The sequence below is a fragment of the Microtus pennsylvanicus genome, chromosome 11 (genome assembly GCF_037038515.1).
Source record: "Microtus pennsylvanicus isolate mMicPen1 chromosome 11, mMicPen1.hap1, whole genome shotgun sequence".
Taxonomy (NCBI): Eukaryota; Metazoa; Chordata; class Mammalia; order Rodentia; family Cricetidae; genus Microtus; species Microtus pennsylvanicus.
In genome coordinates this window covers 71,514,657-71,803,014 of record NC_134589.1, presented here as the reverse complement: position 1 = coordinate 71,803,014, position 288,358 = coordinate 71,514,657, and the positions used below count along the sequence as shown (strand labels likewise).

Below are 288,358 nucleotides of genomic sequence, written 5' to 3'. Positions count from 1 at the left end.
GGCCACCCTTACCCCAGCATATCCCACAGACAGGACAGGCTGTGAGTCGAAGGTCATGTGGCTGGGTTGAGAACCCAATCCCTCCACTGGAAGTCTTGCCTGGTCACAAGAGATAACCGGTTCAGACTACTACATATCTGCAATTGCTAGGACTCTTAACCAGCTCAGAAGATGAGATCCAACCATGAGTTAACTCTTGAAGTGTCTCATTGCTTAAGTGCCCAAGTTTATCTTCTTAAAATATGGTAGCCAGATGGTGCACTTGCCACAGAGAAACAAAAGACTGGGTTAGTGGATAACAAAGGTCCTAATTTTCATAAGACCACCAGTGAAGGCTTCAAGAAGAAAAGGATATTTGAGGAGAGGATGTCAGAAGCCTGAAGTAGGACTGTACTGAGCTACAGACTTAGAAGGCCACACCCACGAGCCATAGACTTGACACTTGCAGGCTCAGTGTCCAGCTCTGGTCACAGGGAAAACTTTCAACCCAAGACAAGTACAGAGATTTCTTCACGGTCAGAGGGAAAAAGAAGCCACTTTCCCTCAATGCTGGAGCTGAGAGCTTCCAGAATCTCCCCCACCTCAGGGAAAAGCTGGTCTGGGAGAACCTAGTCAACACATACTTAGAAAGCAGTCTGGAAAGGACAGGAGGGAGCAGTGTGGCCTTCTCTCAAGGCCGACCTCTTCCTGCCTTTTCTGTGTAAGCTAATTCCAGTTGGCTTTTAAACTATTTATATTGTTAAAATCTTCTGCATATTTTGTTTTGACATTTTTAAACAAAACAAAATGAAAACCAGCTAAAACCCAAAACAATACAAAAGAAGATCAAAACAAAACCTCTTTCTGGCTAAAAAGAGATTGGTGCTGAGTTCTAACACACCTTTTTTTAAAAATTGAGACGGGGGTGGGGGTCACACCATGTAGCACTGGCTGACCTGGAACTCCCTTTGCAGGCCAGATTGAGCCCAAACTCACAGAGCTCAGCCTACCCCTGCCTCCCAGGTTCTGGGATTAAAGGCAGGTGCCACCTTGCCTGGCCCTAGAAAACTGTTAGAAGTAGCAAAGGCTTAGCAAGAAGCATGCTGCTCATAGGCAAACAAACAACTCTAAGCCACTGTTCTTCTATCTGGCTTGTATACGTCAGGTGGCAACACTAAGCAGGGCAGGTACCAGGCAACTAGAGACCATCCCAATGGTGGCAGTCAATCTAGTCAATCATCCACCTGCCTGCCTTAGTTTTCGCAGGGTGACATCTATAAAGGTTCTGGTTCATACTTTCACTGCCATCTTCTATCTTGATGTGTGTGTGGAGGGGGAGAATACTGAGATTTCGCAGGCTCTTGCATCCCAGGACAAAGAATTGCACCAGGGACACAAGGTTAGAAATAAAAATAGAGGTGGTTTATTAGGAAAGGGTAAATACTCCTGAGAACAGGGTGGACTAGGAGCTGAGGAGAGACATATGCCCAAAGAGCCTGGCCAGGAGCCTCAAGACGCTTATAGATTAGTCACATAGCATCTGCCGTCTCTTTTTTTTTTAAATGATTTTCTTTATTTTAATTATTACATATCTCTCTCTCTCTCTCTCTCTCTCTCTCTCTCTCTCTCTCTCTCTCTCTCTCTCGTGTGTGTGTGTGTGTGTGTAGGTGGTCAGAGGTGTATCAGATCATAGAAACTGGAGTTAGAGGCAGTTATAAGCCTCCTAATGTGGGTGCTGGGAATAGAACCCAGGTCCTCTGCAAGGCCAGTATGTGGTCTAAGCCATTGAGCCGTCTCTCCAGCCCCAGCATCTGCCTTCTTCGTGTTTACATAGAGTGGACTTTTAAGAGTTTTTGGTCTTTCTGTCAGCGGGCTTCTTTCACACAGTGATCTTGACACTACTGTCTCTAATACCATTCTTTGATCAGAAAACCTGGTATTTCTCACCTGGGCTTGCATGGCACGCTGTGTCTTCTGTGTCTAGGACTTGTAGGTCTTGGACTTCTCTTGTGTTTCCTTTTGGGAACATATCTGACATTGTTCCTGCAGCACTGAAGGTCCATTAAGGGAAAGCTACTAGCCCTGAGGAGCCTAAGGAATGGAATCCTCCCCTGCGTGGAGACACAAGAGTTAATCCAACTGGGCAGGTCAATCACCTGCCCAAGGGCCTACGCTCAGTAAGATGTGTTCACTGGAAGCCATGCTAAGGAGACAGGAAGGAAAAACTCTTTAATGAGATAATGGACATTTCCTACCCCAAATCCCCACCCCTTGGCTCTGTTGCCTCAGGTCCATGATGAAGTTCTTTTGGGTCTGCCTGTCTTTCTAAGTCCTGGCCAGAGGTTAAGCATGACTTTGCTGGTACTTTGGGCTTCTTATTCTTTCTTTAAAGCTCCCATTACCACCATGTGGCTGCCTGTCCACCGTGTTTCCACCATGCGTCCATGCCAGCTTAACTCAAATGCCCATTATGAGTCCACCATGCGTCCATATCAGCTTAATTCAAACGGCACGGCCTTTTCTCTTTCTTCTCTATCTCCCTCCTAAAGACAGCTGCTGGGATTTGCAGCTTGCCTGCCCTGGGATTTTTTTCTTTTAAACTCTAATAATATTGTTGGCAAGGTTCCATTTGAGTCCATTCGTAAATTCCTTTATTAATGAAAACCACAAGAGGGAACCCTCGTTTTCTCAGTATCAATATCACAGTTAAAAAAAAAAAGAAACAAAATCTCACAATAACTTTCTCTACTTCCTACCAGAAAATTCCTCTCTTCATCAAAAAACTCTTTCTTCTTCTTTAAGATCCAGCTTGAGGGCCAGCTTTTTAAAGAGACACACCCTATTAGCTTCTGCAAGGGCCCACTCTGGATCCTGGAATCCTGAAGACCTGTGAATCAGAATTGCTAAATTCCCAGTGTCACTTTGAATCCAGCACAGTGCTCAGGAAGTGGCAGAACTCCAGGTCATAGCACAGTGCTTTGAGTGGAGTTGACACAGCTCTAGAGAGGAGCCTGGCAAGAACCTTGAACACTGTGTATAATTGGCTCAAAACTCCCAGTTTTAGTAAAACCTTTGAAAGCAGTGTTCAATTTTATTCATTTATTTTGTGTGTGTGTGTGTGTGGTGTACACATGTGTGGAAGTCAGAGGAGGACATCAGGAGAGAGAGAGAGAGAGAGAGAGAGAGAGAGAGAGAGAGAGAGAGAGAGAGAGAGAGAGACTTGGCCTGACCTTAGGCGGGACCATGTTTATTCACAGCAAGGAGGGACTCTTGTCACCCACGTGTGCAGATGTCCAAAATGCCTACAGAAGATGGGATGTGGACCCTTATAGAGGTAGAAATGGCTTCCATAGTCTGCAAGGGAAACTGGGAAATGTAGGCTTTCAGCAGGAAATTATCACTCCTAACTCTGCAATAACAGAAAGTTGCAGAGCAGGGCTATTACAGCTATTTTCTGCTGAGGAGGCTCTTTTTCGGAGGGGGTAGTTCTGGGTCCATTGGAGAAGAGCCCACTGGTCATGTAGCTTGCAGAGGCAGAGAGCAGAGTCTTAACTTACATCGGCTGCAATGGACCCAGAACTACCCGATGGAAACAGATTGCCGTCTGTTTTCCTGAAGACACTTAGGAAGTAATTATCAGAGGGCTGTAAGGAGATGATTTGCTGGGAAGGTTGCGGGAGGAGAAGGCACGGAGGAGGAGAGACGGAGTGGACTGCTGAAAGCGGGCACAGAGTCGATTCAGAGTGACGGCGATTTTATCCCAGTTACCTGGGCTCTTATAAAAAATGAGCTAGCAGAAGTAGCAGGGAGCTACAGAACATCAAAAAAGGGGAACCGGAGAAATAACGTAAAGGAAACGTAATGAAAGGAGACCAACATAAAGAGCTGTATCTGATCCGAGGGAAAGGGATAAAGGTCCCTTTCACCTACTTTCTCTGCGGCATCTTTGCGGAAGTATCAGGAACAAACGGGGTCACTGTAGTGGGAGGGCTCTGGGAGAGCTCACGTGGGACATTTTGCTTGGGTATAGCGTGAAGTTCAGTAAGTACATTGATAAGACAGGGTAAAAACGTGAGTGTGAGAATAATAAGGAAGAGAAGCGTGCTCCAGGGGAGGAGTGAGAGTTTGAGGGACTCGGAAGCCTTTACAGGCCGGAAGCTTGTGGTTGAATTTCTGATCCCTCCCTGACTCTAGGCCCAATTTCAAACTAGAGAGGATTGGTTGGTCTGGAAGCAGCATGTTCTTGGAGGAGAGCACCAATCCCGTCCCCGTAGTCAGATCCAGTCTTTTTAAATTATGGAATGCTGCAGCAATCAAGGGGTCAAGCCGGTTCTGAAAGATAGTAAGCTGATCTGAGCTGGTAAGACAGATTAGTTCTTACAAAGAAGCCTTCAGCCCAGCTTCTTTAGTTCTGAGTGGCAAGAAGGGGGATGAGTTGAAGGGCCCATTAGTCCTCTTTTCAGGTCACCTGACCTACTTTTAGGGGTTTCGGGCTCCAACCGGTCCTATAACTGCATCATGGCTGACAGAAATCGTTGAATGCTTCAGAAGAGGGTCTGTCCAAGGGGCCCGTGAATTGACTAGTCTGACACAGCTAGAATCATCAAAGGGGAAAGAGTCCCTCAGTTGAGAGAATGTCTCCATAAGATCAGATGGTAGGCAAGCCTGTAGGACATTTTCATGAGGGAAGAGACCATTGTGGGTGGTACTATCCCTGGAGCTGGTGGTCCTGAATTCTATAAGAAAACAGGCCGAAGGAGCCATGGAGAACAAGCCACTAAGCAGCACCCCTCCATGGCCTCTGCATCAGCTCCTGCCTCCAGGTTCCTGCCCTCTTTAAATTCCTGCCCTCGTTGCTTTGGATGATGAACTGTTATGTAGAACTGTGAGTGAAGGAAACCCTTTCCTCCCCAAGTTGCTTTCGGTCGTGGTGTTTCATCACAGTACTGGTAATCCTGAGTAAGACAGGCCACATGGAAAAGCATAACAGTTGGCAAAGATCCTGAACATAAGTCCGAAGTCAATAACTTTTAACAACTTTGTGAGGAGCATTATGAGACAAAGTTAATGAGGGAAATCTTACATAACATAAGGTTAACTATACAGTTAACGTAAAGTTAAATGCAATTGTACTACTGGCTGGACCAGGTATCCGAGTTCTGTAGAAGGATGTGGTAACTAGTTGGTAGGATACAATAATTAGCTGTTTGTTTACATTAGAAACTGCAAAAGGAACAAGCACCCCGAAGCTTTATAAGAGAATTCAGTTAAAGTTAGTATCTAAGGAATGATTCTGAACAGAAAGTGTCTAAGTGATATTCCTTGCTGTCATTTATGATGAACTTTGTATATTTATTTCTAATATTAGCAATACCCACTATTATTTAATGAACAAAATCAGAATATATCATGTAAAACACAATTTTGGGTTAGAAACAATTTGATAGAGTAAAATTTTTAAAATTGGGACTATTACAGTAAATGACCATATCTGGTATTTGGGAACATGACTTAAAGATGTTTTTGCTAATATCAAATTGTTATACCTATATACAGTAAATATATTTTATATTGTCGGGCTACATAAAAAGACAACTTAATTCTCAGTTGTAATCTCCCAAAAGAAATGATTCTTAGATAAGGAGATAAGCGGGATTGGAATGCATGATGTGTAATCCCCAAAGAATCTATAAGTTAAAAAAAATGATGTTTAATTTTCAATTTAAAAGTACTTCCAGGAACAGTGAGTGACCTGTCTTCTAGTCAACAGGACAGAGTTGCTCTTAGAATGCCTTAGTTACTACCTGAGTCAGCGACTCCCATGCCAGGAGTAAATGATTAATTTTCCAAAGCTTTCTAAATTAACCCTATTAACAGAACCTTTAAAAAACGATCTGCAGTGTTTTCATTCCATCCACTCAACCAACATGAAAGATGACGGCAGTCGGTCCTGTCAAATCTGTAATAAATAACTTACGTAGAACATGGACTGAACTGACAAAGAAGCCTATAGACAACTCTATTCCTTGTGGGCTTCAAGGAGAGAGTGAAGGTGCTGGGCTGGAGCTTTCTATCTGGGAGGAGACTAGATTGTATTGTTGGGGCACCACAGGAGAGCCCAGTCAGAGAGAATCTCCTTCAACTAAGACATCCCTTCCTGAAGAATCTGAGAGCTTGGGATATCACTTAATAGAATTCTCGTTGGCTCTACAGATATGAAGCCCACTTTCAAAGACACCACATGGATAGTCTCAATAACTTTCCGAAGTTGTGAGTTTGATGGCAGAGATCCTGGCATCCTCCTTTAATGAGGGAACGTGGGTAATTAAGGTGTGGACCCTAGAATGCGCCCGTGCTTAGAGGAAGAACTGGATGTCAGGATAGAGGACATGACCAACTGAATTAGCATGTGGGTCCCTTATCGGGTCCCTTATGTACCAGGTTCCTCTGTGTACAGCATCCTCAGTTCGGGAACTACCGAGGGCAGAGTAATTGCTATTTGCCTCTCGGTGACATTTAGGATGTGGGTGTGAGATCTTCCATTGGGCAAGAACATCCATCCCCCACTCATAGGAGACACAAGGAGTAATTATTTTTACATAGGAGGATTTTTGTTTTAGTTTGTTTTCTGGTTTGGCTGGAGCTGGTCAGACCCACGCAAGAAGAGGTAGAAGCAGCAGGCTTCTGGCAGGTCTTACTTCGCATGCATTCTTGTCTCGTCGTGAGGCTGGCCTGCAATTTACTCTGGGGTGGGAGAGGGGATGATGCTCCCTCCATCCAAGGGAGCATTGAGCCTAGGGGTTTCCTGCCAGACTGGAGTATTATAAGTTTAATCCATTTTACTGAAGCATTAAATCTTTTATAAACAATTTTTAGCATGCCTGATTTTGAATATTATTTTACATTAGACAAATTTGAAGTTTACTTTAAACTTATTTTGACAGACTTGTTTCAAGCTTAATTCTGACAACCTATACAGAGGTCTGTATAATGGGAGATATAAATTAGTCTGTCCCTCTAACCTTGCTCCGTAAGTAAATTACATTTGTCCTTAGCATGACTATAAACATAGTTCTGATCACATTAAACATTTGATCATTTGTAGGCGACACTGACAGAATAGCTAAATTATCTTCAGCAGTTTACAAGTTGTTACTTTTTATGAGATTAGAATTTTTACGGTTTTATACCTGTCAAGTTTGAGCCTTAAAAAATGGAATTGGAGATTTAATCGAAGACTTTTTTAAGCATCAAAATAAAACTTTAAACCATAAAAATAGTCCATGGAGAGACTGGGAACCTTATTTTCCTAATCCTTGTATAAATACAATCTTACAGAATATCACAATTTTTTTTGTATGATTCGGTTTGTCCAAATTTGGAACACATGCTGGGGCCCAAGAGCAAAGTAAAAACAGGAATCAACATCCAGGTAAGCAGAGTGTCTTCTAAGTGTCAAAACAACCAAATGCACCTGGAAAGCAAACAGGGGGGAGGGGTCTCCAACCTCTACAGTTCCAGGGTTAAGAAATCACAGGGCCAGTGGAAGGTTCTCAGGGCTTTCGGTTAATTGAGTGGTAGGCCAGGGGACAATTTCTAGAACTAGGATTCTCGGCCAAACTTTCTCACAGCCAGTGATGCCTTCAACTAAGCAGGTCTTAAGACAGCCTAGAGAAAGCTCCAGTGAGCTCCCAGACCTAACTAGGGCATCTTAAGGCCAATGGATTACCTTGAACCAGTGCTCTGCTATGCTGCGTGGCATGTTCTGGTTGAATGCTACTTAGAAGGTCAGACTGTGTCAGGGCAAGACAGTAAGGTGAGAGAGAAAAGGCAGAGCAAGCAAGTGAAAGAAAAGGCTTCCTGAAAGCCCGAGATGAGGGTGGGGTGTAGCATATGTCTTTAACCCCAGCACTCAGGAGACAGAGGCAGGAAGATCTCTGTGAATTCGAGGCCAACCTGGTCTACAAGAGCTAGTTCCAGCCGGGCGGTGGTGGCACACGCCTTTAATCCCAGCACTCGGGAGGCAGAGGCAGGTGGATCTCTGTGAGTTCGAGACCAGCCTGGTCTACAAGAGCTAGTTCCAGGATAGGCTCCAAAACCACAGAGAAACCCTGTCTCGAAAAACCAAAAAAAAAAAAAAAAAAAAAAGAGCTAGTTCCAGGACAGGCTCCAAAGCTACAGAGAAACCTTGTCTAGAGAAACCAAAACAAACAAACAAAAAACAGAAAGAAAGAAAGAAAGAAAGAAAGAAAGAAAGAAAGAAAGAAAGAAAAAAAGAAAGAAAGAAAGAAAGAAAGAAGAAAGAAAAAAAGAAAATTTCAGGGTAAGCAATGAGCTACGTATATGCTCAATGGAAAGACAAAATCCTGCACAAATCATATCGAGAGCAGCAGTCTCTCCATTTATTCTTAGATCTTCCTAATTGATCCTTTGTCATTAACTTTCATATTTCAAAATTCCATGCCTATGTCATTACTTCTTGTTGGCTTCCTTTGAGCCTTATTTCATTTCCACAATATGCGTGAAATTTCCTTCCTTTCTCTCCGCTCCAAACCCTCACATCGTCCTCATTACTCCAGTTTTCTTGTCGTTTGACTTAGATTGCTATTCAGGAGCAATGCCATTGTGGCTATGTAAATTACACAGCTGAACCATGTGTTGCCATAATTACTTTTCTTTCCTAAAACAGCTTTTCGTTAGCACTGGAGGTTGCAACTGGCATCCATTTCTCCATATATTTATCCCTAATTTTATCCTCAAACTTTCTCCCACTTGGTTAAATTGCTTTGGGTTCCACGAAAACACATTTAGATGTATTTATAGCTTAAACTCGCTGTTCTTTCTCCTAGAGCTGAAGACCTGCTTCAGTCTTGTTGCTTGCCCCATAACCAGATGTTCATCACTCAAAATCCAGTACTTGGGGACGGGGGGGTTAAGAGCACTGGTTATTCTTCCGGATGACCAGGACTCTGTTGCCAGCACCATGTGGTGGGTCACAACCATCTGTAACTCCAGTTGCAGGCGATCCAATTCCTTCTTCTGACCTCCTCCTGAACTGCATGCATGCGGTGTGTCTAGTTGTATGCCATCAAACATGCGTGCATGCAATGTGTCTAGTTGCATGCCGTAATACATGCATGCATGCAGTGTGTCTAGTTGCACGCCATCAAACATGCATGTATGTGGTGTGTCTAGTTGCACGCCATCATACATTCATGCATGCGGTGTGTCTAGTTGCATGCTGTCAAACATGCAAATTTGTAAAATAATAAATAAATAGATCACTTTTCAAAGCTGATACTTGGGACTTGATGGGAAAGAAATTAGATTTTTCCAAGGGCCTCCATCCTTGAAAGGCACAAGAACTATCAACCTCAAAGCCATATCTTGGAGGACTCAAGTACATAAACAGGAGTCTATGGGGAAGGCAAGGATGTGTAGGGGCAACCATAGTAAACTTATAGGCTACATGCTGGCCAGGAGCTGCATCTTCTAGAAGAGTGGTTCTCAACCTGTGGGTTGTGACCCCTTTGGGACCGAACAACCCTTTCCCAGGGGTCGCATAGCAGATATTTACACTACGATTCATAACAGTAGCAAAATTACAGTTATGAAACAGCAACAAAATAATTTTATGGTTGGGGGTCACCACAACATGAGGAACTGTATTAAAGGGTCACAGCATTAGGAAGGCTGAGAAGCACTGATCTAATACACGTCTCCATTATTTTTAATTACCCTCAAAATTGACCTTGACCTTCTGAGGCTAGTTATGATCACAGTACTCTTCTGCAGGTTAGGCATCATAGCAATTAACATACTACGCATTAGCTGACTCACGGAATTAAAGAATGACAAGGCTCACCGCACAGTGTGATGTTATCTGAAGGACTACAGTTCTAAAAAGGAGTGTTTAGCAGTTGACATCTTAATCATTTGGGTGTGGGAAAAAGAGGAAGCAATTCTGCAAAGGGGAACTCCTCAGAGGGTAACCACTGCAAACTGAAGGACGGTCCTGGTGCTTAGACCCAGGAACGGTCACCCAGGAGCCATCTTTCTGGGGCTCCCCTCAGCTTAGACTCAGTCCTGGATCCCAGGGTGCCTTTTTCACGATTCTCTTCCTTATATTATGAGCACGATGCAAGTTAGTCTTTAGGAACTAGAAGCATGTGAGAGTTTGAAAATATGCATTCCAAAAGCGAGTAATCCAGACTCTGCTGCGGTTGTTGCTTCTGTTGAGTGCTGGCATCTAAGCTGGGGGTGGGGGGTTCAGCCCCATCTTTCTGAGGTACTGTTGAAAGACTGTGAGACAAATACAGGAACAAGAACAATACAACTTGCAAGTTAATGGGAGACCAAAACAGGAAAGATACACCTGGTAGGTGAAGAGTTCGGATCGCATTAAAGACAGTTAACATTAAGTTCCTGTTTGTCTTGTGTTGGTTTGACTCACCTGCACAGGATGTGCTTCGTCAATGGGGGTGGCAGGGCATGGGCTGGAACTAGACCAGGATGGACACTTGCCCCTGTTTGGATGTGGGTGGGAGGGATCCTAAGGGTTTGCCTTTTTAAGCCTCAGCAAAATGTGACTGGTCGCCATTTCCTGGGAACTCAGGAATGGTCCTGGCCAGAGCCCATCATCCTGGCCTGTATTTAATTAAAACTTGCTTCAAATTTGGCTCAAAATTGTGGAACCGATCTTTCTCCCTCGATTCTTAGTGTTGATATTTTACAAAGAACTCTTCCCTTCTTTCTAACTAGGACCTTCTACAAATACAAATATGCCTTTTCTCTGCTGTGCTGAAGCTTCACAACATTGTGGTTCGGCACTGCTGTCTTTATCCTCTGTACAAAGCCCCCGGCTGGTAAGCGGGGCTTCGCACTCTGGAAAACTCATTGAATTATCTTTTCGCTTTGTCTCCTCTGTTTTCTCTATTCCTTAAATACCTCAGTTCTTTAAACGTCAGCTCTGGCACTGAGTTACAAATTTTTAGGTTATTTTTCTCCCCTCGTATTTTCCATTTCTTTATTGAGCTCTGTATTTCTGGGCTTATAATTTTATTTTCTAAAGCATTTTTTTCTGATTTTGTTTTTATTCTTTTAAAATAAAAAGTTTGTTCTTGGGCCACAGATGTTCTATCTCCCTAAGGATATGAATAATAGACTTCTTTGTTTTTTGTTATTTTTTTTTCTACGCAAGCCTTTTGCCTCCTCCGGGTTGCTGGTTTACTTGCTTGTTTGCGTCTTAGTTTTAGTCTCTGAACTTAACATAAAAAGCTTTCTTCTATAGGGAACCCTGATTGCTTTTCGGGCTGGGGGGGGACTTAATTGGGGGAGGGGGAGGGAAATGGGAGGCGGTGGCAGGGAAGAGACAGAAATCTTTAATAAATAAATAAATTTAAAAAATAAAAAAAAATAAAAAAAAGCTTTCTTCTAGTTCATGATTCTTAGCTGTCCATTCACATTTAATGAAGAGAAGTAGAGAAGGGGGCGGGGGTTTAAAGATCCATCCATAAGAGAAGTATATACTGGATTTCATTTTCCTATCTTAGGCAACAACAACATTGTAGAAAATATATGAATACCACAGAGATTATTTCAAGGCAAGGAAAACAAGTGCTGTAAGTTCTACTTTCATCCCAACTCCCAGACCAGAATTTCCCTAGCAACAAACTGTTGCTGGGATAGAAGAGGTTGGTCTTGTTGGTAGAGGAAATGGGGGTTGGAGTCCGCACCTGCTACAATAGATAACTCTTCAAGGCAAAGTATCTTCCTGAATGTCAGCCATTCAGATGAGATACCATTAAGATAAACACTCTTGTAATGAAACCATACAATCTAGCCCCATGGAAGAGATAACACCAAAATTTTCTAGGCAGAGGCCAGTGAGATGGTTCAGCTGATAAAGGTGCCCAAAGCAAAGCCTGCTGACCCGAGTTTGAGTCACGGCTCTCACACCTCTCTCGCCCACCTCCTACATCTTTTATGTCATAAAGTAAATACCCTTTGTCACACACCCTTGCTACCATGACATTCTGCCTCACCGCACACCAGAGTCAATGGATTAAACTTCTGGAACAGAGAGCTGGGATAAATCCCATCTTTTTCTGACATAAATTATTTCTGCTAGGTGTTTTTGTTAAAGCTAAGCGGAGTCACCGTTATGATTAAACCTGGTCATGTGATATTTAAGCCTTTTGGAGCTGTTTGTGGGAGGGCTTTAATAGAGTTTGGAGATGCAGGCTAAAGAAGCCCTAGAATGCAGTGAACTCAGTTTAGTGAACAACTCCCAAGAGCACACAAGACTAAGAGGGATAGAGTAAAAACTGTGGTCTGTGTGTTTCATATGGGAACCAAAACTCTGTGGGGGGCTGAAATAAAAGCATTCAAGCTCTGTTCTGGTAAAGAACCTGTCTATAGCCGGGCGGTGGTGGCGCACACCTTTAATCCCAGCACTCGGGAGGCAGAGGCAGGCGGATCTCTGTGAGTTCGAGGCCAGCCTGGTCTACAAGAGCTAGTTCCAGGACAGGAACCAAAGCTTCGGAGAAACCCTGCCTCGAAAATTCAAAGAAGAAGGAGGAGGAGGAGGAGGGGGGGGGAGGAGGAGGAGGAGGGGGGGGAGGAGGAGGAGGAGAAGAAGAAGAAGAAGAAGAAGAAGAAGAAGAAGAAGAAGAAGAAGAAGAAGAAGAAGAAGAAGAAGAAGAAGAAGAAGAAGAAGAAGAAGAAGCTGTCTTTATCCATTGGAAGAATTAGTAGATGGCGAAAGTTAAAAGGGAACAAAATAACTAATCTCATTCACGATGTATCAAAGCAGCCCAGAATTCAGGTAATCTCATTCACGATGTATCAAAGCAGCCCAAAATTCAGGTCTTGGCATTGCTAGATACTTGATATTACCCACGTGAAGCCTGCTTTGCAGGCATGCAAAAGGCAAGAATTTCAGGATCCTGGAAGCTTCCACCTACATTTCAAAGAAAAGTCTGAAGGCCAGGCAATGTACGAGAGGGTTAGAATCCCTTCAGACATTCATGAGAGGGGCATTGTTCAAACTATGAGGCTAGAGCTAAGCACGCCTCTCATCCCAGAGGCAGGCGGATCTCTGTGAGTTCGAGACCAGTCTGGTCTACAGAGCAAGTTCCAGGACAGCCAGGGCTACACACAGAAATTCTGTCTCGAAAACCAAAACCAAACAAGCAAAAAAGCTGTAAGGGTAAAACCAAAGTCATATGGAGGTGGAAACAGGAGAATCGCTTTGAGTTCGAGGACCGCCTGGGCTACGTAGCAAGCTCCCATCTCAGAATTATAAGGAAGAGGATAAAAAGAATTACCAAAATTATGAAGAAACAGGAAAGAAAGATTGTATACTGTGCTTCACCCCAAAGGTTTTGAGACATAGGATAATGCATGTGAAGACGGGGAACCAATAAAGCTTTTCTCTCTCCACTCACACCCCTTCCCTCTCCCCACTCGCTCTCACAGCCTCATTCCAGTCTCCTGAGTAAGGCTCTGTCAGGAAGAGCTTGTCTGTGTGAGCACAGAGTCCCACAAGGAAGGTTAGGACAAAGTCTTTCGAGACCGCCAAAATCCCAAGTTCACCACCTGCCTCTCACCAGGTAACAGTCAAGGGCCATTGCAGACATTCCTACTGGATCCCACTGGCTTGTAGCCCTGATGGTGTATCTCCTGCTTTAATAACGTTTTCTAGAGATTCAAAGGGGCCTCGAGGCCCCTATCCCCCATCCCCTGCTTCCCACAGACCAGCCCCACTCTCTCCACAGCCTTAACCGCTCTCATTTCCAGGCTTTCCACTGGCGGGGGTCCCAGGCACACATGCCTCTGCTTGGCTGTAATCGCAGCACACGCACTTCCCAGCTTGTAGCTCAGGCTTCCAAGTTGCAACACAGTCAGTCCTTAGAACTTTGCTGTCAAACGGCCATCAAGCCAAGACACGTAACTCACAGAGCCACTCCCAGGCACAGAGAGCATTTCCAGCCCCCGCCCCTGCCTTTCAAAATAAGTCAGAGTACATTCCCAGAAGTCCAGCTCTAGAACTAGAAAATAGGAATTTTTTGTGTTTCAGACTGCTCATTGTCGGATTATTATTTTTCTGTGTGCTTACATGATTTCATTGTCAATGGTGGAACACAGTGCTTTCACGACAGCATCACTGGCACTGATTCTTATCACTAAATTGAAACATTTTGCAAGTAACTGCATTCTTCGTTGTTAGAAACGAGAATTGCTCGCAAAGCATTCTTACGCTTTAAACTAATCGAAAAACCACTGGTAAACAGACACACCAAATAACCAAAGTTTTGATCTGCTTTCCTGGCTCTTTGAAAAAACCAGATACTATTTCACCCCTATCCAGGGACACTTCCCCTATGGCTTTGCAATGCCATGATGACCGTAAATAATTAAGATGTTTTTGCCCAGTAGCCCAGCCGAGTGGTGCTGATGCAGGCCTTTAATCCCAGCACTCAGGAGGCAGAGGCAGGTAGGTGGATCTCTGTGAGTTCAAGGCCAGCCTGGTCTACAAGAGCTAGTTCCAGGACAGGCTCCAAAACTACAGAAAAACCCTGTCTCGAAAAAACCAAAAGAAAAAAAAAGTTTTTGCCCAGTTCATAGCCACTTTCCCAATTGCCCAGTTCATAGCCACTTTCCCAATTATGTTTAAGATAAGGGTTCTCTCTGTGTACCTTGTTTACACAAAATTAGAAGCAAAGGCTGCCCATAATACTGGGTGTTCTGCTTTTTAATACTCTAATTTTTCCCTTCTTCTTCCATGGATTTACAGCATTAACTAAGCCAGTGTTCTTAGACACCATGACTCCTTCCCGTTTGTCTGACCTACCATTGCGCATCCTTTAGCTGGATTCAACATCTTCTCTTTATCCTCAAAGCCATAAATCAATTCTAAAGCAAATTCATTGGATTCAGGCCCAAAATTTTTGGCACAAAACTCCGAGGTTGTTTTGCAGTGGTGACACATGCCTTTAATCCCAGCTCAGGAAGTAGAGGTAGGTAAATCTCTGAGTTCAAGGCCAGCCTGGTCTACTGAGTGAATTCTAGGATACCCAAGGCTACAAAAAAAAAACCCTGTCTCACCAAGTAAATAAATGTAAAAAAAAAATGTAAGAATAGAACACGAAACTGCACAGTTTATAATGATAATGGTAATAATAATAATAATAGACTGTTACAGATGTATGTATTTATGACATTACACTTTCTATTGTGGTTTTATGTGTGCTTGTGGGACAGCATGCTGGGTTAAGTCAGCATACAGCGTCTGTATTGTGTTTGTAGTGTCCCATGACTGCATCTTTTTCTCTCGTGTTGTGTAGTTGATGGTGGCTCTAGGAGAAATGGGCTACACCATACCTCTGTCTATCGTCTCTCCACACCACATACCCTCAGTGTATGACAGACCATGCTGTCTAGGTTTGTGTGAGTACTCTGTGATGTTCATCCCACAATGAAACAATGTACTTCTTAGAATCTATCCTCTTCATTAAGTAATGCACTCCACGGTACCTGATCTTTCCACGCGTGGTGAGAGAAAAATAAACCTGGCACGACTATAGTAGAAAGAGCAGCTAGTACCATTTGGAAGGTGTCACTTTATTTAATCCTACCCTTGTGGTATCATTATCTCCCACTTATCAGGGAGGAAATCAAGACTCAGCTATGATCCTGGCCCACTAGAGGGCACAGAGCCAGGGGAAGGCAGAGCAGGACATGAAGGCAAGCGCTACCCTTGTTGAACATTCCTGTCTTTCAGCTCAGGCTGTGCTGAATCACAGCTAGCCCTGTGCTTTCAGGACTGTGGTGGCCAAGAAACAGGGGCAGTGCACCTATGTGCCTGACTATGGTGTCTTTTAAAGTGTCTTCCTGAAAGATATAGTTACATCCAACAGTGTCCTTCAGTCAATAAATATACCTTGCAAAACACAGAGGTCAGGCTGCAGGCCTGGCCACTTAGTCAAGGTAGCCAGATGAAGGCCACGCTGGAGACAGAGCTGTGGGATCAGGGATCTAAAGAGCCAAGGCAAGGCAGAGGGGCAATGGTTAGGCTGTGTACAAAGCAAAGGGCTAGCTGGGGCTTTGAGGCAGCTCACAATGTTGGAGGAGAAGCTGTTGGGGAATATGATTTTAAGGTGTGTGACTCCTGTTTATGCTGCATCTGTTTAACTCTGTGAAGCTGTGACTCTTTGCCTGTCTAAAACACCTAATGGGCTAATAAAGAGCTGAACAGCCAATAGCAAGGCAGGGGCTGGCAGGCAGAGGGTATAAATAGAAGGAGAACTGAAGAGAAGAGGAGCAAGAGAACAAGGAGAAGAGGACATGGGGGGGGCAGCCACCCAGCTATACAGCCAGCCGTGGAGAAAGAAGTAAAGAAAGGTATAAAGAAATAGAGAAAGATAAAACCCCACAGGCAAAAGGTCATTGGGATAATTTAAGAAAAGCTGGCAAAAAACAAGCCAAGCTAAGGTCAGGCATTCATAACTAAGAATAAGCCTTTGTATGTGATTTATTTGGGAGCTAAATGGTGGGCCCCTCAAAAAAACCAAGAGTAAAACATCACACAACAAGAAGCCACCTGATACCAGGGAAGGTGCTTTAATCCATTTCACTGTCCAGACTAACATAGGCTGAGTAGTTTCTAAACCACAGAAATGTATTGTTCACACTTCTGGCAGCTAGGAAGTCTGGGTTAGGAAGACACAAGCCGTGGGTGCCTGATAAAGGCCAGCTTCCTGCTCCACACATGGCAATCTTTTCCCTGTGGGCACAGAAGTGCTCTGGGGGTCTCTCCACGGGGATTAGCATCATTCATGAGAACACCACCATCATGACCTACTGACCTCTCAGAGACATCCTCTCCTAAAATCACCCTCCTGGGAAGTAAATCCCAAAATACGGGTGTTAGGGCAAATGCGCACACTGCCCACAGCAGAATGGAGCTGCAGACTCTTACCAGACCTGCCAGCGGGAGACAGACTACCCAAGACTGTCTGTCCTGATGAGGGACACCGCAGCCACACACCGACGTATGCGTCCCTCAGTCATGCAGGCAGATGGTGAGAAACATTGAACTGAAAACCAACACAGACAGATTACACTGCTCGTGATACATAAGCAGAGACGCCTCAAGCGTGCCAAAGTGGGTGTAGTGCAGAGGAAAGGCCTTCAGGGAGAAACAAGGTGTTCTCTGGGGCGTGGAACTTGGGGAGGTGGTCAAAGGATCCAGACAAATATGTTCATGGGTTTGCATATTTCAGGTTATGTCAGCAATAATGGTAATCATGGTTGCACCCCTACAGATTCAGTCAACAGTAGACTGAAAAACTATGAGGGGAGAACAATAAAAATAATGGTGGAGGGACAGTAAACATTAGAAATAAAAGCAGCACAATACAGCAATGATGTGCATAGCATTTCCATGACATTGGGTATTACAAGGGATCAGAGGAACAACATATAGGAGAAAGTGCATAGGGTACATATGAATACAATGCCATTTTACAAGGGACTTGAGTGTTTACAGATTGTGGTGTGTGCAGGGCATTTTAGAACCAATGCCCACTGATACCAATGGATGATTGACTCTGAGTAGGACTCTGCTCAGGAAATGTGTGCCAGCTGCTGTTGTCATCTCATCCTGGATGTTCCCAAGGCTCACAGTCAAGCCAGGGACAGAGGGAAGCAGGAGAGACCTTTGGGACCAATATATGGTTACTGCCCTAATAAGCACCGACGAATACAGGAGGCTTCACGACTCTTACAAAAGGAAGCATTTGGGGGCTGGAGAGGTGGCTCTGTGGTTAAGAGCACAGGCTGCTCTTCCCAAGGTCCTGAGTTCTATTCCCAGCAACCATGTAGTGGGTCACAACCATCTCTAGTGTGATCTGATGCCCTCTTCTGGCATAAAAATGGACATGCAGATAGGGCACTCATACATAAAATTAAAAAAAAATCTTTAAAAAAATAATTAATAAAAATAAAAAACAAAAAGAAGCATTTAGCCGGTTGTTGGTGGCACATGCCTTTAAACCCAGCACTCAGGAGGCAGAGGCAGGCAGATCTCTGTGAGTTCAAGGCCAGCCTGATCTACAGAGTGAGTTCCAGGACAAGAACTACAGAGAAACCCTGTCTCAAAAGGAAGGAAGGAAGGAAGGAAAGGAGGGAGGGAGGGAGGGAGGGAGGGAGGGGAGAGGGAGGGAGGGAGGGGAGAGGGAGGGAGGGAGGGAGGGAAAAAAAGAAGAAAGGAAGGGGGGAAAGGAAGGAAGGAAAATAAGCATTTAATTGAGTCTGACTTATAGCTTCAGAGGTTTAGTCCATTACCATCATGGTGGGAAACAGGCAGGCGTAGTGCTGGGGAAGTAGCTGAGGGTTCTACATCCAGGTCCACAGGTAGTAGAAAGAGGAGAACTGCTGGATCTAGCTTGGGCCCTTGAAACCTCAAAGCTGACCCCCAGTGACACACTTCCTCCAATAAGACCACACCTATCCCATTAAGGCCACACCTCCTAACGCCACTCCCAGATGACTAAGCATTCAAACATATGAGCCTATGGCGGTCATTGCTATTCAAACTACGACAGCGGATAGACTCTCATCCTGTGGCTTTTAGGAGGGTGAGCAATACGCAGAGGAAGATGTACAGCAAGCCAGATGTTTGCTGGGAAACTTGAAACCAATGACTTGGATCATCCACAAGCCTTACAGAAATAACCTTTATGATTAAAATCTGGTGGGCGCTCAGTTCCAAAGAAGAGAATGGGATACTGCTGGGAAACAGTATGATGCTCAAGGAAGCTTGTTTCCTGGGGTGATGGTGTTGAGGTGACAGGATCTTTAAAAGGTGGGGTCTAGTGGGAAGAGGGTCATGGACTCAACCCTAATGAACGTATGTATTCATGCTGCCTCCCAGAAAGTGGTTCAGGTCTGCTCAGTGTGGACAAGTTCCCAAGAGTCTGTGCTCCATCCCTCCACTTTCTTGCTTCTTTGCCTGTGCACTTACTCCTCTCCCTGGCAGATAGATTATCTCTCTGTCTCTCAGGACTCTTCGGAATGCCCGTGCTGTGCTGTAACCTTATAGTTACCAGACTCCGGAGCCAAATGAGCCTCTTCATATTCTAAGTTACCCTATGCTATAGTTTGAGTATGAATATGTCTATGTGTTGAAGGGATGGTCCATAGGTTCTACTACTGGGAAGTTACTACTGGACGTTTGGGAGCCAGGGCTTATAAGAGGCCCTTAGCTCATTGGAGACTTGCCCTCTGAGAGGGCAGTGGGACCACAGTTTCAGTCTCTGTCTTTGCTTCCTAGCTTGTGGTATGTGTTTTCTTTTGTCATTTGTTCCCTAAATGTGGCATCCGGCACTGTCACTAGAAGTCCAAAACAATGAGATCACACATCTTGGGCTGAAAATTCTGGAACTGTGAACTAAATATATTCTTTCTCTTCATAAGTGATCTGTGTCACGTATCTTATTATGGTGAGGGAAAGGTGACTAACACACCCAACCTCTGGGGTTTTGTTTTCTTGTTTGTTTGTTGTTAGTTCTTTGGTGTGTGTGTGTGTGTGTGTGTGTGTGTGTGTGTGTGTGTGTGTGTTTACAGCATGGGCCTTTGATTGGTTAAAATGAGGACCCTTTTTCTCCAGAAGATGTGAAACTCTTATGACTAGGTCAAATACAGTTGAAACCATCTTGTCTGACCTCTGATAAGAGATCCTATCACCAGTTCCCCTCACGCTCCCCCCCCCCCACAAAGGGCAGAGACAGAACCCAGGGGAGTTCACAAAACTCAGAAAAGAGGATCCCTGGTCTTGATTCCCCAAGGATCCTGGGTGACCAAGAGCCCTCTACAAAGGGCAGGCTGGGCTGGTTCCACATGTGTAACAGCCAGGTGTAGTGAGGAATGAAGTCCGAGGTAGGTTCCCAGACAAAGAGACTGGAGGGAGAAGGGCCAGAGGCAAGCCAAGAACCAGGACAGACAGAAACTGGAGCAGAGGGAATGATCCCACTCCACCGGAGCTGACATGAGCATATGCAAAACTTTGAATTCAATCCCCAGGCAGAGAACCAGGAGAAGCCAAAACAAAGGACACTTCAAAATGTCCAAGTCAGACCCATCAATGTGCTCACAAGGGTGTCAGTCAGGCTTGTTGGGCTCCCTGGCTTTTCTCCTCTGCCCCCTAACCTGATGACCCCAGGGGGGATGGAGAAATGGCTCAGTGGTTAAGATCTCTTGTTTCTCTTGTAGAGGACCCAGTTTTGATTCCCAGTACTCACATGCTGGCTCATAACCAACTTTAACTCCAGTTCTAAGGCGTCTAATGTCTTCTTCTTACCTCTGTGGGCACCAGGCACACATGTGGTACACATGCATATATGCAGGCAAAACACTCATACACAGAAAGTAAATAAATCTAAAAGATATTTTTTTTAAAAAAAAGAACAAGAAATCCAAGATTTGATTTCAGGCACTTCGACAGCTGTTGCAGTGCCTAAACCAATAGCCCTTTGTCTCAGTTCTAGTCCTGAGGAGGCTCTGTAGTGTTTGTAGAAATCAGTTTCTACAAAGCAAAAAAAAAGGGGGGGGGGATCTTACAAGAGGGCTCAGCAGAAAAGGAGCTTGCTACCAAGCCTGGTGATCTGAGTTCAAGCCCAACCTAGGACCCACAGAGTAGAAACAGAGAAAGGACTTCTAGGAGTTGTCCTCTGGCCGCCACATCGCACACCATAGCATGTGTGCACCCACACACATGCACAAATTTTATAAAAATATAACTGGGGAAAAATAAAACAAGCAAAAGCGATGATATCCTGAGCAACAGGTTTTCTTAGGAAGAAAATGGTCAATGAGGAACAGTCACCCATACAACATCTTAAATGGACAGAAGCTGGGGAATGAGGTTTCCTGGGCTGTTTTTAAAATGTCAGTCATTTCAGTCTTCAGCTGCTTTTGTTGTGTGCTTAAGAGCATGTGGGTGGCCAAAATTAATTTCTGTTCTGTTAAAGCTAGTCCAGACCTGGTCTGTTCCTTAGCAGTCACTTGAGACAGGGCGAGCCCTTCGCTCCTCTTCTCCCAGTTGGGCCATCTGTCATAAAGAATGAGACATGATTTGTGACGAGAAGGTGGGGCTAGAGATCACTGTGCGATGTCGAAATAGCCAGGCACGGAGGTACAAGGCCTGGAACGATCTCATTCATACATGGAATGAAAAGCAAAAGAGGTTGTCTCACAGAGACCGAGAGTGGGGTGGAGGCTACTAGAGGCTGTGAGCTTTCCAGAGAGGCTGGGATGGGGTCAGGTGACTGGAATGGGCACTGAAGTCAGATGGGTGCCCAAGCTGACTCTTCCCAGGCACTGTTACCTAAGAAAGGACAGTACAAGCTTCCAGCACAAAGAAACAGCCGATAATTGAAGACAGCCATGCTCACACTGAGTTCAACGGTACACAATGCGCGTATCAAAACCTCGCAATACTACCCATTATTGTGTGTAATTGGTGTCTTTACATGCCAGTTAGAAATTAAGACTTAGGAGATGCTTTTCCCTAGCTCTTCATATGTAAGGCAATCGCCTATTGCCTCTCGGATATTTTGAGTATCGTGCTATGGAACTGAGTCTTTATATCCTGTAGAGCAGTGGTTCTCAACCCTCCTACCCCTGCCACCCCTCAGTACAGGTGACCCAACCATAAAATTATTTCATTGCTACTTCATAACTGTAACTTTGCTACTGTTATGATTCATAATGTAAATACCTGATATGCAGACCCAAGGGGGTCTTGACCCTCAGATTGAGAAGCATAGCTGCAGAGGCTACTGAAGTTTTTGTGCTGTACCTAGCTGGCTCCTATCCACGTTCTGAAGGCTGTACTTCCAACCGCTAGTCAGTTTTTTTTCAATATATTTTTATTAGTTTTATGTGTCTCTGCGTGTGTCTGCATGCGGAAATGTGCACAGGTAAGTACAGGTGCCAGCAGATGCTGGAGGCTTCACGTTCCCTTGGAGCTGGAGTTGTGAGCTGGCAGTCAGATGTGGATGCTGGGAAATGAACTTGGGTCCTTTGCAAAAGCAGTAAACTCTTAACCCCAAGTCCTCTCTCCAGCCCTCAGTGTCAATTCAGGTTTCAAAACCTTTGCAGTGGTAGCACCCGTGGCTGGAGGTGTACCATCCGTGGTGACATCTGTGTGCTAAAGGTGTACCATCCGTGGTGGCATCCGTGTGCTGGAGGTGTACCATCGTGGTGGCATCTGTGTGCTGGTGGTGTACTATCTGTGGCAGCATCCGTGTGCTAGAGATATACCGTCCATGGTGGCATCCGTGTGCTGAAGGTCTACTATCCGTGGCAGGATCCATGTGCTGGAGATGTACCATCTGTGGTGGCATCCGTGTGCTGAAGGTGTACCACCCAGTGGATAATCTGGGGCATCCATGGTGCTTTTCCCTGAAGACCTCACACCATTGATTCGATGTTAGTGTCAGATCCAGGCTTGCACATGTACAACTGAGTGAGTCTGAGCTATGACACAGACTTATGGGGGTTGGGTGGATTTTATTTTTTAGCCCCTTCCTCAATGTGATCTCATCAAGATTTTCTCACATCCAATCCCCTCTCCCCATCAACTTCCTGGGTTTCTAGCTAGAATACTGAGACTATGGTTTTCCTGAATGGTCATGTACTTCCTGTAAGTCTGTCTGCTCTGAAGGCTGCCAGGGAGACAATAGAGGAAGCCTAAGCTAAGCGGAAACCCCTTATGCTTTTGAGCTGACTGTTCCTTTGGTCGGCTGTGTTCCCATCATGCCCACTGCTGATAGTCCTGTGGCTGACCTCTAACCCAGTCTCCCCTCTCAGGACATCCTACATCTGCTAATTAGTGGTAACTTTACCCTCATCCCTAATCTCTGCCTAGGGGACCTGAGGATGAGGAAAGTCCTGAAGTTTGCTTCATGGGCATGATGGACATGATGATTTTCTTCCAAAATATACAACCTTTAACAGACATTAAAACACTATCAGCAGAGTAAAAAGGCAACTCACAGAATAAGAGGAAATGGGCACCAACCAAATGTCTGGCAAAGGATTCATAGGAAGAGTATATAACAAAGGAAGTCCAACTCAGAAACAATGACTACCCTGAGGTAAGAATGAACCTGGAATAGACATTTCTCCCCAAAAGACATCTAAAGGGCCAACAGGTACAGCATCACTAACCACTAGAGAAATGCAAATGAAATCCACAATGAGCTACCACCTTACTTACAATAGAAAATAAGAAATGTTAACTAAGACGAGGAAATTTGGAGCCCTCATGTATTGCTAATAGGAAGAAGCAACGGCATAGCCACTGTGGGAGAACAGAAAGGGAATTCCTGAAAACACTCAAAAGTGAACCAACACACAACCCAGAAAGTCCACTTTTTCTTTGGGGATATATACCCCAAAGAATCAAACACAGGACCTTGAGATATTTTTACACCCATGTTCACAGCAGCGTTGCTCACAATAGCTAAAGGAGGGAAGTCACCCAAGTGTCCGTGGATGGATAGATGGATAATTTAAATATGGCATATGCACTATGTCATGACGTTTCCCTGCTTCCTCCCAGCTCCCAGCCCAGAGCTCACCTATACACCCTAAATCCTTCCTTACCCAGCACAATCTCACATCTGCAAAGTCCACTGGCCTGTGTGTTCACTTTCTCTCGATACAGCCCAGTCTCGGCTGCAAGTATCGTCCTGGGAGCCTTCAGTAGGACTTTGACAACAGCAGATCTCTCTTCCCTTTTCTTCCTTTCCCATCATTTTCCTCCTCTTTATTTTTTTTCAGCGCTGAAAATCCAACCCAGAGCCTCACTTGTACTTTGGACAGACTGCTTCTGGAGCCTTTCCCCTGGGTCAGAGGGACATGACCTTCATTCATTCTTTACTAAACGATATCTAGTATCTGACCCAGGCTTCATTCTTTCCTCCCCAGGTTTCACGCCCCATGATGTTCAAAAGGGAGGTGTGTCTATCCAATCAAACCTCATAGCTTCTTAGGTCCCTCTGTCCCTGAGAGACCTGGGCTCCTGCCTGAAGAATTCATTAGTTTCTATTGTCATAACAGAATGCCTTTAAAAAAAAAGTTTATTCATCCCATGGTTCTGAAGGCTGGACGTTGAAAATGAGTCAGTCACCTGGTGAGGGTCCCTTGCTGCACAGTAGTTCAGTGAAAAGGTGGAAGGGTAAGAGAGGGTATGGAAGAGAGAAAGCAAGGGATGGCCTCACCTCAGAACTCTTAAGGTCTTTGTGTGTCCTTCTTACTGCCTGTGACCTGTTCAGGATCTGCCGTTTCTAAAGGCCCCTGCAATGGGAAACAGATTTTACCATGAACTTTGATGGGAACAAAGCACATCAAAATCACAGACAAGCTTCACCTCTCAGAGGAGGCTGCCCCGTGGAACTGGCCAACCTCACGTGAAAATTCACAGCTTCACCTTTGTTCTGACCAGGGATGCTCTAATGAGAGGTTGGTTCTGAAGCAGCTCTGGGGGAATGAATGCTAAATATAGTAAGGGAAGAAGAGAGGGCCTGGCCAAAACCCACCGTTGGTCACAGACGAGAATGAGATCAATGGGTGGGCGGCCAGGAACAGGCTGAATTCACAGAGGTGCCCATTGTGATTAAGACTCAATTCATGGCAAGCCACATGCTTTTGAAACTTCCCTCTAAGCACCTGTTTTGGGGGACCTCAAGACCAGGCTAAGTTTGATGATTTACTAAAAGAACTCTCTCTTTTTTTTAAATTGTTTTTATTGAGCTATACATTTTTCTCTGCTCTCCTCCCTTCCTCTCCCCTCCCCTTCTACCCTCTCCCATGGTCCCCATGCTCCCAGTTTCCTCAGGAGATCTTGTCTTTCTCTACTTCCCATGTAGATTAGATCCATGTATGTCTCTCTTAGGGTCCTTAAAAGAACTCTCTTAACTCAACCCCCAGTCACACTCATGGCTTCTGTAGGCGGAGGCTGTTTGTTCGTTTCCCTGCTGCCCAGGCCCAGAATTATCACACAGAAACTATATTAATTACAACACTGTTTGGCAAATAGCTCATGCATATTTCTAGCTAACTCTTTTTTTTTAAGATTTTATTTATTCATTAGATATACATTGCTCTTCAGGCCAGAAGGGAGCACCAGATCTTACTACAGATGGTTGTGAGCCACCATGTGGTTGCTGGTAATTGAACTCAGGACCTTTGAAACAGCAGGCAGTGCTCTTAACCACTGAGCTAACTCTCCAGCCCTCTAGCTAACTCTTATATCCTAAATTAACCCATTTCTATTACTCTGTGAATCACCACGAGGTTGTGGCCTACTGGTAAGGTTCTGGCCGGTGGCAGGCATCTTTCTCCTTCAACAGCTACATGGCATCTACCTTCTTTCCTCCTCTATCTGCTTGGAATTCCCATCTTACTCTAGTCTGCCCTGTTGTAAGCCAAAGCAGCTTTATTCATTAACCAATAAAAGCAACACACATACAGAAGGACTTCCTACACCAGTTTAGTATGGAAAAAGACATAGGGAGAAGCAGAAACAGAAAGGTTTGTGTCAAGAGAAAGAGTAAGCACATGAGCCAGTCCCTACCAACACTGGGGTTGCCCAGGGCACATCAACTCTGTAGCAATTACATGGTGAGATGTTCTCACTCAGGGAAGTCATGAGAGTCCCAGGATTTAGGTTCCTACCGGGAGCTTCCCACAGGCACAGCTTGCTGTGACAACCATCAGTGAAACCAGATCTATTGGTTATCTTCATGTTTGCACAACTTAATCCTGACAAGTCCCAAGAAAACAGCACTTAGCAGTGGCCCTGTTGACCTGGGCGTACACAAAACATCGCTAATCAGGAGTGAAGTGTCACGGTCCCAAGAACTGGCTTCCAGGGAAACATAAAGGGATTGAGCAACCACACGTAATATCTTAACTCCCTCCTCACAACATCCCAGCAAGTCTGCACATGAAGATAACTGTCCATTCACAAAGTGACAGGAATACATTCCTGGGGCAGTGAGAGGGAAGTCATAGCAATTAAAAGTAAGGAGGTAGGAGTTGGAGAGATGGCTCGGCGATTAAGAGCACTTGTTGCTCTTGTAGAGGACCTGGGTTCTTTTCCCAGAACCCACGTGGAAGCCCACAGTCATCTATAACTGCATTTTAAGGGGATCCAAAGCCCCCTCCTGACCTCTGCAGGTAAGAGGAACACACGGTACACATACATACATGTAAACAAAACACTCATGCACATAAAATAATATAAATAAATCTGAAAAAATATTTTAAAGGCAAGTTGAAAGCTAGGGAAGTCTTGATCCTGAGAATGGTACTGATCTTCATTCCAGAATTGCTATGAGAAATTTCAGTCCATAGACAAGATAAATTTTAAAGTGATAGCTTCTATTCAGCCCTAGATGGGATTTCTTTGTCAAACGCCTTCCCTCAAGGCTCAAGACTGAGGGATCTTTGTGAAAGAGGAGATAAAGGTAGTGGAGGACTCCCAGGAAACAGGGTCTTCCTCATACACACATGAATTCACTGAGACTTACGGCACGGCAAGACCCGTGCAGATTCAGACCAGACAGAAGTCCAGTCTAACTGAGAGATTGTATGCAGTTGGTACCTATGCATTTAACAATTCTGGTTTTTCTAGCATGCATCTTCAAGCACGGGACCTCATGTCCTTCTACAATTACCTTGACCCCAAGTCAACTGTCCTCATCTCCCTCCCCCACAGTGTGTCTGTTAGAACCTGGAAAGTTAACTGCAGCAGCCTCCTTGAGACAATGTTACACTGTGAGTCTTAGCTTTAGCCTGCCAGTCAGGTATATTGGGTAGCCCAGGGGCTGGATGGAGAATAATGTAGTTGCATTTGCCAGAACCAGAAAACCCTAAGCCTTGTGAATCATTTTCTTTTCTTTCTTTCTTTTTTTTTCTCTTTTTTTTTTGATTTTCGAGACAGGGTTTCTTCGTAGCTTTTGGTTCCTGTCCTAGAACTAGCTCTTGTAGACCAGGCTGGCCTCGAACTCACAGAGATCCGCGCGCCCCACCGCCCGTCCTGTGAATCATTTTATTACCTGTCCAAGTATCCCTTGGGTATGTGGGGGGCTCTGAGATCCAGACTGAAGCTTAAGAAGCCCCTTCCTATGTGTCTGTTGGTAATATGACTCCCATGAGGTCCTCACAAGAGAGTAAAACTTTTAGCCTTGCACTTGACCCAAGATGGAGAAATACAGGGTGCCAGATCTGTCTCTGCCTCCTGTAGGGAGTCACGGCAGCCTCTGGGCTTCAGTACCCTTGGGTTTAAGTCAGGTGCCACATTTTATTAAAGAGTAGAGGATACTGATGGCCATCGGAGCCCACCTCAGCCCTTAGGTTTGTTTGAACTGGCCCCCTCAGAGCATTTGAACACTCAGAACTGTAGACAACATTTTAACACCAGAAAGTATTGACCTAAAATCCAAACCTGTCTTTAAAGAGGGGAGAGGAGCTGGGCGGTGGTGGCGCACGCCTTTAATCCCAACACTCGGGAGGCAGAGGCAGGCGAATCTCTGGGAGTTCGAGGCCAGCCTGGTCTACAAGAGTTAGTTCCAGGACAGGCACCAAAGCTACAGAGAAACCCTGTCTCGAAACCCCCACACACACAAAAAAAAAGAGGAGAGGAACCAGTCCTGTGGTCTAGCAACATGTGGCCCACAGTTTCACAAAGCCATGGTGGCTAGAACCTGGGCAGCAGCCATCACTTCAGTCAAGGGTCCCTCCAGTTGCTCACAAAACCGACAGCAGGTGGTTGTGTCTGTATCCTTTTGGCTTCATGGCAAGGGCTAGACCACTACTGTGACCATTCCACCAGTGAGCTAGATCAGATGGAGACATCTTACACACACACACACACACACACACACACACACACACACACACACACCTCCTGTCAAGGTTCTGATGTTGACTCTAATCCTTTATGAGGAAAGTTATTTTCCCTTACCCACCAGCCATGACCATGGGCACAGGGGGTGGGGACTTAGGGACAGGTGCTGGCAGAAGCCCACAGTAGGGATCACCCTGATCAGTCCCCACCCTCATCCTTGGTACCCAGGTTGAGAGCCTGAAACCGGCATTCAAGACCTGACCCCAGATAATGACTGAGACATTGAAGGTAATCTCCCACCTTGTCTGAAGTTTATAGCCAGGGTGGGGGCCACTCAGAAAGTATAGAGATGGCAGGATGGTGACAAGAAGCCTGGAGGTGTGAGTTCTGCACACTCAGGGGACCAAGCTCACATTGAATCACACCATCACCTCTCACAGCCAACGCCTTGGAGATTGGAGAGAAGTGGGGCCACGCCCATGAGCCCCACACAGTGAGCCTGTGATTCTTGGTTAAAAGAGGAAGAAAACAGAGGCAAACAGATCAACACTGCCTGGATCCCAGCCCTCTGGCCCTTGCACTTGGCCGTACATCATTCTGGCAGATGGCTCTGCTGTTCTCCCTGCCTGAGGTCTTTTCCCTTATCTTTTTTGGTAAGCTCTTAAAAGACACAGTGGAAAAACCTGTTCTTTTCCAAAGTTTCCTCCTCCTCTTTCTGCCGGGCGCTCAGATGGCTTGGGCTTCCCCGTTTTCCTGCCTGGCCTAATGTGATAAGTGGGGATGGAATATTCCTCCACTAGACCCTGAGATCAGGGAGCGAAAGAACACTCCCTTATACTGTCAAAACACAAAGCAAGGATGCCCAGGACTTCTGACCTATGGGTCATGGGTGTCCAACCTACATGTCCTTCCCTGGAGGCCCAAGTGTTGTATCTGGCCATCTGTAAGCCTGTGGCCAAGAAAGCACAGCTCTGACGTGTTCGAACCATGTACATCAGGCCCAGGGGACAGGAGGGGTCTGTCTGACCTCAGAGGGGTGTATGGGGACACATGAAGTCATGCTTGTTTGTGTCACCCGTCATTTCCTCCCTGCTGAGCCACACAGCTTTCCCTACCCTTCCGCCAGCCTCCGGCTTACTCCCCGGCGGAGTCAGACGCTCTCAATCGTGCTGCCCATGGGGCTGGCGAGGTCAGAACTGTTTGTCTGCAGCAGAGGATGATGAATGTCAGTGAGGCGCTTGGCTCAGGGAAACTGAGACCCTCCCAACAGCTGGTGCAAGCTGGGAGACACCCCAGCCACAGCACGGCATCTGTGCAGGAGGGACAGATTTACAGACAGTCCACACCTGGGAAGCTCTTAGAGGGACAGAGAAGGCCACCTGCTTCTACAGAGGACCCACTGGTGTAGCTATTGGCTGTCACTCTGGGCCTGGGGGCATTCACTCCCAGGTCCCACTTGTTCTGCTATGTGCCCAGCTGGTTAGCAGGAGAAGTAACTTTCCCTATGGGGCTGAGGATGACACATGTTTGGGGCCCCACTCAGGCATGAGAGAACCAGGATTAAGGCTGAGGACCGGAGGGTCTTTCTAACCTGGCCTCACCATTCCCAGGCCTTGTCCACAGGATCCAGAGATGTGAATCTGCTATAAGGGATGCCAGAGGGGCTTCAGAGAAAGGAGATCTCAGACCTGGGGTCAGCAGGCAGAGAGGGAACACCAGTGAGAATGGTCTAGGGGGTGCCAGGTAGTGGTGACACAAACCTTTAATCCCAGGACTCGAGGGCACAGGCAGGTGGATCTCAGAGTTCGAGTCCAACCTGGTCTACAGAACAAGTTCTAGGACAGCCAGGGCTGCTACACTGAGAAACCCTGTCAAGAAAAACCAAACCAAACAAACAAAAGAATGAATAGTGGTGGTGGTGGTGGTGATGGATTAACCAGTGAGGAGACGCACCAGGGAGGAAGTAAAGCAAGAAGGTCCTGGAGTTCCCCTGCGGAAGATAGGAGGGAGCCTAGTTCTAATCCATTTCCTCCAGTACTGCTCCCTGGGATGAACGACAGAAAGTGGTATGGGCAGTACATAAAGCTACTCAAATGTTCTCACGTCCATCAAGGTTGGCCAAGAAGCTCTGTGCTGGGGTGTATGACCTGCACAGGGAAACATAAACACCAACACAGATGCACATAGACACACATGTATGTGTGCTGTCCCATTTGGTAGGCATGCAGTCACTCTGTGGTTCCCTGGAAGTCTGTCAGGTACTCCTTAAAACATCTCCTCTGTCTGCAGTGTCAGAGACTGGATCTATCCAGTCTCTGGCTCTTGCTTTTTTTTTCTTATTGAGATATAGTTTATATGGAGCAAAATTCTCAAATCTCATATTTGGTACCCTGGTATACCTACTCTTAGGCCCATGTGACCTCTGCCCAGATTAAACCTACCAAGAATTGTTGCAGGATAGTTGTTTAAACTGCATGAAGATGTGTCTGTTTTGTCTCACCTGCCTAAGGCACCCGACTGGTCTAATAAAGAGCAATAGCTAGGTAGGAGAGAATAGGCAGGACTTCTGTACAGAGAGAACTCAGAAAGAATCCAGGCACACGGGAGACACCATCAAGAATGGAAGGAGTTGAACATACAGTATGGAGGAGAGATAAAGAGCCACGTGGCAGAACCTAGATTAACAGAAACAGGTTAATTTGAGTTGCAAGAGCTAGTCGGGAACAAGCCTAAGCTAAATGCCAAGCTTTCATAACTAATAATAAGTCTCCACATCATTTTGGGGGCGGGGGTGATGGTCTAAAAAGAGAGACCGATTACAAAGAAAGACAAGAAAGACTGATTACAAAGACTGTTTGGGGGCTGGAGAGTTGGCTCAGTGGTTCAGAGCACTTGCTCTTGTGGAAGACCTGGGGTTCAGCTCCCAGCACCCGTATGATGAGAGACAACCACCTGTAACTCCAGTTCCAGGGGATCCAGCCCCTCTTCTGGCCTCCAGGGAAAACAGGCAAATTCAAATAATAAAAATTAAAAATACATAAATCTCTTAAAAGTAATAAATAGGCCAAGCCATGGTGGCCCATGCCTTTTATCCCAGTAATCGGGAGACAGAGGCAGAAGGATCTCTGTGAGTTTGAGGCCAGCCTGGTCTACAGAGCGAGTTCCAGGACAGGTTCCAAAGCCACAGAGAAACTCTGCCTCAGGGGGAAAAAAGGTAATAAATAAACTTAGCAATACTTACAAGAGTGTAGTGACCTGCCATTATGATTTTGATCTGTATTTTCTTCATGACAATTTTTCCCACTTTTTAATGGGGGAAGGGGCGGGACTTGATTGCAGACTAGGCTGCAGTTGCAGACTAGAGCTCACAGAGATCTGCCCGCCTTGGCCTCTGGAGTGCTGGGCCCAACGATGGATGCTATCACACTCAACTCATCTTTTTTTCCCCAATAAGTACATATATATATATATATGTGTGTGTGTGTGTGTGTGTGTGTGTGTGTGTGTGTTCTATATCTTAGTTCCCTGTCAGATAGTTTATGAATAATTTCTCCTAGTATGTGGCTTGCCTTGTTACTTTTTAAGTGGTGTCTATGAATAATCAAAAATACTTTATACACAAACAAGGTCTTCTTATGTAGTTCAGGCCACCCCCAAACTCGAGCTCCTCCGGCCTCTCTGCCTTCCTAGGGACTGTAGGCACGCACCGCCACACCAAGCTCCTGGAAAGCATTTTGAAATAAGCCGCAGATTTAAATGTGAAAGACAAAACAGGAAGACTTCTAAAAGAAGAAAAGAATATCTTTTGATCTCAGAGTAGAAAAAGACCTTTCTCATTAAGGCTTAAAGTTAGCAAAAATCCGCTAGCTGAAACAGAAAGCATGGTCATCAGCGGAAAGACTGTGGAGATGACTACAATAAAACTGAATTTTTTACTTTTGCTTATGCGATTTTTAAATTAATTTTTAAGAATTGTTTTTTAATGTTTATTTATTTTTAAAATTGTTTTATTGATTTTATTGAGCTATATGTATTTCTCTGCTCTTCTTCTTTTCCCTCCCTTTCAATCCTCTCCCATGGTCCCCATGCTCCCAATTTACTCAGAAGATCTTGTATTTTTCTACTTCCCATGTAGATTAGATCCATGTATGTCTCTCTTAGGGTCCTCATTGTTGTCTAGGTTCTCTGGGATTGTGAATTGCAGGCAAATTCTTTGATTTGTGTCTAAAAGCCACTTATGATATTTGTCTTTCTGGGTCTGGGTTACTTCACTCAATATGACGTTTTCTAGATCCATCCATTTGCCTGCAAATTGTAAGATATCATTTTTTTCTGCTATGTAGTACTCCATTGTGTAAATATACCACATTTTCCTTATCCATTCTTCGGTTGAGGGGCATTTTGCTTATGCAATTTTAAGACCCACTTTGATCTCTTTGTCTTTCTGGGTTCTTGTCACTTTTATTATTATTTTAGAATTTAAATAAATCTGATTTAACTCATTATAACCCAATACAGCATGATCTACAGGTTAATACCTTATGGAAGGTTCACAAGAGCCTACACACGACACTGAATCTGAAAGCACTGTGTTACAATACTGTGTTAATCCTCACAGACTTTTTTCTCTTCTTCCGTGCATGCGATGCGTTTGGATCACATGTATACATTCGTCTCCCATTGCTCTCTCGTCTCCTCCCACTCCCCTGAACACCTTCTTCCTCACAAGTCTCCCTCTTATTTACATGTCTCATGTCATGTCTTTTTTTTCTAATGATCTACTAAATTTAATTAGGGCCACTTGCATGAGTTTGGGTGTGGGGCTATTTCCTGGAGTGTGGGCAACTTACCAGTGGCCACATCATTGCAAAAAAAATAAATGACTCACTTTGCCCCAGCAGCCATTAACTGGCAGTGGGTCCCTGAAGCCCCGCCCCATCTATGTTAGAACAGTGAGGAGCTTGGGCTTCTGCAGGTGATCACAGCCGCTGTGGGTTTGTAAGTGTAAAGACAGCACTTCACAGCCCTCTTCCCCTCCTCCAACTCTTACATTCCTCTGTGTCCTCTTCCATGATGTTTCCTGAGCCTTGGAAGAAGTGACATGCATGTCCTAGTTAGGTCTGAGCACTCGACAGTAACTCATTCTCAACGTTTTGGTCAATTATGAGCCTTGGCATGAACCAATGTCCACTGCAAAAACAAGCTTCCCTAGCCAAGATTGCGGGCAACTCTGAAACTCTGGGTATAATTCTAGACACTTAGAAGGCAATCTGACAAAATATCCACGTAGCACAACAGCAATAGTAGCTTTTCCTACCACTGTGACCTCCCTAGCCATGGCATTTTAACTTTTATTTTTGCTGTATTTATATGAGTGTTTTACCTGCATGTATGTCTGTATATCCTGTTTGTGCCAGCAGCGGCTGGAAGAGACATCAGATTCCTCAGACTTGAATTACAAGTAGTCGTTAGAAGTTGTGTGGGTGCTAGAACTCGAAACCCAGCCCTCTGGAAGAGCAGGCAGTGTGTTTAACCAGTGAACCATCATCCCAGGTTTACAGTAACGGGCATGGATTCCCTGTGGCACAGGATTAAAATCCAATCACGAAGTGGTTTGTTTACCTCCATAGCCACTCTCTTAGGGTTTTTATTGCTTGAAGAGACACCATGACCTCAGCAACTCTTATAAAGGAAACATTTAATTAGGGTGTCCTGCTTATAGTTTTAGAGGTTCAGTCCACTATCATCAGGGTGGGAAGCATGGCACCATGCCGGCAGACATAGTACTGGAGAGGTAGCTGAGAGTCCTACATCTTGCAGGCAACAGGAAGTCAACTGAGACATTGGGCTGTATCCCAAGCATAGAAAACCTCAAAGCCCATGCCCACAGTGACACACTTCCTCCAACAAGGCCATACCCACTCCAACAAAGCCACACCTCCTAACAGTGTCACTCCCTATGAGATTATGGCACCCAATTACATTCAAACTACCACAACCACCACGCCACAATTGCACCTATTTCGTTTGGTAGGTCAGTATTGAAGCAAACAAGATTCAAGACTGTGTAATACTCTGGATGATGCCTTTTCTCCCCATCAGCCTGCATAGCACCTTCTATCATGATGAAAGCCAGTCAGCAGGGAGGAAGCTTCTAGCTCAGTTCCAGCTTGATTTCTTTAAACTGCATATAAAGTGGACAGTATCTGCAACAATAAGGTCTTAACATCTAGTTCTGATGGTCAACAAAGAGTAATGGCAAGGGGGCTGGAGAGATGGCTCAGAGGTTAGGAGCACTGCCTGCTCTTCCAAAGGTCCTGAGTTCAATTCCCAGCAACCACATGGTGGCTCACAACCATCTGTAATGATATCTGGTGCCCTCTTCTGGCCTGCAGGTATACACACAGAATATTGTATACATAGTAAATAAAAAAAGAATAATGGCAATAGCCTGTGTGGTTTGGGGGCCTCTGGACCTCCCTGACCAATAACTCATAGGGAGGTATCCCACCACACCTGAACTTTGGACTCTTCCTAATAATATGTCTCATATGTTATTTTCTCTCTCAATCACTATATATAAATTATCTGTGTATCCATGTGTATACACGTGTGTGCAGGTACGTGTGCCCCATGTGTGCCCATGAGGAGGCCCTGAAGTCACTGTCCTCCTGTATTGCTTCCCACTTCATCTCTTCAAACAGTGTCTCTCACTAAACTCACCAGTTGGCTAGATTGGTTGGGCAGCAAAGCCCCGCAACAGCCCCGTCTCTGCTCCTCCTTCCTCCAGTGCTATGATTATAGACCTGACTTGCCATGCTCATCTTTGACATGGGTCATGGGGATCTGAACTCAAGTCCTCATGCTTGCATAGTGTGCTGGAGAGTTTTACGTCAACTAAAGTCACCTGATAGGAGGGAATCTCAATTAAGAAAATGCCCCCACAAGATTGGGTCATCGGCCGGGTGGTGGTGGCACACACCTTTAATCCCAGCACTCGAGAAGCAGAGGCCAGCGGATCTCTGTGAGTTCGAGGCCAGCTTGTTCTGTAAGAGCTAGTTCCAGGACAGGCTCCAAAGCTACAGAGAAACCCTGTCTCGAAAAACAAAACAAAACTGGGTCGTAGACAAGCCTGTAGGGCATTTTCTCAGTGACTGGTGGAGGGAGGCCCACCCCATTGTGGATGGTACCATCCCTGGGCTGGTGGTCTTGGGTTCTATAAGACAGCAGGCTGAGCAAGCCAGTAAGCAGCACCTCTGTATGGCCTCTGCATCGGCTCCTACCTCCAGGTTCTTTCTCTGTTTGAGTTCCTGTCCTGACTTCTTTCTTTGTGTGTGTATGTGTGGGGAGTTCAAGACAGGGCTTCTCTGTGTTGCTTTGGAGCCTGTCCTGGAAGTCGCTCTGTAGACCAGGCTGACCTCAAACTCACAGAGATCCACCTGCCTCTGCCTCCCAAGTGCTGGGATTAAAGGTGTGCACCACTACCACCTGGCCCTGACTTCTTTCAATGATGAACTATGATGTGGAAGTATAAGTCAAACAAACCCTTTCCTCCCCAGCTTTCCTTTTGGTCACTGTGTTTCATCACAGCAATAGAAACCCTAAGACACATAGCAAACACTGTACCTACTGAACCATCTCCCCAGTCCTGTGTACATATTCTTTTGTTTGTTTGTTTGTTTTTCTGGACAGGGTTTCTCTTTAGCTTTGGAGCCTGTCCTGGGACTCGCTCTCTGTAGACCAGGCTGACCTCAAACGCACTAAGATCCACCTGTCTCTACCTCCCAAGTGCTGGGATTAAAGGTATGTGCCACCACTGCCTGACCTGTGTACATATTCTTGATGCAAGTTTTGAAATGAGCCAATCTGAAGGCCTCTCCAATATCATAGTTGCCCTAAGCAGGAATTTAATCTCATCCCATTACCAAGTACAGCACATTCTCTGGCCAGAGGACTCCAGCCGCAGTAGTTTTTCATAGGAAGTGAAGATTGGGACCAGCATGCCCATTGCAGTTCTGTAATGTGATGAAAGAAGATGGACCCAGGGTTTGAGCAGTGTGTTCACAAGCAAAGGAACCCCAGAGTTATCGATAGCCCTCAGGAGCAAGGAGAGACATAAGATGGAGTCTCTCTGTCTCTCTCTCTCTTTCTCCCTCTCTCTCTCAACCTGCAGGACTAACCTCTTGATGCCTGATTTCAGACACCTGGCCTTCAGAAGTATGAGAGAATAGTTATGTTATGTCAACTACATAAAACTAATGTTATCTGGACTAATAGCAGCCACTATTAATTTATGGACAATTTCAACTGAGTTTAAGAGCTAGACTTCAGTGGGACAGCAGAATGTGCCCCACATCACATGCTATGGGGTTCATCTCTCTGAGGACTTTGCAATAACCAGAGGGATTCCTGAACTTCAGTGGGGTCTGCCTTGTGCTGGGGAGGCCCCTGTAGCAGGAAGCGGGAAGGGGTGTGTTCCTTCGCCATTCTCTAGTGAGTTCTTCCAGCTCCTGAACGGTTGGGAAGCTGGTGAGATATCCAAATGTTAATTCCTTCTCTAGCTGAGACCATCTGGGGTCCTCCTGTTGACTCCTTGAGGGAAGTCAAAGCTGCTAGGCTGACAATGTCTCTCTGGTTAGTTGCAAAAGACTCCTACCTCTTCTGTGGAAGTTCACTCTGCTTCCAGCAAGTCAATGGTTCATAGGAAGAGCATGCATCTGACAGTGCCAGACTGTAAATGCAAGCCATTCCCAACATGCTTGTCTCATTAATACTCCTGATCACTTTACTTTAATAATTTTCTTATACACTGTGTATATTGGAGGAGGCCGCTTGTTCTTCCCGGCTGCCTAGCTAGCTTAGACCCAAAATAATCACACAGAAACTGTATTAATTAAAACACTGTTTGGCTCTTTAGCTCTAACTTCTTATTGGCTAACTCTTACATCTTAATTTAACCCATTTCTGTTTATCCGTATATTGCCACGTGACAGTGGTTTACTAGCAAAATTTTGGCATGTCTGACTCTGGTGGTGGCTCCATGGTGTCTCCCTCTCTGCCTTCCTTCTTCCAGCATTCAGTCCAGTTCCCCCTACCTAAGTTCTGCCCTATCAACAGGTCAAGGCAGTTTCTTTATTTATTAACTAATAAAAGCAACACATAGACAGAAGGACCTCCCACACCACTGTGTACTATGTGTATGTATGTATGTGTACATGTTCATGTGTATTAGTGCAGGTATGTGCATATCATGACATTTGTGGGGTCTACAGAAGGCAACTTCTGTAGTTGGAATTTTCTTTGGGCTATGAATCAGCTCCCAAATAAATACACAGAGACTTATTATTATTATTATTATTATTTTGGTTTTCAAGACAGGGTTTCTCTGTAGCTTTGGAGACTGTCCTGGTGAGACTTATTATTAATTATGACTACTTGGCCTTAGTTTAGGCTTGTCCCACTACCTCTTCTAACTTAATTTAACTGTTTCTGTTCACCTATGTTTTGCCTGGGGGCTTTTTACCTTTCTTTCATTCTGTATGTTCTACTTTCCTGCCTCTTCAGTGGCTGGCTGGCCCCTGATGTCTCCCTGGCATCTCTTTCTCTTTCTTCTCTCTTCTCTACAGCCTAAATTCCTCCTCTTATTCTCCCTGCTTGGAAGTCCCACTTATACCTCCTCTCTCACTATTGGCTATTCAGCTTTTCATTAAACCAAGCAGGTGCCTTAGGCAGATAAAGTAAAGCAGCAACACATCTTTACCTAATTAAACAAATATTCCGCAACAAACTTCAAGTCCTCATTCTCTACTTTGAGACAAGATCTCTTGTTCTGCTGTGTAAGCTTGGTGAGCTGGCTTGTGAAATTCTAGGGATTCTCCTGTCTTCCTTCCATCTCACTGTTGAGGAGTTCTGGGTTGACAGATTTGTGCCACCTCACCTGGTCCTATGTGGGTTCTGGGGATTTGAACTCAGGTCCTCATGCTTGCATGGCAAGTACTTTACCTACTGAGCCATCTCTCCAGTCCTGCTATAAACCTTTCAATTATTTTATTCAGCTCCATTTCTTCCTCCTCCTCATCTCTCTCCCCCTACCCATCCCAAAGCCAAAACACTTTAAATTCTAATTCAAAGGAAATGCCATTTTTAATGACATTATGGTTTGCCATCCAAGAACATGACTGTCTTCAATATGTTCTGGATCTTTCTGTTCAATTTCAGTTTTCTTGTAAAGGCTTGCTATCTTTCTACTTCCACTAAAATGTTACACTTACACGAATGTATTTTTTTTTCTGTTTTTATGTCTGTTTTAGAGAGAAAACATTAATTTTTAACAAATACTTCCTATCATGTAGAAAGCTGAAAATACATGGTATTTATTCTTAAATAATATCATCCATTCTTTTGTGTATTTCCAAAAGATGCCCGTGAGTTTCCGAATGTACAACAATTTCATTTACAAGTCAAGATAATTTTGTCTGCTCTTCTCAAACAATTAACCAACTGCCTTCTTTATTTGGCGGTAGGATGAGACTAGGTTTCGTGTAACCCAGGCTGGCATTATACTCACTGTGTGTGTGAAGATGGCCTTGAACCCCTAACTCTGCTGCCTCTGCCTCCCAAATGCTGGCATTACCGTTGACACCATGCCCAGCTTCAGTGATGTTCTTGTACTGACCTGTTTCTTTGGTTGTTGTTGAGTGTGTCTAGTGTGCTAACAGATTCTGTCTACATTGCCAAGGACGGCCTTGAACTTGAAGCCTCACGCTTCAGTCTCCCCAGTGCTGGGATTTCAGGTGTGCAACCACCACACCAGTTCTTGCACTGTTTCTTTAGCAAGCTCTCTTGGGGTTTGCGATTACAACAGACATCTAGCCTTTGTTGATGATTTTAAAGGAAGCTATCTCAGTCTATCAGCGATTACCATATTTGCTGCTGGGCTACTTGAGGGTTGATACCACCAAGGAGATGCATCGTCCTAAGGGCACCTTCTGTGGGTAAAAACCATCCTGTGTGGCTTTTGGGGACCAATCCTACTTCTAGTAGTCCAAAAGAGACTAACTTTGAAAAATCAGAGGCAGCCAGGTGGTGGTGGCGCACGCTTTTAATCCCAGCATTCTGGAGGCAGAGGCAGGTGGATCTCTGTGAGTTCCAGGCCAGCCTGCTCTACAAGAGTGAGTTCCAGGATAGCCAGGGCTACACAGTGAAAAAAAAAACAAAAGAGAAAATAAAAAACAATCAGACTCCATGAAGACTGTAGCTTGAATACTGATTGACCTGCAAGAGGAGCCCTGGCCACAGGAGAGGTTGGGGGGCTGAAGGGAGGGGCATAGTCTCCAGGCCCAAAGACTATGGACTCAGAGAGGTACGAAGAACAGATCCTAGGAGGGGTAAAAGGAGGGAGTGCCCCCTACAGGCCATATATAGGAGTGGAGGCAAGTGAGATGAAGTACAAGACCTGAGGCAAGACAAGCCACAGAGACAGCCGACCTCCAGGCCAGTGTCTATGGAGGGCCTTAGGGAGCACTACACAATGTTAATGAGGGGCCAGAGACACACAAGACAACCCACGAAGCTCAGCAGACACAAATGCATCTTTCTTGTGGAACAGACGTCTTGACCAAGTGGCTTTTTCTCTAGAGTCTTCTCCACACCCCTGGTAGCTCTCCCCGCTCCTCCTCCCCACAGCCTGGCCTCCCACTGCCCTGCTTTGTCAGGCTGAGCTTCATGCTGTGTCTGGAAGTCATTAATGAACAGCAGGGGCCTCTGGCTGTCTGCTTGAGGCCTGTAAAGCCCTGGGGTGAGGGCCGTGAAAGGGTCCCCTGTACAGCCCAGAAAAGCAGGTTGAGGTGGGGGTGGAGGGTTCTGCAGGCTTGAGAAGGAGGACTGGGAAGTGAGGAAAGGGGCTGGGTAAGGGCTTACCTGTCTTTCACAGGAGGAAAGGGATGGAATCAGTTGGAGGGGGCAAGTGTGCAGTGATGAGGGATCCTGCAGGCCCCTTACCCACAGTTCTGTGTTCCCACAGAGGAGAATACGGAGGTTCAAGGGGACTTCAGGAGAGTGTTGAAGGCTTTCTTTGCCTTTCTGGGACCCTCCTCCAGTTAGTATAAACAACACAAAAGTGTTGGAGAAAGTGACCCAAGAATAGAGTGGGTGTCTAGAGAGGTTAGAGAAGAGAAGCCCAGAGGGTCGAGTCACGTGGGAGTGCCCACAGGACATGTGGAGGGGCAAGCTGGAGTCCCGCTCTGTGGATGGAGGCAGGAGCAAACTCACCACCACCACCACCACCCTTTCCTCTTCCAAAAACAATGCTGCTTGGACCGAGGGAATTTTGGTTTAAGGGAATACAGAACGGGATCCTACATGGCCCGTGCCACACTGGAAGCCTAGCCTGAAGAGGGAGTGCCTTCACCGCCCGGGGAAAGGGGTCCTACTAATATTAGCCCATTTTACAGACAGGAAACTGCGGTTCAGCAGGGCAAGATCACTTAGATCAGAACTGCAGCTGTTTTTGTTTGACCATCAGCTTCAAGGTCCTGTTGGACTGCCCAGTGAGCCATCTTCACCCCAGAGGAAGTGAGGGTCCCTCTTCCCTCTTGCCCACCTCCCCGCCCAAACCCCCAAGGTGCTGGCTGACTTTTCTAGCACATTCTTGGCGAGCCCCTCGGTCCAGGCTCCCCAGGGGCAGCTCTTTCCGGTCCCTTCCTGTTCCAGTTCACAAGCACAGGCTGCAAACTCCCAGTTCAAAGGACCAGGTGCTCAAACTCGCGAGCTTGGCTGAACAAGGTTTCTGTTCTCACTCATGAGATGGGGGCTGGGGTGGGAGAGGAGGGGCTTGGCTTAGCCAAAGCCTCCACCGCGGAAAGAGCCCGGGAATCTCAGAAGAGGGGGCCTTTACCGCTTCAGAACTCTGTGTTCCAAGTTGGAAATTAGTTTCTGTGTTCATCTTTGAATTTTGGCAAGGACTAGGCTCGCGTTTGCAGGGTGGAGGGCTTCCACGTGTCACCGAGGAGGCTCCTGAACTCTGAGCTTCTTCCTTGGTTTACAGATTCTGCACTGAGCACAGACTCCAGGGATCAGGGCCCCCACAGAGGCACGCTCTGAGAAAGAGTTCGGTTGGAAGTGTCACCCCAGCCGCTGGCACTCATATACCCAAAGAGCCTGGAATGTTTGGGTTGTGGCTTCACCCCAGCTCCTGGCATCCATGTATCCAAAGATTCTGGAATGTCCGGGTGGAAGTTCCATCCCTAGCCCCCTCCCCTGGGAGTTGCCTAGGTCCAGACTCCACCGCCCCCCAGAAAGCCTGCCAAACGGTGACCCCTCCCCAGAGAGGCTCAAGACCACTCCACGGGGTATTTAAACTGCCCCTCAGAGAACAGACATGTGGTTTTCCCGTTTACCGATCTTCCTTCCCCATCTCTTCTCTTGGGGAGCTGGAAGACCCGGGAGCAATGGTATCCATTAAACCTGAGCTTTTTCTAATTTTGTTTGATTTGGTCTGATTTGGATTATTGCTTCAGCAGAGGTTTATAGGGACATAAAAACTTTTCAGAAAGGTCTTTTTAAATGTGCCTGGTGACTGTCTTCCTTACTGTGGTTTGCATTTATAGATGTTTGGCTACAATAAAATAATTTTACTTTTAAAATGCAAAACAGAAAGGTTATTGGTGGAGTTATTTAGAATTTATTGAAAACCGGGAGCAGAGAAACAATTCAGAAACTTCTTTGAAAATTGTTTTGAGCCATGCATAGTGGCACACACCTTTAATCCCAGCACAGGAGACAGAGGCAGGCAGATCTCTGAGTTTGAGGCAAGCCTGGTCTACAAAGCAAGTTCCAGGACAGTCAAGGCTACACAGAGAAACCCTGTCTCAAAAAAATAATAATTTTTATGTGTGTGTGTGCTTGCCTGCCTGTCTGAATGTGCACCTCTTGCATGCAGTACCTGTGGAAGCCAGCAGAGGCTGCCAGTACAGGCAGACAGTCATGAGTGGCTTTAGGTGGGTGCTAGGAACCCAACCAAGGTCCCCTGCCAGAGCAAATACTATTAACTGCTGAGCCATTGCTCCAGCCCTTCAGAAACTTAATGTATAAAGAGGTTAAATCAACTTTTTCTTCCTTCCTTCCTTCCTTCTTTCCTTCCTTCCTTCCTTCCTTCCTTCCTTCCTTCCTTCCTTCCTTCCTTCCCTCCCTCCCTCCCTCCCTCCTTCCCTTCCATCCCCCTTCTTTCCTTCCTTCTTTCCTGTCTGTGTGAGTGTGTGTGTGGTACATGTGGGTGAGTATGTATGTGTCTACATGGCAGCCAGAGGTTTCTCCTACTTCCTGTATGATTCTTTGCTTTATTTTTTTGAGGCCAGGTTCCTTACTGAACCAAGATCTCACCCAGTTCGCTAGACTTATTTGCCAGCCCCTGGGATCCTCCCATTTCTTCCCCGTCTGTCACTCAGTGCTGGGGTTACAGGTACACTGCCATGCCCAGCTTTTTCCATGGAGGCCCGGGATCCAAATTCAGGTTCTCACGCCTGCCCAACAGGTGCTCTTACCCACTGGCATCTCCCACCCCAGAAGATGTTTACTTGGCTTGTGGTTTTTGGAGGTTCCCCTCTAAGCGCAGGCAGCCCTTTGCCTCGGGTCCTTGATTGGGCAACACATCAGGATGGAGCACTTGGAAGCAAAAGAGAGCCAGGGAGGACTGGGGTCTCACAGTCCCCTTCAAGGGTGTGCCCCTAACAGATGGAGACCCCTTGCTACCACCTCCTTATAGCACCACCCTGGAGACAAAGGATGTCAAACCCAGACCTTTGGGGGTACCTCTTTACAGCAGAGCTTCAGGCATCTCCTGCCTCCTTCCGTCCTACACACCAAATGCATGCACTCACTGGCCAGTGTCTTAGTTAGGGTTTCTATTGCTGTGACAAGACACCATGACCACGGCAACTCTTTTTTTTTTTTTTTTTTTTTTTTTTTTTTTTTTTTTGGTTTTTCGAGACAGGGTTTCTCTGTGGCTTTGGAGCCTGTCCTGGAACTAGCTCTGTAGACCAGGCTGGTCTCGAACTCACAGAGATCCGCCTGCCCCTGCCTCCCGAGTGCTGGGATTAAAGGCGTGCGCCACCACCGCCCGGCTCCACGGCAACTCTTATAAAAGAAAAACAATTAAGGTGGCTTACATTTTCAGAGGTTTAGTCTGTTATCATCATGGAGGAACATGCTGGTGTGCAGGCAGATATGGTGCTGGAGAAGGAGCTGAGAGTTCTACATCTTGACCCGTAGTCAACAGGAAGTGTTCTGAGATGCTGCGAGTTGCTTGAGCATATAGGAGACCTCAAAGCTCACCTCCACAGTGGTATACTTCCTCCAACAAAGTCACGCCTACTCCAGCAAAGCCATACCTCCTAATAGTGTCCTTCCCTATAGGCTTCTGGGTACCAGTTACATTTAGACTGCCACAGCCACTGTATATTTTTTGGATCTCTCCCATACAGCAGGCACCTTTCAGAATCTGAAGTGATAGCAGCAGACAAAACAGACAAAAATGTGATCTTCATGGATGTGATTGCCAGTAGTGATGGTCAACTAGTATCTAGAATCACCCAGAAGGCAAGCTTCCTGGCATACCTGTGAGGGATTATCTAGATTAGATAACAGACAGGGACACCCACCCTGAATGTGGGCGATGGCAACATTATCTGATTGCCGGAAACCCGGAACTGAAGAAAAAGGAGAAAGCAGATGGAAGGTCGGCATTCACCTCTATTTTCTAACTATGCACAACATGACCAGGTGCCTCCAGCTCCTCTTACCATCCCTTTCCTGCCACGATGGACTATAACCTCAAACTGTGAGCCAGAAATATACCCTTCCTCCTTAAGCTGCCTTCGTTAACTGTTTTGTCATAGCTGCAAGTAACTTGTATAATGGAGTTGTCCTTTTAGTGAGGGAGACAATGAATACATCCCTAAGCTGATGAGAACTCTGCAGAGAACTGAGGGGGGAGGAACTGGGCAGAGAGGGAAGACAGGACAGGGGAGGGAGGCGATGGAGGCACTAGGAATGGGGTCAAAGAGCTTCATTACTCAAACATGGCTTTCAGAGAATATCTCGTTGAGGCAGGATTCTGGAAAAGGAGAGCTCCAGGTAGGAGAGTCTGGCGTGTTCTAAAAGCATCCTTCAGGATAGTTGTGGACGTGAGTGAGCAGGAGACTGAGGAGAGTACTGTGAAGGCATTTGAGCAGAGGGCGGACAGTTCCTGGTGTGTGGAGAACATCCCTGGGGTGGCTTGAATGTTGATCTCGCCCCGCCGCAGGCTCGACGCCCCACCATAGGCTGGACTCCCCTACCGCAGGCTGGACACCCCCACCGCAGGCTGTATTCCCTTACCCCAGAATGGATGCCTATCACAGGCTGGACGCCCCCACCGCAGGCTGGACACCCCCACCACAGGCTGGACTCCCCCACCACAGGCTTGACACCCCCACCGTAGGATGGATGCCCTCACCTCAGGATGAATGCTCCCACCAAAGTGCATGTTGAAATATAAACCTGCTATGAGGTGCCAGAAGGACCTTATCCAATGGAGCAATGGAAGCTTAATCCTGCAATGAAGTTAAGCTAGACCATAAGGCTGGAACCCTAATTTAATATATGGAGAGAAGGAGGGAGACCTGAACTGTCTCACATGTGAGTCTGCCCACCATGTCATGATCCAGCAGAAGGGCCCTCAGCACACATAACCACCTGATCTTGAACTTTTCAGAACTCAGAGCTGTGAGCTGAATAAACCTTTGTTCTTTATAAATTAGTCTGTCGTGTTTAGTTATAGCAAGAGAAAAGAAAATAAAACCATCCCTCAGAAAAGGTATATCTATGTCCAAGAATCTGTGAATGTAGCCTTCTTTGGGGGGGGAAAAAAAGAGTTCTCGCAGGAGTGATTAGTAGGATCTCAAAAATGAAGTTGTCTTGGGTTATGTAGATAGCTCCTAAATCTAATGACATTCCTTTGTGAGAGACCCACGGAGGAGAAACGGCGGACAAAGAAGAGATGACGGTTAAAAGTCGACAATTCCAGGACGGACCGGAGATTCCAGGCACTGGAAGAGAATGAGAATGCTTTTCCCCATAGACCTCTGAGCGAGCACGGTCAAACTTCTGGCTGCCAGGACTGTGTGAGAATGAATGTGTGGCCCTCTGAGTCACCTGTCTTGGAGGGCTTTGTTACCGTGGTCACAGGAAGCTGATGCACCGCTGTAAATGGCTGGGGTGAAAACAGGAGGCAGGCTGGGAGCACAGCAAGGCACAGTCACCAAGGGACTCTCAAGTCTACCAGACACACCCGTCGTCAGTATTCACATTTGCTCACTTGGAGCTTTAAAAAATCTGTTTATTTTATATAACCTTTGTTCTTAAACTATAACATCACACCACTAAGTTAAATATAAAGCTAGATTACTTCTCCATAAATAGAAGGTACCCATGAAAATAAATTCAATAAGCTGGATGGTGGTGGCGCATGCCTTTAATCTCAGCACTCGGGAGGCAAAGGCTGGCACATCCCTGTGAGTTCAAGGCCAGCCGGGTCTACGGAGGAAATCCTGTCTCAAAAAACCACACACCCCCCAAAAAGAAAAAGAAAAAAAGAAAAAGATTTCAACAAAAACACAATTGTCTTTACATTCTAGTAACATGCCTGGCTGCCCATCAAGGTCTCCTGGGTCTGTGGCTCCATGTTTGTCTGAAAGCTTTCGAGCATCTGAGGAGCCAAAGGCAAGCTGTCAAGTGAGAGACTTCTGTCACCATGTAACTCTGTGTCCCTACATCCCCTGTTCTAGTCACGTTCCTCACAGCTGTGACAAAATACCCGACAAAGGCAGCCAAGAAAGGAAGGGTTTAGTGTTGTCTTACAGGTGTTTTTATTAGAATTTTAACAAATACCAATCCAAGTTCCCACTCCCTCTCCTCCTCCCACTCCCTCCGTATCCCTCCCACCTCACCTCCATCCAATCCTCTTGTCTTACAGTTTTAAGGGATACAGTCCCTCATGATGGAAAGGTACGGTGGTAGCCAGAGTAGTAGATGGCTTGTCACACTGCACCCACTGTTAGCAGGCAGGGCAAGATAAATACTGGTGCTCAGATCACTTTCTTCTCCTCTCCCTTCTTATCCAGTTTAGGACCCCAGCCCAGGGACTGGTGCTGCCAACATTCAGGGTGGATCTTCCCTTCTTAGTCAAACCTCTAAATAGACATTCCCAGAGGAGTGTCACACAGGTGATTCTAAATCTACTTAAGTTAACAACGAATCTTTACACCCACGAAGGTCAGTTTTGTTATCATATTACACAGCCTACATCTGGACAGGTATGTCACTCAAAACTCATGTCCCCAGTCTCTGGCTAGCCCAATCAGAATATCTATACATGATGCTAGTGTAGGTGGTGTTGGAAGCCGGTGGATGGAGAAGAGAGTTTGATGATTGGTGTAGGGCGCAAGGACTTGCTGTCCTGGAGAAACTGGAAACAAAAGGCCCATCTCACAAATGAAGCTTGAGGAAGAGGGGACAGAGGACCAGGCTAGGTGCCCAGGAAAGGAACCTCTGTGAGAAAAGAGTTTAAATTGGTAGAAGCTTCTCTCCTGGTCATGGAGACAAGCTTGTGATGAGCTTGGAAGTTTTGAATGTTTTAAGGGTGCTGTGAAGTGGTGTGGGCGGTCCTTCTGTATATGTGCTGCTTTTATTGGTTAATGAATAAAGAAGCTGCTTTCGGCCAATGGCTTAACAGACCAGAGAGAGAGAGAGAGAGAGAGAGAGAAGGCAGAGTCAGGGAGAAGTCATGTAGCCCCGCCAGAGACAGATGCTGGATATTGGATGGAACTTTACCCAGTAAGCCATAACCATGTGGCTATACACAGATTACAAATGGGTTAACCAAGGATATAAGAGCTAGCTAGCAGTACACTTAAGTGATTGGCCAAGCAGTGATTTAAATAATATAGATTCTGAGTGGTTATTTCGAGTCTGGTCCTCCTACAACAGTGAAGTGCACAAATACTTGGTTACAATCTGAGTTTTGGTCTACATAATTTCAATCCAAGTGCAGGTGATCCTGACTTCCACTTTTCACCTGACATAACCGTATCATAAGGTGTCCTAGAGTACATGGGTTCTGCATCCATGGGCTCAACCAACAATGGAGAAAAATATTTTAAAACAAAACCAAGTAAACAAAAAAAAATCCTGGCCTGGAACTGGAGTGGTTAAGGATGTGGAATGCTCTTGAAGAGTGCTGAGTTCAATTCCCAGCACCAATATTTAGGGGCTCACAACTGCCCAGCTCCACATGGACCTGGCCTTTGCAGTCACATGGACTCAGGTACACATACCCTTCTGCATACACATATGCACACTGTCTTAGGGTTTCTATTGCTTCAATAAAACACCATGACCAAAAAGTAAGTTGTGGAGGAAAGGGTTTATCAGGCTTATACTTCAGCAGTTTAAGAACTACACTAAAATCTCCTTGGTAACAAGAAGAAAGGAACAGTGGTAATGTCTAGAGTGTAGGTATAGCATCCAAGAACTCCATGCGAACCTGGAAGATAGTTTCATCACTGGTACCAGGAAGTGCAGCTAGGAAACCCTCACTCCCCTTGGAGCCACAGGAAACTCTCTATTCAGGTATACCCTGGTACCTACATTCAACACAGAAAAAAATTTCAGAGTGTTTCAGAGTGAAGCAAAATTAGTTAAATCACTGATTAGACAGAAAGTTGAGGCAACACTCTGAGAGACTCAAGTGTGATTATTTGTTGTGGAATAATGTTTTTGTACACAGTGAAGATGCACTGTTGTTATTGGTTTAATAAGAAGCTAAATGGCCAATAACTAGGCAGGATTTCCAGACACAGAGGACACTGGGAAGAAGAAGGAGAGAGACGCCAGATGCAGAGGAAGCAAGAGATGCGGGAGGAGAGGTAAAAGCCACAAGTCACATGACAACACATGGATGAATAAAGATGGGTTAATTTCAGTTGTAAGAGCTAGTTAGAAATAAGTCTAAGCTATCAGCCAAGCTTTCCTAATTAATAAGTCTCTGTGTCGTTACTGGGGTACTGGTGGCCCATATTAAAAATCCATCAACAATTATTAGAAGAGAGATGTGTCCAACCTCCATGCTGCCTTTTCAACCTCACAGTTTCAGACACCTTGGGGCGCCAGAGGATGAGCTGTGCTTTCTCTATGACTTCCACATCTGTACGAAGGGAATGGAAATTTTAATGAAAATCGTTAAACTGCTCATATTTCCAGGTGACATCTGTGTCCTGAGGGGGCTTTGACCAATGCAAAAAAATAAGTTTGCTTATTTTTTCCTCTATGGCTAAATTTACCTTGGAACACAAGCCCTATTCCACCAGGACTGGGTTTTATTTTAGTAGATTTCTTGGAATCTCTATAAATTCAGAGTTACAAACACACGTATGCATGTTCACATGTGAACACACACACATACACGGTTGTGTGTGTGGGTTCATGCCTAGGCTTCCTCTGGAGCCATATGTGAGTAGAATGACCACACCACAGATTTGTGCGACTAGCCCCCAATTTACATTTGCCGTCTTGGCATAGGTAGAATGCCCTGCCTCCCTCTTAGAAGTCTTTTAGAAGGTGCTAGGTTGGTCTGGGAAGAACATACGTGCTCTTTGTTCGTACTTCCCAGCTGGCCTCAGCCACACTGAAACTTGTTTGATTTGGCCCTAAGATTGCAATCCTCAGAGTCTCTGCAGCGTTCCTTCTCTTCGTCCTCCTTCTCCTCCTCCCCACCTCTTCCCCCTCCTCCTCTCTTCTCCTGACCACAAAGCCTTCTTCACTCTGCCCTATCAACTGCTTTTAACCTCCTCAGTTCTAGTAACAAGAGCTTGAATGGGTGTAAGAGAGGAGGAGGAAGCTCTGCCTGCAAGGGTCTACATAGTGAGTATTCTGTGCGTGTTTGCATGGGTGTGTGTGTGTTTGGGGGGGGGGGTCATGTGTGGAGGACAGAGGTCAAGACCAGGTATCTTCCTTAAATGGTTCCCTGCTTTGTTATTTGCAAACCTGGACATCTGACATCAGATCTAGCCTCCTGCTGTGGTTTCTCAGCCCTCTCCCTTCCTCCACTCATCACTAACCACTTCAAACCTCTGTCTTCTGGCTTGGCTCTGTCTCTGGTAGGTCCTTTTCTGAGCTTCCGAACCGTAGCTGATAGACTGAAGACCTCAATCAGGGGTTGGGTATCCATTGGTACTTCAGTTGAGAAAATGCCTTTATCAGATTGGTCTGAGGAAAGACTGTGGTGTGTTTTCTTGATTAGTGATTGACGTGAAAGGACCCTGCTCACTGTATGTGGTGCCAGCCCTAAGCAGGTGGTCCTGGGTGCTATAAGAAGGCAGGTGAGCAAGAAATGATGAGCAAGCCAGTAAGCAGCATTCGCACATGGCCTCCATCACTGAGGGAAGGTAGGCAGGAACCTGGAAGAAGGAATGGGAAGAAGAGGTTTACCTCACCTTACTCCTTCCTCTCAAGTTACTTTTGATCATGGTCTTTATCATAGCCAACAGAAACCTAACAAAACAACCCCTCCTAACCAAAATGCAACCTGTGACCATCTTATATGTTGAAGTTCAGCAAACGGCTTTCCTGTTGGCCCCTAGAGCTGAAATCATGGGGTTCAGTTTATGCTTGTCTTACCACCCCCTGCCAGCCTCCACCTTGCTGCTCTGGAGTACTGTTTAGGCTACTTCCTAGGGCTACCCAACTCATCTTCCTCCTACCCCAGATTGCACAGAAACTTACCTACCCAACCCTGAAATCCTGAAATTCTTCTAAAATGATATTCTCACCTGGTCACTTCTGTTTAAATACTTCCACTAGTGAGGCTGGGGAAATACCCCAGAGGTTAAAAGTAAGCACTGCTCTTCCAGAGAACTCTAATTTGGATCCCAGTGGCCATGTCAGCTGCTCATAGCAGCCTATAACTCTGTCTCCAGGAGATCTGGAGCTCCTTCTGGCTCTACGGGAACCAGCACATGCATGTGCGTGCACACACACATACATACACACACACATACACACACACACACACAAAAAAAAAACACATACACATGCACACACGCACTCTCTTCTCTCTCCCTTTTCCTCTCCCTGCCCCCACAAATAATTAAAAATAAAAATAAATCTAAAAAAAAGACTTCTACCAAGTCTCTTAAAATAGAGAGTAGGGAGTTTAGCCAGGCCTATCCTGTTCCCAGCCCGCACCCCCAGGCTCCTGTGCTGGAACTCCTCTCTGAAACCAAAGTTCTAATTCTAGAAGGCCCAGATCCCATGTCTTTCTTCTGCCTCTCTCTGCCTGGTCACATACTCCCACCACCCCCAATTAATGAGAAGACATCTACCCAGTTGTGATGAGGAAGATGCTTTTACATATCCTTGGCCTGGCAAAAGCACCTCTTGTTTAAGAATTCTCCACCTCACTACCACCCCAACAGCAGGTCTAGAACACATACCTATTACGTCGTGTGCTGTGATAGGCTCGAAGCATGATTCCCTGAACGAGCCTAAGAAATCCCAGGGAAGGATGCTCCCCAGTTCTCTAGGATGACTCAGCCAGGGGGATGTGAGCCTGGAACTGCCAGAGGCTAAAGAAAGCTGACCTGGAGTCCACAGGTGGGGGCAGGGTGGGGAAACAGAGCCTAGGGACTGGAAGAGGAGTCGCCTAGGAGTCCGAACACCTAGATACAGCCGTGCCTTCACCTGAGCTCTGGATTTCAGGTGTGTGAACAGGTGTCGTTTCCACTTAAACCATGTGGGTAACCACAAGGGACTCTGTTTGTAGGCACAGTGAGTGGATCCTTCCACTTACTCCTCATTATCTACTGTAGTTTGTGGCATAGTAAGTTTGGTACGCGCCTTCCAGCTTGACCATGAACTCTCAAGGTCAAGCATGGAGGTCAGCTATCAAGGCCTCTCAGCACCAGCTCAAGTCGTGGTGCAAGATGGGCCCAGGATCTGCTCCAGGGATGGAAGAGTCCTCTCCCTGGCTGGGAGAGGCTTCCCCAACAAGGCCTCACTCTTGTTTTGGCTTTACTACACCTGTCTTTGCTTCCCCCCAGGCACTCACTGAGGAGGAACTAGGAGGTAGGAGGAAGGGAGGACTGGACTATCCTGCCCCCCCTCCCCCACAGCTTGTCCTGACCTGAGCTGCCTGAGATCCTCGAACAGTGGGTGAATTTCCAGCGCCCTGTGCACGGGGGACCACCAGCCCCTTCCCCTTTCCCCTCTTATTCTAGGCAGTTTCAGCATGAACTCTGGATCCCAGCCTCTAGAGCAAACCCACGGCAGAGCTCACTGTACATAGACCTCCTTGCCTTCTAGAGAGGGCACTTGCTCAAACGCCCAAAGGCAGACTTAGCAAAAGCTAGGGCGCGTGAGGGGATTAGCATCAGGAAGATAGCACTCAGGCCTGGGGAATATGCATTTCCTTTCCTTTTTGCTCAAGCTAATTGGAAGTGAGTTCCCGTCCATCACCTGAGCAGAGGCCAACACCAGTGCTGCCTGAGACTACAGTGTGAGCACAGAAGCTGGGGCAGGGGTGGAGAAGGGAAGAGCCAGAAAGAGCCTCATGTTTCATGGAAGCCTAGGGCAGGATGCACATGTGGAGGAGTTAGAGAACAAAGTGTCACATCCCAAGCCATCTTCAGGCAACCCAGGACTGCAAGCACCTGGCATAAAGTCACTCGATAGCTGAGCTCCTGCATGTCCGGGATGTGTGGTCGCCATGTCCTGTCTGTGCATCCCTGTCAGCAACGTGGCTGCCTGCGACAATCCCATCCATGCACGTGGGTGTCCCCAGCTGCAGACCAGGGTGTCTGGTGGTGGTCAACTGTCAGTTATGCTTGCTGAACCAAAGACCCATGAAAGGGTCCAGAGCATCTGAGTCCACAGGCTGAGGTCACGGCAGGGGAAAATCTGTGCTCTCCGTGGGCAGAGTTCCTTTTTTCCTGCTCTGCCTTCATTACCAAGGTAGTCAACCAGTTTTGGGTTTTTAAAGACATATTCATAAAAACAAGTTGCATATTTCAAGTGTGACTCTAGTTGCCGTACTGGTATGCTTGCTCTGCAGAATTTATTTCTCCTGTCTCAATGGGGCTTTGTGTCCTATAGCCAATACTTCCTATTTCACACATTTTCAGTGGGTGATGTCTATGTAAAGCCATTAAGTATAAAACAAACATGCTGGGCGGTGGTGGCACACGCCTTTAATCCCAGCACCTGGGAGGCAGAGACAGGCGGGTCTCTGTGAGTTTGAGGCCAGCCTGGTCTACAGAGTGAGTTCCAGGACAGCCAGTGCTGTTACACAGAGAAACCCTATCTTGAAAAACCAGAAAAAAACAAACAAAGAAAAAGCCCACAAACATAATATTGATTATGTAACTCAATAGCATCTTTGGCACCCTCTTCTACTTAACACAGTAGCCAGTATAATCACCTGGCATCTCCGATGCCACAGGGAATTTCTTTGTGAGATCCATTCTTTTTGTTGTTCGTTGTTTGTCTTTGTTTGTTGAGACAGGGTTTCCTCTGTAACAGCACCTAGCTATCCTGGAACTTGCTCTGTAGACCATGCTGACCTCAAACTCATAGATATCTGCCTGCCTCTGCCTCTTGAGCACTGGGATTAAGGCAAACACCACCACTGCCCGGCTCCTTTTTGTTAAAATTTACTTATTTTTATCTTATGTGCCTGAGTATCAGGTCCTCTGGAACTGGAGTCACAGATAGCTGGGAGCTGCCATGTAGGTGCTGGGAATTGAACCCAGGTCCTCAGGAAGAGCAGGCAGTGCTCTTAACCTCTGAGCTACCTCTCCCACCCCTATGAGGGCAGTTCTTCATGAAACCAACATTTCTTAATGGTGTAGGCACTAGGTCAACAGATAGACTGTATTTGCCTAGTTGTTCATTATTTTATTGGAATAATGTTGCACCAAAACATATATATTTAAATGTTAATTTTTCCCCTTTTTTTTCTTTTGTTTTTCTTTTCTTTTTTTCTCCCAAGACAGGGTTTCTCTGTAGCTTTGGAGCCTGTCCTGGAATTCACTCTGTAGACCAGGTTGGCCTTGAACTCACAGACACCCACCTGTCTCTGCCCTCCAAAGTGTTGAGATTAAAGCCACGTGCCACCATCCCCAGCATATTTTAAGATTTTTTTGCTACATAGTGCCAAACTTCTCTCCAGAAGGTTGTGCCCATTGATGCTTCCCGAAGCACTGTGTGAAAGGGCCTACCAGTTCCCTGTTCTAGCAGAAGATGATGCTTGCTTGATACCGCAGGGCATACAAAGCTTGCTGTTGGCCAGCCAACTCCAGGGCCGGTTCTCTTCATATACTGGTAGCTGCCTCTGGAGTATGCTGACTTTTCCAACCCTGCCTCGTCTTCAGATTGCTGGCTCTGGGCTCCAGAGCTTCTGCTTTTCCAGCAGCATGTGGTCCTCACAGTCTCCTTGCCAGAGAGTGAGCCAGGCAGGAAACAGATGTCTACAGGCTTGCAGGGTGGAAAAACACTTGTTACCACCAGTCTGTCCCAAGTCACGGAAAGTGAATGACATGAGGGAAATTATAAATGTTTTTGTGCGTCTGTGTGGATTACTTATTTTCTTAAATCTCAGAGATATGCTTGCCATTGCAACGGACAGATGCTTTTTGTATCCTGATTTGAACAAATAGGCTATAAGCATACACTTTGAGTGGCTGGTGATGGACCTCAGTGGAAGGGTTCCTTTGTTTGTTTTGTTTACTCTTTTTCATTTTTTTTTTTTTGGCTTTTTAAGACAGCGTTTGTCTGTGTAGTCCTGGCTTTCTGATACTTGCTCTGTAGACCAGGCTGGCCTTCAACTCACAGAGATCCACCTGCCTCTGCCTCCCGAGTGCTAGGAAACAGGTACCTCACCACTACCTGACTTGTTTTACTTTTTTGTTTTTGTTTTCTAAGGAAGGGTCTTATCATATAGCCAAGGTTGTCATAGAGCTTCTGTGTAGCTCAGGCTAGCATTAAACTCCTGGTACTCCGCTGCCTCTGCCTTCCGAGAGCTAGGATTATAGACATGAGCCACCACACCCAGCTAACATGTGTAAGATAAATTTGATCTCTAGGACCAGAATAAAAGAAAACAGAACGATATTTTGAGACAATAGAGGAAGTTGGAAGTGTTTGATAATATTAAAAATGTTTATGCTCACAAGAACCTTCTTTTGTATGTCCACACAGTGAATTATTAACAAGCCAGATCATCTCAGAATTTGTTCCAGAAAAGAAAAATAAATAAATAAATGAAAGAGGGAGCAGTAAAACAAATGGATTAAATATTTTTTTTATTTAGAGAATACTTCATTAGTTTTTGTAATCAAACCCACGGAGATAAGACCTTACATATTTAATACAGTGCGTTACCCCTGTACAAATGGGGAAAAAATTAAGTTCAACATTTCTAGACCAATATGGCTGTTAATTTCTGTACAATGCCAACTCAACACGATAAACTGGGATACTTTTTTCCAAAGTTGACAGCACAGCTAAAGTTTCCAAAAATTCAAATTATATATATGTATATATATTTATATTTATATAAAAAGACCAATAATAGCAGTATGTTATGCATCAATAGCAGCAACAGCTTTTCCAGGTTCTGCAGTCATTTGAACAAAATTGTAGAGACATCCAGCACACTCCATTTAAAAAAAAAAGTAAAAAACAAAATTCCAGAAAACGGCACAGTTCTGTTACTTTTGTGATTGGATTAAATATTGATAATGGCTGACTACAGGAGGGAAGTAGATGGGGGTAATTCAACCTGTTCTGGTGCCCATTTGAAATTTTTCCTAACAAAAAATAGATGCGCACATATCTGCTATCATCCGGAAAGATGTTCTAAAGATAATATTGTTGAGGAAAGGGGGTTGTATGCACACTGGGTTTCTATTTTTAAGAAGAGGTTTTGAGGGGTAAAGTTATTTCCGTATGTAAGCAGAACTTGACGAGTCAGCAGAACAGGGCCGTTGTGTTGATTGCTCATGTGACTTAAGGCTGAAAGTTAGAGGCCTGACTTCACGGAGGAAATCCAGGATGCTATCTCCAGAAAAACAGGTACAGATGTACCCCCTGGCTATGGCCACAGCGGGAGATACCATTCCTACACGCCTGATAAACACAGGCAGGCCCTTCTAGGCACCAGCCAGGTCTAAGAGGGTCCCTCAACCAACCATGTCAATCAAGACAGAAATGGGGCCGCGAGAGAGGCAGAGGAGGACCGCAGGCAGGCTCTGGAGCCGAGGTCATGCTCTTGGACTAGGCTGACCTTTGCTTGCAATGCCTTCTATGGCCCTGTCTGCACAGAGTGTCAACCCCTTTCTTCTGTCTGATAGAGCAAAGGGTTCTGTGTGAGCCCCTGACTCAGGCTCTAGGATTTACAGCTCCCTGCCACTAAGAGACTGGATAATGTGAGAAGACATTGCTATAGTTTTTGTGTGCTTTTCTGCTAAAGGTTAGGGTGTTGGAAGTCTGGTTCTCAGTGTGGTGATGTAAGAGCTGGTGAGCTGGGCAGTGGGTAAAAGAAGTTCTTCGTGTGATTGTTTTTTACATACCTAATGATGAGAGAGAGATAACACAGGATCCATCACAGGGAGAGCCCAGTGGGCAGGAATTAATTAGGTCATTGGAAGTACTTCAGAAGACGGTGGTTACAGTAGTTACATGGTCTCCTCCCTGGTCTCTTGGCGTCTTGTTCTACAGGAGAGTCTCTCCCTCTTGATCACATTCATCCCATTGTGCAAGCGTCTACCATGATAAGATGCAGTCTACAAGACCTCACCAGAACCGGGGCCATGCTGCTTGACTTTCAGCCTAACTGTAAGTGATTTGACTATAAGTTTCATGAGCTTGTTTTCTGTATACATTAGTCAACCCCCACTCTTGTTTTAGCAACAGAAAATGGACTGACATAGACATTCACCTTCAGATTCAGAGGAACCTCCCCCCCATCCCACTCCCCGTCCCTACGCCCATCCCTCTAACCCACCCCTACATCATTCTCAAGAATATATAGGAGTCTCAGAAACAGGGATGGTAAGGGCATCCGGCAGCACGTTCTGGAGGGGACAAGAATACCTTGAGCACAAGCCTCTCTAAGGACATAGCCAGATTTATTGCCAGACAACTGTCACCCTTGCGGTGGGGCCAGGATTATCAGTTCTTCTCGGTGGTCGTGACAGACTAAAAGTTCAGGGCACAGCCTTAGGATTTTCTTATTCTGAGCTTAGTCAAACAGGATGTAAGGAAGAGCCTTGTGATGGCGGCACATACCTGTCACCCCAGCACTCAAGTGGTACAGCAGGAGGATCAGGAATTCAAAGTCTAAAAAAAAGGCAAGGTATCAGGCGTGCAGTAACATTGCCAGGATCTCACTTGGCTCCAGGGTCCTCCTGATAGCTATCTAAAGAATTCAGACGAGATACACAGAGCTTTTAGCACAGAAGATAGGAGGTGTTTATTGCAGAGCTTGGTGCTCGCTCAAGGGATGAGAGCGGACAATAGCCAAAGAGAGCTTTATCTTATCTACAGTTCTTGTGGGACTTTTCCTGGGGGGAGACACAAACAAATGTCCCCTCGCTCCAGATAGAGCAGCAGCGGCAGACCAAAGACACGGTTCTGCCCTCATCTGGCTTGGCTTACCGGATCTGCCCTGTCTAGCCTGGCCTAGCCGTGAGGTTTTTGGGGTTACTTACAGGACCATGGATGCCTCAGAAGCTGCTGCATCACTGAAAAGCAGATGAGTGAACCCTACAAAGGCGGCTGCTGCGGCTCCTTGCACAGCTTGCAGACAGTTGCACCGGAGTGTCTCCTCTCCTCTGTTGCTTGTTGCTTGCATCACCCTGGGGACGGGCCTCCTGCATTTCTTTCAGAGTGTGCAGAACTTCTGAAGTTACATGGAATTCCTGAGTCTCACGAGCTACCTTCCTCTATCAAGAGGAAATGTTTCAATTCAGAGAAAATAGCTAATTGTTGGCAGTGTAGCTCAATGGCAGAACATTTGACCAGCTTGTCTGAGGTGGTAAATTCAATTTCCAGTAGCACGCACACACACACACACACATACACACACACACACACACACACACACACACACACACACACACACACACACACACAGAATGTCCTGAAGCCATCTTGTTGAGGGGTTGGAGGTGTACTGGTTAGAAGGAATAGCTACTTAGCGTTATCCTAGGGCAGGTTTTACATTATTTCTCGTCTCTAGAAAGCACCTTTTACTGGGAGTCTTGTTTGGTCTGGTAGACAAGCCTGTATGGCTAGACTTCTACAGGGTGGGGGGTGAGGGTGGTATGTCTTCATTCTTCATCAGGAAATCTACTGTACAGTCATCTTCAAGCTTTGGGGCTCCTGGGTCCAGGTTTAGATAGTTACCAATTAATGACATTCCAGGCAGTTCCGGATGTCACATCTCCTCCCAGGGCTAGAGATCTGATGTGTGACTAGTAATAATTAGAGTCTTGAAACTCCAGTCCCAGCTCTAAAGTCCCTTAATCCTGTTAACACCCAGCTGGCTAGGACTCAGGTAGCAGCTACAGTGATAGTTCCTGTTTGCTCAGGGCTAAGAGGTTGCCCAGGTGCTAAAACCAGGAAAGCCCTGGACAAAGTCAGATAACGCATTCACCTAGATTACTCCCTTGGCCAGGGCAATTGAAGGAAGTGTGTAAGGTTAGGTGGATCTCAGCAGGGGGTTGGGGATGGAGCTCGGTGGTAGAGCACTTCTCTACCATGCATGAGGCCCTGGGCTCAATCCTAGATAGTGGAAAAAAAGAAAGGGGTAGGGGTGCCTGTCCAGTTGGGAAGCCAGCAATCCTAGGTATGCAAGGACCAGATCCCTAGAGAGCAAATTAGGCACCAGGCCTACATACCTAAGCACTAGCTCCCATGGAGTGATGGTTAACGCTCTGGACTTTGAATCCAGCAATACAAGTTCATATCTCGGTGAAACCTGTTCCTTGAGGAAGAGACCTGATCACTCATCCTCATCAACTCAGATCTACTTGCCTCTGCCTCCTGGGTATTGGGCTCTCTGGGGTTTTTCTATTTTAAAATAATTGTGCAAAGTCTACAGCAGCCAATTGTTTATCTAATGCGTCCTCCCTTGTCTGGTTCTGTTGGGTCACTGGCCCACACTTGAAGCCTCGGGGTGAACCCCTCACCATTGTCTACGCTATTGAGGCTGCCTCCTTTCTGGGATCCAGACAAAGGAAGCTCTATTGGAGCAGGTGGACCACTGACTATGCAGCTACAACTGATCCCTTCCAGCTCCTCAGAGCACAGACACCTCTGGGTTTCCCTATGGCTTCCTGAATCTGTTCAGCAAACAGAGAAGTACTCCCAGGAGCCCCTGCTATGCTTTTAGGAAAACCCTGTTTACAGAACAAACAATTTAATGGAACATGAAATACCTACCTACCTTGAAATATTAAACATGGGTCCCCTGGGTCCCTACTCCCTCTTTGCTCACTAGTCAGCATCAACATCATGTCCTAATTTTTTGGTACCTAAAAGGGTCTTAAATGGGGATGGGGAATGTGATCCCTACCTCCACTGTCCCTACTACTCTCTATGGCTTCCTCTTTGCCTTTTTTGTTTACAGCATTTGTTTGTGCTCCAAGGGCATTTGGTTCTAAATAAGGTGTGGGAGAGTACCAATCAGACAACACTCGCTTCCTATGGCACGCACACCACACACACACCAAGCCTTTGACTGTGAGGACCTTTCCACTTAGGGTGTTCTTCCTCATCCCATTCGTTAGTTAAATTCCTTCCCAGCTTAGAAACTTCAGTTAGAAGGTAAACTCAGATTTATTCTATTTATCCCCATCTCCCCATCTCTCCTCTCCTCTCCTTTCTCTGTTCCTTCTTACTTCTCCCTTTCTGTCTCTCCCTTCTTCCCTCCCTTCCTTCCTCTCCTGTTTATACATTTCTGTATGTGCTTCTATAGAACTTCCCAGCATGGAAAATGGGTTGATTGTCTCTCTTTTCCCTTTGGTCTCACTCAGGGCAAACAGGAACGCTGAGAACATTTGTGAGACCTCCACCGCTGCTCCTGCAGGGGTTTCTGTTGGGATTTTTCGTTTGTTTGCTCGCTTGCTTGTTTGAGATAACTGAAGCTGTAACATGAGGGGTCTGCTTGTTGGGGTTTCTGTCCCGCCCAATACCCCACAGCCAGCAAGCCCCAAAGAAAATCACACAGAGATCTCCATAAGTTATAAAACTGATTGGCCCATTAGCTCAGGCTACATATTAGCTCTTGTAGCCTATATTAACCCATTCTTATCTATGTTAGCCACATGGTTCAGTACCTTTCTCAGTAGGGCAGCTCACATCTTGTTTCTTCAGAGTCTGGGCAAGAGTGAGAGAAATGGGCTTCCTCCTTCCCAGAATTCTCCTGTTCTCATCGCCCCGCCTCTACTTCCTGTCTGGTTGACCCACCTATACTTCCTGCCTGGCTAATCAGCACTTATTTAAAACATGATTGACAGAATACAGACAATCTCCTGCACCATGAAGCTATTTGGGGTAGGTAAGATAAGCTCAGGCAGTGCCAGATAATAGAGGGAAGGGGGAAAAACTTACAAATTGCTATGGCAAAATACCATTTCTCACGGTTCTGGAGACTGGAAAGTCTAAAATCAAGGCACTGTCGGATTGGGTATCTGGTTCATTTGGTGCTCTGTATGGAGGTCTTCACATGATAGAAGTGGAATGACAGCTTCTGGGATCTCTTTTAAAACTTTTGTTTGTTTTTGTTTTGTTTTTTGTTTCTTTCGAGACAGGGTTTCTCTGTAGCTTTGGAGCCTGTCCTGGAACTTGATTGTAGACCACCACCATCTGGCTCTTTTTTAACTTTTTAAAAAATTACGATTTAAGCTGGGTAGTGGTGTTGCACACCTTCAATCCCAGCATTGGAGAGGGAGAGGCAGGCAGATCTCTGCAAGTTCGAGGCCAGCCTGATCTACAGAGTGAGTTCCAGAACAGTCAAAGTTATACAGAGAAACCCTGTCTCTCTCTCTCTCTCTCTTTCTCTCCCTCTCTCTCAAATATATATATTACTTATTGGGAGGAGAGGAGGGAGGGGAAACTGGTCAGGCTGTAAAATAAATAAAAGATAGATAGATAGATAGATAGATAGATAGATAGATAGATAGATATAAAAATAAATAGATAAATAAAATGTGTTATTTATCTATTTGTATTTTTAAGACAGAGTCTTGCTTTGTTGCTCTGGCTAGCTAGAACTCGCTATATAGACTAGATTGTCCTTGAACTCACAGAGATCCACACGCCTCTGTCTCTGAGTGCTGGGATTAAAGGTGTGTGCCATCATGCCTAGCCTTGGGATCTCTTTTATATGGACACTACCCTTTTATAATCTGCCCTCTCACCTGACCATGAACCTCCTATCACTGTTGCTGGCATTTTCTTTGGGCTACCAACCAGCTCCCAAATAAAGACACAGAGACTTTTTAGTAATTATGAATCCTCAGCCTCAGCTTAGGCTTTTCCCACTAGCTCTTTTAACTTAACTTGTTTCTGTCCATCTACGTTTTGTCTTGGGGCTTCTTATCTTTCATTCTGTATCTCCTTCTTTCCTGCTTTCTCAATGTCTGGCTGTCTGGCCCCTGGCATCTCCTTTTCTTTTTCTTTCTTACCCACTCCCCCACGATCTTAATTTCCTTCTTCTACTTACTCTCCCTGCCCAGAAGTCCTTCCTATCCTTTCTCCCTTGCTATTGGTCATTCAGATTTTTATTAGACCAATCAAGTGCCTTAGGCAGGCAAGGTGAAACAGCAATACATCTTTACAGAGTTAAACAAATGCAACATATCTTTAGATAGCTAAACAAATATTCTTCAACATATCACCACCGCCTATATTAGGAGACATTCAGACTATAGCAGTCCCCTTGTCTTGACCACAAGCTGAGGAGAACTACACAACCTGGGAGCACGGGCTACTCTTGGATCACCTGTTTCTCAGCTCTGCTTGGTGCGGCCTCCAAGCTCTGCCCACCTCACACAGGCTCCCTGCTGGTCTCAGCCAGGCAGAGCAAGACCATCTCTTCCAGAGAGCAGTGGCATTGGAAGCATATACGATGCCTCAAGGTTCCTGTGTCAGATCCCAGCTTTGCAGCACTGCTGAAATCCCAGTGCAGTCAGACTGCACGGTTTAAACAAGGCAGTATGTAGCTAGGATAGCATCTCAGGGGTGCAAAAAGTTGACAAAGGTAAACCCTTTTGAAAAAATTCTGTATGCTAGAACTGGGGAGGTGGCTCAATCTCTAAAGCATTTTACAAACATAAGGACGGGGTTCAGGCCCCCAGTGTGCCCACGGTTTAAAAAGCCTGATATGGCAGAACAAAGTTATGATACCTGTTAACTAACAAACAGCTAAGGTGCTATTTAACACATCAAAACGGGCCTGGCTGCCAGGTTCTCCCAGCATCCCTCAGTTCCTTTCAGTTACAGGGTGTGGCTCACATATCCTGCCCTCTGCCCTGAACTCTCCAGCCCAGAGGCCGGACTGCCCTTTCCCCAAAGGCTCTTCTCTATATAATCCAGACATTTTGGTTACCGGCCCTTTGTATCCTTGACCTCTTGGCTGTTGAATCTGGTCCTCACCCCATCCGCCCCCTGCCCAGCTCACCCTGCCTCTGACTCTGTCTCTTTTTTATCTTCGATAAACTTTCTCCTCCACCATGCCTAAGAGCAGTCATGGCCTTCCCATTCTTTTTCATTTTTTTTTTAAATCCCAGGATCGGGGAAACAGAGTCAGGAGGATCGCTGAGGGCTTGCTGGCCAGCCAACCTAGCTGAACTGGTGAGGTCCAGATTCAGTGGGAGCCCTTGCTTCTGAGTGTGCTTCTCTGTTGCTATAAAACACCAACTAAAAGCAATGGGAAGTGTTTATTTCATCTTATAGTTTACAATTGATCATTGAGGTAAACCAGCGCAGGAACTGAAATGGCGTTCACAAAGAAGTATTGCTTACTGGTTTGCTCAGCTTGCTTTCTTATATTAACCAGGATCGCATCCCCAGGGACGGCACTGCCCATGGTGGGCTGGACCTCTCACATCAATCAGTAATCAAGAAAATGCCTCAGCCCTGCCCATAGGCCAAACTGATGGAGGCAGTTCCTAAATTGAGATTCCCTCTTACCAAGTGTCTATATTTGAGTCAAAGCGACAAAAACTAGGGCGCCTTGTCTCAAAAAAAAAACAAAAAAGTGAGGTGGAGAGTATTTGAGGAAGACAGTCAGTGCCTACCTTGACTGCCATGACATGTGACATCGGTGTTCAGGATCGGTCTTCTCTCTTCACTTATGCAGATGTCTCCTAAAGCCATTCATAGTGACCATGAAGAGAACTATCTTTTTTTTTTTTTGGTTTTTCGAGACAGTGTTTCTCTGTACCTTTGGAGCCCGTCCTGGAACTCCCTTGGTAGACCAGGCTGGCCTCGAACTCACAGAGATCCGCCTGTCTCTGCCTCCCAAGTGCTGGGATTACAGGCGTGTGCAGTCATCAGAGAACGTGAGTTCGGGTTTGTGCCAGGCATCTTCCGAGGTTACAGAGAGAACGCGACCAAGTCAAAGTCTGCCAAGAATATTGCGGAGCCTCAGCTTCCGTTGAAGAAGTAGAGGTCTGCTCTGGGGTGCAGTGGGCAGCCAGTGGGAAACAATGTAGCCAAACCCGAAGCTACATTGTTTCTTCCGTCCAGGCCCCAGTTAAGCTTCTGAGAGGCTGCAGGTCAACCAATGTTCTTCCCCATATTCTCTTGCTTGTTTTTTTCTTAAGACTTATTTTTGCTGGATGTGGTGGTGCCCGATCTTAGTCCCTGCACTTGGGAGGTAGATGCAGGCATATCGATGAATTTGAGGTCATCCTGGCATACAGAATGAGTTCCAGAACATCCAGTCAGAAAAGGCCATACAATAAGACGCTGCCTCAATTTTTTTTCGTTTTATTTGTAGAAGTGTTTTGCCTACATGTAGGTCTGTGCAGTATGTGCATGCATTGCCCGTGGAGACCTGAAGAGGGTGTGGGGTTCCCTGAAATAGACACTAAGATGTTGTGAGACACCACGTGGGGGCTAGGAATCAAACGCAGATCCTCTAGGAGGACAGTGAATGCTCTTCACTGCTAAACCCCTGCCTCTGCACTAAGGTTCTTATCTTACACTTGCCGGGCGGTGGTGGCGCACGCCTTTAATCCCAGCACTCGGGAGGCAGAGGCAGGCGGATCTCTGTGAGTTCGAGACCAGCCTGGTCTACAAGAGCTAGTTCCAGGACAGGCTCCAAAACCACAGAGAACCCTGTCACGAAAAAACCAAAAAAAAAAAAAAAAAAAAAAAAGAGAGAGAGAGAGAGAGATTCTGGCCACTGTTTCCATCCAGTGTCTTCATCAAGGACTTTTTCTACCCTGTTCACTCCAATATAGCCTGTGTTGATAAAATACTAGAGAAAACCAACTTAAGGGAGTTAAGACTTATTTTAGGCTCCAGGTTTAGAGGTCTAAGCCCATCACAGTGGGGTGCTGTGGAAGAACAGAGAAGCTCAGATCGTGGTTGCCAGGAAGCAGAGCAGAGACAGGAGGGACCGTGAATAACCTTCAAGGGCATGACTCCAGTTACCTGTTTCCTCTATCTAGGCTCCACCTTCCAAAGGTTCCAGAATATTCCAAATAGTACCATCTTCTGTGGACAAGGTATCCAATGCTTGAGCCTGTGAGGAAATTTCACATTCATAACACACCATCTCTCTGTGAGCCTCCAAAGGCTCACTGTTGGTTCGTGAGGTGAAATGTATTTAGTCCTTTCCAAAGAGTCTTAGAAGCCAAAAAGTCTTACTAGATACACTGGTTACAATTGTGGAATAATCCTTTTGTACACTGTGAAGATTTGTCACTGTGACCGATTTAATAAAGAAGCTGACTGGCCAAGAGCTGAACAGGATAAAGTTAGGTGGGAAAGTCAAATTGTGTCTGCTGGGAAGCAGGGTGGAGTCTGGAGTTGCCAGCCAGATGCAGAGGGAGCAGGAGAGGAATGTGTCCTGCGAATTAAGGTCCTGCCATGTGGCAGAAGGAATACAGGTCAACTTGAAATGTAAAAGCTAGCTGGGCAATGGTGGTGCATACCTTTAATCCCAGCACTTGGGAGGCAGAAGCAAGTGGATCTCTGTGAGTTCGGGGCCAGCCTGGTCTACAAAGCAAGTTTCAAGATAGCTACGACTGTTACATAAGACTGTCTTGAAAAAAAAAAAGCCAGGTGATGGTGGCACACACCTTTAATCCCAGCACTCAGGAGGCAGAGGAGGGCGGATCTCTGTAAATTTGAGGCCAGCCTGGTCTATAAGAGCTAGTTCAAGAACAGGCTCCAAAAGCTACAGAGAAACCCTGTCTCAAAAAAACCAAAAAAAAAAGAAAAAGAAAAAAGAAAAGAAAAAAAAGGTAAGCACTAGTTAGTAATAAGCCTGAGCTACTGGCCGAGCATTTACAATCAATGTAAGCCTCTGTGTGGTAATCTGGGATGGGAAAACTCCACCTTCAAGTTACTTTTCTATTGTTTTGATAAACCATTGTGACCAAAGCAACTTATAAAAAGAAAGTCTCTGAGCCGGGCGGTGGTGGCACACGCCTTTAATCCCAGCACTCGGGAGGCAGAGGCAGGTGGATCTCTGTGAGTTCGAGGCTAGCCTGGTCTACTAGTTCCAGGACAGGAACCAAAAGCTACGGAGAAACTTTGTCTCGAAAATCAAAAAAAAAAAAAAAAAAAAAAAAAAGAAAAAGAAAAAAGAAAAAAAGAAAGTCTCTGTTTTTACAGTTCCAGAGGGTTAGAGGCAGATGGCAGAGGGAAGGACTGGAGGCAGGCACAGCTTAGAGCTCAGCCCTCAGGACATCATCAGGAAAGAGAGTACACTGAGAATGGAGGGAGGGAAGCCTTAAAGCCTGCTCCTGTGACACACTTTCTCCAAGGCCACACCTCCTAATCCTTTCCAAACAGTTCTATTATCTGGGGGAATCAGGATTCAAACATAAAATCCATGGTGGGGCCATTCTCATGCAAACCACCATAACAGAGTTTCAATATTTGGGACCAAAGTCTTCTGAGACTCAAGGAAAACTCTTAGCTATGAACCCCTACAAAATTAAAAAAAAAAAGTCATAGCCATCCAAGATACAGTGGCACAGAATAAACATGTCAGCCAGTAAAGAAAGAAGTACAACACCAAAGGAGGATCAATCTAGCTTAGCAGGACAAATATTAAACTCTATAGACCCATGTCTGGCATGTGGGGTACATAGTATTTTGATGTGGGCTCCAATGGACTTGGCAGTCCTATGCATGATCAGTTTTAATTCACATGATCTCTCTCTCTTGGGCTGATCCCACTGGTCCCACAGCTTACCTCTGCAGATATATAGGTATTTCTTTCTTCTGACATCTCTGCCTTTCTTGGGTCTCTATGGAACTCAGGCTTCACCTTCATGGCTTCATGCATTGTTCCCACAGGGACTACAACCAGGGATCTTGACTCCACCACACATTTCCTGACCTCTTGGGCATTTTTTGAAGTTTATGTGGCAGCTTCTGTGATCCGGTATCTGTTGAATTAAATACCTACAAAACCGAGGTCTTCCATTAGCATGAGCAGAAAATTTTGAACCATAACTACCACAGCCTTTGATTCCCAGGCATATGAACACAGTGAGAAAACCTTGGGAAACAGCTTTGTGGGTAGCCTTGTGTGATCTGAGAACCCCAAGGCCCTCTCTGCTCAAGGGAAATTCTTCAAATGAGGTTGCAGGAGCTTTTATGCCCTTGAGCCTGTGCTGAGTGAGGTCTGATTGATTCCTAGGATACCCTCAGGGCATCCTCTATAGGCTTTTGTTTACTGATGTTAATCTCTTCAGAAATTAGGTCTTAACTTTATGAAGCCTTTCTAAGTAAACTGCAGTTTCTTGGTTCTTTGTTTTTAACTTTGTGCTCTGCATTTTGCTCCTAAAACCCTCTGTAAACTGCAGCTAGCTTTGCCACAGCCTGAGTGCTGGACTGCTGTGAAATTTCAACGGATTGATTAGCCTTTAAACACAAAGTCTCAGGACATGGCATGAGTAGCCTCTTGTCCAGTTTCCAGGAGAGTCCTCACTTCCGTCTGAAGCCTCATGAATGCTATCTTTTTGTCCATAACTACTCCCATCACTCTATTCTGAGCACCTATCAGAATGTCCCAGCAAGCTCTGCTTACAGTATCCCTAAACTTCTCTGATTCTTCCTGAAAACCAGTTCTAAAAGCCTGGGAACCATGTGGTAATGTAGCAACAACTCCAGTTCACTGCCACCAATTTCTACATTGCTGAGACTTTTTATTGCTGCAACAAATTGACTGAATGAAAAAGCTTAGCAGAAGACATTTTTCTCTTTCCTTCCTTCTCCCTCCCTCTTTCTTTCTTTCTTTCTTTCTTTCTTTCTTTCTTTCTTTCTTTCTTTCTTTCTTTCTCCTTCCTTCCTTCCTTCCTTGCTCTTTTGGTTTTTCGAGACAGGACTTTTTTGTGTAGCCTAGGCCCTTCTGGATCTTGTCCTGTAGACCAGGCTGGTCTCAAACTCACAGAGATCCACCTGCCTCTGCCTCCTGCATGATAGGATTAAAGGTGTGCACCACCACTGCCCAGAGACATTTGCATTTGGATTCTTGGCTTCAGTGCACAGTGGGGAAGATGTGGTGGAACAAAACAGCTTATATTTTAGAAGCCGAGAAACAATAGAAAAAATGAGGAGGTCCAACTCCTAAAGTTTCCATAACCTTCCCAAACAGTACCAATAGCCGGAGACCAAGTATTAAACACATGAGAAATCTGTTCACAACAGGAGAGATTGAGAGACTGGCCTCCTTCTCTATACACAAGTCCACCCCCAAGACTGTCTACTTCTGATGCTTCTACCTCATATCTAGCTGAGGGCTAGATGTCCTAAGGTGGAGAACCCCATCCAAGTCACCGCACATGGGATATTTGGCTAGATACCCCGAAACCCACTTTTTGCCTGCTCTGAGCACTACTCACAGGCCTCCCTTGTGTTGTGGGAACTGAGTTTGTCTTCAGGGTTGGGAACATCTATTAGGGGTTGGTTATAAGTGGTGTAGGGTTGGAGGTAGAAATGTAGTAGGCAGCCAGGCGGTGGTGGCGCACGCCTTTAATCCCAGCACTCGGGAGACAGAAGTAGGTGAATCTCTGTGAGTTTGAGGCCAGCCTGGTCTACAAGAGCTAGTTCCAGGACAACCTCTAAAGCTACAGAGAAACCCTGTCTCGAAAAACCAAAAAAAAAAAAAAAAAGAAAAGAAAAGAAATGTAGTAGGCTCAGGGATTTCTCTTGAAAAATAAAAAGGGAATGGATGGGATGGGAAAATAGGTAGATTAGTGTGAGCTTACTCACATTAATAATATAGTGAGTAATAATGAGATTACTTGTGAGCTATTATTTATAAATAATTTATATTGGTATACATTCTTGTATATTGATACAAGTTCAAATTATATTTGTTATATTGAATATGTTCTTATTTCTGTTTACAATGTTTGTGTACCTATGCAAAGTTATTTTGTCATATTGTATGCATGCATGTTTCTACCTCTGCTTAGATATTATGTATATTGATGCAATTTTAGGATATATTTATCATATTGCACTATACATTTCTACCTCTGATCAAGATATTTATATATTGTTTACATTTTGAGGTCGTTGTCCTCATTTGCTGCACATTTGTTTAAAGATTGTTTAATTTTTTTAATATGAAGACTTATTCTTTAAGCCATATAGATATTAAGAATTACAGGTCAACAGTCATCCATGTTTGTAATACTTATAGTTAGACTAATCAGGTTCTTTAGATGCATTGTATTCCGCATAGATAGGTAATCTTCAAAGAACTGTGGAAGATGGTATTTAAATAACTTAGTATTCTGTTGACATGACACACTGCATTGATCTATTCCTGAGAGAATGTTGGGCACCAAAGACACTCCACTTGGAGCTTGTTTTCTTCTTGGCAAAACTGGCCTCTGGGCAAAGAACTGCCCCTCCCTTGACTACTGACAAAATGCAATGTTCAGACTGGACAAGCAAAATATAAACAAAAAGACTACCAAACCTTGCCAAGACATGGTAAGATGGTTTTTCAAATTTTCCTGCCTCTGAATATGGTCTGTCAGTTGCTCTAGACTTTAGTCAAAATTGGTTGCCCCAACATTGCAAATGAGACTTTGGGTGACTATCCAGGCAGTGAGATATATCTGTCTAGAGTTTTGAAAGTTGCTTACATTGTACTTACTATTTATTCAGGTAATATTATTTCCCTTCTCAGGTCTTTGATGGGGTTGAAGGCTAGATAGTCATAGTTACTTTCCTCTCATGACTTAACCAAGCCATTTTTAATATAAGACTTAGACTCCTTAGGATAGGATAACAATTGAAACATTTAACAGTTTCTTGTTTGATGTTGTTCATGCTGATTATAATTTTAATTTTTATGTATGTTGTTGCCTCTTCTTTTCCCTGGATGATACTTGATATTTGTTCCTATTGTATATAGTTTTATATTGGGTTTGGAACTCTCTTATTTAGACAAAAGGGGGAGGTGCTGTGGGAACTCCTTCAGCCAATAGCCTAGTTAGGGTGAGTAGGGGTCAGAGAGGGAGAGGCAAAGAGTAAATTTCCCAACTACAAAAAACTTTGAGACACATGCACAGGTGAAGAAGCCTTGTGTATGGCTGCAGTTTGCAATTCCAACATGTGGGTGGGGTTTTTCTGTCCTACCAGTCAGCTCAGTTCCACCAGGCAGCTCCCCAAATAACCACACAGAGACTTAAAATTAATTATAACTGCTTGACTGATAGCTTAGGCTTATTACTGACTAGCTCTTTCAACTTAAATTAATGCATGTTTCTTACCTATGCTCTACCACGCAGCAGTACCTTTTTCAACATGGCATATTCATCTTGCTTCTCTCCACGTCTCACTAGCAACTCTGCCTTCTTCTACCCCAAGCTCTCTCTTTTTTTTTTTTGTCTTCAAACCCTGCCTAACCTTTTCCTGCCCAGCTATTGGCCAGGCAATCCTTTATTAGCCAATGAGAATAATACATATTCACGGTGTACAAAAAGATTGTTTCACAGCACCCACAAATGGTGCCACCTTCTTGGACAGTGGGGTCAAAGCGTCCCTGGAAAGTGTGGCTAGAGTCCTCCATAGATAATCATCTTAGCATTGAACATCTGGGGCCCACTGGGGCCAGGCACAGGAGCCTGCTCTGAATAGGCAGACAGGGCTCTGGATGTAGCTGTGAGGGCTCATTCTCCCCCAAAGATAGGAACAGAGAGAGGCTTGGGAATTTTTTTTCCACTACTTTCCCACTCCTAAGGGGTCCATACCTGAGCTCCTTCATCTAAATCCACTTCTGTGGTTTAACTCTTTGGGGTTTCTAGACCACATTAGAGGAAGTCCCCGACTAAGGTGAGGACAAGAAAGGAAGCTGCCTCCAACCGGGACCTAATGGGCTGTCAGTTGCCCCCTGACCCTTTTACTGAATCTTGGATCAGAGTATTTGCAGGGTGAAGGAGTCAGGGAAGCACCTGGTCTCAATGACAGAAGTGACTTCAATGTGTTGAAGATGGAAATTTATTGAGTTTGCTATCAAAGGACACCATCGGCTGGGCGGCTTATAAAGAACAGGTCCTTATGGGTTCATGGTTCTGGAGACAAGGAAGTCCGCAGCTGAGGCTGGTGACCGCGTGGATCTTCCTGGTACATTTCCCCACAGGAATATGCCGTAGATTCAGAGACTGTGAGAGAGCATTGTTAAAGCTTTATGTGCTTATCTAATTAACATTAATCTGTGGGTGAAGGTGCACCTTCATGGCCCAATCAGCTTTCAGAGATCCTACCCTTAGCATTTTTACATGAGGAATGTATTCACAACACTCGCTTTGGGGACCTGTTTAAGCCATAGAACTGCAATACCAAAAAGGGAACAGATCTCAGCGAAAGCCAGGCCCTCTGAAAATGTGTGGCTTTCTCCACTCAGGAATCCCATTTACCCTGGCTCACTCCATTCTGAGACAGCCTCTCTCTATCCCATCCCAAAGGTGATGGCTAAGTCCCTGGCATCCCCAAACTATCCCCCATATAGATGCACCAAGAGAATCTGTTCTTCTCTGCCAGTTTCCTCTATGCCAGAGAAAACAGGTTGTCAAGTCCTCAGCGTGGACCACATATAACCTCTGAACCAATCCTAGAGGCAGGTGACTCATGCAAGCTATATATCAGACCCAGGACATCACTCTCCAGAAGGGCTGCCAGGGATGCTTGTCCCAAAAGCAGAGGGGTTGCTAGGCAGGCAGCTGCTGTAGATAGATGTCTTCATAGAGTTATAGCGTTCAGCCATGCCGCTCTTCATACGGAGATATAAAACCACAAAAACAGCGAAGGATAGATCTGAACTGTGCCAGGACACATGGATCCTGGTATCTGGGTGCCAGTAGAAAGCCTGTGTCTTGCCCCCTTCTCTATTCTGTTGAGTTCTGCCAACACAGAGACGTCCAGTTTCCTTTGCGACCCCCTAGCTTAGTGTCTGCCCCGCCCATTGCTTTGTTAGAGCCAGGAGGCTGAATCTGTCCTCGTTCATTAAGTCCCTATCACCCAGATAGACATAAAGTGCGGGTTTGGGAATGAATGAAGAACGGATGAATTAATGAATGAATGTCACTCCGTGTAGCAGAGGGCAAGGAGTAACGCTGGCAGCTCTCCAGTCAGCTTTGCGTTTTCCCATCAGCTGACTCAGCCAAATCTCCCTTGCCGCCATCAAACTTCAAACTTCTCAACAGATACAACAAGACACCTCTACCGAGGGGCTGCAAAGCTAGGGAAACCGCCCCACACAAGAGTCAAACTAGGTTTTTTTTTCTTTTAAAAACTCATCATTGGGGAATGCCATAGATTTAGATTTCTTGATTTTTTTTTCCTTTTTTTAAGTTAAACCATACACGCACCAGATGGCTTCAAAGTGAGCAAATGTTGGGCCAGTTCTCGTGACCTTCCTCAGGAGATGAGGGGCTTGGAGAGCAGTGGGAAGGAGGAGGAGACAGCCGGGAACTTCGACGGTAAAGCCAGCTTCCATGACTCATCCAGCGCAGGGTCGAACTTGAGGTTCTAGGTCACACCGGGGCTGTGGAGCCCCTGGCTTGGATGCAGGCTCACTAATCACCAGGCGGGTCTGCCAGAGCATCTCCATTAGGGGGCGGTTTCCGGGGCGGCCCAGCTTTCCTTCGGACCTGGGGAATCCCCATCCCAGGAGCTCCACATTTGAACTCCCGCCACATCTCGGTCAGGATCTTCTATCTCTCCAAGGAGCTTCAGTTTCAGTTTTCTCCTTTCCCAGGCAAGCCCAATTTGCTGCCTGGCAGGATGGGAGCAAGTTCACAAGCCTAGCGTGTACTACTTTTTCTTAATATAAGTTTGGCATTGAGGGACACATTGCAAGAACAGGAACCCAGTGGGTGGGTGGGTGGGAGAGAGAGAGAGAGAGAGAGAGAGAGAGAGAGAGAGAGAGAGAGAGAGAGAGAGGGAGAGAGGGAGGGAGGGAGGGAGGGAGGGAGGGAGAGAGAGAGAGAGAGAGAGAGAGAGAGAGAGAGAGAGAGAGAGAGAGAGAGAGAGAGAGAGAGATCGTGCTTTGTGCATACCCGGACTGTCTTTAACCTAAGGAGGATCTGAGAGGTACGTTCTATTGTTATCATAGTTTTCAAAAGAGGAAACTGAGGCACAGAGCGATCCGTACTCCAGGCTAAGGTTTCTCGTCTAATATGTCTGACTTAAAGTCTGAACTCAAGGTGTTTGCCGCCTATTGGCCTTCCTCCCCCACCATACAGTAGGGACTGGCCCTTGGGAGCCGCCCCTCACTCCTTTCCTTGAGTCTTAAAGGGGGGGGGGCGCCGTTGTCACGACAACCAGGGGACCACCAATGAGGGGCAAGCAGGCGGCATGAGGCCCCGCCCAGCCTCACCCCTCTCAGAGGGCTAGTGGCTGGCTATAAGGGCAGGAGGCCGAGCGGCGGGAGCCTGAGCCAGGGAGCGCGAGGCACGGAGGAGTCGTCTGAGTGTCTGGAGCGATCGGCAGCCACCATGTGCGGTGAGTGCAGGCCAGAGAGCCAGACGCAGGGTCCTGCTGGGGGTGGGCGATCGTGGAGCCTTCATTAGCCAGGCCTGTCTTCCCTGCGTCCGGCCCCGGAATGACGTCTCGGGGACATGAGGGGCTTGAGGAGGGTGGGCGTCTAAACTCTGTGTGAGAAGACCCAAGCCAGGACCACAGAGTAGAAGCAACGGGGCGGGTCCCCGGCTTGGTTCTCCGCAACATCGAGGTGTTTCCTCCTCATGTGTTAAGAGGACTCCTCTTTCACTTGACCCACAAAGGCCTCCACGAACAATCTTAAGCATCATCCTAGGCGCGAAGTGGTGGTCCGAGTCTCAGTCCGCCGCGCCCACCGAGGACAAGTGACTTCACCTGTGCGGTGTCAGCAACCCGCCCCGGGGCGCCCGGAGCAGTTCTGGTGCTCTCGGGAGGGTTTGCGCGTCTTTCTGGTGACCCTAAATGAACCTCCTCCTGTCCCTAGAAGTGTGGGTCCTGTGGTGAAGCTTGGCTGGAAAGGGCTCTGGGAGACGCGAGAGACTGTGACTCCCCTGAGCCTTGACGCGAAGCTAGGAGCGGGAGCCCTGGACCGGATAGAGGCGCAGCCCCGGGCGACGCCGAGGTGTCCTCCGGGCTTTGCTTTGGGAGCTGAAGGGAGGGTGGCCGCCCTGGGCGCACATCTGCAATTCCTTACCCTCCTGGCTGACTGGGCCGCCTCCGCTGGCTGGCTGGCTGGGAAAGCCGGGAACTTCTGGGACAAAAGGTCACTGTGCTTTTTTTCCTCCCTGAGTAGGATTCTGTTACCCACTCCAGCCCCCTGCGGCTGGAGAACCTGGTGGAACTTTTGAAGCCATGAATGGCGCCTCTCTGACTTTGCTGAGGGCTTGCGGGGTGGGGTGTGCCAGTGGGTGAGTCTAAAGCCGAGGTCTATACAGGCCTTGTTTCGGGAGCCAGGGGGATCAGGCAAGAGGAACCACTGACCAGGGAGCATGCAGGAGGCCTTGAGATGCAGCCTCGTCCAGGGAAAGCCGGGTCTGTTTAAAAACTCTTGGACCAGCAAACAGAATCTTAGGACTCCCAGGTATCCTTGGCAATATGTGTGTAAGGTTGCCTCGGGCATTTATGGACACAGAAATGAAACAAAGATGAAAGTTTTGTCAGATTCAAAGCCCCCCAGGTTCGAGCCCCTTGCAGGTCTCTAGCCAGCCACGGGTGGCCTTAGTTAAACTTATGTAAGAACCTCAAAGTATTTGAACTATTTGGCTTTCCTTGCTGATCCTCAGATGGCCCCGGTTTTCACCACCAACCACCTGAGCCTTCCACATTGCTTTCCCCTAACATCTGCCTTTCTCGTGTCTTTCCAAGTTCTGGATGACTGCCTCCTCCAGCTCTTTGGAAGAGATCAGATTTGGGTTATAACCAACCTATAACCTTTCTAGACTTTGGTATTGATTTGTGACTGAGTAGGAAAAGTACCTTGAGGTCACCAAAGATGTCTAGGATGAGGAGAAGCTGAGCTTCTATTCAGAAATTTAGAACCAGACTCCAGGGAAATGGATGTGCTAGGCTAGAAGGCCTCATCCTTGCTTACATCCCAGCCGCCTGCCTTCAGCCAGGGGTCCTGTAACATCCTGACTAAAGACAAAACGTACTGTGTTTTTAGTGCTCTCTGTCACTTAGCAGGCTCCCTTTGTCCCAGGTTCAGAGCATGCAGCACAGGTGCCCAGAAATGAACGCACTGGTCTGGGTTCTCTTGATCTGTGTGGTCTGTGTGTTTGTCCTTCTATGGTTGTTTTCTTTTGTAAATTAGCGAATTTTACAAATAGTAGCAATTGTGCTTTCGGCACAAGGACACAACAAATATCACGTCAGTTTTCCTCTACATTTGGGGAAACTGAGGCCCAGTGAGTTGGAACAAGAACTTTTTTTTTTTTTTGAGTTTTCGAGACAGGGTTTCTCCGTAGTTTTTGGTTCCTGTCCTGGAACTAGCTCTTGTAGCCCAGGCTGGCCTCGAACTCACAGAGATCCACCTGCCTCTGCCTCCCGAGTGCCGGGATTAAAGGCGTGCACCACCACCACCCAGCTGGAACAAGAACTTTTAGGTCATTTCACTCCCTGTTGGTTTTATTTAAAGCAGCCTCGGGGGTTTCTTGGGGCTAGAACAAAGGCCTGTCCTTATCAGCCAGCTGATGACCAAGCTCTGGCGACAAAAAGCTGGGGCCCAAAAGGATCCTATCCCCATAAACAGAACAGATACACTCAAAAACCTTCTCTGTGTTGAGAGTTTAGCAGAACTGACCCTTAAATACTGTCTTAGCTTCCTTCCGGCCGCTCTGAGAAAATATCCCAACAGAAGCAACTTAAGGGAGAAAGGCCTTGTTCCAGGTTGCCGTCCATCACTGTGGAGGAATCCAGGTTGCAGGCACAGGAGGCGGCTAGAGAGATTAAATCCCCAGTCATGAGCTGAGAGCGGGGAATGAACAAATGCATTTTGTTCCCAGCACCCAGCCCATGACATGGTCCCACCTCCATTCAGGGTGAGTCTTCCCACCTAGACTAACCCAAGTTAAAAAAAAAAGACTCTATTATAAGCACACCCACAGGCCAATTTAATCTAGACAGATGGTCATTGAGAGTCCCTTCCCAGATGGTTCTAGAAAGATCCCACTATTAAACCTAACTATCACAGGTACCACATGCAGCGATTTGATTGACATCGGAGAGTTGCTTGTGCTCTGTGGACTTTCTTCATGCAATCACCATGAGTGATTGCTTGGGGAGACCTTCTGCGTTCTCTAGGCTCTGCGGTTCTAAAAGTCATGTGGCCATGCCACGCCCCTCCCCCCCATTCTTAGAAGGGACAGGTGAAGAAAACGGGCATCATTTGTAGTCCAGTCCCTGGCCACAACAGGACAACCCAAAGGATGCCACAGACAGGACACCCTCAGGTATAGGCTACACCCAACCTTGGGTCCATATTTCTATATGGCACTCTGGTGGTCTCTTAGATGGTGGGCATGAGCTGTCACTGAGACACCCAGGCATCCAGAAGCTACCTGTTGGCCCCCAGCAGCTTAGAGCCCCAGCACAGCATAGAGGTCCAGAGAGCTAACTGCTAAAGAGGAAGGAGCGGCCAGATGGGTCCTTTCAGACTCAAATATGAGTGCTGCAAAGAGAGGGGCTCGCAGGCGTGCCAGGCTAGGGGCACAGCAGCCCTCTGTTCTACGTCTCGTGGTCACATGGCCTCCTTGCTTTCCATGGTCAATCTCCCTTTGCCTCCCTCTTAAAAGGACTTGTGATTCTTTGGGGACCTCTCAGATTATCCGAGGTAGTCTGAGATCCTTTTACTCTCATCTGTGGAGACTTTCTTCACCTAATGCAATCTCAGCAGATTCGAGGGATTAGGGATTGATACCTTCCAGGGCAATTATTTATCTTGCTGTAGATACATTCTTTCCCACATACCATCTCCAAAGCTGTTCCAGTGCTTGGAGTCCTGGATGTTTAAGTCTAGCCCTTGAGAGCCTAATGCAGAGGTCCATAAACAAGTTTCCTAAACCGCCCTACACCCGAGTACCCTGGTCCAGTGCTCTCAGACTGGACCCGTGACCGTCAGACGGTGAGCGAAGGATCGTTTAAACACCCCCAGCTTCATGGGCATCATGCCACATACCTAGTTGGACCACACGGATTTCCGCATTTGTTTAGAAGTTAATTGCTGTGCCACAAAATGAAGCATTCACAGCATCTCTGGCCCTCCGCACGGTACACACTCTTCCTGTTCCTCATGTCCCTAAGAGAAGCAGCCATGGGTTTATTTCTTCATATTTGCCCAGAATTGTACTCATGCATGCATGCAAGCACACAGAGTGTGTCTGTTTGTGTATAGAAAGCTCTTGGGGAGAATTGTCCAGTGTATGAGGACTGCACTCAGCTGGAGGACAGATACTCTGTGTCAGTAGCTTGGGTGGTGTCCGTCCAGGGGTTTAGAAAACGTCCAGCATCCAAAATCGAGTCGGCTTTGACTCTCATTTCTTCCTTGTGGCATTTCAGTTCATAGCTGGATTCTTCAGAAGGAGACAATGTCTTTTGAGAACTGGAGTTGATAAGGACATAGACAGACCCTGGGGTCAGTTGCTTGGCTTAATCTTACTCCAAGCCTTACTGGTGAAAGTGTGCATAAGAGAGACCTAGCGATATAGTGGTATATACTGTCTTCTGGTTTGCCATTAAAAATTGTTTATATGTGTGCTGGGGTTATGCCTATGTGAGTGTAGATGCCCACAGAGGCCAAAAGAGAGTGTCTACTTCTCTGGAGCCAGAGTTTTAGACAGTACTCACTCTTACCCTCTGAGCCATCTCTTCAGCCCCTGGCTTGTTGGTTTCTATGGTTTCCATACTCCTACCACAGCTAGTTTCAGGTGAGGGTCATGGGAAGTCCCTGAATGAGTAACTGGGAAAACAAAACAGCTAGCTGGTTCCTGAAAGCCATTAGGGCAGTCACAACACACCTACACATGCCTCTAGGACTGATGTTGGCACTCATTTGGGACCTGAGCTTGAGGCTTTGGAAGAGCCATGTGCACCCTTAACCACTGAGCCATTTCTCCAACCCTGGGATATAGCATTTTAACTCAGCCATTGTTCACAGAGCAGAATTCACTCCATGCTAGCTGCCCCGTCTCTGCGCCTTCCTCCTCCGTGGGTTAGTCTTCCTTACCTAGGCTTTCCCAGATCCAGAAAAATTGGCAAATTGTATGTCATGACATTACACACACGCGCACACACACACACACACACACACACACACACACACACACACACACACACGGCAATCTCGAATAGCCCGTGCTGGCCTAAACTTGTTATAGAATTAAAGAAGGCCTTGAACCTTGTTTGTTTTTGTTTTTTGAGACAGAGTTTCTTTGTGTAGCTCTGGCTGTCTTGGAATTCGCATTGACCAGGCTGGCCTTGAACTCAGAGATCTGCCTACCTCTGCCTCCCAGAGTGCTGGGATTAAAGGCGTGTGCCAGCACCACCACCACCAGCACCACCACCACCAGCACCACCCTGCTGACTTGGAACTTCTAATCCTCTGCCTCCTGCAACCCTCCCAGAGCTGGAACAACAAGAATGTAAGTGTGTGTGTGTGTGTGTGTGTGTGTGTGTGTGTGTGTGTGTGTGTGTGTGTGTATGCTCCTGTGGAGACTAGAGGACACCAGATCCCTGAGCTAGAGTTACAGGGCATTGAAAGCTGCCTGTTGTGGGTGCTGGGAACTGAACTCCATCCTCTGCTAGAGCAGCGAGTGCTGGGTCCATTCAGAGTCCATGGCCAGGTCTTCAGAAGCACTCTCTGTTCTGGAAGAATGCACAGTGGGACCACATATTCCATGGTGCGTCTGCTTCTACTTTCCTCTTTTTAAGGAGGCAGCAGGAATTATCATTTATACATCAATTAATTGGTCTAACCCATCTTTGAAACTATTTCCCCTCGTTCTTTAGGCTCCCACCTTACCCCAACCACTCAAGGGACTGCAGATCAAGTCAAAGTGTTCAGAGCTGGCCCAGTGCTCAGAGGAAGTTGCTTCCCTGAACTGGCTATTGTCATTATCTGTCACTTGGAGGCTGAACTCTAAATTTTAGGGGCCCTTGTTTGCGTGACTTCTGTGGAGCCTGAGTCCCTGAGTGATCTCTCAAACCTGTGCAGAGAGGAGATGGTGGCTAATAAACAGACCCACCTTTGCCTGGCTTAGTATAGCTGTCTCAGGTCTAGCTCCATGGCCACTTATCTTTGGTTATCTCCGTCCATTTATTCATGCGTCCATTCATTCAGCAACTGTTTATGGTGCACCTAACATGGGTTTTATGTGGTGGGGATGCTAATGTAGATGTGATTGTATATAGTAGAATGGAAAAGATTATATGTAGTGGAGAGACAAGCGTAAGGGCGAGGAAGCAAGTATATGAAACAAATAGTTCTATGGCCTATAGAACTCAGTAGACCTCAGGGGACCCCACTAGCTGGTACAGAGTGGATAGAAGCCACCTTTGTAAAGAGCCAGCCCTTGGAGATGTCTCCCCCAGTTGAACAAGAAGCATGTCCCCACTCAACCTGCCCTTAGTCCTACAAATCACAGCTCTGGGGACCCCTATTCCTCTATGACCTCCTTCACCCCACTCTGTAAGGCTCATCTGTCCTAACAGTGACAGGGCTCCAAGGAAACTAGAGATGTGTTTATGGATTGGATTAAATGTTGCCCAAATCATAGCCAGATCACACATTTGGCTTAGCCATCCTTTTCCCAGACAGAGGGTCACGAGAAGGAAGAGTGACGGTGTTCCCACACCCTGACTTTGTTTGACAGTCGCATCTTGAGGACTGATCGTGTACTGCAGGAATGCCCTGCATTTTCACTGCCTTGGAGTGGGATGCTCCTTGTATCGTTTATTCAAATGGACACTTGTTATGTGGCGAACTGGGTTCTGAGGGCTTGACAAAGACATTCTGAACTGTCATCATTTCCCGGCTAAGCAGATGCTGCCTTCACCCCTGCTTCACCAATGAAGTCAAATTGCAGGGGTTTGGTGGCTTGTCAGGGCCACACAGAGTGCACAGGGCAGAGATGGGGTGAGAGATGGGCATTTATTTGGCCCTGACTGTGGCCCTCAGCCTTCATCGTCTGTGTTCCTTGCTGCCACATAGCCAGGAAAACGGAGGGAGAGGATGTCGTGACCCTAAGGCTGTTTTTTATGGATCTGATGGGGAGTTGAGTTCGGGTCCTTTCCACCTTCTTATGGCTACTGTTCTTCCGGGTGATCATGGAATGAAAGCCACAGTGAGGTCAGGTCAGCTCAGGAGGAGGTGGAGAGACAGGAAGGGAGTAGGAGACTGGCAACTGAAACTTTGGAAGGGAAGGGATGTGCCATGACTGACCCAAGGGGAGGCTTGTAGCCACCCAAAGTAGCACTGATCTCTGGGAGCCGAGCAGGGCTTTGGCCAAAAATCCCAGGTGTCTCTGCATTACTGAATCTGCTCTTAAGAGTCTCAGCCCTCCTTCCTGGCATACCACAGGAAACCAGGATTAACCGAGGCTGTGACACATTCGCCGCTGCCCAAACATCCTTGTCAACCATTAGTCCTTGGCTAAGATGTCCCCCTTATGATGACATGGGGGATACTCTTTCTTTCTTACTGTAACTTATTTTAAGCATTTATTTATTTTATATGCATCTTATGTGTATGTATACGAGCATGCCTATGCCACGGTGCTCACGTGGAGGCCAGTTCTTTCTTTCTGCCTTGTGAGCTCTTAGGATTCAACACAGGTCATCAGGCTTGGTGGCCAGAACCTTTACCAGCTGAACCATCTTGCTGGCCTTGGAGATTTTTTTCTCTTCGGTTTTTCAAGACAGAGTTTCTCTATGGAGCCTCGGCTGTCCTAGAACTTGCTCTGTAGACCAGGCTGGCCTTGAACTCAGAGATCTGCCTGCCTCTGCCTCCTGAGTGCAGATTAAAGGTGTGCACCACTGCTTCCCAGCTGAGATTTTCGTTTTAGATCTTTTCTAGCATTGAGACTCTAGCTCAGTGGTGAGTGAAGTGCTTGCTTAGTATGCCTGAGGCCCCATGAGAGGGATGGGGGAAAAGAAAGGGAGGGGTGGTATAGGGACGTGCATGGACAGATTATGGACAGTTCCACCCTTTTATCTAACAAGGACTTGAACGCTTGAACTTTGGTATCCCCGGGACATCCTGATCCCATCCTCTTACAAACACAGAGGAAAGACCTCTCTACTTGGCTTACCATCACACCCCATAATTTGTTCATGTTCTACAAGATGCTTTTTTCCTTTCCTACATCATGGAGATTGGATTGTTCTCTGAAAGAGTGCCAAACCCCATCGTGTTCTCTGTAGCAGGCTCTGCCTGCCTGTGCCTGCTTGCTCCATGTGCCTGCTGCTTTGTGAGCCTGCTTGCTCTGTGCACCTGCAGTGATCGTTACCCGGACCCAGCCAAGCCCCAGGCTGTCTCCAGTCTGTGGAGGTCACACATGAGCCCGAGCTGCTAACCTTTTCTGAGTACACATACGCTTCCGCGAAGATGTCTGTGGGGTGTGTTTCTAGAACCGAAATAGCTCTTATCCTGACACGTGTTCGCTTTTCATTTCACACGACTACCAAATTGCCTTCTAAAGAGGTGGCGTGAACTTAATTTGACTCATTGCCAAACTGATCTTCTCTGTTTAAAAAAAAGCTGCGTTTTCGTCGTCACTTTATTTTGCAGATAGGGTGGTGGATTTCAAGAGGCAATTCTGACAAGAGAAATTCCTGGGAAGGCAGCTTTTTTTTTCTTCTACATTATGATCATTTAAAAAAAGTGGTATGATTAATAAAATAGCAGTATGTATACAATTTTATTCATTTCAGTTCAGTTTTGTGCTAACCCAACTGGCCGGGAAGATTAGCTGTATAGGGAGAGGGGCGGTGCTTCGTTAATGAAAGAAGTCGCTGAGTAGATATTTCATGATGAAAATGAGAGGATCTATGTTTCTTGTGCAAAGGCCTTGCAAACCCTCTTTGGCAGCTTGCTCCGCAGCAGTCAGCTCCCAAACTGTGCTTCAACTGCCTGCCAAGCTCCTGGCTGGGTGTCAACACAGCTGGTGGTCCTGAGGACAAGGACATTTTAATATCCCACCAGGGGTTCTAATGTGTCCCTTCCCCCAAGCCCTTACAGATCTTCAGTGCCACGCGAAAACATACGTGCTAGATGAGTGTTCAGAAGTGGAGTGTGGCTGGAAGAAGAGAGGCAGCAGGGAAGGATGGGAGAGCAGAACTCAGATGCTTCCTGCCCCAAATAATCCAGACTTAAAGGCTTTTTTTAAAAACTTTATTTATATTTATAGATATATAAAATTTATAGGTATATAAAAATATTCAAGACTCAACATATCAAAATTCATAATATCTTACACGCCACCAAATATTAACTAAGTATCTTGTGGAAAAAGCGGACCCCTAGAACCCACCCTTCTGTTTAAAATATTTTCAACTCTTGGTGATAGTCACCTTTCTAGTCCTTTGTGTTATCTGCCTTGACTATCAAGTCCGCTTAAGGGTGTAGGTATAATTCTGGAACACAGGGTGCTAGGAAAATGCAGTTTAAAAAGACTCCAGTGTCTGAGAAGATGGCGTGGTGTAGGCATGAGGAGCTGAGTTTGAATCTTTAGCACTCATACAAAAAGCTGGGCATGGCTATGTGTGTCTGTGACCCCACCATTAGGGAGTGGGGGCATGGATCCCCCAGAGCTCCCTGACAGCCTAGCCTAAATGGTGAGCTTCTAGAATCTCTGTCTCAATGCTAATAAAATAGAGGAAGATATCTAGTGTCTTGCTGTAGCCTCTGTGTACTCTCACACAGCATCACACACACACACACACACACACACAGAGAGAGAGAGAGAGAGAGAGAGAGAGAGAGAGAGAGAGAGAGAGAGAGAGAGAGAACCCGAAGCTGTGTCTTGTCCATCAACTTTACTGTGGTCTGTGGTTGTAAATGTGCACTTCAAGCAGAGGCAACCAAAGAGCACACATTTCTTGTTCCCAGGTTCCCAGGTAGAAGATTCCTTTTCATTGTTGATCTTAGCAACCCCAGCCTGTGATTTCCCTTCTTAGTCAATCAAGAACTTTTCCCTTTTCCCTCACGAGGAAGGATGTAAGAGCACCTCTCTGGGCTATCATTTGTTGCTGTTACCACTCCTGCACTTGGGGCTGTTTTTAAATAAAACAAACATTACTTAGACACAAATGTGACACCGTGGGACTTCATTCATCACCTGATCCTGTGAAGCTTTGATAGCATCTGGTAGTGAGATTCTCTGATACTCTTTCTCACAATGCAGACAGATTCTAAGGGGTTGGGTCATGCAGTGTGGATACCCTGAACAATCGGAGTAGTTCACATACTAGCTGGGAGCCTATTTCCTCTTGTGAGAATGGTGTGCAATTCCAAACTTATGAATTACTTATTTATCAAAATTTTCTAGTTATGGCTTTCAGGCCAAGGCTGGTGGGTGAAACCCCAGAAATCAAAATTTTAAATAAGGAAGACTACTGTATTGAGCAGCTTCATCTTCTATGATGGTCCCAGATAATTACATGGCCTTTTATTGAATGGAATTTTGGCATACAACCCAGGGAACTTTCTCATTGTTCACTGAAAAATTAATGTGAGCTAAGGCTCACCTAAACATAGATTGTGGCAGTGGTTGTACAAACTGAATAAGACTAAAAACCTTGGAAATATACTTTTTTTTAAAAAATATTCTTTTTGTTGAGCTATATTTTTTTTCTGTTCCCCTTCCTTCCTCTTCCTTTCTACCCTCTCCCATGATCCCCATGTTCCCAATATACTTAGGAAATCTAGTCTTTTTCTACTTCCTATGTAGATTAGATCTATGTATATCTCTCTTAGGGTCCTCTTTGTTGTCTAGGTTCTCTGGGATTGTGAATTGTAGGCTGGGTTTTCTTTGCTCTATATCTAAAAGCCACTTATGAGTGAGTACATATTATATTTGTCTTTCTGGGGCTGGGTTACCTCACTCAATATGATGTTTTCTAGATCCATCCATTTGCCCGCAAATTTCAAGATGTCATTATTTTTTTCTGCTGTGTAGTACTCCATTGTGTAAATGTACCACATTTTCCTTATCCATCCTCAGGTCGAGGGGCATTTAGGTTGGGAAATGTACTTTTTTTTAAAAAAAGATTTATTTATTTATTTATTATATATACAATATTCTGCCTGCATGTATCCCTGTGGGACAGAAGAGGGCACCAGATCTCATTACAAATGGTTATGAGCCATCATGTGGTTGCTGGGAATTGAACTCAGGACCTCTGGAAGAGCAGCCAGTGCTTTTATCCTCTGAGCCATCTCACCAATGCCAGGAAATGTACTCTTTAAGTGAGAAATTTCGTATATTTATATTTGAAGATTTTAAGCTTTTCATTTTGATATTGAAAGAAAACTATCTTTAAAAAATAATGTAACAAAAATACACTCAGGAGCCAGATGTGTTTGGTTTGAAGTGTGGGACAGAAACTGAGCTGCTAGAAAGGGACCCAAGCTGTACGCACAGCCCTTTCTCAGCGCTTCTCTTTCTGCTGCTCTGAAGCTTTGGGTCAGAACTGCTCTTTTCTCTAAAAAGAAAAACATGTGAAACTGCACAAAAAGTCACTACATGTTTCAAAAAGCTATATGTATGTGTGTGTGCCTGTGCCTCGTTGTGTAGATGCACATGTGTGCAGTTGCCCTTGGAGACCAGAAGAGGGCAGCAGATGTCCCTGGAGCTGGGGCTAACTGGAGTTGCAGGTGTGCTGCCTGATGTGACTGCTGGGTACCAAACTCTGGTCGTTATAAAAGACCTAAAGCAGGGACCTTCATCTTCCTCTATGGGAAAAAAGTAAATAAGTAAATAAATGAAATATCAAACTGAATCTTCTTGGTTTGTTAGCTTACCTTAAAAATGTTTTCCCAAGAGATGGCTCTATTTTGGCTGTTTTTACATTTATCCTTGGGGCAGGAGCTGAGGATATACAGCTCAGTTAGCAGAGTGATTGCCTGGCATTCATGAAGAAGCCCTTAGTTCAATCCCCAGCTCAATACAGAAGGAAAGGAAAAGAAATAAGCTCTGCTGGCTAGGTTTTGTTTGTTTGGTTTTGTTTTTTGTTTTTTGTTTTTTTGTTAATTTGACTTGACTTAAACTGAGTCATTCAGGAAGAGCAGATATTAATTGAGAAGATGCCTCTATCAGATTGGACTGCAATATAAACCCCTGCCTGGTCTTTACTGAGAAGCAGACAGGTAACGTGCACGATTGTACCCTCCTGAGTTCTCAGCCAATGAGGAAAGAGGAGGAAGGACCTGCCACCAGGGCAATAAAGACCTGTGCACTCCTGAGGCACACCCTTCGTGTCTCTTTCTAATCTCTGTTGGTGGTGCCGGCTTTGCAAGGCTTTACTTTTGCTACTCTGAGTCCCCCATTTAATAGCGCCTCACATCTGCCCGTCGGTGGAAGAGAAATTCTCTGCAGTGGACCTGCAAGGCCAAGGGTCATGACACAGGGTTCATGTGAGCTTTGCCACGGAGAGAAGGGCTGACAGAATACAACCCTTCCAGAGGACAGGAGGGACAACCATTCTTGGTAGCTTTTCCTCTGCAAGCAGCCTAGGGGCTCTCTGAGATGCCTCCTTTGGCTGGTGTGGGGTATTTATTTATTTATTCCTGAACAGGACACTGGTATTTTCTTAAGATACCATTTTGTTTTCTCTTTGGACAGGAATCTTTGCGTATATGAATTACAGGGTTCCCAAGACAAGAAAAGAGATTTTTGAAACCCTAATCAGGGGCCTGCAGCGGCTGGAGTACCGGGGCTACGACTCGGCAGGTAGGTCTCTGAGACACCCCACAATGGCTGGTTCTCTTACCCTCGTTCTTTGTGGTGGGGACTTTTTCAGCCTTGGAATTTCCCTGACACTTCTTAACATTCCTTTATTATTATAATAACTGGTAGTTTCCAGGTGAAAGACTACACCCAGTTTCCCTTGTGGACTACGGGAGTCATTTTTGCCCCTTTAAGGGGCCACATCCCATCTTTTATAGGCATTTTGGCCATCTGCACACATGGGTGGTAAAAATGCTCCCGCACAGGGAACAAACATTGCCCTGCCTAACGGCAGACCTGGCCTCTTTCTTTCCCCCTTCAGTCTCCCCACAGCTGCTTTTAATAAACCGAGAATAACCACATTTGCTCATTAAAGATGTTTAAAAACTGTAGAAACATTGAGAAAACATTTTATTTTTAACAGTAGAAGAGCAAACCCGAGGGTTAAAAAAAAAAGATCTCTAACAAAATCTCGGTCAGACATAGCTTCATCAGTGTTGCTCAAAGGCACAAAGTTTCAGTTGTGCGAGATGAATGAGTGTGTCCTGGCGATCCCGGGGCAGCTTCGGGGGCACGGAAAACAACACGGTACTGTGCACTTTAGCATTCGTAAGAGAGGAGACCGCGTGTTAAATGCGCACACGTACACTAATGTTGATGTAGGAGAGAAATGGTGAGGATGATCCGGAAAGAAACCAGGTCAATGCCATGGATTTGGGGGTCTTTCCACTGGTAGATCCCTATCTCTTAGTCCACCAAGCTGGGTACATTAGATAGATATGCAGCGTTCTGCCTTCCTATCACACCTCAGTAAATTCCCTTCTAGCAGTTTCTTGGCACCCTTGCTATTGTGCAATGATATTATCTACGTTGAGAACGGACTTTTGTATATAAATTTTCTTTCTTTTTTTTTCCCCTCAGCCATCATTATGCAATTTGTAACATTTAATAAGTCAGGATGTTAAAGATTAAGCACCGTACAGTTTTGCTGTACGGTGGGGGCCATGGTGGCGCACATCTTTGATCCGAGGCAGAGGCAGGGGCACACCGATCTCTGAGTTCACAGCCAGCCTGGTCCACAGAGCTGAGTTCCAGGACAAACAAGGCTACACAGAGAAAGCGCCGCTTGACCACAAAACAATGAACCAAAGCAGATGGAACCCAGGCCCTTCCACAACAGCCCCTGTGGTTTTACAGTCCTCCTTCACAATCAAAGCCCTTTCTAACTCACTTCCCAGTCCTCGTCAGGTGGCTGTTTCGGGGTTCCCTCTTCCACTGGCTAAATGTTTAATTCAGTACGAATCCTGGAGACTGGGTAACCTTCTTGTCTGCCCTTGTAAATTCTTTTACTAAAGGCCAATCCTGACTAGGTTTACAGGCGTGCAAATAGAGGGAGCTAGGAGGTCACCACGCAAAGAGCACAGCAGGCTCAGTGCCTTTGAATGGCTTCTTGCCTTTAAAGGCAGGTGTGGCAGCCAAGCCAGGGTCCCTGCACATGCTGCTATCATTGCTACTTTGAAACTGACCTGTCTTTCAAAGCAGATAACATTGAAAACGAGACAGTTCTCTTTGATCCCAAAGCTTGGGGGAGAAGTGTGGCCGGTAAAGGCTGAGGGAAGGTGTAGCTCTGGCTTAGTGTGTGTAAGGTCCTGGGTTAGAGTCTCCAGATGCACCAACTGAACCAATGGTACCTTGTGGCCCTAATCCTGGGTGGTTTACTCAGCTCCTGGTAAGGAGCAGGGAGGCCCCAAGATACCAAACTCTTGGGATGCTCTCGTCCTTTCTATAAAATGGCACAATATTTGCAACATTTGATCAATTGTCACCTCCTCCCAGATACTATCCTTAGATTATTTATATATAAAGCAATATAAGTGCTGTATGAATAGTTTTTTTTACAATGCTTTGTCTCTGAGCTAATGATAAGAAAAAAAATGTTCAGTACAGATGCAACTCATTTGTTGGTGTGTATACATGTGTTTGAGTACACCCGTGTATATGACTGCACATATATGTGGGTGTGGAGGCCAGAGATCCATTTTATTTTCTGAGACAATGTTTTTTGTTGACTTGGAACTTGTAGATTAGTTAGGCTGAATGGCTTGTGAGTTCCCAGGATCCATCCACCTGTCTCTACTGCCCCAACTGTGAGATTACAAGCATGCACCACCATGCCTGTGTTTTGTTGTGTTATTTCGAGACAGGGTTTCTCTGTAATTCTGACTGTCCTGGAACTCACTCTGTAGACCAGGCTGGCTTCTAACTCACAGAGATCTGCCTGCCTCTGATTCCAGAGTGCTGGGATTAAAGGGTGTGCGCCAACGTCCAGCTCATGCCTGGCTTTTTTAAGTGTGTTCTGGAGACTGAACTCAGGTCCAACTTAGCCCCTATTTTATTTTCAAGACTTCTGATCAGCTGTTGGTTGATCAAGGGATGTGACACCTTGGACAGAGATGACAGCTGCAACTCGTGGTGACAGAACCAAAATCCAATGTGAAAAATGTTCATGTTTTCAATTTTATGATATTCTAAAATAAGTAAACTGCTGTACTGTGACGGATATGTGAACGGTGGTTGCCTCTTTCTGAGTGTTTCCATGGGGCACGTTGGCGATAGGCAAGCGTCAGAACTACATGTTTTCTGTGGACTAGGTGTGGCCATCGACGGGAATAACCATGAAGTGAAAGAAAGACACATCCACCTTGTGAAGAAGAAGGGGAAAGTGAAGGCTCTGGATGAAGAACTTTATAGTAAGTAGGATATGCTCTGTGTCAGAGGGATGGCTGGCCACAGGTCCCTTGAAAATACGTCATTGTCAACAGCATTTGAGACCGAAAATCTGTCTACACTTGGGTGACTATCAGAAGGGTTAAGACCGTGTTGTAAGACTGTCTCAAAGTGTAGGATGTTTTATTTTAAGCAGCTCTATGTGGAGACTCTAAAAACTATTTTAATACTTACACATTTATTTGAATTATTCTGGCACACAATACTGCTTTTTTTACTTACATATGTATGTATCCTTTTCCTTACTAAATCAACTTATTATGATTAAGAAATGAGGGCAAGTCGGGTGGTGGCAGTACACACCTTTAATCCCAGCACTATGGGCAGATGAGTTCAAAGCCCTGGCTATCTTGGGACTCACTCTGTAAACCGGGCTGGCCTTGAATTTAGAGATCTGCCTGCTTCTGCTTTCCAAGTGCTGGGATTAAAGGGTGAGTCATCACCGCCCTGCTAGCAATGCTTGTTTCTAAAGTACAGACAGTTGTCCAAAGAGCTGGCTTTGCTTGCCACACGAGCCCTAGAACCAGAGTTCAGATACTAGTACCTCTTTAAATGCCAGGTAGGCATGGCAGTAATTCCAGCTGTCAAAAGGCAGAGACAGCAGGGCCGTGGTGGCAAATATCTTTAATCCCAGCACACAGGAGGCAGAGGCAGGTGGACTTCTGTGAGTTCGAGGCCAGCCTGGACTACAGTGTGAGTTCCAGGACAGCCAGGCCTACACTGAAAAACCCTGTCTCAGCAAAACAAAAAACAAACAAAAAAACAAAAAGGCAGGGGGCTGGAGAGATGGCTCAGGGGTTAAGAGCATTGCTTGCTCTTCCAAAGGTCCAGAGTTCAATTCCCTGCAACCACATGGTGGCTCACAACCATCTGTAATGGGGTCTGGTGCCCTCTTCTGTCCTGCAGGCATACACACAGACAGAATATTGTATACATAATAAATAAATAAAGTATTAAAAAAAAAGGGCAGAGACAGAGGATCCCCTGAGCAAGCTGGCTAGCCACAATGGGTGAGTTCCTGAGTTTAATGCAAGTCCCTGCATCAATGAATAAGGTGGCCACCAGTCAGGGCAAACACCCCGCATCAACCTTCAGCCTCCACACACGTGAAAACGTTCGTGCACATACCACGTAGATACATGTGTGCAAACACACATGTATACACCACATTTGCACACAGACAAACACTCGTGTATAGCATACATGAATACAGCAACTGGCTTTCTTTTTGTTTAGAGCAAGATAGCATGGACTTGAAGGTGGAGTTTGAGACACACTTCGGCATTGCCCACACACGCTGGGCCACCCACGGTGTGCCCAATGCTGTCAACAGTCACCCACAGCGCTCAGACAAAGACAATGGTAAGTGGATCCTGTTCAGGCTATCTCTACCTCTCCCTGAATGACCCACCAGAGATGGTCCTGGCCAGAGTGGCTTCCATGCCCACCTCCAAGTGCCTTTCTCACCTGCCGAATCCTCTCGAGACATCTAAGCATCTACTCCCCTAACACCCTGGTGGGTCACGCTGGGCCTCAGTCAGGCCAACCCCTGGTCCCCTGGGTGCTGCTGACCTAGGACACAGGAAATGATGGCATTTTCTCACAAGAGCTCTTTGGAATTCGTTCCAGGAGTGAAATAAAGCAACACATTGGTTCATTTTTCATCACTATAGCAACACACCTGGGGATGAGTACTTGTAAAGAAAGATTTATTTAGGTCTCAGTTTTAGGGACAGAAAATCTGTGATTGGGCAGGGCATCTGTCTGACCTCTGGTGAGGCTCCTCTTGGCTTCAACACCATGTGCTAAAAAAGCAGAAAAGGAAACCGACTGCATGAGGTAGGGACCGAGTGTGCAGCCTCGCTTCGTAACCACGCACACTCTCCAGAAGTGGCAAGGATCCAGTGAGCACTCTATTGGTTTCCTACCATCTGTCACCTGTCACATCACCCTGGGGACCCAGGGTCACATGCAGTGAGCTCTTGAAGGATATGCTCAACCCATAGCAGAATAGTATGAGAAGAACAATGTGTTCTAGAAGTCTAGGATCCTAAAGAGAAGAAGCTTGGAGCTCCTTCTTCATCCAGCTGGCCTCATTTCCCTACCCCATAGAGAGTGGTCCTGAGTGAAGGCGGGCAATACTGCCAATCATGGTTAGTGTCTAGGTACCTCTCCGAGCCCTAGGTCCCAGAGTCAGGGCTCAGCAGTCAAGAGTTTTAGGTTTTGAGGGGAGGAGAGAGAGGCTGCAACTACACAGCCTCCTGCCCTGCCTAGTGACAAGGCTAACTCTACCAGAAGCTCCTCACTTCAGAATATGCTGTGAGCCTTGCAGTGGTGGCACACGCCTTTAATCCCAGCAGGGGCAGGAGGATCTCTGTAAATTCAAGGCCAGCCTGGTCTACAGAATGAGTTCTTGGACAGCCAGGGCTGCACGGAGACACCTCATCTTGAAACACAAGAACAAACAAACAAAACAAAAAGAACTAATGTGCCGGGTGGTGCACGACTTCATTTGACATAAATGATTTCGGAAGCTGGAAGCCTTCTTGATAATATCCAAAGAAAGAGTTCCACACAGGGTCGGCTGCCGGATGTTTACCACTGACAGGCAGGTTACTTCGGGTGTAAGCTGCAGACACCAATGTAGGCATCGCCAACACTGCAAATGAGACACCTGATTGCCACACGTCTCGGGAAGAGTGTCCGGTGTTCAAATATCTCCGTTAGCATCTCGCTTGACCGTCGCTTCCAGCTATCACTTCTCTCTCCCCCACACTTTTCTTTCAGAGTTTGTTGTCATCCATAATGGGATCATCACAAATTACAAGGATCTGAGGAAATTTCTGGTAAGAAGCTTCCCCTGGCTAAATCAAATCTGAGTCAGCATTGGTCTTCCTCCCGACACTTTCACTGAGCCTGTGCCCCTCCCAAAACAATCACGGGAAAGGAGCGAGACCCACTCTGGGCCCCTGTCACCACCGTGAGTGGGAACTATGTTCAGGCCTTGTCTGGGGAGAGATACCAGGGCTTTAGTGTTTATCTCCAGGCTGCTATGGTTTCACAGGATCAAAATAATGTGACCTGGGCTTCGGCGGAGTAGCTTGTCCTAGGTGACACACCCACCCAGACACCACGTAGACTGTGGGCTGGGAAGCCAGACGGTGAACGTCCACGGTATGAAAAGGTCGTGCCGTGTGAGCTGGGATGTGAGCGGGTTTGACTCACATATTTTATATCACTGCCGCTGTTTTGCAATGTCCAGATTAAGGGTGAAGACAAGCTCCCGAGGAGGGACAGTCTCTGGGAGTAAGAGAGTGACTCAGAGGTGTTTGGCTGCTGGCTTCTGGCAGACATTTCTCGTCCCTTCCCAGTTTTGCTTGTTCTTGCCTTAAGTCATATCATAAGGGACTAGAGGGAGGTGGTCCAGTCAGCATTGCACAATGACCAAAATCTGTCACCCTCGGTACAACCCCATCTTCCAGGAAAGCAAGGGCTACGAGTTTGAGTCAGAAACAGACACCGAGACTATCGCCAAGCTGATTAAATATGTATTCGACAACAGAGAGACTGAGGATATTACCTTTTCAACACTGGTCGAAAGAGTCATTCAGCAGTTGGTGAGTTAACAGTGCCGTCTGTCTAAGCACATCTTCATTTGTAACTTGTACAGATCCGCACAAGGTGCTCAGGGGGAAGAGAGTTCGCGTATAGAACATGTACGTACAGTGTTATATTCCTGTAGAATCTGGAGAAAGTCCAGTTTGGGGAGTGAATATCCAACGAAATGTTTGCTTCCTTTTAGCCCCTCTGAGGTGGTGGCTGGCATTCTAATCTGTGGCTTTTATACCCATGGCTTGTGAGCATGTGCGAACGTAGCTGTCATGGTTCACATTGTCATCTCTCACGGTCATATGCTAATCAGATGAATGTGACTGATGATGGAGACCTGGAATTGTAGCCTTTCCTCCTTGTCAGTAGAGTAGTCAGGGGGAAATGCCCATAATTAAGTACAAAATGGGAAAGGATAGCGGGGAGGAAGGGAGAAGGCGGACGTGCATAGAGCACACAGGGATAGGTTTCCGAGCTATCTGGTTTTTAAGGGTGCATAGCAACAGCTAGGGCATGAGAGATGTTTGCTGTTCCAGAAGAAGATTGTGGTTTTGTGATAGGAGAGATCAGAGCACGGGAAAATGCTGAAGTCAGTGGGAGTGGCCCAGGAAAGACAGCAGGAGAAACTGGGGATGCGGCTGACAGCCAGACTCAGGAGCCACAGCTCCTCCCAAAGGGGAATAGACACAGGAGCGATGAGCTTGTCCAGGGAGATAGACATGGGGGTTGGGAGCTTGTCCAGGGGAATACACAGGGACCTGGGGGCTTGTCCAGGGGGATAGACGTGGGGGTTAGGGGCTTGTCCAGGGGGATAGACACAGGGGTTGGGGCCTTGTCCAGGTAAACAAACACAGGGGTTGGGGTCTTGTCAAGGGGAACAGACTTGGAACCTAGGGGCTTGTCCAGGGGAATAGACATGGTGCCTGGGGTCTTGTCCAGGGGAATAGACAGGGCTCTGGGGTCTTGTCCAGGGGAATAGACATGGTGCCTGGAGTCTTGTCCAGGGGAATACACAAGGGACCTGGGGGCTTGTCTAGGGAGATAGACATGGGGCCTGGGACCTTGTCCAAGGGGGATAACTTTCCTTAGAGGAAACAGAGTAGGCAGGGCCTGCATGGGATGGGAGTCAGGAAAAGGGGCTTCAAGGAATCTCAGAGCCCATTCCTAAGGCACCATGCCACCCAAGAACTGGTCCAAGACTACAGCAGCCTGGACATGGTGTTCAAGGCCTGGAATCCAGGCCTCATTGGGTCAGAGAGTGCTGTGGGTTAGCATGCCAAAGTTTGGGATATGTCATCCTACAGTCAAAGTGTTTAGAGCGAATCTACTGCCACAACCCTTTGATCTGTGCCACCCTCTTTTGGGGGTCCATGACTTAGAGGACCTATCTCTAAATTATAGCATATTCTATGGTGCCATTCCTGGTACTAGTATGAATTGGTTCCTAGACTCTAACTAGATACCCAAATCAAGTTTCAACTAAACCATCATAGTATTTGTATATAACCTGTGTACATCACCCCATGTGTTTTAAGTTATCTCTAGATTTATATATTAAATATAATACCTAATATAGTGGAATCATGTAGATGATTGTTTCACTACATTGGGTACTCTAGGGGATAGTGGCAAGAAACAAGTCTGGGCATGCTCACTCTGGGATAATTTTTCATGAAGAATTTAAATAAAAAAAGACATTGGGTAAGCTGGAGAGAAGGCTCATTGGTTAATACTTACTGATCTTGTAGAGGACCCAGGTTCAGTTTCCAGCACCCATGTTGGGTGGCCCACCCTGTAACTCCTGTAACTCCATTTCTAGAGGATCTGTCGCCCTCTTGTGGCCTCTGTGGGCACTGCACACACGTCACACATAAAGTCATGTAGACAAATACACATGCACATTAATCAAATAAGTAAATCTCAGCAAAGAAATTGGTAGTCCTGAATTAGGAAAACTGGAGTCTAGTTCTAGCTTTGTGCCAATAGCAAAGTGAGACACAGTCACAGTCACAGAAATGATATTAAGAGAATTAACAAGGCCAGTTCTCTTGGGTGCTCTAAAGTCCAGGGACCATTCTAAGTACTTTCGTGCATTAGCCTTGAGCCTCAAAGTCATACAGATAGAATTTCTGTCTTCTGGGTAGCAGATAAGGAAACTAAGGCATGAAGGTGGCTGGAGCAATTGCCTAATTAAGGGAGGGATAAAGCCAGCACTGGATCCCAGGTTGGATCCAGTGTTGAGTTACACTGATCAAACCCTTGAACCTTCCAGCTGCTCCCTGAGCAGGCCCCTTCCTGAGGCTCAGTGCTGGGTTTCTCTAGCCCTGACTCTCACTCTCTGTGGCTTTAGCTGCACCACTCCCCGCTGGGCATCCGAAACAGGAGCTCCTTGTGAGGCTGGACTTGGGCGCTTGAGTCTGAGATCATCGGTTTGGCTTTAGCTTTAACTGCATCCTCCATAAGCTACCTCTGTACTCAGATGGTTACGCAACCTGTATCTGCCACGGAGAGGATCTGGGGTCTCCCTGCCTGGGTCAGTGGTCTGCAGAAGCTTGATCAGTCAGACCAAAGGTACTCCATAGGCCTTCACCTTCTTCTGCTGTGTTTTCAGGAAGGCGCCTTTGCATTGGTTTTCAAGAGCATCCACTACCCGGGAGAAGCTGTTGCCACAAGGTAAGGCATTAGTGCTTCCAGGAACAAAGACATAAATAAGATCAAATCATTTGGTTTGAGCTTAGGGGCTCTTGCAGACTGCGGGGTGCTTGTTGGGTCTAAAGGACATCACTGCGTTGCAGTGGCCAGTGGTGCAAGAGCTCCTGCTTTTAAAATGGAAAACTTAGGTCAAGTGGTGGTGGCACACGCCTTTAATCCCAGCACTCAGGAGGCAGTGGCAGGCGGATCTCTGAGTTCAAGTCCAGCCTGATCTACAGAGTGAGTGAGTTCCAGGACAGCCAGGACCCCTGCTTCAAAAGAGAGAGAGAAATAACACAAAAGGAAAAATGTAAGATTGGATTTTTAATGTGAAATCTCCGGATTCTTGGAAGTTGACAACAAATTAATATTAAAAAATATATGTTGGGTACTGTGCAAGCCTTCCAACCTGAGTTTCATCCCTGGGATCCATGTAAAGGTAAAGAAAAGAACTGGTTCCACAGACTTCTCCATGCGTGCTATCCCATGCTTCCCTCGCCAATAATTAATTTTATTATAAAAATTTAATAATAACTAAAAGTATTTGGGGTGAGGAGGTAGCTGTCACTAAAGCGCTTGCTGCTCAAGCATGACTTGAGTTTGATCCCCAGCACACACAGGCAGTTGAAAAGCGGGAGGAGGGAGAATATGAGCAAAGAGGTCAAGACCCTAATGGGGACACCCGCTGAAACAGTTTACCTGAGCTAATGGGAACCTTCCAACTCTGGCCTGACAGTGAGGGAACCAGCAGAGAACCAGACTAGGCCCTCTGAATGTGGGTGGCAATTGTATGGCTGGGGAAGACTGCGGGACCACTGGCAGTGGCACCAGGATTTATCCCTACTGCATGTACTGGCTTTGGGGGAACCTATTCTCTTTGGATGGATACCTTACTCAGCCTAGATATAGTAGGGAGGACCTCGGACCTTCCCCAAAGCAATGTGCCTTACCCTCTCTGAAGAGTGAATGGAAGGGAGTGTGGGGAGGTAGGTAGAAGGAATGGGAGGAGGAGAGGGAGTGGGAACTAGGATTGGTATAATAAAATGAAAAAAGACAGTTTGTTTTTTTTTTTAAAAAAAAATAAATAAAAAAAAAAACTGGCCATGGTGGTGCACACTTATACTGTAGAGTCAGAGGCAGTAACCCCTGGAGCTCACAGTCGAACCTAACTGGGGAGTGCTCAGGTTCATGAGAAACTGTCGAAAGAAAGAAAGAAAGAAAGAAAGAAAGAAAGAAAGAAAGAAAGAAGGAAGAAAGGCCATGCACACGCAAGCACACACACATACACTGCCCCCTCCCATAAAAATAAAACAGAAAATAATAAAAGTGTGTGAAGGTTTAGATCCAAGTTGTATGGGGGCTCAGATCCTAATTAATGTAGGAACCCCTTTTAAGCAGAGCATGAACAATTGTGAATATGAAATGGATCAAAACGGACCCAACATCTAGTTCTTCCCAGGGGTTGGTGAGATGGCTCAGCAAGTGCCAGTGCTTGCGGCCAAGACCGAGGAATTCAATCCCTGAACTCTGTGTGGTGGGAGGACAGAATCATCCCCGCTGGGTATTCTCTAACCCCCATACAGACACCATGGCACACATGCACCCCACCCCCACCCCTAGCTCCCTCCACATGCACAAAATAAACTAATAAGCGGTGGTGGCTCACGCCTTTAATCCCAGCACTCCAGAGACAGGTGGATCTCTGTGAGTTCAAGGCCAGCCTGGTCTACAAGAGCTAGTCCCAGGACAGGCACCAAAGCTACAGAGAAACCCTGTCTCAAAAAAACAAATAAATAAATAAACTAATAATGCAATTTAAAAAAAAGTTTTTAAAAGCCCAGAGCTCATTCCTTGTCACCAATGTGGTGGGGACATAACAGGATTCACCTAAGAAGTCCAGGTCAGGCCCCACATTCCTCTGTTGGAGCCCGTCTCAGGCACTTCATTGCTGATTAGATTCATAGAATTAGATTAAATGTCATCCTTTTGTTTCATACTCAGATGGATTGATCCTCTGCTCACCTAGAGATCCAACTAATATTTGTTGAACCCTTACTATGAGCAGATTTCTGGAGACCTTGGGACATCCAGTCTCTTTTCAGGATGCTTGCTCCAGAGGCCAGAGAAGGACAGGGAGTGGTGCCACTTTGTGGTGGACTGGGAAGGCCACTGGACCAGGGGTCTGAGACTGACTCCGACCAGGGAGTAGCAACTGCTTCCCCAGGAGCAGGACCAACACAGGAAGGGATAAGCAGAAAGTGTGGCTCTCCCGCCTCCCAGGATAGAGGGTTCCTAGGTAGGACTTCCCATCTCCATGTATGTTTACTGATACCTGCTGCGGGCTAGGCTTGGGGGCAGTAGTGAATCAGGCAGTTACACACATTGCCCCGTGAAATTGACTGGCAAGGGTGAGTGGAGGGTCTGGTTAGAAGAAGCCCAGCTCTAAGGGACCTTGGTGTCCCGTGTGCTGCTGGCTTTATTCTAAAAGCACAAAGGAGCCATTTAGAATATATATGTGGTCCTGGGAGACCTGATCAGAGTGAGTGAGACTGTCCCTTGAAGGTTGTCACAATAGCTACCCAGAAAATCAGATGAATTTATCATAGTCTTACTTTTTACCTTGGGGCAGGGACTAATATGTCATTTGAAATACAATCTCATCACGTCATAGAATAGAATTATAAAATGCCAGCTGGTCCCTACCAAATCTAGAAGCTCCCTTGAAAATCTTATAACGTGATATTACTGTTTCAAATGAATGTGAGGCGAGGAAGCAATAAAGCCTGAGTTCTCTAAATTGCCTGTAATGGATGGCCGGGCCATCCAGGCCGGCCCTTGGGACATCTCAGGGGGTCTCTGCATCTCAAAGGAGAGCTTGATCTGAACAATAAGATCAGGGAGCCACTTACCCACAAACCCAGATACCCCTAAGAACTATTATCAGTGTGTGAGCCCTATCATTATTTGGGGACGATTTGAGCTAGCTCCTCGCTGGACCCAGAACAAGGTCTCAGATTAGTTTTAGACACAACAAAGGATGATACAAAAATAGTCAGGGTACTCAGCACTTTTTCCTCCGTCTTTCCGAACTTTGTCCCCTATTTCAAGAAATCAGAAGGGGGGGTCTTGAGTACGTCATTGCTCATGAGAAACAGGCCTGTCATTGCTAAAGAAATAATAGGGGTGTGTCTGATTCCGGCAGACACAGCAAATGCCTGCATATGGGCTGGATCCAGACTGTTAACAGTGGTTTGCTATAGAGATGGATACTTTGCATGGGTACGGATCCTGGTCTATTGACACAAATTTAAGGTCAATTTTGTTATGTGTATATTTCTGCTCTTGATTAAGGTTTGTTTGTACAGCTCACTTAAACATGTAATGTATAATTAAGAAATACAGGTTAATAGATACTCATTTACAGTAGTTAAGCTACCCTCCCCACCCCCACTCAATGTAAAGGGTGACCCGCTAAGGTTTCCGTTATCAGTGCCCAAACAAGGTCCAGAAACAGACAACTCAAAGATTAAAATGACTTTTGTTGTGGTTCAGTCTTATTTTTTTACTTTGTTGTTGTTGTTAGTCTGTTACTGTACCTAAATTGAACTCTCATATGTGAATACATATGAAGACCTTGTGTGTACTGAGTTCACGGTTTGTAGTTTCAGGCTTACACTGGAGGGTGTGTGTGTGTGTGTGTGTGTGTGTGTGTGTGTGGACACATGTGCATGAGGGTGCACGTGTATGTGGAGGCCAGAGGTCCACATCAGGTGTTTTCTGTTTTACGTGTACGGCGAGTGTTTTGCTTGCACGGATGTATTTGTACCATTTGTGTGCCTGCTGCCGTCAGAGGTCAGAAGAGGGCATCAGATCTGGACTTAGGAATAGACCTGGACTCGTGGATAGTGATGAGACATCGTGGGGGTGTTAGCGACTAAATTTAGGTCCTATGCAAGATCAGTGCTTGCTGTTAAGTACTGAGTCACCACCCAGCCCCTTCACTCTATGTTTTGAGACACGGTATCATTGGACCTGGAGCTCACCCATCCATCCAGCTGTAGGCTGGCTGGCTAATGAATCCCAAGGAGCCACATGTCTCCAGTCTCAGTGTTCTCCCCTCCCCACCTGCAGGGCTTATGGACGTACACGCCACCCATTGTGTTCCGCTTTTAAGTAGCTTTCTGGGGGTCCTGACTGAGGTTTTCGCGGTAGCCACTTGGTCAGCTGAACTATCTCCCCAGCACTCAGTTGCAGGTGGTACTACCATATCCTGCATGGATAGACAGAGGGTAGTGAGGAACTGAGGTTCTGGAATGTTGCCTGCCTGGGTTCTAAGATGCAGCGATCTAAATTGTATGAATTATGAAAGTGATCTACTTGTTTGATGTGAGTGCTGTAATCTATAAGATAAAGCAGAGAATTGCCTTTGGAAGGCAGGATGCCGTTAAGATCATGACCTAAAGCCAGAGGTTGGTGGTGCACATTTTTATTTAATCCCAGCGTGTGGGAAGCAGAGGCAGGTGGATTTCTCTGAGTTCAAGGCCAGCCTGGTCTACAAAGAGAGTTTTAGGACAGCCTGGGTCGTTACACAGAGAAAGCCTGTCTCAAAATAAATAAATAAATAAAAATCATGACTTAATACCCTCAACAAGCTTAGGCCAAAGCAATAGTAAGCAGGAAAAAGATACTGTGAAGTGCGCACTGAAGATTCTATCCCATAATAATCAGAGAACCTGGTGTTGGTGACAGATTGGGCACCAAGGCCTCACCCATGCCAGCTTCTGACATTCCTGCACTGTTCCCTTTGTGACAAAACTCGCTTTGTACAGGTCAAAGATTCTAAGTTTCCCTTAGGTATCACTTAAGCCAACGTCTACCCTGGAAACTGCCCTTTGCAGCCCACGGACTACAGTACCATTTTCCCTTTGTGTTTCTGGGAGTTCTGGCACTAAACCCTGTCCAGATACCAAAATCCTTAGACACTCAGGTACCTTGTATAAAATAGCATAGTGTAGTATTTGCATATAATTTCTCCATATTCTGTGTACTCCAGGCTTTCCTCTCATGGTAAATGTCCACCCCATGAGACCTAGCCATGTGGGTTAACTGCTTATGGGGATTTGGAGACCCGAGAGCTCAACATCTCATAAAAGTGGGGAGAGCATGTTACCAGGCTAATTGGTGAGATACCTGGGAGAGGATATGAGGGAGCTGGCATCTCCATGCCAGTCTGTTGGTCCGTGCTCCAAACCTGGAAGACATCCTCTTATGGTCAAGATGTCCAGGGAAAGGAGGGCATACATAGAGGCTGGGAAGACATCTATCCCAGGGTCTCAAAGTGATGGGTCACGTTATACCTTCTTCCCGCAGGAGAGGCAGCCCACTGCTCATCGGGGTACGAAGCAAATACAAACTCTCCACAGAGCAGATCCCCATCTTATATCGGACATGTGAGTTCCCTGAAGACATCAGCAGTCAGCTGCAGGGTAGCCACCCCCTTGCAGCCAGCTCTGTCTGGGGGCAGCCATACCGTCAGCACCCCCAACACTCTGTCTTGGACCCAGCTGCTGTGTGGCTCCGGGTTTCAAAGATGCTCATGCAATGGATGGAGACTCAGCTCCATCCTTTAAAAAAAGCATTTCATTGTGAATATTTTGAGACCCGCACAGAAATAGAGGGAGCAGCAGGCAGCTGGGGAGAATGGTAACCGTGCCCTGATTCGAGCTTCTTTGGGTTGTTTTCGTTTGCCTTGCTCTCTCCCACCGCAGCCATTTAAATGCTCTTTCAGCACTACTGAGCTATTTGGGGAGCTTTTACGTGATTTGGCTGGCACAGCCATAGCTAAAAATTGCAGATTTCTCCCACACGATATTCAAAAGAGGAAAATGGGTTCCTTGCCACGTGGTATGCAAATGAAGCAGCCTGCTGAGACTCGCAACCCATTCTTTCGTTTACTAGGCAATATCGAGAATGTGAAGAATATCTGTAAGACCAGGATGAAGCGCCTGGACAGCTCCACCTGTCTGCACGCCGTGGGCGACAAAGCTGTGGAGTTCTTCTTTGCTTCGGATGCAAGGTAGCTCAACATCTTTACTGTTTCCCTGGGACTGTGTACCCAAAGACTAACTGTCTGCATGCTCTTGGAGGACCTATGTAGGTCAGAGGACAGCTGGTAGGAGTTGAATCTCTCCCCGGGACTGAACTGAGGTTGTCCGACTTGGTGGCAAGTGGCAAGCACCCTTACCCACTGAGCTACCTCACCACTCTGAGATATTTTAAATTTTAGAGGTACACATACACAGGGAAAGAAAAGTTGGGGTAGGGGGAGAAAGGGGAAAAGAGAGGGTGGGGTTAGGGAAAACTAGAGAGTACAACTTGGAACAGATTTTGGTTACCTGTAGGTGGTATCTGGGCATTATAACTGGCTGAAGTCCTTGTTTTGTACAAGTGCTCCAACCACTGAGCTCTTACCTTATAGTCAGTGACACAGGTGTTTCTAAAATTAGAAAAGGCAGGGATGCCGGGGGAGGGGGGAGATGAAATAGTGTTCATAGGCAAAATAATTACACCCTTTTAAAGCCACCTGACAAGCTGTGAGAACCAATACTGGCAGCTTCCCAGAGAATAAAGATGTGGGAATCTTACATGGCAGCAGTCACCACCGAGCTGTCAGCAGGGACCAGGCCTACCTCATTCCTTCTAGAAGCTTCTCCTATGATTAAGCACTGTAGAGTCTTAACAGTGAGAACAGCCACACTTTAACCAGGCCTCTCAGCACCAGCAAGTGTTCTCGGTTCATTCCGTGCCTACGACAAGCATGACAACCAAAGGAACTGAGGGGAGGGGAAGTGTTTTTCAGCTTATCCTTTCTGGTCACTTTCCATCAACAACGGAAGTCAGGGCAGGAACTCCAGCGGTACTTGAAGTATAAACCATGGAGGAAAGCTACTCATTGGCTCACTTGCTGCTTCCTACCTAGCTAGCTTTCTTACACTGCCCAGGACTACCTGCCCAGGGAATGGTGCTGCCCATAGTGGGAGGAGCCTCCTCCATCAATTAACAATCATGACAACCTCCCTCGGACACACACCCACAGCCCCATCTGGTCTGGGTGATCCCTCGGTTAGAACTCCCTCCCTTCTCAGGTGACTCTAGGCTGTGCCAGGTTGAGAGTTGAAGCCAGCTGGGGCAGCGAGCGTCTAGAAGTTAGATCTCACTCAGGTTTTAGCGAGATTACATGTGTGGTAGTGTGTCCTTCCATCAGGAAGGCACATACCAGTCCATCAGTTCTCTCTCTGTACTTAATCAGAGGCTCAAGTCCTATTCATTGGCTGGAGATCCTCTCAGCTGTCACCTCTTGGTTTCAACAGCCATTCAAGATCCTTGACTTGAGTCACTCGTAACTAGTAATCCACGAACTATTCTATTAGTTGTTCTTTATTAGCAAAGTCTATTATATGAGGAGAAACTTGTCTTTGTAAACGGTATAGTTTTAAGATTCAAGTGCTGAGCGAGCGAGATGGTTCCATGGGTTCAGGCTCTCGCGGCCAGGATGATCCTCAAACCCACGTGCTGGAAGGGGGAGGCGACTCCTGTAAGTCCCCTCTGGCCTCCACACACATGCTATAACATGTCCAAGCGCTTATTTCTTTTGCTTTATAATCAGAATTGTGTACGTTTTCCCAACCCCTCCAAAGGTGCCATGACCTTATTTGAAGAAACCAATTATAAAAAGACATCCATTAGATTTTTCTGGGAGCAGGGGATTTGAACACATTAGAAGATACTTGATGATTTGGAGATGAATTGTTAAGTGTGAAAAGAATGTTGGTATTATAATAGGTTAAAATTTAGCCTTTAAGATTTAAGAGATACATGTAAAATGTTTGCTGAAGAAATGGTGTGTTTCCATACATTCTCTACTGGGTTAAACATTAAGGTTAGAATTCAAAATAATTAATAGGGGAGAGACGTGTAGAATATGGGAGGGCTTGCCTGTGAATCTTTTTACTGTAATGCCTAAAATGATAAAGATCCCATGTCTGAGAAATAGCAAGTGGCTGTTGCCTTGTAACTTTGAAAGGTGGAACATGAACTCTGATGTCTTTTCTCCCTCCTTCCAGTGCCATCATAGAACACACCAACCGGGTCATCTTCTTGGAAGATGATGACATCGCCGCAGTGGCTGATGGGAAACTCTCCATTCACCGAATTAAGCGCTCAGCTAGTGATGACCCCTCCAGAGCCATCCAGACCTTGCAGATGGAACTGCAGCAGATAATGAAAGGCAGGTATCTTCCAGGAGTCCCTGCGCACCTGCCTTGAAGAGAAGGCACTCCGCAGTCAGAGGATCGAGAGGGCCCCAAGTCCTCGAAACTGCAGGGTCTAATGTGTGAACTGAGTGGTCACTGTATCTGACCCGCTTTTATCTGGTTTGTATCCATAGCATAAGACAGGAAGACACCTGCAGACACTCTTTAAAATCTTTGGGGGGGGGGGGCTGGAGAGATGGCTCAGTGGTTAAGAGCATTGCCTGCTCTTCCAAAGGTCCTGAGTTCAATTCCCGGCAACCACATGGTGGCTCACAACCATCTGGAATGAGGTCTGGTGCCCTCTTCTGGCCTGCAGACATACACACAGACAGAATATTGTATACATAATAATTAAATAAATATAAAAAAAAATAAAATCTTTGGGGGGCTTTGTGGGAAATACCAGTCCTGAGGCATGGTGACATCTTGGCAGAAAAAAATCACAAAGCAACAGCATTTTAAGCCTTTTCCTATGCTTTCCTGGTTAAGGTATAAAAAAAATCTATCTAAATTAGAGTTACTTACCTAGGTGATGTCTCCCTGGCCAGGTAACTTCAGTGCGTTTATGCAGAAGGAGATCTTCGAGCAGCCGGAATCAGTCTTTAATACCATGAGAGGTCGGGTGAATTTTGAGACCAACACAGGTGGGAAGCCCCTGTCCATGTCTTGCTCCGCTGAATGCAGGCCTATGTAGAGTCGACATTAATACCCTGTCTCGTGTCCTGCAGTGCTCCTGGGTGGCCTGAAGGACCATTTGAAGGAGATTCGACGATGCCGAAGGCTCATTGTGATTGGCTGTGGAACCAGCTACCACGCTGCTGTGGCTGTAAGTGCAACCCACCAGACCTTAGGTAGTCCTGGGAGGTTAACAGCAGCCAAGACCAAGATGCTGATCACAGTGCTGTAGTACACTGGCCTCTGGATTTGACCAAGTCCTTGGACTCATTCCTGTGAGCCAGCTTGAGAAGTGTACTGGGTCCTTTCTTCCAGCGAGGTGGCCTGTGAGGACTGAAGCTCCTGTACCACTGGGACAGCAAGGGACCATGCCATAAACTGTCCTTGAAGTCCAGTGCCCAGTATCCCTATAAAGCCCATCTCTGACTTCAGAGTCTATTCTTTTTTGGGGGGCAGGGGGAGGTTCGAGACAGGGTTTCTCTGTAGCTTTGGAGCCTGTCCTGGAACTAGCTCTTGTAGACCAGGCTGGCCTCGAACTCACAGAGATCCGCCTGCCTCTGCCTCCCCGAGCGCTGGGATTAAAGGTGCGTCTGGCATTCAGGGTCTATTCTTTTTGGCTTCAGACACGACAAGTTTTAGAGGAACTGACCGAGCTCCCTGTGATGGTTGAACTTGCCAGTGATTTTCTGGACAGGAACACACCTGTGTTCAGGGATGATGTTTGCTTCTTCATAAGCCAATCAGGTAAGACAGCATGGCCAGGTTTCCACTGGCTCATCTCCAACCTCTCTTCTCTAGACAACATCACCCTCCCTCTTCTTCCAGTGCCTCTGTGAGCCTGCCGTGTACCGCAATGCTCTCACACACTGGGTCATTTAAACCCTTAAAAGCGTCTGTTACCAGCAACACTGTACCCTGCTGTGTGAGCTTTCCTGGGGAAATGTGACCAAACATGTTTTCGCCCCACAGGACAGGCGAAAATGATTCCACTCAAGGCTAGTTTAGTGAGCCAGTGAGGTTACTGACGTTACTTACGGGACCATGGGTGACTCAAAGGGATCGCCCTCCTCAGCGTGGGTGATGTCCCATGACAGCAGATTTCATGGAGCTCGCTGCAAGATTTTGGAGAAGTTGGTGTGCCCTGCTATTCTAAATCTTACAAGAACGCTCGCCAATGTGCTCCTAAGTGTTTCCCGGGCTTAATTTAGAGGAGAAAAAAAATCTCCACTCTACTGGGTTGAGAGTCCCATCCTTGTATTTATTCACTCCATAGTAGGCTCTGTGTCCAAACTCTGCAGGTCTGTTATGTGCAGTGTCCACACTGTCCAGCAGGGGGAGGCATGGAGCGCATGGAGAGACACGGTTCTGGTTAAGGGGTAGGGAATGCTTTCCTTTAGTCAAGTGAGCCTTACCTGGACGTCCTCCTCACCCCAGGTAAAGGTGTACTTCAGCTTAGCCAGAGCCTTGGAGCCACACCTAGAGATTTAAAGAGGTTTTGTGGAATATTTCGATTTTGGTGAATTCCAAACCTTTATAAAAGTAGGAATATTCATATAATGAGTCATCTAACCTTAGACATTACCAACCAAGCCAGTGAAGGGTCATCCCTGTGTGCAACTCACCCGTCTCCTCTTCTGGACCATCTGGAAGTTATTCCCAATCCTGAGCATCATGTGACAGCTGTCTCCACAGATAATTGGGAATGTGAGACAAAGATGACAGAGCATAAGCCCAGAATGTCATTATCACTACTGGAAACTGGCCATACTATTCTAACATCCTAGGGGGGATTTTTTGAATTTTTAATACCATTTCCATTTTCGCGACAAGCTGAGAAAAAACTAATGCAGGCATATCCATCATCCCACTGACTGACTGACTGCCTCTGGGTTGACCTTCCCATCAGAGCCTTAATGCAGTTCATGACTAGGTAGGGAAAGTAACGGAAAAGTAGGTAGATTCCACATGAAGACAGTATGGGGCAGCCCATAGGTCTATGGACGGAAGTATTCGGTTTTTAAAGGAGATTTAAGCAAACAGCAAGCTACCAAAACCCAAGATTGGGGCTAATGCAGGTAGTTCCATCTTTTTCCTTTTCTTCCCACCTTCTCTAACCGATGCTGACTTCTTCAAGTCCTGTGCTGGAAACCCAGCTGTCTAAAGAGAAAAAGGAAGAGGGGAGTTAGACCATCTGGAAGCATTTGGTGACACCAGTTTTGGGGACAGGTCAGGAGCTAAGTTGAACACAGTCAAGAGCAGTGACCATGTGGATGGCACAATCAGAAGGTTGAGAATTCACTGGGTTCGATTTTATATCGGCCTCATATTGCTTTAGTTTAAAATTGGCAAATCGGGAGTCAGTACCGGCTTATGCTGTTGAGGTGGCCTAATTAGAAAAACTACTTGAGTCTACACTGGGAAATTGCAAGAAATGTTTCCATCAAGCAAGTTCTATTTGAGAAGCACCATGTGGGCAGTCTTGTTTTTCAATGGTTATACCTCAGCAAATCCGACCCAGGCAGCCTAGAGTCCCAGAACAGCATTCCAAGCCAATTGCAAGGCCTGATTGGAGATAACGAGTCTCATTTCTCTGGACTCCTCATCTCGAAGGGAAGTGGGGACTGAGGCCTCCGTGGTGTTGACATAGGGATTCAAAGAAACGGGATAAGAACGTGCTTGCTACATAAAGAGTAATGAGATCTTCAATCTAAGAGACAACGGGAAGGATGTCGAACCCTTACTTTCATTTCAAGTGTTGGCCAGGCTTTGAATGTCTAAGCAGGGCAAGGAGGAGGGTGAATGAGGAGGCAGGGAGGAGAGAAGAGGGTTCTAGCTGGCCTAGCACCTGCACATGCAGACACTGGCTGATAACATCCCCGTGTTGTAGGAGAGACTGCAGACACACTTCTGGCTCTGCGATACTGTAAGGACCGCGGGGCGCTGACTGTGGGCATCACCAACACTGTGGGCAGCTCCATCTCCCGAGAGACTGACTGTGGTGTCCACATCAATGCAGGGCCGGAGATCGGGGTGGCCAGCACCAAGGTACGAGATGTTTGTGTTCTCCAGTGAGAACCTGGGTGGTGGTGTCAGCTGGAGAGATGGGTGCCCTTGCAATTTGCACCTTGGTACCTTGGCTCTTGTCCCCTCTGCTCTCTCCCTTCCTCTCCTCATCTCCGATTTGCCATTCTGTCTTTTCCCTGTCTTTGTCCATGCTGTTTAGCTCTCCTATCTCCTAAACACCTCTGAGCTGAAGTCTTCACGGTCCCCCTCCTTCGTCCTCAGGCTTACACCAGCCAGTTCATCTCCCTGGTGATGTTTGGTTTGATGATGTCTGAAGACCGAATTTCTCTACAGAACAGGAGGCAAGAGATCATCCGGGGTCTCAGATCTTTACCTGGTAAGTCCCAGAATGTGGCTTTCTATATTTTCAAATTCACCGAGCTCCTTTGGGTCTCTCTCTTCCTTTACTCTCATATAACGGATGCTGTAAATGACTCTCCTTCTAGATCTTTCTATCCAATGATACATCCTACTCTCCCCCCCTACCCCCCTTCCCAAACTGCCCAGCAAATCCTGCTAGGCCAAGGTTTAAAGCCTCAGTTGTCAGCAGAACTCCAGGGCCTCCTCCCTCTCTCCTGACTGCCTGTCAGTAAATAGGAAAAGCTGCAGTTCTTACGGATGTTTACCTTAAAATGAAGGAAGTTAGTTAGCCCGGCTTCGCAAGTGAAACAAACAACAGTACTTGTTGCCAATAACAAAGGTCAAATTTTCAACCATCATTTAGAATTTGGAAAGCTTGTCTCTACTTAGCCAATTCCCAGATTTGAAGTTTTTCCTTTTCTTTCTCTCTCTCTCTCTCTCTCTCTCTCTCTCTCTCTCTCTCTCTCTCTCTCTGTCTCCTTCCTTCCTTCCTTCCTTCCTTCCTTCCTTCCTTCCTTCCTTCCTTCCTTCCTTCCTTCCTTCCAACTAAGAAGTTGACAACTTTTAACAAGGTGATTTGTAAAATAAAGTTTGTAACTAAACTCGTCCATTTTTAGATTTGCCTATCTCCGAGCCTTTGTATGACATCATTTCTTGAAACTTCCTTCTTGTCTGATGCAGAATCAAAGAACACTCCTAATTAGTTGAAGGCGTTTAAAACCTTTCCCTTTTCCAAAGACCAATCTTTGTAAGGCCTGGTTGCATTCCTGTACTCCAGTAACAGTGACAAAAATTGCAGCAGTTCAAACGCAGAAGCAGATTGGTTTCAACTCTCTTATCAAAAAGTCAGACACTAACACCACATAAAAGTGTTGAGCTGCTAAGATCACTCAATAGGTAAAGGCTCTTGCTGCCAAGTTAGACCCCCTCACTTTGATCCCACAAACCCACATGATATAAGAACTGATTTCTACACACAATTGTGTGTGTGTGCATGAACATACTCACAAATACATGTAACAATTTTTTTAAAAGATGCCCAACAATATCATTCTCACTCATTTTTTGAAAATTTATCATTATAGGCTTATTACTGTTACTACTTTCCAATGATTTTTTTCCCATGAATGATGCTGTACTTTTAAAGTTTTTGTTTGTTTGTTTGTTTTTCAAGGCAGGGTGCCCTGGCTGTCCTGGAACTCGCTCTGTAGACCAGGCTATCCTGGAACTCACAGAGATCCATCTGCCTCTGCCTCCCGAGTGCAGGGATTAAAGGCATAAATCACCTTGCCTAGCTGATTAGTATTATCTTCAATTTCAATAACTGTTGAGAGCTATAACTCAGAAGAACAAAGGCTCTTGAGGTTACAGTAATTAGCAAGAGTATAAATAGAGTCCCAGGACCAGGAAGTTTGAGCACAACAGGTCTGGCTTACCCTGGCTTTGCCTTGGGCCCCCTCCCAGGGCAAGGAACTGAGGAGTTAATTTGGAATTTCAGTCCTGTGTCTTTCCAGGGGGTGATTTCATTTACTCTGGCTCTTGGTTTACTTCCTGTTGACATGGAGCTGGAAATGAGAGCTTACAGCCTACCTCACAGATAGATATTCACAAGCATACTCACACAAACAGGAACTGCCAGCCTGACAAGGTTCTGGCCAGTATCCCAAGTTATGGCAGAACTAAGTTTAAAGCCCTTGTAAATAATGCATGGAAGCAGTGTCTCCTGAGCAGTATAAGTCTCTAAACCTTGTTAGAGCCAATGATTTTCCTTGTGGATATTTGGAAGTCAGAATGACAGGCTCTCGCCCTTGTCTCTTTGCATTGCTTAGAGCTGATCAAAGAAGTATTGTCTCTGGATGAGAAGATCCATGACCTGGCCCTGGAGCTCTACACACAAAGGTCACTCCTGGTGATGGGACGGGGATATAACTATGCCACATGCCTGGAAGGAGCCTTGGTGAGTCCCTCTCTGCCCAACCTCTACTTCCAGTAACACAGTTTCCCAGAGCAACAAGGAGGCAGGTTTAGGAGATGCTGTAAGAAGCCAGTGGGAAAGGAGGGCAGGGCGCAGTGTTGGAAGGGAAGGGTTTACAAACCCACTAGCCACCCTAATGGGCCTGCATTGAGTGCTGCCTCTTACCTCGGAGTCACAGAAATAAGTGAAGTAGGTTATCTGTCCCCAGGGAGTTCTCAGTCTCCTGGGGAGAGGAGAAAAGGGCACTGGGTGAAGCTTCTTCAAGTGCCTGGCCTCTGAGACTCTATATGTTAAAAAAAAATGATATGTGCTTGTAATCCCTGCACTGGGGAGATAGAGACAGAAGGATCTCTGCGGTTCATTGATCAGCCAGTCTAGTTGACTTGGGAAGCACCAGGTTCCAATAAAAGATCATGTCTCAGAAACCAAAGTGGGTGGATCTTAAGGAATGACATCAAGGTATGCACACACACACACACACACACACACACACACACATACACCTCTATACACACACACACACCTCTTTACACACAGATTGCACAGAGGAAGTAAAATCAAATTCGGGTCCACTACCAGAAGCAACCTATGTGGGAAGGATTTTGGCAGTTGGAAATTGCGGGATCTCTATAGATCTTCCTTGTAAGTCTCAAACTTCCAAAGGGGGAAGAGCTTGCATTCCCGCAGCAGTGAGCCTGAATTTAAAAAAAAATTGACGACTACCTATTTTGCCCCATGACTATAAATTAGTGATGTGAGAGAAAGCTGGGAGGGCTGAGACAAGGCGCTGGAAGTGTAGGGCCGCTGAAGGCTGGCAAAGCTGGCTCCTGGGCTTCGGCATCTCTCACTATCAGTTTGCTGTCTATCGATCGGAATGCCTTACGAGATTAAAGGGAACCAGGGCAGGAGTGCCGAGGATATTGGCTCCCCTCCTTAGCGTACCCAGTCAGGCTCACAGAAGACATCTAGAGAGTATTGCAGATGTTTGTAGCTGGGAGTAAACTGACCTCTGAGTGCCAGCTTCCAGCACATGCTTCTTCTGCAGATTAATTCTTTCCTTATATGACTCCCTCATTGTAAAGACTACGACCAAGTGTATTGATGAACCCCAGATGCAGGAAGAGATACACAGATCAAGGTGTCCGGGAAGGGATGTGGCGTTTCACCATCATCTCTGATCAGGCCAATCTCCTGGAACCATTTATTCAGCGATCTAGAAGCTTTCCCAGATGTCCTTTTGTGTTTTTGTGGAGGCTTCCTTACATAGGTTTAATTGATTTAGTCATCGGCCACTGGTGATGAACTTAGCCTTCAACCCGTGTCTGCCCGACAAGGATGGATTGCCGTAAAGCTGGAAATTCCAATTCTCTACACCAGCGCTGCTCTAGATAGGAGAGACCTGTCCTGTTGTTCTCATTAGCAAGGAAAGTCACCTCTCACTATGAACACTGTAAGGATTTAGGGACTACATGCTAAAAACTAAAAGGGACAGAGACCAAACATGCCATCTGCTTTTCTCCTGGCTGAGATAAACTGCCTGGCAAAAGCAACTTGAGAAAGGAAGGGTTTGTGTTTGTTTTGGCTCTCAGTTTGGGGGTAGCTGAAGGTAGCTGGTCACACTGTGTCTTCAAGAAGCAGAGAGAGACAGATGCTGACATCCAGCCTCCTTTTTATTCTGTCCAGGACCCCAGCCCATGGACCCGTTTCACCCACACTTAGGGCAGGTCTCCACACCTCCGTTAAGCCAACCTAAAAACTTTCTCGCACATGCCCAGAAGTTTGCTTTTATGAAATTTTCAACCCCACCAAGTTGGCTATGAAGATTAACCCCTGGTGCATTTCCCAGCATCAGTCAGTCCCTGCACTGTGAACTCGGGTCACGGGGCACAGAAGAGGCAAAGCCCGGGTGGGGTACACTTTCAGTCCCTTGATAGTTCTGCTCTCTGGCTGTGGGGGTCAGCTGCGGTGGCCCAGCCTTGCTGATGAAAGATATGCATTCAGTTGTGCCGCCAAGTTGGTCTCCGAGCGAAGAAAGGCATGTCTAGGCTGCTGCTGGCACAAGTCAATGGCCCCTGTGTGGTTCCTGGGAGGCCAGCATGCCAGCTGTCTGTAGTCTCTAAGGAGGAGCCTGGTTCCTCACGGGGTTTGCCTGACCCAAATAACTAGTTCTGGACAAGTGGAGGACTCTTTCCTTTAAGATTCTCATTGGTGCGGTGATGAAAACCTCACAGCAAATGGAAATGGATCTACTTGGACAAAGGGGAGAAAATTCACATAATAGGGGTATGGGAATTTACTTGATAAGTCAGTCTAAACAACTGTTCAGACGTGATTAAGGATCTAAAATTGGGAGAATGGTTAACCGTCTAATTGAATAAGAGCATATCTAAGAATACAATGCCACCATTATCTGTGGTAACTGGGGAGGCCAAGAGGCTTGTCAAGGGAGTGGGGGTGGGGTGAAGGCAGGCTAGACTGACTCCAACGTTCTGTCTGGGTACATGACTGTGCATGGAACTGAAGAGAGGTGTCACTGTTGTTCCTGAAGGCTGTGAGGTGCTACCTGGGCAACCTTGTTCAAGCTCCAGACAGCAGCCCATCCTCTCTCCCATGATGCTGTTGGCCCATCTACGCACCCATTCGCATAGCTGACCTTTAGAGACCTTTAGCTCTTACCCTAGAGTAACCCCCTCTCCCAACATCCCTCTGTCCCTGTCTTCTCTGTTGCAGCCCCCTGTCTCCCCAGTGTGACACTGATCCCAACTTGTGTCTCCACAGAAAATCAAAGAGATAACCTACATGCACTCAGAAGGCATCCTGGCTGGAGAGCTGAAGCATGGGCCCCTGGCCCTCGTCGACAAGCAGATGCCGGTCATCATGGTCATCATGAAGGATCCTTGCTTTACCAAATGCCAGAATGCCCTGCAGCAGGTCACTGCCCGCCAGGTGAGGCCTCTCCTGCGGACCGGGGTCCCTGTTTACCTGTTCTGTATCACACATGCCTATCTCGCTGACTGCTGCTGCGGGTGTGACCACACTCTGTCCTGTCCCCTTTTGTTTTCATTTATCTTTTAATGTGGAATAGGGGCATGGACGTGCAGTGGCAGATGTATGGGAACCAGAGACAGCTTGTAGGAATCGGTTCTCTTCTTCCATCAAGTGGGCTCTGGGCAGGAACTCAGGTCTTCAGGCTTGTTGGCAGAAGCATATATCCGCTAAGTCATCTCACTGGCCCTTTGGGCGCCCTTTTGAATACCACACAAATTTAGCAGGGAACCAGAGAGCCTGAGGTCATATCCTCCAGCTCCTTAAGGAGGGCCAGTGACCAGACTGTCACTGAGCTGCTCTGGATCCTAGGACTGGGACAGGAGGTGCAGCATCCCAGGAATGGAGCTTCCCTCCAGGGCTTCTGTTAATGCAATTCTGATGCTAACTTTGGAGTTAAGTCAGACTTCACAGGGTAAGTACACAGTCCTTCGTAGGACTGCCCTCCCATCTAAACCCACAAACTATGGGGGACTCAAACCTCAGACTGGCTGCAAATTTGGGGATTCCCCAAATCCCTCATATTCAGTAATTCTCTGGAACAACTCAAAGAACCTAGGAAAGGGCAATATTTATTATTAAAGTATTATTATAAAGGATTCAAATTAGGGCCTGCCCCAGAAGAAGAGGCCATAGTGTGAAGGCTGCAGATGGGTAGGTAGCGCCTGTTGTCTTAGAGTGAGGCCCCCTTCAGGTACACTGACGGGTATCACCAGCGCGCTCCCTTCTTGGCCTTGTGACTTCAAGACTTTCCTTGACGTAGATGGAACGTGCTCTCCTGCCCTGCTTCTGTTCTTAGTGACGCAAATTTCAACTTTCTAACCATCGTTTACCTTTCTGGCGTGGTCAGTCCCCATCCTGAAACCTCTTATAGTCTATCATGAGTTATCGTGATTGCAATAAACTCAAGCATAGCGCAGGGAGTCCACCGTGAGCAGTAGCACTTCTAATTGCTCCAAGTCCAAAGGTAGATTGGCTCCCTCCCAGGAACTAAGCAGCCAGATACATTATTCACGGGCCTCACGGGGACAGGAGGGTAGAGAGCACTCAGACTCATGAAGCTACAGGTAGGTGAAATCCGGCAAGATGCCACTGCCACACGTATCTCAGCATAGTTGTTAGTGTAAAAACTAGCCTATAAAGTTAGTATAAAACTAGCGAACTAAGCCAGGTGGGGGTGATACACACTCTTAATCCTGGCACTTGGGAGGCAGAGGCAGGCAGATCTCTGAATTCAAGGCCAGCCTGGTTAATAAAGTGAGTCCCAGGACAGCTAGGGCTGTTACACAGAGAAACCTTGTCTGGAAGAAGAAAAAAAAGGATACTAGTATAAAAACACAATTGTGTCCTTTTCTACTGAAAACCCTCTCACCACAGCTTCCCATAAGACTGAAGTGACCTCTCTCCCATTCTACATCGCGCGGCCCCTTACCACGTCCCACTGAGTTCCAGGTCTTCTCCCTGCTCCGATTCCCACTCATGCCAAGCTCGTTCTTTTCTCCGAGCCTTTGCATTGGCAATAGGCTCTTCCTATTGTTTTTGGGGTAGGGGAAAGGCTTCAATGTAAATAGCTTCATAGTCCAATGCGAAGAGCTACATAGCTCTTTCTGTGTAGCCAAGGCTGACTTGAACTTACTATTTAGACGTAGCTGGCCTGGCTTTGCCCTTCCAGACATCCTAGTTACTTCTTGGTTGCTCTGATGAAATACCTTGATGAAAGCAATTTAAGAAGTTATTTGGGCTTATGGCTCAAGGGTCTGTCATGGTAGCAAAGGTTGAGGAAGCAGGCAGGCAAGCGGCATTTTCCTGCCTTCTGGACCCTTGCCCAGGGAATGGTGCCGCCCACTTTCAGGATGTGTTATCCCACCTCACTTAGCATAATCTAGATAACTCCTCACAAATGTGCTTGGAGGCAGTCAATGCTAACACACAACAAAACTTACTAATACCTCTCACTCATGTTTTATTGCCCCTGTGGCATTTATCCGCAATTCATCTTTGTTCGTGATTTTATTTCCATCGCTGGATCATGAGGCCCATTAGAGTTAGGAGTAGGTCAGGAAAAGGCACAAATGAATCCTGAATGATGGTACCAAGTGCAGCCACCTGACCAGGGAAGGAGAAGAAGCACCCCCAAGAAGCACCACACACTGTCCTTTCCATGTGGCACGCATGCCCACGACCTCACCCGTAATTCTAGCAAAGTCAAAGGATTAATAGTATCACAACAGTAATGCTGACTCCAGAAAGTTCCAGAAACTCTGTGGGATGCCAGAGAGGGTTTGCTTCTTTCAGAGACACATTACCTTGAACCTCTCTCTCTGCTTTAGGGCCGCCCAATCATACTGTGTTCCAAGGATGACACTGAGAGTTCCAAGTTCGCATATAAAACCATCGAACTGCCCCACACGGTCGACTGTCTCCAGGGCATCCTGAGTGTGATTCCGCTCCAGCTTCTGTCCTTCCACCTGGCTGTCCTCCGAGGCTATGATGTAAGTCTAAAATTTGCATAAGCGCAGCAAAGAGGAACAGAAAGCAAAGTTCCTTTATATCAATGCATTTTTATTTCTTATTGACATTTGTTCATATTTATGGGGCACATGGTACCATTTTAATGCATAGATATGTACATTACATATGTAACAGTGAAGTTGCTTTTTCAAATGCTTATTGGGATTAAATAGTAATCAGAGAAATAATGTCATTTAAAGTAACTTTTATTTTAAGGTTGTTTAGATTCCTCAAGAACGGCAAAAAAATAAACCATCATCCAGAGGCAGTGTTGCTGAATCCAGCTAATATCTCATTCAATTCTTTCTCCTGTACAAGCAAATTTAAAAAAAAATTCAAGCCATATCTGATTGAGAATACTTGGAAGGCCAACACTCAGGAGGCTAAAGCAGGGAAATTACAAACTTGAAGCAGCCTATGCTGCATAGAGACTGAAATACAAAAAGAAAAAGCAACACAAACTTTAATATTGTTATCAAAGTTAAAATTGTGTTTCTCCCCTGTATTATTTCTATTAAGTTTTATTCATCTCTATGAATTTGTTATGTACAACATTTAGTTGTATTGAAATCTTTAGTTTAAAATTTTTATTTATATGTCTATGTGTGTTCTGAGGGCTTGCAGTGCCCTCAGAAGCCCGAAGAGGGCATCAGATCCCCTTGGAGCTAACATGCAGGGGCTTGTGAGCCACTCATGTGGGAGCCTAACTCAGAGCCTCTGGTGGAACAAGGCACTCTGAACCACTGAGACATCTCTGCGGCTGCCATTGTATACATGATTTTCTGAACGATTGCTAAACTAGTCTGCTGTTTCCAATTTTTCATTTTATGCATAACACCGCAGTGAACATGTTTGTATGCACATCTTTGCCCCACATTTAAGGTTTATCATTGTGGAGAAAATGATTTGACATTTTGAGACAGCTGACATCGAAATTACGCCCCAGAAAAGAGTTAATTTATGATCTCACCAGCAAATGTGTGAGAACACAATTCACTGTGTTAAAAATAAAAGATGCTTTATTACAGGTTTGTTTTGTTTTGTTTTTTGATTTTTTTTGAGACAGGGTTTCTCTGTGTAGTTCTGGCTATCCTGGAACTTGCTATATAGACCATGCTGGCCTGTCTAAAAATTCAGAGATCCTCCTGTCTCTGCCTCTCAAGTGCTGGGTTTAAAGATGTGCGCCACCATCGCCCAGCTACAGTTTTGAGAGACTTAGAAACTGTAGCAGTACAAAGAACAGTATCTCAGACACCTAAATGTATATCATCTAATTGACACTTGGTAACTGTTTGTTGTATATTTTTTTCTCTTTTCTTGGCATATAAATAAAATACCCTTTTTTTCTTTTTTCATTGTTTTTATTGAGCTATACATTTTATAAAATATCTTTTTGCAGACCAAGTGGAAGCTCGCTTTCTTACCCATCCTCAGTCAACATTTCCTTCTCAGTCTCTATAAAGTAACAGGTCTTGAGAAATCCATGTGTATCCTTTCAAAAATGTGATTTTTTTTTCCATTAACTAATTTTTCCAGTGCTGGTGGTCAAACCAAGTCTTTGTTTGTTTGAGACAGGGTTTCTCAGTGTAGCAGTCCTAGTTGTCCTAGAACTTGCTCTGTAGACCATGCTGGCTGTGAACTCACAGAGATCCACCTGCCTCTGCCTCCTGAGTGCTGGGATTAAAGGCGTGTGCCGCCATCACCTGGCCAATCAAATCTTACATAGACTGTGCACTCTATCTCCGAGTTATACCCCATAATCCTAAAAATTAAATTTTTTGTTTGTTCATTTTATTTGCTTTTTACTGAAGTTTTGTTTTTAAGTGTGTTTGTCTGTGTGTCTATGTTTGTGTGGTTTCCTGTACATAAACTTATGTGATGGCAGGGTGCCCCAGATCTCTTGTAGCTGGAGATACAGGCAGTTGTGAGCCATCTGTCGTAAGTGCTGGGAGACCAGTGTGTTACCCATTGGGCTATCTCCAGCCCTGCTTGCATTTCAATAGGCTCTGCTGTGTGGGCCAAGCTGGCCTTGGATTGTCTCCCTCAGCCTCCTGAGTGCTGGGGTCACAAGAGAGCACCACCATATCTGTGACTGAAAAGTGACATTTTCACAGCACCCACCAAGCTGCTGTAAAAGATCTGAATAGCACAACAGGACACAGGTCAAGTCATGACCGATGTTTACTAAGTGAAGTAAATGCTGTACAGTTAAAGGAAGCCTCTTGCAGTAAGGAATCCACTTTCAAAATGGAGGTGTTCAGGCTTGTGGTTAGAGGTGATTGGGAAGAAACGGCATGTTACTGGCACCCGTGAGATACTGAACAAATTGCTTTGTGATAGGTGCTGGCTTTGAACTTCTAAATCTCCTGCCTTCCAAGTCTGCATACCCCCATGTCTGTTTTATGAGGTGCTGGGGATGAAATCCGTACCTTTGCGCATGCTAAACAAGGACTCTATCTACTGAGCTTCATCCTTTCTTTTTAGGTTGACTTCCCCAGGAACCTAGCCAAGTCTGTCACCGTGGAATGAGAACTGGACTTCCACGACAAGACCATCATCACCTGCAGTCTGATTCAAGGCCTGAACCAACTGCCGAGGTGCCACATGGGAAAAGAAGTGGGCCTTCCGTGGGTCCCTCGTGCTCTCTGTAGAGCTTGACAGCTTTGACGTGCCTTGTACCCAAGTGCTTTGCTTACAGCAAATGCTGTTTCTGTGTGTCCTGAAGTCACTGAGGAGAAGGAATTGTTTACACACGGGGACCAGAGCCGACTTTCCACTACTGTGCAATAGAGATACCGCTCTCTTCGGAGTAACTGTGAACCTTTTTTAACCAACATTAGCTAGTTTTGAAAGATGAAATATTTATAATGATGATTGTATAGCTTTTAAGTTATTTTTCTAGTATGTGGATTTCTGTAGCCGTGGAAATGCCCAGGCTGTGCAGCTGGGATACCCAGCATGCTGCGTCTGGGCTCACTCCTGGCGAGTGTCATTCATCTCAGTTCCGGGCACAAGGCATGAGCCCTTTGTCTTCTTTTTCCTTTCCTTCCCTCCTTAAGCTGCTCCTGATTCCTGTCCCCTGACATCAGTGAGTCCCCTCTACTCTCTTCCTATGCCTCCTTTGAGCTCAATTAAAGTCTTCACTTCTTTCAATATTTCAGTATTCTCGGGTGGGCTCAAAACCCTCAGCTCTCTGACTTCTGCTTAATCAGATCATGGTTCCTTTCTTAAGCCCAGGCAGCACTTTGGTCCCTGCTTCGTACTCATAGTAAACCAGCCTGAAAAGCCCCATGCAAGAAGGTGGTTTCGAGCGTGCACAATCAATGTACTATGCAATTTTATGAAAATAAAGACAGTGCAACTTTTCTTCCTTCTTGTTTGTTTGGGTTTGGTTAACCTCATTTTCCTTACACCGAAGGGTCTGAGCCATGTCTGGTGGGGACATTCCTATTATTTGTGGTACAGTTTGGATACGAGTTGAATGTGTCCCCCAGTGATTCATTCATGTGTCCAAGTTTAATCTTTATTGGGATTTTATCATTGCCCTGGAGGCTTAGAAGTCCAAGATCGAGGCCACTAGCTGTTTTGGTATGTGGGAGAGTCTGCTTCTTGCTTCCTACCAGAACATCCATGTACCTTCTCACTGTGGAAGAGGCTAGTGAGCTTCCTGGGGCTTTTTTTTTTAAGAGCACTGATCCCATTCATGAAGGCTTTTTACCTTCATGACTTCATCACCCTACAAAGGTCTGACTTTATGTGTGCAGATGTATATACATGTTCATATGTGTGTGGGAGCATGTGCATGTGTGTGTGCAGTGGTATATACATACTCGTGTGTGTGCAGTGGTATATACATACTCATGTGTGTGTGCAGTGGTATATGCATACTCGTGTGTGTGCAGTGGTATATACATACTCATGTGTGTGTGCAGTGGTATATACATGCTCATGTGTGTGTGCAGTGGTATATGCATACTCGTGTGTGTGCAGTGGTATATACATACTCATGTGTGTGTGCAGTGGTATATACATACTCATGTGTGTGTGCAGTGGTATATACATACTCATGTGTGTGTGCAGTGGTATATACATACTCGTGTGTGTGCAGTGGTATATACATACTCATGTGTGTGTGCAGTGGTATATGCATACTCGTGTGTGTGCAGTGGTATATACATACTCATGTGTGTGTGCAGTGGTATATACATACTCATGTGTGTGTGCAGTGGTATATACATACTCATGTGTGTGTGCAGTGGTATATACATGCTCGTGTGTGTGCAGTGGTATATACATGCTCATGTGTGTGTGCAGTGGTATATACATGCTCATGTGTGTGTGCAGTGGTATATACATACTCGTGTGTGTGCAGTGGTATATACATACTCGTGTGTGTGCAGTGGTATATACATACTCGTGTGTGTGCAGTGGTATATACATACTCATGTGTGTGTGCAGTGGTATATACATACTCGTGTGTGTGCAGTGGTATATACATGCTCATGTGTGTGTGCAGTGGTATATACATACTCGTGTGTGTGCAGTGGTATATACATACTCATGTGTGTGTGCAGTGGTATATACATACTCATGTGTGTGTGCAGTGGTATATACATACTCATGTGTGTGTGCAGTGGTATATACATACTCATGTGTGTGTGCAGTGGTATATACATACTCGTGTGTGTGCAGTGGTATATACATACTCATGTGTGTGTGCAGTGGTATATACATACTCGTGTGTGTGCAGTGGTATATACATACTCATGTGTGTGTGCAGTGGTATATACATACTCATGTGTGTGTGCAGTGGTATATACATACTCATGTGTGTGTGCAGTGATATATACATGCTCATGTGTGTGTGCAGTGGTATATACATACTCGTGTGTGTGCAGTGGTATATACATACTCATGTGTGTGTGCAGTGGTATATACATACTCATGTGTGTGTGCAGTGGTATATACATACTCGTGTGTGTGCAGTGGTATATACATACTCGTGTGTGTGTGGGAGCATGTGCGTGTGTGTGTGCAGAGGTTCACACTGGGTATCTTTCTAGATTGCCCTCCACTCTCTTTACTGAGGCAGGATCTCTTTCTGAGCCCAGGTTTGGCTAGTCTAGCTACCCAGCATGCCCTAGGGATCCCTCCCCATCTCTCCTTCCTAAGTGAGGGGTTGCAGGCAGGCCACCACATACCATCCTGGCTTTTATGTGCATTCTGGGGATCCAAACTCTGGTTCTTCATGCTTGCTCAGCAAGTGCTGAATCCACTGAGCCACCACCACAGCCCAGGCCCCACTCTCATTACCAACACATGGGGGCCAGGGCTATAAACACTGGTTTGGGGAAGAGATACAAATCCAATAGACCATGGCAAGAGGTAAATTTTGAGACCTTAATAGATCAGGAAACTATTACACTTCAATGAAGTTTTGCCTAATGTAGACCTGCAAGTCAGAAAAAACAATTCTTAGAATTTTTTATTCTCTTATTCCTTGTATTGTTATTGAGTCTAAAATCACTCTGATACGTCTTTGTCAGTCTTTCATTTCTTAAAATTCTCTTTTTGCTCCTGATGTCCTCAGATATTGCAGCGAAGTGTCCTGGGTCTCTTTATTTTATGATAAGCTCAGTCAAGAAATGCACCTCCTTCAGGTCTGGGAGAGAAAAAGATTAGTTTATGTGTAAGCCCACATGTACCACGTGCATGCCTGGTGCCTATGATGACCAGAAGAGGGCGTGAGACCCCCTGTAACTGGGGTTACAAAATATCGTGGGTGTGGTGGGTACTGGGAATCAAACCCAGGTCCTCTGGAAGAACATGTAGCGCTCTTAACCACTGAGCCATCTCTCCAGTCCCAGAGTTCTGAAAAATCTCAAACTACTTTGTTATAGAGTTCTGTTTCCTTTCATCTGGCCTCTTGCAAATGCAATGCCTGATTCAGAGCTTGAAGCTTTTTGATGGGATGGGTCTAAGGGTTCTTTCCTGTTGTCTGTCTTGTCTTTTGGTTCAACTAGTTAGGAAATTTGTTTAATTTTCTCTTCCTAACTATATCTATTACCCTATCTACAACCAGCCTACCCGTTAGTAAATTACATCAAGTGTTAAGGAGCATAGGCAGGGATCGGAGACCGTCCATCAGTTGTGTTTGTCTGATGTTTTCCTAGTGTTTGGAATGGGTTTATGGAGCTGGGGCGGAAGAGCAACATTCTCCTCACTTCACTTCCAGGATACAAACCACTGACACTCCTGGTCCCCGTGGGTGTTAACCTTCATCTGATATTAACCTCCCTGGGGCAGTCAGTGCCAGATTTTGCGTCTGCAAAGATCCTGTGTCAGATGCAATTTGCCGAGATTCTAGTTCTGGCTGCCGGGAGCTGTTTGAGTTGGCCTCTGTGTTTCTGACACGCCCCCATCATTCTGAGTCTGTGTGTATTTTGTAGGTACTTCCTGGTTTACACCACTCTGAACTCCCAGAGGAAGAGGGCTGAAGGCCACAGCAGTCAATCTCGGTGATACAGTTCCGAGTGTCTGCTTCCACTCAGCACAAGCCCCCTCAACTGTGCCTCTATGTCACCTCTACACTCTCTGGGTGTCAGAGAATAGACTCCAGACCACTGCTTTTTCCAGCCAGTTCAGTCACTTGTGATGCCACGTGAGCCCACGTCCAACCCTGATGTCACATGTGTAGAAGCCATGAGAACGGCAGCTCTCTGAGCCTTTGAGTTGTCAAGACAGAGGGCTCTTGCTCTGGAGTGGTGGAAGAGCAGACTGGAACAGGTGGCAGGCATCCCACAGCAAGAGATGCTGACCCAGAGAAAAGCAGGATGTGATGAAGAGTAGACCCCTCTCTGGCTTGTCCAGCCCTGGCTCCTGAGCAGATGGTGGCTGAGCTTTGGCTGTCACCACAGTGTGCAGCACAAAAGCAGCCCAGGACATGTCCTGTTGTGACTGGTGGGATGTGAGTGACCCCCAGGGCTTCTATGAGGTATGAAGAGGTGGAAAGTTATTTTGGTCACAGTGTTTAGAGGTGAGGCCTTAGGGGGATGATTAGGATTGGATGAGGTCATTAGGATTAGAACAGACTTCTGGTGGTTTAATGAGGAAAAAGACCAGACAGACACACATACACAAGTATACAGTCTCTGTCTCATACAATATGGTGTCCTGAGTTGCCTGGAAACTTTGCCAGCAAGAAAGCCATAACCAGATAAGGCCTCTCAACCCTGTACTCCCAACCACACAGCCCCCCTTCTCTGTCTCTCTCTGTCTCTGTCTCTCTGTCTCTCTGTCTCTCTGTCTCTCTCTCTCTCTGTCTCTCTCTCTGTGTGTATGTGTGTGTGTGTGTGTGTGTGTGTGTGTGTGTGTGTGTATTCATGTGGTCTCTAACCAGAAGTCAACTTTGGGTGCCATTCCTCTTCAGGTGCATTTTGCATTTTTTTTTTTTTGGTTTTTCGAGACAGGGTTTCTCTGTAGCTTTGGTGCCCATCCCGGAACTAGCTCTTGTAGAGCAGGCTGGCCTCAAACTCCCAGAGATCCGCCTGTCTCTGCCTCCTGAGTGCTGGGATTAAAGGCATGTGCCACCACCGCCCGGCGCATTTTGCATTTTTTTGAGACAAGACCTTTTGTTGGAACCTCAGGATTACAGTTAGGATAGGCTGGCTGGCCGTTCAGCGAGCCCCAGGAATCTTCCTGTCTCTGCCTACCTAGGTCTAAGATTATAAGTAGAAGCCAGCATGCCCAGCTTTTGAAATTTGGGTTCTGGGGAACTGGATTCTGGTCTTCCTTTGAATCCGGCCACCTCTTTTCTTTCATTGCTGTTGCTAGGGTTTCTAGTTTATAGCTCCAACTTGTGGTACCGGGGACTGAAGCAGGGGCTCTCACCGGCTATGTGCTCTTCATTCTCATCACCGTGGTAAAGTAATGGACAGGAACAACTGGGGGAGAGTTTCCTTTGTACATGGTGCCAGAGACTCACTCTATCCCAGCAGGGAGAGCCTGGAGGGACAGGGTGGTTGATATCCTAGCATCTGGGAGGCAGAGAGGGGATGCCCACACTGGGGCTTACTCTGCCTTCCCTCTTTTATTCTACCTGGGACCCCAATCTGTGGAGTACCACTCACACTCAGGGTGTGTGTTCTTCCCTTAGACAATCTTGGGCAGTAGTCTCAAAGACATGTGGATACGTATTTTACCAGTTTCCCAGTCACTTCTTGATCTAATGAAATTCATGGTAAAAAAAAATTAACCATCACAGTAGGCAAGGGTTCTATCACAATTAACCATCACAGTAGGCAAGGGTTCTATCACTGAGCCAAAGTCCCTGGTCCCAGATCTGTTTATAAAGTGGCCTACCTCTGGTATTCCCCCCCCCCCCCCCCACACAGAGCAATACTGTCCCCATTGGTTTATGTGCAGATTTCGCCTCTACAAAACACTATTGAAAACAGTCCAGTTAGATTCGTCAGCACTGGTAAGAGTTGGGGAGAAGAGAAGAAAGATTGGAGAGGACCAGGAAGGGAGGAGAGGGAGACAGGAAGCCAGCAGAGGCATTCTCAGGCCTCTTATCACTGTATCCCCTACAGGCTGTAATTACTATTTCCGACAGAATTGGCCTTGGAGGAAGTAAAACCTCGCCCAAGAGAGCACTGCTGATAAGAAGAGTTAGATTGGAACACAGACCCAGGAAATCTGTCAGTCCAGGGGTTGCCTGGAAGCAGGCCTCTGGACAAATCCTTGTTATCCAGAACCCCAGCCGAGGACTCAGGCCTTCTGTGCTCTTCGGAGTGGGACAGGGAAGTGGGAGGTGTCTGTCTGCCCCAGCATCAGGATTCTGTAGAGCCGAGAGTCAGGGCAGAAGGGAGAAAAGAAGTCAATGAAGGGCGGAATGGAATCTCTGAATGGCATGCCCAGTGTATTTTTAGCTTTATCCAAAACTGCTGTACTATTCTGCAAAATATATTATTCTGCCTTCCTGCCAGCAGGGCATGAGAGCTCCAACTGCTTCATGTCACCACCAACACTGATATTAAACTTCAGTGCACTAGTCCCAGTGGCTGTGTAGTCATAGCTCACTGCAGATTGATTTCTAGTTCCCTGAAGTCTTGAAGCAGTTTTAAAGGCAATTCCTTCCTCTTGGTAACTGCAACCATGGCCCCAGCCCAGGCTTCAGTTTCTCAAAATGGCCTTTGCCCTAGGCCTCAATTAGTCTTGTGGCCTTAAGCCCACCGTTCTTCAAATCTTACAAGTTCTAGTGATCTTTCTAAAATACATATTGAATCATACTCCTTAACCCCCTTACTTAACACTCTCAATGACAACTCTTTACCTCCATACCTGGTTCCCACCTTATCATGATGCCAAGGCTACCAGGTAAGTGTGAAGCTGTGGCAAAGGGGGGGCAGGTCATAGGAAGAACAGGGTGGAGAAAAGCTGGGGCCTCACCTGAGGGGTAGCTTCCACCCAGTTCCTCATGGCCACTACCCTTTATGAAGAGAACCCAACAAAAGAGTTTTACCCTTTTTGGTTTTGTTTTGGAGATACCCTCAATTTTTTAGATGACAGTTATGTAAAAACAAAAGCAAAAACAAACACACAAACAAAAGACAACCACCATCCAAACCCCTTTGGCTTGGCAAGGCATAGCAGTGAGCTGAATGCAGCCCACATGCTGCTGGTCAGGAAAGCCAGCCCATGCCCAGAATCATGTTACTCCAATCCCCTCACCTCCCTCTCCTGCTAGTTCAGGAGGCTGTGGCTCCCTGGACACAGCACACATGCCTCTCTCCTTTCTGAGCATTTGGTTCGAATATGTTTCTAAGCCCCAGGCCCAGTACTCAGTAAGGGCTGGCTTCCTTTGCCAAGAGTCCTCACTCCACTGTGTCTCCCTGCCTGGCCAGGGTAATCAGGTGTCAGCGTCCATATATGGAGGTCACATCACACTTTTAGCAGGATCTTTTCACTTGTAGGCCTTGACCAGGATTCTTTGTACTCATTCAAAGCATGGACCAGCATCATTCCACCCCACCCTGTCAGGTCTCCTCAGCTCTGCCTCTGTGTGTCCACCATATTCCATAAGTCAGAGCAAAGAGTGGTGTCTGTAGAACGAACGGTCTCCACCTACAAATAAGGAGAACTTAGTGGAAGAACTTATGCCCAATGATTTTTGATTACTTGCTTGGCATTGGGTGGGTGCTGTAAAAACAAGTCTTGGATGTCTGGGAAGTGGTGGTCCATAGCAAAGGGGAAGCATTGGTTAGTGTTCTCCAGTGAAATGGCAACTATGCCAGCCAGGCTGTCCCGGTTTTTAATAATGCCAATCATTGGCTCTGTTTTCTTTGGTAGTCCCAAAGCAGGTGACAGGTAAAGCTGAGGCGAGGATAGGGGTGGAGAGAAGCCCACAAAATGAACCGACATAAAGCACACTCCCTCTGGTGACCGAGGTGGGGGTGGTCAAAAGAGGACTGTGCTGGTTGGGTTCTGTCCACATGACCTAGTCATATCCGGGGGGAGAGACTCTTCAGTGAGAAAATGACTCTAAGATCGGTTTATAGACAACTGGATTAGGATGGCCCCAGACATCCCTAATCAGGTCATTGGGGCTGTATAAGGCAGGAGCCTGAGCAAGCCAGGAAGTGGTGTTCAGCCAGGGCCTCTGCTTCAGTTCCTGCCTGCAGGTTCCTGCCCTGAGTCCCTTCCTTCCTTCAGGGGAGTGACATCTGAGGGCTGTAAGAAGAATTAAACCCTTTCCTCCCCAAGGTGCTTTTTAGTCACTGTGCTTTGTCACAGCAATAGAGAAACAGTAAAAGATAGGGACACCATGATTGACTGGATCCCTTTCTCCATCACTGCTCCTCAGAGGCCAAGCATTGCCTCCACCACCCTGGCTCAGTACTTGAAACCCAAGTAACAGGATTGCAGCTCTCTTCAAATTCTGCCGAGATCCTTGGGGGCTTCTAGTATCTTGGCCTTCTATAAGAAGGCTACTGTTCCCTGGTGACTCCTTAGCATCCTGTGACTACAGCTTTACCACCATAGTCACGGTTTTTTCCAATCCCTCAAAGTCCAGCTCTCAGCCTATCCTGTTTATAGCGCTCCGAGCTTTTCCCCAAAGGGTCCAACCTCCCTGTCTCACTAGCAGCCTTTCTATCAAAACTCATAGTGGTCAGCATCCCAAACTCTGTGCTCGCTAAACATACAACCTCAGACCTTCTGGAACCTATCTGAGAGCCCGAGGGCTACTGGAGAGGTGACAAAAGCCCCAGTGTCAAAGACCCCTGTTTAGAAGCCCTTCAGCGTTGAATGTCTTCCTGGCCCCCATCATCGAAGCAAAAGTTTGACCCTCACAAGAGTTCCTTTCCAGGCCATACCCCATCACTGATTCATTAGGTCATCGTCTTCCCAACCCCCACTCTCTGGACATGTGGCCGCACCCCTGTTATGAGCCCATTCAGTGTGGCATGTGCATCACACCAGCCTTAGCGAGCAACAGACCCTAAGGACCTGCGCCGCTTCTCCTTCCTCAGGGAGGTTCCTGGACGCCGAGGCCTTGATCCTGCCCCGGGGTGCTGTGTAACCCAGCCAGTTCACGTCTTTTTCCAGGCCACCTCGCCACTAGCACCTGCTGCCACCGAGGCCTGACTACTGCTCTTTAACTGTGGCAAAGCCACGCCTCGCCCCTTCCCGGCTCCCGATCTCCATGGTCCACTCTTTCTGGCGCATGCGGTCCCCTGTCTCTGGAGGGCTGGCTCAGGAGAGGGTCTTAGCTTGGCCAGGATCTCTAGCCTACTACGCACATTGGCGAAGGCGCTTGCAGCAAGCAGCCAGCCAGGCCCGGGAGCAGCCTAGAGGGCGCCATTCGGCACTCGAGTCCCCATCGCCCGCCACTGGCCCCGCCCACATCAACCCTACAGCCACGCCCGTACTGCACAGCTTCGACCCACCCCCTGTCGCGATTGGCCCCGCCTGCCAGACTCTCCGAGCTCTCATTGGTTGGTCTGAGGATCCGTCAGGCTGAGCGCCGCGGTAGCGGCGGCGGCGGCGGCGGTGGCAGCGGAGCTGAAGGGAACCGGACCGGAAGGGTCGTAGCGCCCCGCGCCCCTCACACCCACTGCGGCGGCGACGGGGCGGAGCAGAGCGGGGCGGGGCGGCCGGGTCCGGGCCGCGAAGCCGGGAACCGCCAGAACGCATCTCCGCCTGCGTGCCCTCCCTCTGCCTCCGGCGCGGCGGCGCGGAGCCGAGGTGAGCCCGGCGGGCGGCTAGGCCTGGCGGGGCTGCTCGGGCCGCGCAGGGCCTGGGTTGCGGGGCGCGGGGCGTGGGTTGCTCAGTACCTCTCGGTTATCCACGGTGCCGCAGTCGCCCACTCCTGCCTGGTGTCTGTTGCCCCGGGCCGCGGACCCGCTGTCTGGCCGGGCCCCAGTAGACCTGCCCGCAAGGATCTGAGGGCGCCTTCCCTCCAGCTGTGAGGAACGCCGCTGCACCTCGCGGCACGTCCAGGAGCCCAAGCTCTGGCCCCCGCGACCTTGGCGGTGACTCTCCACCCTCACCAGCCCTCTGTTTTCCCTTTGGAGAAATGATAGACTGTCTCGGGGTTTGGTCGGGGTGGTGTGACCGTCTCAAAGCGCTGGGGCAGAGACCCAGGGCGCACATTTGTGGGCATCTGGGTGGGTGAGTGCTCCCTTGCTAGCATGAGTGTCGTAGGAACTGTCCCTCATCCGCTCTTCCTACCCCCCCCCCCAGTGCCTTGTCATTCATCTTCAGTGCCCAGCAAAGCCAGAGAGGGCCCTGCCCACCTCCTTTGCCACTCCCTCCCCTCCCCTCTGAACAGAAGCAGAGCTCCTACTCTCCTCAATTGCCTTGGACATGCCAGCATCCTTTATTTACCTCAGGACCTTTGCACTTCCAGTTTTCCACGTTAGGAGTTGTCCGTAAGACTCTTGTTACCCTGCTGTCGCTCACGGATCGCTCCCTCCTGGGCCTCAGCGTCTTGTTTTTGATGAGGCCCGACCATCCTTTTCCCTGGCTTAGTCACGCTAGTTCATCAGTTTCTTTGATTTTCCTTTTAGCACCTACTCTAGTCTGACGCTCTCTGATTTATTGACTTGTTCGTTATCTGTAGCACTTTGAATACGGTAGTTGGTAGTTGGCTGGTGCGTTCACTCTCTTCGGTAGTGTCGGCTCAGGGAACGAGCAGTAAGACCGTCCCTGCCTGCCTGTTGGGTCTGCTTTGTCCGTTTATGTTGATGGCTTTTTAACTTGTGAAGCTTGTTAACAAACAGACTCCTATTCTCATTTTGTGAAATATTTTGATGCTTTTTGATCTCTTTCTAATAGCTGTCAGGACAATTCATGATAACATTTTTATATTTGCTAAGAGTTTTGCTCGAGCCTCCTCCCACACATTCAGGAGTTATCTACTGAATTCTGCACTATCTAGGTCATGCTTTCTACTGGGCTCTAGGGACACAAAAGAGATAGCAACAGGGTACCTTCCCCCAGAGAGCCCAGGAGCCCCAGAGAGCAGGCTGGCACGCACACAGTTCTAGGCCAGGATATGACATCTGCTGTAGGGAAGGGTCTGTGCCCTAGAAATGGAGGACATGGGGTGGGGTGCTGGTGAGCCTTGAGCAGGGGCAGACATAGAAAATGAAAGAGCAAGCTCAGCAAGGAACTTTGCCCCATGTGGAATCAGCCCTCCAGAGTAAGTGTGAGGTTTGGAGTGGTCGAGACCCCCAGAGGCCCGGAACTTCTTTCAGCAATTTTTGTAAAAGCTAGGTTTCCAAGTTTGTATCTGGACTCTGATTTTCCAGTGTTGGCAATAGCTAACTGCGGACCTCATGCAGCACTGCTAACCTCCCGAGCAGGCTGTGTGGGAGGGAGCAGCGGTGAGGAGCAGGAACAGTAGCCCGAGGCCAGAAGGGCTAGGCCCTGTTCTCCCAGATGCCAGCCAGGTACTCACTTGAGGGTGGCTGGCACTTCACAGAGGGAGAAACAGTCTCACCGTGCTTCAGCAGGCTGCTTCCCCACAAGCAGCTGGGGAGAACCTGAACCCAGATCACCCCAGATCTACAGTTCTCGGCTCTATTTATGTTTGGCTTTCAGTTCGTTCTGAAAGAACAATAGCCAATCTATAAATGTTTCCCCCTCCCTTCCATAAAGAGTCCTGCCTGGTTAAAAATAAGTGTCTTTTTTGGGGCATAATCTCCAGAGAGCTTTGGTTTTCCTGAGGTTTTAATTTGCAAGTTGCCAAGGCTTTATAATAACTTGTTAACAGATGAGAATGGCTTTGCTCCATCCCTTAAATAAACTGTCAAGGGTTTACTTGAATATGTAAGTTTCAAATGGAAAAAAAAAACAAAAAACTTAACTTTCTGCAAGAAAAAATGCCAAAAAGCGATTATTTATGAGTGAACCAGTTTTTTAAAAAATATTATATATAAAATGAAATAAAAATCTGATTTTTAAAGAAAACCCTTGATTTGTCAGCAGGACTGCTATTTTTGTCTAATTATGAAGTTAGCTTTCACACCTGACTAGGAAGGTAGCAATTTTATTTTTAAAAATTTCTTAATGATTTGTGATTTGTACTTGACCTCGGTGTGAACTGATTTCAACAGCAGTCTGTTATTTTAATTGTTTATGGTGGGGACTTTCAAATATGTTCAGAAATAGACAGCTTAGTTTCAGCGTCTGCAGGTTGGGACTCTGGCCGTCTTGTTTTACCCTGCATCTCAGAGTGCATAAACCCTTCTCAGAGTATGCGGAGCAGGTTCTAAAGCAGGACTCTAAATACCACTGCTATAAAAGATAGGGGCTCCCTCATGCTTTAAAAAGCAGTAATTTTTTCATAGCATCAAGTGACTGGTCAGAATGCAAATTGTCTCATGTATTTTACTCAGGATGTTGAATAAATATTCATTCAAGGTGTGGAATTCAATATCCAAGCTGTCTCATATATTTTATAGTTTCTGTAATCATTTGGAAGGAGAGCCAAGGTTGTGTTGTGGTTACTGATTGATGTCTTTTTGATTCTCTTCCTCTGTTGACTTTTGGTTTTTGGTGTTTATTATCATCATTATTATTATTTCTTCTTTCAGACATAATCTCATATGGTAGCCCAGGGTGACCTCAAATCCATGGCAATCCTCCTATCTCAGCTTCCCATGTGCTAGAATTACAGGCAGAAGCCACCACACTCAGCGATGTTTCTTTAATTTGTTGCTTTCTCCCTGCTTCTCTTTTGTTTTCCTTGTAGTTTACTGGTGGAAGCAGCTGGTGGTTTGGAGTACCTCCATGGTTGGAGTTGACTGATACCATCTCTGTGGTATAACAGTGTTTCAGTTTCCTGAGAGGTGGTAGTTGAATCTAGATGACACTCACTCAGATTGAGGGTGGACTCAAGTGAGAGTGCCTTCTCAGGTCAGCTGACCTCTCACCTAGAGGTGTCCTGAGGTTCTGTGCTCATCTCTGTTTTATAGAGGAGGGCAGTTGCGTAGCACTGGGTGAGTGACTGGTCCACCACACGCCTGACTGGAAACCTGACCTTCACCTGTTCCACACTGCCTCCCACGTTTATCCTTTTACTTAGCTTCGCTTTTAATTGACATTGCTTGGACTGTATAATCGACCAGGCTTCAGAAATAGTCAGGTACAGCCTCTGTCACTGGTGGGCTTCCCACACTAAATGAAAGGAGCGCTCAGTGCTGTTTAAAGGGAAAGGCCGAGTAGGAAAATGTGCATGAGAAGCAGGTGCTTGAACTAGGTTTTGAAGGAGGACAAATGCTGGCCAGAGGAGCAGAAGGGACAGAGAGGTCAGCTCAGACAGATGGAGCTGCTGAGCGGAGGCCTGCAGGTGTGCAGTTGTCACCTGTCTGGTGTCCCAGAACAGCCAGAGGGCTTGCAGTCTGCCCTTATGCTAAGGACTTCAATCAAGCTCTCAAAGTCACTGTCAAAAGAATTCAAACAGGAGAAGGTTGGGATTACTGTATATTCCAACAAATCTCTTTTTTAATCCTTTACTGTGAAACAATTATAGATCTACAAGAAGGTTGAAAATTCCACCCAGTTTTCACTATTGATTGTATCTTTACGTAACTCCAGTATAGTAACATAACAGGAAGCTGGCATTGCTACTGTGTGTGTGTGTGTGTGACAGTTTAGTGTCATTGTATCATGTGCAGATTCCTGAACCAGTACAGGATATGGAACCTTCTTAACATCTCCAAGGTCTCCTGTAGCCCCTTTTAGCCTGCCTAACTCACCAGCTCCCACCTTTGGCCACTGAGATCTGTTCCATATGTCTACAGTTTTGTCATTTGAGGAATCCCTATAGGCTTATGAGGTGACCTTCCGAGGGTACTTACTTTAGTAAATACAGCTGTCTCCCAGCATCCTTAGGGGGATTGGATCCAGAATTTCCAGCACACCTTTATCCCAGGAGGATAGAGGCAGGCGGACTCTGTTTGAGGCCAACCTGGTCTACAGAGTGCATTCCAGGACAGCCAGGACTATTTCACAGTGAAACCCTGTCTTCAAAAACAAACAAACAAACAAACAAACAAACAAAAAACCCAACCAACCAAACCAAACCAAAACAAACAAACAGACCAGAATTCCCAGATGGATGCCACAGTCCATGGATGTTCAGGTTTATAAAACGGTGTGGTATTCGTGCACCTTCTCCCATGTGTCTTCCACATCTCTACAGGACTCATAGAGCAAATGCTCTGAGGTTATATTACATGGCTTGAGGAAATGACAAGAAAAATGTGCTCCACACATTCAGTACAGTTACAATTTCCCCCAAATGTCACTTTTAATTTGTGATGATTTTAATTGATACATGAAAATATGAAATTATACCTGTTAATGGTGTGCTGTGTGATTTTTTTTGATACATGTAGTGTTTAAATTAGGTCAAATCACATCTAGATCATTGAGCATCTGTCATTTTGTGTCATAAAAACTTTCCAGTATCTTTTAGCTATGTAAAGTATGCATATATTAATGTGATTTGTAGTTAGTTATACTACTATCCAAGCACAGAGATTTTCTTGTTCTACCTAACTGTACCTTAGTCAAGTTGATCTTACCAAATATTTCTACCTATGGTTGGTTGAATTTCAGAAGTTCAGAATCCACGAATATGTGTAATACACTTGAGATCAACCCGATCAGTGCTCCTTTCAGTGCTGGCTAGTATTCCCTGGTCCAGATATGCAGCCATGCATATTTCCACTCTTTCTAGTTTTGATCTGTGTCAAAGTTGCTCTGAGTATCTGTGGTCAGTTCTTATGTGGGCAGATAGCTCTCAGCTAAGGGGCCTGGTACCTGAAAACAGGCTGGCAGGCAGGAAGCTGCCAGAGTCCTTAGGTGGTGCAGTGAACACCACGTCCTGTATTGAGGATCTACTGTAATGCAAAACAGAAATCCAGAGGGAGGCCCTGGTTCTTGAATATCAAATGGTCGTATGTCTGTCTAACTACAGTGCAGCATCAGGTCTTGAAATTGGCTGTGGGGATGTCACTCAGTGGTAGGGCGCTTGCCTAGTGCTCTACCACTCAGTCCTCCAGCTCAGTCCCCAGCATGGGGGCAGCTTAAATTGCCATAAGCTAGGTTTTTTTTCCCCATGAGAATTGTCATAAGCCAGTGAAGCTTTATGAGAAAAATGTAAAGAGCATGTTTTAAAACAGTGTGACTTAAAAATCTGCTTTTAGCCATAGCAACGGGTCCTTAGTCTTGGGCATCCTGAAGCTTCGATGTAATTAGAGGGTTAATTGAGTATGAATCACTCAGTCTTCTTCAGAGAAGAAGTGTGTTGGTGAGGGAAGCCTGTTTTGCTCTTCTTGGTACTGACCAACCCTTGGACACGTGGCTTTATGTCCTACATTAGTTAGAGACGTACGATTGGTGTGCGAGGAGGAAGGAGGGTGCTGTGGTCAGACACACCTCAGTTCAGTTCTGGGCCACACTGGGAATTGAGCAGCTCCTTACTGTCTGGAAACCTCAGCTTCCTCCCTTGCTGTCAGGGTGGCGGTGCACCTCTCACAGTTGCTGGGGAGAATTTGTGAATGTGTCCCTCAGAGCCTAAGCTGTTTTCCCCACCCCAGTGTCATCCATTTGTCTGAGACTCACCCTTCCTGAAGGTGCATTTTGTAGCTTTTCATTTTCATTTTTAAATGTTTATTAGTTTTTTATATAAACATGTGCTTAAAACAGAACAGGAAGTTCTAATGGGAACATTCCTAATGTCCCATTTATTTCTCTGTTCTTGCTGGTTTAAAGTCTATGAAGTGTGTGTGTATGTATGTGTATACATGTGCGTTATGTATTCATGTGTGTATATGTGTTGTGTGTTTATACTCAGTGCACACAGATTGACGTTATGTGAACTCTAATTCAACTTGCTTTATTTCCTTTGTGTATCTTAGATATCTTTTCAAGCCAGTACACATAGTCCCTAGATTCTGTTTAATGACTTCATTGTACTTTATGTTTTGAATTGTTTATAGTCTTACTGGTTAGCTATGCTCTGTTCTTGTACAGATATCTTTGAGTATTGAATGCATACTCACCCCGTACATTTCTAGACTTGTAGTTGCTGGGTTAGGATTTACATGCATGCACATCATTAGCTATACTTGTGTGATTTGCTACCTTAGAGTTCTTTCTCATCAGTATTTGTAAGTGTCTTTGTCCACAGTGTGAACAAACTTGAGGACAGGTCTTGCCTTTGTGATGCCTTCCTTCATGACAGTCTGTACTGTTCTGCTCACTCCTTGCTCTTGTGTTCTTCTCCTACCCCACTCTGGAATGAACCCAGGGCCTTATGCCAGGCAAGCACTCTACCAGTGAGTTACCTGCCTAACTCGTGTCTCCCTACTTGTGAGAAGCTCATGGCCTGGGGAAAAGACACCTATAAAAACCTTTATAGCCCCAGCTCAGCATGCTGCCAAGACTGTGGGAGTGGCGTAGATGGAGCACTGTGTTGGACCCATGCTGGTGGCATGGCAGAGGCAGTGCATCCAGGTTTGGATGTGTGGCTGATGTGGTTGCTTGAGGAATACTTGTACTTGCCCGCTTGCAAAATGGTTTTCCTGAGCCCCAGTTTATGGACCTTTTATTTAAAATATCATTCCCACTAAATAGATCCATTCGTAGCTAACTTATTATGTTTTCTCAAGTTGTCTTGTGTGTGTCGCAGGGGTGAAGTGGGGGGGGTCTTTGTTTTGTTCTCATGCAGCCCAAGTGTAATGGGGGGAGTGGTTTTGAAAGGTTCGTTCTTAGATGATTCCTCCCCTTACCTAACAAGAGTGTTTATCTTAATTTTAGAATGATTTTAAATCTTGGGGTGAAATTATATTAATAATTACTGAGCCTAGTCTGATTAGTTCTAGTCCCCAAGTTCAAGGAAACTGTTCTTGTATTGTACTAGTCCAGCTGTGGATGTGGGCAGCTGAAGAAGAGAGCTGCCAGAGAAGATTGGGATTTGTGCCAGTCACAGACAGCATGGGCAGGTGGTCCAGAAATAGGGATGACTTTGCACCACAAGGTCACTCAGTAATCTGGTTGGTGGGCAGTTCAACTGTTTCCAGCATGTAACTTCCATTGCTTGTTTGACCTCAAGCCTTTGTTTACACCTTTACTAGCTTATTTTCAAGTTCAAGGGAAATTCTAGGCATCATTGTGTTGAGGAGAAAATTCTCATTGCAGAAAACTCACCTGGTGGATATTAAATATCAAATGGTGGAACATAAAGGTAGGGGCTTGGCAGAGCTGTAGAAATAATGATGCTGTAGAAAAAAATTGGCTTATGAAATGTTTGCCTCTATGACTTTGTTTCTGGCATCTTAAATTAAAAGACCAGAATAATAACTCACTAATTTTTCAGTTAATACCATCCAGTCTCTCACAGGGTGAGCACGTCAGTCACATCTTCTCTTTGTAGTCACTGTCATAGAATGCATGACAGCAGCTTAGGGGAGAAAGGAGGTCTCGTGGCTCATGGCTTACAAGACACAGCCCACCCTGATGGAGTACACAGTGGTGGGAACCTGCTGCTGGGATTACTCAGACTCCACAAATCAGGGAGCAGTTTGTTCTGGAAGCAGTGAGACCATTACCCTCCATGCTGCCCTCCAGCAACCCACTTTATCTTCCCCAAACAGCACCCTTTTCTGAGGACCAAATGTTCAAACATGAGGCTATGGAGAACATTTTACACTCAAGCCAAACTGGGAATCAGCTTGCTGCCCAAACCAGAAGAAAACTACTTTCTGAAACCACTGTTTTATAGCCATACTTGTGAATATACTTAGAGTGTAGATAATTATTTTACTGTGAGCTATAGCTGAGTTTGGGGTGCAGGAATGAAGGCCACCTCTGGCACCACCTTCATGAAACAGGCCCATCTGTGGGGTGCACACCTCACACCAGTGTCTCTAATCCTCATAACAGCCTGTTGCTTTGGCATATAACTCTCACTTTGTGATACACTTAGATGACCAGTACTTGCTGTCTGCAGCAATTCTAGAATCAATCATTCTGAAATAATGTTCCTGTCTGTAGCCGAGACTTCTAGATTAAAGCTGGTCCCACAATAAGGAAGTGGATGAGACACGTTCGTGACATAGTGGTTATACCATGGCTGGGAATAATATGTACGTTCTTTTCTCCAGAGGTGGGTCTTTCACCATCCCCACTGCCACGTGTTTTTCAGGTGAACTCACTGCCTTGTACATGCTAGCACTTGACTACTGAGCCCCATCCCCAGCCCCAAGATAGTTTATTATAATACAGTCCTTTGAAAATGTGGCCTTTCTGCATCTCAGAATTCCTTTTCAGGGATAGAGAGGTGGCTTGTTAGATCCCGTGGGCCCCAACATAGATAACTATTTTCCCTAACTGGACTGGTACGGAGCCACAAAGAATAATCAGACACAGCTTACACGGTCATCACGGAAGGGCATTTCAGGCCTCTTCCTCCTGAAGATCTCCCTGCGTTTATTCTCTAAACAGCTTTTATACCAACACATAAATTGAGCGGGAAAATACACCAGACCTGTCTCCTAGGGAACCAGGTGAATGGCGTTTTGTCATGTCCGCATCTACCTGTCTGCTGTGTATGCTAGCTATCACGTAGTCTTGAATCAGCATCTCTATAAGGCATCCTCCAAATTACAAAGAAAGGAGCAACAACATCCTGACCCTTTGTTAGGCAGAGACAGCCTGTCTGCAGGGCTATATGACCACCTCAGATTGGGCCTGTGTCTTTAGTGCCTGGCTGCTACACCATATAGAAATATGAGCCTACAGTGGCTCAACAGTTAGGAGCACTGGCTGCTCTCCCAAAGGACCCGGGTTCCATTCCTAGCACCCATGTACCTACTTACAGCTGTCCATGCACATACATGCATGCAGACAAAGCACCAAGATACATAAATAAATTTTAGAAAAATTTTGTTTTAATTCTTTCTTTTGATGGTCTTACACCATCAAATAAGTAAAATGTTTTGTTTTTATGTATTTATTTATTTTGGTATGTGTCTCTTGCTTAACTCCCAGTCATTCTGTTTTCCTCTTCTTCAGCTCTGACGAAGGTACCAGCCCTTTGGAAACTGCATGACACTACATCATGAGTGACAGTAAAAGTGATGGTCAGTTTTACAGCGTGCAAGTGGCAGACTCAACTTTCACTGTCCTAAAACGTTACCAGCAATTGAAACCCATCGGCTCTGGAGCTCAAGGAATTGTTTGGTAAGTCTAGGTGTTCTAATAGCATAGACTAAATCTTTAGTGAAAAGTAAAACTAAATCAGAGTTTAGAAGCACTGATTAAAACATATCCCCGTTGCATATTAGATTTTGAGCTAAACTAAATCAATCCTTGCAGTAGTTAATATGTAGTTATATTTGTAGGATACAGACTCGATTTTTCTTTTGCTTTGTTGTTGGTTTTATTTATTTATTTATTTATTGGTTTCTTTTTCTTTTTTTCTTTTCATTTGCCCTGTCATTATGATATCAGAATAATTGGTATAACAGTGAATTATAACAGAAATTTGGCGTTTTATTCATTTCTTCATCATGGCCACCTTCTCCCCCCTCCTCCTTTTATTCCCAATCACTCCTATTCATTTCCAGGCGCCATCATTGCAGTGCCTTGCCATTCATTGGCAGGATGAGGCCAGGCAGTATCATTATCACACGATGGATTAACCAGGAAGGGCTGCTGTGTGAGGGGTTGGGCTGGCCGTCTCTTCTTTGGTGTCTCTCTTCAACTGTGTGTCAGCCCAGGACATCAGAACCATTAGTCTGACCCTGAACCTTAGGCTCTTGCATGGTAAGACAGTCAGCTGCTGCGACGTCACTGGCCAGACAAAGGTAACGTTTCTCACGTGTTTTCTAGACTACCGTTATCAGCACCTCAAACTTTAGACCATAGTTTTCTGGACAAAGCTTTTTTTTACCCCCACTGATTAACAAAACTATTTTTGTCTTTAAAAGAAATTGTGATAAGATAAAACATTTAATGTTATCAGCTGGTAGGCAAAGAGGATTGAAAATGAAAGACCTCTCCTAAGCATTCTGGGAGGAGGGCTTGGGTTTTCCTGTGAAGACACTGAGTGTAACATCATCAGTGGGCTTCCGCTGATGCTGTACTGCAGAGACTCTGATCAGGGAAGCTGGCTGTTTTCCTCAGAGATGGTGCTCCATGGAAGGAGTGCCAGCTGTGCGCACACAGCGGGGCCTTAACTTCCAAGTGATAGCGAGCGTTAGTGCAGACTGAACGTCCTTTATCTGAGCTGCTCAGAAGCAGAAGTATTTCTGGATTTAAATTTTTGTAACATTTTTCAATATTTGTATTTACTGGTGGGCATCTCTAATCCCGTAATCTGAAATCTGAAATGCTCCAAAACCCAGCACTCTGAGCACCAGGGCCATGCTCAAAAGGCTTCTTCAATTTTGGAGCGCTGAGATTTTGAATTTACTCTGGAGACTGTCAAACCAGACTTAAACCCCTTGTGACAAGAAAGGTTTTAAAGTCAGTGGATGACTCAGGTAAGGGGACATGGTGATAGGAAGTTATGAGTGTTTACTTGATTTGTAAATAGACAGTAATTTGAGAAGAGGATGGAAAAAGGGGGAACATGAATTATCTTGGGGGAGTTTGCTTTATAGGGTGGACAGAGCATACATATTAAATATGGGCTTCATTTATTCACTTGGCCTATTATTGACTTGGTTTTGGAGGTTAAAAGTGAAGTGAATAGCTGGGCGGTGGTGGCGCACACCTTTAATCCCAGCACTCGGGAGGCAGAGGCAGGCGAATCTCAGTGAGTTCGAGACTAGCCTGGTCTACAGAGCTAGTTCCAGGACAGGCTCCAAAGCCACAGAGAAACCCTGTCTCGAGAAAACCAAAAAAAAAAAAAAAAAAAAGTAAAAAAGTGAAGTGAATAGTATATATTATATAGTCACACGGGTTCTGCCATGACTGTGTGTGTGGTGCAGTTGAGGACCAGCTCATTGCCCTTTCTCTGTCCCATGGGTTTTAGGATAGACCTAGGTCTAAACCACCTGCTGGTCTCTTGGGATCTTATTACATTTAGCTAAAGCTTGATAACTTGAATCTCTGATACTTTTTGTATGGCCAGGATTGTGACTTAATCTCTATTTAAAATCTTCATAATAATGAACATATCAATATTCATTAAATACCTCTTTAAGAAATTCTTAATAAATTATATTTATCGCCATAGAATGATTGAGACGATTACATTCAAGAACTGTTTAGGGTTAGAGAAGAAGTTCAGTGGTAGACTGCTTGTCTAGTATATGGAAGTACCTGGGTTTCTTGCCAGCACCAAAATCATCTATTATATGCATTCACAATACATATGTACATATATACATACATATGCACATATATGCATATGTGCACAATATGTGTACACATACATGTATATGTATTTGTACATACACAGATACACCTATGCACACATACTTACGCATACACACATACATGTATACATATATCTATACACACACCCATGTATACATATGTGCATATGTACATACACTTTGATTTTGTAACTAACTGACAGTTCTTTTTGTTATTATTCTACTTGTACTTTAAAGCTGTCCATCAGTGAACCTTTGGGGATGCAATCAGAATAATGCCTTCTCAAAGATAGCTAAATCCTAACCCTGGAGTCCTGTGAATGGGTGAGCCTACAGGACAAAAGGAACTTCGCAGACTTGATGAAATTAATGATCTTAACATTCAAGTCCTGAAAGCAGAAGGATTACTGTAAGTGGCAGATAAGGCTGGGCCACCTAGTGAGTTCAAGACCATCCTGGGCTACAGAGTGAGACCCCATCTGAAAAACAAAGCAACAAATCAGTGATCTTGCAGTGGGAGCATTGGCCAGGTGGGTCAGTGTGATGAGAAGTTGTTCTGAAAAAGGGAGTCGGGAATGTCTTGGTCGGAGAAGGAAGTGTGATCACAGAGTGTGGAGTGCTGTGGGACAGGAATGCAGGAAGCTTCTGCAAGTTGGAAAAAGGAAGGAAATAGAGTCTTCCCAGAGCATCCTTGAGGATCATAGCTCAACTGACCTTAATGTTAGCCCCTTAGGACTAAATGTGGACTTCTGAAGTGTAAAATAAGAAGTATGTGTTGTTTTACATCAATAACTGTGGCCATTCAGTAGCCACAGGAGCAGCACTGGAAGCTTATGTAGAAGAAACAAGTGTAGTTTTACATTTTTGAGAAATAAAATGTCTCAGCACTACTCTGTGGTTTCTAAACCAGTTAGTGTTGTTAAACTAGACCGTTGTAAACACCTATGGTCAGATGTGCATGGAAACCACAGTGACCTGCAGAGTTAAGTGTAGTAGCTGGAGCCAAGATAGAATATTGTGACCCTAATTTTACTTCTGCTTTTGTTTGCAGTGCCGTCAGGCTCAGATTCAGATGTTCTGGGCAAAGCCTCTGTTGTTGAGCAGCATTCCAAGACCCACCCCCTTCTGTTCTGAATTGTCTTTACTGTTGTTGGCTTATTTGATTTGTTTCTATGTTTTTGTTTCTTAGAAGAACTTATTAGGAAATAAGTTTTTAAATGTTACCATTTTAGAGCATAAATACCTACAAAGTTATTATACTGTTGACTCAAGATTTAGTGTATACTTTTCCTTTCTCCTTCTAAAATCCTAAGTTGCTCAGCCCAAAATGTAAACCTTTGATTCTATGACATGTTTACCCGGTTCCTTAAGTTTTTAATATTGGGTGTGGCAGTTCCTAGGAGTAACAGTTACAACCTTCATGCAAAATAATGAGTATAGATAGATCTGCATGCTTTCCTTCCAGCTTTCTGTAAGCGTGAACACTCATCTGTCTTTAAATAGTCTTATTTATCTCTATTAATATAAGCAAACTTTAAATAATGTCCAAAATAACATGTTTTTGATAAGGAGGTTCTTGATGTGAATCCCAGAATGACTGAGATAGGAGACTTGGCTTCTGAACCCTGTGCAGATCCTCAGCTAAAGTTCTTTGGTTCCTTGTGACCTTGGGCAGCCCACTATGTTTTTATGAGTTTTCACATTTTCACCTTTGAAACTTCTGACTTCAGATGGTAAATCAAAGAGCCAGACAAAAGAGAATGACAATAATCCATGAAAAAAAAATTGTGATAAATTTCTGCAACATTAAACTTGATCCTGATAACACTGCAGAGGAGGTGAGTAAGCATAGCACTGATTGTAACAAGAAAGAAAGTTTTTCTACCACAGACCACAGTGGGAAGGAGGTGAAACACATTTATGAAACAGATTCCAGTTTGCCACCAGCATTCCCATTCTGTCCTCCAGGGTCAGTGTTTTCCCCTAGAGAGCTAGTAAGCTCCTAAAGAGCCAGCGTCACATCAGTCAAGCCTAGTATAGGAAGCTCAATCTTTGGGCTGACTGTTTCTTGGGATCGTTTAAATTCTGAAAGGGACTGCTGCAGCTGTCCTTGTGGCTAGAGAATAGGAATTAGATCCTGAGGCTTTCTTCTAACAGGGCCTCTGAGAGAAAACTTCCTCTGCTTTGTTTTGGGGCCATTAAAAGGCCACCCCCTAGAAGTAAGGGGGTTAGCTTGAGTGAGGCACTGCCACCCAGCATCCAGACTTCATCCTCACGGAGGTGAGTCTAAACTGTTAGTGCCCCATGTGCCCAGCAGAAGCAAATGTCAGTTCTGAAAGAGGATAGCGTTATCTGGGATCTCAGAGTATTTCTATAGCAGTCTTATAAACGCAGGGTCTTAACACAATAAAAATGTCTAGACCCACAAGGAGATGAGATAGGGTCAGGTCAGCAAGTGGTCCCAGCATCATTGGATCCAAAATTTAAATAGCTGGGGTAATGTGTTCAAGATGATAAAAGACAAGATGAAAACTTGAATAGAAGAACAAGAACTTCAAAAAAAGAGAACTAAGTGGATTTTACAAAAGTGAAAGTGAAAGCTATGGTAACTGAATTACAAACTTAAAGAAAGAGCTTACAAGTATTAGACGTAACTGAAGAGAGAATGGCTGATATGGAAAATACATCAGCAGGAAATACCCAGATGAAGCCTCGGAGACCAGAGTAGAGATATAGAAGAGAGATGTGTTAGTTTTTATTGCTTCATAATTACTACAAGATTAATGGTTTAAAATAACTCAGCATGTATTATCTGATGGCCATTGTTCATCAGAGAATGCAAATTAAAACATGGTGAAATACACTCAGCCCAGAGGGTAAGAAGCAAGTTGTTCATGATACCAAGTATTGGTGAAGATATTCACATACAGCTCTCAGACATGGACTCTTGGCATACTGCTAATGGACATAGACACTGATGAAATCATTTTGGGAGACAGTCTGGCTTTACCTATTAAAATAGAATCTGTGCATTCCCACTTGACTGTGTGCATGTCAGAGATGCTTGCTTGGAGGAACGGAGCCACACACATGAATGTCAACGACAGTGAGTCTTATCATCACTTAAAAACTGAAAATAACTAAAGTAGGAATATGACAGCAATGACAGAGTGAATTATAGTACTCAGACTAGTGGGTGAGTCATAAACACAGTGCTGAGTGACATCAGAGACTTCTAAAAAAACAGGCAAAAATAAGCCATAGAGATGCATATAAGGGCACATAATTGAGTTTGTGAAAGCAAGAAAATGATTGTCATTTTATGATTGTCATAAAAGTCAGAAATTAGGTCAGACTTGGTGGTACACACCTTTAATTCTAGCACTTGGGAGGCAGAAGCAGAGGATCTCTGAGTTCAAGACCAGAAAACCTGATCTACACAGTGAGTTCCAGGACAGTCAGGACTATATAGAGAGAACTTGCCTCAAAATACCAAAAAGTTGAATAAAAATAAGAAAGAAAAAAGAAACTCAGAAGTTATTTTTGTCTTTGGTGGTCAAAAATTTATAACAATTAGGAGGGGTTGTTAAGGGGACTTTTTGGGGCACCAACAGAGCATGGCTGTCTGTGGTATATCATTGAGCAGAGGAACAGAAAACAAAATGAAGCAAAGGAGTGACTGTCAGAGAAAAGCCCCCTCACCAGCAGCCCTCAAAGCTGGAAAGCAGTGGCCTTAACGTTCTGAGAGAAAATTGGTTTTCAGCTTAAAAAGACAGACTATCAGCCAAAGATGAGGGCAGAGTAAGATCATTTTTATCTTCAGTTTATGTTATCTGGGAACATTCTTTAAGGACAGACTTCAACAATTAAGACAACACGAGAACATGTATTACAAGAAGGCAGTTAAATATAAGAGGCCAGAAATGGAATCGCAGGATAAGTTCTGTGAAGCAGGCTTTGAGATGCCTTCAAAGGATGAATCGATTTCCAAGCATAGATGTCTGAGTGGTAGGGCATGGTACCAGTGACAGGCTTTGGGAGATGAGCTTTTCTTCTCTCAGATAAAAGATGTTTATTAGAAACTTGTGGAAAGAAGTATAGAAAGAGGCATGGTTCACATAAAAACTGGAAGGGCAGGTTGTTCAAGCAGCTGATAAGTAAGCTGGAAGGACAGAGAACCCATCTGACCCCCATGTAGCAGATATTCTAGTTTTGGGTGTGTAACTGGCAGCAAAGATTGTGTGATCTTTGGAAATGAATCATAATCCCAGCTCTGCAACTAGTAATATTTGCATGTGTATATGTGCTGCCCTGTTGGTTGTTTGTGTTTATAGACAACTGGGAGAAGCAACACAGAGGCTTAGCTTAGTTTAAAATAAAGATGCTAGCCGGGCGGTGGTGGCGCACGCCTTTAATCCCAGCACTTGGGAGGCAGAGACAGGCGGATCTCTGTGAGTTCGAGGCCAGCCTGGTCTACAAGAGCTAGTTCCAGGACAGGAACCAAAAGCTACAGAGAAACCCTGTCTCGAAAAATCCAAAAAAAATAAAAAAATAAAGATGCTAGCAAGCTTGAGTGTTTAAGACAAAGGTTTGGAGGAAGAGAGAGGAAGATAAAGAAATGGAAGAAAGCAGGGTGGAGGATAATAGTCACCTTATGTTGTGGAAGAAGAGCAAGATAAGGTGTGTTAACCCCCGTAAAAAGAAAACCCTGAAATACCATTAGGACAAAGCTGGGAGGGATTGGAGGTGCCAAGTAAGTACCTAAACCCTCTGTTTCATACTAGGAAGTGTCTATACCTTTTAGTTAAAGGTGAGCACAAGAACAGAAAACCTGAATAGCTGAAGGTCACTGTTTCTAGAGCTAGAACAGGAGTGGAGAAGCCTGTCTCCAAGTGCTCAGAATTAGTCCATTTGACTCATTTTACACATCAAAAAAGGTTTAATTGACCTAGGTATATATGTTTATTTTATTTAGATAGGTTTCTATTGCTATGATAAAACACCATGACCAAAGACAACATAAAGGAAGAAAGGGTTTATTCATCTTACAGCTTGTAGTTCATCATCCAGGGAAGTCAGGGCAGGAACCTAGAGGCAGGAACTGAAGCAGAGGACATGGAGAGTGCTGCTTATTGGCTTGCTCCTCCTGGCTTCCTCAGTTTGTTTTCTTATACCACCACAATGGGCTGGGCCTCCCATATCAGTCATTAATTAAGAAAATGCCCCACAGGCGAGTCTGTAGGGTGCATTTTCCAATTGAGATTCCCTCTTCCAAAATGACTCTATGTCAAGCCAAAAAAAAAAAAAAAAAAACAAAACTGGCCAGTACTTAATACATACATGCATGCATGCACACATACACATCTAAACATAGTGTTTCAAAATACATATACATTATAGAATAGCTAAATTCAGCTAATTTACATACACATGTTTTCTGCAGTAAGAACACTTAACATCTACTCTCTTAGCAATTTTCAAGAATACAGTATAAATAGGGTATGATAGTCATGCCTTTAATCTCAGTGCTCTGGAGGCAGGGGTAGGCAGACGGATTTCTGAGTTCAAGGCCAGCATGCTTTACATAGCAAGTTTCAGGACTACATTGAGAGACCTTGACTCAAAAGAAGAAAAAGAAAGTAAATAAAAACAGCACAGTATCGTAGTGTTATCACTAAAGACACCATGTTATTCTGCAGAATCCTTGAACTCAGTCATAACTCCTTTTTGTCTGATAATTTAGCCAAAACCTTTTGAGATCAGAATGGTGAATCTAAGGAATACATACACACAAGCATACACATACACACAGACACATTAATTACTTCTCTCTCAATAGATTTTCTTCATCATCCTATATTCATATGAGTAGTAAATTTGCCTGTGAACATGTGGGTTTACCTATGACTTGTAAATATGCACACATATATAAATTTAACAAATGTAGTGGTTCTCCTGAGCCAGTTCTACCATGCACAGCCTTTAACTTAAAAACAGGTTGAATTAAGTTAAAGTTGTGCAGCAGAAAGTATTATTAACAAAAAGGAGTAAAAGTAAGCAGTATTACAAAGTAGAGAGAATAAACACAGAAGCAGGGCTCACAGGTTGTTAGCAGCCCTGGGCCCCTGTTGAGCCAACAGAAGGCCTCACACTGATGACACTGTATACTACTAGTTGAAACCTGAAAATGTGTCATCTTACCACTTTTTTAAATATCCAATTTCTGGAGAAAACTAAATTCCGTGAAGGAATGTGAGAGCTGGAAACTGAAGCTTTAGGTTTTCTCTTACTATAAAAGGAGGCAGTGTTTCCTACAGAATTTTATATATAGCAAATGCTTTATATTGGTACTTTGTATCCTGGGAATTTACCATGAGCTGAGACTTGCTTGGGCTTCTGTGTCTATTTAGATTCTTTGGCCTGGGAAAGCATAATCAGTCAAAACTTAGATTTATTAAATTCCTTCCATGAGCTCAACCGCAGAATCTGCTCTGATACTCCAAAATATGCTGGCATTTTCATCAGTGATAACAGGGAAGTTTTCAATTTCTTGATACGTTTAAACTGAAAATTTCATTCCTTGACCTGTGTTACATACTTTGGATTAAGTTACCTGGTTCTATGAACATGTTAATCTTAGCTAACTGAAAATTCAATATACAGAGAATTGCTGAATCCTTCTAGAACTGTAGCTGAAAGGCATGGTGCCTTTGGTTGAAGGGGGACTGTTAGTCTGTCCTGCCAGCTCAGCCACTTCACTTTCCATAAGTGCATAAAGCTTGACTGCGGGAAAACAGAAACATTTCTCCTTGTCTGTTATTGGCTTTGTAAGACAATGCATTGAATGTATATTCTCTGTTGCTATTTTCAAAGGCCATTTTAATAGAATGTTTATTATATTTCCTAATTATAGTGCTGCTTTTGATACAGTTCTTGGAATAAATGTTGCTGTCAAGAAGTTAAGCCGTCCTTTCCAGAACCAAACGCATGCAAAGAGAGCTTATCGTGAACTCGTCCTCTTAAAGTGTGTCAATCATAAAAATGTAAGTTATAGGTGCTCCTTCTATGTGCTTTGATGTTAGCAGACTGATAGACTATAAACTAACTCTAAGCTGAAATAAACCCTCTCTTCCCCAGGTTTGGTTACAGTGCATTTTCTTTATATGTTTATGGGTGTGTGTGTGTCTATGCGTGTGAATATTTGCATGTGTGTAGGCACACCTGTACGGGCAGCTCTGCCGTGTGTGTGGCTGATGGCATGGGTCTTCATGAGTCACTCTCCACTTAGTGTGCTGAGGCAAGATGTCTCACTTGAACCTAGAGCTTGCCAGTTGGGTGATAGAGCTAGCCAGCTTGCTCCAGGGCTCCATCTTCTGTGCTCTGAGATTACAGTCCAGTGGGCCACCATTCTCATTGACATTTATGTGGGTGCTGGGAGTCTGAACTCAGTCTTAACTGAGCCATCTCACGAGCTCCAACTAGTTCTTATTTTATCGAAAATTTGATTTTTCATGGTTGTGGCTCTATTTTTCTCTGAAACTGTTAGGTGTCTTTTAAATTTATTTATAGGTGGTTTATGCATCAAAGTTGTTAACCTTTTTCATTCTTGGATTTTGCTGTGTAGCCCAGGATAGCCTTGCACTCTGTAGCTAGACTCAAGCTCACATATTCTTCAAATGAAAAAAATGGGATGGAAATAGTTAAAGCTGGACGTGGGTGGCATGTCTTCTAAAATTACATGTGACATGTCACCCATGCCCAGCTTCAGCTATTCTTCTCCCCATTTTAACATTTGACTTCACATGTTGCTTTAGTCATGCTAATTTTTTTGTTGTTGAATTTTGTTTTGTTTCTATGTAGCTAAATATCCTAGGTTTCCTGCCATGCTTAGAAAAGATTTTATTATACCTGAACAATAGAAATGTTTGCTCATATTCTTTGCTTTATACTTTAGTGTTTTAGACTTTGTTCCAGTTTGTTTCCCAAGACTGAAAGGTGGATTCAGCTTTCTTTCCCTTCCCACAGCGTATGTAAGAGTAATTCACCTTTCTCTAGTTCATGTGAAATGACTGCGGGTGTGTACTTGAAACATGTGGTTTGCAAGCACAGAGCTTGCTACAAGGAGTGAGCAGTGAGGTCTGCTCTTTAGCCCTCTGAAGGGAACATAAGACCATGGAGCCTCATCTTCCTGACCAGAAAGTACAAGCTCAGCATTCATATTTAAAAACTTCCAGAAAGTTGTATATAGAATTTAACTTTCCAGAGTTAGCATAGTACTTTATTTTAGTGTGTTTCCAACCATTATTGTTACTATTTCATATACATGTAAATTCCGTAGTAATGATTAAGTTACTGGGGACATGAATGATTCTACTAAAGCACATCTTTCAATAGATGGTTAAGTTTTCCAATACTTTCTACAAGAATGCTTTGGTTACAGCCATAGTAATGATAAATATTGAGTTCTGCCATTACTTTTTCATCTTTTAATACATTTCAGTATTCAACCTAATTTTGTAATCCATCTGACATATTAAAGTATAATGAATTTTCTCTTTGCAGATAATTAGCTTGTTAAACGTGTTCACACCACAAAAAACTCTAGAAGAATTTCAAGATGTGTAAGTATCTTTTGCATCAGATTGAAAATTTAGAAAGTTAGTGATTTTTATGCTTGTGAAAGAGTAGACCATTTGCAAGCTCAAGACACTAGGATACTGCCAGTGAGACTCAGTCCACGTCTAAGGGCCACGGAATCAGGAGCCACTGGCTATGTCAGTGGTGTAGCTTTTAGCCTGAGGCTGAAAGCCTGAGAACCAGGGAGTCGCTAGCATTTTCATTTTGATATAAGCCCTAGCATTTTGATTCCAAAACGATGGGCAAAGTCTGTCTCAGCTCTCAGAGAAGAGATTCCTCCGTTCTCTAGATTTGATCTTCCTGGGTCTTGCTCAGTTGGATAGTGTTCATACACACTGAGCACTGTGCTTCCTTACTTAGTGCATTCAGACTCACAAGACAGTTACTGCTCCAAACACCCTCCAAGACGCACCTCACGTAAGGCTTTACCACTGCAGTCTTTGACCTTCTATGATTCACCATTGCGGGGTAGATGGAGGAAAGACTGCGGTGAGGTGGTGGTATTAGGAGAAAGGCTTAGGGGAGGTGAGGAGTTTGTTCTACAGATACTGAGACGAGGTGTAATTGAGAATGGAGGAGCAGCAATGGAGCATGGCTGGTATGTGCTGCTACCAACAAGAGGCCTGTGTGGCTGGAGTGGGGAAGCACACAGGGCAGAGAGAGAGGGTGGGCTTAGAAGTGGCATGCAGATAGGAAAGGAGTCAGAATGACATTTCCAGCAGAGCAGTGATCTCACCTGACATGTTTTAAAAGAGCAGTTTTTGGGGTGGGGGAGGAGTTGAGAATCCACTGTAAGAGGTAGGAACAAAAAGCCTAGTTAGTATGGGGAGGCATCACAGCAATTCCTGTGAGAAGTTCACGTGGGTAACAGGGTGAAGGCATGAGATTGAACACAAAAGCTATTTGAAGGTGACAGATAAATGTGATAGGATTGGAAAGCCTCACATGAAGGCTCGCAGCTGAGACAGGGCGGTGAGCAGGTAGAATCAGGAGTATAGTTTTAGACATGGACTCAAAGATGTCTGCTGCCTATTCACGTGGAATGGTGAAGTGGATAGATGGGAAAGATCCTGGGTTGAGAAGAGAGGCATAGATTTAAAGGCATCAAGGAATCTGTAAGTGGTCCTTAAAGGCATGGCAGACTGAGTATCACCAAAAAGAAGTGTTGTGAGAGGAGAGCCAGCATCTGATTACAGCCACCTCACAGGAAAAAGTAGTTGGTTGCAGAAACATTGACCTTGGGGGTCTCTGCAAATGTAGAAACCATCAGTTTTAGCAGAGAATTGGCATAGGCCACGTCAGAATGGCATGACACAGTGGGAGGAGAATTAGAGATGATGTATCTAAGCACCTCTTTGATCAGGGGTGTGTGAGCCAAAAACATGTGCTGATTGTGGTCCGTGAGCTTGAAAGTTTCCTGTTTATTATTGTATGTTCAGTCTTGAAGAACACATTTCAGCCAGGTGATGGTGGAGAATACCCTTGATCCCAGCACTCGGGTGGCAGTTTGAGGGCAGCCTGTCTACAGAGTGAGTTTCCAGGACAGCCAGGGCTACATAGAGAAATTCTTGTCTCCAAACAAACAAACAAACAAACAAAAATTCATTTTTTGAGCAGTCCAGATACATAAAGAACCTGAACAGAAAGTTAAGAGTTCCCATTTACCCCTCTGTAGTAGAATTTCACATCAGCAGCCCTACCAGAATCATGTGTTGTTAAAGATCAAGGAATCTATAGCAGCACAGTGTAGATAATGGAAGGATGATCAAATAGAAGGTAGGTAGGTAGGTCGATGGATAGACAGTTTGTATAAGATTGTTTCTGTGATATAAAAATTGTTTCATTTATAATTTCAAAGAAAGACATTGGGTAAGTTAGCTGTTTGTGTGTTCATTGGGAAATTTTACAAAGCGAAACACCTTGTGTTTTTACTTCTGCTGTGCAGTAATTATATCCTGTTACCACTGTCTCATAGTAATTGTGGTCTAACAATCATGAGGGATTTAAAAATATTAATGAATATGGTTGGTCTCTTTTGAATATTCAGGTACTTGGTTATGGAATTAATGGATGCTAACTTATGTCAGGTTATTCATATGGAACTGGATCATGAAAGAATGTCATACCTTCTCTACCAGATGCTCTGTGGCATTAAGCATCTACATTCAGCGGGTATAATTCACAGAGTAAGTAAGCACATAATAACTTCATTTTAAAAATAATCACCATTTTTTTGTCACAGTCATCTAAATAACAAAAGAACTTAATATTTTTGTGTGAGTGTGTGTGTAGTGTATGTGCATGTGTGTGAGTGCACACTTATTTACATGTGTTTAGAGGCCAGAGAAGGATATCAGGTGTTCAGTCTTGGCCTTATTTCTTGGAGGGAGGCTGGTGGCCAGCAAGCCTAGGGAGGCTCCTGGTTCCACTTCTCCCAGCCCCATAGTTCTGACTTATATTGCATCTATAATAACATCGAGCCTTTTATGGGGGCACTGGGGACTTGAACTCTGGTCCCCATGCTTTATAAAAGCAGTCTTACCCATCAGTGCATCTCCCCATTCCTAAGAACTTTTTTCTTAAATTTGGTACTTTGAAAATGCAAGTTAAGCTATGGAACATACTGTTTAAAACACTGTTCAGACCAACTCTATTTTGCCCAGGCCCTGTATACTTCATCCACTACAGACACAGAGACGGGGAGCCACCCTATCACAGAACAATTTCGGTTTTCTGTTTAACTTTTCACTTTGTGGTAACTTAAAACTTAGAGAAAAACTACAAGAATAGGAAAGAACTCCAAAAACCAGTGACCCTATGTTAAACTATTGTTAATATTCTTGCCATATTTGAAACTTCCTTTTTAATGAGCAAGAAAATTAGATATGGGGCAGGAGAAAACCAATGACAAGGAACAGTAATGATGTTGTTACTGTCAAGACTTGAAATGTAAAGGCCAGAGAGATAATGTGGTTGATGCTCTGAGCTACTTTTATAAGTTTTTGGGTTTTTTTTTTTAATTTGTACTGCTGTATGGTAGAATTTTAAAAATACCTGGTACTAGAGACCTGCCTCAGAGGTTAAGAGGACTTGTTGCCCTTCCAGAGAACTTAAGTTTGGTTCCCAGAACCCAGGTCAGACAGACAGTTAGCAGCTGTCTGCTCTAGAGGATCTGAGGCCCACTTTTGGCCTCCAGGGCTCCTGCACACATGTGTACAGACTCCCCACGTACGTGTATCACTAAAAATAATTTTAAAATATACTCAACATGTTGCATGAGACAAGGAGCAGAGACCATAACTGGGATTTTACTGGGAAGATCACAGCTTTCTCTTAACTGCTTCTAGGCTTCTTTTGCATAGACTGCCTTCAGACTCTGTTCCAACAGTAACATGTCTTCTTCTGCAGGGAAACCACAATGAGATACAGAAACAGCATTGGGCAGAATTCTTTCTGATCAGTTAGGCACCAAGAAAGGTTGGGTCTAGCACAGGCCACTGAACAGAAGCCTCCCAGGGTGTATCCCCATGCCTATCCTCCCTGCGTACTGTGTCCCCCATGCCTATCCTCCCTGCGTACTGTGTCCAAAGGCGTATGTTGGGGTCAGCATTTCACTCCCTTGTACACAGCGTGTCCACAACCAAGTTGTTATCCAAAGTGTAGCATTTGCTGCCACCAAGTGGTCGTTCCAAGTGATAGACATTATGATGGCAAAGTTCAGTTTTAAAATAGTAACTAAAACATTTCCAGTGAACCATTCTATTTCTAGAAAATTCCCCCCAGACCTCTAAATAACTGAAGGCATCCTTTTCAGTTTTATTTAAGATACTGAATTTTCCACCAACAATATGATGCTTATAGAGTGCAATCCTGTTTTCTTGTACAGAAGGCATTTTTGAAAAATGCCTTCATTTATTTTATTTTATGTGTATGGATATTTTGAACCACATGCATGAATGGAGACCATGAAAAGGCACCAGGTCTCCTGGAACTAGAGTTATAAATGATTATGAGTTGCCATGTGTCAGGTACCAAAACACGGTCCTTTGGAAGAGCAGTAAGTGCTCATAATCACTGAGCCATCTCTCCATTCACCCACCTCCCAAGGGTATTCTTAATGTCTCTTAAATATATTGCCTCTGTGTGGTGCTGAGGATGGAACCTAGGATCCTGTTCAAATGAGGCATAGACTGAACTATATTTTCAGCCCTTTAAATACACCTTTAATGAAATGTATGCTTTATGATAATTTCCCAGATTTACAAGCTGTATTAATATTTGGAGGGGAAATGTTTTCACTTACTTGTTTCTCCCCCTGAAATCAGAGGTAAGGGCAGGAAGAATGTCCCCAGTTCCTGGAGATTTCATGAGACTGTGACATGTACTTACCTTTTCATGGAATATTTGGTCCTTTAACTGAGGAACAGCATTCCTGCCTACAAGCAGGTGAAACAGGGTCCAAAGAAGTATATATTTTGCTTAGCACAGTGTTTAGAGCCCATGGCGACCTGAGAAAATGTTCTATGGTCACCTTGTTCCTTGCCCAATACCTCCACCATATCTTACAAGTTCCTTCTGGGTCCCTTGTACACTCCTGCCTCATATACTCACTTCTGTGTCTACTTGGGAAAGGTATGAGCTGCCATTGAGGAGATGTTTCAGATATACAGGTATGTTGACATACCAACACTGAAACCAACCAGCACTGAAACCAGTGTTGATTTTAAGCACACAGCTTCACTAAACTGGATGACAGGCCTCGGGTGAGGAGCCCAGGTTAGCTTCAGAGTGCCAACTGTCCAGTGTATGCAGTGCTGGCCCCTCCTCTAAACAGCATCTCACACGGAGATGCATACATACCTTCAGTTTTGTTAAATTGATTTGTCACACACCTGAAATGCCAGAACTCAGGTGTTAAGGCGAGTCATAAGTTCAGGGACAGCTTAAGCCATATAGCAAGACTCTGTCTTGAAGAAACAAAAATGGTTTCACAATAAACAGAAATTTTACTTATTGAAAGTTTTTAGAAAGAAACATGGCAAAAGGTGAAGTTTTATCCCTCACCCTTACTACTTTTACTTTATAATTCACAAACTTTGGGAAAATGAAAGCCTCTGCCAGCCCTGCAGCCCCTGAAGATGGCCCACAGTAGCAGCCTGCACCTCCTTTCGGCTTTCTGCAGATGCTTCTCTGTCCACCTGCACCAGTGCAGGCCTGCCTGCACACATGTCCATTATTGGCTAAGAGTTTTCAAAGTCGGAATCCTCTTGACAGTAGTGTAACTTGCTGACCAGATTGGCTACTTTGCATTTGTACTTTCATCAAAGATCAAATAGCTATATAAAAATTCATGAAAACTGGATCCCTTCTTCTCCTTGCTTCTATTTCCATCTTCCTTTAGAAGTGTTTCAGATTTTTTTTTTGTTTTGTTTTGGATGTGGTACCAGAGATGGAACTGGAGCCTTATGCATGCTAAGTAAGCACTTCACCGCTGAGCTATATAACCAGCCCAAGTTTTAGTTCTCTTCCTGAATTCCATATTCAATGAATTCATTTCCATATCTCAGTGTGTTTCGATCTCGCTGGCCCTTTTCAGTTTGGGACATAAGGTAGTGATGTAGTCCTTGTCCACAAACCCAGCCCTCGTCCCTGTAACTGTTTCTTCCCCTGCCCTTCCACTTTGGTTAGAATTTGACTCTGTTTGAGTCCGTGGTATTTTATATCCTCATAATCATATGAAAGTTTTCAAAGCTGAGCTTTATATAATACTTTGATTATATTTCTTTCCCCTTCAGTATTTTGTTCCTGGAGTTAATAGTTATCCTCTATTTGTCCGAGTTGTGCGTTTGCTTGTTTTAAGGGGGTTAGGACTATGTGTTATATGTGTTTGGGGATGTGTGTCTGTCTATCTGTAGAGGCTCAGAGGTCCACCTGAGGTATGGTTCCTCAGGAACTGCCCCTCTTGTTCTTTTGAGTCTCACTAGGATGAGCCCCAGAGATCTGGCTCTTTACTTCCCAGTGCTGGATTACAAATATTCACTGTCACATCAGATTTTTACATGGTGCTGTGGATCAAACTCAGAACCTCATGCTTGCACAAAGAGCACTTTACCAGCTGAGTCACCTCACCAGCCTGAGACTGTGTGTTCTTATTACTCTTAGAACCCTACATTTTCTACCACATTGTGCACACACCCAGATGCATCTCAGTCAGTGCTGGATCTTCAGGCTTGCTTCCTTCTGGACTACTGCCCAAATACCTAATACAGGGGTGCCCCTGAGTCTCCCCTAACACTTTTTTTCCACTTCCCTCCCATGTTGGATTCCATACTTCCTGACCCCCATTCTCTCCTCTCTGTGTACTCCCTTCTTTGGGTAGACTGTGTCTTCCAATAACTGCTTTAAATACTATGTTGGGAACCATCAAGATGATTCAGTGAGTAAAGGTACCTTCCATCAACCTGATGACCCAGGTTCAGTCTCCAGAGACACACATGGTAGAAGGGGAGAACTGACTCCTGTAAATTAACCTCTGATTTCCACATGTGTGCCATAACATGTTTGCTCTCTCTCTGTCTCTGTCTCTCTCTGTCTCTGTCTCTCTCTCTCTCTCTCTCTCTCTCTCTCTCTCTGTCTCTCTGTCTCTCTCTCTCTCTCTCACACACACACACAAAGTATGCAGGAGGGGAAGTGAGGCTGCAGATTTTTTCTGTCAGAGGTTAATAGTAAGCATCTCTGGAGCTTTCTCATGCTCTTTTTACTGCTTCTTTGTAAGTGTCCTGCATTCATCTTTGGAAACTTTAAGACAGTTTTTTGTACTCTTTCTCAGTGTGAACCTTTCCTTACTAACTGCACTGAGCATGTGGCTCTTCAGTCTGGGAAGCACATGCTGTTGACATCTAAGAAATCTGAGTTTCTTCAGTCTTTACTTACTCTTTCTCAGAAACATTTTAGCCAGCACATCTCTGTTAACACTGTTAAGTTCCTTTTAGTGGTGCTTGTGCTTGTTGCCTGTGTGCTCTGCATCTCTGAGTGTAAAAATTTTGAAGTATTTTATTATTCAGTGCATTGATTTTCTTCTTCTCTGAGTTCCCTTTTAATTTGTTTAGTCCTATACAAAGCTTTACACAAATGTCTGCATATCTTTGCCTCTAATAACAAGCAACCTGGACATTGGTTCTTTGACCTGTGAGGTAAGAGCTACAAATATGGGGAAAGCCAGAGAGACACCTGAAGCTACCTCATTAGCACACAGCTCAAGAGAATCACTGCACCCTGTGAGTGTAGAGACAGATAGACGTTATCAATACCACCATTAAAGTCTCAAGGATGCAGGAATTGGGGTCCTTCTTATAACTCAGTATAATTCACTTCTCTGGTCCTTGAAGACACTACATGGATCCTGGAGGATGGCTGTGACCACTACATATGGTTGCAGTTTCTGTCCTGGCTCAGTAGACACAAAAGTGGAGTAGTGAAGTAGTGAGACCTTGGGGATGACATGTCAATTATGCCAATGCAGTCCTCCTGCTGATTGCAAGCAGGGGTGAGAAACCATTCCCACTTGTATGGGATAGACGGTGATGCTCTCTTGCAGTTTCCCCAGTTCTGTGTTAACTCTCCACCTCTACCCTAACGTCTGAGGAGATTTGATGCAGACTCCAGTTACTCCCTGGTCAAACTCCCCCAAGTAGAGGAGGTGTGTACTTAGGGTCTTCCAGCTCAGCTCAGCACACACTTAGAATTTGTATTCAGTCATCCTCAAAGTTTCTATTCATTCTCATTTCTCACTATGCTGCCTCCTGAATAATAGGCTTGTTACCTATGAGCAAGGACCAAGGAAATCCAGACAGTAAACAAGCAATAGTGGTGATTAAGCCAGGGTTTCTCTCTCTCTCTCTCTCTCTCTCTCTCTCTCTCTCTCTCTCTCTCTCTCTCTCTCTCTTTCTCTCTCTCTCTCTTTCTCTCTTCCTTCCTCCCCCTCTCTCTCCCCTGTCTCTCTGTCTCTTTGTCTCTCTCATACACACACACACACACACACACACACACACACACACACACACACAGCTTTTCTGTTCTTTCCTATTTTGAGTTTTTCTGTTAGCTACCCCTGTGGTGGCCATGTTGTACTAACCATTCCCATGACCCTCTGCAGGTCTAGCATGACCTGTGGGTCAACTATCCTACTGTCTTATGTTTTTGTATTTTCTGTGTTTTGGATGGTCCTCAAGATTTGAAGGGGCAGAACTGTCTTGATTCTGCCACCCTGGCATTGAAAATGTGTCTTTCAGGTCACTGGATAGTTGAGTTTTGAGATGCTGACTGTTTGTATTATGAAGGCTGTGGGTGTGGGGAGAGCTGAGGAACCTCAGTGACCTTTTCACTTACTTCTTTGGCAGGCATCAGTTGCCTCTCACAGAACACAGAGCACGAGGTGTCCTGACACATCCAGAGCTGTGTTTTTATTATCCTAGTTGTCCAGCAGATGGCAGTGAAGTGGAAAGCTAGTCCCATCGTTATAGTTTTTAGACTAGGGGCTGTTTTCCCATTCTTTAAGGCTCCTTTGACAGATGAAGGCTTTCACTGTTGAGTGCTATATTTGTTTGTCTTTGTTAGAAGCAGTGCTGTTGCAACCATCCTTGCTCATGCAGCCTAGATGCCAAGGACTGCTACCCAAAGTACCAACGTACCCTTGGGTTCTACATCCATGGATTCAGCTGACTGCAGATCAAGAGTATTTCGAAAACAAAAGTTTCACCTGTACTGAACACATACAGACTTTTTTGTGTCTAATTATCCCTAAACAATAACATTGTTTTAGGTATTATAGTCATTTAGAAATGAGTTAAGAGGATCCCAGAGGCTGTGTGTGTGTGTGCAAATGTTACCCACGATGATAAGAGACTTGCAGGCTCTCAGGTTTTGAGCAAAGAAGCAAGTGGTAGTGAGAGGCCATATGATTTGTTTGGAGGTGGAGTCTCACTTCCCCTTAATGCCATTCTACCTTCCTCCTTCCCATTTTCTCGTGCTTGAGTAGCTGCTCACAACCCCTTGCCGGTATAAATGGTGTCTTTAGTATGCTGTGATTCATTTAAATAGATAAACTATTTGTCTTCTAGGATCTGAAGCCTAGCAACATTGTAGTAAAATCAGACTGTACTCTCAAGATCCTTGACTTTGGCCTGGCGCGGACAGCCTGCACCAATTTTATGATGACTCCCTATGTAGTGACTCGCTACTATCGCGCTCCAGAAGTCATCCTGGGCATGGGCTACAAAGAGAATGGTAAGTCCAGTAAGGACTACAGGCACTAAACAGTGAAGTAGTGCTCTCGCTCGCACTCACGGGCCATGTGAGATGAGGGGTGAGCACTGTGCTGTATGTAGATGCCTGTAATCTACAGATAAGAAATCATTTATTTTGTATTTCCATTTGTCAAAATCTTTCCCCCTCCCCCCAACTCTGGCTGTCCTCAAACTCATAGAACTCTGCCTGCCTCTGCTTGCTGAATGCTGGAGTTAAAGGCTGCTACTATGCTGGTCTTGAAATATTTTACTTGTGATTAGAGTAGCGTGTGCTCACAGAAGTGCAGTGCTGAGTGTGCAGCACACCCACGTGGCCTGCAGCCCTGGGACCTGTGTCCCCTGGTCGCCAACATTGTAGACTGGGTTTACTGCTTCCTCTTTTTTTTTTTTAAGCCTTAATGTGAATGGAATAATGAACTGTGTTTTCTTTCATGTAAAGCTGATGTTTTTGGCATCAAAACTTCCCTTGCTCTAGCAGTGTCAGCTAAATATAAGCGAAACTTCAGCTTTTAACAAGTGTGTGTGATTATAACATACATAATAAAGAGTAACAGGAAGAACAACAGTGGAAACTCACTGAAGTCTTTTGAGATAAGTTTGTCTGTGAGTTTATGTAGATACTTTGTAGCCTGCTCTGAGAGGCACAGTACGCTTGAGTAGCTGCCTGTGTTTAGCTCTCCCTTCCATGGCTGAGGCACAAGATTCAGCCAAGCCCCATGCTTGGCCCCAACCAGGACAGACACCACAGAACCAAGTTCAAGCAGGGCTTTGCCCTGTTCCAGCCTTTCCTTATTGGCTGCTGCCTTTCTCTTGTGGCAGTTTAGAAAATGATCATTCAGATTTGGTGTTAGCATTTTACAGAAGTTTCGCCTAATGAGTGTTTACTGGGGCTACCCGTGTTTGGGAGGTGATTTAGAAACAGAGATGCAAGGCTCTCTGGCTGTTTTTTAACCACCTGGTATTTGGTAGTGGACATCTGGTCTGTCGGGTGCATCATGGCAGAAATGGTCCTCCACAAAGTCCTGTTCCCAGGAAGAGACTGTATCCTTCACAAGGAGAGACCAACCCTCGGCCATGGAGGCTGGGGTGGGCTGGGGGGTGTGGCCCTGAGAATTTCATGTTCATTGGCACTTTCTGTGTCTGTTTTTTGTTTGTTTGTTTGTTCCTTTTTTGGTTTTGTTTTTAAGCTGTAAAGTATTGGCACTAAAAGCTCGGATTGCTGCACACTGAAGGCTGAAGTAGAGATGAGCAATCATCATACTGTGTAAAAGTTCATCTTAGCGCCACTTACTTTCCATGTGTGTGTGTCTACTACACTGTTAGGATTCCTTTTCCTCACTTTTGTTTTGTTCATGACACTTCATAATTTTATCATTTCATTTTATTTTCAGTTGATATCTGGTCAGTGGGTTGCATCATGGGAGAGCTGGTGAAAGGTTGTGTGATATTCCAAGGCACTGACCGTATCCTTCCCCAGGACCTTGACCCTGGCCATGATTTCCATGCCAAGGGCAGCATGGTTGCGCCTACTTACTGAACGCTCAGAAGGAACTGTCGGGATGCAGAATGCGTTTTCAGGGGGCCTTTGTTACATTTGTTAAATCAGTGTCACAGACCAGGTGGTTCAGTTTTGCATTTTCTTCTTTTCACTCAAATACCTGTGACAGTTTTGTAAAGACTTAGAGTTAAGCTAAAGCAGCCATATTAGCTCTTTATCAAAATAATTGGATGTGTAAAATTATTTATCTTTGATAAATATATTTTGGTATTTAAGTGGAAAATACTATTTTATAAATTAGTTCATTCCATTAACCAGAAGAGGTGCATTCTAAATTAAATACGCTAACATGCATGTGTTATTTAAGTCATATATGATTTTGTTAGTTACTGGTATAATATCAGAGCTGCAGAAGACTATGCAGACTTAGGTTTGTTGAAAATTGTGTCAGGATCAATATATCACACTTTGACATTTGTTGCTTTGTTGACATTTTATAGACATTTCTCAAGACTCCAGGTAGCAGGGTATCTGTGACACACTGGGGAAGGTAAATTTAAACACACAAGATGACTCATGCTGTGGTCAGCAAGGTGAACAGCGTGGAGGGTAAAGGGAGCAGACAGCACAGCAGCGCTAGCTCTCTCCCCTTGTGCGTTCTTCCATCTGTCACGTTCTTTACACTAGCGTGCATCTTCATGTGTACCTTTCCATTTGTGTTCTAACCCTCATATTTTCATTGGCCTTTGATATTGTGTTTGTTGTGAAAGCTTGTAGTGACCTCTGTCTGGTAGCAGACCCATAGTTCAAGGGAACAGGCTCTGCAGTCAGGGTTCGGAGTGTGTCTGCTTTTGTTTTTATAATCTCATGAAGACAGCATACTTAAAATATGAATTCCTCACAACATGTGCTTAAGATTAAATACTTTATTCCATTCATTTTATATTTATTGTTCTTTACATTTTCCTCATGGTAAGTTATAAAATATGCAAAATTAAATATAGCATTTTATTTTGCTCTAATAATTTCTCTGGCATTTTCCCCATTACTTTACTTTGGATTTATCTGTTCCAAGTTATACATAAGTCTTTATTTTACAAGTAAAATCAACTAAGGAAAGTCGAGGTATTCTGAAGCCAGTGACTTAGGAATACCACGTGGACTTGTGAAGGGGGCTTACTGTGATGGTCTGCAAGTGGCAATTAAGATTAAATTCGTGCCAGTTCTTACTTGTTTTCTACATTTTTTTCCCCATTAAAAATTACTTTTCCTGCTGGGCGGTGGTGGCACATGCCTTTAATCCCAGCACTTGGGAGACTGAGCCAGGTGGATCTCTGTAAGTTTAAGGTCAGCCTGGTCTAAATTCCAGGACAGCCAGGGCTACACAGAAAAACCAAAAACCAAAAACCAAAAAAACAAAACAAAAACAAAAAAATTAAAAGTACTTTATGTATATGTTACAAGAATTGATGTTTTATATATAAGGACACCTAAAGTGCTTAAAGTAACACAGAAATTAATATCATTTTCTAAAGGAAGTTTTGCTCACTTTTTCAAAGATTAGGTTGAAAATTTGGTGATATAGAAACTCCAGAAACCAAATTGAGGTTCTCTAGAAGTTTTCCTTGATGCTGGCAGAAAAGTAGCTGCTGTCCTTACTGTGGCTTCTGAGAATGAAAGCTTTCCAGGCTGCCTGAAGCCCAAGTTCAGACGATTCCCTATGCACCTGTGCATCCTGGAGTGTAGTGACAGCAGCGGGCTGCATGCCTGCCCAGCTCCCGGCCGCCTGGCTAGCTTAGCCCCCGAAATAACAACATACAAATTGTATTCTTTTAAATGCTGCCTGGCCCATTAGTTTCAGCCTCTTAATGGCTAATTCTCACATCTTGATTAACCCATTTTTAATAATCTGTGAGCACCACAAAGTGGTGTCTTACTGGGAAAAATTCAGCATGTCTGACCTGGCGGCTGGCTCCATCGCGTCTCGGGTTGGAGAATCATGACGACTAACTCACTTCCCTTCTTCCCAGCATTCTGTTCTGTCTACTCCACCCACCTAAGGGCTGGTCTATCAAATGGGCCAAGGCAGTTTCTTTATTAACCAATGAAATCAACACAAAAAAGAAGACATCACTGGAGAAACTCAGGGCCATAGCTTCCTGTTTTTTTAAAATGAAAGACCTGTGTTCCATCTACCCAGAATGCCCACCATGGTTTCCCAGGTAAACTCTGCTCCCACCTCATGCTGCCTCTCTGCCGTCTATCAAAATGATCCTGTAGCACTAACCCAGATATACAGATATTGAGCACCTGCCCATTTCTAGGTGATTCATCCAGTGAGGGTATAAAAGTCTCACTGCCAAGATGACTAGAGGACAGTAAAAGCAGGAGACACTGCAGAGGCTGTTTGTCACTCAGAAAGAGATGGTGGGGGCTCTGGAGTCTGCTCTGAGGGTGTAACCTTCAAATGACTTTGTGGACTCCTATTTAATATATCAAGTGTGCAATTCAAGGCAAAGATTTGGAATAAAGAAAGGAATGTGGAAATCATGGGTCTGTTGATAGCACTGAAACCTTGAGCTGGCGCTAAGCATCGACGAGGTGAACAAAGGGTCAGGGACTAAGGAAAAGGAGAAAGACTCAGAACTGACCCTTGGGTGTAGTGCTTGCCCCTGGCAACCTAATGGTTCTGAAGATGGCTGGAGGGAAGCCTAATGAGAGGATGTTAGGAGAGGACGGGGAGCGAGAATTAGGCACGGGTACCAGTATCAGGCTAGGGTGTCACAGGAAAGAGGTTGTTGTTAACTTGGAAGAGAGCATCGTGTCTGAATGATGACAGAAGGTTCCAGTAGAGATCTTATTGGGAGTGGGGCCTCAAGAAATAAGAGACATTTGTCCTTCAGTAGGTGAGAAGGGGGTAGGTAGGCTTGGCTTTTAGCCAGAAGCCCAGATGGTTCCCAGTGGTAAGTGGCACAGAGATATGGGGGTGGGGGCATCACGTCACTCTTAGGATTAGTCTTCATAGTGAGGAATGAGTATGAAGAAGAGGTGTTAAAAGTATACGGGGAGAGGGATAACATGAGCCAGGTTTCCTGTTTTTGGCCAAGCAACTAAATAAAATATGTGCACAATCCCAGTTTGTCAAAGTATATGAAAAGAGAAGGAGGGCGCTCAGGATTTCACCTTCTGAACCCATTTCCTGAGTAGGTCCTCCACAGGAACACTGGAAGACTGAGTTTGTGTGATGTTCCAATGGTATAAGTGCATGTTCTGAGGAAGCCTGTCACTTTCCAAACTCCTGCTCATGTGATTTCATAGCTTGCATTGTCTCATGTGACTGTTTACAGCTTCAGCATCACTTTCCACAAACATTGTCCCAGTCACCCTGAGAGCTAGGCAGCGCTGGTGTCACCTGCGTGTACCAGTGAGGAAGTGCTCCTGAGGAGCACCGACCTTGAGAGGAGGGTAGTGCGCACTGACCCTGAAACCACGCTCACTAGATGCTGAGGGGCTGGGCTGGTGCCAGGTGAAACAGAATGGCCTCTGAAAGCATCATTGTCTAAGGCGCTTTCAGGAGGGAGTGTGGTCTGCGGGAAAGGCCAGAGCCTGGGCTCCTGCCCCTTCCCTCGCCATGCTTCCCTTGGTCAGCCTGTCTCACAGGCTCTGCTGCCCAGCTGGGAGAGAGGCCAGATGGTCTCTTCAGTTTTTCTCTCCTTTAGAGACCTGTGAGTCTAAGGGAGCATTAGTACGAAAATTTATTTCAGTTTGCTTATGTAATATTTATTTCATTTTTACCATTTATATCATAGGCTGAATCATTTTTGTCATAATTTTATTTTGAATTATAACAGAAATCATAGATTATGTTGATTTAATAAACCATGATCATAGTTTTTAAGATGCAGAGAGTAAGAGTTTTAGTTAAGTAATTTAGAACCTCAAACCTCATTTAAATATTATTCTAAAATGTTTTTGCTAATCCTGTGGGGTGGCCTAGTTACTTGTCCATAGATATGAATATAATTTTTCTTTGCATGATGGTAGGGTATTGTATATATTTTGACTATGAAGCATTTCAGTTGTATTTTCCTCAAGAGAATCCTTAGATATTGATCAATGGAATAAAGTTATTGAACAGCTAGGAACACCATCTGCAGAGTTCATGAAGAAACTCCAGCCAACCGTGAGGAATTATGTGGAAAACAGGCCAAAATACCCTGGAATCAAATTTGAAGAGCTCTTTCCAGATTGGATATTTCCATCAGAATCTGAACGAGACAAAATAAAAAGTAAGGCATTCTTTTATACTACACTTGTCTCTCTACCATTTGAACTGTGGGTGCTGTGAGGATCCCTACGTCTGTGGGTGCTGTGAGGATCCCTATGTCTGTGGGTGCTGTAAGGATCCCTACGTCTGTGGGTGCTGTGAGGATCCCTACGTCTGTGGGTGCTGTGAGGATCCCTACGTCTGTGGGTGCTGTGAGGATCCCTACGTCAGCACACAGTGCTCATGGCACTTCATGTCCGCACCCTGGCAGCACCATAATGAGAGAGGCTTTTGCTGTCTTCTCTGCTGTGGCTTCCTAGCTTCAGGTCATCTGAACACTGTTCTGAGGCTGCCACCTGTAGTGCCTCTACCTCACATGACAAAAGCCTGGTCTGTAATAGTGGCCATTGGACTGTTAAAGGTTGTGAGCTGTGTTGATCTTTTCCTAAAGTCAGCGTATCTCTGTACCCGCCACTCTCACATTTGGTTTTTTGCTGTGTGGGTTTCCTCTTTTCCACGGTGGCAATGTAAGTACGTCATTTGTTTGCACCCTAGCGAGTCAAGCCAGAGACCTGTTATCGAAGATGTTAGTGATTGATCCCGACAAGCGGATCTCTGTGGACGAAGCCTTGCGCCACCCGTATATAACTGTTTGGTATGACCCTGCTGAAGCAGAAGCGGTAAGTGTCTGTTTAGAAAAGATGTCTGTATAGAGGGCTCACTACTTCTCTATCCAGGGCCCACTGTCTGTTAGTCCAGCTACATGAGGATAGCAGGTCAGGGCCCTGACTTTAGAAACAGAACAAGTACTATCTGAAGTCTAGGTCAGGACCCTGGGGAGCACTTGCTGCCAGGGCTGTTGCTGCAGAATTGAGCACTCAGGAGTGCACATGGGTGTGCTGTGTGATCAGTTGGCCTTAATGTTTATAAAGCTGATATGTAATAATAATTCATGAAGCATCTGCTTCATACCTGGCACTAAGCCTTGGGCTTTGCTTACATCTTATTCAGACCTTTGAATCATGGAGGCTAAGTAAGAAGCCTTCCCAAGTGACTCGCTAGCTCACACCTCCACCACTGCATCTAGGCATCTCATCCTCTCATGTGTTTTTTTTGTGCGTGAATGATCTTTAGCTATGAGTAAAATAACACAGTGGGCATTTACTTCAGGCCAGCTGTGGAACACACTGTCCTGAATATAGATTTAACTACCATTTTGACATTATATCAGGATAATTGGATTTAGGAATAGCCAGTTGTGAAATGTTCCATTCATAAACCTGTGGCTTGGGCATGGGTGTCCTGTCATAAAGAATTGTAAACTAAAGTGTGTCCTAAGAAAGTACCAGACCTCACTCAGCCTTGTTCCTGGAACCTCAGGCTTCCTGTGCGCTATGTGTGCAGAGCATCTTGAGGTTTTATGATTATTGAGGTTTGTTATTTGTAGCTTGCTTTTGGTTAACTCTAGTTGTTTGATTTTTTTGTTTGTTTGGGGTTTTTTTATTTTTGTTTTTTGTTTTTTTCAAGACAGGATTTCTCTGTGTAGCTTTGGTGCCTGTCCTGGAACTAGCTCTTGTAGACCAGGCTGGCCTCGAACTTAAAGAAATCCTTCTGCCTCTGTCTCCTGAGTGCTGGTGTTAAAGGCGTGCAACACCACCACCATCTAATTGTTTGATTTTTTTTAAACTGATAAAATATACTTAAGAAAAATTTTACAACATGTTAATTAAACTAAATCCATGTTATAAGTAGATTCAAAACATTCTAAGTAGTGTTATCTGCCCATCATACCCCATTAGTTTTGAGTGCTGACCTCTCATTTAATTTTCAGCCACCACCTCAAATTTATGATGCCCAGTTAGAAGAAAGAGAGCATGCAATTGAAGAGTGGAAAGGTAAAGAAGCGTGTTTTGATCCTTACTTAGGACATTTTCATAGTCCTACAGAACCTGCTTTCAATATTTTTTGATACCAACATTTTGGGAAGGACCATGAGACTCAGAAACCCTAATGTCCTCTCCTCCCACTTCTCAGCTGGGGAAGAAGGTGACTTCTAGCAATGTCTGAAACATCTTAGTTTGCTTCAGGCGAAACCCAAGGACTTTTCATGTGACTTTCCATTATCACATTCTGGTGTGTGGCCTAAGGGATTTGATAATATGGGAGTTTGTGGAGCAAACCCAGTGTTCAGGCCACATATTCCCTACAAAAATGTCTGTCTAAGCAGATATGGGGGAGCCCAACTGTGGGTCATGTCTTTGTATACGAAGTCATATAGTTTTGTTTTAAAATTTAGTTTGAAGGAAATTGCCAAAAATGGGCAAGAAGGTATCATTAGTACACAGCCATATAGCCACAGTGAACTAAATTGGTTAACAAAGAAACAAAACTTGAAAGCTTTCATTCAGGAGGGTCATTAGAAACTAAGGCCATAGCACTGACTGTAGACACTGCATGCTGGCAGCCCACACACGGACAGACTCATGGCAGTGCTCACAGTGTATGCTTGCAGTGTGCTAATTTGAGCCTCTAGTAACTTATGTGATAGCCAAAGGAAGTTGAGAAATCCTGGTGCCCCGGGGTAGCTCCAGGAATGTGGAGGCAAAGTTCAGGTGCAGGGGAAATGAGAAAGCATCTTAACCTCTGTTTCTCTTTGAAGAACTAATTTACAAAGAAGTAATGGACTGGGAAGAAAGAAGCAAGAATGGTGTAAAGGACCAGCCTTCAGGTTGGTGATTGCTTTAATTTTGTTGTCTAATATTTTGCCTATTCAGTGTTTATAAATGGCAATGATGTGTTAATGCCACTTGGGCCACCCTGGTGTGACGTAGTCACCGTCTTGCGTGTCCTGATGCAGTCATTTTTTTTGAGGTGGTAGGCCCTAACTAACTGCAATTGAGACATTCCTGTTGTGACTTGCAGCAGCTGCTGCCAGCTGTTTAGAGAAAAAGAGGTTAGATTTGAAGACTTAAAATGTGTGGCCCTCTTTGCACTGTTCCCATCCAGTTTAGAAAAAGATGGACATCTGTGCATACTTAAGATCCTGCATGTTTTATTTTTGCTCAAGCCACATTGGCATATGGGTAGTAGGAAATAGGATGGCTTTATTTACCTTTGAAATCAAAATAACATTTTTAGACTCATTAAACAAAAATAAAATTCATAACAGGCATTAACCTTTTTTCTTTTTTAGGCGTATATATCAGGAAGCATTTTTATCACAAAAGATTTATTTGAATCCTGATGCTTTTTTCTGTAGATAAGGTGTGTCTGTTATAGATGAAATGTCCCATGACACTTGACTCCCACTCAGGCCTAAGGATCCTGTGGTAATTGTGGGATAAATTCATCCGTTTCCTTCTAAGATCTGTTTGAAGTCAGTGGGTATATCTTAAGTAATCATGATCATACATAGCCACATACACACTGTCTACAGGAAAGAGAAAGAGAGGATTGTAGGAAAAGTCAAGACTGGAAACTGAATCGAAGGATTCAAGGGAAATCCCAGGAGCTCAAAAGTATAGTTGACTGGCTTCTTGGTTCTGTTGGTCCTTAGGATCAGGAAATTGCAAAATACAGAGTAAGAAGTAGCCTGGCACCCTGTACCTGGCGTGCAGGACGCTGTGCCTCAGGTTTTATTCCGTTTGGTTCTCTTAGCACAGATGCAGCAGTAAGCAGCAAGGCCACCCCTTCTCAGTCGTCATCCATCAATGACATCTCGTCCATGTCCACTGAGCACACACTGGCCTCAGACACGGACAGCAGTCTCGATGCCTCAACAGGACCCCTTGAAGGCTGTCGATGATACGTTGGAGACAGTGCGCTTGTCTGTGAAGGAACTCTCGCTTCCATGACCCCGAAGCACATGGGAGTTGATGGAACCAAATTGAAAAACTCCATGTTCTGCATGTAAGAAACACGATGCCTTGCCCCTGCTCAGTTCCAATAGGATTGCCTGCTTAGACTATAAAATGAGGCAGACTATGTCTGAAGAAAAAGTACAAACCACACTGTTAGAAATTTTGTTCAAGATCATTTCAGGTGAGCAATTAGAATAGATGAGTTTCTTTTCCAAGTTGTGTGGTGTCCGTGGTGACAGCTCATGTGTAACCGTGGGGACTCGTATGCATGTGACCACAAATGCTTGCTTGAACTTACCCATGTAGCACTTTGGGAATCAGTATTTAAATGCCAAATAATCTTCCAGGTAGTTCTGCTTCTAGAATAATCTCTTAATCCTCTTTAGTAATTTGGTGTCTATCCACAAAAGATAGCTTTATGTATATTAATTGGCCACCATCATATTATCATATTTTACCCAATTTTATGGTATGATTTATTCTATATTTTGTATTTCAGAAGAAATATAATTAAATTTATTTAATAAATAAAAATACAGCTTTTCTTAAATTTGTGATGTTTTGGGCTGAGAATTACCGCTGCTGAAACCAAGTTCCTTATATAGACACTCAGTGTCCTTTAAACTGCCCAGTGTGGGATAACTTTACATACAGTTTTCTGCATGACAAAATTTCCAGTTGTATTCCGTGCTGCTTAAGACATACATCACCTTGAATCCCGCCCACGCATCTCCTTTTTCTTTGTCCTCTGGTCATGGATTTAGAATCCTCCTTATCACAAAGCACCCATCTCAATAGATGCTGGTGGCAGAGGTTCCTGAACCCACGGCCTAGTGTTGGCCTAGAATGGACAGTGGCCGCTCCAGAACAGTCACTGGACAGTGCTTCCCTCCCCAGAGCCCCCCATTCTCAGCTCCCTTCTCTTTCTTCAAGGATGTAAGGTGATTGGGTCTCACAGCCTTTCCTTCTGGCCTTTCTCAGTGACAGAAGACACACCCAACAAGAGTCGTGGTCTCTTGGGAGGCCAGGCTCACTCACTATGCCTGTTTGCTGCTGCCATTTTCCATTTTGTGGAGGCATTTCCTTTTCTTAAGGGGAATCCATGAATGTTCTGGAAACATTCTTCAGAAGAGTAAGAAGAAATACCCTAGAGAGTAGTGATTCACTCTTGAATATTTTCTGATTTAAAACTGCTCACCTGAAATCGATACTTTCAGATCCTGGTCTGTAATTACTTGGGATTTAGTAAGATGCTGAGTGTTCTGTGCTGCAGAAATGGAGTTGGGATGGTCATGCCTTGGCTGCCTGTGCTCAGAGTGTTTTCTCCCTTGAGCTTATTTTGTTAACAATTCATATCTTGTGTTCAGTTACTTTGGGAGCTATGGAGTGTGTTCTAGTAGGAAATTTGATGAGGACTGTTATGAAAAGTGCCATCTGATATATGATTCTGTCTGCACCAGTTATATCCTAATGGTTGGTCTGATCACTGGAACCTTTTAATGAACAAAATTAATCTTGAAATAAGGACTAGCTTTCTGTCATGTATGGACATTTTTAGGGACAAAGTGGAAGTGCTAGGGTGGCTGGAGGCAGAGACCCTGGAAGCCTGAAGTCACAGGTATGAATGTTACCACTATACATATGCAAACATGTTACAGTGGTCTTCTCTCTGATGCACATTCTGTTAAAAGACTTCATTAAAACTGTCTTTAAGAGGGGAAATACAGAAAGCAAGCTTTTAAGCTGCATTATCTGCCCTACGCTGTAAAGGGAGCATGCTGTGGTAGAGGCTCATCCAAAGTCCCACTGACAGGAGACACCTGTAATTGGAGCAGGGTGCCCCCAAAGAGTGGCTTTCTGCTCCCCCCTTACTCTGCATATCCAATGAGCCTGTTGTGGATGGAGCCTGTGCTGGTGTGGACAGGGTCTCCTGCAAAGACCCTCTTCCATCAGGCAAGTGCACCTATGACTGGCCACAAGCTCCAAAGAAATACCTCACCCCAGTTTCAGGGTCCTCCCTCCTGAGCCAGGGTCCTGGGACAATGCGAAAGGTTTCGAACTGACCTCTGTAGGCAAATGCCGAAGTTGGATGAAGAACTGAAAAATGTGCTCAACTTTTTCATCTTTTCTATTTTATTTTTGTAATTTATATTGTACACACCCTGGAAGTCACTATTTTGGACATGTATTTTTATAAACCAGGTAATTGATGATTATCTGGAATTTGCACTAGGTTAGTTTTTGTTGTTGTTGTTGGCTTAGTTTTCGGCCAAAAGTAGAAGGACTGCCCTTTCCAGATCTGGGTTCCATGTGAAGCCCAGATCTGGAGGGCAGGCATGTCCAGCCAGGGTAGGAAAGTGGCCTCGGAACACAGGCTGCATAGTGCCTCGAAGCTTTAGGCCTGCAGTCAGAACCAGGCTGTGCTCTGATCTTGAGAACACAAAGCCCAGAGCCCTGGTGTTAGAAGGAGAAAGCCCTCCATAGGCCCTTGTTGACAGTCAGGGCCTGCATCCAAAACAGAAGCAGCCTGGGCTGCGTGATGTGTGAGTCATACTATGGTGTATGAGTTCGTCTGGTTAGTTTCTGCCGTGACTCCTCCGGTGTCTCATGCTGGTAGTAAATACAGGTGTGACCTTTCAAATTGCATATCTCAAAAGTAACATTGCCTAATGTTTTATAATAAAATATATTACGTGTGTTTTGATTGGTGGAAAATAATACAAACTACATTTTAAAAGAAATGTACAGCATGTCCAATTCCTGTGTGTTTTAAAGTGACAATTGACTGACTGTATCTTTCCACATCACCATTTTGATTACAAACTTAACACAAATAGATGTTGAAGTGTCGTGATTTCAGACATCCACAAATGGTTTTAAATCTCAAGTAAGAATACTGCTCTGTTAGATCCGTTACTGAAAATCTTATGCAAGTCCCTGCATCTCTTTCCAAAACAATGTCAGTAAGTTTTGACTTTAAAAAATGTATAATATGCTCAGAATATTGGTGAAGTTGTATTCTCACAAGCTGTAACCAGGAGAGCGTACCAAGCTGTCTCTCTTTATGTGTCTTAAAGCCTTAATGGTGCCTGAGTGCTTGTAATTTTGTGCACAGATGAGCCGTTCTCGTCTCACCTCTGTTTCCAAACACTGAGGACGCTTGAAACGTCAAACCACAGGAGTAGCAGGCTTCCCTCCCGAGGCTCGCTTTCTTTCTCTGTCAGAACTAGAACCTGTCCAGATAGTTGGCACCAGTTTTGGTGTTAAGGTCTAGGTTGGGAAACTCTTCTCTTGACCTACCATCTCTCAATGGAGACAGCTCCAGAACTGTTTTTATTAACTGAGATGGTCTGTGTTGGTGGGGTTTTGCTTTTTTGTAGTAGGTGTACTTGTATTTAAAAGTAGTTGATTGATCAGCTACTCAACACTATTCTGAAGACTGTGTCTGCTCCTGTGAATTTAAGCATAAGGTTACCTTTGACAATAAGGTAGAGGTTAGATACATATTTTTTGTTGTTATTTTGAATCAGCAGTCGGAAGCAACATCAGTAATGGGATGGCAGGGTGGAGAATTACATCCCTTGCAGCTAAATGTCACCATGATGTAAAAGGGATACTCTTAGAACCATTGGGTACTGGTCCCATGCTGTGTCTCAAAGCCAGGAACAGCATACTCTTCTGTGGTTTAAAAGCCCAGGGATCATTGTGACAGCATTTCCTGCTTCAGTTCTCTGTCTTGATGTCTTGGAGTTGGAAGGGAAATTCAAGATCATTTCACCTGTATCCCCACCATAGAGCAGTGAAAAAAGAAGTGGGGAGAGCTAGCACACCTTCCCAGGGATAGAGAAGTGAGCAACAGGCTTGCTCCCTTCCAAGGCCTACTCTCTTTTGTTTATAAAGACCCCTGAGAACCCAGGGAGAACCTCTGCCAACAGAAGCATCACAGGAGTCTGCAGGAAGGCTGTGAGCCAGCACCAACTGAGCATGTCTTCAAAAGTTTGTCACTGTGAGTAATTTGTCCTTTTAGCCAGAGCCCAATCAGCATTTGTGATGATGCTGGGCTTCTAACTGTTGTGTTCTTAAGTTTATTTTCCCATCCCCAGTGAAGGTAATGTTTGGTGCCAGTTTGATGTGGCCTGGACATTAGTCCCCTTCCTCACTGCTGTGACAAAATGCCTTACGAACACTGGGGGACTTACTTTGGCTCAGAGTTTGAGGGTATGGCCCGTCATCATGGGGAAGGCTTGGTGGCTAGACTCAATTTCTCTTTTTCTTCTTTTTACTTAGTCTGGGGAACACATACACACACAGCCAATAGAACTGCTCTGTCTAATTTCAGGATGGTTATTTCTTCAGTCACAACTCTCTGGAAATGCCCTCAGTGACATACCCAGAGATGTGTCTCCTAGATAGGTTCAAATTCCATCAAGTTGACTCCCAAGCCTGACCATTACGGATACTGTTTGTCCCAGAGGTTCATGTGATGACAAGTTGATTCCCAGAATAACCAGAATTGAGAGGTGGTGGTACCTTCAACAGGTGAAGCCTAGTGGGAGGTGATTGGATCTCGAGAGGCTCTCACGATGGGACTAATGTCTTTCTTTAGAAATGGGGTGTGTTCTCTTAAGTCTGGGTTGGGTCTCATGAGAGTGAGTTAAGTATTGGACTGGGTGAGTTGCCCCAAGGGTGGGTTGCTATCAAGCAGGTCACGGTCTGCGTTGTGCTTCTGGTGAGCATGCGCCTGCATCCCTTTCTGCACTTCTGCTGTCCTCTTTTCCAGCAAGAGACCCCCACCTGAGGCTAAGCAGTGCTCCTTCACTTCCAGAACTGGGAACAAATATATAAACTGCCTGACCTTGGGTATTCTGTTATAGCACCAGAAAACAGGTTAAAACAGGTTGTCCTGTAAGATGTTTACCCTCTAGTCACGTGTAGCAGCTTCTGAAGGGTTACACTGACCTTTCTTTCCCTTCAGTTTTCTGGAATCCGGGAGGTAGACCTCAAGCTCAGACAGGTTCACATGATCTTTCATAATCGTACATTTAAGTGATAATGTGTTAAATCACACGCAAAGACGTTGCACATCTCTGTGGCCCACTGTCATAGACCCTAAAGCTGACCACTTGACTAGAAGGATGGCAGTCTAATCTCAGTTACGTTTCCTCCTGTGATGAGAAGCCTGTCAGTGTGGGCTGACCTTGGGGACGCCCCATCTGTCACACTTTTCACACTGTCAACCTTAGCTGATCATCGCATGTGAGCGGGAATCTCATGGGGCCTTGAGGAAGAGCGACTTCCTCAGTTCATCTCTCCAGGTGATGTCACTTGCTCATACATGCTGTCAGGAAGCGTGTCTGCATCAGCAAGGGCTGCGTCCTGAAGATGGCCTTGGCGCTTTGCTCTTTCTGCGTAGTCCTTGGTGCTCAAGTGGGCACAGCATGAAGGTCACTTGCATGGTCTCACCAGAGACTGCTTTTCTGGCTTCTCTCTCGGAACATCTCATTATTCCTTCTGAGACTTAAACTGCCATAACCGCCCCCACCCTGAAAGCTGATTCCTATGCCATGTTGATTAATCCCATTATCTTCAAGTATTAATTTTGAAGTAACTTCAGACTGATAGAAAAGCAGAAAGAACAGAACAAAGAATTCCTATATATCCTTCTCAGACCCCCAGATGTCAACATTTTTCCATGTGTGTTATCCTCTGTCTGCACAACTACACACATACGCACATATAAATACACATGCATTTATACTAACATAGAGTCACTGATGTCCCATTGATTTGGGGGGGGGGTAAGCAACCAGATTTTTTTGTTTGATTTTGTTTTTTAAGAGAGGATTTCTCTGTGTTATAGTTCTGGCTATTCCAGAACTCACTCTGTAGGCCAGGCTGGTCCAAACTCACAGAAATCCACCTGCCTCTGCCTACTGAGTGCTGGGATTAAAGGTGTGTGCCACCACTGCTTGGCTAGCAACCAGAGTTTTTTTTTTTTTTTTTTTTTTTTTTTTGGCTAGCAACCAGAGGTGTTTTTTGTTTTTTGGTTTTTCGAGACAGGGTTTCTCTGTGGCTTTGGAGCCTGTCCTGGAACTAGCTCTTGTAGACCAGGCTGGTCTCAAACTCACAGAGATCCACCTGCCTCTGCCTCCCGAGTGCTGGGATTAAAGGTGTGTGCCACCATCGCCCGGCTCAACCAGAGCTTTAATATCTGTTAACTAATGTATACAAAAGGTATAATTTTATGTATAATGTATACAAAGGATTTTTGTAGGCAGAGCTACAAGCAGAGACATGTTTGTATCTGCTGATATGCCTACGGTATTCATGTAGCAGAACATGTCCACATTAATAGTAGAGACATCTCTGAAGAAACAGATACTTTATGAGGAATCTAAGGGATCATTCGGGAAACTTTGAATACATGTTTTGACCACAGGACTTCAGGGTAAAGTTACAGAGGGATACATGCTTCAATCATAGCAGTGGAGAGCCCAGAGGGGTGTGAGAGCCTGCTCAAGACCTGCTTAGCATTAAGGGTCACAGAACTGGAGACCTGATATTTTAAAGGGCTAGAGAGATAGCTCAACAGTTAAGAACACTTGCTCTTCCAGAGGGCCTGAGTTTGGTTCCCAGCACCCATATGGCAGCTCACAGCTGTCTGTAACTCCAGTCCCAGGGGATGGACAGCCTCTTCTGATCCCTGCAGGCATCAGGCATACACCTGATGCACAGACATACACATGCAGGTAAATATTCATACACATAAAAAAATAAAAGAAACTGAAAAAGTTAATGGAAAATTAAAATTTGTTACATGAGCCAGAAGGAAATTCAGTCAGGAAAAGAAAAATTAAAAGTAAACAAAAAAAAAAGGATTGTGACTATAAATGCTCCTATCACCAGGAATTACAAATGGCTCAGGCAAATTGATCAGCATGTGTAAGGATCCTGAGGAAATACAAATGTAGCAAAATATGAGATACAAAAGCATCCACCCTTACATATTCCATGTAATGGCAACTGGGTATATAATGATTGACATTATCATAGGAGAAACATCAAGTTCTGTTTAAAATCGGAATACATTGCTCTTACAATAGAAAGGTCAGACAGGTCAAAGCTGAATACAGATCTTGAAGTTTGGAGTGTCAGTATTTAACTGGGCTCATAGGGCATATTTATACCCCCAGGCAAATGCTTTCTGATTCTGCAATGGAAATTGAAGGGAAATCAAATTTCAGTCCACAGAGGACCGTCAGGAAATTCCAAAGTTGGCATCGTAAGATTTTTTGGCAAAACAATGTTAACAGAATTGAAAAATAATTCTTTAAAGTTTCACACTTTAGATAAAAGAGGGGATAAGAAGAAAAATACAAAATTCCTGAAAAAATATATGAATGTCAAATTTCATAGAAACAGCATGAGCTGGCAAGCATTTGCCACAGATCTCAGTGAATATGTTCAGCGCTCAAGAAACTGGCTCTGATGAACAGAGCAAACTCAAGCAGAAAGGAATAATAAAGATAGGCGCTAGGATCAAGAAACTAGAAGAGAGGGCAAGGTGGGCTGTGTGGAAAATGGCTCAGTCAGGAAAGTGCTCGCCTTGTACACCACGAAGACCCAAGTTCAGTCCTCTGAACCCACTACAAAAGGCCTGGTGTGGTTCCGGCCACTTGTTACCCTGGTGCTGGGGAGGTGGGGGACACATAGTTCCCTGAGCCTCATTTCCAGTCAGCCTGGCCTGATAGTGAGTTCCTGTCTCCGAAAATAAAAAGGTGGAATGACATTTGAGGTTGCTGTCTGGCCTCCACATACGTGAACACATACCTGTATTCATGTGCACCCATCCACATATAAACACGCACACACACACACATTAGAAAGTAAACAAGAAAAAATAACAAAGCCACAAGAATAAGAGAGAAATCTAGAGTGCAAGCATGCGAAGTGGCATCTGGAAGCAGCTGGGAGAAAGAATGTTTAGAATCTTCCGGCAGTTGTGATCATCTGTACAAAGACATTTTCTTATAAATGCACAGTTATGAAATTGGCCCAAGAAACAACAGCAGGGCAGATATACCAGGTGTTTTAACTATCTCAGTACTTCCATGAGAATGATAGTGTTATCTTCATCTGCAGATTCAGACAAGGAGAGCAAGCATTCAAAAGCAAGGACATGCAGAACTTGATGGCAGACACCTGCCTCCTGCTCTTAGACTGTGTGTTTAGATGGTTTTCAGGAAACTCAAATGGACCAGTGACCATCAAAGAAAATGAAATATAGCCAAGGGTCACCTGCTCCCAAACCCCAGTATTCTCCAAGTTAAACTAATCTGGCAGTGAGTTTGTTGTTGTTGGGGTTTTTTTTTATATACTAACATTAAGAAACAGATAAACTGGACGATGGTGGTGCACGCCTTTAATCCCAGCACTCAGGAGGCAGAGGCAGGTGGATCTCTGTGGGTTTGAGGTCAGCCTGGTCTACAGAGTGAGTTCCAGGTCAACCAAAGCTACACAGAGAAACCCTGTCTCAGAGAGAGAGAGAGAGAGAGAGAGAGAGAGAGAGAGAGAGGGAGGGAGGGAGGGAGGGAGGGAGGGAGGGAGGGAGGGAGGGAGGGAGGGGAGGGGAGGGGAGGGGAGGCGAAGGGAGGGGAGGGGAGGGGAGAGGAGAGGAGAGGAGAGGAGAGGAGAGGAGAGGAGAGGGAGAATAAGGATGACTTAGCTGTCTGGATACATGAACTTTTTTTTTCTTAAGTGTCAGAAAAAATGCACAGACAAGAGCTCCCTCTTGGGGAGGACAGAGCTTGTTGGGGATGAGCAGAAGGGGTAGCAACTGTCACTTCACACATGTGGGGCCAGGGGAAGGGAGGGGCTCTCTCCACCTCCTCTTTAACATGATGCTGAAGTCTCATAAGCCTTCCCGGAGGAGGGCAAAACTTGGTGAAGAGATGAGGCTGCCGTTATAGCCTCTTCATATCCACCCACTGTGCACACATGCCTTCATCTCCATCACATGTCCTCCGAGCATGTGCTCTATTCGGGATCTCTGGCTAGAGGCAGGAGCACACACAAGATCCACCACTGCTGCTCTGACCACCAGATAATCTCGCATTAGTGGATATGGTCAATGACTGCGTCAGTCCTTGGCCCCAGCTGGAGATGAAAGCCCAGTGGGCTAGGGTGGGGAAACTATGACAAGAGTACCACACCTGACCTTGAAGACTGCTTTTTTTTTTTGAGACAGCATTATATAGTCCAGGCTGGCCTGGAACTCGTGAACCTCCTGCCTCAGCCCTGAAGGGCTAGGATTACATTGTGCACCACCACGCTCACTACAAAGATCCCTATCTAAGTCAAAGACTTGGGTGGAGGAGGTGGAGCTCAGTAGGCAGAGCATTTGAGCCAGCATACGTAAACATATTGGTTCAAATCCCGTATTGTATTTCGATCTACACACGACAGCAGTATGCCTGGTGCTAACAGACTACAAACTCCACGATGTCACATGCCTGCTGTGAACAGAGGTATGTTTGCTATTTTAAAAACAGCCTTCTCTCTGAAATGTAACATATATACAAAAAACAGGACAGGCTTCAAGTGGATGGTTTAGTAAAGTCTTCCAAGCTGAGCCCACCTGTACAGGCAGGACACCCCCCCCCCCAGATCTTCACATGAAACTTTACACTCCTCCCCCCAGCCTCCCCCTTTTCCCCTTTGCAGTCACAGGCCCTCAAGGTCACCGTTCTCCCATCCCTAACCACACAGTTCCCTGTGCTGAGTTACTTGCACGGTACGGTAGGTGCTGTTTCTGATTCTCTTCACGTCATGGAACGGTTATAAGTCCTTCTCCATTGCTGCCACATCCGACAGCATAATTGACTTATCCTTTTTGCTGATAGGCATTTGGATCGTTTCCAGATTAAGGCTGTGGCAAATGGTGCTGTGCTAAGCATTTCTGCATGTGTCTTGGGGCACGCTTCTCCGGTGGGAGCAGGAACGCAGAGTGGGGGGGAGGGGTTCAGCTTCACTGCTGTATCAGTTTTCTGTTGCTGCCATAACAAATGGCCACAAACGCAATACCGTGTTCAGAGTAACCATTTATCAGCTCACGGTACTGGGTCCAAAACCTTCAAGATGGCTTAGGTAATGTGTTTGCTATGAGACACATGAGGCTAAGACAAAGGTGCCAGTGGGGAGGGCTTCTGGAAAGTGCCTGCTTCCTTCAGAAGCATTGGCCAAGTTCAGGTCTGTGGATTTGTGTGATGGAAGTCTCCAGCTCCTGACATTAGTTAAGAGAAGCTACCTGAGTCTTCTCACTCTGGTCTTTACAAGTCTTCTTTGGGCAATCCTGTGTCCATAGTCTTCAGCTTGGCTGCTTCACCTCTACAAAAGTTCCACAGTCTCTTGGGGTTTCTCTGTCTGGTGGGCAATGGTTTCCAGTCAGGACCTAAGATGAATTCTCAGGCTCTGCCAGACTTGAAAGTAGGAAGGATCCCCACCAGTGAAGTGATAGCGGCTTTTCTGGGCCAGGTCACTGCCTTCTATGGTTTGACTGGGTGGCCTGTTGCATTTTCATGTCTCTTCCTCAGAGTTCTGGGCTGCTAAGCCCTGGGAAATGAGAGGATTTAATGCCTGAGAGGAGAGGCCACCCCACAGCTTCAGAATTCAGAATTCATTAGGGAGAATTTAAGCCCCAGTGCTCCAACCTCACACAACACACACAAAAGTACCCAAACATGAAACCTTCTCCTCCTCTTCTTCCTCCTCTCTCTCCAATCCCCTCCCTTCCTTTCCTGATATTTTTCTGTGCCTTCTAATGCCATTATGAGCAAAGGATATCTACAGTTTGAGATTATTGGCACAAGTCTTGCTGTGACAGTGGTGCGGCTCTTTGCTAGTTTTGAACACAAACAGAAGGACATGGACTAGTCACTCTCCGCAATGTGACAGAATTGCCGAAATAAATAAAAGCTCAGACAACTTCTAGGGAATAGTTGTTTATTTGGGATCAAGGTTTTGAGGATTCCGTTCATGGTTCCATGGTATTGTGTTCCTTGAAGAACATTATAGTGGCAGGAGCATGTTCACCTCATGACAGACAGGCAGATAGACAGACAGACAGACAGACAGACAGAAAGGTGAATAGACAGACGGGGAAGTTTAGGGGAGCAGAATGTGCCTCTGCCATAACCTTCAAGGTGCAAGTTCTTGGATTATTTTTAATGGCTCCAATCTCTTTAACAACCACACCCTCCTTGTCGTCAACTTTAAACACATTTCTTTCTGTGGCCAGACTTCACATTTTCCTTCCTTCCTTCCTTCCTTCCTTCCTTCCTTCCTTCCTTCCTTCCTTCCTTCCTTCCTTCCTTTTTGAGACAGGATCTCACCATGTATCCCTGGCTGTCCTGGAACTCACTTTGTAGACCAGGCTGGCCTAGAGCTCTCAGTGATCCATCTGCCTCTATCTCTTGAGTGCTGGCATTAAAAGTGTGCTCCACCGCGCCCGGCTAGGCTGCATAGTTTCAGATCGTGTTTTACTCCTGATTCTCCTTGTAAGTCTGGCTAAAAGAAGCTATAGTAACCATGCCACAGTTTGCACGCATGTTTCCTTCACATTTCCTCTGGAAAGCCAGACCTAGTTCCACAGCTACTCAGGGAGCTGAGGCAGGAGGATTGTGACTTTAAGATCCTCCTGGGCTACCAAGCAAGTTCAAGGCCAGCCTGGGCAACTATCTCAAAAAATTTTTTTAATGGGAGAAAAAAGGATTATGGGTACATTTCGGTGTCAGGGTACTTACTTAGCATGCACAAAGCCTTGAGTTCAGTCCTCAGCATCTCCAAAAGAAAAGAGGAGGGAGGGAGGGAGGAAGAGAGAGAGAGAGAGAAAGAGGTCAGTTTTGTTGCCTTTAAACTCCGTCTCTCATAAATCCCACAAAGTCTCTGGATGTAGAGATGCGTAGAGAAGTTCTTTGCAGACTGACATGAGCCGTGGTCCAGTTCCCAGCACTGTGTTTGTGCTGAAGCCCTGGTCTTCATCGTCTGCATTCTCACTGGCGTTCTGATCTCCCGAAGTTCCCACCAGAACTGCCCATTAAGATGAGCATACAACGCTAAAGGACTTCTCTTTACAACACTTCAGGACTTCCCTAGCCTGCTTTTCCAAAGTCTTCAAATGTCTCCCACAACCGCTTCCAAAGGTCTAAAGACCACATTATCAGGTCCAGCAACAGCAAACACTTCTTGTAGTCAGTGTTCTGGTTATCATAAACAAGTACCCAACAACAACAATAGGGAAGGGATCGCTTATTTTCAGATTGTAGTTTCTGAAGGCTTAGACGCTCCTTGGACAGAGCGTCATCATGGCAAGAGTGTGTGATGAGGAACTTCACCTCACAGCAGACAGAGGGAGATGACCAGACTTGGGTCCTACAATAACCTGCAAAGGAATGCCCCAGGCTCTACTTCCTCCTGCTGGGTCCAACCTCCTCAGATGCCACAGCCTCCAAACTAGCACCAGCAGCTGGGGACCGGGGTCTGACCTAGTGGGGAACACTTCCTGGTCAAACCATAGTAAGAGGTGGTCAGCCTTGCTCACTTCAAAGAGACAGGGCTTCTGCAGTACGAAAGGACTCTGTGCTTCCGTGTCTACTTATAACCATAGATGTGCAGATAGCCTTGGTCCAAGGAGGACTGCTCTGACCCTGGCTCTGCAAGTCAACTTCAGACATGCACAAACTGGAAAAGATGCTGCCTGTGGCTTTGTGTGGTAGAGGAGGGAAGTGACCTCTGGGCTTAAGTCAGGACTCACAAGAATCTGAGCGTTCCAATAGGTATTTTGGAGCAGGCAGGTTTTGTGCCCTCTGTAATCACTGCCTGCATTCAGCACAGTTCCTGCAGAGTCTCCAGGAAGACAGGCTTTAGCTGGCTGTAATGGGCACCGTCCTAACAATGCATCCTTTATGAGCTGTCCCCCTTCCCTGCTCCAGCCCTGGCTCCCTGGGATCTCCTTCCAACTCGGCATCCTTCATCTTATTCAGTCTATCTCAGGTTCCATTGCCAGGAGTCCCATCTGTGATACCATCCTTTATTTGAGGACCAACCTCATGATAGTACTGGGAAACCACCACGCCTACATCCAGACCCACACTAACTCCGCATGCATCTCTCTCTCTCTCTCTCTCTCTCTCTCTCTCTCTCTCTCTCTCTCACACACACACACACACACACACACACACACACACACGTCCAATGCTACACATGCTACCACTGGCCATACACATAATATACATGCAAATGCACCACATACTGCATACATATTACATACATATATTCTGCATGCATGTATAGAACACCGCCAGGAATCACATAGAGCATGTACTTACCATGTGCGTGCCCATACTGTACATATATACACATACTGGCATTCTCTCTTCCTCCACATCCCCAATCTTCACTTAGACTTTGTGGAAAGGCAGGATCTTGGTTTGTAAACAACGGGACTCTCTCTCTCTCTCTCTCTCTCTCTCTCTCTCTCTCTCTCTCTCTCTCACACACACACACACACACACACACACACACACACACCCCACACCCCTCCTTGTGGCTGACTGTAGGGTGACTTTCTCCTAGTGCTCTGCCCTTGTAGTAACTTTGGAGGACTTTCATGAGACCCAAGAATAGACAGTTTATGGGCTCTGCTGATAAAATGCCTTCGCTGGAACCCACAGTTCCGTGCTCTCTGTTCTTGCATTCTCTTGGTGATTCTGCTTGGCCACCTTGCAGGTTGTCAACCTCTCTCCTGAGTCACCTGACACATCTATGCTAAGTCTCAGATAGACATGTCTGGGTTCCACAGACACTGAAACCCAGGGGTTTCCTTTTACCCCCAAGGATCCAAACCCAGACTGCACCCACTAGACCAGCCACCTCCAGGAATCCCCCAAGATCACCCTTGACCACACAATCTTACCACCTGCTGGGAAAGGGCTCCTCAGCAAACCCCACAACCACCACCTACCCAACACCCACCCTGGGAAACTTGCCCCACACTCCCCCACCAACCTGGAAGCCCCCACTCCTTCATGTTCTGCCCTGGACCACCAAGCCCTGGGGGTTTTCTCTTGGAAACAGCCCTTCCTTGGATCTTCCCATTCCTGGGACCTGATTAGGGTTTGAAAGTCTTAGCTGTCCTCTTTATTCCCCGCTCCACTGGCTCCTGAAGCCTGCCTCTCCCTCCCATCCCCTCTCAGTGACAACCCTGTGGGAGAACCTTGTGGTCCAGACCCTGTAAATGGGAGATGCCGCCTGGACAACCAAGGCAGGGGGCTTCTTAGGAGCCAAGGTCAGTACAGCTGGGGATGCATCGTCACCTCCTGCTGGAGTGCTTCAGGCAGAGCTGGGCCTAAATTTGTCCCTAGGGTCACACCCAAGGACAAGGTCCAGTTCCGCACCCGAGTCAAGTGGCTACTTCAGCCCTGCTCCCTTCCACCTTGGCTTCTATCACTCCCCACAAAAGATTCAAAGTCCATGATTTAACTACTCCAGAAATCAACATAGTTTGATTTTTTTATGTTTTACTAGCCAATAAACCCTGCTTGAGTGGATTGGGTTGGGTTTCTGCCACAGTTCATCAGGCAGGTCCTACTGAAGCAGAAGACAGACACCCTGACCTCCACAATGAGACATACCTGAATGGAGTCAGGGCAGAAGGTCACAAAGACCTGCGGACGCTCCTTCTTTTCATTTAAAATTGTCACAACCCCCCACTTTATCTTTCTAGCACCCCACTGCCCCTAGAGCCATGAAACACGACTGATTCTCTGCAATGTCCCTCACTACAAAGTTCAGTGGCCATTGTAGGAGAGGCCAGAGGAGAGGCCAGGACTCAGCTTTGAGGCAAGTGTGACCTGGATTTCAGGATGCCAGAAGCTGGTGAAGTGAAGAAGTCTGTCCAGGGGGCAGTCTGAGTGCAGAGGCCTCAGGCAGCAGGCTCGGGAGGGTACCACAGCGGCAGTTTTAGCCCACGGGAGGGGAACCCTATTGGGGTTTCCCAAGTACAGGCCTGGACATTTGACCCCGACCTCAAGGGCTGGGAGCAGAAAAGAGGCTTGATGGGCAAGGCAGCCCGCGGAGCCGACTGGGAGGACAGCGGGGAGCGCCGCTTAGCGCGGACTCGGGCGGCTCCACCCGCGCTTCTCCGTGCGGCCGCGAGGGGGCTCCGCACGGCTCCGGCCAGGCGCACGGGCGGGCTGCGCGCGGGATCGCGGCGGGCTGCGGGCGAGCGGGCGGGCAGCGCCCGGTTCACCGTGCAGCGGCTGCGGCGGGCGCGGCGGGCGCTGCTGATGGGCCGGGCCCGGGCTGCCGGAGCGCCGGGAGCCGGTGAGTGATGCGCGGTCGCGCGGGACACCTGTGCTACGGACAAGGGCATGCGGGGCGCGGCGAGGTCCGCGCGTGGAGCAAGGCAGCGGTGTGGGCGGGGACGGCGGATCGGGCCGAGGGCGGGCACGCGCAGGGCTGACCCGGGGCAAGGTGCGCGCGAGTGACAGTGCGCGTGGCTGGAGCCATGGCGTGCGTGGCGTGGAGGTGGACGGCGCGGGGCCGAGCGGCACGGAGCGCCCCCCCCCCCCCTTAACCTCCCGAGGGCGCGGGACAGCCGTGAGGTCCCGGGATGGAGATGCCCAGCAGCGGCTGGATGCCGGGGCCCAGCGAAGGGCACGCCCCCCTGCCGCTGCTGGGAGACCACCTCCCTGCACCTGCTAGTGGCAGAAAATTCCAGTCTGGGCCCAGAATCTCCACCCACATGGGCCTCAGTTTCCCTAACTATGAAACGGGCACAGCAAGGTTGGCCCGCGATGTGCATGTGAAGGATGAGAAGGTCCTTGGCCTTCTGGGAATCAGAAGACCAGCGTGCCAGTCATAGGGGCTGTAGGGTGGTGGCATCTGCTGGGGCTCCAGTGTGTCCCTCGGGCAGTGGCAGGGGGCAGGCTTAAGGCTGCAGACAGAGAAGCCCTGGAGAGAGGTGGGTGCTCTCAACCCTGCTGTCTACCCAGCAGCTTAGGTGGTGAAGTGGTGAGGTCCCCTGCGCCCCAACTGCCTCCCGTGGCTGTAGGACAGGTAAGAGAGTCCGAGAAGGGGTCCTGGAGAGTCTCACCTGATGGCCAGAGCCGTTTCCACTTCACAGTCAAGTAAACAGATTCACTGGTCCTGTCTCAGGACCATGAAGTGACAGAGGTGAGGTTCCAGGCTCCTACCCCAGTACTCAGCCACCTCGCCAGGTGCCCTGAGTATGCTGTGTTCGCCGACACTTACTGTGTGCTGCGGGCTCACTTGCCCTGAACCCTGTGCCCACGTTGGTGTGAGAGGGCATAGCACGGCACGAGTTAGCTACCAAGGGAAAACCCGAGGACCGTTTCAGAAGATCATATCTAGGAAGACGATTAAATGGGGTCATGGGCTGGAGAGGGACAGGTAGCGGGGCAGAGCCTGGGCCTGGCCAGAGGTGTGTGTCCCTGGCTAGAGACCCTTGTGCTGTAAACAAAGAGTGGGACCCATGGAAAAGTCAGCACAGGGGCTGAACAGGTGAAGCATCCCTGGGGCGAGTACAGGTGAGGAATGGGAAGGACTTGGAACCAGATACCTCGGAGAGACGAACTAGGGCTTGGATGTTCTGGGCGCCGTGGGAAGCCTGCAAACAGCTGGAGTTTGAATAGTAGACAGAAAGGCTGAATGGTGGTTGAACAGGTTTGCAGGGGTAGCCAGACAGAGAGAACGCAGACTGGACCAGAGCTGTGGAGATATATGAGAGGCTTCGGGCTGTGCAATCCACCCCTGGTGGTATAGCCGCTCCAAGGCCTTTGTCCTGGGAAAACCAGAGCCATGAAGAGGGCAGGACGGTGAGTTGAGGAACTCAGGTGGAAAAGGAGCCTGGCTTTCTTTCAAGTGCTGTCCCACTCCGGTCCAGCAGGTGGCGCCTGACTGTGGGCGGGGTTGCAGAGGTCCAATGAGATGCTGGGTGTTCGGACTAGACCCAGCCTCTGGGACCTTTTCACTTGTCTTTAGGTGACTTGGAGAGCTGGTCCAGCACTCACGTTTGTACTTGGACCAAAACTAGAGTCGGCCGGTTCCCTTTGCTCTTTTAACTGAGAATTGAGGGGCCTAGAAACCACCGTCTAGTTTAGGTGTGCCTATGGCCACCCTGGTGTTATTGAGTCTAGACGTTGTCAGGTGTCCCCAACCAAAGCATCTTACAACTAGAAACGAATATTTCCATCTCTTTTCTCACGTGAGAACCTGATTCTCAAATCATCACCACATTGATCATTTGGTACATCCTGGAACACACAGAGATCGTTCCAGAATTAAATGTGTAAACCAGTACCAACCCCAAACTTCTGTATTAAGTGTCCGATGTCTTTGGGTGTGCACCCAGAGCTCTGAGCATTGTTTCAGTCTGATCCAGCGTTGGTTTTGCGAGTTTCTCGTTGCATTCGGCCCGTTTTTGCACATCCTTGGTCTTCGTGATACAATTTTATTTTTGAAACCATAAAATATTTTTATGGCTCAGAGGTCACAACTATACAAAAGCTATATTTATAAGTTATTTAGAGACACAGTTCTGTCCCTGTGTCTTTGTCCCTGTTCCTCCTCAGAGGTAACCATTTTAAACAGCTCCTAGATTACCTGTCCATGTTTCTTTTTATCGAATAAGCCACTTATACATTATATTAGAGTATGTTACATCCCCTTTGTATTGTGATAAAAATTCCTCCTAAAAATCAGCTCTGCACAGTCTGTAGAGACCATTCTGGTGGCTCTTCATGACTAAACACTACGCCACCATGTGGCTCTACCCTAGTTTCTTCAATTTGTGTTCAATGGGTGGACCTTTGAATTTTATTCCAGGCTTTTGATTTCCTCCCCCCAGTCTTTTTTAAAGATTTATTTTATATGTGTGTGCTGTGTGCATGTGTCTGTTTGTGGATGTGCGGATGTGGAGGTCAAAAGAGGGTGCTGAATCCCTTGAAGCTAGAGTTATAGGCATTTGTGAGCCTGTATTTATCTTTAGGTAATTAATTAAGGTATTTGTTTATTTCATTTATCTTTATTTAAAGGGAAGAAAAATTGTGCTCAGAGCATGGTATACGGAGGCAGTTGAACAAAAGTCTCCCCTCCGTGTTTCTGTGTCTGATAGGGTTAATTGCTGTCACATTTTTTGCTGTTGTTGTTGTTTTCGAGACAGGGTTTCTCTGTGAAAGAATCTTGGCTGTCCTGGAACTCACTCTGTAGACCAGGCTGGCCTCAAACTCACAGAGATCCTCCTGCTTCTGCCTCCTGATTGCTGGAATTAAAGGCGTGCGCCACCACCACCCGATATTGTCACTTTTTTTCAAAGGATTTCTAGCTATTCCATGGTGTTGGTGATATTTGGAATTGGATCATATTGGTGTGTTCGCACATGTGCATATGTCCTTGTGTGCAGGTGTATGTGTGTGTGCCCGTGTGAGCCAGAGGACAACCTTGGGTGCTATTCCTCAGGAACCCTCCATCTGACTGTTCTTGAGACAGACCTGGAGCTTGTCAGCTAAGCTGAGTTGTCTGGTCATTGATCCCCAATCTGTCTGCCCCATCCCTGCCTCCCTAGTATTGGGATTAAAGACACAAGTTATCACACTTGGTTTAAAAAAATGCGAGCCGGGCGATGGTGGCGCACGCCTTTAATCCCAGCACTCGGGAGGCAGAGGCAGGTGGATCTCTGTGAGTTCGAGACCAGCCTGGTCTACAGAGCTAGTTCCAGGACAGGCTCCAAAGCCACAGAGAAACCCTGTCTCAAAAAACGAAAGAAAAAAAAAAACAGAAAAAAAAATGCGAGTTCCAAGGATCAAACTTGGGTCCCTGTGCTTGGAAGGTAAACGCGTCACCGACTTCATTTTCTTCTCAGCTACATTTCCATCTCAGCCTCTGGTGCTGAGCGCTTCATGCAGTCATAGGAATCAGGTGTTTTTCTGTCGCAAGATCACGTCCGCAGGTGAAGCCGTCCGTGTACAGGGTGTTCGCATTTCACCCGGCTTGTGGTTGTAAGTTTCTTCCTCCCGTTGTATCTCCTAAATGTTTTTTTATCTCTGCACATGGTGTGTTCTTCGGCTGCATCGGATTTGTTCGTTTTGTAATTGTTTGAAGATAGCTTGGGTGGTTCTGTCAACTACAAACTCAACGGTGTCGCTTTTCTTTACTAATCTTTGGGAATTTGTTACTTTCACCTAATTAGATTAGCTAACTACTTTCAGTTGGAGCTGGAGAGATGGCGCAGTGGTTAAGAGTTCCTCCTTTCTTCTAGAGGACCCAAGCTCGGTTCCCAGTACCCACAGCAGGTGGCTCACAACCAGTTGTAATTCTAGCTCCAGGGGATCCAATGTCCTCACTGACCTGTGCAAGCACCTGCACTCATATGGTGTATTACACATAGAAACGCATGAACAACATAAATCCCTCTGGTTCAGTATTACATATTGGATGTAACGGGCATCTTTACCTTGCTCTAAGGCTGGCAGAGATGCAGACTTCAGGGGAGGCAGGGACGGAGATATGAAGAGAATGTCTTAGTCCATTTGCTGCTCCTGTAATGGAGTTACCAAAACCGAGTGAACTGTCATCAGTGGCTGTTCTTTGGTTCATGGTCTGGAGGCTGGGAAGCCCTCAATTAAGGGACGACATCTGTGAGGTCATCCCATGGCAGAAGGCAAGGAGAGGCTGGGGGTGGTAGAGGGAGGGGGGCAGCCAAGCTGACTTCTCTAATGACCCACTAACCCATCCTACAAAAACGACAGTCCATTTGAAAGAGACAAACACCCATGGCTTTTTATTTAGGTCTCCTACCTCATTTTTGTTTAAAGATGGGGTCTCACTAAGTACCCCTGGCTGACCTGGAACTCAATATGTAGACCAGGCTGGCCTCAAACTCAATGAAATTCACCTGCCTCTGCCTCCCTCATGCTGGGATTAAAGATATGCGCCACCATGCCCACCCAGCCTCTAGTTCCTATTTCTATACACTGTAGCACTGAGGGTAAAGTTTCTGACACAAGGCCCTTGGGGGGGGGGCACACTGACACTGTGTCATGGCGTATCATTCATTCATCCCAGTACTATTGGAAACGTGTTTTTACTAAAGCATATGTATCCACCTAGCAATATGTTGTTGCTCCTTGACACCATCAGGACAGTGGCCATGTATTCAGATTCCCTAATGTCTGATCTGGGACAAAGGTGAGCCAAATTCATCTGAATCTTAGTCCTCAGCCGTCCCCTCATTCCTGAGACCAGTCCCACGTGGGGCAGGATGCCTTCCACTTTCCTCTGGTTATTCTGCTTAGCCGTGGCTGTGTGACCGCGTGTCATCAGGGAGTGGACTAGTGCATGTGCTCCTTATCACTCAGGGCTGCCTCAGTGTGTGTGCTGGCCAGAATGTCACCCCTGTGACCTCGTCGCCTCTCCTTAGCCCCCCCCCAACACTGCTGCATTGAGGGATGAAGTCAACAGACTTGGGAGGACACCTTCAACTCTCAGTGGTCACCTCCAGTTCCTTGTCACGTGGGAGTATCCACCATGACCGCTTACTCCACTCAGCTGGTGAAGAAGGACTGCAGGGCAACATTGTAACATAGCTTGGCAAACGCTGACATCTCATGATCACGGACCTTTTCTCTCACCTTTGATGTAGTTCACCAGTTCGAGCACCCAGAAGGCTCCCATCTTCTTTCCAGGGCGTGACTCACAAGAGAGGGATGCTGGACAATGCTACAGAGACAGGCCTCTGTGGTGCTGGATTTCAGCTTGCTCGTGTCTATTTTGCCAGAAGGTGTCCTTTATTGGACCAAGCTCAGCTTCTGACAGGTTCTTTAAGAAGAATGTGTGGCTGGTGCTTCTTGGTTTTGTTCTTTCTCTGCTCCTGATACTTAAAGGACTGATCGACCAGTTGTAAAGTGCTTGAATTTCTTTCTTAAACCCAATAAGATGTTGTTATGGGGACTAGGAGTTGTCACCAGCCTTGGTACTTGGGGAAACGTCAAAATGAGTGGTGTACTGTCAAAATGTGCCAGTTTATGAAACAGTTGTAATATTTGCCGTGTCTCACGGCTCAGGATTTTTACTGAACGAGTTGAGACTGTTACTGGAATAGGTCCGCCGCTTGAAGGCCAACATCCAAGAGGCATGCATTAGCACCAAGGAATCAGGCTTATTCAAAGCAATTCCTAAAGATTATGGAAAGCCGCCTCCTCAAAGCTCCATCCAGACCCTCTTAGTCCCGAGGAGCCTTCCTAGGGAAGAGAAAGAGGATGGGGGCAGGAGGCTCTGCCATCCTTTTTATCCTTCACCTTCGTGGGAGCAGTAGCTCCAGCTGTACTGTGTGTATGTTGATGCATCTGAGGGCGATTGCACAGGGCATCAGGTGTTGGAGGGTCTGCAAATCTGACAAAAGACCGTCAGCAGTGAGCATCGTAACGGGGTAAACCGGGCTTCTCTTTAGGATTTCAAATGCCAAGCAGCCGTGAGGGAATGTAAACTCCCCAGAAGGACTAGGGAGGGGTGTAAGAGGAAGTAGCTATGCTAAGGCTTCTCAGACACTTTCCTGTCCGCTCTGTGTCCACCGCCTGAAGCTGCCACTGCTCTGACGAGCACCTTGGACTCTATCACAGTCTCTCCTGCTGTCTCAGGGTCAGTGCTCCCCTGCACCCAGCGGCTGTTGAGTCATGCCCAAGGGTGTGCATTTGCAAGCATGGGTACTCCTGAGTGTTTAAGAAAACTCCTCATGTCGCGGTCAGGTTGAGACTCTAGGAGACGCACCATGGTCCTGGGGAGATTAAGGAGAGTTGGCAGGATATTGTTGACTGACAGCCGGCCACAGAGAGAGTGACTTTGTCCTTGCATTATAGATTTGAAGAGAGCCCCATCAGTGCCAGGCTCCAGCAAACAGCATCTGGCTGTATGAATGGTTTGGATACTGGGTCTTAGGAAACCGAAGTGATACTTGGGAGTGTTTATAGTTAAGTGTTACTTTGCAGTCGAGCGCTTATGGGTACCCGCTCCCTACTGTGCACTATGCAGGGTGCCAGGTCCTTGTGAGCAGTATCTTATGAGGATGGACATGTATGAAGGGGGAAACAAAGGGTAGGGAATGTCTCTCTGGGAAAGGTTACTAAAGTTAGTCTATTCCTAGCCAGACTGACCAAGGAAACACACACACACCCTGAGAGAGAGAGGGGGAGAGACAGACAGACAGACAGAGACAGAGACAGAGAGGGGGAGGGAGGGAAGGAGGGAGGGAGGGAGAGAGAGAGAGAGAGAGAGAGAGAGAGAGAGAGAGAGAGAGAGAGAGAGAGAGAGAGAGAAAGGTCACCAATATCAAGAATGAAAATTGGGACATCATTGCAAATTACACACACACACACACACACATACACGAATAATAAAGGACTTTTTAGACATATACTATGACTTTGATACTTTAGGTAGAAGAGGCAAATATTTTGAAGTTGCAGCTTATCAAAAATAACAGAAGAAAGAAAACCTGCCCAACGCTATTTTTATTATTAAAGAGATTGAATTTATCATTAAAATTCTTGCTATACAGAAAATGTCAGGCCCACGAGCCTTCTACAGTGAATTCTACCAAATATTTAAGAAAGAAATTCCACAACACCTTCATTCTGTCAATAAAAATCAAAACATCTAGCAACTCAAATACCAGCAAGGATGTGGGTGAGAGACCTTTAGCGTCTTGAGGTAGGGGTGTGGATTTCCGTAACCAGTTTGTGGAATCACTTAGTGCGATTGGTCCTTGCTGTGTATACTGGCAGAGCAGGGGTCCTGCCCCCGCTGTGTCCGTCCACGGGAGAACTGTGTGTGTGAATTGCAGGACCCCGCTCTCCATAGCAACAACTGGAGGCAATGTAATTGCACGTGCATTGTGTTAAAGAATACAGCATGCAGGATGACACCATTTTTATAAGATGCAAGTCAGCTATACAATGTAGTGCTGAGGAAAAATGTTTGATAAATACATCTTCAAGGTTCCATACACCAAAATCCACTATTCGCTTGATCCTGTCATACCTCTATCAAACAGCATGTCATTTGCCGTAAATATTTGTAATTTGTATTCATAAAATGTGCTTTAATAGGGGCTGGGCAGATGGCTCAGTGGGTGAGGGTACTTGCTGTGTAAGGATTAAGTCCCTAGCACTAAGTCCCCAACATAGCCAGGTGTGGCTGGCACACCCGGAACCACAGTATTTCAGGGTGCAGACAGGTGTATCTCAGGGAGCTCATTAGCCAGACAGTATCAAGTTCACTGAAAAGCCCTTTCCCAAGGGAATAGGGCAAAGAGCAATAGAGGAAGACGGTCAGTATCTGCTTCTGGCCTCTACACATGCAGACACGTGTATACACATGGATACACACCATAATAATCAATTAATTAATTTTCATCTAATAATGTAAATTTTTAATATCATATGTTTTAGATCTGGGGAAATCACATAGATAACTGTATTGGCTAGTCTTATGTCAGCTTGACACACCCCCTAGAGTTATCTGAGAAGGAGGGGAACCTTAATTGAGAAAAAGCTTCCCTAAGATCCAGCTTTGAGGCATTTTCTTAGTGATTGGTGGGGGAGAGCCCAGCCCTTGGTGGGTGGTGCCATCCCTGGGCTGGTGGTCCTGGATTCTATAAGAAAGCAGGTGGAGCGAGCCAGGAAGCAGCACCCTCCATGGCCTCTGCGTTAGCTTCTGCCCTTCTGCCTCCAGGTTCCTGGCCCGTTTGGGTTCCCGTCCTGACTTCCTTTGGTGATGGACAGGAGTGTGGCGGTGTAAGCTGGACAAACCCTTTCCTCCCTAACTTCCTCTTTGGTCATGGCGTTTCATCGCCGCAGTAGAAACTCTAACCAGGACAGTGACTAATGGCGATGGCTGCCTGGATGGTCAGCATCCTCCGGGTTTCTAATTTGCTCTTGTGATTCATGACAATGCTATGCATGCATGAAGAATATTAACATGATTTTTCAACAAGCCTGCGTGGACTGTCCCTTATCCGAGATGCCTGAAAAAGCCAAAGTCTATATGTTTAAGGGCTTTTCTTTGGGAGGGGGGTATTTATGTATCCATAATGAGGCTATTGAGAACAGGATCCAAATTTAAACAGGAAATTCTCGTACAGCTCACACGCATAACCTGAAAGCCATTTTACGCAGTATTTTTAGTGTACCATCATTTTGGCTGCACCTGTCACGTGACATCAGGTGTGGAATTTTCCACTTGCTCAAAAAGCTTTGGATTTTGGAGCAGTCTACACTTTGGACTTTCAGTATATAACAAAATATTGAGATGAGTCCCTACACTGGCTTGCCATGGGCTGTTCTCACTTCGGACACCATTGACTAATGAAGCCACATGGTCACTGTGCCTTTTTGCAGTAGGCGTTGGGTGTGAACCCAGGGTGTTCCTGTGTGTGTATGTGTTTGTGTGTGTGTGTGAGCACATGTGTGTGTGCTGAAATAGAGATCAACATAATGGGAGCTGATGTGGGAAAATGATGCTTCAAGCCATCCTTAAAAGTCAAACAGATGTCAAAGCAAGCATGTGCATCTGGGGACGGAAGGAGTGATGGTTAGATCCCAGCGTGGAAGACCCTGTATTGGTACCCACTCGGCATCGAGCCCTGGATAGCTCTATCATCACCACGCTGAAAGCCTGGGTGAGGTGGTGTATCAAATGTGCAGGGTGTTCTGGGCCTTCTTTCTTTTCTGACTTTAAAGTATTTATTTTTAGACGGGTTCATTGGTATTTATTTATGGAATGCAACACTAAACTGCCGTGCGCACAGACAGTGTGCAGTGATTAGACTCGGGCTTCTCCTTTCTCTCTTCCGTGTGATCATTTCTTCATCCTGGAATCCTTCAACCCCCCCCACCCCCCACCCCCCCGGCCACTGAGGCTTGCTAAACTAATTGTTGTGGACTGAGTGGCCCCGCTGTGCTATAGAACACTGCCCATAGTTTCCCTCCACCCCACTGTATTTTGGTACTTGTTAACCAGACACCCCACTTTGCCAAAGGCCAGCAAACTCCACGCACAAGAGGGGCTGATAGAGAAGCCAGAGGTAGGGCCTGAGGCTCTGAGCCACAACAGACTGCGGACATGCCTGGAAAGACAGGTTTCACTCAGTTCCTAGAAGCTGACCGCTCTGTTTACAGGTTGGAGATACTTGGACTGGCCCTGAGTCCTCAGAGGTCAGTTCAAGGGATTTGCTCTCTAACTGGTGAGAGACTCCCATCAAATGATTTAGCTTCCCGGCACCTCGGTGCCTGGCAGCAGCACCCACCAGCCATTTGGGAATTGGCCATATCTGGACCACACCAGGGCTTTCTCCGACTTAGTGCTTCTGGCAGTGGGTCTCTTCTGACAAGCCCTTTAAGGATAAAAAATGGCACACACGGAGGTCTTGTGAGCTTGTGCAAGGCAGATTGCGGGAAAGGCTTAAAGAGGCTGAGATGACAGAGTGTGCGACAGCTGCTCGGGGGACAGGAATTGCAGGTCCCCAGTGGCCTGTGGTTTGCAAACAGATGTTTGGGCATGAGCACAGCCAAATTGTATAGCACTCCAGGTGATGGACAGGGCGCCAAATGCCTCGGGTTGCTGCTCTGAAACGTTCACGGGGAAAATGTACTTCTGTTTTGCAAACAGCAAGTCTAAGAAGGAGGAACAAATTAGGTTATTGTGCCGTAACCAATTTCATGTGCAGAGTCGTTGACAGAGGCACATTTCACATAATGAACGTGATCAGCAGGTCTGCCACTCACCTTAATGAGAAGAGAGCAACGGGGAGCCGAGCGTTCCCGCCCACCACTGTCTTTTCCCCAGCTCAGACAGGGGCCAGGACCCAGCAGGCCTGCCTGTCAAAGCCCAAGGTCACACCGCATCAAGGACAGCCAAGACTTCCAGGAAGAAAGTCATAGACCCTCCTCGCTTTCCCCCAGTCTTTTCCTACAGAGAATTTCAAAAACATGGAGAGAATAGGTTGAATAGAAGTCACACTGTTCCCATCCCCCCAGCTCCCACAGGCATCAGCTCCCAGCTTGCCTTCCAGTGTGTGTGTGTGTGTGTGTGTGTGTGTGATGTGTGCTCATGGATGCTTGTGCATATGTGTGCATGAAGAGGTGGGTATCTCTATCAGTCTCCACCTAGTTCTTGAGACAGTGTCTTGCACTGAATCTGGGGCTCACAGCTCAGCTGTACTGCCCAGCCACAAATCCCAGCCATCCTCCTGGCTCTGCTTCCCCAGTTCTGGGGTCAGAGGCACACATCATCCCTTCTGGTGGGGTCTTATGTGAATGCTGGGCATCTAAAGTCAGGTGTTCGTGATGAGCACTTCACTGACTGGGCCATCCCTCTAGGTCCTCCACTTACCTTCCTTGAATTGTTCTTCTAGTTAGTAGATAGGGCTGGCCTCGAACTCACAGAGATCCGCCTGCCTTTGCCTCCCGAGTGCTGGGATTAAAGGTGTGCGCCACCACTGCCTGGCCTCCACTTAGCGCCTTAAAGCAAATCTAAGGCACCATTTTAAGTCCTCTTAAGCCTCTAATATGTATCTTTAGGTATACAGCAACTGTATTTTCATAACCTTAGTACTCCTGATGTATTTCTTGAAAGTGGTAATAATTTATTAATATTGGGAATGATTTAATAATATTGTATTTCTGTAACACAACACCTAAGATCTGATAGTATAGCACATAATGACTAAAAGTTTATTTGGCTCATGGCTCTGGAGATTGGGAAACCCAAAGCACCAACTGGTGTCGTGTGAGGGTCTTCTCTCCAGAATTGCGAGGGTTTCTCATGGGAGGCAGAGCAACTGTGCCAACTTGGGTCCCTCCTCCTCTCCCCTTACAGATGCTACTACCATCATGGGGCCACCTTCATCATCTCATCTAACCCTAATGACCTCTCAAAGGCCCCAGTTCTCAAATAACATCCACATATGACTTTAGGGATTTGTTTCTGAAAAATCACCCTTGGGAGCGGATCACACTCCAACCATGGCAGTCTTGCCCCAGCTACTCCAAAATGAATTTTGAAGTCTTTCTGGGGTGTGTGTGTGTGTGTGTGTGTGTGTGTGTGTGTGGGAATGAGTACACACATGCCATGGCACACATGCAGAGGTCAGAGGGCAACCTCCAGTGTTCGCCTGGCCTTCCGTCTTGTTTGAGATGGGGTTTCTTTCTGGGTCATTCAGTGCCTAGTACAGCAGGCTAGCTGTCCCTCAGCTTCCTGGAGACTCTCCTGCCATCTTGCAGTAGAAGCGCTGGGATCACAGATGTGTGCTACCGTGCCCAGCTCTTTACATGGGTTCTGGGGATTCAGAATCAGTTCACACTTCACAGCGAGCATTGGACCCATTGAGCCGTCTCTCCGGCCCCCTAATGCCTTTTTGCAGGTGATTTATTCCAGTGGGGGAAGGATTCCGATTCCCCACGTGGCCTTGGCTTTTTTATAACTCTGACGTCTCTTTTCCATTTTGTCTTTGGTATCTAGTCCACTGGATTTGGTTGCCTGTGTTCTTGGGAGGTCATTTAATCCATCTGTCTGTCCCCTATACAATGCCTCCCCTCAACAGTGGTTAGACCTATAGAGCTAACAGTCATGGAAACAGCAAGTGGAGCCATGGGTGACTTGAACTTTTCTAGTAGCGTAATGAACAAGGAAAGCTGAGGTCTGAGGAAAAGACTCAGTGAATAAGGCATTGGTCAAGCCAGCATGAGACCCCGAGTTCTGATCCTCAGCCCCCACAGAAATGGTGGTGGGCATGGAAGCCTGATAGTAATGGCAGCTCTGGGGAGGCAGAGAGAAGAGAACCTTAGTCTGGATACCTGCACTAGCTTAACAGGCGAGTCATGGGTTCAAGTTAGAGACCCTGCTTCAGTATCTAGAGTGTCAAGGAAGACACCAAGCATCAACCTCTGGCTGCCTATGCACACACATATATGAACACGTATATACACGCATCATATGAACACACATGTGAACATGTATATACACACCATACACAGATATAAGTATTTTAATTTTGGGGGGGTTTGAGATAGAGTTTTTCTGTATAGCCCTGGCTATTCTGGAACTTGCTCGAACTCTGAGATCTACCTGCCTCTGCCTCCTGAGTACCAGGATTAAAAGGTGTGTGTCACCACACCCAGGTTTAAATAAATATTTTTTAAAATAATATTAATAATATATTTTATTTAAACTGGTATATAGTCAAGAAGTTATTATCCAACATAAAACCAGTATAAAAACCAGTAAGGATTTACTTTAGATCTCTTTGAAGACACTGAAAAAGTCAGATGTGGTTTTTTGTGTGTGTGTATAGTACCTCCCTGTTCTAAGGCTGTTTTCATCAGAAACAATTGATCTGCATTTGGATTTCGTAAAAATTATAGTTGAAAACATATTTTAAAACTCTCAAATTCTGGGACCAGGGAGATGGCTCAGCAGTAAAGAGCACTGGCTGCTCTCCCAGAGGACCCAGCTTCAATTCCCAGCACCCACATGGCAGCTCACAACTGTCTGTAACTCCAGTTGCAGGGAATCTGACACCCTCACACAGACATGTATGCAGGCAAAACACCAATGCATATAAAATATATAAAATTTAAAGTTTTCAAATTCTATCCTACATCAGGCTTATAAACCTTTTAACAACAGTTATAATATTAGCATGTGATGGGTTCTCATGACATATTTCAACAAAGAGCATTTGTGGAAGTATTCCTACTGCTTCCTGTAGGCACCCTAGTGTCCCATTATCACAAGGAGTCTGCTCCAAGACTCCCATTGGATGTCAGAAGCTGGCGATAGAAGCATTGTACAGACAACAGTTGTGACAGCTGAAATGGCTACTAAGTATCCAATGGGTGGTAGCATCTCCAGCATGGGTTCACCTCAAAGGCATCACGGCGGGGCTCATGTCCCAGGCAGCACGGAATGGAAATCGTACAAGATTTGACCATAGCGCCCAGCATGGGCTTCACAGTAAATGCTATGGATAATTTATTTATGGAATTTTTCACTTACTGTTTTTTAGATCATGGTTGATTATGGATAACTAAAACTGCAGAAAGAAAAATCATATATAAAGGAGGACTACTGTGTTCACATTCTTATGTGTATCAAGAGTTTCTGCCTCTCAACTGTCGATTAGTATTTCACTGTGTAGATATACCCCAATTTCTCTATCATGGTAGGCAGTCTTCTATGGTGGTCCTTGGCTCAGCAGACAGTGCTCAAGAGAGACAGTGCTTTTTGTTGTTGTTGTTGTTTTGTTTTGTTTTTGTTTTTGTTTTTCGAGACAGGGTTTCTCTGTAGCTTTGGTGCCTGTCCTGGAACTAGCTCTTGTAGACCAGGCTGGCCTCGAACTCCCAGAGATCCGCCTGCCTCTGCCTCCCGAGTGCGCCACCACCACCCGGCTTGAGACAGTGCTTTTGCAGAGAACCAGAGTTCAGTTCCTAGCATCCATTTGGGGCAGCTCAAGCTTCAGGGGATCCAATGCTCTATTCTGGCCCCTGTAGATGCCCCCCAACACATTTTTTTTTAAAAAAATCATTTTTAAATAAAAAAAAAGATTGCTGCCTCAAGGAATTGGGGCTTCTACCATGGCTCTAGATTTGATCCCTAGCAATGGAACAAAAGAAAAGAAAAAAAGAAAAGAAGGCCCCCACCCCGTGAAAAACGATTCAGATGCCTCAGTATGTGTTGAGATGTTCTGCAATTAGGTACAGTATGTGGCCTATAGGTTCTGCCAATGTCAAGGTCAGTAGTCGGTTTGCTTTAAATTAATAAAAGGGGCAAGCAACAGACAGAATCAGGCAAACTCTTGAGAGAACAGACCAGAAACTTCTGAACATTCTCTTTTCTGTCTTGGAAACACAAACTACCATGGCATGTGGGCAGTGAGATCCGGCTTAGCATCGAGGACCTTGGATGTCACAACCGTCAGAGAACGAGTTCTCGTGATAGCTGGTGAGCTGAGCAAAGGGCCTGCTGCAGGCGAGAGAGCGAGCCTCACTGGGAGCAGGTCTTGGTCCAGTTTCTGTTGTTATATCCCAATACCCAAAGTGGGAAACATTATCAATAAAAGAGATTTTTATTCAGCTCTCAGTTTCAGGAGCTGGACGTTCACGGCGAGGTGCTGTGATCTGCTGAGATAACAGGGAGGGTCTGGGGGCTGTGATGGCTCACAACAGAAAGCAGGTTAGTAAGAATACGAGGAAGAGGCAGAAGTCAAGTCACTTACTTTACAGCAAGCCACTGCTGTGCTAACTAACCTAGTCCTGTGAGAAGGGCACCCACACCACCTCACAGCCCCACCAGCTCTCAAAGGGCCCCCCACCTCTCAGTTACACTGGGGGGGACGTTTCGGAAGTACCACACCAGCCTCCTAACATCAGTCTGCTGGGCATGTGAGCAGAAGACCCGACTCAATGCTCCAGCATCCCAGCCTAAAGGAGGTTACGAAACAATGAGTTTACTTTGTTTTTAAATCATCGCATTTGTATTCCTTAGTTACACAGCAATGAGAAACCAATCTTTGTAGCCATTGTACCGACTGATGAAGATCTGGGTTGGGAAGATAACAGACAAAGCTGCGAGGGACAGTCTTTGTGTGCACACAGGATTCTGTTTTTCTTAGATAAATGCTTGTGAGTAAAATGGCTTAGTTGTATGCTAAGTTCACTTCAATGTGTGCGTGTGTGTGTGTGTGTGTGTGTGTGTGTGTGTGTGTGTGTGTACCCGCAGTACCAAAAGAGAGCATCAGGTTCCCAGGAGCTGTGGCTGTAGGTGGCTGTGAGACCCCAGTGTAGGTGCTAGGAATCTAACCTAGACCCTCTATAAGGGCAGTACATGTTTTTAATCTCTGAACCGTCCCTCCAACCTCCTTCAATCTATTTTTATTATTTCACGAGTTATTTGTTCCTTTTATCTTGTTTTTCTAACATATTTTGAGTTTGAGTTAGTTAGGAATTTGTGGTTCTATTTAATGTCCTTTGTCGTCTTACTTAGCCCTCCGTCATTCTGTTTCAGCGCTTGAGGGACATAATACACACGTGCTACCCAAACATCAAACCATCTTTGAGATGTAAAACACACGTTTATTTACTTATTTATTTTTATAGTCTTATTTTTGAGAACTTCATATATGCACCATCTTACCCTCAGACTCCTTCCGGGTGCCCACCTGCACATGTGTGACCTCTTCTTTAATGCTGTGAAAACACACATTGTTATTTGAGTTTCCAAGATTCAGGTCTTCACAGTTTCTTTCAATCTTTCATCGTGGTTTCACCAGTCTGGGACTGAGGCCAGGTCCCAGCTGAGACCGAGGGTCTCCTTCCAAGCTCACTTGGCTGGTGACTTTTTTTTTACATGGCAGCTTGCTTCTTTACGACGAGCGCCTTGGTCTAGACTTTCTTTCCAAGTTCCCCTTATGAGGTTAGGTTTGCCGAAGACAGCATCAAGAAATTAACTCGGTCAACTGATGAAGGGCCTTAATTCAATTTACAAAACTCCCTTCGTCTTTGCCAGAGAACATAACCTAATCAGAGGAGTGACATCCATCATATTGGCAGGTCCCGCCAGCACTCAAGGAGGGGATGATACAAGGCAAGGTCCAGCGGGGTGGGAACTGGGGGCCATCCTAGATTTCTTCCCACTGCAATATTAACTTAGCACAACTGACCATCAGACGACACTGCACTTCTTGATAGGGTATGTGAGCCCCGGGCCAGCGTGCTTCCAAAGGCTCTCAGCCTCCATGCGTGTCCGGTTCCTAGGACTGCCCTAATCAAGTATTGCAAACTGGAGCACCATAGAACAATAGAAGTGAATTCTCTCACAGTCAGGAGTGAGAGCTAGAAGGCCATAGCAAGATAAGGCTGGAGAGGTGGCTAAGTCGCTCAGAGCACTGTGCTCTTGTAGAGAACCCCTAGTTCTGTTGGCAGCCCCCAAGTCAGGGGGTCCACAGCCATCTGTAACTCCAGCTCTAGGGAATCTGGTGTCCTCCTCCTTTGGTCTGTGTGGGCACCTGAATGCACATGTGTGTGTGTGTGTGTGTGTATGTGTGTGTGTGTGTGTGTATGTGTGTGTGTGTGTGATAATTTATATATATATATATATATATATATATATATATATATATATATATATTTTAAAAAAAGTAAAAAATATCCTTAAAGGTGACAGCAGCTATGGTGCCTCTGGAATCAGAGGGGAATCATCCCTTTCCTTTTCTCTTCTTTGCTTCCAGGGGCTTCCCTGAAATCCTTTGTACTCTTTGATGTGAAGCCACACTACTCCAATCTCTTGTCACCGTCCCAGGGTGTTCCCCTCGTGTGCCTGTGTCTTCAGATGTTCCGTTTCTCTGAAGGTCTCTAATATGGGTTTATCTTGAGGGGTTATGTCAGCTAGGATGCTATTTCCAAAGAAGACCCTGTTTTGAAATAGTGAGGGCTGGGACTTAGCTTGTCTTCTGTGTAGGAGACACAATCCGGCCATCACAGTGTGGTTACCATCACAAACTCCAGTCCACACATCTGTAAACCCCACACCTCATTATAATTATTTGAAATGGTCAATTATATGTATTATATATGTTATATATAATATATATGCTGAATTCATGGCATAGAATGATATATATTATATACATATCCATACACACAACACACACACACACACACACATATATTGGCTTTTCGAGACAGGGATTTTCTGTGTGACAGTTCTGGCTGTCCTGGAACTCGCTTTGTAGGCTGGCCTACATGCTGTAGGTTATATTTGAGTAAAAACTTCATACAAACAGCAACTGAGTCTGAAAGCAGAGCCAGGGATACTGGAGGTGTGTGGGTTTGTCTGTCCCTTGGGCATTAGCAAACTGGCACACCGCCCAGTGGCCAGTCTGGGGCGGCGGCTTAGTTCCTTAAGGGTGTATGAAGAACCCAACAGCGGCAGCATCTCTTGTCTGTCCGTCCGTCACTGCACCCTGTAAACGTGACATGGAGTCCATGCGACACAGCACACTGTAAAAGGCCACACACGCCAGCCTGATTCTACAAACTCTAAGGTGGGGTGCGCATTTCAATCTGACTCTGCACACTGTAAAGTACAGTGCAGTTGCTGGTTAGTATTCAGACCTCCTTGGGCCCTGAAGCTCACATCAAAGGGCAGCTGTGATGGGGAGCTGGATTCAGCAAAGAAGGCACTCGGGGTTGCTGTAATTGTAGGCAGCGAGGGGCTACCTTTCACGCCAACTCCTGCTTTGACAAATGGCTTGGAATCCATCATCCCTGCTCTTTGTCATACTCAAATGTGCCCTAAATGCTCCGATGTGTTATTACCTCTGCAGAGTAATAAGTGGCTGGAGGGAGAGGAAACTACACTGCTGCCTTTTAGAGTAATTGGCTGGCTGGCTTCCCCCCAGAGCCGCGATGTCTCCGCACGGGCAGGCTGCCTCCACCTGGTGGCGGCCCAGAGAGTCCTGGCTGTAGGGCATGGAGAGCAATCGCGTCCCCTTCATCACCTCTCTCTCCTTTCCTTGTCCTTTCTTCCTTCCTTTCTCCTTCCCTCACTCCAGCCCTGCCCAAACTGAGAGCACCTTTCTGATTCTCTATTTGTAAAAACGATACAGGCTCATTGTTGAAGGAAAAGTCAGCAATGCAGAGTGGGAACCCAAAAGACAGAGCTCTCGCCTCCCACAGGTCACTGAAGACACCCAGGCCTTCTCTCTGGGTCGCATGGGTTTCTGTCAGGAGGATTCTGTCCTAAGCATAGCTTCACTGGCTTTTCTCAGTGATCTTCTGTTCAGCCATTCAGCCCGAGGTCTCTGTGCTCATCCTGAGGCTGGAGGCTGTTCCTTGCTTACCCGACATCCGTGGCTGGACTAATTGCTTCTCGCTACTCAGTGCTGTGGTCAGGGATTTTTTGCTTTCCAGTTGACAGCTGCTGCATTGGCCATCTTCTTTCTGAATTCGGTCCTCAGGATAATTACTGGGTCCAAGCTCAAAGGTACCGGTTCCAGCTGGCTTCTGCTTTCATGCCTTTCTCCAGAGTTGCTCTGCGCGGCGGCGGGGGGGGGGGGTGTCCTCAAAGCCTGGGATTATCACACTCTGGGGTTTTTCATGCCCTCAAGCCCCTCTTTCCTGCTCTGCATCCTTGGTCCATTGGCTAGCTTCTTTCTTTCTGACCCATTGTACTGGCTGGCTTTGTGTGTCAACTTGACAAGAGCTAGAATCATCAGAGGAGGGAGCCTCAATTGAGGAAAGGCCTCCTTGAGATCCTGCTGTAAGACATTTTCTCAACTAGTGATCAATGGGGGAGGACCCAGCCCGTGGTGGGTGGTGCCATTCCTGCGACGCTGGTCCTGGGTTCTATAAGAAAGCAGTCTGAGGAAGCCATGTGAAACAAGCCAGTAAGCAGCTCCCCTCTATGGCCTCGGCATCAGCTCCTGCCTCCAGGATCCTGCTGTGTTTGAGTTCCTGTCCTGAACAAACCCTTTCCGTCCCAACTAGCTTTTTGGTCATGGTGTTTGGTCACAGCAGTAGAAACCCTGACTTAGACACACATTGAGCCCTTTCAGCACACTGCTGAGACTCCCTCCCTTTTCAGGACGCCCTCCTGCGGCTCACGCCTCTCCCAACCCCTCAGGTTCTTTTATATATTCTCCCACAACTGAAGCTCAAACATGAGTTCCCCTGAACCGTCTAGGGGCTGATGTTGAAACCAGCCATTAAGATAGATAACTAGATAACCATGGGGCTAATTTTATCATTGGGTTATGAAGGTGGGGCCTGGTTGGAGGTTTGATCACAGTGGGTGGAGGGTGTCCTTGAAGGATATATCTTTCTCTGACCCTTGGAGCCAAGGGTTCCTGTGTCACGTGGTCACCACCTCCATCCAAACAGTAGCCCGACCCAGGGTGTCATTCTCTGATCTGTCCAGTTAGCTTGCAGCCTTTTCTTGCTACTCACTTAAGTCCAGTTCCTGACCCTTGACTCTCCCTCTGGTCCATTCTTCACTCCAGGGCTGCTCTGTGGCTTTGGTCAAACCCACTTCCACCCTCCCTGGCCCCCTGGTGAGGGTCCTCCCTTACCTTGTTGCAGCTATGATGATAGTGCTCTCCTCTCAGCTTGCTCTCTTCCTTGGGCCACGGCACTCTCTGCCTTCTACTTCCTGTCCCACAAGCGCATGTGCATACCTCCATCTGCTTGAGGGAAGTCCATCCCAAGGCCCTTCCTGCTGGGAAGTTCCAGACCAGATATTGCTAGTCTACATCTGAAGGCGTGAGGTCGATAATTAACCAAACCAACTTAAAAAAATATTTAGCTTTAATAAACAGAAAAAAGGAAACTTAAAAAACCAGGGTTCTAGTGATCCAGGAGAGCAGGGGGCAAAAAAGAGGAAGAAACAAGTGCATGTGGGTATTTTATCTGTTTTTCTGTGGCCCCAGGGGGACACACCCTAAAGAGAAGGTGATTGGCTAAAGTCCCCCATCTTACATTGGCCTGGGAGGTAGGGTCATCGGGCCCATTTTACAGATGAGGATGTAAATGATATCCCCAGTCAGCAAGGATCCCACACTTCCGCACTCTGATCAGCCCGTGTGAAAGCCACCGTACTTCTATTGTGCTTTGACCATGGTGTGTTCCCTTAAAAATTCATGTTGAGGGGCTAAGAGATGGCTTGGTCGATAAAGTGTTTGCTGCACAAGCATGACCTGAGTTGGGGTCACCCGCACCCACATCAGTCAAAGGGTTCAGCAGGTCAAGGCACTCGCTCCCACGCCTGATGACATACCTGTGTTTGATTCCCAGAAACCACATGGTGGAAGGAGAGAATCAGTTTTCACAAGCTCTCCTCTGACCTCTATACATAGAGCATGGTGCATACATGCATACCCATTTCATAAATAACTGGAAAAAAAGAAGCCATGTACAACATTACATACCTGTAATTCAAGATCTGGGGAGGCAGAGGCAGAAGCGTCCCTGGGACTTGCTGGCCGGCCAGTCTGCGTCGGCCCTGTCTTAAAATAAATTGGAGAGCAATGGACAAGGACACCTGATACCTACCTCCAGCCCCAACATGCATGCACATACATGCACACACACACACACACGAAGATGTACATGCATGTGCATGTGTGTGCACACAGAGTTGTGTTGCGGTGTGATTCCCTTCCCAGTCTGGGAAGGTGGTAGGACCGTTAAGAAGTGCTTGGGTTATAAGTTCCATCCTCACAGAGAGATAATGGTAGTCTAGCGGCACCGAGTAAGCTCTCTCGGTGAATTCATCACCACAAAATAGGTATAAAGCCAAGCAACCCCTGGCTATCTGTCTTTCACACATGCCCCTGCCCCCTCCTCCTTCCCACCAGGAGATGGAGCAGAACCGTGTTCCTGGACCTCTCCACCTTCAGAAGCACAAGCCAGCATCAGCTTCTCTGTATAAATTACATAGTCTCGGGTATTCTGTTATAGAAAGAGAAGATGGGTGAAGATACCTTCTCATAGTTCAAACCTGACTTAATGTAGCCCCCAATGGATGTCAACTGCGCTTTCCAGAAACATGCCCGTTTCCAGAGCCTGGGTGTTAGGATTCTGTTACAAGTGTGGAAGCCTGATTCAAACAAACTTAGGCACAAGAGGAAAATCTCTTGGCTTCATAAATACACTTGTGTGAATAGATGCCTAGACTTCAGGTTGATTGTAAGACGTGGCCTCAGCCTGACTCTTGGCTTTCCCGGCAACGTACAATGGCTTTGCCCTCACCTCCTGCTCCTCCCTTGACCTCAGCAGGAGGAGACAGGCTCTGTGCTCGCTGTCCAAGTAAACACCCAAGCCTGGCTCTCATGTCCATCCCACACCAGTGCAGACCAGGCGACTCATTTCCATCGGTGTTGGGACTGGGTGTCCTTCTGTCTTAGGCCAGAGAGGAAGGACAAATGGTTCTGTTGTCGGAGGAAGAACAGATGCTGGACAGGCAGAAGCCATAGAGGCTACGACCCTGGGCAGCTGCAGCAGGGCCAGCCCTTGGTGTGGGACCCAGAGGCAAGCGAGGCCCTTCCTGTGACACCCAGGGCTTCCCCCACACTAGCCTTGCTCTGTGCCCATGTTTCCTGGAGCCTGGCTGGGAGGTTCGAGCAATGGCATGCTCTGAGGGCCTTCATTGCTGCAGCTTAGATGAGGCTAAAAGAGGAGACAATTAACAGCCTGTTTCCTCGGGGAAGCTGCTGGAGAGCAGCAAGGCACTCAGTGAATTCAGCTTGAATAACAAATGACAGAGACAAGGCTGGGCGAAGAAAGAGAGGGCCGAGCGCCAGTGCAGAGAAGACTCGGAATGCATCCCTTCCTAGATGTTTCTGGAAGTAATGCTAATTGATTGCACCTCTTTATCCTTGCCTTCCACCCCAATTCCACATATACTAGTAAAATTACCCTTCCTTGCATTCCCTCTGCCTCGCCTTCAGCCTCCTCCTTTAAGAGGCCAGATTGTCTAAGGTGAGGCAAGAGTCAGAGGCCAGGCCTTGGGCTATGCAGAAGCCACAGCAGGAGATAGGATTGTTCCCTGCCCAATGGCAAGAGCTGGCGCTGGCATCTCTAAAGTTGTGGTGTTTCTATATTCTATCATGGCTGAATCTGTTTTGGCACGTACTCACAGACATATACACACACTCACACACACAGACATACATACTTATACACACACACACTCATACACAGACTCTCACACTCACAAACAGAGACACCCAGACACACTCATATACATATTCTGACACATACAGATACTTATATAGAATACACACGCACTCACAGGCACATACAATCTCACACATACAGGCACACATACTTATACACAGAGACACACACACAGAGGAGACTACACACCGCACACACTCACACACACAGACACACATACTTACACACACATACTTACACAGAGACACATACAAACACACTCTCTCTCACATACACACACACAGAGCAGATCCTTCTATTATGGGTATAGCTCAGCAGAGCCCACACAACACTCCCCCCCCTCCTGTCCTGACAGAGCTGGGTGGGTGTGATAGATAGCTTCTGAGCTGACCAGAGGCCCCATGCTGAGCCCAGAGCTGCAGAGATGTGGCCGGAAGTCATTATTCTGATGACAGGATTGATGGACCTGGGTGAGGCCCCCGACTTTGCAAGATTAAAGTGGGCACTTAGCGTGGCTGGATCAAGTGCCCTCCAGGGGATTGTCTGTCAGCCAAAGGCCTGCAAAGGGTAGGGAGGGCTGCCTTGGCTTTGCCTCTGCCTGCAGGGCCCACCTGCTGCACTAAGACCCAGGCTAAGGGGTGTCCTTTTAACGACTCTAATCCACCAAGGTCTAAAATCTACCCCAACAGCCGTGCATCCTCCACCCCTTTGTTAGCAAGCAATGCTGCCTCTCTGGGTCAGGCTGAGAACCAGATACAACGATACCCCATCAGTCACTGTCCCCAGTCATTAGTAGGTGTTTATTGTAATGCATTTTAAACAGCGTGGAGTTAGCACGTTTCGCCCTTGAGCCCACAGAGACCATGGTGAGGATAAATGTTCATTTTAACATGTAAATAACGGGGGAAGGGAGGGCTCAGCCCCAGGGACTGGTCCTGAACTGACTCGCTCAACCCACAGGCACTGAAATGGAGCGAACCGGAGATCCCGACCCCAAGGCCAGGTTCTCAGCATGCTCAGAGTCACACAGCACATGTGAGAGAGACCCAGATCTAAGGCCCCTTTTCAGATCACAGAACCTGGATGGACTGAGTCTTAGAGACCTCAAGACTACCCGTGACTTGGGGACCTATCCCCCAATTCAGAAACAGACCCTATCTCAAGGAAACCCCAACTATCTTCAAAAGTTGCTCAAAACCTATTACCGGTCTCGGTCCATAGGAGGGGCTAAGACTGGCCCATCAACCCCCATTCCTGCTGCTCCCTGCAGTGTAGGGCAGGCGCTGCTGAAGCCTCGGTTTCCCTTCCTGCGGTACACAGATGTCAACACAATGGCCTTGCAAGAGAAGCTATAGTTTATGTTCTGACCACAATGCATTATCCACTTCAGGCTGCAGATATGGCAGTTACCCTCATTCGATAGTTACATGTATTGAAACGTCACAGTATATCCCACAAACAGGTACAATTATCTTGTATGAATCAAATAATAGCATTAATAACAAAATACACAGAAAGAGAAAAGTAAGATTATCGAAATGTAAAACTTATAGCATAAAAGCTTGAAGCTGGAGAAGAAGCAAAGGCAGCCTCGAGTTCAGGTGCCATTAGATGATCCTTAGGGAGGAGCATTCCCCAAGCTGCCTCTAAACCCCCGTATACAGCCTCAGAGGACTGCTTTGGAAATTTTGACAAGCTTACCCTAAAATTCATATGGCAATTCAAGGGGGGCCAAACAACCAACTCTTGAATGGAAATCAAACCTGGCCACCCACGTTTTCTAGTGTGTGAACTTACTATAAAGCCACAGTAGTGGAGAAAACTTCCTCAGTATGGGGCTTGGCTGGTAAGCATAAGGGCCAGGGCTCCATCTCAGAGTCCACAGTTAAAAAAAACAAAAATTGGCCAGGTGGTGGTGGTGGCGCAGATCTTTAGTCCCAGCACTCAGAAGGCAGAGGCAAGCAGATCTCTATGAGTTCAAGGCCAGCCTAGTCTATAAGACTTAGTTCCAGGACAGGCTCCAGAGCTACAGAGAAACCCTGTCTTGAAAAATTGCAAAGCATGGTGATGAGTGCTTATAATCCCAGGGCAGGGGAGGCAGAGACAGGCAGAGCCCTGGTACTTTGTGGCCAGCCAGGCTAGCCTAGTTGATGAGCCAGTGAGCGACTGTCTCAAAAATCATGGTGTGTGGCACTGAAGAATGGCACCCAGGGTGCCCTCTGATCTCCACACGAAGGTGCACTCACATGCACACAAACAGGTACAGGCACACACACACACACACAGACACACACACCGCATACAGAGAGAGAGAGTGCATTACAATAACCAAGACACAGTGGTTTTGGCATGAGGATGCACATGCATAGGAATGTCCCCGAGCAATCAGAAGAATCCATGACTATACCAAAAGACATGGAATTATCCATCTCCTGTGGTGGGTGGAGCAGTGTGTCAGCTTCGTCTCAACACATCCTACCATGCTTGAAATCCCTAGCATCAAATTGAAGGGAAAGACGGGAGTGGTTGCGTATCTGTGTACACACTGGGTGCTGGCCATGGATAAGGGCCCTGCTGTCCTAGAGGCTGTAACCTAGGAAAGGGACTGAGCCCAGAATTTTGTGTGGAAGTGCTGGGAGTGGGGGCGTACACACACACACACACACATCTCGGTTTTTCCAACAAGGGCCCTTTCTCTGTGTGCTCGCCTTTTCTAAGGGAAGGCAGAGGAGACACTATGCTTCTTTGTTTTATCACACCACCAATGACTTCATCTTTCTTGTCCTTCCCAGAAAAGATGGTGACGAATTTGTTAAAGTTCAGCCACGAGGACTTACTCTCCCAGAAAAAAAAAAGAGAAATATTCAAAGCAGCTTCTTGCTTTTCAGAGTTATTTTCAGCTATTTTGGGTCTTATTGGGTGTCTTGTTTTTTTCAAGCCCGTACCATATGGCCTGAGCTCTATGCTGGCCATTTGGTGTTTCTCTGAGTCCCACTGTCTCTAAGGGATACCACAAAGACCAGCCCTGAATCCTTCAAAGGGTGGGGCTTCTCGGGCTCCACCCCGGCTCCTACAGCAGGTTCACAAGTCCCCAACTTCCTGAACCTATCCTGAGCTCCAACACTTGTGTACACAAGTCACAAATCACCATTATGGAAAAAAAAAACCCACAAGTTTTAACCCATTCCCCCAAATTTCCAGACGTAGAGGAGAAATGTAAATTGTTTGGGTCATTAATTCTTCATTACTTAAGATTTTCTGTACCCTTGGCAGACATCTCTAGCGGAAAGGAAAAGGTCCCAAGGAGTGATGTCCGTATGGTCACCTCTGCCCAAACATCTGAGGTCCTTGTGAGAATCTTATTGCTGATGTGTCCTCGGGCACCAGAACACTTGCCCCAGTGTCCCTTCCTGACCAGACTTTGGGGAGTTGCAGAAGTTGTAAGATGAAGATTAGCAGTCTGGGTGCAGCCGGGTAAGCGGGTAACGGGGCAGTGCTGTGACGGCTCCCCGGGCTGCGGGCAGATCACCCGGTTCTTGCCAATGAACGTTACCTTTGGCATGATTTGGACAGTATGCCTGATTTGACCAGTCCCCCCTACCTTTCCCGGGAAAGCAGACACAAGATCATGAACACCACCAGTGGGTAAATAACACCAGTAAATTAATAAACGACACCCAGTTTGTTAGCCTCAGGATCATTTATCTGGCATTACCATCAGTACACACTCAGCAAGTACTTCCCAGACTGGTTCAGGGGACTCAGAGGTAAGGGAACAGGCTGGGAGCTAGCCAGGACCTGAAAGACAATAGGCTGGGATGACCAGCTAGCTGGCAAGCATGCGGGGTCCTGAATTCCTGGGTCAGGCTGCTTTTTCCTTCCTGTCCCTCTCTTCACAGAACTTGTCCTCTTGGTCCTCTTGGTCCACTTTGGGGTGATATGAGTAAGGCAGGACCCCCACCAATGGAACACTGACCTTCTTCAGCTCCTGACCTCACTTTACAAATGTATAACCTGAGACCTGGAAAGCAGAGAGGGTCTTTCTACAGCAGTCAGCCAGGAGATGCGGCCCCCACCCTGCTCCCAGGGCTCACACTCCGACCCTATCCCTGAAGCAGGTCCTTGAGACCTCACTCAGAGTTGGTCTCTCGGGCTCACTCTTAGACAGAAGTCCCACAGCCTGAGAAGGAAGAAAAATCAAGTGTTTATTTTTGCTCGATGCTCCCCATTCTGGAAAGAGCCCGAGAGGTGTTTATCAGGAGGTGTGGGTGACTCACACAGACACTTGGAGATGGAACTGGCTATTTTTGCCCTAGACTCTGGAGGAGGGGGGTGGGTGAGCAGCATCTCTCCAGGGTGACGGCACTAGGGTGCAGGTGTTCAGGGTGACTCAGCTGCAAGAAGAGGCCAAGCCCAGAACGCCAGCATTGACAGCACGTGGCCATGCAGTGGCACCCCCAGATGGTGTGGACATTCCAAGAGAAGTAAACACCGCACACTTATTCCCTGGCAGGTTCTGGGCGGGGGTGGGGAGTGCTGAGCTGACTGTCAAAAGAGGGGTCTTTGGTTCTCCCCTAAGTTTTGTTGGGGTCCCAAAGTCGTAAGGAGAAGGGGGTGAGTTATTTGCTGACATTCTCTTCCCACACATCTTCAGAGTGCAAACCTAAGGCCTCCTGCTCTGTCCACCCCTCACCCTGCACCCCCACTGTGAGCAGGTCAACCTTTGCTTTTGCAGTTAGCTCCCTCATCCTTACTACTGATAATTCATCCCTACTCTGAGAATGGGTCTCAGTGTCTTATGTTCTGTCTTGCTTCCTAGAAGTATCCTATGCTGGGACTGGGGCAGGGGAGCTGCAGCGGTCTGTGCTGCGCTGGCTGATTTTATGTCACACACAGGCTGGAGTCATCTAAGAGGGGGGAACCCTGGTAAAGAAAATGCCTCCTTGAGATTGAGCTGCGGGCAAGCCTGTTGAGCATTTTCTCAATTAGTAGTTGATATGGAAGGAGCCAGTCCACTGTGGGTGGGGTCATCCTTGGGCCGGTGGTCCTGGGTTCTATAATACAGCTGGCTGAGCAAGCCACAAGGTGCAAGCCAGTAAGCAGCACTCCTCCACGAGCTCTGTGCCAGCTCCTGCCTCCAGTTTCTTGCCCCTTGAAGTTCCTGTTCTGATTCCTTCAATGGTGGACTGTGGGATGTGGAAGTGTAAAGCCAAATGAACTCTTTCCTCCCCAAGTTGCTTTTGGTCATGGTGTTTCATCACAGCAACAGTGACCGTAACTAGGAAGGGTCTCGTATGGGGAACAATGGCCTATGTCCCACAGTGACTCCACACCCTAGAACATGGAACTCTATCCAGGCCCCAGCAGGACACGGATGCTTCAGACAGAATGAGCCAGCTCCCGGTGTAACAAAGTCAGTGAGAAGGCAGAGTGGGCAGGCCAGGGCCGGTGAGATGGCGCAGCTGGTCAAGTGTGCCACATAAGTATCATGATCAAATTCCCCAGCACCCACATAAATAGGCCAGATGGGACTGCCCATGCCTGTAAGCTCAGCACTGGGAAGGATTCCTGGGGCTTGTTGACTGCCAGTCTAGCCAAATCAATGAGCTTTGGGCTCAGTGGGAGACCTTGTCTCAAAAAATAAGGTGGAAAGCAATTGAGGAAAGGCACCCTGAGGTTGATCTCTGGCCTACACACACACACACACACACACACACACACACACGCACGCACGCACGCACGCGCGCGCACACACACACACACACACACACGAAGGAAAAGAAGATAGGAAGGGAGGGAGGAAGGAAGAAAAGGAAGGAGGGAGGGAGGGAGGGACTTAAGGCAATAGGCCAAGGAGACCAATCTAAGGGAAGGATCCACAGGGAAGGGTCACTATACTCTGACCAGCCCCTGAGGAGTGGGATCAGGAGAGGGATGTGGCCCGACAGGCTGGGGAAGACTTTAGCTGCTGCACACAGAGAGTATTCAGGCATCAAACGAGGAAGTCAGGTATGCAGGGCAAGGGTCAGTCTGGGATTCCCAATACAGTACAGCGCTGGAGGATTAGCTTTGGACAGAGGTTTCCCACAGAAGGTGTACTGGGTGAAGACTCCACAATGGCTGACTTAGGAAGGTGGCAGCTGAGACTGGCTGGCCATGCCTAGGCAGGGTGATGGGCGCCCAGTCCTTGAAGATGGGCATCTCTCAGCTAGGGTGAGGGCGGTTCAGAGAGACAGAGCTTTTGTCCCTGGGTGCTTGTCACTTCTTGGGTCTTGGTGGCAAACAGGATTTTTGCACAGTCCGACATTCATTCCCCACAATAAATAAGGGACTTGTTTTCGCCTCACCGACCATGCTGCTTCCCCACCACCCCAGCTGCTACCCAGCTGGTCAGCCCTGCAGTAGCGGCCAGGTCGCTGCTGTCACCCCTGGCCTCCAGCCAAGCACATACTGAGCTTTCTCCTTGATCCCCTGACACCCGGCCTCCTCCATCTGCTACTCCCAGTCACCCCCAATGGTGTGGTCCATTCATTCATTCATCTGTGTCTCTGGCAAGCCTTGGCAGAGTCTGCTCAGCGTGCCGGGAGGGCAACCATGAACAAGGATAGGCTAATTAGCAGCTGTTTGGGTCCAGAGGACATCCAGACTGGGGACCCCAGGAGCCAACCACATGTCGAAGGTGCTGTGTCTTCAATCTAGCTTGAACCCTCTAGGGCTCATGTTGCAATTTAATACTTAGTATGAGATGACTTACGTGGTCCAGGGTAGAGAGGGACTGGGCAGCAAGTACCTTGTAGACCCTCAGTTAAGGGGAAGCCTCTTAGAGAGAAGGAGGCAGCCAGTGGCGGGGGGACACCTGGTAGGGTGCGTCCAATAGAGAACAGCAAGCCCTGAGATGGGGATGAGGCTCACAGCAACGCTCTGAGCAGAGGTTGTGTATTTCATTCCTAAGGATGAGAAGGGCAGGACTTCATCCCACATGTATATGAGAGGGAAGCCAGCGAAGACATAAAATGTTAGACAAGTGGGTTTGGTGCCTAAGGGATTGCCCCTCTAAGCCAGCAGAAAGTCCATGGTAGACCGTAAGATGTCCAGGTGGTACTGAGCTGGGCACGTGTGCTCAGAGCCAATCCCTGCCTGCATAGACTTATTATCTTTATCGTGCATGGGGGCAGAAACCGAGGCTCGGAGGGGAACCCCATCCACACCGGTACTGCTCATTTCCTCCCGCCTCCTACTCCACCTCTGCCAGTTCTTTCTCTGTAGCACCTTTAAAACTCACCACCTATATGTGTGCGGGTTCATACCGGAGATCAGGGCCAACAGCGTGGGTATGTATTAAAGAGGGGAGACGGAGAGCTGAAGGGATAAATGAGAATGGGTGGAGGAGGGGATAGTGGGTGTGTTAGCCAAAACTAAGGAGGCACTAAAAGCCTTACAGAAACACTTTAATTAGTAAGCTAGTCTTTTTTTTTTAATTCAACAACTTTTTAAAAAGAAGTTTAAATGGAATTGCCCTGCAAGGATGGAGAGTGCTCCCCTCAGGAGACATAAATTGTTAGATTAAATATTGTTTGCTTGCTCAGTACCTGGGTACAGCCCATCATGGAAGGAGCCTGGCATCAGGGGCTTGAATCAGCTGGTCACATGCATCTGAGGCCAGGAGTCAGGGACCAGTACATGAGGTGATGCTGTGGTTAGCTGTTTTCCTTTTTGTCGGACTTTTAGGGTGGGTCTTCCCACCTTGATTAACGCTACGTAGATAATCCCTCACAGGCACGCCCAGAGACTAGCATAATCTGTCAAATCCCTCATGGATGTGCCCAGGGGCCTGTCTTCTGGACGCTTCTAGAGCCTCTCAAATCAACAGTCAGTGTCAACCGTCTCTCACACATTGTAAGGCGAGCAGTTTTGCTCCTCTGGGCAGGCTCACCCTGTGTGCTCCTCCACAGGCGAGTTACAGTCTTCCCAGTCACAGACGGAACTTTTGGAACCCCAGTGCAGCGTAAACCTTTGTTCTTTGTAAGTTGACTGTCTCTGGTATTTGTTGTAGCAGCAAAAGGCTAGGGAGTCTGGGAAATGGCCCAGGCCATCAGGATTAATAGCAGGAGCTTTATTCCTTGAGCTATCTCGATGACACCCAGCAGTCACATTTTAACTATGAACAACACAGATCTATGAGACAACTCAATGGGTAAAGGTACCTGCCACCAAACCCAGTGACCTACGTTCAGTTCATGGGGTCTGCATGGTGGAAGGGAGAGCTAACTCCCTTAGGTTGTCCTCTGACCTCCACACATGCCCTGCTGCACACACACCACACACACACACACACACACACCACACACACACCACACACACACCACACACACACACCACACACACACACCACACACACCACACACACACACTATACACACACCACACAAACACACACCACACACACACACCACACACACACCACACACACACACACACCACACGCACACACCACACACACACCACACACACACCACACACACACACCACACACACCACACACACACACACACACCACACACACACCACACACACACCACACACACACACCACACACACCACACACACACACACACCACACACACCACACACACACACTACACACACACCACACAAACACACACCACACACACACACCACACACACACACACCACACACACACCACACACACACACCACACACACACCACACACACACCACACACACACACACCACACACACACCACACATACACACCACACACACACACACCACACACACACCACACACACACACCACACACACACACACCACACACCACACGCACACACCACACACACACCACACACACACACCACACACACACACACACACACCACACACACACACACACCACACACACACCACACAAACACACAACACACACACATAACACACACACACACCACACACCACACACCACACACACACACCACACAAACACACACCACACACACACACTACACACACACCACACACACACACCACACACACACCACACACACACACACCACACACACACACACCACACAAACACACACCACACACACACACTACACACACACCACACAAACACACACCACACACACACACCACACACACACCACACACACACACACCTCACACACACCACACACACACCACACACACACCACACACACACCACACACACACCACACACACACACCACACACACACACACCACACACACACCACACACACACACCACACACACACACACACGGACACACACCACACACACACCACACATACACACCACACACACACACTACACACACACCACACAAACACACACCACACACACACACCACACATACACACCACACACACACAGACACACACACCACACACACCACACACACACACCACACACACACACACTTATTATTAAAAATTAAAATACAGTGATGTTGCTATCACTCTGGCTACAAAAAGTACTCCTGAATAAAACGTACCTGTGTACAAAATTGATATGTTAAAAACTGTGAAAATCTGATGAAATTAGAGTCAAAGCACCATGTAATTAGAGAGGCAGGCACATCACGCTCATGGATTGAAGACTCAACATAGTAAAGTCAGCAAATACAAGACTCTTCCCCCCAAAGAAACCTACAGAATATCCCAGAGGAGGTTTTGGTGGTGGTGGGTGGTTGTTTTGGTTTTTTATTTCTATTTTTGTTTTTACAGAATGAGACAGGGTCATTTAAAATCAAATATGAAAGACAAGGGTCAAAACCCTAATGCTATGGAAATATGAGTATAATAAACCTATTTATGATCATTGATAACTGGGAACAACCCATTCCTCAATGAGGTGAAGGGACCTGCTTATCGTTAACAGCAAGCAGCTTAGCTCTGAGAGGCCCTGAGAGGCACAGAGGCTCTGGGATGCTTGCCTTGCTCCTCCGCATCTCCATGAATGGCCATTTGGCTGAGGGTCTGTGCCCCCTCCATCCACTTGAGGGACTGGAGTCCAGAGCATGAACCTGGAATGCAGTGTGCTGAGCACAGACATTCTCCCACTGAGCTTTCTACCTGGTCCGCAAAGATCTGAACCCTGATGCCTAAGAACTCAGGGGTGGATGCTAATCCCACAGTGTAGTAAGAAGAGGAGCCTGGGGGCTAGAGACGAGTGCACATCATCTTGATTTTCAAGAGGAGGACGTGGGGCCCGTGAGCAGGAATCCAGGCAACTAATGACTTCCTCTAATGTTCGTGCTTCTCAGCAGACCAGGACTAGGTCCCAGTTACCTTCCCATTCCTTCTAGTTCAGAGAGGGAAATGAGATGGAGAGTAGAAGCAGTCTGTCCAAGCCACACAGCAAGTCAGTGGTCAAATAAAAACACAGCTAACAGCCACCCATTCCCTGACTCCTTTTGCATTTCAGACATGTGCCCTCCAGATGCCTGGGTTAATGGATATATATATATATATATATATATATATATATATATATATATATATATATATATATATATGAATGACACCTTGTCCCAGGGCTCTCACGGCCTTGTGGGGGAGACAGAGAAGAAACTAATAAACAACAACGAGAACCTCAGCAGATGCCAGGGGCTGTAGAAAAATAACCCCATGAAGTAATGCCGAGGGACTCGCAGGACAGGTGTGCACGGTGTGAACTGAGAGGTCCTCTCCAGGGGACAGCATCCTCCAGAGCCCAGGGAGCTGACCACATGAAGTGAGAGAGGGGCTCCCAGCAGAGAGACAACAGCCATTTCTTGCCATCCTCTGGCCCCACCCCCATTTCCCATGGAAACTAGCTCCCTTGTCTTAAGAGTTGGCTCACCCTCTGGATAGTGTTTAACTCCCCAAAGTTGCGGAGGGACCCAGGCTGAGGAAGAGCCCTCTCGTACCTGCCACCAACACTTACTCAACCCTTATTCCTGTCATATCCCCTCCCTCAAGCCAGGGAACTTTTTCTCTACTCTGCATGCTGTATTTGATGTTTGTAATATGATATGCTGATGTACATAAATATAGTAGAATTACTGCTATACATAAATTTGCATGACCATCATCTTACATAGATACTTTTTAAAAAAAAATGGTAAAAGTACCTAACGTCTTCTGCCCTGTGAATTCACAGCACACAGAAAGCCGCTGTCGTTAACTGTCGTGGAGGAACCTGCCCTCTGTCCATGACATTTCCCCAGCTGAGTGAAACTCAGAGGTCCAGAGAAGAGTCTCGCCTGTCTCTGCTCTCCGTTGCCACCCCTTCCCCAGGCCTCCGAGTGTGGGAGGACTGTGGGAAAGAGGCATGCTGGTAGGGAAGACGTCCCTATTTTAAGAAGCGTTCTTCCTTCCCACCTTTCTTCAGAGCCCACGACCTTCTCTGGCTGTGCCGGTTTGCCAGCGGGTGCCCCGTCTTCGTTTTCTGTCAGCTGTCTAATTGATACCGTTCCTGAATATCACCACATTGTGTTGTACTGTAAATAAAGATGCTATAAATACGCGCGATTGTGTGCAGGGCAAGGAGGATGGTCAGAAGCACTTGTGGGAAGCATTTATGCATCTGCACATTGGAGCTGCCTGTCTATGGGTGGGTTCCTGAGCCATGTGGAATTCCTACTGGACAGAGGTCCTTGGGGATGTACGTGGTCTACACTTCCTCCCTCTATGTTCCGGTCTTGTGGCTCATATTGTATTTCTTAGATAATTTAATTCTAATTAAATAATTGTTATTATTTTTGTTTCTCAAGACAGGGTTTCTCTGCCTAATCCTGGTTGTCTTGAAACTCGCTCCGTAGACCAGGCTGGCCTGGAATCACAGAGATTCGCCTGCCTCTGCCTCCTGAGTGCTGGGATTAAAGGTGTGCGCCACCACCACCACTAATATCTTATTTTATTTTTTAATTGCATGTGTATATGTGTCTACACATGGGTATGTCTTATGAGTTCAGCTGCTCACAGGGGCCAGGAGAGAGCGCAGGAACTGGACTTAAAGGTGACTGTGAGCTGTCTGATGTCGGTTCTGGGAACCAAACTCGGATCCTCTTTGTCCTCTTAATCGCTGAGCCATCTCTCCAGCTGTTAAGGCATTGAAAGCTTTCCAGTCCCGGATCATTGGTGGCAGGTGTACTGAAGAATATGGCTTTCCTGAGACAAGGAGCCCGTTCCCAGAGGCAAAGCTGGCATGGGTGCAGGAGTGATGCTGGAGGATGCTGGAGTTGTATAGACGCGTGATGTGGATGTGGGCAGCTGGCTTGAAGGTCTTCCACTATAGGAGAGCTGGGTGAGCCTACGTGGTACAACGGTGGTTGTCTGTGTCTCCAGCACAGGCTGATTTGCCCTCTGTGGGGAACCAACCCCTGACCACAGACTGGGGAAGGTCGCGAGACTCAGCCACTGCATGCCCAGGTGCCTTATAGCAATGGCACCCATTCCGAAGCCCCAGAGGCTGGCAGGAAGGCACTACGACCTGGCATCTACCCCCAGACTGTGCTTCCTCTTTCTGTCCTCGTGATGGGCGGTGCCTTTTCAGACGCAGAAACGGCCATCTTCATGAAGTCTCACACGTTACTTCTTTCTTTGTTGGAACACGTCTTTGGTGTTGGATCTGGAAAGACCAAGATCGCCTGAGTTTTATTTTATCTTCTCTTCTAGGAGTTTCGTAAGTCTGTGTTTTACAGTTAGATCTACAGACCAAGCTGACTTGATATTTATAAAGATTGTGCTAGCTGTGTCGATAGTTACCATTTTCCTTTTTTTAAAACGTTTCATTTAGTGTGGTGGCGGAGGAGGGGGCACATGCATACAGGGTCAGAGGGAAACTTGCAGGATTCAGCTTTTCCCTGCCACCATGAGACTCCCGGGGAGAGAATTCAGAATTTCGGGATTGGCCGCAAGCGCCTTTACTCACTGAGCCATCTCACCAGCCTGAGGCTAATTTTTTGTATGAGACTATCCAGATGTTCTGGCATCACTTGTTGCAGAGGTGGTGTATTCTCTATCCTGTGGCTTTTGTTCTTTTGTAGGAGACCAGTTGACTGTGTTTGTGTGGGGTCTGCTTCTGGGCTGGCTGGTCCTTTTTGTTTGTTCTTTCGCCAGTACCACAATGCTGATCACTGCCGATTTAGAGGAAGTCTTGAAACCAGGAAGTTTCAGTCTTCATGTCTTCCTCTCCATCTGGTTGTGTGATAACTGGGGACAGAGGCCCTGAAGAGCTTGGCCTAGGTTGTCACAGTCACCAGATGCTGATGAGGGTCTCACCCTTTCCACTCTGCTGAGGATGTCCAGGTCACCCACAGACGTTTTCAGTGTCCCCTCAAGTCCTGGAGACAGACCACTGTAATCTTAGGAGCAGAGGATACAGGGAAGCCCCTCCCTCTGGCTATTTCAGCCACATGTCCAAGATCTAGTCCACAGCTCAGCCCCGCGAGGCTCCCAGCTGTGCTGAGTCCTCCCCCCACCCCCACTCCCCACCAAGACTCTCTGGTGACCTTGCTGGCAGCTTCTCTGGCTACTGTAAGAGAAGCAGAGCCGAGACCATAACCTTGAAACTGATCTATGCGTACCTCTTCCTGGAGCCTCCATCCAGATGAGGCAGTCCGTTCTTGCGATTGCCCTTGGTCTTCAAAGTGCAGTCAAATGCTATATAACATTTTGGCTAGTAACAGATTACATATGCGACAGATGATTATCACCCCATGATGTCATAGTGCAATACGTCGCTTGCATATTCATGGTGGTGCCGGTGGCAAAATTACTATGCTGCCACCCCATGTAGAGAGCATAGCATGTACGATTATGCATGCATAACCTTCGATGTATTCGTTACTTTTCACATTTCGGTAACAGAAGCAGCTGAAGGGAAGCTGGGCTTGTTTTGACTCACTCTTCCAGAGGCTGAGGTCCACCATGATTGAGAAGGCATGGCAGGGTGGTTCCCATCCGAGCAGAGAGGGTATAGGGGCTCATGATGGAACCCTCTTAGGTCAACAGGTTTGGGTCTCTGTACCTACAGCCTTGGTACCGTCAGCACCCAGGCATGCTCTCGTACAGTCTCCGCTCTGAGACAGTCCATGTTCCTCCAATCTCCAGACTCCTGGAGGTGCCTTCCAGCTCAGGCCTCTCTTTAAAGCATCGTGTAGGGTTCACTCAGAGTGCAGGGGATCCGACCCTGCTACACATGACCTGATTTCACGGGCTTTTATTCTGGAGCTTTGATTCACTACTCTGCCATTAGACATTGCCTGTGAAATTGGCACCCCATGAATTATACCAAGCTTTGCTGCCAACTCAAGGCTCTGCCTGATCGTGGCTGCAGTAGCTTGCAAATGCCTACACAGTTGAACCAGGGAAAATACTTCTCTTGTTTGAGTAAGGTACCCCAGAGGTTCCATTTTTCCCAGACACTCTTTCCAAAGGGAAGTCTTTCAAACGTGTTTGTATTTGTACAGCCCGAGGTATTCTGTGGGAAAGGTCTCACCAGCAAAGCACCTTTGCTGACGTCCCAGGTACAAACTGTACGGTGTCTCTTTGACAATTATTTCTCTTTGACGCACCTGTCTGCAGGTCTAAGTGCACTCTTTTCTTGGCCAACCTGCACATTTCCCCACATCTCTTTGCAGTACCGTTTGCAAACTGATCTCTGCATATCTAGCTAAAAGCAGCAAGTAGTAGCCATGCTGCAGCCAGAGTGTGATACTGTCTCGAAATCTCTTCAACCAAACCATTTAATCCATTATGTTCCAATTCAGTTTCACCCCTGTTTTCCAGACACTGACAGAATGTAGCCAAGTTCTTTGCCCTAATAGAACAGAAATGGCCTCTGTTTCCATTCCTGATGGAGTCGTTATTCCCGTCTGAGCCCTCGTGGGCATCGTCTTTGCCGTCTGCATTTCTCTCAGCATTTTGATCTAAACATCTATCCAAAGGACCCATTGAGCTCCCTGGGATTTCTCTACCCCACGTCTCCAAGCTCTTCCACATTCCTCTCCTAATCCACGTTCAAAAGCCTATGGACCACATAGCCAGGCCCATCACAGCCACAGCTCGACTCCGTGGCGCCAGGTTTCTGTATTACTCACTTTTCCGGTTGCCATGACAGAATGCCTGGCAGAAACAGCATAAGGGAAGAAAGATTTGTCTTGACTCAGAGCATCAGGGTATTTTAGTCTCTCGTGGCATGACAGTGTGGCTCCTGGCCATGGTGACAGGAGCTTGTGACCTTACATGGTGACCAGAACAGGGACTTGAGAATTCAGATTGGAGCCAGTGGGGGACCCACAACCTTCTGAGTCTACCCTTCATATTCTAGTACACTTTCCCAGCTAAGTTCCACATCCCAAAGGTTTGACAGTCTCCCAAAATAGCAGTGCTGGCTGAGAGCCAACCTCTCAAACACTAAGCCTGGATGGGACATTTTAAATTTAAACCACAATGCCTGTTAATGACAATGAACTTGATAATGATAATGCTTAATATCTTTTTTATTTGTTTGCTTAACTTTGTAATAAAATGCCCAGACAGGATCAACCTCAGAGAGAAAGGGCTTATTCTGAACCTGAGTTCAAGGTGCAGCCCATTGGGGCGGACAAATCAAGGCAGCAGAGCTTGCATCCACCCAAGGGTTACACTGCATCTGCCCGCGGGTTACACTGCATCCACCCGCAGGTTACACTGCATCCATCCGCGAGTTACATCCATAGTCAGCAGAGAGCAAAGAATGCATGCTTCCCTCTCCCCATTTATATGGTCCAGTATCACACACAAGGCACAGCTGACACCCACAGTGGGGAGATCTCCCTACCTCAATTGATGTAATCCAGATAACCCCCTGACAGGCGAGTTTAGAGGCCCATCTCCTAGGTGGTTCAAAAATTCATCAAATTGACAAGCCATGGCTGGAGAGACGGCTCAGTGGTTAAGAGCACTGGCTGCTCTTCCAGAGGTCCTGAGTTCAATTCCCAGCAACCACATGGTGGCTCACAACCATCTGTAATGAGATCTGGTGCCCTCCTCTGGCGTGTGGGCATACATGGAGGCAGAATGCTGTATACATAATAAATAAATAAATAAAAATTGACAAGCCAGCCATCACCCTTGATAATACATATACTGTGTCACATGAGAACAACTTTTTACATGTGTTTATCACTTCTCTTGATTGAACCACTTTCTCTTTTCTTTGTTTTAACTCATATTTTTTGTTCCTCATAGCCCTAGGAGCAATGACATATATAGATATATAGTACACACACACACACACACACACACACACACACACACACACACACCCCTGGTTCATAACAGGCTGCACCAACTGGCCTAGATTTATATAAGCACATACCAGTGTTCACATAATGATGAAACACCTAATGATGCGTTTCTCAGTCATTAATAAACTCATTTCCCAAATCTCCAACAATTAAGCAATATGTTGCTGCATATTGCTTAGTGATAGATATTTATGTAGGGATAAGTCCCGCCCCTTAGGGGGCGTGTTCGCCTCGGGCTAATGTTTGCCTATAAATTTGGCGAGCGTGCTCCCAGCCACTGCTTCTGCTTTCCTGGTCTCCACGGGAAAGGTGGTTCTGTAAGTCTATTTCTCCATTAAAACTGTATATATATTTTTATAATCTGTCTGCATTCGTTTACGCCGTTACATATATAGGAAAAATGATAAATGAAAGCAAGGAAGCTATTAGCACAAAAGTCAAGATGCTTATCCACCAAAGGTCAGGGTAGATAGTGGAACTGAGGGAGGGAAGGGCATGATAAATTTTAGGACCAGGTAATGCTCATTTTCTTAGCTTAGGAAGTAGGTAGCATGTATTCATTTTGTAATAATGATAGTAATAATAACAGTTGTTAGTTAAATTCTGGTTATGCTTATAGAGTCTTTTTTAATTTTTACTAATGAAGGGAAAATATCAAAAGGACACCTCTCCATGGCCTTCTCCAAAAAGGACTCAGGAGTTCTTACTGTATAACCTGGTTCACCAGCTCAGCAGGGAGAAGATTCAATACTTTCATTAACCAATACTCATTCACCCTCACCCTGCTGCTCGACATGAGTACCAACTGGTGCAAAAATGATTTCTGAAAGCAAAGAAGTATGGTGGGGTGGGGTGGCGGTACTGGGTTTAGGGTGGGGGTGAGGGGCTGGACTCGGTGCTTAAAGGCACTCACTATTCTTGCAGAGGATCTGGGTGTTTGTGATGGCTCACAACTGTTTGAAAACCCAGTTCTGGGGGATCTGACACACTCCCTGACTTCTGTGGGCACCAAGCACTTACATGGTGTATATACATACATGCAGGTAAACACTTGGACATATAAATTAATAATAGCAAAAACAAAAGTAGCACAGTGATTGGAGCCAAGCATGGTGGTGCATGCCTTTATTCTCTGCTCTTAGGAGGCAAAGGCAGGTGGATCTCTGTGAGTTCAAGTCCAGCCTGGTCTACATATCGAGTTCAAGGAGAGCCAGAGCTACATAGACACCCTGTCTCAAACCAAAATTTAAAAGCATGGTGATTGGGAAGTAGAAACAACAGCCCTTTGATGTGATTGGGAGATCAGTTAAGTGGGATAGCCCTTTAAAGGGATAGCATCCTTTGACCAAGTGCCTCTCTTCCAAGTAAAGTTTAGGAAATAACACCCTCAACATGGCTGAGTGTGGATAGTGGAATAGGGGAGAAGCCCTGTTTGGAGAGCTCTATTTTTCAGCTCCCAATCGTGTTGGGTCTTGGTGCTCGCCATTTGCAACAACAGATTTTCCTGCAAGTACCCTGAGCTCTCCAAAACCACTGCTTCTGGGAGTGTGGAAACAGCAGGCTCGGTCAGCAGGAGAAGGGGGGCCATCTGAAGCCCCAAATAAGTCAGCCCAGTTCTCCTGTCTCAGCCGGTCCTGTTGCCAGCCTCCTGGATGAAGCCAGGTGAATTCTCAACCTTGAAAAGCCTCAGACTTAGCAGGGGCCACAGAATCCTTCAAGCTGCAGCGAACTGGCAGGAGTCCTTCAGGTGGAATGAGATATAAACACCCCCAGTTTTTGCCAAGGAAGAAGAGGGGGACCTTAGAGTTCGTAGGGGTCGGACAAGATCAGAAGAGCTGGAAATGAGATGGCATGGTCAAAGCCCATATTCTAGCGTGCAGTGACTTCTCCCAGTCACCCACAATGTTGCTATGCAAGCAGAGGGTGAGTTCAGGGCTGAGCACTGGAGTCTCTCCCGTGGTTGCACCAGCAGGCCATGCTCAGGGTTTTCTTCCATCCTGGAAGACTAGGCTCTATTGGGGGTCCTCATATTAGGGTGCTCCTTCCTCAGCTCCCCGACTCTGAGTCCTGATGAATATTTAAGCTATGCCTGTCATCAGTTCAACTTAATATTTATCAAGTCCCACCTCACAGGATCAAGGACAGGAGCTTGGTCCAGAATTGGGAGCCCAGGGGCCCAGGGACCCAGGGAAGTCCACTAGTCTCCTCCTGGTGACCCTGTCTACTCACACACCACTAGGGCCTAGGTTTGCAACTGCAAAGAGAGACCGTCTAATAAAAGAACGTCATCCTCTAAGGATTAGTGACCAGGAGTGACACAGAATCTGTTCCTTACTGAAACCTCTGGAGGTCAGAACCCATCTGAACTAGGTGGAACAAGTTCTTCATCCAGACCCTTGGAAACAGCCCTGTGTTCAGGGCCTCAGCCTCTGAGGACACAGGTTGTGCCTTGTTCCTGCAAAATAGCAGCCTTGCCAATGCCCTAGGTTGGCAGAGACCCTGCACATCTGCCTCTAGATACCTGCCCACAGGCTGGTTCCAAGCCCTGAGAGAAAGCTGGAGACTCAAGCCTCTTCCCAGAGCTTCCAAAAATCCTGAGAAGAAAGAAGTACGACTGAATGGAACAGTTCTATGTAAATAGAAAAGACGATCAGAATGTCATGAGCAGCTGTATGCCAACAAATCGAATAACCTAGATGAAGCAGATGGAAATTCCCAGAACCACGAAAGTTACAACATCTGAAGTACAAAGAAATGAATGTTTGAAAAAGCCCTGAGACTAGTTAGGAGAATGGATTAGTGATCAAAAGCTACCAACAGAGAAAAGCCCCAAACTTGGTGGGGTTCACTGTTAAATACATAAAGAAGAACTAATATCAACCCTTTCAAACTGTTACCAGTAACTGAGGGAAGGAATAGTTCCGAGCTCATTCTATAGGAAAAGGATTAGGTCTGGTGTAGGGATCCCACAACAAAAGAAAATTTGAGGGCAATATTTCTTCAGGGACAGTGATGCCGAAGCCTCAACAGGAACAAAACAGTCAAACCAAACATAGCAGCACATGAAAGGGTCGTACAGCAGGACTTGGCCGGAGCTAATGATGGAAAAAGCAAGGATGGCCCAGCTGAGAACTGACGGAGCAGACGTTTGCTGGAAACACTCATTCACGCACAGTCAGCTCCGTGCAGAGCAAGAACCGGCAAAGTTAACAACTGCTCAGAACAAAAAGGAGACCACCTTAACACAGTGAGTAAAGTCCACACGAGGGCAGAGGACTGGCAGCTTTTCTGCCAGTGTGAAGGATAAGGGACCCTTGCTGGTACAAGCCTTGGCTTGGCTTGGCCACTTCAGCTATGAGCCAGGTTATAGCCGAAGCACACACCTTTCTTTCCAGCACCCCTCCCTTGTGATATTTTCTTGGAATGCATTGCCAATGATTTTATTGGTGTCAAAGGACAATGGGACAAGAAGCATTTGGCACATGGAACCCAATCTTGGCACAATTCAAGAGCACCAACATCATGTACCTCTTACCCCTTCTCCCCAGCAGTGTTCAAAGGGTTGCTCCAACATGCTCACCAGCACTGATTATTGTACAAGTCCCATCTGTTTCGTGGTCTTGGATGGTTAGTGTTGACTGTCAAAAGGCTCCAGGCTCACTTATAAGGGATTATCTTGATTAGGTTAGCCTCCAGTCGTGCCTGTGAGGGATGATGATGACTATTATTATTATTATTATTTTGGTTTTTCAAGACAGGGTTTCTCTGTGGCTTTGCAGCCTGTCCTGGAACTAGCTCTGTAGACCAGACTGGTCTCGAACTCACAGAGATCCGCCTGCCTCTGCCTCCCGAGTGCTGGGATTAAAGGCGTGCGCCACCATCGCCCTGCTAGAGGGATTATTTTAATTAGGCTAAGATGGGAAGACTTACCCCAAAGACTGGCGCCATTGCTGGGCTCTGGTTCTGTGTTGCAAAGAGAGGAGAAATCTAGGTTGAGCACCAGCCTTTATTCCTCTCTCCTTTGTCACTGTGGCTGCAATGTGACCAGATAGCTCCAGCTCCTGCCACCACGAACTGTGAGACAGAATAAACCCTTTCTCCCAGGGTATTTCATCACAGCAATGATGTGAGTGACTTATACACAGTCTTACCTGGTTTGGATCTTGATGTCCTGTGCACCAAAGCCTGGTCCCCAGGATGGTGCTATTGAATGGTGGTAGACCTTCAAGAGGTGTAAGACGGTGAAAGCTCTTGAGGCCACTGGGGTCACTGGGGTCATGTGCCTGAAGGGGACTATGGTAGCTGAGCTCTTTCTCTTCATCCCTTTCATTTCCCAGCTATGAGGCGAGTGGTTTTTTTTTTTCTTCCTGTACTAAGTACCCTATCATGCTGTCTCCACTGGCCCAAAGCAGTCAGACACTGACCAGAAATGAAGCTTCAAAACAGTAAACTGAAATAAGCCGTCTGTCTCGATACGTTGACTGATTCAGGCATTTGTTCCTGGACCATGAAGCCTGATGATGCATCATAGAATGGAGGCGTCCTAGAACCACATTGTATCTGTATCCAGTTCACACACTCAGCCTCACGCCACCAAAAATGCCGAGAGAGAAACTCAAAGTTATTGCAAGAGAGACAGAGACAGAGCACAGCTGTGGAAACCAAGAGGGCACTGAAGTCCTCGAGACTGGACTTCCAGGAGGTTGTGCGTCAGAGAGGTGCATGCTCTCAGCTGCTGACCCATCTCCCCAGTCTAGCCTTCTCTTCGTGTAACTGGTGTCGGCCCCTAGCTTCATGTCCTCCGTGTTTCTCCAGGCTGTAACATATCGGAATTTTCTCCCCTTTTAAGCTAGAGCAATATTTCATCATACATATCTAGTACATTTTGTTTATCCATCCATCCACTGATGATCGTTTAGGCTGTTCCATCACTGGCTTTAAGGAATCTTGGACATATAAACAGTGAATAAGATGGTTTTAAAAATTAAAATAAAGTGTTTTAAGCAAGAAATTAAGCAAACCCTGGCCTGCCACAGAAAGATTTCTGAGATGTATTGCTAATGAAAAGTACCCAGAACTAGTCAGTGTGGGTGATGAGCAATTTTGTGTGTGTGTGTGTGTGTGTGTGATATACGCTTATATTGTCTCTGTGTAAAGAAGCTATAGGAAAATAGAGAAGAAACTAATCAAAAATCACCCCTACTTGCAGGAAAGGATGCATGGGCAGGGCTTGGGGTCTCCGTGTGCTTCTTGGAAGGACGTGTGTTTCACACATGGATGTGTGATGTCCCCATTACCCTGTTCTCTCCCTCATCCCCTACTCTGTCACCCAGGACCCAGTCACCTGGCCCCTGCCACATAAACACACCTTCCAAATCATCCCAGCCTTCAACTACATTGGTCCCTTGCCAGGCACGTTTTTTCCACAGGGTCATTCCTTCCCTCAGGCCCCAGTGCAGTGACTTCCCCAAACCCCTTCTTGCAGCTTGTCCTCTCTCAGGTCACCCCTATGGAACACTCCTTTAGCCCCCAGTGTGAACTTGGGGATCCAGCCACCCATCCTCATGGACCCAGCATCAAATGTCTGATGCTAAGCCAGGTATTCTGAGAGCTCCCCTGATTGTCTCATGAAGCATCCCTCTGTGGTTCCTTCCACCATGTGACAGACTGCTACCTGTCCCACGGAGAGTCATTGTCACCTCCATGCGGTCACTGGCCCATCTTGGAGAAAATTGAATTGGGATCCAGGACAGGCTGCAGGGTGAAGAGGTGACAGACATCACACAGGAGAGAGAGGACCGTCTAAGCTCCCACACTTTGACCCGTGGAGTTAGAACCAGGTGCTGAGCCCCAGGTGTGAGACATGGTTGGCCTCTGCTGTCTCTAGAGATGGCCACCCTCTCCACTGAGAACTTCGGGGAACCCCACCCCCCGTGAATCTTCACCTGCAGAGGGCATTTGTGAAATGTTCAGTTTCAGGACTGAACATTGAGTGCTTTTAGCTTGTTAGGGAGGTGTAAATTAAGTGATTGTCACCAAGGTCAGGGCTGTTCATCCACATGTCCATCCACATGGAGTGACCAAGCCCCCCCTCCCTTACCCCCTTTCGAGACAGGGTTTCTCTGTGTAATAGCGCTGGCTATCCAGGAACTCCTTTGTAGACCAGGCTGACCTTGAACTCATAGAGATCCTTTTGCCTCTGCCTGCAGAGTGCTGGAATTAAAGGCATGCGCCACTGCTCCTGGCGACCAAGCCTCGTCCCAGCACTCCCCACATCACAGACTGTGGCTAGCTCTCTAAAGGGTTCCTCTCACCCCTGAGTGTGCTCTGACCGCCTGTCTCTCTGTCTCTACTCTCAGGTCAGAATCACTAGTGGGCAGAAAAAGCAGGAAAAGGCCAGAGTCTTTCAGGGGGCATACTAAGTCTTGGGAACTTCCTCAGGGCGATCCTTTAAGATTCTGTGTTTGAGAAAGTGGGGTGACCTAACCGTCTAGGCTGGAACTGGTCCAACACCCACAGACTGGCCTGTGTGGAAGAGCTGGGAGCAAGCATAGGTTCCCTGTAAAAAAATGCGCAAAAGCCCTCTGCTGGCCAGACCACAGAGGCACTCTGGCTTGCCTGCATGGAGGGAACACTAACGCCCCCAAGGCCTTTCTCTATACCAGCAACTGACAGAAGCCCCCAGCCCTACAACGGGGCTCACAATAAAAGTCCACTGGTATCCACGAGGGATTAGCGTGGCCTTGCAGCAGAGGGACGTTGGGAGGAAGCAGGGGTAGCCCCAGAGGTGTTTCTGACATGTATTGAGGGAAGACTAAGGATGGCGGGATAGCCACCCTGCAGGCGGGACAGTGTGTTCCAGGGGGTCAGTGTTTGGGAAGGAGAGTGCATGGTGGTTGGCAAAAGCATGAGGGGAAAGGGAGGAAGCAGAGCTGGGCAGGTGAGTGAGCCTCTATCACAGAGTGCCTGCAAGGGCAGCCGCAGGAGGCAGTGATTTTAACTACACTGGCAAGAACTCCAACTTAAGCAGGTGCATCTAACAGGTAAGTCTACCGCATGGCTCAGGCAGAGCATCCAGGAGCTCCAGCACTGTTCTTGGAAGGTGTTTGCTTTCAGACAGACCTGGTAGTACAGGCCTGCGATCTCAGGTGCTCAGCAGGCTAAGGCAAGGGGATCATAAGTTCAAGGCCTGCCTGGACTACAGAGTGCATACAAAGCCAGCTCGGGCAACTTAGAAGACCCTGTCTCAAAATGAAAAGTAGCAAAGGGGGATGTTAACTCAGTGGTAGAGCCCTTGGGTAGTATGCACAAGGGTTCACTCCCAGCTCTTTCCCCCCAAAAAGAGTGTGCCTGCTTTCCCAGATCCTCACAGTGACGGGATGAACTCAACGACATCGAGCCCACAGTCCCAGTCAGTAGGGCCCCAGGGGAACAATAGCTTCCAAATGTCAAGGAAGGTCTGAAATTGTTCCTGAACCCCTATCCTGGATCAGAATCCTACCTGAGCCAGACTTGGTGGCCAGTAGCTTTGGTGACTACTGGGGACTTGGAAAAACAACTTTTCGTGTGCGTGGTGACTCACCCGAGTCTGAAGCAGCAGGGGGGTTGCTGAGAGCTACAGCCAGCCTGAACTATAAAAATGAGAGAGAAGCAGCTTTTGTGAAGGGGTTTTCCAAGAAGAGAGGTTCTGGAGAAACAGACAGTAAGGAAGAGACAGTTCCTGGGGGAGGAACCGAGGAGCTATAGGAAAATGGAGAATGAATGCTGGGCTGTGAAGTAAGGGACAGTGGCAGCTTCACATGATGTGGACAGTGAGAGACAGAGAGTCAGTGGGCTCCAGCTTAGGTTACCCCAACTGGTTCTCGCCATTGCAGGCAGGCATGCCCCGGACACTGAGTGCCTCCGACATGGTCACCCCGGGCAGCCTCAGCCCACCTCCCACAGAATCCACAGAAGGCGAGCAGGCTGGACAGCCCCTCCTAGATGGAGCTCCATCTTCAGCCTCTCTGGACACCCTGATTCAGCACCTGGTGCCTACAGCCGATTACTACCCAGAGGTAGGTGAGCCGCCTTGGGGGAGGGGTGGTGGGGGAGAGCAGGGGGCAGCTGCTGGGACCGGGAATGGCCTGTGCCGGGGGAATTGGGGCAGGCTGGCGACCGACACACTCTCTGTCCCCTGATGAGCCTGTGTGTTATCCTCACCAGAAAGCCTACATCTTCACCTTCCTGCTGAGCTCGCGTCTCTTCATCGAGCCCCGGGAGCTCCTGGCTCGGGTGTGCCACCTGTGCATAGAGCAGGAACAGCTGGATAAGCCGGTGCTGGACAAGGTGAGGGGCTGGGCAGGCCAGGGAGCCCCTGAGTGCATCCGTATCCCGGGGCGTGACCTCACAGGGTCAGCCTCTCTGGGAGGAAGTAGTTGTTCTGCCTTCTGGAAAAGGAGCCTATTAAGTTATCGGAGGTCTAGGACCTGCAAGGATAGTCACCTTTACAACTTGTGCCATTTCCCAAAGTCTGGTGAGATCTTCTTAAAGCTAGTGATGTGTCCCCAGAGCCTAGTTTATGAGGCCCTTAACCCCTGTGGCCTGGGATGGCCCCATGCCTCTACTGGGCTCCTATTTCTGTAGGGGAAGGATGGCTTCTCCATGCCATGGCTCCTCAGACTCTTTCCCTCTCCCTGACCTGGTCCTGTGAATTATGATTTTCTGCATCTGTGTCAGTCTGGCTTTTGGGTAGTGTGGCAGAAACTCAACTTAAACTGACCCAAGAAAAGGGACTTGGCTGACGCATGTAACTGCCTTCTCTTTGAGGGGCCCAAATCTCAGAACTAGGACATGGTCATCCTCACTTGAATGCTCTGCCCTGATTTCACCTGGGACTAAGGGCTCACTGGTGCTGGCAGATTCTCGTGCGTGGCGATAGGTGGCCTCCTCTGCCAAGGAGACCTTCTAACCTTCCAATCTCCTGGAAAGACCTTTAAAGGTAAAAGGTTGAGATTTCATTGTTCTGCCTTAGGTCATAGGCTCATCTGTGCACCGGTCATTACACACGATAAATTAGAACACAAGGATCTGATTGGCCAGAACTCATATAGTTCCATCTCTGAGCTGGGCCTGAGCCTCTGGTAAAAGAGAGGGAGCCCCGTGAAAGAACTAAGATACCTTAGCTCCCAGAAAGGGAGAGGCCAGGGATGCTCCAGATAGGGGGAGCATGCTCAGTGCAGACCTGACAGCTCCTCACTGCACCCCGCCAAGTGGCCCCTGCCTCTGCTCTGCCTTGCAGGCCCGAGTCCGGAAGTTTGGTGCCAAATTGCTCCAGTTGTTGGCCGAGTGGACCGAAACCTTCCCACGGGACTTTGAAGAGGAGTCCACCATAGGACACCTGACAGACGTGGTGGGCCGCATCGCCCCGTGTGACGAGGTGGGTCAGCCAGGGTGGATGTCACTTCCCCTTCCTGTGTCTTTCTATCCAGGTCCTGAGCCTGTTCTAGTCTCCCCTGGGCTCTTCTCTCCTCACACCGCATAGTACAGCCCCTCAATGGGCCCTCTGGAGCCCATGGAGGAACCAGGCCCTACATAGCTGAGAGGGAATGCCAGACCCTGTTTAGGCCCAGTATCTCTACCTCTCCCTTCCATCCTGGCAATGGAGTTATGTAGTGAGTAGGACCCACCAATGGGCTCAGATGGACTGGATGCCCGGCAGTGACTCTCTGACCCACTAAACAACCTGCAAAGTCCCATATCCAGGGACCTGTGCCACAGAGGCCCCCTTCCTGCTGCCCCGCTCCCCATGCAGGGTCAAACTGGCGTCAGTGCTTGTTGCCAAGGACCTGTCATTTGGAGGCATTAGAGCTCTACAGATGAACCCTAAGAGCACCTGAGAAAGCTGGCTCTCCCAACTGCCTACTGTTGATCTGCCAGGTCCCGGGATGACTCCTTGGCTCATGAGGCGTGGAGTCATCTCTATGTGTGACATTTGCCACGGGCTAACACACTCGGGTCTATTCTGGGTTACTGGCCAAAACTCTTTGGATATGTGGATGTCTCAATAAACCCAGCTAGGCCGATGGTATCTCTGTTTAGAAGTAGTGTCTCTGGGGCTGATGTGATTCAGGAGGGGTGATTAAGAGCAGAAGGACTAAGGTCAGTTCATCTACACCAAGCAGTTCACAACTTACCTGTAACTCAAGCTCCAGGGGAGCTGAAACCCTATCCTGGACTTTGAGAACAACTCCACTGAAGTGTACACACCCACACACAAGCAAACACGCACGCACCTATTTTTTTATTTTAAAAATATTTTTTAAGTAAATATGATCTCTGAAGGAGATACAGTGGATTTCCCCTTGTGGGTAGAAGAAGATGCCCCTGCAGGAACCTCTTGTTCAGCCCCCAGTCCAGAGCAGAATCCAAAGTGGCCATTGTCCTGAGCTCCACGTGGAGCAGGTTTGTCCCTGCCCTGTTCATGGAATACGTGCTGCGTGCCCAGAACTGGGCTGGGCTCTTGTTACAGAGATGACACGTCCTGTCCCATCCAGCATCATTCTAGCTGGGGTCCTATAAGAGAAGTCACTCTGAAGAAGGTAGCACTGCTAGGGGCTGAGGCAGGAGCATAAGACTGGTTGGGAAGGCCTTTCTGAGTTGGGCACGCTCAAGGAGCCGGATGGTTCCCCCGGAGTCAGTAAGAGGTGAACGCTCCAGGCAGGGCCTGTCCCATGCCTTCCCTTCCTTCTCTCTCTCCTTCCCTGGGTTGCCTTCCCCACTCTGCCAGTAGCCACGTTAGCCAGAGATGTTCTACCCAAAGTATTTCCTCAGCTTCCACCTGTAACCCTGCAGCCTTCTCCCAACTGGCATTCACTTTGGCCCCAACTACCACAAGTCCAACGAAGGGTCTTTTTGTCAGGTCCCAGGTCACAGCGTGTTTGCTGGTACCTGGCCTTGTCCGCAGAGCCATGCACACGCACATGCACACAGACACACACACAGACACACACATGCATGCATACACACACAAGCACACACATGCATGCACACACACATGTACGCGTGTACACACACAAGCACACACGTGCCTGCCCACGTGCCTGCACACACATGCATGCACACACAAGCACACACATGCATGCACACACACAAGCACATGTGCATGCCCACACACATGCATGCATACACACGCTCACACACTCGTCCTAGAGCCTGTGGCTGTGGTTGAGTTTGGGGTGTGGGTATTCAAGCCTGAGCACCTTCTCCCCTCGCCCCGCCCTAGACCTATGGGAACAGGATGCATCAGCTCCTGCAGACTCTGCACCAGAAATTGGCATCACTTGGCCAGGGGCCAGAAGGCCTGGTAGGGGCGGACAAGCCCATCTCGTACAGGACCAAGCCACCAGCCTCCATCCACAGGGAGCTCCTAGGTGTCTGCAGTGACCCCTACACGCTGGCCCAGCAACTGACCCATGTGGAGCTGGTGAGTGGGACCCAGGGAAGGGAGCAATTGCAAACAGCCAATGCTGCTCCCAGCCTGTCTTTCCTGATCTCAGGCGAGCCCAGGGATCTAGGCCCAGAGACCAGGGGCATCTGCAGAGGACCCTGGAACAGTCCCTTGGCATTCTTGGGGGTGGCACAGGAGGTCTAGAAGTGCCAACATCATAGTCTAGGCTGAGGACAGAGGAATTGGGTTCAAACTCTATCATGATGTCATTCACTGTGTGCTCTTCTCAGGCCAAAGGAATTTCCCATTGGGGCCCTACATGCCTGGGGGTGGGGGCAGGCAGGGGAGGCTGCCCTTTCCAGAGCAACAGCTAAACCCTCCTTCGTGCCCGGAAAAGGGAATGAGCTGATCTTGCCCCAAACACACGGGTTTCTGTGTAGGCCAAAGGGCCCCCGAGAGAAGCAATGAAGGGAAGTGGGCACGTTCCTGCCACATTTGCTGCCTCCCCGGCGTGGTACCCCCTCCCCACGCCTTCCCTCTCTTCTGACTCTTCTCCCTTCCCGTGCAGGAGCGACTAAGACACATTGGACCCGAGGAGTTTGTCCAGGCTTTTGTGAACAAGGACCCCTTGGAGGGCACAAAGGTAAAAGGTTCTTGGAAGAGCCTCGGCAACATTGGCCTCCACCTAGTGGTGACCATGCCAGGGCGTGGGGAGTGAGAGGGTAGGGGGTGGGGGTGGAGAGGGTGTAGTGGGGGGTGTTTGATATGGACGGATCTCACCGGCATCAACTAGGGGAGCCTTGATGATGCTCAGAACGGAATGGAGGGCCCCTGGCCACCCTACCCAGGGCTTTCCAGCTCAGATGGCAACAGCACCGAGTCCTAGGGAGCCCATGAGACTTACTGGGTGAACCCTATCTGATCACTCATTCAGCCAGGGTGGAGGCGAGTTCGTTAAACCTGCTATCACCTTGAGTCTAGCTCCTACACTGGGTAGAGATCAGATACAGGGTGCATCTTGCACGTCCTAGGACCTACTCCCTGTGCATTTCGGCGGGCGCCGGTGCCCTCCAGCGGCCACTGACGGAAGTGCCGGCTGGTGCCCCGTGCTTGAAAAAAAGATTGGGCACGTTGAGCCATGTCAGGATTTAGAGCTAGTTCTTAGTTCCTAGAGGCCCAGCCACCGGAGTAGGGCGTCCAACCAAAAGGCTAGATCCAGCCAGAACTGGAAGCATCCTCTAGTCAAGGCCCCACCTAACAAAAGGAGTGCAAATTAAATGCTATAGTGTGTGATTGCGTCTTTTGCCCTCTGAGAGAGGCAAGGAGAATAAGCTAGACATACTGTGCCTCTGGAAGGAAAACAGGGTGCTGTTGGTAAAGATCACATGACTTTACAAGGCCGAGGAGCAACGGCGTCAACTTTGTAACCGTGCATCCTCAGGCTGGGGGCTGGAGGTCAAGGGCAAGAGCTTGGTTCCATCCCAGAGCCGACCTCCTGGGGGGAGGGGCTTTCACGGGTATGTAGTTGAGAATTTGAAATCTTTGAAACTCGTGTGAGATATTTGTCTATATTCTTGTTAGATATCGCAAGTGCTGATTTTTAAACGCTCATTGTAACACGAGATCCAAAAATATATCATCAAGCTTTCCATATACCGTGACACCCACTGGACTGTCAGGCACCTCGATATGTGATTATGCTTACATCAGCCACTTTGACTGTGTGATTATGCGTACATCGGCCCCTTGAGAAAACCCGGAGACGCTGTGTGAAGCGGATCTCCCTACTGCTGGGGGGAAGAAAAGCTGTGAAAACCCAGAGGCTGTCACGCTCCCAGAGGTGGACAAGGGTTTTGTCAGTTCCAAGTTTGTCTTGAAAGCTTGAACTTCATCATTGGCTGCAAATGCTATGAACGGTTCTCTTGGAGGTGGCAAGCTTCTCATCCATTATCAAAGCAAGGTCAGCCAAACGCTGCTCTGACTAACGAGAGTTTCTCTGTCGTTCAAGTCAAAATAGTATTCAGTGAAAACCGGCTTTGAGGCCAATCAGGTGCTCCCCATTAAGACAACAGTAGTTTTTTTGTATATCAATTTTGTAACTGACAGTACTAAATAGAACTTTGTTTAGGTGTTAGGCATTGAACCTAGAGCCTTGTGCATGCTAGGCATGTATTCTACCCCTGAGCCACCAAGTAGATGCTGGGAGCCTCTAGCAGGTGCTCTTAACCACTGAGCCATCCCTCCAGCCCCTGAAACAGTATTTGTTTTGTTTTTGTGGCAGCCATAAAATAGAAACCCCTCAGGTATAAGAGGGCCAGGAATAGTGGACAGGCCTTCCTCTGTCACTTTAGGTCTCTGAGATGCTAGGATCGTTACTTAATGTGGGACGCATGTGCGCGCGCGCGCGCGCACACACACACACACACACACACACACACACACACACACACCGCTACAATGTCAAGCAGTGGTGTTGAGGGAAGAGAACCTTCTTTTCCTGAGTTTAGAAGGAATGCCTTTAGCAGGTCATACCTGAGTGTGTCAGGTCATTTCCTCAGGTCTCAGAAAGGAGCCTTGCTTCTTAGTTTGTCAAGAGGTCCATCCTGCTTGGTTGTTCGGTTCTGTTGGATTCTTTCTCTGGCTCTATTACTCTGCACAGACTACAGGCATTAGAGGGAGTCTCGGATTCACTGATATGCATCAGCATCACATTCAGGAAAAGCATCTAACACCTTCTCTTGGAGGACTTTGTCCAAGAGTGAACCCAGTCTGAATTGCCCGCTCCTCTCCATGTGCCCTCTGTCTCTGTGTAGCTTATGATTCTGAGCAGTCTGTAATCTGTGTCAGATGAGTCTGATACTGAGCCTGCCTGAATCTGTCCCTAACAAAGGACTTCGCTCTCCTTTATTAAGGCATCTCATGAGGGAGGACTGATGGGCACTTTACAGAAATCTCTAACAGAGTCTCACAAGGGATGAGCCTACCCCTTCCAACTGACGCAGACAGCAAACGGTTCTGCAAACAGACTGTCTCCATGCTGTCTTGAGCATTTGTGGCAGATACTTTATCGCAGAGTCTCTTTTGTCCTGTCTGCTATTTCCAGCCAATGGTTGTCATAGCACACATGCAAACACACATGCATTGCTCCGGGCCTGGAAGAATACATAATTGAAGATTAAAGCTCAGCTATGGATTAGCTGAGGCTGCAAAAGCTGATTCTGTGGAGAATCCAAGGCAAGTGCGGATGTTTTTACATCATTCTCTTAGAGGCAGGTTGAACCAACAGGCTGAGTACACAGCAGAATATCGGACACTCTTACGTGACCTCAAGGTATATCAAAATCTTGGCTGTAAGGTCCAGCAAATTTCCTGTCTCTGAGATGTGAGAAATATTTTCATAATGATGCATTGCCTCAGAATTCACATGTTGCGTCTCCCCTAAACTGTGAAGTGGTTGCTTTTATTAGTTTTTTTTTTTTTAATCAGTGTTGAATCCACCTTACATTTCTGAAATAAGCAGAACAGGGATGAGATAAACCCTCATCTCTTCCGTGCATCCCTGGGCCCTGTGTGCTGTTTTGTTTAGAGCATCTGCCACTGTCAACCATGAGTAAGACTGACCGGTACTTTTCTTCCTGCTACTATTTTTGGCTGCTCTTTCTCTTTTCTCTGTTATGTATAAAAGACTGGAACTGCCTATTGCTGGAGCATTAGTCAGCATTTGCCAGGAAAACGTCCAAGTCTGATGTGTTCTTAAAGAAACTCGGTCCTCCAAAAATAGTCAAGAGTTTTTTCGTTAGTTTGTTTCTTAGTTTATTCTTATTATTATTTAGTGACTATAAGACTGTTTAGATTTTCTCTTTATCCTTTTCCCACCCCCACAAAGGGGTACTGAGGATCGAACCTAGGGCCTTCTATTTCCTGGGCAGGCACTCTACCATTGAGCTACACTCCCGACCTTCCTTTGTGCTTTTTTTTCCTTTTTATTGTGTGATAGGCTCACTAACTAGTTTAGTCAGATCTTGAACTTAGGACCCCCCTGCCTCAGTCTCCTGGGTAGCTGGCCCCTGCTTTTCTCTTTCCTCTTAAGTTGTTTTGTAGCTTCTGGCAGTGTTACAGGATTCAACCATTTCCCTTCCATTTTCAAATTTAAGATAGAAAGTCTCTCACTGATAACTGTTCTCCTAAATTTCTTCACAACCACTTTAATATTCTTTGTGATTTATCTCGCCGTTTCTTGGTCAATATAACAATCACATCAGTGGGATTACAAGTGAGTGCCACCAAGCTTGGCTTTTTTGTGGTTTTGGGCATCAAATTTGGGAAACCGAGTCATCTCCCCTTCCTCCACACTTTGAAGACATGGTGTAACTTAGCACAACCATGTTCACACTCATGACATTGTCCCAACAGATTGGACCTCTTATTGTGTGGTTGCCCTTTAATGCTTCTGCAAAGCTTTTCCTTCAGAATAGTTTTTGCCTTAAAACCTGTCTAGATATTACAGTTATTTCTGTACTCCCGATAGGGTTCTGTCCTGATAAGCCCACCATAAAGCTGAAAAATCTTAGTTGAGCCAGAAAGGTTGGGATCAGATCCTTTGAATGGCTATGTGACATTTATCAAATGTATAATTTCCTATTTTTTTTTACTTATATCCTCGACTTAGAAAATGACAAGAAATGGGATTTGATTATAATTGTTGGTCTGCAAGCGTTTGTCCTCATCGACTGCTGTGGCTTTGTCGTTCTCTTCCTTGATCTCCCGATTTAGTTCTCTCTCCTCTCTTTTCGTCTCTTTCCGTCTACCTCCTCTGTTAATTGAAAATTACCCTGGTAGTTTTAACGTACACATTTCTTTGTTTTTGTTTGTTTGTAGTTGTTGTTGTTTTGAGACAAGGCTTCTCTGTGTAGTCCTGGATGTTCTGGAACTCGCTCTGTAGACCAGGCTGACTTCGACTCAGAGATCCGCCTACCTCTGCCTCCCAACTGCTGGGATTAAAGGTTCAGCATACACATTTCTTTATCTTAAGTTTAATAGTTTTAACAATAGCGCACATATGCACACACACATATATGATATATATGTATATATATATATTTCATAGAACATTCAGCATAGATTGGAATTGGTTTTTCCCCAGACATTTTATGACTCAGTAAAAGATTAAAATGAAAATCTATAGTTATAGGTATGCATGTATATACATACTACACACATTCATAGAGTTGATTCTGCTATTCCCAGTCATTATGTGAATGCCAACACAGACATTAAGTTAGCAGTTTTAAACCACTGCTCCTGGGGGGAAAATGCAACAACATTGGGCTCCGGCAGACTTCTCAACACCTTCTACAAGCAATCAACACGTCATCGTGGTTATGTGTGCATGTTTAAAGACTCTTATCTACTGTGCATCCCTGTTTAACCCTGAGCTCAGGGCAAATGGCCAGGCCAATTCGTGCCTGGGTCTGAGCCGTAGCTCTGAAGTAGTATGCTTGCCTGCCATGTGCAAGGCCCTGGGTTTCATCACCAGCACCACAGAGAGGAAATATCTATCTGTATGTATATCTAATCTATTTACCTACTGTCTGTCTCTCCCTCTGTCTGTTCACCTGTCTATCCATCTATCGTCTATCTAACTCTGCATGTCACAGATAAACGAAGGCCCCCTGGCACCTATTCTCTGTGTAGGACACAGCTTAACCTTGTGTTCTTAGGAATGAAACATATCACTTCAGTATTATTCTTGGGATCCTTTCCAAACACTGAAACTCTCCTCCAAAGAAAACACAACAATAGAAGAGACACCAAACAAAAGGCAGGGGAAAGGATCCTCGCTCACAGCACAAGCAGAAACAATTCACAACAGCTTCGTTTAGTCCAGTCTTAGCTGGAAATGCTTATGTAAGTTGAGCGGATCAAATATTTTGCCTTTCTGTCCCTGCACGCCAATGAATGGGAAAGCAATGCAGGCTGTTGGAATTACAGAAACAATTAAACAGTGGACAAATTTACAAATACAGACTCTATGGATAATAAATATCGATTATGTGTGCGTACCAGTAAACTCTGAATTGCAGCCTCATTAATTCATATATTTGTACTTCATCTGGTGCTGTGGATGGAACCAAGGTCTCCCACATTGGTGATGGTGGGGACCAGCCTAGAGCCGCCAGCCCTTAAGAAGCAGACCAGGAAGTTACACATCGGGTCACTGTGTTTCTAGCTGACTTTGAGACCGTCACAGTGTCTGGGTTCCCCCTTATGACTATGATCTGATTCTGCACTCTGAAAACTCACCAACAAGGAGATTCAGCCCACATGTCTTTCCTAGCCCCGCTTCAACGACAAGACAAACAACGTAGAGGCTTATGTGAAGTGGTTCAACCGGCTGTGCTATCTCGTAGCGACTGAAATCTGCATGGTGAGTAGCTGCTTGGCCCTGCCTGCCAGTCACAGGCTACCTGGGGGTTGGAAGGTTTCTGAAGCCCAGGGCATGACCGACCACCATGCCAGACCAGGGAATCTCAGGGTGACTCCACCAGCCCAGGCTGCGGAGAAAGTCAGATTGGTTGTTAAGGAATGAGGGCAGCCCACTATGTGCCTCAGTCTAGACCTGTGTGCCTTGGGCCACTGGGTTGTGTAGCTTGCTTGGGGCTTGGAGGTAAAAGATGGTCTAACCTTTAAGAACTAGAAAATTGCAAATTGAAAGTCCAGGCCAACAGTGAGACTGGAAATAAATCTATTCCTAAGTCCTTGGTTTTGTTTGACACCAAGCCCCTATTGCTTTTGACTAGTGTCTTCTGAGGCTGTGCATGCTATTGTTAGTGCTGTTAGTGAATGACATTTGCAGGAGAAAAGCAGGTTATCGCTGAGGTTTCATCGTGTGTAACAGCCTTGCTTTGAATGCTATTCAGTGCTCTGAAGTATATGAACGATTTCACCCAAGCCATCAGTCTCCAGGGCTTTTTATCTGTCGTTTTTTTGAATATAGAAAACGAGGAACCATAATTCTTTAAAAAAAAATACTGAATTGCAAAACAAGTCTAGGCCAGTGACTGCTTCTGTCAGCAGGAAGTTTGGCATCCTGGTGTTGGCCATGTTGGCCACGCCCTGCCTGGCATCTTCGTTTCCTTTATACCAAGGGCAGTGTCCTCTAAGGTGAAATACAAGAGGAGAGACTGCCTAGTCCAGTTGGGCTCAATGGGACAGAGGTCAAGGGTCAATGCTCACTAGGGGTCTGCGCTTGAGAGAGGGACAGAGCCGTCAGGCGTGTGCCAAGTGGCTCTGTGGTGTCCACGGTGGGGTGAGAGGTCAGCCTTTCTCTAAACCTCACCTGGCTCTGTCACTGTCGTTGGTGAGTGTGTTGCCTTTTGAAGGGCGGGACTACATCTCGGGTGGGCAGCTCTCTGCAGCGGAGACCACTCCTTGGAGGGACTTTGGTGGCACAAATCCAGATGTCACAGTACACTTCTTGGTGGCCAGAGAGACCATGACTGTGTGGATGGACAAGCAGGGTCCACCTGAGTTGTACTGGCCTGGCCCCGTTCCCATAGCCACATTGCTGGCTCGGCTGTGTGGCTGTGTGGACAGAGCACAGCTGGACACTCAGGAACCCTCCTGGGATGACCCAGGGACAGTTTGATTCTGACTCACCAGAAAGGTAGAGTCCCAAGCACTTGTCCCCGAGGTGACTTTTCATAGTGGCGTAGTTTTCTGACAGGAAGCAATAAAGGGACAGCACAGAAAGCAATGGCAGGCCCCAGGCTTGCTGTTTGGCTCTCACTGAGGAGAGAGCAAATTCCATGGTGGGGAGGAAGAAAATGGCAGTACTTCTGTCTTTCATGGGAAGTTAAACCTCAAGGGGGCACCATCCCAAAGACGCCTCGCAGCCCCACAGGAGCATCACGGGGTCACATCTGACCTCACTCTTCAGAGGCGTGTGCTGGCTCCACCACAAAAGGTCCCGAGACCCTGGGCCTTGGACTTATCCACAGTGAAGTGGGCTTTGAGAAGGGCAGGAGGAGGCTGCTTGAATGTGGTGTTTGAGCAGGAAGGAGTGGGGACGCGTGCCCACTGAAGCTCTGGTCCTGTCCCCCAGCCAGCCAAGAAGAAGCAGAGGGCACAGGTGATTGAGTTCTTCATTGACGTGGCCCGCGAGTGCTTCAATATCGGCAACTTCAACTCCCTCATGGCCATTATCTGTGAGTGAGCTTGCCCAGACCTGAAGTAGCCTGTGTGAGGACCACCAGAGAGATTAACGTGGGCACGGCCAGCAGGCGGGGTGCATGTCGAGGTCTCCACAGTGTGTGGCTGTGGGCCAAATCCCTGCCCACATCAGAGGCTGATGGAGGTGGTCCATTTGAAGCGGGGTCTGTCCCCCAAGGGTGCATTTGAAGCATTCGTCAGTATACACCTTAAGACAGAGACCAAAATGGATTCTGGTGAAGCCACGGTAGGCCTGTGTAGTTGGGACAGGGTCGAACCTCGGTATAATGAACGCCAGCCCCTACCCACTCAGCTACCCTTCAGCCACACTCAGGGCACACTCTGGGAACAAAGGGGACTGTCTAGGCTGGAGGGGCCCTCCCAACTCTGTACACCTTCTTCTAGCCGGCATGAACATGAGCCCTGTCTCCAGGCTCAAGAAGACTTGGGCCAAAGTGAAGACAGCCAAGTTCTTCATCCTAGAGGTAAACAGGGTTTCTACTCTAAGGGGTGTGGCCAGCCGGTCCCTGAGTATTGCTGCTCACATGCCCCCCGTCTCCTCCCAGCACCAGATGGACCCCACGGGGAATTTCTGCAACTATAGGACAGCCCTGCGTGGGGCAGCTCACCGCTCGCTGACTGCTCACAGCAGCAGAGAGAAGGTAAGGAAGAGATCGTCAAAGGTCAGAAGTGTCCGCCTTCATAGCCCCTTCCTTCTCCAGCCATAGTTTTGACTGGATAAGACTGTATCAGTCTTATTAATCAGCTTTCTGTCACTGTAACTGAATATGTGACACCACCAACTTATAAAGGGATTGGTTTTGACTGATGGTTTCTATGGTTTCAGTCCATGATTGGAGGACTTTGTTGCTGTAGGCCTTTTATGGGAAAGACACATGATAAGAATTAAATTGCTCACTTGATGGTAGGGGAGCCAACGAGGAGAAAGAACTCAGGGTCTCATCGTCCCTTCAAAGGCATGTCTCTTGCTAAGTAAATTCTACTCCTAATGTTTCCACAACCTCCCGTAACACCTCCCTGGGAAGCAAGCCATAGCCATATGAGCCTTTGGAAAACACAGGATCCAAACTGTAGCAATCAGGAACCTGGGGGACCAAATCGCCTGGCCCAGTCTCTGTCCTATTAAGCCTGTCCTATCCCAGGAGCCAGGATGTTAGAAAGCCAGACAGCAAGGCTGTGGGCTCCATGCCGCCCGGCTCGCCACTTAACTCTGATGGGCTTCAGCATTCCCATCTGCCAGATTGGAAGACTGAGTCCCTGAGAGCATTCTTCACTGTACAGTTGTACTGTAAGGCCATGGCAGAGCCAGGTATCCAACCCCGTCTTGCACAACTGTGACTATCCCAGCCTTGTTATCGACTGCTCCTCTGTTCCCAGGACACGGGTGGTACTGTGTGTCATTTGCAGAGGTCCTGGCTCACAGCTCAGGAGTTGGACTGTAGGGTGAATAAGTAGAAGCTGGGCTGAACTCCGATTGGAGAAGTCACTTGCCACGGTGGAGCTCTGCATGGTTTTTCTCCCTTCCATGCTGAGGCTGGGTGGCCAGGGGGCAGGTGGACAAGCTAGGACTTCATGTGCCTATGCTCCGAGCCCTCTTCTAGCTCTGGGCTGCTGGGGCGGGGCCCACACTTTTACGTTGATCTGTACCCTCTCCCTTCCAGATTGTCATCCCCTTCTTCAGCCTGCTGATCAAAGACATCTACTTCCTCAACGAGGGCTGTGCCAACCGCCTTCCCAACGGGCATGTCAACTTCGAGGTGGGTCCACAGGCCTTCAGTGATGCCAGCGAAGAAGACAAGCTGCTAAAAGTCCCCAGCATGAATAAGGGGGGAAGCTGGAGAGATGCCTCAGAGAAGTTCTTGTGGTGTGCTTTCCTGAGGACCTGAGCTCCATCCCTGGAACCCATGTACAGAAACGCTGAGTTTGTTAGCACGTGTTCGTAATCCTAGACCCAGAAGGAGAAAGGTGGATCTCTGGGGCTCTCTGGCCAGTCGGCCTAGCCTAGTTAGCTCACTAGAGTTAGCCAGTGAGAGACTGTCTTAAAAAGCAAGGTGGACAGTACTTGAGATTATCCTCTGGCCTCTGCTTGACCACATACACCTGTAGTCATACAAACACAAACACACACACACACACACAGACAAAAGCTGCCAACATGGGACTGCTAGCCCCCCAATCGCTGGATTAATGGGGGCTTTAGTGAAGACAGAATACAGCAATCTACATCTCAGAGTGGGATTATCTGAGCCCCCTAACATCATCCAGAGTGAGAGGCCGAGGCTCAGGCACATGCCAACCAGCACTCTGGGCTAAATGTCCACAGGGTACAGCATCATTTTGATCCTTGAAGAGCACCAGGCTGAAGAGAAAGCCAGCAATGTAGACCTATGGGGACAGCTGGCAAGGTCCTTCAGGGACCACATGAATGCACGGTACAGGGCAACCAGGGCAGGTCCCCAAAAGAAGGGACCTAGAAACCACAGGGGCAGAAGTGAAGAGAGATGTCTGCTCCCTCAGCTCACTGGCTCATCAAATGTCCCCTCCTCCGGGAAGCCCCCAGTACCTCTCAGATGGAAAGGAGTCCCACAGCAGGCAGGGCATCAGCCACTCACTCAGAACTGGAGTTCCTGAGTGGCTCAGAAGAGCCCACCCGCATCCCTGTGTGGCCCATGGGCTCTGCAAACAGAATCTGCAGGGCTTGAAGTAGTAGGACCTTCTGGTCTGTGGGAGAAAAGAGGCTCTTGTCCTGCAGGAAGGTCAGCAAGTGACCTTCGGTGGTCACCTGGTGCCCATGCAGCCTTCGGCTCCAAGAGGCATAAATCCTGAACCTTTAACTGACTCTGTATTAGTGATTCTCAACCTTCGGGTTGCAACCCTTTCGGGGTCAAATGACATTTTCACAGGGATTGCCTAAGACCTCAGAAAACACAGATATTTACAATTTACATTATACTTTTTTTTTGGTTTTGGGGATTTCTTGAGATAGGGTTTCTCTGTGTTGCCCTGGCTGTCCTGGAACTTGCTTTGTAGACCAGGCTAGCCTCAAACGCACAGAGAGCTGGGATTAAAGACCTACCCCGCCACTGTCACCTGGCTACACTACAATTCTCAACAGTAACAAACTTGCAGTTATAAAGTAGCAACAAAAATAACCTTATGGGTGTGGGTCATCACATGCGGAGCTGTATCAAAGGGTCGCAGCATTAGGAAGACCACTGCTGCTTTATCCAATGACGCACATCCCCTTCCTCTGTAAAATGGGCCACAACTATGGTCAAACACAGGTCTTGGAGGCTGTCAAAAACTCTGTGGGTGTCTCCTGCTCTTGAGGGCCACAGCACAAGTCTGGGCTCTTCGCTGGTGACCCACAGGCCTGGTTGTCCCAAAGCTGGCAGAGTCAGGGACTGTCCAACCCAGCATGTGGTCCTAGGCTCTTGTCTAGAGGCCAGGAGGATGAGGCAGAAGGGGCCCCGGGGGCCTGGGATGGGCTTTCCCTGGTGGTGGTGGTCCTGACATAACTGGGAGTAGGGGACTCCGTCATTTCCTCATTGAATTGGTCCCTAGAATCAGAGCTGAGGAAGACTATGAAACACCCACTCATGTGACCACACCCTGAGGGAGCAGGTGCGGGAGGGGGGTGCGCTAGACCCCACCACTAGGGCTGATTGAGGAATGACACAGGGCAGGTTCTCTGCTCCAGGCTTGACTTTAGGCTGTGTCCTGTTTTCTTTGCTAGGGGGTGGGGGAATGAGAGAGGATTTCTTTTGGCTTATGGTTCTGTAGGGATGAGAGTCCATCATTGAAGGGAAGGAGTGGAGGAAAGAGCAGGAAGCTGGCTGACCATGTTGCATCTGCATTCTGGAAGTGGACCCCAAACAGAAAGTGGGGCCAGGCTGTAAACCATCAAAGGCCACCAGCAGGGCCCTACTGTCCCCCAGCAGATCTCCACCTCCCAAAGGTCCCATAACCTTCCAACAGTGCCACCAACTGGGGAAGAAGTGCTCAAACACATCAGCCTACAGGAAGCATTGCACAGACGACAGCCGGCTGCTGTGTGTTTAAAACCTTGCTGAAAGTTAGCATACTTGGAATATTTAAACACATATGCAGCTAGCCCTCTGTTTCCACAAGTTCTACATTGGAGAATGGAAAATATTTCATATTTACATCTGTCCTGAAGGAGTACAGACTGTTTCGCTTGTCACTGTTCCCGGGACAATGCACACAGAAGCCATCTGCATGGCTCCTACATTGTGTTAGGTGTGAGGAGCAACCTGGAAATGGTTTAACAGCCGGCAACAGGAGGTGTATCTGCTGCATGGAAATAATACACCATCTTAAAGAAGGGATCGGAGCCTCTGTGGATTTGGGTATCTCAGCTGGAGTGAGGGGATCCTAGAACCAATGGCATGTGCATATTAGAAGATGATTAATTTTTAAAAAAATACAGGTAGGGCTGGAGAGATGGCTCAGAGGTTAAGAGCATTGCCTACTCTTCCAAAGTTCAATTCCCAGCAACCACATGATGGCTCACAACCATCTGTAATGGGGTCTGGTGCCCTCTTTGACCTACAGGCATACACACAGACAGAATATTGTATACATAATAAATAAATAAATATTTTTTAAAAAATACAGGTAAAAGAATTTCCTTAGGGCTGTTGAGATGGCTCAGTGGATGTAGGTACTCGCTGCCTGACGACCTGAGTTCCATCCCTAGGATCCACATGGTAGAAGGGCAGAACTGACTCCGGCAAGTTGTCCTCTGACCTCCACCTGTGCCCCAGTGAACACATATGCCTACACATATACACACATGCACAATAAATACATGCCATAAGATTTTTAAGACCTCACCTGGGTTGCAGAGATAGCTCAGCAGTTAAGATCGTGTACTGATCTTTCACAAGCCCCCCGTTTGGTTCCCAGCACTGTGCCACTCACAAATGAATGTGGCTCCAGTTTCAGGGGTTCCAACACCCTCTTCTGGCCTCTGTGGGCACAGGCAATCATGTACACATAATTTACACATAATTAAAAATAACATGAATCTCTTTAAATTACTTAAATTTTGTTTAAATAGATTTACTAACCTATAACCCTATAAGTCAACAAGTGTATCAATTTCCCAAAAGAAAAACACAAAAAGAAATTCAAATAAAGCTATTCACATTCTTGCTACATGCAGGCAAAGGCTGTGGGCAGTCAGGTGGGACACACACCTTTAATCCAAGCACCTGGAGGCAGAGGCAGGAGGATCTCTGTGAGTTTGAGGCCAACCTGATATACGTAGGTAGTTCCAGGCCATCAGGGCATAGTGAGACATTGGCTCAAAAATCTGTGGGCCAATGGCTGCTACCACCCACCTAAGGTGACAGGAGTCATGGATTGCTAAGAGGAATGAAGGAGACATGGCAAGGTGGCTCTCACAGAACTCCCAGCATCTTTCTCCTGTCACCTGTGGCCCCATGTTCCTTCACAGATCCACAAGATCACATAAAGGTGATGAAGCCAAGGCAAGTCACTCACTTTGCTCCGTTCTGTGTCTCTGTAAACCCTGCAGAAATTTCTGGAACTGGCCAAACAGGTTGGAGAGTTCATCACCTGGAAACAAGTGGAATGTCCTTTTGAGCAAGATCCCAGCATCACCCATTACCTGCACACTGCCCCCATCTTCAGCGAGGACGGTAAGGCGGCCCCATGGCCTCGGCATCCAGGCAGTAGGACTGTCCAGTCTTTAGTCGGTCACCGTGCTGGGAACCCAACTCTGGGCAGAGACACAGCTCAAGCCTGCTGGCCCCAAGCAGAGCTGGTTAGACATTCCCTTGTCTAACCAGCGCCCAGGTGCCTCCTAAGGAGCACAAGACAAACCCAACAGGTCGCAGGCTAAGACTTCAAGGACCCCTGGGTCCAGAGTCCTCTCTGAGCACAGAGCTGTCATTGTTAAGCTTTCCAACCACATCCGCTGCCATGAGAATCCTAAGGTACACGATTGCCTTTCCACGGTGTCAGAATTCCATACAAAATGGAAGAACTAGAGTAGGGCCTAGGCGCATTTCAACATCAACCTCCCCGGTTTTCTTCATTAATAACATGGGAGTGAAGACAAGAACAGGAGCTCACACGAGGAGAGCGGAGTTATGGGTCTCTCCGTGGATGGTGGGTGTGTGGGGGCACTGTGTGAGGGTAGCGTGGGATACACATTAGCATGAGACATTGATGTCTGGAAACCACTGAGCCCAAGGTCTCGCACATCACCAGGCAAATGTCCTATCCTTGGGCTCTGTCCCCGGGCCTCTTTTTCATTTTGAGGCAAGGTCTCACTAAGTTGCCTGGGATGGCTTTGAACTCATTTTGTAGCCCAGGCAAACCCGACCTTGTGATCTTCCTCCCTCAGCCTCCAGAGCAGCTGGGGCTGCAGGCCCGTGGTGCCAGGTCTGGCTTGTTGAATGCACAGATTTGGCAGTAGCGGTTTCGTTCTTCAGAGGTTTATTGGGACATAACCGTGTCATAACAAGCTGCATCACATCCCAGGAAGTGTCGGTGTAGACAGAGAAGTCTTGGTTTGGGGTTTGTTGGTTTCGCTTTTTGTGGTTACCTATATTTGTTTTGTTTTGTTTGTTGAGGTAGAATCTCACTGTGTAGCTCAGGTTAGCCTAGAACTTATAGAACCCAGAGAGCTCCAAACTCACACTTGGGTCCCCCAGGGTTGGGATTTCAGGCAAGGACCAGCATGCCCAACTGACAAAGAGTGTGTTGTAAAACTGAGTGCTGGTGACATCTTATGACTAAGAAACTGCAGAGTCCTGGGCATTGGCTCATTCTAGACAAATGCTATCCATGCTCTCAGAGAAACAAAGCCCCATATATCAGTGTCTATAAGTTCCCCTTGTTACAGCCTCAAGCAGAAAACAATCCCGGCGATACACCCGTGCTTTAGACAAACAGGATCCATGCCATTGATACATGCCACCTCATGGATGAGTCTCCAGTCTCAAAAAGATTAAATATCTATCTATCATCTATCTATCTATCTATCTATCTATCTATCTATCTATCTATCTATCTATCTATGTAATATAGATGACTTTATTTTTTTAGATATTTATTTATTATGTATACAATATTCTGTCTGTGTGTACATCTGCAGGCCAGAAGAGGGCACCAGATCTCATTACAGATGGTTGTGAGCCACCATGTGGTTGCTGGGAATTGAACTAAGGACCTTTGGAAGAGCAGGCAATGCTCTTAACCACTGAGCCATCTCTTCAGCCCCCAGATGACTTTATTTATATAACATTTTTTAAATTACTAAAAGAAGGAAATGGAGAATATATTAGTACTTGTCAGAAATTAGAAGTAGGGGTGGGGTCGTTGGGGGTGTGGCTTGGTGATAGATTTGCTGCCCTGGGTTCAATCCCCAAATCAAAGGAAGAAGGGAAGGAAGGAAGGGAGGGAGGGAGGGAGGGAGGGAGGGAGGGAGGGAGGGAGGGAGGGAAGAAAGAAAAGAGAGGTGAGGGAGAAGAGGGGGAAGGGGAGGATAAAGGAAAGAGAAAGTGTGTGGACCATGAAGGACGTGGGTGTGCCCCTAAAGGGTACCTTTGCCTATGGTGCTATAGTTGTTATGGAAATGTCCTGTGTCTAAACTCTGCCAATGTCAGTGTCCTGATTATGGTACATACTGTACCAGGGTACCTCAATTCATGATGGAATGACACCCCAGTAAACCCATCCTGAGTTGGAAATACCATAAGTCAGAAACACATCTCTAGTACCCTAGCTTATGGATCATCACGGCTTAGTCCAGCCTGCTATAAACATGCTTAGAAAGCTTCTCTTACAGTATCACATGGCCATCTAACACAAAGACAACTATTCTTGGTTTGGAGCATTTGTTTTATTATTTTTTTTAAGACAGGGTCTCACTATGTAGTCCTGGCTGGTATGAAACTTTCTATGTAGACCAGGCTGGCCTTGAACTCACAGAGATCTGACTGCCTCTGTCTCGTGAGTGCTGGGCTCTAATGCCTTGCCTAACATAAAACAGATTATATCACTACGTGTGGAATAGTTCATGACTGATGGGGGTGTGGCTGCAGCTCACAGAGGGGAGCACACTTCCTATTGCTAGCCAAGGCAAAAATCCAGATTCAATACAGATTGTGTTTTCTACTACACGTGTCACCGTATAGCATCCTGCGTAGGAAAAAAACTGTCCATTAAACTATCATAAGTGAAGGACACGCTCTATATTATAGTTTTGCATGTGGGTTCTGTGGGCGAAACTGGGTAGAGGGGCCATGGGATCTCCGCATGCTGTTCCTTAAAACTGTCTATGAGCAATGACCTCCAAATGAGAAGTTTTTTTGTTTTTTTTTTGTTTGTTTTTTTTTCTTGTTTCTTTTTTTTAATTGATAAAAGGAGAATAAAAAAAAAAACAAACAAATTTCCACCTCCTCCCAGCCTCCCATTTCCCTCCCCCTCCTCCCACTCTTCTCCCCCTCTTCCCACTCCTCTCCCCCTCCCTCTCCAGTCCAAAGAGCAGTCAGGGTTCCCTGCCCTGTGGTAAGTCCTAGGTCCTCCCCCCTCCGTCCATATCTAGGAAGGTGAACATCCAAACTGGCTAGGCTCCCACAAAGCCAGCACATTAAGTAGGATCATTGTCCTTGGCGTCTCATCAGCCCTCATTGTTCGCCATGTTCAGAGAGTCCGGTTTTATACCATGCTTTTTCAGTAACAGTCCAGCTGGCCTTGGTGAGCTCCCAGTAGATCAGCTCCACTGTCTCAGTGGGTGGGTGCACCCCTCGTGGTCCCGACTTCTTTGCTCATGTTCTCCCTCCTTCTGCTCCTCATTGGGACCTTGGGAGCTCAGTCCAGTGCTCCAGTGTGGGTCTCTGTCTCTATCTCCATCCATCACCAGATGAAGGTTCTATGATGATATGCAAGATATTCGTCAGTATTGCTCTAGGATAGGGTCATTTCAGGTTCCCTATCCTCAACTGCCCAAGGAACTAACTGGGGACCTCAGCTTGGGCACCTGGGAGCCCCTCTAGGGTCAAGTCTCTTGCCCACCCTAAAGTGGCTCCCTTAACTAAGAATTGTGGTTCCGTGCTCCCCTATCCAACCTTCCTTTATCCCAATCCTCCTGTTTCCCCAAGTCCCCCCCTCCAAATGAGAAGTTTAAATCACAAACAAAAAGCCGGTCAAGTTCTGGGTAAACAAAGAGTTACAGTCACCTGCCATAATTGCCTAATTTCACTTCCGTTTTGGTTTAGGTCTGTATTTGGCTTCCTACGAGAGTGAGAGCCCAGAGAACCAAACAGAGAAGGAGAGGTGGAGGTCTCTAAGGTGGGTCTGTGTGCAGGATGGGGCATGTAAGGTGGCCGGAGGGAGACACCTGGGCTACTTGGGGCCAGGACAGGCCTGAGGGAGGGAAGAGGAACACGCCAGGAACAGAGACACCAGAGCAGAACTCAAGGGCTCTGGCCAATGCAAGGAGGCTGAGCCAAGGACCCCTCGTTGGGGTCATTGCACTTCTGTGGGGTGGTCGGGATGCATATCTCAGAGCCAGGAACTCCTGGTCCGTGTTTCTGTGCCTGAAAATAGCACACATGCATGTGCACTTCCACCCCACCCCATCCACACTGTCTCCAGCTTGTTCAGCTTGTTCACACAGCCCGTTGGAAGTCAAAGAGAAGCATCTGCCACGCCCTCTCTGGCCACCTCTGCTATGCTGAGAAGGTGCCCTATGGTGGACACAGGGAGGGGCTCACTTCATTCTCCCGTGTGTCTGAATCTGCAGATCTTCTATTCTTGGGAAGACATGAGAATTTTTGAGGCAGAGGAAGAGGAAGAGGAAGCAATGGAGCTGACGCAGCCCATCCCAACCTCATCGCAGATGGCCCAACGGGTGGAGGTTGACACAAAACCTCACTACTTTGCAAATCAGTCCCTGTGGCCTGGCACCTGCCGCAATGGCCACATTGGCACCGGCAACCTTTTCTGGGATCTCAGCCCTGGCTGAGCATGGGTGACATGCCTGGGGCAAACTTTGCCTTCGTGACCGAGTGGGTCACATACTCAGTCTGTCCATTCTGGACAGGGACACAGCGCTACCGCAATGAGCTGGGCGACTGCAATCACGTGATCTTGTTGAGTGACCTGTGCGGTGGAGATCACCGACACCATGTGTCACCAGGTGACTCGGGAGCCTCTGGAGCTGCAGCAGGCACCACGTGCAGCATGAGATGCCCTCGCACCAGCTCGGAGCCCACTCTGGCCCCTGGCATTCTGCTGATGGGCCCCTGTCCTATCCGTCCCAGTGGACTTGTTCCTGCGGTCACCCATCTCCTTCTGCATCCTGCTGGTATCAGGATAGCCTTCCGGTGGCAGCGGTGAACCCAGTCAGTAAGACAAACGGGAGACACGGAGTTGGCAATGTGTATATGGTGACCTTCCGCCTAGCTCCCTTGTAAACGTTAGAGTTGGAGTAAACACGTTTATACGCCTATCCTGCACATGAGTGTCCGTCGTGTGTCTCTGATCCTTAGATCCAAGACGAGCTTCAGCGGAGTACAGTGCAGGGATCCCAGATGGTCCCTGGGATCGTATGTTTCAATACGCTTTCTGAATAGGACGTGGGGTTAGCTCTCATGAGGGAAGCCATGCTTTGGTTCATCTCGGAGATTCGGCCACCTTTGCTTGGCTCCCGTAGGTCACAGCAAAGCACACGTACACAAACCACTCCACCGTAGCCCAGAAGCAAAAGAGGAGGGAGCCGGAATCCCACTACCACCTCTTAGGGGGCATGCATGACCTCAGTGGCATAACTTCTTCCCGAGTTGGCCCCACCTCCTTAGGGTTCTGCCACCCCCAGGAGCTCTATAGGCTGGCAGCCAAGTCTTTGGCATGTGGCCCTCTGGACGATATGGTGGTTTGGGTAGGAAATGTCCCCTAGAAAATCGCTGTGTGAACACTTGGTTCCCAGCTGGTAGTGCTGTGTGGGGGCTGGGAAACCTTTAAGAGGTAGAGCGTGGCAGGGGGAGGTGAGTCACCAGGGCATGGGCTTTGTGACTTCTAGCTTGGCCATCTATGTCCCAGCTACCCCAACTACCATGCGTTCATCACCATGGTGAACATTATCCTCTCCAGCCACAAGGCAAAAATCCTTTTTCCATTTAGATGTTTCTTTCAGGAATCTTATCCCAGTGATGGAAATGTCATGAATTCAGGGGACATCCCAGATGTAAGCCAGAGAGCCGAGGGCGAGAGACTGAGAAGCCAGTTGTGTGGCTGGTGTGTGCAGAGGAATCGCCTCTCACCTTCTGGGCCCTTGAGAGCTATCATGACTTGAATGTGGAATGACCCTCAATAGCTCAATCATGGTTCTGACAGTCACGTTATTTTTTGGAAAGATGGTCCTGGAGTCACAGTGCCAGGTAGGAAAGAAAAGGAAAATAGAACAACACTGGGAGACCAGGGACGGGTGGGTGCGGGGGGAGTGTATAAGGAGGAGAGAGCAAGACTTTATTTAATTATTAATATTTTATTTTTAATTGTAACTATTTGTGGGGCGCACAAGTGCAGTATCCTCAGAGGCCAGAAGAGGGCGTCATATCCCCTTAGAGCCGGAGTTGCAGGCTGTTGTGAGCTGCCCCAATTTGGATGCTGGGTACCGACCTATGGATCTTCTGAAAGAGCGGTGTGTGCTCCTAACCGCTGAACCATCTCTCGAGTCCAGGGACCAAGGGTTTAGATCTAAACAGATACTGCAAATTGCTTTCCCAAACAGCTGTCTCCATCCAATCCCCTATTGGTGCCCTTTCTGTGGAACATCGCAAGCACCAGAAGCCTTAGTTCTCCGCTTTTTGCTAAATTTCCAATAAAGTGACCCTCCCATAAGCAGCATCTTACAGGTTGACTTTTTTTTCTTTTAATAATGCATTAAAATAGTATCCTGATTGCTGAGGTTTGTGCTGCCCTCAAGTCTGAGCCTGGGTGTTATTTACCACGGAGGCTTGCAGAGCGAGCAGTGCTACTCGGAGCCACTAGGAGGCGCCCTCTCCCCATCGCCCCCTACTCAGCTCCAGCACAGACTTGGGGAACAGCCTAACTCAGAGTTCTAGGTACCAGAAGGGATTACAGACCTTCCCACTGGCATCTCCTCTACTACCCATCAATTAGTCCTGGGTCTATTTTTCCCCAAAGATGCCCTGGGGAGATCTTTCTCCCCGCTTGATTTTAGGGTCAACTGCACAGCTGGAGGGCCTACTGTAAAGAGAAGGCGGGCAGCTTAATCCTCGCACACCGACAGTTCTTCCCTGAATTTCCCACAAAACCGCTGAGTGTGTGGAGAAGATGCCTGTCTCAGGCTTATGCTCCAGAAGGGACTTGGGTGGCTGGGGATGTCACAAGCCTGGTGCAAAATTTACTAGAGTAGGCCGGGCGGTGGTGGCGCACGCCCTTAATCCCAGCACTTGGGAGACAGAGGCAGGTGGATCTCCGTGAGTTCGAGACCAGCCTGGTCTACAAGAGCTAGTTCCAGGACAGGCTCTAGAGAAACCCTGTCTTGAAAAAAAAAAAGAATTAAAGATAATGTTTTGTTTTGTTTTAAGATACATTCTTGGAGCTGGGTGTGGTGATGCTCGGCTTTAATCTCAGCGCTCAGAAAGCAGAGGCAGACCCATATCTGTGAGGCCAACGTGGTCTACAAAGTGAGTTCCAGGACAGTCAGGACTGTTACACAGAGAAACCCTGTCTCAAGAATCCAAATAAATAAGTAAAAGAAAGAAAGACACATTCTTGATGTGTAGCCCTGACTGGTCTGCAACCTGCAGGACAGACCAGGCTGTTCTGGAACTTGAAACCATCCCCTTGCTTCTGGAATGCTGGGGTCACGGGCATGAGACACTATGCCCAACTTAATGAAATAGTTTTTACAACAGCAGCAACAACAAAAAATACAACAAAGCAGAATCTTGCTGTGCAGTCCAAGCTGGCCTTGAACTTACAACCTTAGTGTTTTGGCCTTAGGAATACTGGGGTCATAGGTCTGGGTTACCACATCGGCTGCAATTTGTAAAGAAGTTCATGAAGATGGCTCCACATAGCACCGTTTTAAAGTTGGTGCCCTATGAGAGAGTGCCAGCAACGTCAGGGGAATAAAGACCAGAGAACCATTTTCTGAATCTGACCCCCGTCCACCATGAGGTCCGTGGAATCTGACTCCCGTCCACCATGGAGTCCGTGGAATCTGACTCCCGTCCACCATGGGGTTCGTGGAATCTGAGCCCCGTCCACCATGGGGTCCAGAGGTCAGACTCTAGTTCTCAAGCCTGTGCTGTGGTCACGTTACCCACCGAGCCATCTCGATAGCCCATGTGTCAGTATTTTATAGCCAGGATTACACATTTCCTCTTGTCTCAAGCTGCAGCTTTGTCCTTTTAGTTAAAATGCTCATCATCCTGGTTTGATCATTTGCACGTTATATTGGTAGATCAAGTTATCATCCTGGACTCCATAAAAATGTAAAATCGTGTCCCAGTTACACTTTTAAATTTATTGAGTGTATCAGACGGTGGTCCATATGTGCCACAGTGCCCGTGTGGAGGTCAGAGAACAACTTGTCAGCTAGTGGGAGTTGGTTCTTTCCTTCCACCATAGGGGTCTAGGGACGACTCCGGTCGCCAGGGTTGGAGGCAGGCACCTTTACCAGCTGAGCCATGCTGTTGCTCTAATTCTTTAAACTTATTATTTTTATTTATGGGGGGGGGTTACACGTGTGTGTATGTGTCTGTATATGTGTGCCTATGTATGTGTGAATGCCACCTGAGTACAGCGCCCAGGGAGGTCAGGAAGGGGCATCACATTGCTTGGGGCTGGCATTACAGGTGTGAACTTCTCAGTGTGAGTGCCAGGAACTGAACCCAGGTCCTCTGGGAGAGCAGCAAGGTCTCTTAACCTCTGAGCCATCTCTCCAGCCCCGGTCCTAAATCTTGAAAATATTATCTCCGCTGGTGAGTGAGACGCTTTAGCAGACCTTGGTTGTCCTAACTGAGTACTGCCCTCACTTACTGCCCCAGTGCCAGCCCCAGCAGAGACTGTTAGAATCCCAATGTCCGGAAAGCAAGGAACATGTTAATGGTACCCTAGGATCCAGAAATTCCACTGGTAAACATACACCCAAAGGAAATGAATGCATGCGCTTGTGCAAAAACTTGTACACAAATGTTCGTTGCAGTATTGCCCATAATATCCAAAGCATGAGGGGAAAAAATGTATTGTTAGTGAATACCCCCAACAGAATGTGCTGTGTCCATACAATGGAACATGTTTCAGCCAGAAAAAGGGAGGAAGTTCGGGTCAATCAACACCAAGGAATGAACCTTGAAAACCTCGCACCGAATAAAGGAAGTCAGACACAAAAGGCTGCACACTGTGGATTCCGCTTTATGAGATATCTGGAGCAGGCTGACCCACAGAGACAGAATAATCTCATCTCTTGCCAGGAACTGGGTCAGGAAGATGACTAATGTCTGCCAACAGGCACGGGGTTTCTTTGCGTGGTGATGGCCATGATCAGGAGTTTGATGACATTGGTCGCTGCACAAGATAGCCCTGATTATTATGTTAAGACAGTGAGTTTTATGTTAGATGAAGTGTTATATGAATTATATCTCAACTTAAGGAGAAAGGAAGGATGCATTGGAGGGGCAGGTCTTATTAAGGGAATCTCTGTGATAAAGACACTCGATGGGGCCTGAGTGGCAAGAAGGAGCCACATAGGAAAAGAACATTCCAAACTAAGACGCCAACCCCTGTGTTTTAGTTAAGGTTTTCTGTGCTGTGAAGAGACACCACGGCCACAGTAACTCTCATAAAGGGAACATTTAATGGGGCTCCCTACAGTTTCAGAGGGTCAGCCCATCGTCATCGTGATGGGGAGCATGGAGCTCTGCAGGCAGATGTAGTGCTGGCTACATCTTGGCTTGCAGCCAACAGGAAGTCAACTGAAAGTCACACTGAGGGAAGCTTGAGCAAAAGAGACCTCAAAGCCCACCCCCATGGTGACACACTTCCTCCAAAAGGCCAAGCCTCCTACTGGTGCCACTCCCTTTGGGGGTCATTTTCTTCCAAATCTTCACACCCTGCAAAGGCCCAGAGGCTGAAAGCGCCGCACAGACACCATTCATTCACTCTACAAATTCTCAACGAAATCGGGTGGTTCTCAACCTGTGGGTCGCAACCTCTTTAGGAGTTGCAGGTCAGATATTCTGCATATCAGTATTTACATTAAAATTCATAATAGTAACAAAACTACAGTTATGAAATAGCAATGAAATACTTTTTATGGTTGGGGGTCATTACAACATAAGGAACTGTATTAAAGGGTCTCAACATTAGAAAGGTTCTAATCTGAACTGGGCACTATTGTTCAAGAGATAGACCAGGAGCTGGGCAGGGGTGGCGCACACCTTTAATCCCAGCACTCAGGAGGCAGAGGCAGGAGGATCTCTGTGAGTTCGAGGCCAGTCTGGTCCACAAGAGCGAGTTCCAGGACAGGTTCCAAAGCTAAGAGATAGACCAGGAGCAAAATGTGTTTTATGTTTTGTCATTATGTAACCCAGGCTGTGTTGGCCTCAAAATAGTAATAGGAACAAAATTTTCTTATGTCATGGAAATCCAGATATAACATTTACGGCAAGCATAAAAAGAAAGAAAAAGAGAAAAAGCCAGGCGGTGGTGGCGCATGCCTTTAATACCAACACGAGGGAGGCAGAGGCAGGTGGATCTCTGTGAATTTGATGCCAGCCTTGTCTACAGAACAAGTTCCAGGACAGGCTTCAAAACTACAAAGAAACCCTGTCTCAAAAAACCAAACCAAACAAAAAACAAAAAACTCAGACAAGGCAAATTTAACAGACTTTAACAGAGCAAAGACTACCTAGTGAGTGGGGAATCCCACAGAATATTAATGTGTTGGGAAAATGGCCTGCAATATGGTCAGGTAGCATTCCTGCATAGAAAACCAGAGCGAGATGTGGTGAGTGCTTAGTTGGTTTCACATTTGCTTGATTAGAGTCGGTCGGCAGCCTGGGAATGACCTGGCTGCTTGCTGCACTCAGCGACTCCACTGGTAAGTCAAGGTGCAGATCATTCTGTGAGCTAGAGTACGGAGGCCTCCTGAGGCCAAAAGTCAAGTATACTGTTGAGTTCAACAGTTCTGGATGCCTCAAGGTCCTACAGTTGTCAGAGTTCTCAAATTCGGCCTGAAGGAACCACCTCTGTGGCACCCGTGCAGAGGTAGAAACGCTGATCCCGCACCTAGAACTTCGGTTCAGAGGGTCAAGGTAGGCCTGGAAGTCGGCATGGTCCCCAAGCTGACAAAACAGCAGCCTGGGCTTTTGCGTACAGTGTTCAAGCCAATGACCACAGAAAAGCCTAAAATGCCAAGTCCAGATAGCGGCCGAGCTCCTACAGCCTGGCAAGTATGACGGGTGCAATTTAGTTGACTGCCGGCAAACATTTAGAATGGGAAAGCTTGTGGGCCGAGCAGGGGTGGCGCCCGCCTTTAATCCCAGCACTCTGAAGGCAGAGGCAGGCGGATCTCTGTGAGTTCAAGGCCAGCCTGGTCTACAAGCGCTAATTCCAGGACAGGCTCCAAAGCTACAGAAAAGCTCTGTCTCAAAAAACAAAAACAAACAAAAGCCACAAAACACAAGCTTTTGGTCATTCCTGGAAGGCCTCTCTGTCTTCCAGCCCCTGCCTGACTTTCTAAAAACAACACACTTGACCCTTGTTGGCGCTCTTCTGTGTCTGTGTGACCCACCTGGGCTGTGGGCAGTTCAGGCTTCTCTTGTAGTACACCACGACCTGGCAGGGCTACAAAAGACTTGCCCTTCTCCATTCTGAAGGAAATATGAGGCCACAGTGCACACAGTGTGGGGTGAGGTTCTTGGGGGCGGTACCTGCTCACTGTGTGCTCATGTGACAGAAGGAGTGGGGAGTTCTCACATCTCTTGTTCTTATTTGTTTTTTTGAGACAAGGTCTTACTATTTAGCCCAGGCTAGCTTTGAACTTTCAACCTCCTGCCTCAGCCTCTGAAGTGCCAGGATTACGGACACAGTGTCCTTGGGCCTCTTTGACAATGGCAGTAATCTTTCTCATGAGGGCTTTACACTCACGACCGTAATGACACTTCCCAGTGTCACTTCTAGCTACCCCGCACTATGCCTTCAGTGCTCCCCCAAACTTCATAGTTAAAAAGGCTTTATTCCTCCAAGATGTTGACAGTATTTGAAAATGGGTCTGAGGTGAGGTCCTGAGGTGGGAGGTTAAATTGGGCCATAGAATGTTAGGTGAGGTCGTGGGGGGCTATATATGGTCATAAAGAGGGTTAAATGAGTTCACGGGTGAGCATTAGATGAAGCTCTGAAATTTGGTGAGCTGAGGTTGTAAAGGGAGTTACATGAGGTGATAAGGTAAAGGTTACATGAGTTCATGGGGTGAAGGTGAGATGAAGCCTTGAGATAGGGATAGATGAGGTCATGAGGTGGAGTAGATGAGGTCATAGGGTGGGTTAGATGAGGTCATAGGGTGGGTTAGATGAGGTCATATGGTGGATTAGATGAGGTCATAGGGTGGGCTGGATGAGGTCATAGGGTGGGTTGGATGAGGTCATAGGGTGGGTTGGATGAGGTCATAGGGTGGGTTAGATGAGGTCATAGACTGAGGTCATAAGGTGGGTTAGATGAGGTCATAGGGTGGGTTGGATGAGGTCATAGGGTGGGTTAGATGAGGTCATAGACTGAGGTCATAAGGTGGGTTAGATGAGGTCATAAGGTGGGTTAGATGAGGTCACAATGTGGGTTAGATGAGGTCATAGACTGGGGTCATAAGGTGGGTTAGATGAGGTCATGGGGTAGGTTAGATGAGGTCATAGGGTGAGGTCATAAGGTGGGTCAGATGAGGTCATAGGGAGGGTTAGATGAGTCATAGGGTGGGTAGATGAGGTCACAGGTAGGCCCTCCATGATGGAGTCACTGGCTTTACAAGAAGCACAGAGATCCGAGCAATGTGCCTGCTGCCTTCTTTGCCTTCTGCCTCACCTTGGATACAGCAAGATGGCCTTCCCCAGATGTCCTCATCTTAAAACTGGACTTTCCAGCACCCAGAAGGGTAAGAAATGCCTTTCTTCTTTTAATTCACTTGTGATAATCCATGGTAGTGGCACAAAAAGAGCCGACCCCATCCCACACAGATTCCGGTCCAGTGTGTGCCCTTCTGCTTGACCGTGGGTGACTTCTGAAGCTCCGTGAAATCAAGGTGTCTAAGTTTGGAACCTTCTGTACCTTTCATAACCAACCCCTCACTTCAATCTAAACCACTCTCGTGTGCAGGAAATGGAAAAATCGATGGAAAGCCCTATCCGGTCAGAACTAGTTAACTCCTAAACACACACTTTCCAACTTGTCTTAAGACGGTGCCTCCCGTCAATCACGTCTGCACGTTGATCTAATTCTGATGACCTTCTTTCTTCTTCTATTACGTGGCCTGCCCCTTCCCCCTCCCCCAATTGCTACTCTGCTGAAGTAATCTAATATGTAAGCTTCCATATTCTTCTCATATATATTTTCTGTATCCTTTATATAATCTTTACATAAAGTGGATTTGAATCATTTTCAAAAATAGAATTCTATTACAAAAACATTGGCTTTCCTCCCTCCTTTACTGAATCTTGTTTCTCACCCACCGACAGGCCTTGAAATCCCTCCAAATTAAAGGAGAACTTTTCATCATCATTTTAATAATTGTGATCCTCCATGATATAGATGTCCTAACTGACGCCGCCATTCTGTTACTGGTGTGTAGTTAGTTTGCTTTTGGTTGTTTGAAGAAATACCTCAGAAAACAATGCTGTGACGGGCATTCTTATATATAACTATTACATACTACACAAACCCAGAGGAAGTGCTTGTGTCTGATGGGGAGGGCCAAACCCATCTCTGAGCCTGTTCATATGCGTTTCATGTGAACACACCCCATAGGAACATCTCCATGTGGCCGTATAGACACCTGTGACTTCAGCAGCTTGAGTTTATGATATGATATGATATGATGTGCGTTCAGTAGGCAGCATCCTTGGCATTGTGAAGTCGGTGATGGATTCTGTGCAGATTGATACAATTACGGTCTAGGCAGGAGCAGCAGGTCCCAGGTGGCCCCGTCACCACATGGAGGTCAGCCCTCTACAGTGCTGTGTTGCTCGGTTTATTTGTCAGTGACGTCACTGTGACAGAAACAACTAAAAAGAAACACTTAGTGTCTTCATTTCCTTCCTATGGCTGTGATAAAGACAGTGACCAAAAGCAACCTGGGAGGAAAGGGTTTATTTGGTTTAATAATCAAGCCATAATTCAATGTTTGGTAGGTTGGATGTATGTGGCATTCATGATGTATGCTTTATTTACTGCATTCTTTTTTGTACTTAGAATGGGTGTTTTAGGACATAACTACAGAATATATAGTCCATTATTAGGGGAAGTTGAGGCAGGAACTGAAGCAGACCCCACAGAGAAAATACTGCTTACTGGCTTGCTACTCTTTTTTTTTTTTTTTTTTTTTTTTTTTTTTTGGCTTTTCGAGACAGGGTTTCTTTGTAGCTTTGGTGGTGCCTTTCCCGGAACTAGCTCTTGTATTGTAGACCAGGCTGCCCTCGAGCTCCCAGAGATCTGCCTCCCAGGATTAAAGGCGCGCGCCACCACTGCCCGGCCCTGGCTTGCTACTCTTATGCTTTTTTATGCTCCTAAGACTCCCCTACCCAGGACTGTCAATGTCCCGAGTGGGCTGAGTCTTCCCACATCAACCATTAATCAAGAAAATGCCCCCCCCCCACAGGCTTGCCTGTAGGGAATCTGATGGAGGCATTTTTTTTTTTCAATAAAGTTCCCCTTTCAAGATAACTCTAGCTTGCGTCAAGTTGGCAAAAAAAAAAAAAAAAAAAAAATTGGCCAGCATACTTAGCAATTGGAGAAATGGCTCAGCAGTTAAGAGCACTTTCTTCTCTTGAAGAAAACCTAAGTTCAGTTCCCAGCAGCCACACAGCAACTCACCACCCTCTGTGACTCTGGTTTCAGGGATCTGATGCTTTCTTCTGTCTTCCATGGGTATCAAGAGTGCACACACATACACGTAGGCAAACATTCACACATAAAATACAGATAAGTACATTTTAAAGAAGAGAACTGTTTTTCGGCTCTTGGCATGAGAGGGTTCAGCTGTGCTGAGTTGACTCTGTGTTTCTGGGCCTGAGATGAGGCCGTGCATCATGGCAGAAGACTATGGGAAAGGAAGTTACTCACCCTGTGGTGGTCAGAGGGAGGAGAGGAGAGGAAAGGAAGAGAGGGGGAGGGAGGGACAAGGCAGACACCCAGCAATTTACTTCCTCTAACCAGGCCCCTCTTCCTGGTATGTATCTCCTCCTAACAACATCAAAATATGACTCCATAAATCTGTCATGTACTGATGAAATCAGAGCGCCTACGATCTAACCACTTCCCCAAGCCCTGCCTCGGAACACTGCATCAGGAAGCATGTCTTGAACACCAGCTCTTGAGAAGAACAATAACAAATCATAGCCAAGTCATAATATAACGCTTGGTAGGTTAGGTGTATGTGGTATTTATAATGTGTGTTTTATTTATTGTTTTCTTTTTTCTACTTAGAATGCATGTTTTAGGGTCTAACTACAGAACAGGCTGAAGAGCATTGTGTCACGTGCACATGTCACCCATATGGCTATGTCCTGCATAGATGCATCCTGTGACCATAACTGTGTGAATAGATTGCTCTGGTGACTAACACTGATCACGGAAATGTCTTCTTTTTCTCCTCCTGAGCCTCCACTGTCTTCTGGAATCCAGATGCCTTTGGAAGGCATTTCATACTCAACCATAGCGACATGCTTACCACAGCACAGCTCACACCCACCCTGGGCTCTTTGCCCACCTGTAGGCAGTCAGATGATGCATCTCAGTCAGCGAAATGTGGGCAGAAATGGTAGATGTCCTATTCTTCCTGTTGCCCCAAGAGCAGCGGTGTTCAAGCGATGGAGACTCTGTCTATGAGGTCCAGGAGGAAGAAGTCTACAGAACAAAGCTGCCAACAGCTGGAGATGGACATGGAGCGAGAGCAAGACTTCAGCATTCAACACACATACACTGTGCACACACATACATGCAGGCAAAACATACACATAAAAATAACCACCTTTTTAAAAACTTAAATTAGCCAGGCGGCAGTGGTGCACACCTTTAATCCTAACACATGGGAGGCAGAGACAGGCAGATCTCTGTGAGTTTGAGGCCCGCCTGGTCTACAGAGTTAAGTTTCAGGACAGACTCCAAAACTACACAGAAAACTTGTCTCAGAAAAACACAAAAACAAAAAAAAACTTAATTTTTTTTCCCCAGTGGCTGGGGGTGGGTGGCTTAGTCAGTAAAATGCTTGTTTTGCAAGCATGAAGCCATCACAAAGACTTGAGTTCAACCCCCCGGCCAAATTCATGAAAAAACCCAGTTGTGGTGGTATACACTTATAATCGCAGAGCTGATGAGATCCAAGCAGGCAGCTTCCTGGGGCATGCTGATCAGCCAGCCTCACCCACTTGATGAAGTTTAGGCCAGTAAGAGACTCAAGAATGGGTGGATGGAAGCCGAGGAACCGTCACTGAGCTTGTCCTCTGGTCTCCACATCTGTAGCACAGAAGAACACAAAATAAACACACGTGCATCTTGTCTGGACCGAGGACCCACAGAGCAGGCTTTATTGTTCCTTTGTTTACGTTCAGTTTTGAGGCTAGGTTTCACTACATAGACCAGGCTAGCCTCAGAGTCACAGAGGTCCACCAGCCTCTGCCTCCCAAGTGCTAAGACTAGAGGCTTGCATCATGGTTCTTAGCCCCATAGAGAAAGTTGAACACTAAAAGTTTAATGAACGGGAATCGTTTAATTAAACAAATTACCAACCACAATCGGAACGAAAAGAGAAAGTTTTACAATGAGTAAAATTTACTGATCTCATCAATTTACATTTTCGCAATAAGTGAAAATTCTCCAAAGAATGAGAGATTATCAAGAATTCATGTATGTAGCAAGTCTTTCTCTGTTCCACCAGCCAGCTCCCAAATCACAACACAGAGACTAATTATTATGAAAGCTTAGCTGATATCTTAAGCTTGTTTTTAGCTAGCTCCTATAACTTAAATTAACCCATTCCTGTTCATCTATGTGCTGCCCCGAAGCTCGTCTATCTCATCTGCGTGCTGTCCTTCCCACTCTGCTTCCTCGGTGCCTCTTCCCAGCATCCTCTGTGCCTGGAGATCCTGCCTAGCTATTGGCCATTCAGCCTTTTATTAAGCCAATCACAGAGGCATATCTTTACACAGTGGAATGAAATATCTTGCCACACTTTTAGGAAGACACAGCAACATAGGCAGGAGGTCAGTGATAGCTGGCTCACCGAGCCTGCTCATGGCCTCAGGTTCAAAACAATCACAGCATAACCACCGTGGGAGTGGCCCGGAGAAAGGGGGCGTGTCTACGTGACCGGCTTGGAATCATAAAGCGTTCCAGTAGTTTTATGAAGGAGGAAAAAAGTGTTTCTGTGTAGGATCATCTGTCAGGACTCGATTGGTCTCAGTCACAGGAACTCAGCATAAACTGGGCCCAGCAAAATCTCAGACTTTGGCTCAAGAAACTGGAAAGCCCAGCTGAGCTGCGGCTTGAGATCCAGATGGAGCCAGACGTCCGTGCAAAGTGAACCAAGCCGGCTCTTCCCTCTTGGCCCTATTCTTCCCTCTTGGCCCTGCTTTCCTCTCAAGCAGCCCCTCTGTGCCCGTGCCAAGACTCCTGAGCAGAAGTTCCAGGAAGGTTCTTAGAACATACCTGAGCTGTTAGTCGGGGCTTGTTTGTTTGTTCGCATTTTTGGGTTACGTCACTGAGACAAATACTTGAGCTATCTTAAAGCAGTGGTTCACAACCTTCCTAACGCTGTGACCCTCAACAGTCCCTGGTGATCCCCAACCGTAAGATTGTTTTCCTTGCTACTTCATAACTAATTTTGCTGTTATGAACGGTAATGTAAATATCGGTACTTTCCAGTGGTGACGCTGGAGAAAGGGTTGTTCGATTTTCAAAGGGATCGCGGCCTGCAGATTGAGAATGAAGCCAGTTTTATTTTGGCCATTTTAGAGGTTTTTAGTCTATATTGATTCTGTTCTGACTACGTCATAGCTAGAGGCACAGGAATCAAGGTGGAGAGCGGGTTGTAGGGTAAAGCCAATCACCTTGTGGTGGACGGGAAGTAGAGAGGCAGGGGCTCCCAACGCGTGCCACCAATGACCCACTTCCTCCACCTAGGTCCTACCTCTTCAGATTTTCACCGCTTAAAGTAGTTCCCCCAGCTAAGGACCAAAGCCTTCAAAATAGGTGCTTTTGGAAGACATTTAATATTTAACCTTAACAATGCACACAGTACAGTTGCGGCTCACACCCACACTGGGCTCTTTGCCCACCAGTAGGCAGGGCTGCGTGGTGATGCTTTTGGAATCTTGCCATTCTTCCCTTCGTGGAACCCTTCCTCCATAAAACACATGCTTTGCATTTATACTTTTGTGTTAATTTTTTATTTACTTGTGTGTTGGAGAGGGGACACACGCATATGGAGGTTAGAGGACACTCTGGGGATCTGTTTTCTCCTAGCGTATGAGTCTTGGGGGACTGAACTCTGGGAGTTCAGGCTGTGGGTCTTTGGCCAATGAGCTAGCTCAGGAGGTCTCTCAGCTACGGCTCCAGGAGACAGAGTACATATATTCACAGGTCACGGACAGAGGGGGCATACGATGCCACATGAGACCATATGAACATGAACATGACACCAGCGTGTTCAAGAGAGAGGCAAAAGACAAGAGTAAAGGGCAGGTTTATACCACCCTTTTATTACAGTTTCTTCATGAAATGAAAAGGGGGCTGTCGGATGATTTAGGGCCAGTTGGTTTGAGCAGTTTCATCAGGCTCTAACCTGGGGCAGCCATGGTGCTGTGGCTGAGCATTCCCATAAAGGTTATGTACTGGAAACTTAATACCCCATGACAGGAAGGCCCAATAGGAACCCATTAGGTGGTGAGTGGCATGCTTTATGTGACAGCATAAGTGCCATGATAGCTGGAGTGGTTGCCATGGAGAGACTGTGTCCTAAGAGGCGGCCTCTCGCTCTGTCTCTCAGACTCTCGCCATGGAGGTGGCTCTGCTTAGGAGCACTCATCCCACTGACCCCTCCTCAGTCTTAGATTCTGCAACCTCCAGAACCATGAGCCAAATAAACTATTGTTTGTAGATCACCCGGGCTGTGGGGCTCGGTTACAACACAAAGCAGGCCAGGGCAGGTATTCCCTTAGCCCCTGTACCTGGTTCTGGGAGGTAATTAAAGCCCAGTCCTATAGCTTCCTGGGGTGTTAGGGCCAGCTAGAGGAGGTGGCACTCTGATTGGTCAGTTTGTATATCTCAGGGATGCCCCTGGCTAAACTTGCCCCTTCTCAAAGAGTCAGCTAGTTCTAGAGAGCTAATCTCTTCAGTCAGAAGGAATCTTTTAAGATGTTAAAATACCAAAATGTTTAGAATACACACACACACACACACACACACACACACACATATATTCACACACAATATAGTAAACAATCTCTTTTGGCTTTTGTTGTATATGTATATATGTACATATATAAGCATGTGGAGGCCAGAGGTGGACTTTAGGTGTCTTCTTTAATCTCTTTCCACCTTAGTTTTTGAGAGTCTCTCATTGAACCTGGAGCTTGCCGATTCACTTAGACTGGCTGAGCAAAGGCCCAGGGATCAACCTGTCCCCACTCACTCCCCTTCCCAGCACTGGAATTACAGATTCCTGCTGTTCCTGCCTTTCCCATGAGTGCTGGAGACCCAAGATCAGACCTTCATGCTTCACAACAAGCATTGTCTACTGCCCCTTCCCCTCCCCCTCCACCAGCCCTTCCTCCCAAGATTGATTTTTATAAATGCGTCAGTGTAAAGACTAATACAATTGTTGACTAAAGGGCTTTTTCACTTGTAATCTTAAGACAGCATCTCCACGAGCTCCTTACAGTCTTGTGGCTTAATGCTCGATGTCAACTGTGCCTAACAGATGAATCACGGTGTCTGTGATGGGCTACTTGCTTCACTAGGTTTGTGATCACAGGTTCACTGTGAACCTAAGGAATTGTGTGAGTTAAGAGAGGGAACAAAGTGTTCACACACACACATACACGCACGCACAAGGGTTTTTCATGAAGGGTGCTATGTGTGTGTGTTCCAACAGTCAGAGTACATCCTGAGAAAAACCTTCTTAGGGGATTTCTCACTGAGTGGACATCAGTGTGTCCTCACACAGAAACAGTTGGCCAAGGTCCGTTGTTTATCATGACCTCTTGGTATGCTCAAGAGAGAGGACAAACCTGAGATGTCTGAGCTGCTGCTGCTAGACTCTTTCACAGTGAGTGTTTTCCGTAAAAGAAGCAATGAACGTGAGAAGAGATAGCTCCGTTGGTAAAGCCCTCGCTACACAACAATGAGAGCTGGAGTTGAGACCCCTAACATCCACATAAAAGCTGGGCAGGGCAGACCAGGTTTCAGCACTGAGAGGAGAAAAGGAACAGACACGGCTCCCACCCCATGGAGATGCTACCTGTAGGTGATACTTGCTGGGGAAACCAGTTTTCTCTAATGGGTGCCACTGAGTGTCTCAACCACACTCTAGGCCAGGCCCCATGCCCAGAAGTAGTTGGCCAATATAAAATGGACTCCATGTGGTTTGAGTATTTTGTTTGTTTTGTGTGTGTGTGTGTGCACTTTTTTTGCTTGTTTTGATTTCTTTTTCTTCTTTCTTTATTCATGTTTTGAGTTTCATTTGCTTTGTTTTGTTTTGAGAGAGACACATGCACACGAGGAACATGAAGCTGCCTGGGTGAGAAGGTAGGGAAGATCTGGAAGAAATTGGGGAGGGTAAAGAATATGGTCAAAATATATTGTATGAAAATAAGGAAGAAAAAAAAGAACTGGACAGGCAATATGAACCTGTAATACCAATGCAGGGGAGGTGGAGCTAGCAGGAGCCTAGCAATTGCTGGCCAGCCAGTGTTGCCAAAGTCGCAAGCTCTAGTTCGATGAGAGACCTTGTCTCAAAAAGGAAGGTAGGAGGCCAGTGAGACGACTCAGCAGGTATAAATGTTTGCCACGCAAGCCTGGAGATCTCATTTCTATCCCGAGAACCCATGTGAAGGTTGAAGACCTCACTCCACAGACTGTCCTCTAACCTCCATGTGTGCCGTGGCACCGGTGCCCTCCCACATACAATAGCAACAACAACAATAATAAAGTGGAGATCAATAGAGGGAGACACCCAACACCCACCTCTGGCCTCTACACCTACGCACACACAGACACAGACACAGACACACAGACACACACACCCTCCCACCCACTCCTGCATACAAAAAATAAATAATAACAATATCTTAAAAGTGCCAGAGAACAGTGAGATGGCTCATTGTGGAACCTGATGCCAAGCCTAGCAGCCCGAGTTCAATTCCCAGGACCTACATGGAAAGAGGTTACCAACTTCTACAACTTTTCTTCTGACCTCCGCACATATTTGGTGGCACAAGTACGCCACCACACATACAACACACACATAGTTTTAAAGCACCGGGAGGCTGAGGCTACAGAGTCAGACCCTCTTTCAAGTAAACAGACACGAAGTACAATACAGAAAACACACACGGGCCAGTAGTATATCCTATCATTATGATCACGTGTATTGTGATGAATAAATGTTAAACTCTTCATGACTGGCAACACAGTAAGTTCGTTTCTACCAGTGTGCTATTATCATTATATAATTATTATTGTTATTATTATTATTATTACCAGTGTTTCTACACTGTGCTATTAGTGGATAACAGGAATTTTCCCATAGGATTTCCAGTCATTACTTATGTCAAATGTATGTCATCAATAGTATATAAGAGAGACTTGGGCAATCACAGGTGACCCCAGGGGAGATGACGTTGAGGATACTGCTGTCTGTGGCCTGCACTATTCTCGTGTTCACAGTCTCTGGATGGCTAGGGCCCATGGAACTTCCCCACCAAACACCAAATATAAGCACCTCGGTCTGGATTCTTCACCCTCCAGAACCGCGAGGCTGTCGAAAATGCTGCGTTCACGCGACAGCTGGCCTGTGATATTCTAAAGTAGGTGAACTAAGACACTGGGTGACAGCTGTGCATGTGTGCTCATGCGAGCTAAACTGCCTGCCAGAATAGCTGACGTATGATATATGCATGTGTATAATATTTTACAGGAAACAGGAAAGCACAGAAAGGCAAACAAGAGATGGAAGAACAGAGTGGTGGAGCGTAAAGAGGACAAAATGGGAGAGAAAAGGAAGAAAGGGAGGGGGGAATAATGGAGAAGGCCTTCCCCGTGGCTCAAGCTAGCCATAAACTAGGCAGTGGCCACTGTGCGCTGAGAATGTCTACCCAGAGCCCACCCTGCCTGTGTGCAGCCTGCTCCTTCATAAGGTTAATGTGGGCACATTAGTAGTGTAAGCAATCCTGTCCATCTTCCAGCTTTGACCCAGTGAGCCTTGGCATTTCCTTGTTGACCCTTTCTGTCTGGGATGGTTGGGTAGCTATCAAAATAGGCTGAATATTTTTTTCTGTTATATAGAAGAGAGAAGGATTTCTCTCTGCCCCTTTAGCAGGAACAAGGATGTAGGCTGCTCTAGTTGTGGCTAGTGCTTGGCTTACAGCAGTGGGAGGAAAATGCCTGGGGCCAAAGTCAGTGCGTGAAGAGACGGCTGTGCAGCTGCCAGTCTGGAGTCTTTCCTGCTTCTAGAGTTTCTTCTCAGGTGAGCCAGTCCAAGGCAGGTCTTCGGCTACTTTTAACCCAAAGCATCCCAGTGGACTGCTAATAGGTTCTCCTTCCAGTCCAGGCTGCTCCTGGGGAATATTCCAAGGTCCTTTTTCCATCGTGTGGGTCCTGGAGAGGTTCCTGACTCTGGGTCCAGGATCAGAGCAAGTCACAGGAAGGAGTCCAATTGTGTCTGTTACTCTCTTTTCTCAGAGCTACAGCCTTTATGCTTACAAGAACACCCAAATTCCTTGAGAAACCCTTCTGTTCCTCTCTCCCTGCCACACAAACAGCTGATCCCTCCAACTCAACAGGTACCCACACTTCTGTCCAGCTGGGCCACAAGGTCAGAGATCCGCACAATGTCTCTTAATTATTATATTGTATACAACTCTCAGGACTCTGGAAACAATAGCTTAGTCTAGCTTTTGTTACTATAATACCACAGAATAGATACTTTACAAAGAAAAGAAATTTATTTCTCATGATTCAGGAGGCTGCAGTCCAATATTAAGGGGCCAACACTGGGCAAGCTTTCTTGCTGGGTCATGACATAGCAGAGGTCATTGCACAGAGGTCATTGCACAGAAGTCATTGCACAGAAATGCAGTGAAAGGATGAGAACAATAAACACAGGTAGCTGGCCTCACTTTTCTAATAACTTACTCTCAGGAGACGCAGCCTCCTCCAGGAGATACTGACCTTACCCCACCATTTCTTAAAGGGCCCATCCTCCTATACCATCAGAATACCAATTCAGTTTCAATATGAGTTTTGAGGAGACATTCAAACCATAGCACAATCATGAGAAGAAGACTATAAGGAATATAACTTAAGACCAGTCAAATGGAAGAGATGTACAGGGCAAGGTTTCGGGTAGGAATGTAGAGTTCCTTGTAGGCCTGCGATTGCATCACTGGCCATCGAGGAATAGCTCAGTCTCCAGCCTCTCTCCCCTCCTTGAGAGTTTTGGCCATAGTGTTGAGTGGTCCAGTTCACCTCGTCCCATGGTTAGTTCCTTTGCCAACCAACTCCCACGTAAAGCTCTCTACAAACCCATCTATTACTTATCAATTAGCATACCAAAGACACTATTGTCTGAAATCCCCAGGAGTTTGGAACAAAGACCAGATATTTAGTTGTTTTTCTTTTTTTAAAAATTCAATCACACCCTCCATTCTCAGTCCACAGGGTTGTGTCAAGTCAGAGTAAGCACATCTACTACAGAAACTGGGAATGGTGTTACACACCTGCAATCCCAGCCCTGGAGGCAGCAGGTCAGAAGTTCAAAGGGAAGGAAAGAAAGATGATTATGATGTAAAGAACATTGAGAGAGCCTGTTGTGATGGCGTGGGAGGCCACTGACGGACTTAGCTGTTGGGATGGCGTGGGAGGCCACTGACGGACTTAGCTGTTGGGATGGAGAGGGCACTGAAGGACTTAGCTGTTGGGATGGAGGGGGCACTGAAGGACTTTGCTGTTGGGATGGAGGGGGCACTGAAGGACTTTGCTGTTGGGATGGAGGGGACACTGAAGGACTTAGCTGTTGGGATGGAGGGGGCACTGAAGGACTTAGCTGTTGGGATGGAGGGGGCACTGAAGGACTTAGCTGTTGGGATGGAGGGGGCACTGAAGGACTTAGCTGTTGGGATGGAGGGGACACTGACGGACTTAGCTGTTGGGATGTGTGAGGCCACTGAAGGACTTAGCTGTTGGGATGTGTGAGGCCACTGAAGGGCTTAGCTGTTGGGATAGAGGGGGCACTGAAGGGCTTAGACATGCTTCTAGTTGCTGGCTGGGAATATGAATTTGGGGTCCCTTCTGACTGTAGGCATCTAAAACAGAAGGTTACACCATGTTCAGAGACTCAGGTACACAACGAGACTCCTGGTTTGAATACATTTTTATCTCCTCCTTGTTAATTAGCCCATGTCATATAGCCCCTGTTCTCCCTCAATTTTCAATGTCAATAGGAAGTTCCCTATAAAGCAACCTGTTTCTGTGGTTTTGCTGGGTATTGAGCTTAAGTTCTGGCATATGTGAGAAACAGGTTGTTGTTGTTGTTGTGTTTTCTCTCCGAGGTGGCTCACCTGCCAAGGGCCGGCATTCCATACAGCTCCCCATCTTATGAAACCCAGGAGCACATGCCTGCTTGCCCAACCCCTGAATGCTCCTGAGCTTTGATTCTGTCACACTCTTTGCTACATGCAGATTATGAATTAGCCAAGACTGTGAGGTTGGGACATCCAGCTCTCACCAATAGACTGAGACACAGTCTCTACCTTCATTATAAACAAAGTGGACTCCCACCCTGGGGTGCTGGCTCCCCAGTTTGGGTTGTGGCACACCCTTTTTGCAATAGAAAATGTCCTTGCCAGGTTGCTTTGAATTTGTTTGTGTTTCTTTGTGCAATGCCAAGAATATTCTTTTTCAACACATGGTAAACAAATATTCTACCATGGAACTACATTCCCCAAATCCCTTTTTATTTCTTTTTTTTAAAAAGCAAGACAAAACAAGCAAAACCAGGGTCTCATCATGTGGTTTAGACTAACCAGGAATACAAGCCCCTGAGTGTGTGGAGTACAGGCGAGTGCCATTACACTTGACCTCACAAAGGGATTTTTGGACCTGACAAAAAGTTCACTTATTTATTAAGATAGTTGTATCCAACAGGATTTCAAATGTATGTATCAGCTTTTAATAAAGGTGAACTGACCATAGAGCTTTGTTATGGTTTGAATCATAAATGTACACCAAAGGTCATGTTTTCAGGTTTGATCCCCAGCTGCTGGTGATGATACAGGGGAGTCTGGGACCCCTTGGGGTCTTAGTCTCATTAATAAAAAGAATTTTAAAATGGACTCAAATGGTGGCCTAAGGATAATTTTATTAGAGTTTAAAAGAAAAAACACCCCAAGGTAGACAAGGTATAAATCTCAGCAGCTGCCTAAAAAAGGATGGAGAAGAGAAAGAAAAAAAGCCATGCTGTTTAAACCACCATGGAGGTCAGACACACAGCGGGAAGTGGTGAAGGGTATTTAAAGAATAAGTAAGAAAACCTATGGTGTCACAAAATATGCATACTTAGATTCTGGCCAGTATCTGAAAGGAGACAGGAAAAAGAAAAAGGAAAGGTTGGGTTTCAGAAAGGTGGGTAGACCCAGCTGAACCTCAAGATGACTGGCTGAAACCACAAATTCTAGCAGGGAAGGGTATCTCATTATAGGAAAAAGAATTTTGTCTGTTTTTTTTTAGCATCACTTAAGGTGAGCCTGCCTTCCTAGGGGTGATTGATCTGACCCAACTGGAATATCAGGCCTCCACCTAGGCCTCTGATTCTATTCTCTTGAACAAAATGAATACTTTTATTAATGGCCTTTTATTGTTACTCTAACATTCCCTCTGAAGAAGTAACCCTAAAAGTCATTTACAAACCAGATCGCGGTTCAGAGCCCCCAGACATGTTTGGCATCTGTGAGCTGTAGCAAGGATGAGGATGCCGAGAGGCTCAGGGATGTTTCTGGCTTTTAACCAAGGTAGAATCTGGCTACTTTTCTTTGGGGACTTTTTACTCCAAACTGCCTAGTCATTTTCTAATCTGTGTTCTCAACATGTCCCCTTCTGAAGCAGTAACCCTAACTGCATTTATGGAGTTTGGGTGATGGTGGATCTGGCTTCTTCCAGTTGAATGGGGGCATCAGATGTGGCAGTGGAGATACCCCTCCAGTAGGAAGGACTATTTGAAAGACCCCAAGTGTGTATCATTAGTTCTATTTGTTGGGGGTTTTTTAGATTTATTTATTATGTATACAGCGTTCTGCCTGCATGTATGCCTGCAGGCCAGAAGAAGGTCTCATTATGAATGCTGTGAGCCACCATGTGGTTGCTGGGAATTGAACTCAGGACCTCTGGAAGAGCAGCCAGGGCTCTTAACCTCTTAACTGAGCCATCTCTCCAGCCCAGTAGTTCCATTTGTAATAACAGGCAGGCATAGGGAGGAGAGGATCTCTTTGACTAATGTCTGGACAGAGACTCCTAGCCAGGAAGATAGGAGAAGCTAGAACGGGGGACATTTTTTAAAATCAAAGTCCAGCTGGGTGGTGGTGATGTACACCTTTAATCCAAACACTCAAAAGGCAGAGGCAGGTAGATCTCAGTGAGTTCGAGGCCAGTCTAGTCCACTAAGTGAGTTCCAGGACAATCAGAGCTGTTATACAGAGAAACTCTGTCTCGAAAAGCACAAAAAGAAAAAAAAATCCAAGTCCATTAGACTCTCTTGATGAGCTCACAGGAGCTCATCCATTGGACTCCTGGTTTTTCTTTTAACTAGACTCAGGGGTAATGAACCCAGGGTCCCAGGATATTCCCAGCTGTTGGAGTGGCTGAAATCAGTGTGTGGTCCTTCCCTGATGCCTTCCAGAGAAGGGGAGAGAGAAAAACTTTAGCCATTATTTTATTTGTTTAAAATGATAAAAGGCCTGTTTTTCCTGGCTTCAGGGAGGTGCTACAGTGTGGAATGGAGCCAAGATCATGATGTCCTCTATCTGGACAGCATTTTCCTTATCAAGAAGAAAATCACTGGTGAGAAATGGCTATCTAAATAATATCTCTTAAACATGATGTCTGGCTGTGTGATCCCTGTTGGATCATCTTTATCTTTGGTTATACTTTTCCTGTGGGGCGTTTAAGACCATGAAGGTAGCCAAAAATTAACCATTCTCTCTCTCTCTCTCTCTCTCTCTCTCTCTCTCTCTCTCTCTCTCTCTCTCTCTCTCTCTCTCTCTCTCGGGTTTGGGAGAACCTCCTCTAGCCTTTCTTTTACCCGCGGTCCCATCTACGTGAGGATGAGTCAAAGCCCGTGTTTGACCCTGACTTGGCTTGGACGCATTAAGGAATTTTTTCCTGTGTTGACCCTCCTCTTAGCAGAAAGGTAAACTGCTAGTAGTGTGGACACTGGTTAGCGTCCACCCCATGAGCTCTCCAAACAACATGACAAGTGGCCCACCAGAACTACAGAACGTTTTAATAGATGCCCCATATTGCTCTGGAAGCCAGTTGACCTTGTAAGGGGCAAAATGTTGGCTCACAAAGGAATTTTTATTGCTTTATACCCTTCCCCACTTAATCTTTCATTCCCTCTGCCTTGGGTTTCATGGTGTTTCTGAGGCAGGCCCTCACTTAGCCCAGGCTGGCCTCAAACTTGATACATAGTTGAGGATGATCTTGAACTTCCGATCCTCCCGACTCCTCCTGAGTGCTGGGATTGCACTGGCTTTATGTAATGCTGGGGATCAAACCCAGGGATTCATGCATGTGAGGCAAGGGCTCTACTAACTGAGCTGCATCCTCAGCCCATTGCCAGCCTTCCTAACGTATTTCTCTCAGAGCTATCTGAACCCGTGTTTCCTGCACCGCAGTTCTGAAGGACTCAGATACAGTGCTTTTCACTCCCTACTCTGGGATTGTGGACCGTGAGAATGGCTGCTAAGCACATCTGAGAAGATGTCATGTCCACCCCAAAGAGATCAAGGCTGAGCCAGAGCCAGAGCCCAACTCTGATGCTATCTTTTAATTTCCTAGATGCCGTGTGTTCCTGGGGAAATCGAGGTTCCTTTTGGGGGTTCCTAGTCTCAGTGGCAAAAAATTTCAAAATGGACTCAGGAGGAAAATCAAGGACAATTTTATTAATGTTTAAGGAAAGAAAACCCACATAGTATAGGTTAGGTGAAAGCCCCAGAAGCCTTGAGGAAGTGAAATGGAGAAAAAGTCGGGCCTTTTTAGTTAGGCACTGTCAGGTACAAAGTCCCCCGCCCCCATGCACACACACACCAAATAAATAAATAAATAGCCCATACTGGTGACATTGTCCTAAAAAGAACTGAAACCGAGTTACACATAAGCATGCTGTAGCAAATGAAGAATTCCTATGCACAGATTTCTTAAAAACTATCAACACTTTCTATTACTAGTTTGAAGATACCTTTTTGTTACACATTTTATAGATTTTTTTTTTACTAAGCCCAGTGAACTTATGACTCCTGAAATGCAGAAAGTTTACACAATGCTCTTACACGTCTTGAGATTAATTATACTTTGGCAAAAGTTATGGAGCTATAAGGGAGGAGAGTCCTTGGGGAGTTCAGTCAAACCCAGAGAAGGAGCTTGAGATAAGCTGCAGTCATCGCTTTTGGGAATCGTCCACTGTTTTCCTGGGCTGCGCTGTTTTGCTCTCCTTCTCCCTGTCACAGAGTCAGGCAGCCAGCCTGTCCCAGGACAGACTTTGGAGGAAACTTTTAAACAAGCGTGCTTGGGTCTGGAGACGTGGGGGCCGTAACCAAGCTCCAGAGACAGCTTTTGAGTAAACTAAAGCAGCATTGCTACGGCTCAGAGCCTGGGACAAACTGCTGAGGTGCCTGTCTAACATACCAAAGCCACCTGGCCACCAGGTTCTCCCAGCATCCCTCAGACCCTGCCCTCTACCCCAGCTCTCCAGCCCTGGGACTGGGCTGCCCTTCCCTCAGAGGGTCTTTCCTATATAATCCAGACATTTTGGTTACCTGTCCCTTACGTACCTTTGGCCTCTTGGCTGATGTTCCTGGTTCCCCTCTCTTCTCTCTTCCTACCCTTCCACAACTCCTCTCGTGGCTCAGGGTCATGTTCACTCTGTCTCCCCCAGATGTCTCTGACTCTGGCTCTGCTCTCCCACACACCCACAATAAATTTTCTCCTCCACCAGACCTAGGAGCAGCCATGTCCTTTCCTTTCCTTCCTTTTCTCATTCAAACACCCGAAAAGTGTTCAATGCTACCCACACCCGAAAGACACTTGAATCTCTGTAAGACTGAATTTAGTGGTCAGGGGACAGATGAGAGCAAGCAGAGACCCAAGAAGACTTAGGGATTTGAGATTTTCCAAGAGTGGCGAAGAGAGAAAGCTTAGAGGGGAGGGGACTTGGGGAACATTACCGTAAGCAGTAATGTAGAAATAAGGGCGGTGGGGCTGCGTCCCCGGTACCCGGCCGCCCCCACTGCTAGCTTTACCCAAAATAATTACACGGACACTGTATTCATTTAAACACTGCTTGACCCTTTAGCTTTAGCCCTTACTGGCTAATTCTGATATACCAATCAACCAATCTCTAATAATCTGTGAGCACCGGTCTTACCGGGAAGATTCTAGGTCGGAGCTTCTAACCAATGAGGACCAAGCAGTTTCTTTTTATTTAACCAACGACCTTCCTCCATCACAGTGGCACTTGTCACAATCTGTGAGAATTTGGAAATTGGGTATGCCATTTTCTGGCCATTGCAACTGATCGTCTAGTTTGTACTGAGCAAGACAGCAGGTAGCTCTGAGGAAGCACTTACCAAATAGGAGGGGGAGGCTAGCGATTTCAACAGGTGAGCCAGATGTGGCTGGAGAGGCGGACTCTAAAATTTTGGTGTCGAATATAGTGGGTGGCAGGAGCCAGCAAGAACAAATTGATCCATACCCAGGAGGGTCAAAAATCAGCAACTTGGTTCAGTAATGAGAAGCCAGGCCTTTTGAGAGGTCCAGCGTACCTTCTGGATTCTGGCACCAAACATAAGCAATGGTGCGGAGAAAGCACTGAACTAGGTCACTCCATCGGCAGAAAGAGAGACTGACTGGGGATCAGCTGCCAAGGCCACCTTTGGGGGTGGGGAAGAGAAGAGAAAAGCGACAGAAAAGCGAGAACATTTTATATGACAGTCTGCAGGGTGAGGATCTGAACTAGAAGCCCTTGCCTGATGTGGTTAACCTTTGGGTGAAGGTGAAGGCAGGGTGGTGGGTATGGGGGTGAAGGGAGCAGGGGGGTTTCCTAGCAAACAGGAATCACCGTAAAAGATCTGTTTTCCTAGTAAACAGAAACCCACCTTTAACTTGTTTGCCCAATGACAATCCTGTTTACCCAGCCAGAGTCCTTCAAGTTGAGGCCATAGTCACCATCCACTGCCAGTAGGAGTGGGGGTTGGGGAGCTTCGGACCTGACAGGCAAGGAGTACAAATGAACAGCTTGTAAAGAAAGGAGAAAAGCCGCTGGTGTTGGCACAGGCCTTTAAACCCACACTCAGGAGGCAGAGTTCAGGGCCAGCCTGGTCTACAGAGTGAGTTCCAGGATAGCCAGGACCACACAGAGAAACTATGTCTAAAAAAAATTTAAAAAGGAAGGAAGGAAAAAGCACTGTCAAGAAAGGAAGGATGCTAATGAGCTGAAGAAAGACCCCAAAGTCTCAGGAGGCGTGGTCTTTTATAGCCCTTCCCCATCATTTTGTATTTCCCAGGCTGTTTTATGAGCATGCTCTGTTCGTTAGATGATGCCAAGGTAAGGAAGGGCTTCCAGTCTTCCTCTGTGAACTGGCTATTTTACCTGTTAACCTTGATGTCAACCTCCAGTTTCTATTCTGTTGTCATAGTTGTGCCTGAGGTAAGAATAAGCCCCAGACTTTGCATAAAGATACTAACAAATTCTCCTGACTGAGCTGGAATTTAAACAACTGAAATGAGACCAATGATGACACGCCACTGTGATCTGCAGGGAATAGGCCTGCTCGGAGGCTCTCTCAGGTGCCCTCCCTCATAGCCAAAGACCTCAGGTCTTCCTTAGCTAAATCAAGCATAGCTCATTGCTCTAGGCTAGGCTTAATCTGGGTGTCTTAAGAGCAAGGGAAGTCTCCAGATGACAGAAACCAGATTTTAGGCTTAGAGTATCTCTCTTCTTTTAATTTATTCCCTTTTAATCCACTTACATCAGTCAGAACTGCATTTCGATGCAATTAGCAGGAAATCTTTCACAGAGTGATTTAGATCAAGAAGTGCAGAAGAGGAGGGAAGGCGGGGTCAGTGTCTGTGCTAAAAGGACACTTCTCTGCCCATGCGCCTTTTCCCTTGCTTCCTCACCTGCCTGAGCACACAGCTTTCATGTTAGCCAGACTTTCATCACTGTGCAAGAACACCCAAGAAGCAACTTCAAGACGGGAAGATTTGCCGGGGCTATGGTAGTGCACACTTTTAATCTCAGTACTCAGGAGGCAGAGGTAGGTGGATCTCTGTGAGTTCGAGGTCAGCGTGGTCTACAGAGTGAGTTCCAGGATAGTCAGAGCTGTTACACAGAGAGACCCTGTCTCAAAAAACCTAAAGAAAAAAAAAGAGGGTGGGTATTTTGGCTTGTGGTTTCAGAGGTGTCAGTCCATAGAGGTGGGAAGGGTGAGGTAGAGCAGACAAGAAATGGAGTGGGGACAGGAAAGAGAGCACAAGAGAGATGGTTCTCCTACCCTGCAGCCCTTCCCCCGCCCTCTTACTTCACCCAGGCCTGTACCATGTGGGTTGATAATATCCAAATTCAGAGCAAGTTTTCCCTTAGCCACGTCTCTGTGGAGACACCTCGGCAGATGCCCAGAGGGGAAGTGTAGCTACCCTCCTGGCTGCTCCTCAAGTCAACAAGTTGCTCATCGTGATGCTCATTTGGGATCCAAGAGGTCTGGAGGAAGGAGGAAATGAGGCAACGGCAAAGTTCCCCTCCCGACTGTGCATGTGGTACAACTTCATAGGGACCAAAATGTGCCGTGAGGGTGGGCATCTTGGCTTCTGATACTCTAAGTACCCAGAGCTAATGCTTCCTAAAAATGCTTTAGGTGAATGGGTAGATAGATGGTCATTTAAGAAAAAAGAATGGAAGTTTTACATCCTAGAGCCTATAAAGCAGAATCCGCTTGGGAGAAAGGACTATGGCGAGCACCAGGTGACCCTCCAACAGTATCTGACACCTGAGTCCCCAGGCAGTCAGACAAGCAATCTCTCAACATCCCTCATTGGCCTTTATCTTCCACAAAAAGTTTCTCAATGGACATTCCCCCTGTATCTAAGCAGATCTGGACACCTCGTCCCACCTCTGTTACTAGGAGATTCTCACCCTACAAAGCACGTGTGTTCACTGGAAAGATGTGTCTCCTAAACCTGACAACTTCTCCTGAGCCAAAACAACTGGGGGCATTAATATCCACTCACAACTCCAGCAGATGCCGTGGCCCATCGCCTTCTGCCTTCAGCAGAGACATTAGGTCCCAAACTGATGCAGTTTTTCATGAGGAACACTGCCAGCATTCATACCCCGTGCACAGAAATGATGGTAGATTTCCCTTAATGGAAGTATAGACAGTCAATCCAAATTTATGTTCCTCTTTTTTCTCTAAGAGACGTAACTAGAACCAATATACGGAGAACATCAGAGAGGCCTCAGGCTGTGGACTGTAGGGTCCCCACCCTCAGAGCACTGACTGACCCCCGAACCCCCAATGCCAGGATATTTGAAAACGATGCCCTTGGGAAGTAATTAGGATTAGGTGAGATCCTGGAGTTGATGCTCTTAAAATAGAATTGGGGTTCATGAGAAGATGGCTCAGTTGGTAAATTGCTGTTGTGCATGTCTGATAACACAGGTTCAATCCCTGAAACCCACAGAAAGGGGGGAGGGGAGAACCAATCTCATCAAGTTGTCTTCTGACCTTATGCGCATGCCACCGCACTCCTGCACACCCATCACACACAATAATAATTAATAAAGAAGACGATTGTACTCTTTTTCTGTCAAGTAAAGAAACAGTAAGAAGGTGGCCATCTACAATCCAGAAAGAAAGCCCTCAGCAGGACCCAACTTAGCCAGCAACTTGATCTTGGGTTCAGTGGGTGAAGTCCTTACTAGGCATGCCTGAAGACCTGAGTTCAAGTCCCCAGGACCTACGTAAAGCTGAGCGCTGCAGAACAAGCCTGTAAAGCTGGGCATTGCAGCACATATGCAATTTACCTGCTGTGAGATGGGAGACAGGAGAATCATGGATGCTCACAGGCCAGCCAGTCTGGCTTACACGGCAGAGAACAAGAGACTACCTGTCTGAGTCAGGGTTTCTATTTCTGCAACGAAACACTTATGACAAAAAAGCAGCCTGTGCAGGAATGGGTTTATCCAGCTTACAATTCCATATTGCTATTCATCATCAAAGGAAGTCAGGAAAGGAACTCAAAGAATCTGGAGGCAAGAGATGATACAAAGGCCATGGGAAAGTGTTGCTTACTGACTTGCTCTGCCTGCCTTCTTACAGAACTCAGGACCACCAGCCCAGGGCTGGCACCACTCACAGTAGACTTAGCCCTCCCCCATCAATCACTAATTATTAAGACAACATCTTATAGCTGGATCTTATAGAGGCATTTTCTCAGTTGAGGTTCTCTGCTTTCAGATAACTCTACTTTGTATGTCAAGTTGACATAAGACTAACCAAGACACTACTCCAACGAGTTGGAAGATGTAATGGCTAACTTTGGTTGTCAACTTAACTACATCTGGAATCAACCACTATTCATGTTGCTGGACACTCCTGTGAAGGATTTTCCTTACCAGATTATTTGAAGCAGAAGACACACCCTAAATTTGGGTGACTCCTTCTGGTGGCAACCCATATAAAAGGACATGGAAGAAGAAAATTGTATTTTGCCTTCTTGTGCTCATTCTCGCTGGCAAATCCATCTATCCTGTTGCTGAGGCATTCCTCCACCGATATTAGGATCTACTTCAGGATTCCAACATAGAATAAAGACCAGCAGCTCCCCAGGAATCATCCAAGCCTCCAGTATCAGGTTAGCACTGCTGAGACATCAGCCTCACAGACTGAACAATTACTAGATTTTTAGCTTCTGCACTGTGAGACAACCATTGCTGGTTACAAACACCTCAGCCTGTGAGCCAATCTAATAAATCCTCTTTCAATATGTGTATTCATTCTATCATTTCTGCTCCTTTAGAGAACCATATTGGAGCTGGAGAGATAGGACAGTGATTAAAATTCCTGGTTGCTGTTCTAGCAGACCCAGGTTCGATCCCAAGCACCTACATGGCGGTTCTCAGCCATCTGTAACTCCAGTTTCAGGGGATCCAACAATCTTTTCTGGTCTCCTTAGGTACCAAGCATCCACATGCATAGACAAACATGCAGCCAAGCACTAATACGCATAAAAGATATATTTAGAGAACTCTGACTCATAGGGATTGCAAGGACGAAGACCGGAGGTTGTCTCTGACCCTCATGTCTGCGGCATGCACATGCTCAAACTCAGGCACACACATAGAGATAAAACACTTGTCATTTAGGCCATCTGGTTTAGAGGAACTCGTTAGAGTGGCCTAACAGACTATAAATACTATGGAGGAGACTATAATACTCCTGTGGAGGAGGATGTCACTCTGGCAGCCTCAGACTTCAACAACAGCCATCTAGTTCCCCTACCTTTGGTTCTTCCTCCCTCAATCTGACTGCTCTCATGAGTTCTCTTGCTGCCTTTTGGTCAGTCATCAGAAGATCTCCTTTTACCATTGCAAGACAGACTATATTTTGAGAAAACTGAAAACAAGGCAACTGAAAAGTCACCCATAATCCTCCCAAAGAAGCTCAACTATTTTGGTTAGCTGGTTCCCTTCCAGTGCTCGTTCGCACGTGTGGACTTATCTGACGCAGTGGCAACCGGATAGTTTGCATTCCGCTTTTGCAATCAACAGACTATCAGGAGCGCTCTCCATGTTGCTCCAGCTTTGTGATGTATTAATAGCCTCTAATCATCCTCAAATTTGTTGCACCATAATTTTCCTAACAGACAAATGAACTTTTTTGTCCCTATAGCAAATGCTGTAATCAACATGCTTGTGCACCAAGTTTGTTTGTTTGTTCTCGTGGTGGAATGTTGGTTCGGTGGCAGCTTGGACCATGGCATCAGCTGGGGCTGGAAGCTCACAGTGTCCTGTCCGTCAAATACCTCCAGACTGCTGGATTATGAAAGAGGTTCATGGTCCCAAGTTTCAGACTCTCCATTGACCATAAGCGACCTGGAAATGATGAGGTTCCCTTCCTGGATGATGTCTTAGCATGGTTTCTGATACTGTAACTGAATACTACACACTGGGAAATTTATAAAGAATAATTTGTGGCCATGTAGGATGGCACAAGTCTGTAATTCTAGCACATGGGAGATGGATGCGGGAGGAGTGGGTTCAGGGTCAGCTTTGACTACATTGCAAATTCAAGGCCAGCCTGAACTACAAGAGACCCCATTTCTAAAAAACAATCAGAGAATGAGGAGATGCCTCACTAAGTAAAATGCTTGTCATGTAAGCAGGAAGACCTGAGTTTGATCACAAAAACCCAGATTTTTTTTGGGGGGGGGGTGTTTTTCTGAGACAGGTTTCTCAGTGTAGCTTTGGCTGTCTTGGAACTTGCTCTGTAGACCAGGCTGGCCTCAAACTCATAGAGATCCACCTGCCTCTGCCTCCCGAGTGCTGGGATTAATGGCATGTGCAACCACTGCCCATTAAGAACCCAGATTTTAAAAGCCTAGTTATGGATACTGGGAAGTCCCAGGCACCAGCTTAGTATCCAGGGAGGGCCTTGCTGATTGAGACTCCACAGAGTCCCCAGACAGCATAGGATATCACATGGAAAGCCAGAAGCCTGCTAGCTTGGGTCTCTTTCTCATTAAGTTGTCTTAGGAACTTAATGCAATCATTAGAACCTCTCCCAAACTGCCTCCCAAATGTGCCAAGTATCATCAATCTATGACTTCGGAGGTTAAGTTTCAACGTGAGTTTTTTGGGGTGACACCTAAACCATGAAAGAGGACATGTCTGAAGAGAGAGGCTCACAGCACCACTTCTATTTCTGGAAGAAAGTAGCCAGATTTCACCTGGCAAAAAGTGAGGTCAGGGAGACTGTGCCAGCATGTGCCAGCATCTGCCTGCATCAGATAAAGGCTGCCATTGTTTGTCACATGCCTGTTAAGCCGTGTTGGCCCTGGTGGGGCTACTTTTCTCCCATCAAGTGCTCCCTGGCCAACGCTTGTGGTCAAGGTGTCTTGTGTGTCTATACTCCAGGTGTGAGCACCTGGCTCAGGTAGAGAATCTGATGCAAACCCTGGAGGAACATATTGATGACTTGCCTAGCTGAGCAGCAGCATCCTGATGAAGCTGCTCCCAGAATCCAATGCCCAGGTGTCCAGGTCCAGGAGGGGCTGTCCTATCCTTTCTGACGCCAGTCCTACCATTCCCTTTGAGCAGAAGAGCAGCTGATTAGCCTCCCCAAACAACCCTTCTCTGTATTGTTGACCAAATCTGTTTCTCTTGTTTACATGCCAAAGGCCCCTTGGGTACAATAAGTCCCCTGGTGAAGGAGCCATTAGAACCCTAAGGATGTCCACTTCAAGTCAGTCTGAGTGTCAATGGTCAGACAAGAGGGCCAACTGGTCCAGGCTGGCTCCAGCCAGCTGTCACCTACTTGCTCTCTCAGCTTTTTGTGGCTCAGTCATTCATCATTCCAACCAAAGGGATCTTGACAAAGGGCAAAGCGATACCTTCGATTCTGCTACAAGGGCAGCCACCCTGGCAGCTCATGCCAGCTCAGCATCCCAGGGGAAGGATCAGGCCCAGGACCCACTCAAATTCCTGGACAGAGCTCAGTTTCAAGTCTCTGGCTTCCTGGACTGAGCCAAATTCAAGGAAGCATAGAGTTCATCTGAATCTTGAGCCTGGCACCAACCTGGTAGTGAGATGCAGGAGGGCCCTGAGACCAGCCAGGATTAGCCTTGTTGTCCCTGACCTCTACTTTAGCCTTGTCTACTGAGAAAAGACGTTACTTCTCTGAGGTTTCCTCATGCAAGTATTCTCTGGAGAATTAAATTCTGCTCTGCAGCATGCAACAGGCTCTAAATCTGACCTCGAACTTCCTATACACACCTTGACCTCTTGGTCCTTTACCTCCACCTCTCAAGTGATGGATAGGTGTGTACCACCAGGCCTAGTTTTTGAGGTGATGGTGATCAAGCCTAGGGCTTCCTGCTAGGTGAGCACTCATCAGTTGAGCTACAACGCAGTCCCTCTGTTTATAGAAGTTTTTACAGTGTCATCTCATCTGACCCCAAGGCCTCTGTGTCCAGTATGGCCTGTGAGTCCTGGGCTTGTGGGTGTGGTCAGTGTGGTGGTCTTCCCTCTATGCACTCTGCCATATGGCTTCCCTGGAAAGGCTCTAGCAGCAAAGGGAGGGAGGCCGGCTTCCTTCCTCTGGGCTGTCCACTTAAAGTTAAGGGGAGTCTGACCACTTCCATTTGTTTTTGTGGTTCCTGATATATGAAAATTAGGAAGGTTACAGTAATCATTATATAATTTCAGTGTATACAGGAAAAGAATACAAGGCACTTTTTGTTAATGAAGTCACTGAAGAACTCAGTGTGCTTCTTGGTAAAGTTTTGAGTGATGTAGTCCTGGGCTGGAGACAAGCTTCAAGCCTTAGGAAAGCTGTCTACTTCCTGTGAGTGTGGGAGAGGGTAGGTGCACCAGTGTGAGTGCACACTCGTGTGTGTTGGGGATGCATGTGCACATGTGTATGTGGCAGCCAGAGGTCAACCCCAGGTGTTTTTCTTCAAGGACCACCCATATTTTTAGGAGACAGGATCTCCTACTGGCCTGCAACTGAGCTAAACAAACCCCTTCTCTCTATAAAGGATCCTTTCTCAAGTATTTCTATGGTGATGGAAAATGAACTAAGACTGTCATCAAATAATCCTGGCAAAATATGAAAGCAATGTAAAGATACAGCATTTAGGACCAAAGGGTAATAACCATGGCCAAATTCAAGTAGCGAGTATGCAGGTGCCATTTAAAAAACGTTTTTCACATATTGGCCATTCTTTATTAAGTAACATTAAATTCTAGAAGGAATCACTGTTGTATAAACTTTTCTTGGGAAGTCATAAACAATTTTCTCACCGCATTGAGCACCAACAACAAACCAAACACTCAAGTCTAGCTTGGTGAAGCAATGAGTTTATTGAGCTAGCTTATGGGAATGTGCATGAGGAGTCTCTCACAGAAAAAGGATGTGAGGAGTCACTGCAGAAGGCACGCAGGTGAGGTGTCACTCACGGAAGGAGTATGAGTGAAGGGTCACTTAGACGGGTGTGGGTGTCCCCAAAACAACAGTGTCACTAAAGTCTCCAGAGCATGGGTGATGAAGTTATCGCCATGAAACTGAAGTCCCCCTTAAGTTAGCTTTCCACACTCTATAAACTCCAGCATCTCCCGGTACCACATACAGCTGTGGCCGAATTGCATACAACAGCGAGAAAGGTGCAGGTAGAAGCATTTCACTTATATTTTAATAAATAAAGGTTTCCCTAAGAGCAGAGAGAAAAACAGCCCCACTGGTCAGCCTTACCCCAGGCAGTGGTAGCGCATACCTTTAATCCCAGTAGCCACGCTGGTTGCCATAGAAACCCGGTGGTGCATGCCCTTAGCCCTAGTGGTGCACGCCTTTAATCCCAGCCCAAGAGAGGATTATAAACAGGAGGAGGCAGCTCTCAGACTCAGTCTCATTCTGAAATTCCTGGGGCAGGATCACCATTTTGGACTGAGGTCAGGATAAGAGCCAGTGACTGGTTGTTCTACTTTTCGGATCCCAAGGAGGAGAGAGGAAATCTGAGGTGACTATACTAGCATTAGAAGCAGTTCCTATGTAGATCTGGGTTAGCATTATAGGCCACCTGTAGCATCCTGAGGACTGGAGGACCCACAGGACACACCTCCAGTATGGCCTGTTCCATAGCATTGGATCCGTTTCTATAATAATTTACCCATGGTCACAGCTTGGGGATAGGATATGATCAGTAACAACAGTGAAAACATTCAACATGGAGACAAAAAAAGAGAGCTTCATGATGGAATCCAGGGAAGGCAGCTAAGGAAAGACAGGGTACTTCTTCCAGAGCTAAGTACACTCCTGCCTCAGCAAGGAAAGACAGGGTACTTCTTCCAGAGCTAAGTACACTCCTGCCTCGGCTCTAAAGCTCACAATCTCAGGGATGCAAGTAGGCAACACCCACACCCGCGGACACTGTCCATCGCTACAACACAGAAATCTCAGGTAATGACCTGAGATTGGATGATTGATAATGGGTCAATGCGTATTTGGCTTATGGCCTGGAAGCTGAGAGTCCAAGATCATGGCCCTAACATTTGTTGAGGGCCGTCTTGTTATATCCTATCATCGTAGAAGGGATCTCGTGGCAAACCAGAGAGCACGTGCTTTCATAACTAAGTCACTCCTCAATAACTCACGGGTCCATTACGCCACAAATCCATAAATGGATCAGCACCCTCCTGACCCAGTCACCTCCAAATACCATCAGCATATGACTTCAGGGATTAAGTTGCCAGCACATAAATACTTGAGATATATTTTGAGATGTATTTATGTACAGCAAATGAGCTGTATATAAACCTTTGTCCCGAATGTAAGGTCACAAGTTCACAGTACAGTCATGTGAGGAGAGGAGGACAACAAGGAGGAGCAGGCAGCAGTAAACACACAGGCCTCTTAACGTCTGTCTGTCATAGTCCCAACAGAAAAATTGATCACAGTGCTTGTCAGTAGGAAAATGGATAAATCAATAGTGGAATACTACACAGGAAATAAAAGATAACTATGGCTGACTAAATTAAAATGAAGGAAAGTAATTTTATTATGAAACTAGTGGCTGGAGAGATGGCTCATCAGTTAGTAGTGACTGCTCTTCCAGAGGACCTGGGTTCGATTCCCAGCATCCACATTGAGCTCACAACTGTAACTCCAGTTCAAGGGGATATGACGTCCTCACACAGACATACACACAGTGTTTACCAATGCACAGAAAATAAAAACAAGTCATTTTAAAAATAAAGAAACCAGGCACTAAAGAGTATGTGTTGTATGCTTCCATTTGTGAATATCAAACTAATGCATGGCCACAGGAATCAGAAGAACAGGGTGCTCATCACTGAGAAGGCCAGGAAGATTCTCAGGGATTTTAGTGTTCTCTGTCTTGTTCTAGATAGTTATTACAAAGGGGTTTTCACCTTGGAAACATTTGTTGGGTGTACACACAAGATTTCTGCACTTTCCTACAGATGTTACATTCCTTTTAAAAAGGTCTTTGTAAATAAAAAAAAAGGTCTTTGTATGGTGTGTGTGTGTGCGCGCGTATGTTCACTGGTACATGTGTTCATGCCATGGTGCATGTATGAAGGTCAGAAGACAACCTTGGATGTCTGTCCTTGCCTTCTATCTTGTTTGAGGCAAGGTCTCCTCTGGGTATTTTCCTATCTCCACCTCCCCTTTTCCCACAGGAACTCTGGGATTGCAGACATGTGATAACATATCTGGCTTTATGTGAGTTCTGGGGAATCAAAACTTAAGTTCTCATACTTTCACAATAACCGCTTTGCCCCAGAACCACCTTCCCAGCCCCTGATATTACATTTCAACATAAACATTACTATGTGTAAATCTAAAAACCCAGCGGAGTACTGAATGAAGAGACTGAAAGACAGAAGATATTCATAACCCTGTAGTATTTAACAATTAAAATGTACATGATACTAGAAAGTGTACATCTTGGGGAAAAAATCCACAAAGAGATACATTAAGTACATTAGAATGGTTGTCTGTGTGACAGGAAATGAGAGTGGGAATCATGATAAAGGTAAACATTTCAGGAAATCGATTGGAGGCTGTCGTAGCACACACCTCGAATCCTAGCACTCAGTGAACAGAGGCCAAGTAGATCTGCATGAATTCGAGGCCAGCCAGGTCTACAAAGTGAGTTCCAGGACAGTCAGGGCTGTTCCACAGAGAAACCCTGTCTCCAAAAACAAACAAACAGAAAAGAAAAAAGAAAATTTAATAAATAAGGAAGCACAAGAGAAAGGAGATGTGAAAGAGGATATGGAGGAAGAGAAGAGGAGAGAGGAGGAGAGGTAGAAGACGAAGACGAGGAAAAGAGAGGCTTTGGGAAATGTGGACAATGCTTTGAGCTTCATGAAGCACTACCTATGGGGCCATGCTTGGGCTTTGACCGCTGGAGGCCCCTAAGCGCTGTTCAATGAGCCTTACACACAGGACCTACATTTGTGATCCCGTGGAAGGTAGACACCACTCTGAGGTATAGACCAGATCCTGACAGACTGAAGATCTTGAGAGTCTGGAACCTCAGGAGGTGGTAGTGAGATCTTGGTGGCACTCTGGGAAGAGGGGAGCCTGACATGAGACATACAGGTGATCTAGGAGTTCTTATGAACTGGGAAATGGGATGAGAGGCTGGTGGACAGGCATGCAGAAACAGGAAAGCAGTACTTGGTGACGACAGAGAGATGACCCTGTCAAGGTGGGCGTGAGGGCCTCCCTCACAGGCAACTGAGGCTCTATTCAGATCTCTTGTATCCCAGGATCACCTTACTGGCTTTAAACTCACTGTGTAACTGAGGATGGCTCGATCCTTTTCCCGCCATCTCCTTTGACTGCTGAGATTGCAGACATATACCACCACACCTGATTTATGTGGTGCTGAAAATCAAACCCAGAGCCTTGTGCCTGCTAGGTGAGCACTCTACCAATTGAGCCACATTCTCAGTCCCTACCATAGACTTTGAATTCATTCATCTTTAACTTAATTTTTAGGGGTAAGTACATAGAGAGATGCTTGACACATCGCTAATCAATAGGAAGATGCAAATCAAAACCCCCAAGGAGATCCCACATCACATCCAATACAACGGCTGCTGTTAACAGAAAATCAAAGAGAAAGCAGGTGTGGGTGAGGGTGCAGGGCGAGTGAAAAACCCTGCACACACTGTTGGTGGCCGTGTAAAATGGCACAGCTGCTGTGGGACACAGTACACGTGACCTGGCCAAGAAAAAAAAAATGCAGCAGAAAATGACCGTTTGGCCTGTACATTCCACTTTCGAGAACAAACACAGTGCAACTGAAAGCAGGGTCTTGAGGAGAGACTCACACAGCTGTGTTCCCAGCCCCCTCTCTTAGCAATAGGGTCTTAGCAATAGCTAAACTGTGGAAGCCATTTAGGGGGGCATCAGTGGACAGATGAGAGGAAATCAAGACACTGTTCAGCCTTAAGGGAGAAGAAGCACATCGTGACAACATGGATGAATCTTGAGGATGTTATAAGAAAATAAAATATGGCATAGTCCCATTTAAATGAGAGATTAGAGCAGGCAAGTCCAGAGAAATGATGGAAGGGCGGTTGCCGGAGGTAGAAAGCATGAGGAATTTAGAGTTGTTCAATGAATACAACTTCATTTTGTGAGTGTTCTATAGACAATAATGGTGATGATTACACAAGAATGGGCATTTAGTGCCACTAACTGTACATTGTTAAGGTGTTAAAATGCTGCTGTGTGTGTTTTACTACTTTAAAATAAGGAAACTTTGTATCACTATTATAGTGAGGTCAAAGACAAGGTGGCCTTGACATCACCCTAGATGCTGGTGTCTACTAAGGCACCAAGACCTCCTCTTAAAGTGGAAGTCATAACCAGATGTGGAAACACTCACCTCAGCCCTCTGGAGGGAGAGGCAGGAGGACCGCTGTGAGTTTGAGGTCAGCCTGGTCTATATAGTGAGTTCCAGGCCAGTGGGGCTATTTAGCAAGACCCTGTCCCAAACAAACAACAATGGGGGTCCCTCAGTGACTGTCAAGGGAAAGTTAAAAAGCACTCTGGACTGGAGAGCTGGCTCAGGACAGTGGTTAAAAGCTCCTACTGTTCTTGCAGAAGACACAGGTTTGGTTCCCAGCGCTCACAGGGCAGCTGATAACCGTCTGTAACTCCAGTTCCAGAACGGCCATCATTTCCCTCTTCTGGCCTCCCTGGGCACCCTCATGTATGCGGTGCACATAAACTCAAGCAAGCACACAAACTTTTTTTTGTTTTTGTTTTTTGTTTTTCAGGACAGGGATTCTCCATGTAGCCCTGGCTCTTCTGGAACTCGCTCTGTAGACCAGTCTGCCTCGGATTCATAGAAACCTGCTTGCCTCTTCCTCTCGAGTGCTGGGATTAAAGGCAGGTGCCACTACAGCCCAGCAACACATGGATGCTTTTTTTTTTTTAAAAAAAAATATTTTTAGAAAGCACTCTCAAATACATTTTTTCCTTGATAAGCTCACAACAGTTGAAAGAGATCAAAAGAGCAATAGGAGCATCCCCTTCTTCTGGCATGGTTTACTGGAATTACAGATGGTTATAGGGATGGCGTCTGTGGCCTGCAGTAGTAGTACTCGCCGGGGGCATGAACACCCCCACCCATACTAAAGACCCTTGTAAGGGCAAGAACTAGGGGCCAGGAGCTATCAGCAAAGAGAGGACAGAGGACAAATGGGAGGGGAAGAGTAGATTCTTCTTAGAGAAAGCCCCACGTAGGCTCTACACATAGCCTGCGACTTTCTGACAGGCAGCTCCGGGATCTTGGGGCTGAAAAATGGGCGCTGTAGTTCACCCTGTGAAGAGAGGCCCAACTACAGGAGAACTATAGCAGAGCTCTTGACAAATGCTGCAAGTACTATACCATTT

General features: G+C 46.5%; 3 protein-coding genes across 7 annotated transcripts; all 3 read left to right on the top strand.

Moving 5' to 3' along the window:
* The first annotated feature begins 72,101 nt into the window (after positions 1 to 72,101).
* On the top strand, positions 72,102 to 117,036 carry Gfpt2 (glutamine-fructose-6-phosphate transaminase 2). Its single transcript, XM_075992799.1, has 19 exons — positions 72,102 to 72,205; positions 84,538 to 84,645; positions 87,294 to 87,392; positions 88,666 to 88,791; positions 90,217 to 90,275; positions 90,912 to 91,046; positions 93,650 to 93,711; positions 99,100 to 99,179; positions 99,688 to 99,805; positions 101,853 to 102,016; positions 102,590 to 102,685; positions 102,770 to 102,867; positions 103,340 to 103,460; positions 105,604 to 105,761; positions 106,002 to 106,116; positions 107,969 to 108,096; positions 110,893 to 111,060; positions 113,490 to 113,651; positions 116,155 to 117,036. The coding sequence occupies exons 1-19, from the start codon at positions 72,199 to 72,201 to the stop codon at positions 116,197 to 116,199; spliced, it is 2,049 nt and encodes a 682-aa protein (XP_075848914.1). The 5' UTR covers positions 72,102 to 72,198; the 3' UTR covers positions 116,200 to 117,036.
* An 8,687-nt stretch (positions 117,037 to 125,723) lies between these two features.
* On the top strand, positions 125,724 to 167,978 carry Mapk9 (mitogen-activated protein kinase 9). Of its 5 annotated transcripts, none has more exons than XM_075992794.1 (12): positions 125,724 to 125,916; positions 135,262 to 135,429; positions 144,487 to 144,616; positions 146,136 to 146,194; positions 148,258 to 148,396; positions 155,330 to 155,495; positions 156,907 to 156,978; positions 161,120 to 161,302; positions 161,836 to 161,960; positions 163,112 to 163,175; positions 163,940 to 164,008; positions 164,943 to 167,978. In XM_075992794.1, the coding sequence occupies exons 2-12, from the start codon at positions 135,308 to 135,310 to the stop codon at positions 165,083 to 165,085; spliced, it is 1,272 nt and encodes a 423-aa protein (XP_075848909.1). In that variant the 5' UTR covers positions 125,724 to 125,916; positions 135,262 to 135,307; the 3' UTR covers positions 165,086 to 167,978. The 5 variants fall into 5 exon arrangements, with proteins under 5 accessions (XP_075848909.1, XP_075848913.1, XP_075848910.1 ...); XM_075992798.1 differs by having other exon boundaries at positions 125,776 to 125,916; positions 164,938 to 167,978; XM_075992795.1 differs by lacking the exon at positions 156,907 to 156,978 and adding an exon at positions 156,485 to 156,556 and having other exon boundaries at positions 125,776 to 125,916.
* A 12,405-nt stretch (positions 167,979 to 180,383) lies between these two features.
* Rasgef1c (RasGEF domain family member 1C) lies at positions 180,384 to 249,435 on the top strand. The gene is made up of 14 exons (XM_075992792.1): positions 180,384 to 180,521; positions 227,134 to 227,316; positions 227,465 to 227,587; positions 228,540 to 228,677; positions 230,523 to 230,723; positions 231,256 to 231,330; positions 237,025 to 237,114; positions 238,792 to 238,894; positions 239,304 to 239,383; positions 239,465 to 239,560; positions 240,581 to 240,676; positions 244,483 to 244,606; positions 248,195 to 248,267; positions 248,722 to 249,435. Exons 2-14 carry the CDS (start codon positions 227,140 to 227,142, stop codon positions 248,744 to 248,746), a joined length of 1,401 nt encoding a protein of 466 aa, XP_075848907.1. The 5' UTR covers positions 180,384 to 180,521; positions 227,134 to 227,139; the 3' UTR covers positions 248,747 to 249,435.
* Positions 249,436 to 288,358: the final 38,923 nt, after the last annotated feature.

Excerpts from the sequence above, each read along its gene's own strand:
- Rasgef1c (XM_075992792.1), top strand. The coding sequence starts at position 227,140 with ATGCCCCGGACACTGAGTGCCTCCGACATGGTCACCCCGGGCAGCCTC. Across the intron at positions 228,678-230,522 it reads GCATCGCCCCGTGTGACGAG|ACCTATGGGAACAGGATGCA; the intron begins GTGGGTCAGCCA and ends GCCCCGCCCTAG. Across the intron at positions 230,724-231,255 it reads AACTGACCCATGTGGAGCTG|GAGCGACTAAGACACATTGG; the intron begins GTGAGTGGGACC and ends CTTCCCGTGCAG.
- Gfpt2 (XM_075992799.1), top strand. Across the intron at positions 88,792-90,216 it reads GCGCTCAGACAAAGACAATG|AGTTTGTTGTCATCCATAAT; the intron begins GTAAGTGGATCC and ends CTTTTCTTTCAG. Across the intron at positions 106,117-107,968 it reads GGGTCTCAGATCTTTACCTG|AGCTGATCAAAGAAGTATTG; the intron begins GTAAGTCCCAGA and ends TGCATTGCTTAG.
- Mapk9 (XM_075992794.1), top strand. The coding sequence starts at position 135,308 with ATGAGTGACAGTAAAAGTGATGGTCAGTTTTACAGCGTGCAAGTGGCA. Across the intron at positions 148,397-155,329 it reads CAGCGGGTATAATTCACAGA|GATCTGAAGCCTAGCAACAT; the intron begins GTAAGTAAGCAC and ends TTTGTCTTCTAG. Across the intron at positions 156,979-161,119 it reads GATATTCCAAGGCACTGACC|ATATTGATCAATGGAATAAA; the intron begins GTATCCTTCCCC and ends GAGAATCCTTAG.